This window comes from Leucoraja erinacea, unplaced genomic scaffold (assembly GCF_028641065.1).
Source record: "Leucoraja erinacea ecotype New England unplaced genomic scaffold, Leri_hhj_1 Leri_53S, whole genome shotgun sequence".
Lineage (NCBI taxonomy): Eukaryota > Metazoa > Chordata > Chondrichthyes > Rajiformes > Rajidae > Leucoraja > Leucoraja erinaceus.
The window spans coordinates 105,001-317,500 of NW_026576443.1; the positions used below are offsets into that span (position 1 = coordinate 105,001).

General features: G+C 46.9%; 2 protein-coding genes across 4 annotated transcripts in view; both read right to left on the minus strand.

Annotated features, from left to right (window-relative positions):
• LOC129694094 (fibroblast growth factor 18-like) overlaps positions 1-348 on the minus strand; it is an 85,790-nt gene extending 85,442 nt beyond the window's left edge. Inside the window, exon 1 of the mRNA XM_055630821.1 lies at positions 1-348. This exon is cut by the window's left edge and continues 780 nt beyond it. The gene's annotated coding sequence lies outside the window, so the exon portion shown is untranslated.
• Positions 349-61,657: 61,309 nt separating this feature from the next.
• LOC129694088 (nucleophosmin-like) lies at positions 61,658-186,624 on the minus strand. 3 transcript variants are annotated; one of them, XM_055630812.1, is made up of 10 exons: positions 186,522-186,624; positions 177,892-177,974; positions 174,019-174,138; positions 170,950-171,043; positions 157,925-158,031; positions 153,095-153,189; positions 147,669-147,777; positions 74,945-75,055; positions 66,325-66,399; positions 61,658-63,779 (listed from the first exon to the last, which is right to left on the minus strand). In XM_055630812.1, exons 1-10 carry the CDS (start codon positions 186,622-186,624, stop codon positions 63,729-63,731), a joined length of 948 nt encoding a protein of 315 aa, XP_055486787.1. In that variant the 3' UTR covers positions 61,658-63,728. The 3 variants fall into 3 exon arrangements, with proteins under 3 accessions (XP_055486787.1, XP_055486789.1, XP_055486788.1); XM_055630814.1 differs by lacking the exon at positions 186,522-186,624 and adding an exon at positions 182,635-182,752; XM_055630813.1 differs by lacking the exon at positions 186,522-186,624 and adding an exon at positions 178,584-178,785.
• Positions 186,625-212,500: the final 25,876 nt, after the last annotated feature.

A 212,500-nucleotide genomic window follows, 5' to 3' on the forward strand; every position in this document is an offset into this window, starting at 1 on the left:
GATTAGTCCGTTTTTTTTTTCCCCGAGGGGAGGTAACTGCGAATGTGAGTTCATTTGTACCTGCGATAACATCGTAAACTTACGTGGTTTTGTGTGTGTATGTGTGTGTGTGTGTGATTAAGGAAAGGGGCAGAACTACACAGATGAAAGTGGAAATAGGAATTAATTTGCATCAGGTTGCAATAGGAAGGAACTGCAGATGCTAGTTTGTACCCAAGATAGACGCAGAGGGCTGGAGTAATTCAAAGGTAGACAAAAAACTGCTGGAGAAAACTCAGCGGGTGCAGCAGCATCTATGGAGCCAAGGGAAATAGGCGACGTTTCGGGTCGAGACCCTTCTTCAGACTCAATTCAACAGGTCGGGCAGGATGACACGAAGCTGGGGGGGCAGTGTTAGCTGTGAGGAGGATGCTAGGAGGCTGCAAGGTGACTTGGATAGGCTGGGTGAGTGGGCAAATGCATGGCAGATGCAGTATAATGTGGATAAATGTGAGGTAATCCACTTTGGTGGCAAAAACTGGAAAGTAGACTATTATCTGAATGGTGGCCGATTAGGAAAAGGGGAGATGCAACGAGACCTGGGTGTCATGGTACACCAGTCATTAAAAGTAGGCATGCAGGTGCAGCAGGCAGTGAAGAAAGCGAATGGTATGTTAGCTTTCATAGCAAAAGGATTAGAGTATAGGAGCAGGGAGGTTCTACTGCAGTTGTACAGGGTCTTGGTGGGACCACACCTGGAGTGTTGCTTACAGTTTTGGTCTCCTAATCTGAGGAAAGACATTCTTGCCATAGAGGGAGTACAGAGAAGGTTCACCAGACTGATTCCTGGGATGTCAAGACTTTCATATGAAGAAAGACTGGATAGACTCGGCTTGTACTCGCTAGAATTCAGAAGATTGAGGGGGGATCTTATAGAAACGTACAAAATTCTTCAGGGGTTGGACAGGCTAGATGCAGGAAGATTGTTCCCGATGTTGGGGAAGTCCAGAACAAGGGGTCACAGTTTAAGGATAAGGGAGAAATCTTTTTGGACCGAGATGAGAAAAATATTTTTCACACAGAGAGTGGTGAATCTCTGGAGTTCTCTGCCACAGAATGTAGTTGAGGCCAGTTCATTGGCTATATTTTAGAGGGAGTTAGATGTGGCCCTTGTGGCTAAGGGGATCAGGGGGTATGGAGAGAAGGCAGGTATGGGATACTGAGTTGGATGATCAGCCATGATCATATTGAATGGCGGTGCAGGCTCGAAGGGCCGAATGGCCTACTCCTGCACCTATTTTCTATGTCTATGTTTCTATGTTTCTATCACAGAAGAACATGGATATGTGATCTTTTGGGTCGGGACTTCTTCAGACTGAAGAAGGGTCTCGACTCGAAATGTCACCATTTCCTTTTCCCCAGAGATCCTTTTGAGTTATGGAATCACAGAGTGATACGGTGTGGAAACAGGCCCTTTGGCCCAACTTGCCCACACCGGACAACATGTCCCAGCTACATAAGTCCCACCTGCCCGTGTTTGGTCCATATCCCTCCAAACCTGTTCTATCCATGTACCTATCTAACTGTTTCTTAAACGTTGGGATAGTCACTGCCTCAACTACCTCCTCTGGCAGCTTGTTGCATATACCCACCACCCTCTGTGTAAAAAAGTTGCCCCCCAGGTTCTTATTAAATCTTTCCCCACTCGTTGTAAAGAGGTCTGAAGGAGGACCAAATGTCACCCACCATGATCTCCGAAGATACACAAAAATGCAGGAGAAACTCAGCGGGTGCAGCAGCATCTATGGAGCGAAGGAAATGGGCAACATTTCGGGCCAAGACCATGTTCTCCGGAGAAGCTGCCTGATCCGCTGAGTTCCTCCAGCACTGTGTGTCTTTTTACATAGAAACATAGAAAATAGGTGCAGGAGGAGGCCATTCGGCCCTTCGAGCCAGCATCGCCATTCATTGTGATCATGGCTGATCGTCCCCAATCAATAACCCGTGCCTGCCTTCTTCCCATATCCCTTGACTCCACTAGCCCCTAGAGCTCTATCTAACTCTCTCTTAAATCCATCCAGTGACTTGGCCTCCACTGCCCTCTGTGGCAGGGAATTCCACAAATTCACAACTCTCTGGGTGAAAAATATTCTTCTCACCTCAGTCTTAAATGACCTCCCATTTATTCTAAGATTTTACACACTATTTTAACCATATAATATAACCATATAACAATTACAGCACGGAAACAGGCCATCTCGACCCTTCTACTCCGTGCCAAACACATAATCTCCCCTAGTCCCATACACCTGCGTTCAGACCATAACCTTCCATTCCCTTCCTGTCCATATAACTATGCAATTTATTTTTAAATGATAAAAACGAACCTGCCTCCACCACCTTCACTGGAAGCTCATTCCACACAGCCACCACTCTCTGAGTAAAGAAGTTCCCCCTCATGTTACCCCTAAACTTCAGTCCCTTAATTCTCATGTCATGTCCCCTTGTTTGAATCTTCCCTACTCTTAGTGGGAATACACACTAATTCTGCGTCTATCCAATATCTCATCGACTCTCCACACACTAGTGGGCAATTTGCAAAGGCAATTAACCTACAAACCTTCCACGTCTTTGGCCACGTGTGGGAGGAAGCCGGAGCACCCGGAGGAAACCCACGCAGGCAACACCCGAGGTCAGGATCGAACCCGGGTCTCTGGCGCTGTGAGGCAGCAACTCTACCGCTGCGCCTCTGTTCTTTCTACAGATATTACATGCCGTTTGCCTGAGCTTCTGGGGACAGCTTCATGGAACCATACAGCGCGGAAACAGGCCTTTTACAATATCGTCTAAAGCACAAATTGATGGAGGAACTCAGCGGAACAGGCAGCCCATGTGGAGGGAATGGACAGACAATGTTTTGGGTTGGGACCCTTTCAAGGGAGAGCGGCTGGGGGAGTTTCGCCTGCTGTGTCTCATTTTAAATGTTGCTCTTATGCGATTGTCAAATATTGGTTAACACCCTGTTTGTAAAATCAATGACTTAGAAATCGAGTTCAAGGATGCATAGAAACATAGAAACATAGACAATAGGTGCAGGAGTAGGCCATTCGGCTCTTTGAGCCTGCACCGCCATTCAATATGATCATGGCTGATCATCCAACCCAGTATCCTGTACCTGCCTTCCCTCCGTACCCCCTGATCCCTTTAGCCGCAAGGGCCACATCTAACTCCCTCTTAAATATAGCCAATGAACTGGCCTCAACTACCTTCTGTGGCAGAGAATTCCACAGATTCACCACTCTCTGTGTGAAAAATGTTTTTCTCATCTCGGTCCTAAAAGACTTCCCCCTTATCCTTGAACTGTGACCCCTTGTTCTGGACTTCCCCAACATCAGGAAAAATCTTCCTGCATCTAGCCTGTCGAACCCCTTAAGAATTTTGTAAGTTTCTATAAGATCCCCCCTCAATCTTCTAAATTCTAGCGAGTACAAGCCGAGTCTATCCAGTCTTTCTTCATATGAAAGACCTGACAGCCCAGGAATCAGTCTGGTGAACCTTCTCTGTACTCCCTCTATGGAAAGAATTTCTTTCCTCAGATTAGGAGACCAAAATTCCCCTTGTGGCTAAGGGGATCAGGGGGTATGGAGAGAAGGCAGGTACGGGATACTGAGTTGGATGATCAGCCATGATCATATTGAATGGCGGTGCAGGCTCGAAGGGTGGAATGGCCTACTCCTGCACCTAATTTCTATGTTTCTATGTTTCTAAAACTGTACACAATACTCCAGGTGTGGTCTTACCAAGACCCTGTACAACTGCAGTAGAACCTCCCTGCTCCTATACTCAAATCCTTTTGCTATGAATGCTAACATACCATTCGCTTTCTTCACTGCCTGCTGCACCTGATGCTATAAGTACGTAATGTGGATTCTAATCCTATCGTCTAATGCATATATATGACCACATTTCCCTGATTATCATTGATTTCAGCATTCCTTCCATTAATTTGTCCTAAGCACCGTCTGCATCTCTCATTCCCTTCTCATCTAACTCTCAGTCTGAAGAAAGGGTGTCGACCCGAAATGTCACCCAAATTCCTTCGCTTCAGAGATGCTGCCTGTCCCGCTGAGTTACTCCAGCATTTTGTGTCTATCTTCGGTGTAAACCAGCACACACACACACACACACTCACACATATTGGATTTATAAGATGTAAGATGAACTTATATTCAATATACATTTATGTGTAATATTACAATAATAATTTATATTCATAATATAAATATTACACATAATGTATAGGTATGTGAAGAGTAAAAAAAATAGTTAAGATAAATGTGGGTCTCTTGAATTTATTATGGGGAACAAGGAAATGGCAGAAGAGTTGAACGGGTACTTTGGATCCGTCTTCACTAAGGAGGACACAAACAATCTTCCTGATGTACTAGTGGCAGGAGGATCTGGGGTGACGGAGGAACTGAAGGAAATCCACATTAGGCAGGGATTAGTGTTGGGTAGACTGATGGGACTGAAGGCTGCTAAATCCCCAGGGCCTGATGGTCTGCATCCCAGGGTACTTAAGGCGATGGCTCTAGAAATCGTGGATGCATTGGTGATAATTTTCCAATGTTCTATAGATTCAGGATCAGTTCCTGTGGATTGGAGGGTAGCTAATGTTATCCCACTTTTTAAGAAAGGCGGGAGAGAGAAAACAGGGAATTATAGACCAGTTAGCCTGACATTGGCGGTGGGGAAGATGCTGGTGTCAATTTTAAAAGATGAAATAGCAGCACATTTGGATAGCAGTAACAGGATCGGTCCGAGTCAGCATGGATTTACGAAGGGGAAATCATGCTTGACTAATCTTCTGGAATTTTTTGAGGATGTAACTAGGAAAATGGACAAGGGAGAACCAGTGGATGTAGTGTACCTGGACTTTCAGAAAGCATTTGATAAGGTCCCACATAGGTGGGCAAAATCAGAGCACATGTTATTGGGGGTAGAGTGCTGACATGGATAGAGAAGTGGTTGGCAGACAGGAAACAAAGAGTAGGGATTAACGGGTCCCTTTCAGAATGGCAGGCAGTGACTAGTGGGGTACCGCAAGATTCGGTGCTGGGACTGCAGCTATTTACAATATATATTAATGATTTATATCAATCAATCAATCAATCAATCAGTTTTATTCGTCACAATGAAGAGATTTAAAGTAACATTAGTAAATTTGCAGATGACACAAAGCTGAGTGGCAGTGTGAACTGTGAGGAGGATGCTATGAGAATGCAGGGTGACTTGGACAGGTTGAGGGAGTGGGCAGATGCATGGCAGATGAAGTTTAATGTGGATAAATGTGAGGTTATCCACTTTGGTGGCAAAAACATGATATGAATTGTGTCAAGTTGGGAAAAGGGGGAGTACAACGGGATCTGGGGGTCCTTGTTCATCAGTCACTGAAAGTAAGCATGCAGGTGCAGCAGGCAGTGAAGAAAGCTAATGGCATGTTGGCCTTCGTAACAAGAGGAGTTGAATATAGGAGCAAAGAGGTCCTTCTGTAGTTGTACAGGGCCCTAGTGAGACCACACCTGGAGTATTGTGTGCAGTTTTAGTCTCCAAATTTAAGGAAGGACATTCTTGCTATTGAGGGAGTGCAGCGTAGGTTCACCAGGTTAATTCCCGGGATGGTGGGACTGTCATATTCTGAGAGAACGGAGCGGCTGGGCTTGTACACTCTGGAGTTTAGAAGGATCAGAGGGGATCTTATTGAAACATATAAGATTATTAAGGGCTTGGTCACACTAGAGGCAGGAAACATGTTCCCGATGTTGGGGGAGTCCAGAACCAGGGCCCAGTTTAAGAATAAGGGGTAAGCCATTTAGAATGGAGATGAGGAAAAATGTTTTCACCCAGTAAGTTGTGAGTCTGTGGAATATTCTACCTCAGAGGGCGGTGGAGGCCGATTCTCTGGATACTTTCAAGAGAGAGCTAGATAGGGCTCTTAAAGATAGCGGAGTCAGGGGATATGGGGAGAAGGCAGGAACGGGGTACTGATTGGTGATGATCAGAATGGCGGTGCTGGCTCAAAGGGCCGAATGGCCTACTCCTGCAAGTATTGTCTGTTTCTATAATATGATATTTGTGTAAGATTCTTACAAACACACACACATGTATGCATGTTTATTTATATGTATTGGTTTAAAATTATCACGTGTACTGAGATACAATGAACATGTTTTGTTTGCCTGCTTTCCGGTCAAATCAAATCAATATTTATCAACATCTAAAATACATTTGGACAGGTACATGGATAGGAAAGGTTTAGAAGGATATTGGCCAAACACAGGCAGGTGGAACTTGTGTAGCTGGATAGTTGGGTCCAAGGGCCTGTTTCCATGCCGTATGACTCTACCAATTTCTACCAACATCCAGGACAAGCTAGATGCAGGAAAAATGTTCCCAATGTTGGGCGAGTCCTAATTTGAGGAAGGACATCCTTGTGATTGAGGCAGTGCAATGTAGGTTCACGAGACTGATAGATAGAATTTAGATAGATGGAATTTATTGCCACACAACCAGGGTCGGTGGAAATTTGGGTTGTCAGCAGCAGTACAATAATAAAGAACACACAACCACAATAAAACTGTAACACAAACATCCACCACAGCATTCATTCATCACTGTGGTGGAAGGCACAAAATTTGGCCAGTCCTCCTCTATATCCCCCCCCCCCGTGGACAGGACCAGAGTCCAGAGTCAGTCCAGGATCGGCTCTTCCTCACTGGAGACGGCGGCTTTAAGTTGGTGTAGGCCGCAGGCTGGTGGTCGAGATTTCTGGCCGCAGCCAGAAGCACCGTAGACTGCAGGGCCAGCGGTCGAAGCTCCCCTCCAGGGGTGATGTTAAGTTCACGCCAGGCCCGCGGTAGAAGTTGTCCGCGGGCCGGCGGTGATGGCTTCTTCTTCCCCCCCACGAGGGATCCCGGGCTGTAGACGGCGCGCCAGCTGGAACTCTGCAGACCGCGGCTTCAGGCTGCCGGCTGCCCCGGGCCAGCGAAACGGAGCGCTCCCCTCCAGCGAGCCCCAGCGAGGGCTCAACGAGAGTCCACGCTGCGCCCGCCGCTGAAGTCCCGGGCGCGTCTCCGTGGAAAGGCAGCTCCGATCCTTGATGTTAGGCCACGGGGGAGGCGACCTGGAAAAAGTCGCCTCTCCATGGAGGAGGCGACCGAAGCGGTTTCCCCCTTACCCCCCCACACAAGACACACCAAGAAACATCAAACACATACTTTAAAACATACTAAAAAATAAAAAAAAGTTGAAAAAACTAACGTGCTGCTGACATGGTTCCCTGGGATGGCGGGACTGTCATATGAGGATAGATTGAAAAGACTAGGCTTGTATTCACTGGAGTTTAGAAGGATGAGGGGGAATCTTATAGAAACATATAAAAATTATAAAAGGACTGGACAAGCTAGATGCAGGAAAAATGTTCCCAATGTTGGGCGAGTCCAGAACCAGGGGCCACAGTCTTAGAATAAAGGGGAGGCCATTTAAGACTGAGGTGAGAAAAAAAAATTTCACCCAGAGAGTTGGGAATTTGTGGAATTCCCTGCCACAGAGGGCAGTGGAGGCCAAGTCACTGGATGGATTTAAGAGAGAGTTAGATAGAGCTCTAGGGGCTGGTGGAGTCAAGGGATATGGAGAGAAGGCAGGCACAGGTTATTGATTGGGGCCGATCAGCCATGATCACACTGAATGGCGGTGCTGGCTCGAAGGGCCGAATGGCCTCCTACTGCACCTATTTTCTATGTTTCTATGTATACTCTGGAATTTAGAAGGATGAGAGGGTATCTTATTGAAACATATAAGATTATTAAGGGTTTGGACACGCTGGAGGTAGGAAACATGTTCCCGATGTTGGGGGGAGTCCAGAACCAGGGGCCACAGTTTAAGAATAAGGAGTATGCCATTTAGAACGGAGACAAGGAAACACTTTTTCTCACAGAGAGTGGTGAGTCTGTGTAATTCTCTGCCTCAGAGGGCGGTGGAGGCAGGTTCTCTGGATACTTTCAAGAGAGAGCTAGATAGGGCTCTTAAAGATAATGGAGTCAGGGGATATGGGGAGAAGGCAGGAACGGGGTACTGATTGGGGATGATCAGCCATGATCACATTGAATGGCGGTGCTGGCTTGCTGGGGGCGAATGGCCTACTCCTGCACCTATTGTCTATTGTCTACTGACAGGCTTGGAGGGATATGGACCAAATGCAGGCAAGTGGGACTAGGGTAGCTGGGACATGTTAGCTGGTGTGGGTTCGTTGAGCTGGAGGGCCTGTTTCCGTACTGTATCACTCTATGACTGTGATACATTAATCCACTCAAGTAATTCACAGATACAACTAGTAGTGCAAGGAGAGAAACACCAGAGAGCAGAAAACATGGAGAAAATATGAATGAAAGATAGACAAGATAGCTGAGGAAACTAGTTTGACCTGGCAACATGTTCGGCACAGATTTTATGGGCCGAAGGGCCTGTTCCAGTAAAAAAGAGATACAAGCAGCTGCAGATGCTGGTTTACAAACAAGTAAGACACAAAATGCTGGAGTAACTGCTGCAGGTCAGGCAGCATCTGTGGAGTAACAAGGAAATCTGAGTTTCAACAACTAAGTTACAGAGATAGGTTGAACAAGTTAGGTCTTTATTCTCTGGAGCGCAGAAGGTTAAGGGGGGACTTGATAGAGGTCTTTAAAATGATGAGAGGGATAGACAGAGTTGATGTGGACAAGCTTTTCCCTTTGAGAATAGGGAAGATTCAAACAAGAGGACATGACTTCAGAATTAAGGGACAGAAGTTTAGGGGTAACATGAGGGGAAACTTCTTTACTCAGAGAGTGATAGCGGTGTGGAATGAGCTTCCAGTGGAAGTGGTGGAGGCAGGTTCGTTGGTATAATTTAAAAATAAATTGGATAGGCATATGGATGAGAAGGGAATGGAGGGTTATGGTATGAGTGCAGGCAGGTGGGACTAAGGGGAAAAAAGTTGTGTCAGCACGGACCTGTAGGGCCGAGATGGCCTGTTTCCGTGCTGTAATTGTTATACGGTTATATGGTTATATGGTTAACTGCAGATGTCAGTTTACACAAAAAAATACACAAAGTGCTGGAGTAACTCTGCTGGTCAGGCAGCGTCTGTGTAGAAACAAGGAACTGCAGATAGACACAAAATGCTGGAGTAACTCAGTGGGACAGGTGACAGGTAACTCTGCGGGTCAGGCAGCATCTCTGGAGACCATGGACATGTGCCGTTTCGGATCCGGCCCTTCTTCAGACTGTTCCAGTACATCTCTATGCTCTATGTTCTACAATATGCACGGCAACATACACAATGCAATTTGAGAATAGGAAACAAAATGCTGGAGGAGCTCGGCTGGTCAGCCAGTATCTGTGAAAAAAAAGGATGGATGATGTTTAGGGTTGGAATCAAGTAAAGGGTTTGGGGGGGGGGGTTGGGGGGTTGAAGAGCTAAACATATATCCACCTACTGATCTATAACTAATACACTAGTGCATATGGGGTGATTAAGAAGGAACTGCAGATGCTGGAAAATTGAAGGCAGACAAAAATGCTGGAGTGGGGGTGATCGCTGGCTGTTGCAGACTCGTTGGGCCGAAGCGTATGTTTCCACGCTGTATCTATAAACTAAACTAAACTAAACTAAACTAAACTAAACTAAACTAAACTAAACTAAACTAAACTAAAACTGACAGGAAACATTGCATCTGAAATTCTAATGTCTGGAAGGACACATGCATTTTACAAATTCAGCTAGATCGGAATAACAAATGTTTTTCCTACACACACACTGGGGACAATTTACACATACGCCAAGCCCATTACCCTACAATACAATACAATACAATACAATTTTACAATTCGTTGAAGTCCAAATGAAATGTTGTTTCTGCAGTCATACATACACAAAGAAAAAGACCCAAGACACAACACAATTTACACAGAGATCCATCACAGCGCATCTCCCCCTCGCTGTGATGGAAGGCAAAAACGTATCTCTCCCCTGCTCTCCCCATTCCCCTCCCGATGTCAGTCAAAGCCCCCGGCGGGCGATGGCAATTGTCCCGCGGCCATTAACGCCGCGCCGGGTGATGCAAGGTCACGCTCCGGGTCATGTTGTTGGAGCCCCCGGCGGGCGCTAGCAAAGTCCCACAGCCATTCCAAGCCGCGCGGGGCGGTGATGTCAGGCCTCGCTCCAGGTACTCTTCAACCCCGCAACTCGGGCGGGAGAAGCCGCCGTTGCGGAAGTCCCGAAAAGCGGTCTCCCAGCAGGGACCCGCGGGCTCCCGGTGCCGCTGTCCACCAGACCTGCGGTTGGAGCCTCCGAATCCCCGGGGGGTCGGGTCACAGCAGCGCGCCTATGCAGAGGCCGCTGCGATGTGAGTCGCGCCACTCGCTGCCCACCGCCCACGTTGGAAAGAACGTCAGATGCTGGTTTAAATCACAGGCAGACTCAAAATGCTGGAGTAACTCAGCGGGTTCAGGCAGCATCTCTGGAGAGAAGGAATGGGTGACATTTCAGGTCAAGACCCTTCTCCAGACAAATAACCTACAAACCTGTACGTCGTTGAGGTGTGGGAGGAAACTGAAGACGATGAGAAAACCCACGCAGGTCACGGGGAGAAAGTACAAACTCCGTACAGACAGAGCCCGAGTCTCTGGCGCTGCAAGCACTGTAAGGCAGCAACTCTACCTATGGGTTGAAATCATCCTGACTTTAAATCAGGGTGTTTTAAAGTCTCTCCCTATGTGTCTCTATGTATGGTTTTGAAGACCGCTGTAGGCCTTTGTGTACCTGTGACTGAGCTATTGTTTGTTTGAGTCAGTCTGAAGAAGGGTCCCGACTCGAAGCGTTACCTATCCATGTTCTCCAGAGATGCTGTAGACAATAGACAATAGACAATAGACAATAGACAATAGGTGCAGGAGTAGGCCATTCGGCCCTTCGAGCCAGCACCGCCATTCAATGTGATCATGGCTGATCATCCACAATCAGTACCCCGTTCCTGCCTTCAAAGCATCCAGAGAATTGGCCTCCACTGCCCTCTGAGGCAGAGAATTCCACAGATTCACAACTCTCTGGGTGAAAAAGTTTTTCCTCATCTCCGTTCCAAATGTCCTACCCCTTATTCTTAAACTGTCCCTGACCTGTTGAGTTATCCCTGCACTTTGTGTCTGTCCTTGGTCTGAAGAAGGGTCCCAACCCCAAACGTTACCTGCCCATGTTCTCCAGAGGTGCTGCCTGACCTGCCGAGTTACAATACACAATAGACAATAGACAATAGTGCAGGCCCTTCGAGCCAGCACCGCCATTCAATATGATCATGGCTGATCATCCCCAATCAGTACCCCATTCCTGCCTTCTCCCCATATCCCCTGACTCCGCTATTTTTAAGAGCCATATCTAGCTCTCTCTTGAAAGCATCCAGACAACCTGCCTCCGCCTAAGGGAGAGAATTCCACAGACTCACCACTCTCTGTGAGAAAAAGCGTTTCCCCCGTCTCCGTTCTAAATGGCTTACTCCTTATTCATCCAGTGACGTGGCCTCCACTGCCCTCTGTGGCAGGGAATTCCATAAATTCACAACTCTCTGGGTGAAAAACGGTTTTTCTCACCTCAGTCTTAAATGGCCTCCCCTTTATTCTTAGACTGTGGCCCCTGGTTCTGGACTCGCCCAACACTACAAACAGTGAAATAAATCAGGAGGACAGTGAATGTAGTCGGAGGACTAGGGTGGGGGAGGGGAAGGGAGAGAGACGGAAAGCAAGGGTTACTTAGAGTTAGGGAAGTCAATGTTCATACCGCTGGGGTGTTTGCTGCCCAAGTGAAATATGTGGTGGTGTTCTCCAATCTGCGCTGGGCCTCTTCAGTGCAAACCAACATCTGCAGTTCCTTCCTACACAGTGCAATGACCTGCCTGTGTACACGTATGTGTGTAGTCATGTGTGGGCACCACTGTGTCTTGATACACGCCTCTGTTACCATACAGATCATAAGATCATAAGTTCTAGGAGCAGAATTAGGCCATTCGGCCCATCAAGCCATTCAATCATGGCTGATCTATTTTTTTTTTAAGTAAGTAAGTACGTTTATTGGCCAAGTATTCACATACAAGGAATTTGCCTTGGTGCTCTGTCCACAAGTAACAACATGACACACAGTGACAGTTACGAATGACTCAGAAAACACTAAACATTAATAATAATAAAACATTAATGATAAAACACCTTTGATCAAGCATGTGAACCAACACAATACCAGATCAAAGGGAGGCTACAGATTTTTGGCTGTTGAGTAGAGCAACTACTCGTGGATAAAAACTGTTTTTATGTCTGGCTGTGGCAGCTTTGACAGTCCGGAGTCGCCTTCCAGAGGGAAGTGATTCAAAGCGTTTGTGGCCAGGGTGAGAGGGGTCAGAGATGATCCCTCTCAACCCCATTCTCCTGCCTTCTCCCCATAACCCCTGACACCCGTGCTAATCAAGATGACTTGATTAATGCATTTCGTTGTCTCTGTACTGTACACTGACAATGACAATAAATTGAATCATTTCATTTTTTTTTTTTTTTGTGTCAGTTATTATACATGTTGTTGTATGTGAAACACTTGTTTCAGTGTGTGTGTGTGTGTATGTTCATGTATGTATCTGCCTGTCGATTCGTGTTGCATGTGACAGTATCTCTTGTCATAGAGGCTTAGAGTAATTAGAGCTGTTAAAACAGGTCCTTTGGCCCAACCTGCTCCAACTACACTAGTCCCACCTGCCAGGGTTTGGCCCATATCCCTCTAAACCTGTCCTATCCATTTATCTGTCAAAGTGTTTCGAGAAACATAGAAACATAGAAAATAGGTGCAGGAGGAGGCCATTCGGCCCTTCGAGCCAGCACCGCCATTCATTGTGATCATGGCTGGTCGTCCCCTATCAATAACCCGTGCCTGCCTTCTCCCCATATCCCTTGACTCCACTAGCCCCTAGAGCTCTATCTAACTCTCTCTTAAATCCATCCAGAGACTTGGCCTCCACTGCCCTCTGTGGCAGGGAATTCCATTAATTCACAACTCTCTCACCTCAGTCTTAAACGTTGCGATAGTCCCAGCCTCAACTACTTCCTCTGGCAGCTCGTTCCATACACCCACCACCCTCTGTGTGAAAAAGTTACCCCTCAGATCCCTATTAAATCTTTCCCCCCCCCCTCAGCTTAAACCTGTGTCTGCAGTCAGCACATATATTTTTTATTCTTCACATACCCCGCAGTCTGAAGAAGGGTCCGACCCAAATTGTCACCCATCACTTTTCCTCCAGTGATACTGTCTGACCCACTGAATTACTCCACTTACTGCACTTTCACAAACTTTGGTATAAACTCGCATCGACAGCGCTTTGTTTCTACATATTCCTGTATGTTTATTCTCTACGCTTCTCTATTTATTAATCTGGTGTGTGTGGTGTGTGTGTGTGTGTGTGTGTGTGTGTGTGTGTGTGTGTGTGTGTGTGTGTGTGTGTGTGTGTGTGTGTGTGTGTGTGTGTGTGTGTGTGTGTGTGTGTGTGTAACTGTGAATGTGTGTGTGTGTTTCTGTGCATGTATCTGTGTGAGTGTGTGTGTGCGTGTGTGTGTGTGTGTATGTGTGTGTGTGTGTATGTGTGTGTGTGTGTGTGTGTGTGTGTGTGTGTGTTTCTGTGCATGTATCTGTGTGAGTGTGTGTGTGTGTGTGTGTGTGTGTGTGTGTGTGTGTGTGTGTGTGTGTGTGTGTGTGTGTGTGTGTGTGTAACTGTGAGTGTGTAGTGTGTGTGTGTGTGTGTGTGTGCATGTATCTATGTGAGTGTGTGTGTGTATACGTATGTGTGTGTGTGTATATGTGAGTATGTAGTGTGTATATATTGTACCTGTGTGTGTATGTGTGTGATATGTATGTATGTGTGTGTGTATATATATATATGTGTGTGTGTGTGTGTGTGTGTGTGTGTGTGTGTGTGTATATGTATATATATATGTGTGTGTGTGTGTGTGTGTGTGTATATGTGTGTGTGTGTGTGTGTGTGTGTGTGTGTGTATCTGTGTGTGTGTGTGTGTGTGTTTGTGTGTGTCTATATGTGTTTGATTGTTTGTGTGTGTATATATAGATTTTTGTGTGTGTGTGTGTGTGTGTGTGTAGTGTGTATGTACAGTGTAACAATGTGTGTGTAGTGTGTGTGTGTCTGTATCTCAGTGTGTGTGTGTTTCTGTGCATGTACCTGTGTGAGTATGTGTGTGTATGTGTGTGTGTATATATTTCAGTATGTGTGTGTGTGTCTGTGCCTAGGTGTGTGACTGTCCCCGTGCATGTATCTGTCTCCGTGTCTCATTAAGGGGTAGAGTACTACACTGTGGCAAAACAGATTGCAAGTTAAGTGGCAATAATTGTAACAAACGTCAACAGAGATTTAATTTTCACCCACTTTAGATATCTTAAAAAACTATTTACATCAAGATCAAAAGCGTGAATGTGGATTGAACGCAACATTTCAAACATTTGCAAACAATGCAAAACGTGAATTTCTGTTGGCAAACTAAGCCAACCTTTGATTGATATTATAGTTCTCTGTTGACTGCTATAAATTGACTGATTACCTGAACTCACAAACAGTAAACGTGGGGAGACTGGTGCACAGACAGCCACCCCACGGTCCTTGACAGATCAGGGTCAGGATCCAGTGGCGTGGAGTCCAAGACGACCGGAGACCCTTTTCTGCTGCAGCCTTCATCCGCCTTCCCAGCCGTTGTGACGTTAGCTCCACTAAGGTCAGCCATCGTCCTCCGCCTGTTCCACCGTTGAGGTCTTGGTTGGATTGCTCTTTGTCAGGGACCTCCCCCTCGACCTTACCGCCATGGGTGGCCCTACCAGGAGCGTAGATAGCTCCAGACGGCATCGCTCTCAGGATCTCAGGTCCACACAAGCTTCTCCACCTCGACAAGGTGACAATCCACAGAGCCACAGGGTCATGGAGTCATAGATTTAGATTTTGGGGAAGTCAAAACAGGACAGGGCCTCTTCGCAGTGAATGGTTGGGCCCCGGGGAGTGTTGTGGAGCAGGAGAGGGATCTGGGAATGCAGGCACATAGTTCCTTGAACGTGGCATTCGCACGATGATAGGTTGGAGAAGAAAACCTTTGGGCTTTGTTCTGCTCCTGTCACTTATAAATGAATGAATGAATGAATAAGTTTATTGGCCATGTATTCACATACAAGGAATTTGCCTTGGTGCTCCGCCCGCAACTGACAACATGACATACAGTGACAGTTACGAATGACACATAAAACATTAAACATTAATAGTAAACATTAATGGAGTTTAGAAGGATGAGGGGGCTCTTATAGAAAACATATAAAATTATGTTATAAATTGGATAGGCATATGGATGAGAATGGAATGGAGGGTTATGGTATGAGTGCAGGCAGGTGGGACTAAGGGAAAAAAAAGTTGTTCGGCACGGACTTGTAGGGCAGAGATGGCCTGTTTCCGTGCTGTAATTATTATATGGTTATATGGTTATTATAAAAGGACTGGACAAGCTAGATGCAGGAAAAATGTTCCCAATGTTGGGCGAGTCCAGAACCAGGGGCCACAGTCTTAGAATAAAGGGGAGGCCATTTAAGATGAGATAAGATTAAGGTGAGAAAAATCTTTTTCACCCAGTGGAGGCCAAGTCACTGGATGGATTTAAGAGAGAGTTAGATAGAGCTCTAGGGGCTAGTGGAGTCAAGGGATATGGGGAGAAGGCAGGCACAGGTTATTGATAGGGGACGATCAGCCATCATCACAATGAATGGCGGTGCTGGCTCGAAGGGCCGAAAGGCCTCCTCCTGCACCTATTTTCTATGTTTGTATTTTTCTATTAAAACACCATTGATCAAACATGTGAACCAACAAAATACCAGATCAAAGGGAGGCTACAGATTTTTGTCTGTTGAGTAGAGCAACTACTCGTGGATAAAAACTGTTTTTATGTCTGGCTGTGGCAGCTTTGCCAGTCCGGAGTTGCCTTCCAGAGGGAAGTGATTCAAAGAGTTTGTGGCCAGGGTGAGAGGGGTCAGAGATGATCTTGCCCGCTCGCTTCCTGGCCCTTGCAGTGTACAGTTCATCAATGGAGGGAAGGTTGCAGCCAATAATCTTCTCTGCTGATCGGACGATTCGCTGCAGCCTCCAGGTGTCGTGCTTGGTGGCTGAGCCAAACCAGACCATGATGGAGAAGGTGAGAACAGATGTGGTGCAGATGGAGATATTGACAGTCAGGGGTGGCGTTTTTGCACGAGGCAAGGTGGGAGGGGGTGTAGTCCAGATAACTGCTCCACCGATGCTGCCTGACCCGCTGAGATCAGACGTTCACACGACATAGCAGTAGATTTAGGCCAGTCGGCCCATCAAGTCTACTTCGCCATTCATTCATGGCTGATTTAGCTTTCCTTCTTAACCCCATTCTCCTGCCTTCTCCTCGTAACCTCTGACACCTTTACCTGTCAATCTCCACTTTAAAAATCCCCCCCAACTTGGCCTCCACACCCATCAATGGCAATGATTTGCTGGGAGGGCGGGACCATCATATGCTGAGAGAATGGAGCAGCTGGGCTTGTACACTCTGGAGTTTAGAAGGATGAGAGGGAATCTCATTGAAACCTATAAGATTGTTCAGGGCTTGGACAAGCTAGAGGCAGGAAACATGTTCTCGATGTTGGGGGAGTCCAGAACCAGGGGCCACACAGTTTAAGAATAAGGAGTAAGCCATTTAGAACGGAGACGAGGAAACACTTTTTCTCCCAGAGAGTGGTGAGTCTGCGGAATTCTCTGCCTCAGAGGGCGGTGGAGGCCGGTTCTCTGGATACTTTCAAGAGAGAGCTAGATAGGGCTCTTACAAATAGCGGAGTCAGGGGATATGGGGAGAAGGCAGGAACGGGGTACTGATTGTGGATGATCAGCCATGATCACATTGAATAGCTCGAAGGGCCGAATGGCCTACTCCTGCACCTATTGTCTATTGTCTATTTCCGTAGAATCACCACCCACTGTCTAAAGAAATTCAGATTAGTTTATTGTCACGTGGACCGAGGTGTATTGAAAAGCTTTTCCTCCTCATCTCCTTTCGAAAGGTACGTCCTTTTATTCTAAGGCTGTGCTAGACTCTCCCACTAGTAGAAACATCCTCTCCACACCCGCTCTGTACAGGCCTTTCACTATTTGGTGAGTTTCAACGAAGTCCCCTCCTCATCCTTCTAAACTCCAGCGGGTACGGGGCAGCCAGGTGGCGCAGCGGTGGAGTTGCTGCCTTACAAGCGCTTGCAGCAGCAGAGACCCGGTTTTGATCCTGACGACGGGTGCAGTCTAGCTTCAGGTTCCTGGGAGTCAACATCTCCGATGACCTCTCTTGGACCCACAATACCTCTACTCTGATCAAGAAGGCTCATCAGCGTCTCTTCTTCCTGAGGAGACTGAAGAAGGTCCATCTGTCTCCTCAGATCCTGGTGAACTTCTACCGCTGCACCATCGAGAGCATCCTTACCAACTGTATCACAGTATGGTATAGCAACTGCTCTGTCTCCGACCGGAAGGCATTGCAGAGGGTGGTGAAAATTGCCCAACGCATCACCGGTTCCTCGCTCCCCTCCATTGAGTCTGTCCAAAGCAAGCGCTGTCTGCGGAGGGCGCTCAGCATCGCCAAGGACTGCTCTCACCCCAACCATGGACTGTTTACCCTCCTACCATCCGGGAGGTGCTACAGGTCTCTCCGTTGCCGAACCAGCAGGTCGAGGAACAGCTTCTTTCCGGCGGCTGTCACTCTACTAAACAACGTACCTCGGTGACTGCCAATTACCCCCCCGGACACTTATTATTTTTTTTTATTCAAATCGTTTGCTATGTCGCTCTTCAAGGGAGATGCTAAATGCATTTCGTTGTCTCTGTACTGTACACTGACAATGACAATTAAAATTGAATCTGAATCTGAATCTGAATCTGAATCTGAATCTGAATCTGAATCTGAATCTGAATCTGAGTCTGTACAGATTTGGAACGCTCTCGCTGTGACCCCGTGGGTTTTCTCCGAGATCTTCAACACTCCAAAGACCTACAGGTGGTTTGTTGGTTTAATTGGCTTGGTGTAAATTGGAGACGGACACAAAAATGCTGGAGTAACTCAGCGAGACAGGCAGCGTCTCTGGAGAGAAGGAACGGGTGATGTTTTGGGTCGAGACCCTTCTTCAGACTGGTTAGGATTAGGGAGCGGGGTCCCTTGCCAGGGATCCCTGGAGAGGAGCTTCGACCGCCGGCCCCTGCGGTCTGCGGTGCTTCTGGCTGCGGCACGGCGGGAACTTTAAATCTTCGACCGCCGGCCTGCGGCCTACACCAACCTGAAGCCGCGGTCTCCGGTGGGGAAGCAACGGTTCAGGATTTACCTGGATTTTATTTGGACTTTACCTTGTCTGTACATCTGGACGCCCACAGCGACGGCTGCTGAGGGTTGAGGTCCCCGACCACGGGGGGGAAGTGGAGGAGGACTGGCCAAATTTTGTGCCTTCCGCCACAGTGGTGGATGCTGTGGTGGATGTTTGGGTTAAATTTTGATTGTGTGTCGTGTGTTCTTTTATCATTGCACCGCTGCTGGCAAATGCATTTCACTTGCACTTTATATGCAATGTGACGAATAAAACTGATATTGATGTTGATTGGATAAGGGAAACGAGAGGTGTGCTGGCCTTTGGTGTGCTGGCCTTTATAAATCAGAGCATTGAGTATAGAAGTTGGGATGTAATGTTAAAATTGTACAAGGCATTGGTGAGGCCAATTCTGGAGTATGGGGTACAATTTTGGTCGCCTAATTATAGGAAGGATGTCAACAAAATAGAGAGAGTACAGAGGAGATTTACTAGAATGTTGCCTGGGTTTCAGCTACTAAGTTACAGAGAAAGGTTGAACAAGTTAGGTCTTTATTCTTTGGAGCGCAGAAGGTTAAGGAGGGACTTGATAGAGGTCTTTAAAATGATGAGAGGGATAGACAGAGTTAACGTGGATAAGCTTTTCCCACTGAGAGTAGGGAAGATTCAAACAAGGGGACATGACTTGAAAATTAAGGGACAGAAGTTTAGGGGTAACATGAGGGGGAACTTCTTTACTCAGAGAGTGGTGGCGGTGTGGAATGAGCTTATAACCATATAACCATATAACAATTACAGCACGGAAACAGGCCATCTCGCCCCTACAAGTCCGTGCCGAACAAATTTTTTTTTTCCCTTAGTCCCACCTGCCTGCACTCATACCATAACCCTCCATTCCCTTCTCATCCATATGCCTATCCAATTTATTTTTAAATGATACCAATGAACCTGCCCCCGCAACTTCCACTGGAAGCTCATTCCACACTGCTACCACTCTCTGAGTAAAGAAGTTCCCCCTCATATTACCCCTAAACTTCTGTGAAGCTTCCAGTGAAGGTGGTGGAGGCAGGTTCGTTTTTATCATTTAAAAATAAATTGGATAGTTATATGGACGGGAAAGGAATGGAGGGTTATGGTCTGAGCGCGGGTAGATGGGACTAGGGGAGAATATGTGTTCGGCACGGACTAGAAGGGTCGAGATGGCCTGTTTCCGTGCTGTAATTCTTATATGGTTATATGAGAGCTATAGGCGGTGATGTGAAGAGATAACGAACAATGGGGGCAGAAAGGGGTGGAGATGGGAAGATGTGGCCAGTGGTGGGATCACGTTGGAGGTGGCGGAGATTTCGGAGGATTATGTGTTGTATGCGACGGCTGCCATGGACAACAGACAACGTGTGAGCGGGGGAGCTGTACGATGAGGGGGGGGGTGAGGTGGGAGTGGGTAAGTGGAACCAGAACACATTGAGGTGGGGGGCGGAGAGGAACGAAGGTGAGGCCTCTGTTGAGGACAGACCATTCCGTATCCGAAACGGGCGAGGTCAGGGTCCCTGGTGTGTGTAGGAGGGATCTCTGTGTGGTGTGGATACGGTGGGCCCAAGGGCCTGTTTCCACCCTGTATCTCGAAACTAAACTAAATTAAACTATAGTCCCAGTGACGTCAAACCTTCAGCACTCTGTATTCCTCCAGCACTTTGTGTTTTACTATAAGAAAGCAGCATTACATTGGGCATTCCATTGTCAGAGAAACATAGAAAATAGGTGCAGGAGTTGGCCCTTCAACCCTTCGAGCCAGTACCGACATTCAATAGACAATATCAGCCATGATCATATTGAATGGCGGTGCAGGCTCAAAGGGCCGAATGGCCTACTCCTGCACATAATTTCTATGTTTCTATGTTTCTAATAGACAATAGACAAAAGGTGCAGGAGTAGGCCATTCGGCCCTTCGAGCCAGCACCACCGCCATTCAGTGTGATCATGGCTGATCATCCCCAATCAGTACCCCGTTCCTGCCTTCTCCCCATATCCCCTGACTCCGCTATCTTTAAGAGCCCTATCTAGCTCTCTCTTGAAAGCATCCAGGGAACCTGCCTCCACCGCCCTCTGAGGCAGAGAATTCCACAGACTCACCACTCTCTGTGTGAAAAAGTTTTTCCTCATCTCCGTTCTAAACGTCTTACCCCTTATTCTTAAACAGTGGCCCCTGGTTCTGGACTCCCCCAACGTCGGGGGATGTGATCATCCAAAATCAGTACCCCGTTCCTGCTTTACCCCCATATCCCTTGTCTGTGACACGCACTACATTGTCTGACGAAGGGTCCCGACCCGAAACGTCACTTACCCATTTTCTCAAGAGTTAAGTCAATATGTTCTGAAACATCACAATGAAATTCTGACCTGCAGCAGATATGTAAACACAGTACTCTGTAAACGCCATCATAAATGACAAAAGTTCAGTGTATAACAAACAAATATGGGCATCACGGTGGCGCAGCGGTAGAGTTGCTGCCTCACAACGCCAGACACCCGGGATCGATCCTGACTGCGGGTGGCATCTGTACGGAGTTTGTACGTTCTCCCCGTGACCTGCCTGGGCTAGACGCAGGAAGATTGTTCCCGATGTTGGGGAAGTCCAGGACAAGGGGTCACAGTTTAAGGATCAGGGGGAAATCCTTTAGGACAGAGATGAGAAAAACAGGGAGGTTGGAGAGCAGGGAGGTTCTACTGCAGTTGTACAGGGTCTTGGTGAGACCACACCTGGAGTATTGCGTACAGTTTTGGTCTCCAAATCTGATGAAAGACATTCTTGCCATAGAGGGAGTACAGAAAAGGTTCACCAGACTGATTCCTGGGATGGCAGGACTTTCATATGAAGAAAGAGTGGATAGACTCGGCTTGTACACGCTAGAATTTTGAAGATTGAGGGGGGATCTTATAGAAACTTACAAAGTTTTTAAAGGGTTGGACAGGCTAGATGCAGGAAGATTCTTTCCGATGTTGGGGAAGTCCACAACAAGGGGTCACAGTTTAAGGATAAGGGAGAAATCTTTTAGGACCGAGATGAGAAAATCATTTTTTACACAGAGAGTGGTGAATCTGTGGAATTCTCTGCCACAGAAGGTAGTTGAGGCCACAGTTCATTGGCTATATTTAAGAGGGAGTTAGATGTGACCCTTGTGGCTAAAGGGATCAGGGGGTATGGAGAGAAGGCAGGGATGGGATACTGAGTTGGATGATCAGCCATGATCATATTGAATGGCGGTGCAGGCTCGAAGGGCTGAATGGCCTACTCCTGCACCTATTGTCTATGTTTCTATGTTTCCTCCGGGTGCTCCGGTTTCGTCCCCAACTCCGGGGGTACACAGGTTTGTCGGTTAATTGGCTTTGGTAAAAATTGCAAATTGGCCCCGTATAACAACAATTACAGCACGGAAACAGGCCATCTCGGCCCTACAAGTCCGTGCCGAACAACTTCTTTTCCCTTAGTCCCACCTGTCCCCAACGTGTGTGTGTGTGTGGAATAGAGTCAGCCGCGCGCGGGGGAGGATCGCCGGTCGGCACGGGCTCGCTGGGCAGAAGGGCCTGTTTCTGCACCGGCCGTGCCTCCAAACTACAAACGACACAACAACAAAAAAAGACCGAAGGTTACACAAAAAAAAGCTGGAGAAACTCAGCGGGTGCAGCAGCATCCATGGAGCGAAGGAAATAGGCAACGTTTCGGGCCGAAACCCTTCAGGGTTTCGGCCCGAAACGTTGCCTATTTCCTTCGCTCCATAGATGCTGCTGCACCCGCTGAGTTTTTCCAGCTTTTTTTTGTGTAACCTTCGATTCTCCAGCATCTGCAGTTCCCTCTGAAACAAAAAAAGACCACTCTGGTCGGTGTGAGCCACAGCTGTAGGTGACCAGAACGACAGAAGAACGGATCGCCCTTTCAAGTCCTTGGCAATCTGCCCGCTGCCAACTTTCATTGTGGTGTCTGGTTTACAAACTAACATCTGTAAATTTGACACACACAAAAAAAACCGCAAGAGAACCAGACAGAGAGCTTAAGAACTTTGTGATTTCTCCTTTGGAATATCAGCTCGCCCAAGGCAAGTGCTGAGGAGATTACAGGGCTTCATCCTCTGGTTATTTGTGTATTGTCAGAACAAAGCCATGTGTTTTTTTTAATATATATTTTAAAGGAGGTGTTAGACAGGTATAATGGATTGGTCCTGGTTTAAAAAATTGGGAGCTGCAGGTTGGGGCTAGCAAAAGACTCCCTGCATTGTGACACTAGTTATCCCATAAGAAAAGGGCTTATCTTTTAACAGCCCAATCTTATAACCATTAGTGCATGGTTGACACTCAACAGCGGGTGATAATCAGCCGTGGGGGGGGGGGGAGAGCAGACTGAACGGGTTCAGAAAACGGTGGTTTTGCAGATAGTGAAGATGGTTGTCAAAATTTGTAGCAAGAAGCAGAGATCCTATAGCGAGCAAGATGGTCCACTCGACGACAAAGACGTGGTACGGTCACGGGCAGATGAGTGGGGAATTTAAGGCCCCATTTCCGTAACCGGCTTCCGTCTCCGCACCAAAGATCCCGTAGGATACTAGGAAACATCCTCGTAAAAATAAACGCTATTTGGTAAACATCTTCTCAATTTCAGAATTTTAATTTATTAACACAAACTGTTTCCCCCGCAACGTTGATTACACTGCGGGTGGGGTCGGGTCGGGTCGGGTCGGGTCGGGTCGGGTCCGGTTACCAAAATGGATGACAAAAAGGCCCACGTTCCGCTACATTGCGTACTACATGTCAGCCCATTGCATTTAGCAGGAGTGGTCTATCTTGCTCCATCATAGGATCTTTGGCAAGAAGAAGGGTCTCGACCCGAAACGTCACCCATTCCTCCCTTCTCTCCAGAGATGCTGCCTGTCCCACTGAGTTACTCCAGCTTTTTGTCTCTATCCTCAGTTATAAGTTTATAAGTTTAACTGGCACATGTGACAAATAAATGTATCTTGTATCTTGTATTGTGTCTGTCTTCAGTTATTCAGTTTAGATTATTGTCACGTGTACTGAGGCACAGTGAAAAGCTTTTGTTTTTAGTTTAGTTTAGTTTAGAGGTACAGCCCAGAGACAGGCCCTTCGGCCCACCGAGTCCGTACCGACCAGCGGTGGTGGCTCGAACGTCCGAATGGCGTACTCCTGCACCTATTGTCCATTGTTTATTGTCACTTCATCCCTGCACATTAACACTATCCTACACACACTAGGGGTAATTTACATTTATACTAAGCCAATTAACCTACAAACCTGTACGTCTTTGGCGTGTGGAAGGAAACAGTAGCAAACTGTGGTCCCTGGTTCTGGACTCCCCCAACATCGGGAACATGTTTCCTGCCTCTAGCGTGTCCAAACCCTTAATAATCTTACATGATTCAAATGTGATACCCTCTCATCCTTCTAAACTTCAGAGTATGCATGCCCAGCCACTCCATTCTCTCAACATATGACAGTCCCGCCATCCCGGGAATTAACCTTGTAAACCTACGCTGCACTCCCTCAATAGCAAGAATGTCCTTCCTCAAATTAGGGGACCAAAACTGCACACAATACTCCAGGTGTGGTCTCACTAGGGCTCTGTACAACTGCAGAAGGACCTCTTTGCTCAGAATGCATGCTTACTTTCATTGACTGATGGACAAGGACCCCCAGATCCCGTTGTACTTCCCCTTTTCCCAACTTGACACCATTTAGACAATAATCTGCCTTCCTGTTTTTGCTACCAAAGTGGATAACCTCACATTTATCCACATTAAACTTCATCTGCCATGCATCTGCCCACTCCCCCAACCTGTCCAAGTCACCCTGCATTCTCATAGCATCCTCCTCACAGTTCACACTGCCACCCAGCTTTGTGTCATCTGCAAATTTGCCAATGTTACTTTGAATCCCTTCATCCAAATCGTTGATGTATATTGCAAATAGCTGCGGTCCCAGCACTGAGCCTTGCGGTACCCCACTAGTCACTGCCTGCCATTCTGAAAGGGACCCGTTAATCCCTACTCTTTGTTTCTTGTCTGCCAACCACTTCTCTATCCATGTCAGCACTCTTCCCCCAACAGCCTCCTCTTGAACATCAAAAAAACGAAGGAGCTGATCATGAACTTTAGGAGGGCACATCATCCGAGGGCGTACACTCCATTGAGGATAAATGGGGATCCTGTGAATAGGGTGAACTGTTTTAAATATCTGGAAGTCCACATCTCCGAGGATATGGCATGGACATCACACGCTGCAGCACTCGTGAGTAAGGCAAGGCAGCGCCTTTACCACCTCAGGCAATTGAGGAAATTCAGAGTGTCTCCGAGGATCCTCCAGTGCTTCTACTCAGCAGCGGTGGAAAGCATCTTGTCCGGGAACATTACCATCTGGTTTGGGAATTGCTCTGCCAAGGACAAGAAGGCTCTGCAGAGAGTAGTGCGTTCGGCCGAACACACTATGGGAACTTCACTCGCCCCCCCTGCAGGAACTATACATCAGGAGGTGCAACTCCAGAGCCAACAAAATCATGGGAGACCCCTTCCTTCCACCCCTGCAACGGACTGTTCCAGCTGCTACGGTCAGGCAAACGCCTCCGTTGCCATGCTGTGAGAACGGAGAGGTTGAGAAGGAGTTTCTTCCCAGTGGCCATTCGGACTGTAAACGCCTATCTCACCAGGGAATAACTTTACTGAACGTTTTTCCTTCCGCCCACAATATTTAATATGTAAAAGAATATGTGATTGTGTTTGTAGTTTGTTTGGTTGTTTGTTTGTTTGTCTTTTTGCACAAAGTCCGCGAGCATTGCCACTTTTCATTTCACTGCACATCTCGTATGTGTATGTGACGAATAAACTTGACTTGACCATGTGCTCTAATTTTTCCCACTAATCTCCTATGTGGGACCTCATCAAATGCTTTCTGAAAGTCCAGGTACACTACATCCACTGGCTCCCCCTCGTCCATTTTCCTAGTTACATCTTCAAAAAATTCCAGAAGATTAGTCAAGCATGATTTCCCCTTCGTAAATCCATGCTGACTCGGACCGATCCTGTTACTGCTATCCAAATGTGCTGCTATTTCATCTTTTATAATCGACTCCAGCATCTTCCCCACCACCGATGTCAGGCTAACTGGTCTTTAATTCCCCATTTTCTCTCTCCCGCCTTTCTTAAAAAGTGGGATAACATGAGCTACCCTCCAATCCGCAGGAACTGATCCTGAGTCTATGGAACATTGGAAAATGATCACCAATGCGTCCACGATTTCTAGAGCCACGTCCTTAAGTACCCTGGGATGCAGAGCATAAGGCCCTGGGGATTTATCAGCCTTCAGTCCCATCAGTCTATCCAACACCATTTCCTGCCTAATGTGGATTTCCTTCAGTTCCTCCGTCACCCCAGATCCTCTGGCCACGACTATATCAGGAAGATTGTTTGTGTCCTCCTTAGTGAAGACAGATCCAAAATACCTGTCCTCACCTTTCACCCCACCAGCCAGCAAATACAACACATAATCCTCCGCCATTTCCGCCACCTCCAACGTGACCCCACCACTCGCCACATCTTCCCATCTCCCCCCATGTCTGCCTTCCGCAAAGACCGCTCCCTCCGCAACTCCCTTGTCAATTCTTCCCTTCCCTCCCGCACCACCCCCTCCCCGGGTACTTTCCGTTGCAACCGCAAGAAATGCAACACCTGTCCCTTCACCTCCCCCCTCGACTCCATTCAAGGACCCAAGCAGTCGTTCCAGGTGCGACAAAGGTTCACCTGCATCTCCTCCAACCTCATCTACTGCATCCTCTGCTCTAGGTGTCAGCTGATTTACATCGGGGAGACTAAGCGTAGGTTGGGCGATCGTTTCGCCGAACACCTCCGCTCAGTCCGCAATAACCACCTGACCTCCCGGTGGCTCAGCACTTCAACTCCCCCTCCCATTCCCAATCCGACCTCTCTGTCCTGGGTCTCCTCCATTGCCAGAGTGAGCAACAGCGGAAATTGGAGGAACAGCACCTCATATTCAGCCTGGGGACCTTGCGTCCGGATGGCATTAACATTGAATTCTCCCAATTTTACTAGCCCTTGCTGTCTCCTCCCCTTCCTTAACCCTCTAGCTGTCTCCTCCCACCCTCCTATCCACCCGCCCTCGGGCTCCTCCTCCTCCCCTTTTCCTTCCTTCTCCCCCCCCCCCCCCCCATCAGTCTGAAGAAGAGTTTCGGCCCGAAACGTCGCCTATTTCCTTCGCTCCATAGATGCTGCTGCACCCGCTGAGTTTCTCCAGCAATTTTGTGTACCTGTTCAACTCATCTGCAATTTCCTTGTTCCCCATAATAAATTCACCTTTTTCGGTCTTCAAGGGTCCAACTTTGGTCTTAACTAATTTTTCCCTCTTCACAGACCTAAAGAAGCTTTTACTATCTTGCTATCCGGGATGATCGAAACTCCGGCGTCGGGATGGATTGGAACATTGGATGGCGCTCCAGATTCGACCGCTGCTTCACGGTTTTAAAGTCCACAGGCCCCGCAGTCGGAGCTCCAACACTGGCGATCCTCGGCAAAAGATCCCAGGCTCCGCGATGGTAAGCCCGCTCCCCGCCCGCGGCTTGAATCTCCGGGCCGGTCTCCAGGAAAGGCCGCACCACTCCACCTTGTAGGCCGCAGGGGGGAGACGGAGATGCGACGCGGAGAAAAATCTGGAAAAAGTTTCTCCCTGAGTTGCTGCCTTAAACGGCCAAAGACCCGGGTTCGATCCTGACTACGGGCGTTTGTCCGTACGGAGTTTGTACGTTCTCCCCGTGACCTGCGTTGGATTTCTCCGGGATCTCCGCTTTCCTCCCACATTCCGTAGACGTACAGGTTCATCGGCTTGGTATCATTGTAAATTGTCCCCAGTGTGTGTAGGATAGTGTAAAAGGGCCTGTCCTACTTTCACAACCTAATTCACGACCTTGACTCATACTCACAGCAGGGTCGTCACAAGGTCGTAGGTAGGTCATAAGTAGGTGGTAGCAGGCCGTGATGCCAGTCGTAGGTACTCGTGGCATCAAGTAGGTTGGGGCGTTTTTTCTAGCCTGATGATAAATGTCCACGAGCATAAAAGGTTGTGAATTAGGTGGTGAAAGTGGGACAGGGGCTTTAGTGTGCGGATATCGCTGGTCGGCACAGACTCACCGAAGGGCATGTTTCCGCACTGTATCTCCAAAACGAAATTAGACTCTACATGATTACAAACGAGCCAGCAACAGTCTACAGTTATGGGATAAAGGGAATGACGTTTAGGGCACGATACAGTCCAATAAAAAGACGAAGATAAGTGCAAGTCTTTGGAATGTCGGATGAAACCGGAGCACCCGGAGAAATCCCACACAGTCACGGGGAGAACGTACAAACTTTGCACAGGCAGCACACGTAGTCAGGATCGAACCCGGGTCTCTGCCGCTGTGGGGCAGCAACTCTACCGCTGCGCCACCGTGCAGACCTGGATCCGTTCAGTCTCCGAAGTGTATTCTTGGCACTCGCCACCCCATGTGTAAAAAAAACGTGCCCTGCACATCTCCTTGAAACTTTTCCCCTCTCACCTTAAAGTTACGCCCTCTAGTATTCAAACAAGGGGACATGACTTGAGAATTAAGGGACAGAGGTTTAGGGGTAACATGAGGAGGAACTTCTTTACTCAGAGAGTGGTGGCTGTGTGGAATGAGCTTCCAGTGAAGGTGGTGGAGGCAGGTTTGTTTTTATCATTTAAAAATAAATTGGATAGTTATATGGACGGGAAAGGAATGGAGGGTTATGGTCTGAGCGCAGGTAGATGGGACTAGGGGAGAATACGTGTTCGGCACGGACTAGAAGGGTCGAGATGGCCTGTTTCCGTGCTGTAATTTTTATATGGTTATATGGTTATTTGAGATTAGAGGACACAGGTTGGTGAGGAATATGGGACAAACTCAACCAAACAACTTGGGTTGGGTTCAAGAAACAAGGAACTGCAGATGCTGCTTTACATAAAAAGGACACCAAGTGCTGGAGTAACTCAGTGAGTAGGAATCCAGAAATTGGAGGTGCAAAGGGATTTGGGAGTGCTGGACTCCCAAAAAGTTAATCTGCAAGGCGAATCGGTTTGTAAGGAAGACAAACGCAATGCGAGCATTTATTTTGAGATGACTAGAATATAAATGCAGGGATGTAACGCTGAGGCTCTATAAGGCGCTGGTCAGGCCACATGTGGAATATTGTGAGCAATTTTGGGCCCAGTATCTGAGGAAGGATGTGCCGGCTCTGGAGAGGGTCCAGAGGAGGTTTACAAGAATGATCCCAGGAATGAGTGGGTTAACCTATGATGAGCGTTTGACGGCACTGGGCCTGTACTCGCTGGAGTTTAGAAGGATGAGGGGGAACCTCATTGAAACTTACCGAATGGTAAAAGGCCTGGATAGAGTGGATGTGGAGAGGATGTTTCCACTGATGGGAGAGTCTAGGACCAGAGGACACAGCCTCAGAATTAAAGGACGTATCTTTGGAAAGATGAGGAGGAATTTATTGAGCCAGTGGGTGGTGAATCTGTGGAATTCATTGGCACAGATGGCTGTGGAGGGCAAGTCAATTAATATTTTTAAGGCAGAGATTCACAGATTCTTGATAAGTACGGGTGTCAGGGGTTATTCCTGGGATGTCAGGACTTTCATATGAAGAAAGACTGGATAGAAATTGAAATCTGAATCTGAATCTGGATAGACTTGGTTTGTACTCACTAGAATTTAGAAGATTGAGGAAGGATCATAGAAATTTACAAAATTCTTAATGGGTTGGACAGGCTAGATGCAGGAAGATTGTTCTCGATGTTGGGGAAGTCCAGAACAAGGGGTCACAGTTTAAGGATAAGGGGGAAATCTTTTAGGACCGAGATGAGGAAAACTTTTTTCACACAGAGAGTGGTGAATCTGTGGAATTCTCTGCTGCAGAAGGTAGTTGAGGCCACAGTTCATTGGCTATATTTAAGAGGGAGTTAGATGTGGCCCTTGTGGAGAGAAGGCAGGAACAGGATACTGAGTTGGATGATCAGCCATGATCATATTGAATGGCGGTGCAGGCTCGAAGGGCCGAATGGCCTACTCCTGAACCTATTTTCTATGTTTCTATGTTTCTATGTTATGGGGCGAAGGCAGGAGAATGGGGTTGAGAGGAGGAGATAGATCAGCCATGACTGAATGTCGGGGAAGACCTGATGGGCCGAATGGCCTAATTCTGCTCCTATCACTTATGACCATGCACCGGGCAGCATCTTTGGATAGATGATGTTTCGTGGAGATGAGACACAAAATGCTGGAGTAACTCAGCGGGACAGGCAGCAACTCCGGGAGAGAAGGAACGGGCGACGTTTCGGGTTGACCCAGTCGCAGCAGTGTGTCTCTGGTTCGGAGAGTCTGGGTTTTCTGACATAAGTATAGGCTATCTGTGCAGAGATGGTGCTGCACAGCTGTTGTCACGGGGCTGCGGGAGGGCCATTAGCGCCGGACGCTGGAGGCACGGGCACGGCACCCGGCTCATTCTCACGCACCACAAACAATCAGCAACGTCTCCGTCAACTCTTTCCCCCCTCGCTCCCAATCTCCCCCCCCCCCCCCCCCCCCCCCACCCCCCCAGCCACATATTCACCCACTGGCTTCATAAATGCATGGGAACAAAGAAAATAGATGCAGGAATAGGCTATTCGGCCCTGCAAGCCCTTCGAGCCTGCACCGCCATTCAATATGATCATCCACAATCAGTACAGATAGAAACATAGACAATAGGTGCAGGAGTAGGGCCATTCGGCCCTTCGAGCCTGCACCGCCATTCAATATGATCATGGCTGATCATCCAACTCAGTATCCTGTACCTGCCTTCTCTCCATACCCCCTGATCCCTTTAGCCACATCTAACTGCCTCTTAAATATAGCCAATGAACTGTGGCCACAACTACCTTCTGTGGCAGAGAATTCCACAGATTCACCACTCACTGTGTAAAAAATGATTTTCTCATCTCGGTCCTAAGAGATTTCCCCCTTATCCTTAAACTGTGACCCCTTGTCCTGGACTTCCCCAACATCGGGAACAATCTTCCTGCATCTAGCCTGTCCAACCCCTTAAAAACTTTGTAAGTTTCTATAAGATCCCCCCTCAATCTTCTAAATTCTAGCGTGTACAAGTCGAGTCTATCCAGTCTTTCTTCATATGAAAGTCCTGCCATCCCAGGAATCAGTCTGGTGAGCCTTCTCTGTTCTCCCTCTATGGCAAGAATGTCCTTCCTCAGATTACGAGACCAAAACTGTACGCAATATTCCAGGTGTGGTCTCACCAAGACCCTGTACAACTGCAGTAGAACCTCCCTGCTCTCCAACAGCAGTAGAACCTCCCTGCTCTTATACCCCGTTCCTGCTTTTCCCCATATCCCTTGATTCCGTTAGCCCTAAGAGCTAAATCTAACTCTCTCTTGAAAACATCCAGCGAATCGGCCTCCACTTCCTTCTGTGGCAGGGAATTCCACAGATTCACAACTCCCTGGGTGAAAAAGATTTTCCTCATCTCTGTCCTAAATGGCCTACCCCTTATTCTTAAACTGTGTGACCCCTGGTTCTGGACTACCACAACATCGGGAACATGTTTCCTGAATCCAGCATGTCCAATCGCTAAATAATTTTATTTGTCTCTATAAGATCACCTCTCATCCTTGTAAATTCCAGTGAATATGAGCCCAGTCAACGCATTATTCCATCCTTCAGTGTCCAAAGAACCATAAGACCCTCTGACTATCATTGATCGGACTTTGCCCAGCATTAAACAGTATTCACGTTATTCCATTTATCCTGTATCTGTACATTGTGGGTGGTTTAATTTAGTTCAGTTCAGCATAGTTTAGTGTCACATGTACCGTGGTACAGTGAGAAGCTTTTTGCTGCGTGCTAACCAGTCAGCAGAAAGACAATACATGATTACAATTGAGCCATTCACAGTGTACAGATACATGGTAAAGGGAATCTTGGTTCTTGGTGTCTTGGTCCTCCAAAATATTACAACTGGAATTTAAACTGGAGGTGGTGAAGGGAGGGATTAAGCCAGAAAGGGTTATTGGGAAGAAAGAGCTACTTTAAATGTAGTTGCATCTGGTTGGGTAACTATAGTTGGGTGAAGATTATTCCATGCTTTAATTGTGCGGGGGAAGAACGAATTGCTGTACACGTCTGTCTTTGTAGCTGGGATCACAAATTGGATCGAATGCCCTCGTCTGCTCCTAATTGGTTTGGGTTTGGTGTAGGTCTTGTAGTCTACGTCGAGCTGACCATTTAACATTTTGTAAAAACAGGTCAAATGGTGAGCTTCACGTCTGTCTGTCTTGGAGAGGGTTCCACCCCGACCAGAGAATTCAGAAGTTTGGTGACACTCGCTTCTCTCTCATAGGTGTTAGTAACAAATCGAGCTGCCTGTCTTTGGACACGTTCGATGGAAGAAATGTTTTTATCTGTGTAGGGGTCCCAAGCTGCAACTGCGTAGTCCAAATGAGGTCGAACGGTCTTTCTTTTAACTGCATCGCACACAAAACAAAAAGCTTTTCCCTGTACCTCGGTGCACGTGACAATAAACGACACTTGTAATCTAAACGAAATTAAACCAAACTATGAGGAGATATGTAGGATGGAACTGCAGATGCTGGTTTACACCGAAGATAGACGCAGATAAACTCAGCGGGACAGGCAGCATCTCTGGAGAGAAGGAATGGGTGACGTTTCGGGTCGAGACTGATGTCAGGGGAGAGGGAGATACATAGATAAGGAAGCGTAAGGTGTGAAAACAGGGCCAAGGGAATGGAGAGCAACGAAATGTCGAACAGATCACTGTTAGCTGGGAGAAGGTGTCAACAAAGCAAACAGAGATACAATGTAGTCGGAGACAGTAAGACTGGTCAGAGAACTGGGAAGGGGGAGGGGATGGAGAGAGAGGTAAAGCAAGGGTTACTTGAAATTAGAGAAGTCAATGTTCATACCGCTGGGGTGTAAGTTGCCCAAGTGAAATACGAGGTGCTGTTCCTCCAATTTGCGCTGGGCCTCACTCTGACAATGGAGGAGGCCCAGGACAGAAAGGTCAGTGTGGGGATGGGAGGGGGAGCTGGATTAACACCAGTGATGTCATAAGGTCATAATGACATATGAGAGGAGTAAAATTAGGCCATTCGGCCCATCAAATCTACTCCGCCATTCAGTCATGTCTGATCTATTTTTCCTTCCGAACCCCATTCTCCTGCCTTCTCCCCATAACCTCTGACACCCGTACTAATCAAGAATCTAGCTATCTCTGCCTTAAAATTATCCATTGACTTGGCCTCCACATCCTTCTGTGGCAATGAATTCCACAGAATCAATAGACAATAGACAATAGGTGCAGGAGTAGGCCATTCGGCCCTTCGAGCCAGCACCGCCATTCAATGTGATCGTGGCTGATCATCCCCAATCAGGAAGAACGAATTGCTGTACACATCTGTCTTTGTAGCTGGGATCACAAACTGCATCGAATGCCCTCGTCTGCTCCTAATTGGTTTGGGTTTGGTGTAGGTCTTGTAGTCTATGTCGAGCTGACCATTTAACATTTTGTAAAAACAGGTCAAATGGTGAGCTTCACGTCTGTCTGTCTTGGAGAGGGTTCCACCCCAGAGAATTCAGAAGTTTGGTGACACTCGCTTCTCTCTCATAGGTGTTAGTAACAAATCGAGCTGCCTGTCTTTGGACACGTTCGATGGAAGAAATGTTTTTATCTGTGTAGGGGTCCCAAGCTGCAACTGCGTAGTCCAAATGAGGTCGAACGGTCTTTCTTTTAACTGCATCGCACACAAAACAAAAAGCTTTTCCCTGTACCTCGGTGCACGTGACAATAAACGACACTTGTAATCTAAACGAAATTAAACCAAACTATGAGGAGATATGTAGGATGGAACTGCAGATGCTGGTTTACACCGAAGATAGACGCAGATAAACTCAGCGGGACAGGCAGCATCTCTGGAGAGAAGGAATGGGTGACGTTTCGGGTCGAGACTGATGTCAGGGGAGAGGGAGATACATAGATAAGGAAGCGTAAGGTGTGAAAACAGGGCCAAGGGAATGGAGAGCAACGAAATGTCGAACAGATCACTGTTAGCTGGGAGAAGGTGAGCTTCACGTCTGTCTGTCTTGGAGAGGGTTCCACCCCAGAGAATTCAGAAGTTTGGTGACACTCGCTTCTCTCTCATAGGTGTTAGTAACAAATCGAGCTGCCTGTCTTTGGACATGTTCAATGGAAGAAATGTTTTTATCTGTGTATGGGTCCCATGCTGCAACTGCGTAGTCCAAATGAGGTCTAACGAGGGTGAAGTATAGCTTCTCCTTGACAGAAGTTGAACAATGATGAAAGTTGCGCCTCCGAAACGGAGACAAGGAAACATTTTTTCTCACAGAGAGTGGTGAGTCTGTGGAATTCTCTGCCTCAGAGGGCGGTGGAGGCCAGTTCTCTGGATGCTTTCAAGAGAGAGCTAGATAAGGCGCTTAAAAATAGCGGAGTCAGGGGATATGGGGAGAAGGCAGGAACAGGGTACTGATTGGGGATGATTAGCCATGATCACATTGAATGGCGGTGCTGGCTCGAAGGGCCAAATGGCCTACTCCTGCACCTATTGTCCATTGTCTATTGTCTAATGATCGTTTGTTTGTAAACTGTCAACATAGGCAGCCTTTGATTGTGTTAATACTCTGTATGTCAATTTCAATTTTTTGAATAAAAGTATTTCTATAATAATTTTTAAAAATTGTTTTAAATTAAATGAATGTCGCAGGCCTGACATCTGTTTCTTGTCGATGGGAAAGAATTTGTTCCGTGTTAGGAATGCAGCAAATTGGAAATGTGGTCCTGTACCAGGTGGTTGGAGAGTGCGTTCCCAGCTGAAAAATGATGGCTGGCCTGGAGTTTACAGATGTGAGGAACAATCAGACGTTCACCCATCCCGGACCCCCAAGAATGGGATGTTAGATTGTCCAGATTATCTGCCCACCATCTCATGCTCAGTAGGTCATAGGAGCAGAAATGGGCCATTTGCCCCATCGAGTCTACTCCGCCGTTCAATCATGGCTGATCTGACTTTCCCCCCAAACCCCCATTCCCCTGCTCCCCCCCCCCCCTTAGCCCCCGACACCCGTACTAATCAAGAGCCTTTCAATCTCCACCTTAAATATATCCATTGACTTAGCCTCCAATGAATTCCACAGATTCATCACCCCCTGAAGAAAGAAATTCCTCCTTATCTCCTTTATAGACAATAGACAATAGGTGCAGGAGTAGGCCTTTTGGCCCTTCGAGCCAGCACCCCAATTCAATGTGATCATGGCTGATCATCCCCAATCAGTACCCCGTTCCTGCCTTCTCCACATACCCCCTGACTCTTGCTATTTTTAAGAGCCCTATCTAGCTGCAGGAAGATTGTTCCCGATGTTGGGGAAGTCCAGGACAAGGGGTCACAGCTTAAGGATAAAGGGGAAATCCTTTAAAACCGAGATGAGAAGAACTTTTTTCACACAGAGAGTGGTGAATCTCTGGAATTCTCTGCCACAGAGGGTAGTTGAGGCCAGTTCATTTGCTATATTTAAGAGGGAGTTAGATGTGGCCCTTGTGGCTAAGGGGATCAGGGGGTATGGAGAGAAGGCAGGTACGGGATACTGAGTTGGATGATCAGCCATGATCATATTGAATGGCGGTGCAGGCTCGAAGGGCCGAATGGTCTACTCCTGCACCTAATTTCTATGTCTATGTCTATGTTTAGCTCTCTCTTGAAAGCATCCAGAGAACCGGCCTCCACCGCCCTCTGAGGCAGAGAATTCCACAGACTCTCCACTCTCTGTGAGAAAAAGTGTTTCCTTGTCTCCGTTTCTGAGGCGCAACTTTCATCATTGTTCAACTTCTGTCAAGGAGAAGCTATACTTCACCCTCGTTAGACCTCATTTGGACTACGCAGTTGCAGCATGGGACCCATACACAAATAAAAACTCATCACTCTCTGTGTGAAAAAGTGTTTCCTCGTCTCCGTTCTAAATGGCTTACCCCTTATTCTTAAACTGTGTGGCCCCTGGTTCTGGACCCCCCCAACATCGGGAACATGTTTCCTGCCTCTAGCGTGTCCAAGCCCTTAACAATCTTAAGTGCCCTTAACTGCACTCCCTCAATAGCAATAATGTCCTTCCTCAAATTAGGAGATAGTTGGACAGATACAGTTTTTCACTCAGAAGGCGGTGAGTGCGGGGGCAAGGTGCCGGGAGAGGTGTTTGGGATGAAATCTGTAGCAGCACTTGGATGGAAAACAGATTGCCCCCACGATGGCGCCCAACCCAGGATCCTATTTGTGTGCCGGCCACCGAAGCAGATCTACGATCACATATTACAATCGATCCACACTCTTAAATCCCCACTCCCACGGCAACGTTTCTTACTTGAACTGCGACTCCTTTCAGACCTCTTCACAGGGTGGTGGCTCGGTGTGGCGCAGCGGTAGAGTTGCTGCCGTACAGCGCTTGCAGCGCCGGAGACCCGGGTTCCATCCCGACCACGGGCGCTGTCTGTCCGAAGTTTGCACGTTCTCCCCGTGACTGCGTGGGCTTTCTCCAAGATGCTCGGTTTCCTCCCACAATCCAAGATGTACATGCTAATTTGTAGGTTAGTTGGCTTGGTATAAGTGTACATTGTGTCCCTGGGCGATCACGGTGGAGCAGCGGTAGAGTTGCTGCCTCACAGCGCCAGAGACCTGGGTTCGATCCCGACTCCGGGTGCTGTCTGTATGGAGTTTGTATGCTCTCCCCGTGATCTGCGTGGATTTTATCCGTGATCTCTAAAGGCGTGCAGGTTTGTAGGTAAATTGGCTTGATAAATGTTGGCGATATGCAGAGTACTGCCCTGCCGACTACAAAATTCACACGGTTCAGAAGGTAATAGAGGGAGTGCAGAGACGGTTCACCAGACTGATTCCTGGGATGTCAGGACTGTCTTATGAAGAAAGACTGGATAGATTTGGTTTATACTCTCTAGAATTTAGAAGATTGAGAGGGGATCTTATAGAAACTTACAAAATTCTTAAGGGGTTGGACAGGCTAGATGCAGGAAGATTGTTCCCGATGTTGGGGAAGTCCAGGACAAGGGGTCACAGCTTAAGGATAAAGGGGAAATCCTTTAAAACTGAGATGAGAAGAAATTTTTTCACACAGAGAGTGGTGAATCTCTGGAATTCTCTGCCACAGAGGGTAGTTGAGGCCAGTTCATTGGCTATATTTAAGAGGGAGTTAGATGTGGCCCTTGTGGCTAAGGGGATCAGGGGGTATGGAGAGAAGGCAGGTACGGGATACTGAGTTGGATGATCAGCCATGATCATATTGAATGGCGGTGCAGGCTCGAAGGGCCGAATGGCCTACTCCTGCACCTAATTTCTATGTTTCTATGTTTCTAAATGTTGGCGATATGCAGAGCACTGCCCTGCCGACTACAAAATTCACAAGGTTCAGAAGGTAATGTGTGTAGGAAAGTGTTAATGTGCGGGGATCGCTGGTCGGCGTGGACTCGACGAGCCAAAGGGCCGGTTTGAAACAAGTTTATTCATGGATAACCCCTTGAGATGGACAGTCATCTCGTTTTCGAGGGGGTCCAACATAGAACATACAGCACAAGACATAACATATAGATAAAGGCTCTCATTGACCCATCTACCCACACACCAATCCCATAACCCCTCCATCCCCACTTGTTATAGTTTATAACAATTGTTAATTGACTTTACATATCCAATAATAATAACAGTTATATGTTACAGCGCAAATGATCACACACAGAGCAAGCTAGATAAAGGAGCTCGAAGACTCTAATACTAGAAACAGGTACATGGTTTTATAAGGAAGGGTAAAAGTGTATTTTTAAATAGACGAAATGAGCTAATAGTTCTTATGGTACTAGGCAGAGTGTTCCAGTCAGAAGGAGCTTTGAATTTAAATGCACGTCTCCCAATTTCTTTGTTAGTTCTTGGAATGAAAAAGAAGGGTTGCTGAATATGTCTTAGTGAGTATGAGGGTGTGTATGGTAATAGGTCTTGTTTTAGATAAGAAGGGTCATTGAGGTGGATGCATTTAAAGATGAACTGGAACCAGTGGTAGCATCTTCGAGCGTGGGGGGATAACCAGTTTAGAGTTTCGTACATAGAACAGTGGTGAGTTATATATGGACACCTTAAAATAAATCTGCAAAGACTATTATAAACTACATTGAGAGGTTGAAGATGTGTATCAAATGTATTCTGAAAGGGCCTGTTTCCGCGCTGTATCTCTAAACTAAACTAAACTGTTTAGAGATCTGTCCGTATTTCGATTCCCAGCACCTGAAGGCCAACTGCATTGACTCCTGGCTGGGCGCGGACCGAGCAGCGAGGCCCAGCGCAACCAACGAGAGCTGAGGCCTAGCTACCACCTGGAGCCTCCAACCCACATCACCCTCCTTCCCCCAGAGCCCCCAGACCATCACACAAACCAACCTCCCTTCCATGGACTCCATCTACACCTCACGCTGCCTCGGCAAGGCCAGCAGCATCATCAAGGACCAGTCACACCCCGGCCACTACCTCTTCTCCCCTCTCCCATCAGGCAAGAGGTACAGAAGTGTGAAAACGCACACCTCCAGATTCAGGGACAGTTTCTTCCCAGCTGTTATCAGGCAACTGAACCATCCTACCAACAACCAGAGAGCAGTCATGAACTACTATCTACCTCATTGGTGACCCTCGGACTATCTTTGATCGGACTTTACTGGCTTTACCTTGCACTAAACGTTATTCCCCATTATCATGTATCTGTACATTGTAAATGGCTCGATTGTAATCACGTATTGTCTTTCCGGTGACTGGTTAGCGCGCAACAAAAGCTCTCCAGCGTACCTTGGTACACGTGACAATAAATTAAACTGATTTAGCACGGGGACCTGGGTGGGAAAGATTTTGGGGAATATGGAGTAAACGTGCGCAGATGGGACTAGCGTGCACAAGCATCTTGTTGGCATGGTTGAGTTGAGCTTGGGATAGAGAAACATAGAATCATGGAAAAATAGGTACAGGAGTAGGCCATTCGGCCCTTCGAGCCTGCACCGCCATTCAATATGATCATGGCTGATCATCCAACTCAGTATCCTCTACCTGCCTTCTCTCCATACCCCCTGATCCCTTTGGCCACAAGGGCCACATCAAACACACTCTTAAATATAGCCAATGAACTGGCCTCAACTACTTTCTATGGCAGAAAATTCCACAGATTCACCACTCTCTGTGTAAAAAATGTTCTTTCTCATCTCGGTCCTAAAATATTTCCCTCTTATCCTTAAACTGTGACCCCTTGTTCTGGACTTCCCCAACAGCGGGAACAATCTTCCTGCATCTAGCCTGTCCAACCCCTTAAGAATTTTGTAAGTTTCTATAAGATCCACCCTCATTCTTCTAAATTCTAGCGAGCACAAGCCGAGTCTATCCAGTCTTCCTTCATATGAAAGTCCTGCCATCCCAGGAATCAGTCTGGTGAACCTTCTCTGTACTCCCTCTATGGCAAGAATGTCTTTCCTCAGATTAGGAGACCAAAACTGTACGCGATACTCCAAGTGTGGTCTCACCAAGACCCTGTACAACTGCAGTAGAACCTCCCTGCTCCTATACTCAAATCCTTTGCTATGAAAGCTAACATACCATTCGCTTTCTTCACTGCCTGCTGCACCTGCATGCCTACTTTCAATGACTGGTGTACCATGGCACCCAGGTCTCGTTGCATCTCCCCTTTTCCTAATCGGCCACCATTCAGATAATAGTCTAGATGGAGAATGAGGGAATGCAGGGGTTACTTGAAGTTAGAGATATATATATATGACATTTATTTGTGCTGATTATTACGGGTTTTATAAATGTTCACACATCCGTTGTTCTGCTGCAAGTAAGAATTTCATCGTGGAGGAAGTAACTGCAGAATGCTGCATTAAACCAAAGATAGACACAAAATGCTGGAGTCACTCAGTGGGACAGGCAGCATCTCTGCAGAGAAGGAATGGGTGACGTTGCAGGTCAAGGTTGAGTCTGAACAAGGGTCTCGACCCAAAACATCACCCATTCCTTCTCTCCAGAGGTGCTGCCTGTCCCGCTGAGTTACTCCAACATTTTGTGTCTATCTTTAGTAAGAACTTCATTGTTCTATTTCAGGATGTATGAAAAAAAACACCTTTGACTCTTTTGACTGTTAGCGATCTACCTTGTCAGGCAGGTCCATGGATAGTGTTTAAGAAGGAACTGCAGATGCTGGAAAATCAAAGGTAGACAAAAGTGCTGGAGAAACTCAGCGGGTGCAGCAGCATCTATGGAGCAAAGGAAATAGGCAACGTTTCGGGCCGAAACCCTTCTTCAGACTCCATGTATAGACAATAGATAATAGACAATAGACAATAGGTGCAGGAGTAGGCCATTCGGCCCTTCGAGCCAGCACCGCCATTCAATGTGATCATGGCTGATCACCTCCAATCAGTACCCCGTTCCTGCCTTCTCCCCATATCCCCTGACTCCGCTATCTTTAAGAGCCCTATCTAGCTCTCTCTTGAAAGCATCCAGAGAACCTGCCTCCACCACCGTCTGAGGCAGAGACTGACCACCCTCTGTGAGAAAATGTGTTTCCTCGTCTCTGTTCTAAATGGCTTACTCCTTATTCTTAAACTGTGTGGCCCCTGGTTCTGGACTCCCCCCAACATCGGGAACATGTTTCCAGCCTCTGGCGTGTCCAAGCCCTTAACAATCTTATAGGTTTCAATGAGGTCACCCTCTCATCCTTCTAAACTCCAGAGTGTACAAGTCCAGCTGTACAGATAGGACAGGTTTAGGGAGATATGGCAGGTGGGACTAGAGTAAATGGGACACAGTTGGTCGTTGTGGGCAAGTTGGGCCGAAGGGGCTGTTTCCACGCTATATCACTCTATGAGTCGATGTTGGGGGAGTCCAGAACCTGGGGCCACACAGTTTAAGAATAAGGAGTAAGCCATTTAGAACGGAGGTGAGGAAACACATTTTCTCACAGAGAGTGGTGAGTCTGTGGAATTCCCTGCCTCAGAGGGCAGTGGAGGCCGGTTCTCTGGTTGCTTTCAAGAGAGAGCTAGATAGGTCTCTTAAAGATAGCGGAGTCGGGGGATATAGGGAGAAGGCAGGAACGGGGTACTGATTGGAGATGATCATCCATGATCACGTTGAATGACGTTGAATGGTGGTGCTGGCTCGAAGGGCCGAATGGCTTACTCCTGCACCTATTGTCTATTGTCTATTATCTATTGTCTCTCCATGGAGTCTGAAGAAGGGTTTCGGCCCGAAACGTTGCCTATTTCCTTCGCTCCATAGATGCTGCTGCACCCGCTGAGTTTCTCCAGCACTTTTGTCTACCTTTGATTTTCCAGCATCTGCAGTTCCTTCTTAAACACTATCCATGAACCTGCCTGACAAGATAGATCGCTAACAGTCAAAGGTGTTTTCTTTTCATACATCCTGAAATAGAACAATGAAGTTCTTCCTAAAGAGAGACACAAAATGCTGGAGTCACTCAGCGGGACAGGCAGCACCTCTGGATTGCCCTCATGATTTTATACACCTCTACATCATCACCCCTCAGTCTCTTGCCTCTCCAAGGAATAAAATCCTTCTGCATGAAGAATGTTTTCGACAGCCGGATACTTTAGTTCGGTCATGTTTGTCATGGATAATCGACTCCTTACAGATCCATGCCGACTCTCTCTGATCAGCTGAAAATCTTCAAGGCATTCACTCGTCCCATCCTTAATTATAGACTGGAGAAATCTCATCACAACAGCTGTTAGACAAACCGCTCTGTAATTGCCCTGCTGATCTGTTTCACCTTTTCTTATACATCGGAGAGACATATGCAATTTCCCATTTTCAGGGAATGGGACCCAAATCAAATGAACTTGAAGGGATTATGCACAATGTCTCACCTACTCGCATTTAGATAACTCTTTTAATCTTCAGCTTCCTCAGAACAGATTCTGTGTACGTTCTCCCCGTGACCTGCGTGGGTTTTCTCCGAGATCTCCGGTTTCCTCCCCCGCTCCAAAGACGTGCGGGTTTGTCGGTAAATTGGCTCGGTGTAAGCGTCAATTGTCACGAGTCAAGAGTGTTTTGTTGTCACATGTCCCGGATGGGACGATGAAATTCTTACTTGCTGCAGCACAACAGAGTATGTGAACATGTGTGTGTAGGATCATAGTGTGTGTGTCGGGCCTGTTTCCGATCTATATCTTTAAGCTAAACTAAACTAAACTTTGAGGAGACTTGGCTTGTCGCTGAATGCCAAGTCAAGTCAAGTCACTTTTATTTCTAAAGCACATTTAAAAAACAACTCTCGTTGGCCAAAGTGCTTTACATCGGTGGAGGTACTAAAGAGCTGGGGAAACTGCAGATTAGTTAGCATTTGTGGAGTGAAATGGACAGTCAATAGTCAATAGTCAATAGTCTATTTAATTGTCATTTGGACCCCTGGAGGTCCATATAATGCCGTTTCTGCAGCCATACATTACACACAAATAGACCCCAGACACAACATAATTACATTTTACATAAACATCCATCACATAGCTGTGATGGAAGGCCAAAAAAACTTATCTCTCCACTGCACTCTCCCCCCCCCCGATGTCAGAGTCAAAGTCAAAGCCCCCGGCTGGCGATGGCGATTGTCCCGCGGCCATTAAAGCCACGCCGGGTGGTGCAAGGTCGCACACCGGGTCTTGATGTTGGAGCCCCCGGTGTGCGCTCGCAGAGTCCCGCGGCCATTCCAGCCGCGCGGGGCAGTGGTGTTAGGCCCCGCTCCAGGAGCTCTTCGACCCCGCAACTCGGGCGGTAGAAGTCGCCGTTGCAGGAGCCCCGAAAAGCGGTCTCCCTCCAGGGATCCGCGGGCTCCCGGTGCCGCCGTCCGCAGACCCGCAGTAGCAGCCTCCGCATCAGCAGCAGCAGCGGCAGCAGCAGCGGCAGCAGCGGCAGCGGCAGCGCTCCTCCACCGCTCCACCCGCTCCGGTCTCGGCCAGCTCCGCGACGGCGACGGTGAGTCGGCACCAGAGTCCCCGGCTTCTACCCGTTGGAGGCCGCTCCTCGTTGCGGCCCCAACGACAACTGAGACCAGGCTACTTCTTCTGTCTGTCCATTTCCCTCCTCAGAGGCTGGTGGCCTCCTGAGTTCCTCCAGCACATTTTTTTAATTCCTCCAGATTGGAACACTTGTAGTCTCATGTGTCTCTGTTAGTGAGACCATGCAGCCGAGCAGTTTGGAACACAAAAGGCATAGGATATAGGATTCACTAAGTAACTGTTTTTAAGCATCATTCAACTGATGGTGGATCCAGCAATGATAATATTTTAGCGACAGCTAACCAGCTCTGGGTGGGGGCCATTCATGCATGGAGCTGCCAATTATGGTTGTAAAATATCTCGTCTGCTTATCTGGTGATCAGTGGATCAATCCCATCATGAATGAGTTGACCCCGGCAACACCAGTCCATTCCATGGCTGGTGCAATCAATGCTCCAGGTGCAGCCTTTTATGGATTCAGTTTAGTTTAATGTCACAGTAAAAAGCTATCAAGGGAAAATAATTGTTTGGCACGGACTTGTAGGGCCGAGATGGCCTGTTTCCGTGCTGTAATTGTTATATGGTTATATGGTTATACAACAGTGGTTCATAGATTAAGTACATACACAAATACACACATATAGCCCTCCCTCAGAGGATGCCAAGAAAGGCTTGAGAGTAAAGATGAGTTTTGAGTCTAGCCTTAAAGGAGTTGATGGAGGGGGCAGTTCTGATGGGAAGGGGGGATGCTGTTCCACAGTCTAGGAGCTGCAACCGCAAAGGCACGGTCGCCCCTGAGCTTATGCCTAGACCGCGGGATGTTCAGTAACCCCAAGTCGGCCGGTCAGAGGGACCTGGAGGTGGTGTGGTGGGAAAGCACCTGTCAAACTTCTACAAGTGTTCCGGGTGAGAGCATAGTGACAGAGAGGGTGGAGTTGCTACCTTACAGCACGAGAGACCCAGGTTCAATCCCATTACACACTACCATATAACCATATAACAATTACAGCACGGAAACAGGCCATCTCGGCCCTACAAGTCCATGCCGAACAAATTTTTTTTCCCCCTTAGTCCCACCTGCCTGCACTCATACCATAACCCTCCATTCCCTTCTCATCCATATGCCTATCCAATTTATTTTTAAATCATACCAACGAACCTGCCTCCACCACTTCCACTGGAAGCTCATTCCACACCGCCACCACTCTCTGCGTAAAGAAGTTCCCCCTCATATTACCCCTAAACTTCTGTCCCTTAATTCTGAAGTCATGTCCTCTTGTTTGAATCTTCCCTATTCTCAAAGGGAAAAGCTTGTCCACATCAACTCTGTCTATCCCTGTCATCATTTTAAAGACCTCTATCAGGTCCCCCCTTAACCTTCTGCGATCCAGAGAATAAAGCCCTAACTTATTCAACCTTTCTCTGTAACTTAGTTGTTGAAACCCAGGCAACATTCTAGTAAATCTCCTCTGTACTCTCTCTATTTTGTTGACATCCTTCCTATAATTGGGCGACCAAAATTGTACACCATACTCCAGACTTGGTCTCACCAATGCCTTGTACAATTTTAACATTAGATCCCAGCTTCTATACTCAATGCTCTGATTTATAAAGGCTAGCATACCAAAAGCTTTCTTTACCACCCTATCTATATGAGATTCCACCTTCAAGGAACTATGCACAGTTATACCCAGATCCCTCTGTTCAACTGTATTCTTCAATTCCCTACCATTTACCATGTACGTCCTATTTTGATTTGTCCTGCCAAGGTGTAGCACCTCACATTTATCAGCATCTACCAGGGCTGGGAGAGCACAGAGGGGGGAGGGTCGGGAGTTAGGAGGGGGAGGTCTCCCTGTCGGTCTGCTCTTGGGTCTGGCCAAGATGGTCATTCGCGGGTCCGGGCAGCGGGCAGTCGATGGCCACACAGCGGTCGGCTGCCCGCCCCTTTTCCAGGGTTTACGTCCAAGCTCGCGTGTCCCTGGAGAGGGAACATACGGTGTCCACGGGGATTGTGGAGGCCTTCAGTCAACGCTGGTCCCCGCAGGTGGTTGAATATATTATTGATGAAAATGTTAATATTTTAAGTTGATAACTTTGATTGTAAAACGCCACTAGGGGCATTCTTTGATCGTGTTACTAATTTGTATTTTTGTTTGTTGTGAATAAAATCATTTTGAATGAAAAAAAAAGGGCCATTCAATGTGATCATGGCTGATCATCCCCAATCAGTATCCCGTTCCTGCCTTCTCCCCATATCCCGACTCCGCTATCTTTAAGAGCCCTATCTAGCTCTCTCTTGAAATCATCCAGAGAACCCGCCTCCACCGCCCTCAGAGGCCTCTAAACTCCCATTGAAACATATTTGAGGAAGGACATTCTTGCTATTGAGGGAGTGCAGCGTAGGTTTACAAGGTTAATTCCCGGGATGGCGGGACTGTCATATGCTGAGAGAATGGAGCAGCTGGGCTTGTACTCTCTGGAGTTTAGAAGGATGAGAGGAAATCTCATTGAAACATGTAAGATTGTTAAGGGCTTGGACACGCTAGAGGCGGGAAACATGTTCCCGATGTTGGGGGGAGTCCAGAACCAGGGGCCACACAGTTTAAGAATAAGGAGTAAGCCATTTAGAACGGAGACGAGGAAACACTTTTTCTCACAGAGAGTGGTGAGTCTGTGGAATTCTCTGCCTCAGACGGTGGTGGAGGCAGGTTCTCTGGATGCTTTCAAGAGAGAGCTAGATAGGGCTCTTAAAGATAGCGGAGTCAGGGGATATGGGGAGAAGGCAGGAACGGGGTACTAATTGGGGATGATCAGCCATGATCACAATGAATGGCGGTGCAGGCTCGAAGGGCAGAATGGCCTACTCCTGCACCTGTTGTCTATTGTATTGTCTTTCTGCTGACTGGTAAGAACGCAACAAAAGCTTTTTCACTGTACCTCGGTACACATGAGAATAATCTAAACTGAAACTAAAACTGATACAGAAATTGGGGGACATTTTCCAGTCCATGACAGGTACTGACCTCCCCACCGTCGAAGGGACACTCAAAAAGGCAGTTAATATCATCAAGAGCGACTCTATCGCTCTGTGTCTTATTAAGATGTATCAGCAGAGCCATCTCCATCATCAAAGACCCCTACCAGCCACCGCATCACATATTCTCCATCCTGCCACCTGGGAAGAGGTACAGGAGCATTAGCTGCAAAACCAGCAGGATGCTCCTCAGCTTCTTCCCGCAGGCTATAAGACTGATAAACGGACTTTGCCCCCTGCCAAAGTATCGCGCACCAACCCCCAACCTGGACACACTGCAGCAGAGCCACTGTTGTGCTGCTGCCGATTGGAACGCCTGTTGAATGTTTAGTAGAGTGTTAAATTTGTTCATGATACATGTATTTTTATTTCTATTTATTTTTAATGCACACTGAATGGACACTGGGCGAGCAACGTTTTTTTGTTTCCTCTGGGTATGTGAATACTCAGGAAATGACAATAAATATATACAATACAAGAATAAGGAGTAAGCCATTTAGAACTGAGACGAGGAAACACTTTTTCTCACAGAGAGTGGTGAGTCTGTGGAATTCTCTGCCTCAGAGGGCGGTGGAGGCAGGTTCTCTGGATACATTCAAGAGAGAGCTAGATAGGGCTCTTAAGGGCCTGTCCCACGTTCACGAGTTATTCACGAATTCTCCAGAGTTATCCTCTTGATTCAAACTCGCAGAATGCTCGTAACGAGTCCGTAGGAGGCCGTAGGAGTTCGTAGCGGCCCGTTATGCCAGCCGCAGGTACTCGTGGCATCAGGTGGGACGGGACGTACATGGTAAATGGTAGGGAATTGAAGAATACAGTTGAACAGAGGGATCTGGGAATAACCGTGCATAGTTCCTTGAAGGTGGAATCTCATATAGATAGGGTGGTAAAGAAAGCTTTTGGTATGCTAGCCTTTATAAATCAGAGCATTGAGTATAGAAGCTGGGATGTAATGTTAAAATTGTACAAGGCATTGGGGAGACCAAATCTGGAGTATGGTGTACAATTTTGGTCGCCCAATTATAGGAAGGATGTCAACAAAATAGAGAGAGTACAGAGGAGATTTACTAGAATGTTGCCTGGGTTTCAACAACTAAGTTACAGAGAAAGGTTGAATAAGTTAGGTCTTTATTCTCTGGAGCGCAGAAGGTTAAGGGGGGACTTGATAGAGGTCTTTAAAATGATGAGAGGGATAGACAGAGTTGATGTGGACAAGCTTTTCCCTTTGAGAATAGGGAAGATTCAAACAAGTGGACATGACTTCAGAATTAAGGGACAGAAGTTTAGGGGTAACATGAGGGGAAACTTCTTTACTCAGAGAGTGGTAGCGGTGTGGAATGAGCTTCCAGTGGAAGTGGTGGATGCAGGTTCATAGAAACATAGAAATTAGGTGCAGGAGTAGGCCACTCGGCCCTTCGAGCCTGCACCGCCATTCAATATGATCATGGCTGATCATCCAACTCAGTATCTCGTACCTGCCTTCTCTCCATACCCCCTGATCCCCTTAGCCACAAGGGCCACATCTAACTCCCTCACGTTGGTTCGTTGGTATAATTTAAAAATAAATTGGATAGGCATATGGATGAGAAGGGAATGGAGGGTTATGGTATGAGTGCAGGCAGGTGGGACTAAGGGAAAAAAAGTTGTGTCGGCACGGACTTGTAGGGCCGAGATGGCCTGTTTCCGTGCTGTAATTGTTATATGGTTATATGGGACGTTTTTTCCAGCCCGATAATAAAATGTCCACAAGTAAAGAAATGGTCGGGATGAAAGAAATTGCAACTTTTTACTCGTAAGGAGGGCATCGAAATAGGCGTGGGAGTTGGTAAACGTACTCGCAGGAGTTCGTGAACATAGTCGTAGAAGATCGTAGAAGTTCGTAGTTTACCACAATCTTGGGTTTTTTCAGGTCCTTTAAACTCGGCAGAGGTTTAGACTTAAGTCGTGAAAGCGGGACAGGCCCTTTAAAAATAGCGGAGTCAGGGGATATCCGAGAGAAGGCAGGAACGGGGTACTGATTGGGGATGATCAGTCATGATCACATTGAATGGCGGTGCTGGCTCGAAGGGCCGAATGGCCTACTCCTGCACCTATTGTCTATTGTCTATACCGTACCCACACCACTCCTGCTATGCTCTCATCGCATCATTACTATCCGGTAGAAGGTACAGGAGCCTGAGAACCTCCTGTACCTTCTACCTCCTGGTTCAAGGACATCTTCTTCCCAGCCTCAGGAACACTGCACAACCCTATCCACAACCCAACCTCAGCACCAATCTACAATGAACTTTGTATCAGTCTGAAGAAGGGTTTTGGTCCGAAACGTCGCCTATTTCCTTCGCTCCATAGATGCTGCTGCACCCGCTGAGTTTCTCCAGCAATCTTGTGTACCTACAATGAACGTTGTTTTGGTTACACTACATGGAGTCCCAGTAGGCTACGACTCTATTCCCTGGAGCGCAGGAGGATGAGGGGTGATCTTATAGAGGTGTATAAAATCACGAGAGGAATAGATCGGGTCTCTTGCCCAGAGTAGGGGAATCGAGAACCAGAGGACATAGGTTTAAAGTGAAGGGGAAAAGATTTAATAGGAATCTGAAGGGTAACTTTTTCACAAAAGTCATGGGACAAGCAGCCAGAGGAGGTAGTTGAGGCAGGGACTATCCCAATGTTTAAGAAACAGGTACATGTATAGGACAGGATTGGGGGGATATGGACCAAATGCAGGCCGGTGGGACCAGCGTAGCTGGCTGGTGTGGGCATGTTGGGCCGAAGGGCTTGTTTCCACACTGTATCACTGTGAGTCCATGTATTCAGCTTTTATGATCAGGCAACCTCGTGTTACAGATTATCGATTTTTTGTAGGAAGGAACTGCAGATGCTGGTTTAAACCGCAGATGGACACAGAGAGCTGGAGTAACTCAGCGGGACAGGCAGCGTCTCTGGAGAGAAGGAATAGGTGACGTTTCGGATCGAGACCCTTCTTCATTGAAAGTCGGGGGAAAGGAATCGAGAGATATAGACGGTGATGTAGAGAATTATAGAAGAAATGAATGAAAGAGGTGCAAAAAGATAATGATGAGAAAGGAAACAGGCCATTGTTAGCTGTGTCTTAGATTCAGATTCAGATTCAGATTCAATTTTAATTGTCATTGTCAGTGTACAGTACAGAGACAACAAAATGCATTTAGCATCTCCCTGGAAGAGCGACATAGCAAATGATTTGAATAAATAATAATAAGTGTCCGGGGGGGGGGGGGGTGGTGATTGGCAGTCACCGAGGTACGTTGTGGAGTAGAGTGACAGCCGCCGGGAAGAAGCTGTTCCTCGACCTGCTGGTTCGGCAACGGAGAGACCTGTAGCGCCTCCCGGATGGTAGGAGGGTAAACAGTCCATGGTTGGGGTGAGAGCAGTCCTTGGCGATGCTGAGCGCCCTCCGCAGACAGCGCTTGCTTTGGACAGACTCAATGGAGGGGAGCGAGGAACCGGTGATGCGTTGGGCAATTTTCACCACCCTCTGCAATGCCTTCCGGTCGGAGACAGAGCAGTTGCCATACCATACTGTGATGCAGTTGGTAAGGATGCTCTCGATGGTGCAGCGGTAGAAGTTCACCAGGATCTGAGGAGACAGATGGACCTTCTTCAGTCTCCTCGGGAAGAAGAGACGCTGGTGAGCCTTCTTGATCAGAGTTGAGGTATTGTGGGTCCAAGAGAGGTCATCGGAGATGTTGACTCCCAGGAACCTGAAGCTAGAAACACGTTCCACCTCCGTCCCGTTAATGTGGATGGGGGTGTGCGTGCCGCCTCTGGACTTCCTGAAGTCTACAATGAGCTCCTTGGTCTTCTTGGAGTTAAGGGCCAGGTTGTTGTCAGCGCACCATGCTGCTAAGTGCTGGACCTCCTCCCTGTAGGCCAACTCATCGTTGTTGAGAAGGAGTACAGACAATGAGACACAACGAGACGACTTTGAAGCTGGTATGACTTGGGTGGGGGATGGGATGGAGTGAGAATGAATGTAATATTTATTTGTATGTTGTTGTGTTAGTGGATCTATAATTTCATCATTCCATTGCAATACAGGCGCCAATTCAACACAGAAGAAGGGTTTCGGCCCGAAACGTCGCCTATTTCCTTCGCTCCATAGATGCTGCTGCACCCGCTGAGTTTCTCCAGCACTTTTGTCTACCTTCGACAATTCAGCACTCTTGGCTCATGGGATCTCAGCATAGTGATAGAGTATAGGAACAGCAGTGATACAGCATGGCCTGATGGGCTGGCCATGTCATCCGAATGCTATTGAGGGAGTGCAGCGTAGGTTTACAAGGTTAATTCCCGGGATGGCGGGACTGTCATATGCTGAGAGAATGGAGTGGCTGGGCTTGTACACTCTGGAGTTTAGAAGGATGAGAGGGCATCTCATTGAAACAAATAAGATTGTGAAGGGTTTGGACACGCTAGAGGCAGGAAACATGTTCCCGATGTTGGGGGAGTCCAGAACCAGGGGCCACACAGTTTAAGAATAAGGAGTCAGCCATTTAGACAATAGACAATTGACAATAGGTGCAGGAGTAGGCCATTTGGCCCTTCGAGCCAGCACCGCCATTCAATGTGATCATGGCTGATCATCCCCAATCAGTACCCCGTTCCTGCCTTCTCCCCATATCCCCTGACTCCGCTATTTTTAAGAGCCCTATCTAGCTCTCTCTTGAATTCGAACCTTCAATCCAGAGAACCGGCCTCCACCGCCCTCTGAGGCAGAGAATTCCACAGACTCACCACTCTCTGTGAGAAAAAGTGTTTCCTCGTCTCCGTTCTAAATGGCCTACTCCTTATTCTTAGGAGGCAGAGATCAGCCATGATTAAATTCTACTTCTATAACTTGTGAACTTGTGATTTGGTGGTTTGGTTCTGGCAGTCGTTGTTCATAGCCATGGAATGAAGTCCATGTTGGCAATGGGACGTTGACTGGGCTACTGCTGCCCCCTGGTGTTTAATGATATGCAGTGGTAGAATCAGACATGCCGTGCTCCCTTCACTGCCCCAACGCGGTTACCGTTGGACCTTCCAACCTTCTCCTGCGTTGTATGGACTTCAGCACCAGCACATCCAGTGAGCTCTGCCCTAGGCCACAGGCAGCGGGGAATCTCCTGTGCTGCTCAGTGGGACAGCTGGTAGAGCTACTGCATCATGTCGCTAGAGACCAGAGGTTCAATCCTGACCTCCGCTGCTGTCCCACGTGTGGAGTTTGCACGTTCTCCCTGTGAGCGACTGCGTGGGTTTCTTCCGGGTACTCTGGCTTTCCTCCCGTTCCATGCTGATTTGTAGGTATGTACCTAGGTACACGTATCAATCAGGTATCATCGAATTAACTGCTCTACATCGGTGAGACCAAGCGCAGGCTTGGCGATCGCTTCGCCCAATACCTCCGCTCGGTTCGCAATAACCAACCTGATCTCCCGGTGGCTCAGCACTTCAACTCCCCCTCCTATCCAACCTTTCTGTCCTGGGCCTCCTCCATGGCCAGAGTGAGTCCCATAGCAAATTGGAGGAGCAGCACCTCATATTTCATTTGGGTAGTTTCCACCCCAGCGGTATGACCATTGACTTCTCCAATTTCAGGTAGTCCCTGCTTTCTCCCTCCTTCCCCTCCCCTTTCCAGCTCTTCCACAGCCCACTGTCTCCGCCTCTTCCTTTCTTCGTCCCGTCCCCCCCGTCCCCCCCCCCCCCCCCCCCAGTCTGTAGACCAGAAATGTCACCTATTCCTTCGCTCCATAGATGCTGCCTGCCTCACCCGCTGAGTTTCTCCAGCATTTTTGTCTACCATTGAATTAATTCCTGAAAGAAGGCTTGGGAAGATCGGCATGTCCCCATCAACTCTCACCCACTGCTTCAGATGCGCCGTAGGAAGCATTTTATCGGGATGGTTTGGGAACAGCTCCACCCGAGACCGCCAGAAATTGCAGAGAATTGCGGACGCAGCCCGGACCATCACCCAACCGAGCCTCCCTCCCATTGCTCCATCTACACCTCACACTGCCTCCCTGCAAGGCCAGCAGCATCAGCAAGGAATTGATTGGGTAGGCGCACAGTGTCTCTTGCCTGGAGTGGAGGAATAAAGAATGAATGAATGAATGAATCTCTTTATTGTCATTGCACATGGTTCTTAAGGGGTTGGACACGCTAGATGCAGGAAGATTGTTCCTGATGTTGGGGAAGTCCAGGACAAGGGGGTCACAGCTTAAGGATAAGGGGGAAATCCTTTAAAACCGAGATGAGAAGAACTTTTTTCACACAGAGAGTGGTGAATCTCTGGAACTCTCTGCCACAGAGGGTAGTTGAGGCCAGTTCATTGGCTATATTTAAGAGGGAGTTAGATGTGGCCCTTGTGGCTAAGGGGATCAGGGGGTATGGAGAGAAGGCAGGTACGGGATACTGAGTTGGATGATCAGCCATGATCATATTGAATGGCGGTGCAGGCTCGAAGGGCCGAATGGCCTACTCCTGCACCTAATTTCTATGTTTCTATGTACAACAAAATTTAAAAGTCAATCCCACGGTGCGATTCACAAGAGCAATTTTAAATATATAAGATAAGGTAAGAATACGTACATATAAAAAAAAAATTAAAAATTACAGATAAATAACAATAGCAGCTGAGGTAGAACCATTCAGTTGAATGTGAGTGTTATTTCTTATTTTGCATTGTTAAGTTCACGTATGGCTATGGGGTAGAAGCTGTCTCCGAGTCTGTTTGTGCGAGTTTTGAAAGACCTGCACCGTCTGCCAGAGGGCAGCAGGTGGAACAGGTTGTGTCCAGGGTGGGAAGTGTCCTTTAGGATGTTGGCTGCCCTGCCAAGGCAGCGAGAGCTGAAGATGTCCTTCAGGGAGGGCAGTGGGCAGCCAGTGATTTTTTTTGTGCGGTGTTGATGACCCTTTGAAGGGCTCTCCTGTCCGCTGCAGAGCAGCTGGCATACCATGTGGTTATACAGTACGCCAGCACACTCTCGATGGAGCAGTGGTAGAAGGACACCAGCAGCTTCTCCTCCAGGTTGTTTTTCCTGAGGATCCTCAGAAAGTAGAGTCGCTGCTGGGCCTTCTTGACTGCTGTGGTGGTGTTTGTAGTCCAGGAGAGATCCTCCGTAATTTGTGTGCCCAGGAATCTGAAGTCTGAGACCCTTTCCACACAGTCCCCATTAAAGAACATGAAGACAGAGGTTTAAGGTGAGGGGGGAATAGATTTAATAGGAACATGACGGGTAACTTTTTCACACAGAGGGCGGCGAGTGTATGGAATGAGCTGCCGGAGTTGAGGCAGGTAATATTGCAACGTATAAGAAAGATTTAGACAGGTGCATGGGTAGGACAGGTTTAGAGGGATATGGGCCAAATACAGATAGGTGAGACCCATGTAGTCAAGTCAAGTCAAGAGTTTATTGTCATGTGTCCCAGATAGGACAATGAAATTCTTGCTTGCTGCAGCACAACAGAATATGTAAACATAACACAGAACAGGAGATAAAGGTTCAGTGTGTCTATAGACCGGAAATGTCACCTGTTCCTTCGCTCCATAGATGCTGCCTGCCTCACCCCGCTGAGTCTCTCCAGCATTGTGTGAGGCAGGAGGCAGAGAAGGGTATCACTCTGACCCAAAATCTAGGGGAGAGAGAAGAAAAAGACAATAAACAGAGAATAAGAGTGGGTGGGTTTCTTAAATGTGTATATTTTAATGCTAGGAGCATTGTAAGAAAGGTGGATGAACTTAGAGCCTGGATTGACACCTGGAAGTATGATGTTGTGGCGATCAGTGAAACATGGTTGCAGGAGGGCTGTGATTGGAAATTAAATATTCCAGGATTTCGTTGCTTCAGGTGTGATAGAATTGGAGGGGCAAGAGGTGGAGGTGTTGCATTGCTTATCAGGGAAGATATTACAGCAGTGCTTTGGCAGGATAGATTAGAGGGCTCATCTATGGAGGCTATTTGGGTGGAACTGAGAAATGGGAAAGGGGTAGCAACACATAGGGGTGTATTATAGATCGCCATATGGGGAGCGAGAATTGGAAGAGCAAATATGTAAGGAGATGCAGATATTAGTAGTAAGCACAAGGTAGTGATTGTGGGAGATTTCAATTTTCCACACATAGACTGGGAAACACATTCTGTAAATGGGCTGGATGGGTTGGAGTTTGTAAAATGTGTGCAGGATAGTTTTTTGCAACAATACATAGAGGTACCTACTAGAGAAGGGGCGGTGCTGGACCTCCTGTTAGGAAATGAGACGGGTCAGGTGGCAGAGGTATGCGTTGGGGAACAGTTCGGGTCCAGTGATCACAATACCATTAGTTTCAATATAATTATGGAGAGGGTCAGAACTGGACCTAGGGTTGAGATTTTTGATTGGAGAAAGGTTAACTTTGATGAGATACGAAAGGATTTAAAAGGAGTAAATTGGGACATTTTGTTTTATGGGAAGGATGTAGAAGAAAAATGGAGAACATTTAAAGGGGAAATTTTAAGAGTACAGAATCTTTATATCTGTTCGGTTGAAAGGAAATAGTAAAAATTGGACAGATCCATGGTTTTCAAGGGAAATTGGACACTTGGTTCGGAAAAAGAGAGAGATCTACAATAATTATAGGCAGCATGGAGTAAATGAGGTGCTTGAGGAGTATAAAGAATGTAAAAAGAATCTTAAGAACTAAATTAGAAAAGCTAAAAGAAGATATGAGGTTGCTTTGGCAAGTAAGGTAAAAGTAAATCCAAAGGGTTTCTACAGATATATTAATTGCAAAAGGATAACGAGGGATACAATTGGTCCATTAGAGAGTCAGAGTGGACAGCTATCTGCAGAGCCAAAAGAGATGGGGGAGATATTGAACAATTTCTTTTCTTCGGTATTCACCAAGGAGAAGGATATTGAATTATGTGAGGTAAGGGAAACAAGTAGAGTAGCTATGGATACTATGAGATTCAAAGAAAAAGAAGTACTGACACTTGTGAAAAATATAAAAGTGGATAAGTCTCCAGGTCCGGACAGGATATTCCCTAGGACATTGTGGGAAGTTAGTGTAGAAATAGCAGGGGCTATGACAGAAATATTTCAAATGTCATTAGAAACGGGAATAGTGCCTGAGGATTGGCGTACTGCACATGTTATTCCATTGTTTAAAAAGGGTTCTAAGAGTAAACCTAGCAATTATATACCTGTTAGTTTGACGTCAGTGGTGGGCAATTTAATGGAAAAGATACTTAGAGATAATATATATAAGCATCTGGATAAACAACTCTCAGCTCTTTTAAATCTAGACTGAAGACTTTTCTGTTTGCCGCTGCCTTTCAGTAAACAATACAATTTATTAATTACCTATACTGCACTGTAACTTCTATTCCTGGTTTTATTCTATTTTAAATATTTTATTTGATTGCTTTTAATTTTGTAATTATTTTATCTGAATAATCTAATAATCGTTTTACATCTAAATGTCATTTTATATGTGTTTCTTTCCAATGCTTTTAATGTTTTATGTAAAGCACTTTGAATTACCTTGTTGTTGAAAGGTGCCATACAAATAAACTTGCCTTGCCTTGCCCACAACAAAAGCTTTTCACTGTACCTCGGTACGCATGACAATAAACTAAGACTATGGCTCTATAACTGGAAAGTTTTGACTTTAACTATCATATCCATGCTCTTTTTAAGTGTATCGCCCGGCTAATTGTTCTTCAAAAAAATCACTGCTCAAGGTGAGGGATATTACTGCTGGAAGTTCTCGTTAACCATATAACCATATAACAATTACAGCACGGAAACAGGCCATCTCGACCCTTCTAGTCCGTGCCGAACACATAATCTCCCCTAGTCCCATATACCTGCGCTCAGACCATAACCCTCCATTCCCTTCCCATCCATATAACTATCCAATTTATTTTTAAATGATAAAAAACGAACCTGCCTCCACCACCTTCACTGGAAGCTCATTCCACACCGCTACCATTCTCTGAGTAAAGAAGTTCCCCCTCATGTTACCCCTAAACTTCAGTCCCTTAATTCTCATGTCATGTCCCCTTGTTTGAATCTTCCCTACTCTCAGTGGGAAAAGCTTTTCCACGTCAACTCTGTAGTTAATGTTAATGTTTTAAACCAGCCTCTGTCAACCGTATGGCTTTCTCACTGCGTGAATGAGCACTGTAAAAGTAAATGTTATATATGCATCAATATATTAGGGTTTTTATCTGCGTTTTAATACTTAATTTTACTTTTCAATTCTAAGAGTATGTCTGATGAAATTATGTTCCCGATAGAGCAATGAGCATACCGGTGGCGCAGCGGTAGAGTTGCTGCCCCACAGCACCCAGACACCCCGGTTCGATCCCGTCTACGGGTGCTGTCTGTACGGAGTTTGTACGTTTCTACCCGTGACCTGCGCAGGTTTTCTCCGGGATCTCCGGTTTCCTCCCACACTCCAGGTGGGTTAATTGGCTTGGTATAATTGTAAATTGTTGCGAGTGTGTGTAGGATAGTGTTCGTGTGCGGGAGGGCTGCGGTGAGCTGGTCGGGACGGACCCGCTGGGCCGAAGGGCCTGTTTCCGCGCTGTATCTCTAAACTAAACTAAACATTTGCTAGTAAATGGAACAATGCAGCACAGGGACAGTCCCATGATGTCCGCACCGACCATGATACCAAATTAAACATTAGCCTGCACCCCTCTTCCCAACTTGTTCATCTGTTTAAATGCCTCTTAAAACTTGCTACTGTATCTGCTTCCAATACCTCCCTGGCAAAACAGTGTTCCAGGCACATGCCACCTTGTACCTTCCGAAGAGAGTCTGCCAGGGACTATACTGAAAGTTGGACAATTTTATACTGGGCAATTTTTACATTTACCAAGCCAAATTAACCTACAAACCTGTACGTCTTTGGAATGTGGGAAGAAACCGAAGATCTCGGAGAAAACCCACGCAGGTCACGGGGAGAACGTTCAAACCCCGTACAGACAAGCGCCCGTAGTCGGGATCGAACCCGGGTCTCCGGCGCGGCATTTTGCTGTAAGGCGGCGACTCTACCGCTGCCACACTTGGTTAAAATACCTTCTTCACAAATCTTCAAAGCGTCACCCTCCAAAACCTCTGATTCCTCAGAAGACTAGGGAGGCACAGCGGTAGAGTTGCTGCCTTGCCGCGCCAGAGACCCGGGTGCCGTCTGTGCAGATTTTGTACCTTCTCCCTGTGACTGCATTGGTTTTCTCCGGGAACTTCCTACATTCCAAGGACATGCAGCTTTGTGGGTTAATTGGCATCTGTAAATCGCAGAATGAAAGGATGGATCGTTTGAAAGATGAGGAATTTCTCTAGTCAGAGGGAGGTGTATCTGTGGAGGCCGACAATGGATAATTTTAAGACAGAGATTGACAGATTCTTGATTACTGCGGGCGTCAGGGGTTATGGCGAGAAGGCAGGAGAATCGGGTTATGTGGGATGGAATGGCGGAGTAGATTTGATGGGCCGAATGGACTAATCCTGCTCCTATGACTTATGAACATAATTGTCCCTAGAGTGTAGGATAGAACTAGCGTGCACTCGGTGGGCCGAAGGGCCTGTTTCCACATTGTATCTCTAAACTAAGGAGACCCATGACACCTACCTCAGAAGAGATTCTGGAAAGCATTGGGATTCAAGACCAGCTTCTTCCCCTCTGCTATCAGACTCTTGAACAGCCCTCTCGTATATGATTAGGGCATCTTTTAAATCCCTCAGGCTCGAGAGGGATTTTTTCACACAGAGAGTGGTGAATGAATCTCTGGAACTCTCTGCCGCAGAGGGTAGTCGAGGCCAATTCATTGGCTATATTTAAGAGGGAGTTAGATGTGGCCCTTGTGGCTAAGGGGATCAGAGGGTATGGAGAGAAGGCAGGTGCGGGATACTGAGTTGGATGGTCAGCCATGATCATATTGAATGGCGGTGCAGGCTCGAAGGGCCGAATGGCCTACTCCTGCACCTAATTTCTATGTTTCTATGAGAGAAAATAAACACGGCCTGTCTTATCTCTCTTAATGAATGGATCGACTGGGCTTATATTCACTGGAATTTAGAAGGGTGAGAAGGGTTCTTATAGAAACATACACAATTCTTAAGGGATTGGACAGGCTAGGATGCAGGAAAAATGTTCCCGATGTTGGGGGGAGTCCAGAACCCGGGGGTCTGAATTTTAGAATAAGGGGTAGACTGTTTAGGACTGACAATAGACAATTGGTGCAGGAGTAGGCCATTCAGCCCTTCGAGCCAGCACCGCCATTCATGTGATCATGGCTGATCATGACTGAGATGAGGAAACACCTTTTCACCCAGAGAGTTGCAAATCTGTGGAATTCTCTGCCACAGAGCGCAGCGGAGGCCAGTCCACTGGATGTTTTCAATTAGATACAGCTCTTTGGGCTAACGGAATCAAGGGATGTGGGGAGAAGGCAGGAATGGGGTACTGATTCTGGATGACCAGCCATGATCATATTGAATGGCGGTGCAGTCTCGAAGGGCCGAATGGCCTACTCCTGCACCTATTTTCTATGTTTCTAAATGCCGCAATCTAGGCACCATCCTGGTGAATCTCCTCCGTACCATCTCCAGTGAGACTGGTCCTTGATCTAGGATACTTGAACAGCTGAGATCACGCAACGGTGCGACATTTGAAAAGTATAGCAGATGTTGAGAAGCAGAGTTTTAATCGCAATGTGAAACTGAAACAGTCTATATAGTCAACCCATTCTTTATTCAGAAAACCAAATGCAGGAATGAGACAACACATTCTTTCAATTTACCTTACACTCAATGGAACAGTGCAAAAAGGGTAAAACATTTTCACAGCTAAGACCCGACGATATCTGAAAACCACATTCTGTTCGGTCCCAACAGTAATCACTGGGTACACAAAAATGCTGGAGAAACTCAGCGGGTGTAGCAGCAGCTATGGAGTGAAGGAAATAGGCAACGTTTCTGGCCGAAACCCTTCACGTTGCCTATTTCCTTCGCTCCGTACATGCTGCTGCACCCGCTGAGTTCCTCCATCATTTTTGTGTACCTTCGATTTTCCAGCACCTGCAGTTCCTTCTCAAACAGTAATCACTGTTCATTCCATTCACTCCATCCAGTAATCTCTCCGTTCATGGAAGAATTCATTGCGGAATTCTTTGCCGCAGGCGGCTGTGGAGGCCAAAGTGGATGTATGTATTTAAGGCAGAGATAGATAGATTATTGATTGGTTCGGGTGTCAGGGGTTATGGGGAGCAGGCAGGAGAATGGGGTGAATGGAGACAGAGATAGATCAGCCATGATTGAATGGCGGAGTAGACTTGATGGGCCGAATGGTCTAATTCTACTCTTGTCAGTCATGACCTTATGACATCAGCGAGACTTGGTTCAATATAAACGTTGCATGAAAAAATACTGCTTGATACTCATTTTATTATGTTCTTCTGGTGGTGTATTTATCAGACTGAAAATCACCTCTGCATTTGCCAGGCACAAAATCACCGCTACTAACAGGTGGGTGTTCAAGGATTAATGGACACAGTGCAAACAATAGAGGTTATTAACACTATTGTGTTTGTACTCTGCAAGTGAAGGAATGCTGCCCTTTAATGTAAGAGGGATTAGCGTACTAAACTCTTGTTACAAGAGTAGAGGACTTTAGCCGGGCCACACCGGACGGGAACGATTGCATTGAAGCTCTTGGAAGGCTTACTGGTTCGAGTCCTCAAGAGATAACACTGTCTTTTATTAGTACGGGCGTCAGCGGTTATGGGGAGAAGGCAGGAGAATGGGGTTAGGAGGGAGAGATAGATCAGCCATGATTGAATGGTGGAGCAGACCTGATGGACCAAATGGCCTAATACTGCTTCTATCACTATAGGCCTTCGAGCCAGCACCGCCATTCGATGTGATCATGGTTGATCATCCACAATCCGTTCCCCGTTCCTGCCTTCTCCCCATATTGCTACGGTCAGGCAAACGCCTCCGTTGCCATGCGGTGAGAACAGAGAGGTTGAGAAGGAGTTTCTTCCCAGAGGCAATTCGGACTGTAAACGCTTATCTCACCAGGGACTAACTCTACAGACGTTTTTCCTTCCACTATTTATTATGTAAAAGAATATGTGTGTTATGATTGTGTTTATAATTTGTTTGGTTGTTTTGTTGTTTGTCTTTTGCACAAAAGTCTGCGAGCATTGCCACTTTCATTTCACTGCACATCTCGTATGTGTATGTGACAAATAAACTTGACTTGACTTGACTTGATATCCTTTAACTCCACTATCCCTAAGAGCTCTATCTAACTCTCTCGTGAAAGCATCCAGAGAACCGGCCTCCACTGCCCTCTGAGGCACAAAAGGGGTTAAGGTTCGTAGGGTCTTGGCAAGGCTAAATGCTACGAGGATGCTCTGTCTTGCGGGCGAATGTAGGAGTTCCTTTTCACAATAAAGTGAGGAGAAGAATTTTCTACTTTCAGAGGGTAGTGGAATTTTATACTTCTCTGCCCCAGAGCTGTAGAGGCTAAGGCACTGAATCTATCCAAGGCTGTGATTTTAGATACGGCAGATGCTGGAATCCTGAGCCAAAAGACATTTAGATAGGTACATGGACAGGAAAGGTTGAGAGGGATATGGGCCAAACGCAGGCAGCTGGGACTAGTGTAGATGGGGCATCTTGGTCAGCGTGGGCAAGTTCCTTCATAGTGTCTGTCTCCATGCTGAATGAATTTCAAAAACAAAGTGCTGCAGGGTCAGGCAGCATCTGTGGAGGCAAATGGATGGGTGAGGCTTTGGATTGGGATCTCTCTTCAGTCTTCAGCCAAAAGGTTGTCTGTCTATTCCCTCCACGGATGCTGCCTGACCTACTGAACTTCTTCCGGCACTTCTTTAGACTTTAGAGATACAGCGTAAACATGGGCCCTTCGGCCCACCAAGTCCGCACCAGCCAGCGATCACTCCGCACGCTAACACTATCCTACACACTAGGGTCAATTCACAATTCTACCTGAAGCCAATTAACTTATAAACTTGTACGTCTTTGGAAGTGGGAGAAAACCCTCGCAGGTCACGGGGAGAACGTGCAAACTCCGTACAGACAGCTGGATCAAACCTCCGGGTCTTTATTTTTATTTTATTTTTATTTTATTTTTCAAGTTCTTACTTTGCCGGAGATGTGATCGATTTTTGGATCACATTCTCCGGGCTCTGCGGCCTACCATCACTGGAGCTGGAAGCCTCCTCGGACGGTCGTGAGCCCCACCGCGGGGCGCGGACTTAACATCGGAGCTGATCCCTTGCCCGGGATCGCTCCCACCGCGGCCACTGCGGAATCAACACCAAGGGGTCGCAGTCTCGGGTGAGGCCGAGTCGGGAGCTCCAACGTTGCGGAAGGTTCACCAGCCCCGACGCGAGGTTCGATCGCCAGACGCGGGGGAACTGACCCCCCCGCCGATGCGGGAGCTTGATCGCCTCAACGTGGAGGGCCTGAACGCCACCGGCTACGGGAGTCAAGGTCGTCCCATCAACGAAAGCTCGAGGCCCAAGCCCGAGGAAGAACTAAGGGAAGGACTTGAACTTTATTTCGCCTTCCATCACAGTGAGGAATGTGCAGGAATCACTGTGATGGATGTTCATGTTAAAATGTGTTTTTGAGTGATCTGTTGCTTTTAATTGTATGACTGACCTGGCCAGTGAAATTCCTCATATGTTGCAAAACATACTTGGCAAATAAAATCTGATTCTGATTATTTCCAGAGGTGCTGCCTGACTGGCTGAGTTACTCCAGCATTTTGGGTCTATCTTCGAATGGCCTGTTTCCTTCCTCTACAGCTTCATGACTCTATAACTGCTCCTGCCCCTTCAGTGGCTGAGTGAGGCACGGTGTCGTCTGACGACCATCAAAGTGGGAACTCACCCCAAGGGCATGTCGTTCTGAACAGTTTAAGAACATGTAGTCATATTTTACATGCATCTGTCTGCGCGGAGTTTATTGGGCGCTGAGCCACATAAAATGAGCTTAAGAAATATAAAATCAATAAATATAACAGTGCTGAAAATGCACAGCGGGTCTGTCAGCATCTAAATAAGAGAGATTTTAATATTTTAGTGCAGATCAATTCTCATATCAATTAGTAGGTTAGGTTAGTAAATGTAGAAACAAAGAACTGCGCATGCTGGAATCTTGCGTGGAACACAAAGTTACTCAGCGGGTCAGGCAGCATCTCTGGAGGACATGGATAGGCGATGTTTGGTGTCGAGACCCTTGGTCTCCAAAATTGTGTGCAGTTTTGGTCTCCAAATTTCAGGAAGGACATTCTTGCTATTGAGGGCGTGCAGCGTAGGTTTAAGGCTAATTCTCGGGATGGCGGGACTGTCATATGCTGAGAGAATGGAGCAGCTGGGCTTGTACACTCTGGAGTTTAGAAGGATGAGAGGGAATCTTATTGAAACATGCAAGATTATTAATGGTTTGGACACGTTAGAGGCAGGAAACATGTTCCCGATGTTGGGGGAGTCAAGGACCAAGGGCCACAGATTAAGAATAAGGGGTAAGCCATTTAGAACGGAGATGGGGAAACACTTTTTTCACGGAGAGTTGTGAATCTGTGGAATTCTCTGTCTCGGAGGGCAGTGGAGGCAGGTTCTCTAGATACTTTCAAGAGAGAGCTAGATTGGGCTCTTAAAGATAGCTAAAGGAGTCAGGGGATATGGGGAGAAGGCAGGAACGGGGTACTGATTGGGTGATGATCAGCCATGATCACATTGAATGGCGATGCTGGCTCGAAGGGCTGGATGGCCTACTCCTGCACTAATTGTCTACTAGCTATTCTTCACAGAGTCAGGGGAAAGGGAAACTAGAGGTATGAAAAAGTACAGAGCAATTCAGAGCTGGCACCGAAGAGCCAGAAGAGGTGGAGCCCTCAGATTATGAGCCCCACCTTTCCTGGGTCAACGCGGGGCTCCATCCATCCTTGGGTATCGGTGCCGGCTCTGATTTCATACCTCTAGTTTCCAGCTCCCCTGACTCTCACTGAAGAAGGGTCTCGACATGAAACTTCACCTCTTCACCTATAGTGAGTCTGTGGAATTCTCTGCCTCAGAAGGCAGTGGAGGCCAATTCTCTGGATGCTTTCAAGAGAGAGTTTGATAGGGCTCTTAAAGATAGCGGAGTCAGGTGATACAGGGAGAAGGCGGGAACGGATGATCAGCCATGATCACATTGAAAATGCGGTGCTGGCTCGAAGGGCCGAATGGCCTACTCTTGCACCTATTTGTCTATTGTCCTTTTCTCCACAGTTGCTGCTTGACCCGCTGAGTTACTCCAGCATGTTGTGTCTATCTCCTGACCCTAAATGTCGTGTATCCATGTCCTCTAGAGATGCTGCCTGGCCCACTGCTTTCTCCAGCAGTTTTTGCTCTAGAGTGCCAGTATTATAAGAACCCAACATTTTGCAATGATGCTCATACATACACCTGCTGTGATTCTTGCATTTCCAGTTTCCTTCTTAAGTTGCCTTTGGAGTAATGGGGCTGTCCCACTGTGCGAGTTCATTCAAGAGCTCTCCCGAGTTTTAAAAAAAATCAAACTCGTGGTAAGCACTTAGAACGAACGTAGCGGGTATGTCGGAGCTTGGGGACGTCTCTTAGCGGCTCGTAACGCTAACGGCAGGTACTCGGGAAACGCGGTAAGCTCGGGAAGACTTTTCAACATGTTGACAAATGTCCACGAGAGCCCCGAGTACCTACGAGCTGCCGTTACCGTAAATCTACAAGCTCGAATCAGGGCAAACTCGGGAGAACTCTTTGAATGAACTCGTACAGTGGGACAGGGCTTTCACTCGGGAAACGTAAAGGGACACAGCGAAGGATGACTTATCTGTGACACCAAAACACTTCCAAACAAAATGTGGTCAGCGGATATCCTGCAGACAGAATCAACGTCTTTTTTGGTTGGATGAGGGACCTCCATCGATGGCTGTGAAGCGGTGGACGGTCTTCGAGGGAAACAAGCGCGTAAACTCGGGCATCCTTCACTTGGCACGCTTCAAGGTCTGGCCCCAGGTCCACAGCTCCTCAACGACCTGCCGGCAGAGATGGCCATGTTCGTAAGTCAAAGGAGCAGAATTAGGCCATTCGGCCCATCGTCCACTCCACCATAGAGAGGAATACTGCAGGTCTGAAGAAGGTTCTCGAACCCGAAACGTTACCTATTTCCTTCGCTCCATAGATCCTGCCTCACCCGCTGAGTTTCTCCAGCATTTTTGTCCACACACACACACATACACACACACACATACACATACACACACCCACACATAGATCTATATATATATATATTACAAAAACTCTCATCTTCTCTGTGTGTGCACGTGCATGTGATTCGTGGCCTGAATTACGCCAAAATGGCACAGGATAGCGCTACAATTGTTGGACCACCTTACTCACCACTGTCTTGTGGTGTGTTGTATCAGATTGATGGTATATTTTACAAGTTATTCACATTTAAAACTTTAAAAGTTTGACTTTTGACTTATCTTCTCAGTGTCAAAAATCAAAATCCAATTGCTGGCCCTGCCCGCAACAATGTTGCAATCACAGAACACCGAGTCCTGGCAGCACGTTTTTAAAGTTTAAAACGAGGAGGGTGAGGGAGTGCTGAGGGAGGCAGGGGGAAGTGCAATTCTTGTTTAAAGTCCTGGCAGCAAGTGCGATTGCACTTTAAAAAAAAGTTTAAAAAGAGGGCGTCTGAAGACGAAGGGGAGGGAGTACCGGGGGATAAGGGGAAATGAGCCACCACTGCGCAGTTGGGGCTATGGGTGAGTGGTGGAATATTGCGTTGGGGGAATGGGTTGCGTTGGGGGAACGGGTGAGTGGCGGAATATTGCATTGAGGAAACGGGTTGTGTTGGGGGACCAGACTTACCGTGTGACAGGGACCCAACGGGTCCCACTTGGTATATAAAATGCACACACACACATATATAAATCCATACACATACAAACACACACTCACATACATACAAATATAAAACAACAAAATGCACTCTGTCCAGCTGAAAATCATCCTTCCCATAGTAAATTCAGTTTGATTTGACGTGAGTTGCCTTTGCCTAGTGTGTTTGAGCCACCTTAGGAAACAAACAATGAAAGCTAAACAATTGTGTACGGAAGATAAGACCTGGGAATTCTCTTCACATTTGAATTTAAGGGCCAAAGTTGGCCCATGCTCATGGGACCCGGCGGACAGCGGCCTGCAGGGGGAGTCGCCGAGATGGCCCCTGGTCGTCCCCTGTAGACGAGAGACCATGAGGATGGAGTCAATGACGACGGACACGAGGGACGAGGCCGGTGGGAGAGGAGAGGGAACCGGGGTCTGGCCCTTCCCGCCCTCGAGGTCGGCTCCCACCCCTCGGGGAGCAAAGCTGGACGGGCGAGGAGAGGACAGGGACGTGAGTTCACTGGTCGATCCACACGTCCAAGGAAGGCGACGGCTGGAGGCCCCGCAGCAGCCTGGGGCTCGCCTGAATCGGGCAATGCTCGTAACAACTGGAGCATGGTCTGGACTTGGATAATGGCGCCAGAACATGGCGCCTCTTGCAAGGAGGATGAGTGGACTATTTCTTTATAGTTTGCTTATCGAGGATGTGCTTAGGTATGGCAACACTATAGAGCTGCTCCACGATTTACGATGCTTCGACTTGCGATATTTCGACTTTACGATCGGCAAACGCTCGACCACGGCAGCAAGCCGCACGTCGCGTCCGGTCACGTGATCGCAACGTATTAAATGCGTTTTCGACTTGCGATGTTTTCGGTTTACGATGGGCTTATCGGTACTTAACCCCATCGTAGGTCGAGGAGCAGCTGCACTGGATGTTTGTTAGAAGAGAATTGTAAGAAGAGATGTTTGTAAGAAGAGAGTTTGTAAGTGGCTGCAAATGTGAATAAAAGCAACATTGAAGTGGTCAATTTCTCCCTTCCCACCCAAACCACCCTCTCCCCTGGCACTTTCCCCTGGAACTGCACTTGTTGCTTTACCTCCCCCCTTGACTCCATCCAAGGACCCAAGCAGTCGTTCCAGGTGAGGCAGAGGTTCACCTGCACCTCCTCCAACCTCATCTATTGCATCCGCTGCTCTAGATGTCAACTGCTCTACATCGGTGAGACCAAGCGCAGGCTTGGCGATCGCTTCGCCCAACACCTCCGCTCGGTTCTCAATAACCAACCTGATCTCCCGGTGGCTCAGCACTTCAACTCCCCCTCCCATTCCATATCCGACCTTTCTGTCCTCCATGGCCAGGCCAGAGTGAGTCCCACTATAAATTGGAGGAGCAGCACCTCATATTTCACTTGGGTAGTTTACACCCCAGCGGTATGAACATTGACCTCCAATTTCAGGTAGTCCCTGCTTTCTCCCTCTTTCCCCTCCCCTTCCCAGCTCTCCCGCAGCCCACTGTCTCCGCCTCTTCCTTTCTTCTTCCCGCCCCCCTCCACCTCACCCCCACATCAGTCTGAAGAAGGGTCTCGACCCGAAACGTGGCCTATTTCCTTCGCTCCATAGATGCTGCCTCACCTGCTGAGCTTCTCCAGCATTTTTGTCTACCATTGAAGTATTGAAGTTACTTACTTTTTGATCTTCGAATCGAAACGAGCTTTTGACAAAGTTTTGAAACTTCTGCATGGTCTTCGGTAGGTGCTGCCCCTGGAAAGCAACATCAAACCAGGTCCGTGACACACAGAACACACCAAAGATCATAAGGCATCGGAGCAGAACTAGGCCATTCAGCCCATCCAGTCTATTCTGCCGTTTAATCGTGAACCATCCTAACAACTAGAGCAGTCCTGAGCTACTATCCACCTCATTGGAGATTCTCGGACTATCTTTGATTGAACTCTACTGGACTTCATCGTGCACTAAATGCCAAATTATAAAAGGACTTGACAAGCTAGATGCAGGAAAAATGTTCCCAATGTTGGGCGAGTCCAGAACCAGGGGCCACAGTCTTAGAATAAAGGGGAGGCCATTTATGACTGAGGCGAGAAAAAGCTTTTTCACCCAGAGAGTTGTGAATTTGTGGAATTCCCTGCCACAGAGGGCAGTGGAGGCCAAGTCACTGGATGGATTTAAGAGAGAGTTAGATAGAGCTCTGGGGGCTAGTGGAGTCAGGGGATACGGGGAGAAGGCAGGCACGGTTTATTGATTGGTGACGATCAGCCATGATCACAATGAATGGCGGTACTGGCTCGAAGGGCCGAATGGCCTCCTCCTGCACCTATTGTCTATGTTTCTATGACGGTGTGCAGTTTCAAGCTTCTGTACACTCGGCAAGATGGCAGTAGGGAGAAGAACATGTGCCTCCAGTAAAGTCTGAAGAAGGGTCCCGACCCGAAACGTTGTCTATCTTTTATCCCCACAGATGCTGACAATGATCAATAGGTAGACAAAAGTGCTGGAGAAACTCAGCGGGTGCGGCAGCATCTATGGAGCGAAGGAAATAGGCAACGTTTCGGGCCAAAACCTTCAGACAATAGGGACAGTCTTGGCAGTCGTACCCAATTTTTATGTTTCTATGAGACAAGAGAGTTTTATTGTCATGTGTCCCAGATAGGACAATGAAATTCTTGCTTGCTGCAGCACAACAGAATCTGTAAACATAATACAGAACAGGAGATAAACGTTCAGTGTGTCTACATACCATATATATACACGATAAATAAACAGATAAAGTGCAAAAAGCTGTTATTGTTCAGAGTTTGTTTGATGTCGTGTTTAGTAGCCTGATGGCTGGGGGGATGAATCTGTTCCTGAACCTGGATGTTCCAAATTCCAAGCTCCTGTAACTTCTTCAGACTGAAGAAGGGTCTCGACCTGAAACGTCACCAATTCTTTCTCTCCAGAGATGCTGTCTGTCAGGATACTCCAGCATTTTGTGTCTACCTTTGATGTACACCAGCACCTGCAGTTCTTCCCTAAACTAAACTGATGTTCCAGCTCTTGACATGTAGACTTCTAGGCCAAGCCAATACAGATGCTTTGTCCACATCTGTACATGTGACAATTAAACCAAACCAAACAAAGGTTGAACAAGTTAGGGCTTTATTCTTTGCAGCGCAGAAGGTTAAGGGGGGACTTGATAGAGGTTTTTAAAATGATGAGAGGGATAGACAGAGTTGACGTGGAAAAGCTTTTCCCACTGAGAGTAGGGAAGATTCAAACAAGGGGACATGACATGAGAATTAAGGGACTGAAGTTTAGGGGTAACATGAGGGGGAACCTCTTTACTCAGAGAGTGGTAGCTGTGTGGAATGAGCTTCCAGTGAAGGTGGTGGAGGTAGGTTCGTTTTTATAATTTAAAAATAAATTGGATAGTTATATGGACGGGAAGGGAATGGAAGGTTATGGTCTGAGCGCAGGTATATGGGACTAGGGGAGAATATGTGTTCGGCACGGACTAGAAGGGTCGAGATGGCCTGTTTCCGTGCTGTAATTGTTATATGGTTATATGGTAAACTTAAAGATGTTAAACGTCGAGGAGTCAGGGGTTATGGGAAGTGCAGCGTAGGTTGAGGGAGTGCAGCGTAGGTTGAGGGAGTGAGGCAAGCAGCGTAGGTTGAGGCAGTGCAGCGTAGGTTGAGGGAAGTGCAGCGTAGGTTTACAAGTTTAATTCCGGGATGGCGGGACTGTCATATGCTGAGAGAATGGAGCGACTGGGCTTGTACACTCTGGAGTTTAGTAGGATGAGAGGGTATCTTATTGAAACATATAAAATTATTAAGGGTTTGTTCAAGTGTTCAAGTAAATTTATTGTCATGTGTCCCTGTATAGGACAATGAAATATATAGACACGCTAGTGGCAGGAAACATGAACCGGGGCCACACAGTTTAAGAATAAGGAGTAAGGCATTTAGACGGAGATGATGAAACACTTTTTCCCACAGACAGTGGTGAGTCTGTGGAATTCTCTGCCTCAGGGGGTGGTGGAGGCCAGTTCTCTGGATGCTTTCAAGAGAGAGTTAGATAGGGCTCTTAAAGATAGCGGAGTAAGGGGATATGGGGAGAAGGCAGGAACGGGGTACTGATTGTGGATGATCAGCCATGATCACATTGAATGGCGGTGCTGGCTCGATGGGCCGAGTGGCCTCCTCCTGCACCTATTGTCTATTGTCAAACTCAACTGGAGTCAAGGCAATTCACGGCTGATCTATGTTTCCCTCACAACCCCATTTTCCTGCCTTCTCCTCGTAACCTTTGAAGCACTTACTAAGGTTGAGGTTGAGAAGGAGTTTCTTCCCAGAGGCAATTCGGACTGTAAACGCCTTTCTCACCAGGGACTAACTCTACGGAACGTTTTTCCTTCTATTATTTATTATGTAAAAGAATATGTGTGTTATGATTGTGTTTATAATTTGTTTGGTTGTTTTGTTGTTTGTCTTTTGCACAAAAGTCCGCGAGCATTGCCACTTTCATTTCACTGCACATCTCGTATGTGTATGTGACAAATAAACTTGACTTGACTTGACTTGACTAAGAAAGGAGCTGTCAATCTCCGCTTTATAAAATACCCAATGTCTTGGCCACTGCATTCTGTGGCGATGAATCCGATGGATGCAAATGCGGATGAGCCAGGTAACACCTGAAACGTTGCCATGGGAGAGATGGAGGAATGGGCGAAGACTGCGGGAAGTTTTTCCAGCAGAAGGCCATGGACAGGTCACACAGTAGGTGGTGGAGCAGAGGAGTAGCAAACAGGAGCACCGAGAAAGAGGGAGGCTGATTTGGAAAAAGGTTGACCGGGAAAGTAGTGGAGCATTTGGGATGGGTGCAGGCAACTGGGAAAAGTGGGATGGGGAGGAGGGAGACAGGCCTGGAAAAGGGAGGGATGACGTGAGCGTGGATTGGTATTAGACAATAGACAATAGGTGCAGGAGGAGGCCATTTGGCCCTTCGAGACAGCACCGCCATGCAATGTGATCATGGCTGAGATCATGGTGGGAGAAAACAGGGAAGGAAGGGATGTATCGGTAAAAGTTGGGGAGGGAAATCGGGAAAGGAGGGGGTGGGGAAATTTGTAATGGGGGGGGGGAAGGGGGGAGGATAGTGGGACAGGAGAACGGGAAGGGAGAGGGGAATCGGAAAAGGGGGATAGGGTGATTGGGCAAGGTATGGGGAGGGAGATAGACAGAGATTGGGAGGGAGATTAGGAAAGAAGGAGGATGGAGAGCGGGTAATGGGGAGCGAGAATTGGAAGAGCAAATATGTAAGGAGATCGCAGATATTAGTAGTAAGCACAAGGTAGTGATTGTGTGAGATTTCAATTTTCCACACATAGACTGGGAATGATGGAGGAATTCTGTAAATGGGCTGGATGGTTTGGAGTTTGTAAAATGTGTGCAGGATAGTTTTTTGCAGCAATACATAGAGGTACCTACTAGAGAAGGGGCAGTGCTGGACCTCCTGTTAGGAAATGAGACAGGTCAGGTGGCAGAGGTATGCGTTGGGGAACAGTTCGGGACCATTGATCACAATACCATTAGTTTCAATATAATTATGGAGAGGGTCAGAACTGGACCTAGGGTTGAGATTTTTGATTGGAGAAAGGCTAACTTTGAGGAGATGCGAAATGATTTAAAAGGAGTGAATTGGGACATTTTGTTTTATGGGAAGGATGTAGAAGAGAAATGGAGGACATTTAAAGGGGAAATTTTAAGAGAATCTTTATGTCCCTGTTCGGTTGAAAGGAAATAGTAAAAATTGGACAGAGCCCTGGTTTTCAAGGGAAATTGGACACTTGGTTCGGAAAAAGAGAGAGATCTACAATAATTATAGGCAGCATGGAGTAAATGAGGTGCTGGAGGAGTATAAAGAATGTAAAAAGAATCTTAAGAAAGAAATTAGAAAAGCTAAAAAAATACATGAGGTTGCTTTGGCAAGTAAGGTGAAAGTAAATCCAAAGAGTTTCTACAGCTATATTAATAGCAAAAGGATAATGAGAGATAAAATTGGTCCATTAGAGAGTCAGAGTGGCCAGCTATCTGCAGAGCCAAAAGAGATGGGGGAGATATTGAACAATTTATTTTCTTCGGTATTCACCAAGGAGAAGGATATTGAATTATGTGAAGTAAGGGAAACGAGTAGAGTAGCTATGGATACTATGAGATTCAAAGAAGAGGAAGTACTGACACTTTTGAAAAATATAAAAGTGGATAAGTCTCCAGGTCCTGACAGGATATTCCCTAGGACATTGAGGGAAGTTAGCGTAGAAATAGCAGGGGCTATGACAGAAATATTTCAATTGTCATTAGAAACGGGAATAGTGCCGGAGGAGTGGCGTACTGCGCATGTTGTTCCATTGTTTCAAAAGGGTTCTAAGAGTAAACCTAGCAAAAAAACCTGTTAGTTTGACGTCAGTGGTGGGCAAATTAATGGAAAGGATACTTAGAGATAATATATATAAGCATCTGGATAAACAGGGTCTGATTAGGAACAGTCAACATGGATTTGTGCCTGGAAGGTCATGTTTGACTAATCTTCTTGAATTTTTTGTAGAGGTTACTTGGGAAATTGATGAGGGTAAAGCAGTGGATGTTGTCTATTATGGACTTCAGTAAGGCCTTTGACAAGGTTCCTCATGGAAGGTTGGTTAAGAAGGTTCAATTGTTGGGTATTAATGGTGGAGTAGCAAGATGGATTCAACAGTGGCTGAATGGGAGATGCCAGAGAGTAATGGTGGATGGATGTTTGTCAGGTTGGAGGCCAGTGACTAGTGGGGTGCCACAGGGATCTGTGTTAGGTCTACTGTTGTTTGTCATGTACATCAATGATCTGGATGATGGTGTGGTAAATTGGATTAGTAAGTATGCAGATGATACTAAGATAGGTGGGGTTGTGGATAATGGTTGATTTTCAAAGTCTACAGAGAGATTTATGCCAGTTGGAAGAGTGGGCTGAAATATGGCAGATGGAGTTTAATGCTGATAAATGTGAGGTGTTACATCTTGGCAGGACAAATCAAAATAGGACGTACATGGTAAATGGTAGTGAGTTAAGGAATGCAGTGGGATCTAGGAATAACTGTGCACAGTTCCTTGAAGGTGGAATCTCATGTAGATAGGGTGGTAAATAAAGCTTTTGGTGTGCTAGCCTTTATAAATCAGAGCATTGAGTATAGAAGCTGGGATGTAATATTAAAATTGTACAAGGCATTGGTGAGGCCAATTCTGGAGTATGGTGTACAATTTTGGTCGCCTAATTATAGGAAGGATGTCAACAAAATAGAGAGAGTACAGAGGAGATTTACTAGAATGTTACCTGGGTTTCAGCAACTAAGTTACAGAGAAAGGTTGAACAAGTTAGGGCTTTATTCTTTGGAACGTTAACCTTGCAGAAGGTTAAGGGGGGACTTGATAGAGGTCTTTAAAATGATGAGAGGGATAGACACAGTTGACGTGGACAAGCTTTTCCCACTGAGAGTAGGGAAGATTCAAACAAGAGGACATGACTTGAGAATTAAGTGACAGAAGTTTAGGGGTAACATGAGGGGGAACCTCTTTACTCAGAGAGTGGTAGCTGTGTGGAATGAGCTTCCAGTGGAAGTGGTGGAGGCAGGTTCGATTTTATCATTTAAAAATAAATTGGATAGGTATATGGACGGGAAAGGAATGGAGGGTTATGGTCTGAGTGCAGGTAGATGGGACTAGGGGAGAATAAGTGTTCGGCACAGACTAGAAGGGCCGAGATGGCCTGTTTCCGTGCTGTAATTGTTATATGGTTATATGGTAAGGAGAGGGCAGGAAATTGGGAGAGGGGGATGGAAAGCGGGAAAGGAGAGGGACTAAGATTGGGTAAGGAGATGGGATAAGAACGGGAGGAAAAGTGGGAAGAGTGGGATAAGAACGGGAGGAAAAGTGGGAAGGGGAGGTTGATTGGGAAAGGGACGGAGAACTGTGGAGATTGGGAAAGGAAAAGGATGCAGATTGGGAAAGGAGGGGCAATGGGGAACCGGGAAAGGAGGGGGAAAACCAGGAAAGGGGATTGGGGAGGGAGACCGGAGGAGCAGAGGATGTGGGTGAAAAATGTGAAAGTCTGTATGGTTGGCAGCAGATGCGGCAATACCAGAAATAGTTAACGCACAGAGTCTCTTGCCCAGAGTGTGGGATTCGAGAACCCTGCAGTTGTACAGGGCCCTAGTGAGACCACACCTGGAGTATTGTGTGCAGTTTTAGTCCCCTAAGTTGAGGAAGGACATTCTTGCTATTGAGGGAGTGCAGCGTAGGTTTACAAGGTTAATTCCAGGGATGGCGGGACTGTCATATGCTGAGAGAATGGAGCGGCTGGGCTTGTACACTGGAGTTTAGAACGATGAGAGGATACCTTATTGAAACATATAAGATTGTTAAGGGTTTGCACACGCTAGAGGCAGGAAACATGTTCCCGATGTTGGGGGAGTCCAGAACCAAGGGCCACAGTTTAAGAATAAGGGGTAAGCCATTTAGAACGGAGACGAGGAAGCACCTTTTCTCACAGGGAGTTGTGAGTCTGTCGAATTCTCTGCCTCAGAAGGCGATGGAGGCAGGTTCTCTGGATGCTTTCAAGAGAGAGCTAGATAGGGCTCTTAAAAATAGTGGAGTCAGGGGATATGGGGAGAAGGCAGGAACGGGGTACTGATTGGGGATGATCAGCCATGATCACATTGAATGGTAGTGCTGATTCGAAGGGCCGAATGGCCTACTCCTGCACCTATTGTCTATTGACATCGGTTTAAGGTGAGAGGGGTGGGTGTATAGAATGAGCTGCCAGAGGAGGTAGTTGGGGCAGGACGTTTAAGAAATGTAGACAGATCTCTGTATATGGATAGGACAGGTTTAGTGAGATATGGATCAAATGCAGGCAGGTGGGACTAGTGTAGATGGGACATGTTGGTCTGTGTGTGGGTAAATTGGGCTGAAGGGCCGTGCAGAATGACTCCGTGACTTGATATGAGGACGGACAAACCTGTCCTGGAGGCATCTGCACTCAAAGTGGAGCCTGCAAGCATCATAAAGAATCGGTCAGCTGGGCTTGTATACTCTGGATTTTAGAAGGATGAGAGGGATTCTTATAGAAACATATACAATTCTTAAGGTAGACAAAAGTGCTGGAAAAACTCAGCGGGTGCAGCAGCATCTGTGGAGCGAAAGAAATAGGCAACGTTTCGGGCCGAAACCCTTCTTCTCATACAATTCTTAAGGGATTGGACAGGCTAGATTCAGGAAAACCAGAACCAGGGGTCACAGTTTAGGAATAAGGGGTAGGCCATTTGGGACTGAGATGAGGAAAAACTTTTTCACCCAGAGAGTCGTGAATCTGTGGAATTCTCTGTCACAGAAGGCAGTGGAGGCCAATTCACTGGATGTTTACAAGACAGAGTTAGATATAGCACTTAGGGTTAATGGAATCAATGGATTTGGTGGGAAAAGCAGGAACGGGGTACTGATTCTGGATGATCAGCCAGGGATAATATTTTTAACACTAACATTAACACTATTCTACACCCAATAGGGATAATATTTTTTTAAACATTTATACCTGGATGGATTTAAGAGAGGGTTAGATAGAGCTCTAGGGGCTAGTGGAGTCAAGGGATATGACAATAAGTTACAGAGATAGGTTGAATAAGTTAGGTCTTTATTCTCTGGAGTGCAGAAGGTTAAGGGGGGACCTGATAGAGGTCTTTAAAATGATGAGAGGGATAGACAGAGTTGATGTGGACAAGCTTTTCCCTTTGAGAATAGGGAAGATTCAAACAAGAGGACATGACTTGAGAATTAAGGGACAGAAGTTTAGGGGTAATATGAGGGGGAACTTCTTTACGCAGAGAGTGGTAGCGGTGTGGAATGAGCTCCCAGTGGAAGTGGTGGAGGCAGGTTCATTGGTATCATTTAAAAATAAATTGGATAGGCATATGGATGAGAAGGGAATGGAGGGTTATGGTATGAGTGCAGGCAGGTGGGACTAAGGGAAAAAAAAATTTGTTCGGCATGGACTTGTAGGGCCGAGATGGCCTGTTTCCGTGCTGTAATTGTTATATGGTTATATGGTTATATGATCATATTGAATGGCGGTGCTGGCTTGAAGGATCGATGGCCTACTCCTGCACCTACTTCCTATGTTTCTATGTTTAAACTGGAGCGGGTACAAATCCTGCTCACCAAAATATAAAGAAATGGCATTCCATTAAAGGCCACTCTTGAATAATATGGGGAGTTACCTTTTGAACAATGGTCTTCATTTTGGTTTTAATATCATCGACTGTGATTTCAGTCTTGGACGTTTTCACGGGCTTTAATTTCTCTTCTCGCTTTGTGTTTTTTCCCGGAGTCTGCAACACAGAAAAATGTAACCAATATCATCCTTGCCCACAGACTGTTTAGGCCACATGTCAGTATAAACCCTGTCCTCTCCTGCTCCATCATCATTGCAGAACAGAACATTTTTTACACCTCCATAAAATATACCACCACATTTGGTTCGGTTTAGAGACACAGCGTGGGAACGGGCCATTTAGACCCACTGAGTCCGCGCCGACCAGCAATCACCCTGTAGAGAATATGATCAACTGTGATCAAGAAGGCTCATCAGCGTCTCTTCTTCCTGAGGAGACTGAAGAAGGTCCATCTGTCTCCTCAGATCCTGGTGAACTTCTACCGCTGCACCATCGAGAGCATCCTTACCAACTGCATCACAGTATGGTATGGCAACTGCTCTGTCTCCGACCGGAAGGCATTGCAGAGGGTGGTGAAAATTGCCCAACGCATCACCGGTTCCTCGCTCCCCTCCATTGAGTCTGTCCAAAGCAAGCGTTGTCTGCGGAGGGCACTCAGCATCGCCAAGGACTGCTCTCACCCCAACCATGGACTGTTTACCCTCCTACCATCCGGGAGGCGCTACAGGTCTCTCCGTTGCTGAACCAGCAGGTCGAGGAACAGCTTCTTCCCGGCGGCTGTCACTCTACTCAACAACGTACCTCGGTGACTGCCAATCACCACCCCCCCCGGACACTTATTATTATTTATTCAAATCATTTGCTATGTCGCTCTTCCAGGGAGATGCTAAATGCATTTTGTTGTCTCTGTACTGTACACTGACAATGACAATTAAAATTGAATCTGAATCTGATGCTGAGAATGTAGTGTGTACAAAGTGGTTCATTGGAGAGAATAATGGACCAGACCAATCTCTTATGGAGAGAATTATGGCCAAGACCAATCCACAAACCAACCTCCCTTCCACTGACTCCCATCAACATTTCACACTGCCACGGTGGCGCAGCGGTAAAGTTGCTGCCTTATGCCCCTGTCCCACTTAGGAAACCTGAACGGAAACCTCTGGAGACTTTGCGCCCCACCCAAGGTTTCCGTGCGGTTCCCGGAGGTTGCAGGTGGTTGCCGGAGGTTGCAGGTAGTGGAAGCCGGTAGGGAGACTGAGAAAAACCTCCGGGAACCGCAAGGAAACCTTGGGTGGGGTACAAAGTCTCCAGAGGTTTCCGTTCAGGTTTCCGTTCAGGTTTCCTAAGTGGGACAGGGGCATAACAGAGAATGCAGCGCCGGAGACCCGGGTTCGATCCCGACTACGGGTGCTGCCTGTACAGAGTTTGTACGTTCTCCCCGTGACCTGCGTGGGTTTTCTCCGTGATCTTCGGTTTCCTACCACATTCCAATGACGTACAGGCTTGTAGGTTAATTGTTTAAGAAGGAACTGCAGATGCTGGAGAATCGAAGGTTACACAAAAAAGCTGGAGAAACTCAGCGGGTGCAGCAGCATCTATGGAGCGAAGGAAATAGGCGACGTTTCGGGCCGAAACCCTTCTTCAGAAGGACCCTTCGTCTGAAGAAGGGTTTCGACCCGAAACGTTGCCTATTCTCTTGTAGGTTAATTGGCTTGGTAAACATAGAAAATAGGTGCAGGAGGAGGCCATTTGACCCTTCGAGCCAGCACCGCCATTCATTGTGATCATGGCTGATCGTCTCCTATCAATAACCCGTGCCTGCCTCCTCCCCATATCCCTTGATTCCACTAGCCCCTAGAGCTCTATCTAACTCTCTCTTAAATCCATCCAGGTATAAATGTTTGAAAAGATATTATCCCTATTGGGTGTAGAATAGTGTTAATGTGCGGGGATTGCTGGTCGGCGCGGACCCGGTGGGCCAAAGGGCCTATTTCCGTGCTGTATCTCTAAACTAAAGGCTGCCAACATAATCAAGGACACCGGTCACTCCCTCTTCTCCCCTCTCCCATCAGGCAAGAAGTACAGAAGTGTGAAAACGCACACCTCCAGATTCAGGGGCAGTTTCTTCCCAGCTGTTAACAGGCAACTGAACCATCCTCCTCAGTTCATAAGTGATACAAGCAGTATGAGGCCGTTCGGCCCATCGTGCCTACTCCGCCATTCAATCATGGCTGATCTATCTCTCCCTCCCAACCCCAACTCAGAGACCTACCCACCAGCAGAAACTTTCTTGAGCAAAACATAAAATGCTGGAGCAACTCCAGTAACAGTGGCGCAGCGGTAGAGTTGCTGTATAACAGGGCCAGAGGCCTGGGTTCGATCCTGACTGCGGGTGCTGTCTGTACGGAGTTTGTGCGTTCTCCCCTTGATCGAGTTTGTTTTCCTCCGGGTGCTCCCGTTTTCTCCCATACTCCAAAGACGTACAGGTTGGTAGATATTGTAAATTTCCCCTAGTGTGCAGGATAGTTGCAAGTATACGGGGATTAAGAAGGAACTGCAGATGCTGGAAAATCGAAGGTAGACAAAAGTGCTATAGATACTCAGCGGGTGCAGCAGCATCTATGGAGCGAAGGAAATAGGCGTTGCCTATTTCCTTCGCTCCATAGATGCTGCTGCACCCGCTGAGTTTCTCCCACACTTTTGACTACTATACGGGGATTGTTGGTCGGCGCGGACTAGGTGGGCCGAAGGGCCTGATTCCGCACTGTATCTCTAAACTATACTGAACCCAGCAGGTCAGGGAGCAGCTATCGAGGCAATCGACAGACGACATTTCGTGTCGGGACCCTTCTTCAGACCGATGGAAGTGGTCCTGACCTGAAACATTGGGCCAGTCAATACCGGCCACAGATGCTGCCTGACCCGCTGAGTTACTCCTGAAGAAGGGTCTCGACCCCAAACGTCACCTCTTCCATCGCTCCATAGATGCTGCCTCACCCGCTGAGTTCCTCCGGCATTTACGTACGTCTGCCTTCTGCAGTTCTTTCTTAAACGCTGAGTTACTCCGGCGCTTGCGAATGGCATGTTGGCTTTCATAGCAAGAGGATTTGAGTATAGGAGCAGGGAGGTTCTACTGCAGTTGTATAGGGTCTTGGTGAGACCACACCTGGAGTATTGCGTGCAGTTTTGGTCTCCAAATCTGAGGAAGGACATTATTGCCATAGAGGGAGTGCAGAGAAGGTTCACCAGACTGATTCCTGGGATGTCAGGACTGTCTTATGAAGAAAGACTGGATAGACTTGGTTTATACTCTCTAGAGTTTAGGAGATTGAGAGGGGATCTTATAGAAACTTACAAAATTCTTAAGGGGTTGGACAGGCAGGAAGATTGTTTCCGATGTTGGGGAAGTCCAGGACAAGGGGTCACAGCTTAAGGATAAGGGGGAAATCCTTTAAAACCGAGATGAGGAGAACTTTTTTCACACAGAGAGTGGTGAATCTCTGGAACTCTCTGCCACAGAGGGTAGTTGAGGCCAGTTCATTGGCTATATTTAAGAGGGAGTTAGATGTGGCCCTTGTGGCCAAGGGGATCAGAGGGTATGGAGAAAAGGCAGGTACGGGATACTGAGTTGGATGATCAGCCATGATCATATTAAATGGCGGTGCAGGCTCGAAGGGCCGAATGGCCTACTCCTGCACCTAATTTCTATGTTTCTATGTTTCTATGTTTGTGCTTTGCCCAGGATTCCTAAAAGCCTGCAGTTCCTCATGTCCCCCTGAACCTGGGCCGCTGGAGTTGTGAGGCAGCAGCTCCTCGAACCCAACTAACCCCGAATGCAACTTTGTGAGTTTTGTTCAATGCTCCTTTCACCTTTGATACCTCCTGAAATACTGCCCTTTGTTCTTCATGCCGGCTATTCCATTATAATTTAGTTTTTTTTTAATTTAAATTAATGAGAAACGGCCGGGCAGTTCACTGCGGCTTACGTTGTGCCTGACCCAACAAGAACTCTCTTCACTCGAAACCGAAAAGGACAAAAGACATTCCATTCCCTAATATGGTCATCACTCACCTGAACGGGTGAATTAATGACACTTTCTCTTTTTTTTCTCTCTCTCTCCAAAAAGTAGGAAAGTAATGGAGAGCCTTGAGAATTAACAACTCCGGGAAGACAAAAAAAAAAAATCCAGTTGAAAATGAATGCCTCGCATCAGTCTTACTTCAGTCAGATCAAAGACAATGTTATTATAGGATACAGAAACCACATTCAAATCCCTCGGAAAGGTAGGTGGCTTAGAGCCAGAACGGGTAGATTTGGAGCCTTCAAAGAATCGTGACGTGGGGACAACACAAATTGTTTTTTTGTGCTTTTCCACCAGGTTTTAAGCCCCTTTGCAATGCCTCCCTGCCTTTGTTTTTCCGGCATTCCGGCACGCAGAAGATGTGTGGAGGGCCGAGGGGAAATTCACTTTGCAGATCCGCTGCTCAGTTCAGTTCACTGTCACCTGCACCGACCGAGGCACGGTGAGAAGCTTTTGTTGCTTGCTCGCCAGCCAGCGGGAAAATTACAATCGATCCTTTTACAGTGTACACACCATAAGGGAATAAAGATTAATGCAAGGTGAAGCCAGCAAAGTCCGATCAAACGCAGTCCAAGGGCCTCTAAAGGGGTGGATGGTAGTTCAGGAAAAGCTCTCTGGTTGTGGTAGGATGGTTCAGGTGCCCGAAAACAGCTGGGAAGAAACTGTCCCCCTATATGGGACGACAGCTAGCACAATGGGCTAAGAGTTCGGCTGGCGACCGGAAGGTAGCCGGTTCAAATCCCGCTTGGAGTGCATACTGTCGTTGTGTCCTTGGGGCAAGACACTTATAACCATATAACCATATAACCCATATAACTTCACCCACCTTTGCCTGTGTGTAATGTAATGTAATTATGTGAAGCACTTTGGGGTCAATGCAAGTTGACTGAAAATGTGCTATATAAATAAGATTATTAATTAATTAATATATCTAAAGGGGAGGGAATATTCAGGTGAGACGGGGCCAGTGAACAGTCACGGACTTCTTCTGGGCAACCCCTTGGTGTCTTCATGCTATCCCACACACACGCGGGATAGTTTACAATTTTACCGAAGCCAATTAATCGACAAACCTGCACGTCTTTGGAATGAAGAGATGCCCTCATTGAGATATATGACATTCTAAGGTATCTTGACAAAGTGAAGTGTAGGAAGGAACTGCAGATGCTGGTTTAAACCACAGTTAGACACAAGAAGCTGGAGTAACTCAGCGGGACAGGCAGCATCTTTGGCGAGAAGGAATGGGCGACGTTTTGGGTCGAGACGTCAGTCTGCAGAAGGGTCTGGACCCGAAACATCACCCATTCCTTCTCTCCAGAGATGCTGCCTCTCCCGCTGAGTTACTCCAGCTTTTTATGTCTATCTAACTTATTTTAACCTTACTCACCTAACTCTGGGTGAAAGAGATTCCTTCCGAATCACTTACCCCTTACACCAAATCTATGTTCTCCAGTTTTATCCATGTCTGAAAAAGAAAATAGATCCCAACAATCTGCCTTATCTACAGTGTATATATATATTTATCACTGTTCACAAGTTCGATTGTCAGGTCGGGGGGAGTTCCCTCCCGCCCCCACGGGTACCATGTAATCCCGTGCTACCCGCTCCATGGTCAGATAGTCGGAGACTAAACCGTCTTCCCCACCTGGTTTGCCAGGTGAGGAGGGGGCTGTGGACCCCCAGCGGGACCAAAAACAAGACCTGTCAAAGGCTTCCAGCGAGCCAACGGTCATCCACACTTCAGTAGAAGTTGCGATCACTGTGGTACACGGCATTGTAAGGAACGATGATAAAACACACACACACACACACACACCAACATCCTAGACTTCCAGCGGTGGAAGTCCCGCAGGAACTGGAGGACAGAGGTGTGCTGTGCGTCCGTCACCGTTCCCGTCGGAAACCAGCGCCACTGCCTCGCTAATGTTTTCAACGATGATGAATGAACAAGTTCTAATTCATAGGAGGAGAATTAGGTCATTCGGCCTATCGAGTCTACGCCGCCATTCAATCAGTGCTGATCTATCTCTCCCTCTTAACCCCATTCTCCTGCCTTCTCCAGATAACCCCTGACACCCGTACTAATCAAGTACCGGTCACCTTAACAAATATCCACTGACTTGGCCTCCACAGCCGTCTGTGACAATAGAAACATAGAAAATAGGTGCAGGAGTAGGCCATTCGGCCCTTCGAGCCAGCACCGCCATTCAATATGATCATGGCTGATCATCCAACTCAGTATCCTGTATCTGCCTTCTCTCCACACCCCCTGATACCTTTAGCCACAAGGGCTCCCTCTTAATATATAGCCAATGAACTGGCCTCAACTACCTTCTGTGGCAGAGAATTCCACAGATTCACCACTCCCTGTGTGAAAAATGTTTTTCTCATCTCGGTCCTGGAGTTAGTTCCACAGATTCACCACCCTCTTGACTAAAGACATTTCCCCTCAACTCTTTCCTGAAGGTATTTCCTTTGGAAAGTATTTGATGCAGGTACAAAAACAACATTTAAAAGACATATGGACTACTACATGGATAGGAAAGGTTTAGAGGGATATGGGGCAAATGTGGGTAAATGTGACCAGCTTAGATGGGCTATCTAGGTTGGCACGGACTGAGTGAGCTGGGATAAAAGTGGCCTCTCTCCATGTTGTATGACTCGATGGATCTTGATCTCTTCCTCTCCAGTGAAAACAGATGCAGCCTCTCCAGTCCCTCTTCACCACTGAAACACCCCAGCCCAGACAATGTCTTGCTGAATTTCCCTTGCACCCTCTCAAATGCTATCACGTCCTTTCTATAGTGGGATGACTAAAACCATATATGCAGGGGCGGCAGGCTGACTACGGGGTGCTGTATGTATGACTTTGTAGTGCGGGAGTAGAGGTACAGCTGCTGCCTCACAGCGCCGGTGACCCGGGTTCGATCCTGACTACAGGTGCTGACTGTACCTCCTCCCTGTGACCTGCGTGGGTTCTCTCCTGGTGCTTCGGTTTCCCCCCACGCTCCAAAGTCGTACAGGTCAGTCGGTTAATTGGCTTTTATATATATGTAAATATGTCCCTATGTGTGTAGGACAATAGGCAATAGGTGCAGGAGGAGGCCATTCGGCCCTTCGAGCCAGCGCCGCCATTCAATGTGATCATGGCTGATCATCCCCAATCAGTACCCCGTTTCTGCCTTCTCCCCATATCCCCATGACTCCACTATCTTTCAGAGCCCTATCTAGCTCTCTCTTGAAAGCATCCAGATAACCTGCCTCCACCGCCCACTGAGGCAGAGAATTCCACAGACTAGTCCACAAAGAGAGGTCCACAGACCACAGATAGTGTTAGTGTGCGGGGATCACCGGTCGGTGCAGACTTGGTGGGCCGAGGGACCTGATTCCACGCTGTGCCTCTAAACTGAACTAAAAATGGCCAGGAACAGCCTTAAAAGGGACTTTCTTTAGCACCTTCCATTGAGAATGTTCCAGTGAGCTGTTGGAGGTTGTTCCAGCGTTAAAACATGGTAACGGAGCAGTGAACATACTCTCACAAACGGATAACGATCAGACTGAATGATAATGATCGGATAATATGATTTTATGGGAAGTGCTTGAAGCTCTTAAAAGCTGCTGTGTTATTAATTGATTTAGCAATGATTCTTGAAGAATGATGGTCCTTGTACATCAGTCACTGAAAGTAAAGGGCCTGTCCCACTGTACGAGGTAATTCAACAGTTCTCCCAAGTTTTGCCCTGGTTCAAACTCGGAGAATGTCCGTAGCAGGTACGTAGGAGCTCGTGGATGTCACGCAGCGGCTCGTACGAGTAACGGTAGGAATTCGGGAAATCCAGTAAAAAACCGTGACGTTTTTTCAACACTGTGAAAAATGGCCACGTGTAAAGAAATACTCGTGATGAAAAATAATTGTTACTTTTTACTCGTACGAGCCGCTACGTGACATCCACGAGCTACTGCGGACCCGCTACAGACAGTCTCCGAGTTCGAATCAGAGGGAAACTCGGGAGAACTCTTGAATTACCTCGTCAGTCGTACAGACCCTTAAGCATGCAGGTACAGCAAGCAGTGAAGAAAGCTATTGGCATACTATCCTCCTTTATATACTTGGCTATCTTACCTTCGAGTCTGAGGAAGGGTCTCGACCCGAAACGCCACCTATTCCTTCGCTCCATAGATGCCACCTCACCCGCTGAGTTTCTCCAGCATTTTTGTCTACCTCCGATTTTTCCAGCATTTGCAGTTCTTTCTCAACCATTTTGTCTACTCCACTGCGATATCTCCTCAAGGTATGCCTGCTTTGAAGCAGTTCTCCTCCTCTCTCCGAAGACATTTTAACAACCTCCGCTCTCACTGACCCCCCTCTGTGGTTTTCCCTTCCCTCCAACTCTACGACCAAATCTAAATCCAGTAAAAGAAGCTGCAGTATAGAAGCTGGGATGTAATGTTAAAATGTACAAGGCATTGGTGAGACCAAATCTGGAGTATAGTGTACAATTTTGGTCGCCCAATTATAGGAAGGATGTCAACAAAATAGAGAGAGTACAGAGGAGATTTACTAGAATGTTGCCTGGGTTTCAACAACTAAGTTACAGAGAAAGGTTGAACAAGTTAGGTCTTTATTCTCTGGAGCGCAGAAGGTTAAGAAGGAACTTGATAGAGGTCTTTAAAATGATGAGAGGGATAGACAGAGTTGATGTGGACATGCTTTTCCCTTTGAGAATAGGGAAGATTCAAACAAGAGGACATGACTTCAGAATTAAGGGACAGAAGTTTAGGGGTAATATGAGGGGGAACTCTTTACTCAGAGAGTGGTAGCGGTGTGGAATGAGCTTCCAGTGGAAGTGGTGGAGGCAGGTTCGTTGGTATCATTTAAAAATAAATTGGATAGGCATATGGATGAGAAGGGAATGTAGGGTTATGGTATGAGTGCAGGCAGGTGGGACTAAGGGAAAAAAAGTTGTTCGGCACGGACTTGTAGGGCCGATATGGCCTGTTTCCGTGCTGTAATTGTTATATGGTTATAAGAAGGGTCTCGACCCGAAACGTCACCTATTCCTTTGCTCCATAGATGCTGCCACTCCCGCTGAGTTTCTCCAGCATTTATGTCTACCTAGCAATGATTCTTTGTCATTGCCAAATCAGTCTACCCCGCGTCCACCAGCGATCCCTGAACACTAGCACTATCCGACACACACGTGGGACAATTTACAATTTTATCGAAGCCAATTAACCGACAAACCTGCACGCCTTTGGGGTGTGGGAGGAAACGCGGAGAACACCCACGCAGGTCACGGGGAGAGCGAACAAACTCCGTGCAGACAGCACCCGCAGTCAGGATCGATTCCGGGTCTCCGGCGCTGTGAGGCAGCAACTCTACCACTGCGCCACCGTGCCTCCACCGTTCCTGTCCTTGCAGTCCCTGTTAACATTTCCGATTTCTATTTGGTACAAAACAAAGTAGGCCTGCAGAAGATTTTATACTGCAATGATCCAATTCAATGATTCAATAATAAGTTATTGTCGCATGTAACTCGGCACAGTGTGAAATGCTCTGTTTTGCATACAACCCGGTATAATCACACAGCGGACCTCACCAAGGTAGTCACCATGTTTCTGGCACTAACAAAGTTGCAAAAGATGTAACAAAGATGCAATATCTTCAAACAGACGCTCCACGATTTACGATGCTTCGAGTTACGATATTGCCATTGCGCAAACGCTGGTCAACGGCAGCGAGCTGCAGCTCACCTCCGGCCACGTGATCAAATTATATTAAATGCGCTTTGGACTTGTGATATTTTCTTTTTTACGATGGGCTTATCGGAACGTAACCCCATCGTAAGTCGAGGAGCAGCTGTACGTCAATAGGTTTATTATTTCCCGGGATGGCGGGACTGTCATATGCTGAGAGAATGGAGCAGCTGGGCTTGTACACTCTTGAGTTTAGAAGGATGAGAGGGCTGGCTCGAAGGGCCGAATGGCCTACTCCTGCACCTATTATCTATTATTATATGTTCATTGGAGATCTTTAATCAATAGACAAAAGACAGGAGTAGGCCATTCGACCCTTCGAGCCAGCACTGCCAATCAATGTGATCATGGCTGATCATCCACAATCAGTACCCCGTTCCTGCCTTCTCCCCATATCCCCTGACTCCGCTATCTTTAAGAGCCCTATCTAGCTCTCTATTGAAAGCATCTAGAGAGCCGGCCTGCACCGTCCTCTGAGGCAGAGAATTCCACACTGACAACTGTCTGGGCAAAAACGTTTTTCCTCATCTTTACTGGACTTAATCTTGCACTAACATTGTTCCCGATGTTAGGGAAGTCCAGGACAAGGGGTCACAGCTTAAGGATAAGGGGGAAATTTTTTAAAACCGAGATGAGAAGAACTTTTTTCACACAGAGAGTGGTGAATCTCTGGAACTCTCTGCCACAGAGGGTAGTTGAGGCCAGTTCATTGGCTATATTTAAGAGGGAGTTAGATGTGGCCCTTGTGGCTAAGGGGATTAGGGGGTATGGGGAGAAGGCAGGTACGGGATATTGAGTTGGATGATCAGCCATGATCATATTGAATGGCGGTGCAGGCTCGAAGGGCCGAATGGCCTACTCCTGCACCTAATTTCTATGTTTCTATGTTAAACGTTATTTCCTTCATCATGTGTCTGTACACGGTGGATGGCTTGATTGTAATCATGTGTAGACTTTCCGCTACTGGTTAGCACGCGGCATTAAAGCTTTTCACAACACCTCAGTACACGAGACAATAAACTGAACTAACTAACTAGCCAACTGCAGAAAGGAAATTACTGCGCAGAAAACCCTGCAAACATTTCTGATTTCATCGTGGTACAACGCATGTGATGAAGTTGGCCTGCATAGGATTTTATGCTGCTATATGTTTATTGTATTGTGTGTGTTGTCGTGAGCCAGTCTCGGAAATGGTACACAGAACATCGAACATTACAGCACAAGAACATGTCCTTCGCTCCACGATGTCTGTGCTGAATAGCAAGGACATTCTTGCTATTGAGGGAGTGCAGCGCAGGTTTACAAGGTTAATTCCCGGGATGGCGGGACTGTCATATGCTGAGAGAATGGAGCGGCTGGACTTGTATACATTGGAGTTTAGAAGGATGAGAGGATATCTTACTGAAACATATAAGATTATTTAAGGGTTTGGAAACGCTAGAGGCAGGAAACACGTTCCCGATGTTGGGGGAGTCCAGAACCAGGGGCCACAGTTTAAGAATAAAGGGTGAGCCATTTAGAACGAAGATGAGGAAACACTTTTTCACACAGAGAGTTGTGAGTCTGTGGAATTTTCTGCCTAAGAGGGCGGTGGAGGCGGGTTCTCTGGATGCTTTCAAGAGAGGGCTAGATAGGGCTCTTAAAGATAGCGGAGTCAGGGGATATGGGGAGAAGGCAGGAACGGGGTACTGATTGGGGATGATCAGCCATGAACACAGTGAATGGCGGTGCTGGCTCGAAGGCCTGAATGGCCTACTCCTGCACCTAATTTCTATGTTTCTATGAATGGCCTACTCCTGCACCTATTGTCCATTGAACACACCGAGACCACCTCCTATCTACCTGCGCCCTCCTTCCCCTGCTTCTGTTGGTGCCCATCCAAAAGGCACTTCAATGGCACTATCATATCGTATTTGCCTCCACCACCAACCCTGGCAGTGCGTTCCAGGCACCCACCGCCCGCTGTGTAAAAAAAAAAAAGGTTGCCCTGCACATCTCCTTTAACACACACTATTCCACTGGCTCTGAAAGACAACCTTACACCCCCCTGTAGCAAGACTAACCAGGCAGTCACGCTCTGATTACTACATAGTTATTAGGGCAAGAGACATCTGAACACTGTGGTTAAAGAACTAAAAGAAGCATTATTCCGCAATTTGTCTCGCACAATCATTCCAAACTTAATTACATGATGCTAAAGGCTGGAATTCATTTCATGTGGTAAAAGGCTAAATACTGTGATGTAAACCCATGTAAGTTGTAATTCAATACAGTTGATTCTTGGTCAGCCAATAACCCGTTTGCCATGAGGATTTCTCCTCATCAAGAAACAAAACAGGTGACTTAACAGGGGATTTGAAACTACACCAGCAGATCGCATGTGGTTGTAAAATACTTGACAACTTCTTTGCTAATCTGTTTTAGCTGCAGTGGTAAAAGGGAAACGTAAATAAACAACTGGGAAAATGCCAAGATCAGCAGCGAGGGATATTGCATTCAGGTGGAATGTGAAAGGTGTGAGCGGGCAGCTTTGTGTTTGTTTCGTTTGAGAGATACAGCATGGATAGAGGCCCTTCGGCCCGCCAGGCCCATGCAGACCATCGATCACCCGGGCTCAGTAGTTCTATGTTATCCCACTCTCACATCCACTTCATAGTTTAGCTTCTTATTGTCATGTGTACCGAGGTACAGGGAAAAGCTTTTGTTGTGTTCTCACCACTCAAAGGAAATGACTGTACTCGCTAGAATTTAGAAGATTGAAGGGGGATCTTATCGAAACTTACAAAAGGGGTTGGACAGGCTAGATGCAGGAAGATTGTTCCCGATGTTGGGGAAGTCCAGAACAAGGGGGTCACAGTTTAAGGATAAGAGGGAAGTCTATTAGGACTGAGATGAGAAAAACATTTTTCACACAGAGAGTGATGAATCTCTGGAACTCTCTGCCACATAAGGTAGTTGAGGCCAGTTCATTGGCTATATTTAAGAGGGAGTTAGATGTGGCCCTTGTGGCTAAAGGGATCAGGGGGTATGGAGAGAAGGCAGGGATGGGATACAGAGTTGGATGATCAGCCATGATCATATTGAATGGCGGTGCAGGCTTGAAGGGCCGAATGGCCTACTCCTGCACCTATTTTCTGTGTTTCTATGTTTCTACAAGGAATTAGATAGTGCGGCACGGTGGCGCAGCGGGTTGAGCTGCTGCCTCACAGCGCCAGAGACCCGGGTTCGATCCTGATGACCGGTGCAGTAGGTACGGAGTTTGCACGTTATCCCCATGACCGCCTGGATTTTTTCCTGCATAAAGGGCCTGTCCCACTTTGGCGTCATTTGCGTGACATCATTTAGGCGTCACGACGCACGGGTTGTGATGCGCGCATGGTGTGCATTACGCGTGCATGATGCGTGGTGACGTAGGTAGTAGCCCCAGGATTTCGGGATGTACAAAATCTTCGTGCGCTATCTGCGTGACGCGCAAATGACGCCCAGGTGGGACAGGCCCTTCAGTTTCCCCCCCACACTCCCAAGACGTCCAGGTTTGTAAGTTAATTGGCTCTGGTGTAATTGTAAATTGTCCCTAGTGTATAGTGAACAGGGTGATCGAGGCTTGTCGAGGCGGACTTGGTGGGCCGAAGGGCCTGTTTCCATGCTGTATGTCTAAAGTCTAAAGTAAATCAAGCTGTCCACACAGTACAGATAAAGAATAACATTCAGTGCAAGATAAATTCTGATGGAGTCTGATTAAAGGTAGTTAAAAGTCTCCCATGAGATGGTAATAATAATAATAATAATTTTATTTATAGAGCACTTTAAAAACAAACAAGGCTGCAACAAAGTGCTGTACATCACTAATCATTGACAAAAAAGTTAATACACACCAAAAATAACAATCAAAAGAAATAGTAGGAAAAGACATGTAAAATAAAGAAACATCAAAAACACCACAAACAGAAGCAAAGCCTCAGGCATGGTCAAAAGCCAGGGAGTACAAATACGTTTTAACACTGGATTTGAAGATGGACAGTGAGGGGGCCTGTCTGATGTGCAACGGCAGGGTGTTCCAGAGTGCCGGAGCAGCAACAGAGAAGGCTCTATCCCCTCTGAGCCTCCGATTAGACCTCGGTACCTCCAGGAGCAGCTCACAAGTAGGTCAGGACCACACTCTAGCTGGTGAGAGGAGCGTTCAGTTGCCTGGTGACAACTGGCCCTGAATCTGGAGGTGTGTGTTTTCACACTTCAGTACCTCATGCCTGATGGGAGAGGGGAGAAGAGGAATTTTCTACACACTAGGAGCAATTTAAAGAGGCTATTAACCTATAAACCCACATGTGTTTGGGATGTGGGGGGAAACTGGAGCACCCGGAGGGAGCCCACACGGCCACAGAGAAAACATGGGGAACACAGGGAGACGAGGGATTAAAGGGCCTGTCCCATTTTGCGATTTTTTTCGGCGACTGCGAAAGTCAGTGCCTGACTCCCTAAAAACCTCCAAGTTGTACGACACTCCGCATCAGCGTCACGCCATTTTATTATCTAAATGGTGGCCGACTAGGAAAAGGGGAGATGCAGCGAGACCTGGGTGTCAAGGTACACCAGTCATTGAAAGTAGGCATGCAGGTGCAGCAGGCAGTGAAGAAAGCAAATGGTATGTTAGCTTTCATATAAAAAGGATTTGAGTATAGGAGCAGTGAGGTTCTACTGCAGTTGTACAGGGTCTTGGTGAGACCACACCTGGAGTATTGCGTACAGTTTTGGTCTCCAAATCTGAGGAAGCACATTATTGCCATAGAGGGAGTGCAGAGAAGGTTCACCAGACTGATTCCTGGGATGTCAGGACTTTCAAATGAAGAAAGACTGGATAGACTCGGCTTATACTCTCTAGAATTTAGGAGATTGAGAGGGGATCTTATAGAAACTTACAAAATTCTTAAGGGGTTGGACAGGCTAGATGCAGGAAGACTGTTTGCGATGTTGGGGAAGTCCAGGACAAGGGATCACAGCTTAAGGATAAGGGGGAAATCCTTTAAAACCGAGATGAGAAGAACTTTTTTCACACAGAGAGTGGTGAATCTCTGGAACTCTCTGCCGCAGAGGGTAGTCGAGGCCAGTTCATTGGCTATATTTAAGAGGGAGTTAGATGTGGCCCTTGTGGCTAAGGGGATCAGAGGGTATGGAGAGAACGCAGGTACGGGATACTGAGTTGGATGATCAGCCATGATCATATTGAATGGCGGTGCAGGCTCGAAGGGCCGAATGGCCTACTCCTGCACCTAATTTCTATGTTTCTATGTTTCTATGTCAAGCTACAAAACTCCGCATCACCACAACACAAGAAGGTTTCAAGAGAGAGCTAGATAGGGCTCTTAAAGATAGCGGAGTCAGGGGATATGGGGAGAAGGCAGGAACGGGGTACTGATTGGGGATGATCAGCCATGATCACATTGAATGGCTCGAAGGGCTGAATGGCCTACTCCTGCACCGATTGTCTATTGTCTATATGATCACGGATCATAAAATCAGTACCCCGTTCCATTCTTTTCCCCATATCCCTTGATTCCCTTAGCCCTAAGAGCTAAATCTAACTCTCTTTTGACAACATCCAGTGAATTGGCCTCCACTGCCTTCTGTGGCAGAGAATTCCACAGATTCACAACTCTCTGGATGATGAAGTTTTTCCCCATTTCAGTCCTAAATGGCCTACCCCTTATTCTTAAACTCTGACCCCCGGTTCTGAACTCCCCCAACATCGGGAATATTTTTCTTGCACCTAGCCTGTCCAATCCTTAAAGAATTTTATATGTTTCTACAAGATTCCCTTTCATCCCTCTAATATCTAGTAAATACAAGCCCAGTCGACCCATTCATTCATCATATCCCTGGAATTAACCTGGTGAACCTACGCTGCACTCCCTCAATAGCAATAACGTCCTTCCTCAAATTAAGAAACCAAAACTGCACACAATACTCCAGGTGCGGTCTCACCAGGGCCCTGAACAACCGCAGTAAGACCTCCTTGCTCCTAAACTCAAATCCTCTTGCAATGAAGGCCAACATGCCATTAGCTTTCTTCACCGCCTGCTGTACCTGCATGCTTACTATCAGTGACTGATGTACAAGCACACCGAGGTCTCGTTGCACCTCCCCTTTTCCTAATCTGACACCATTCAGATAATAATCTGCCTTCTTGTTTTTGCCACCAAATCATAATCATACTTTATTAGCCAAGTATGTTTTGCAACATTCAAGGAATTTGTTTTTCCCTACAGTTGTACCAATAAAAAGCAACAAAACACACAAAATACATTTTAACATAAACATCCACCACAGTGACTCCTCCACACTCCTCACTGTGATGGAAGGCGAAAAAAAAGTTCAATGTCTTCCCTTCTTTGTTTTTTCGCGTTGGGGGCCTCGAGCCTTCCGTTGACGGGATGATCTTGGCTTCCGTAGCCGGCAGACGGGCCCTCCAAGTCGGGGCGATCAAGCTCCCGCATCAGGGGGATCTCACCTCCCCTGCATCGGGGGATCGGACCCCGGGTCGGGGCTAGACAAGGGATCGCAGGCTCCGATGGTAAGTCCATGGCCCAGCGGTGGGGCTCAACGTCAGTCTTGAGCAAGGCCACCAGCTCCATGATGATCGGCCGCAGAGAGCGACCGGAGATACGATCCGGAAAACAATCGCATCTCCGGCAAGGTAAGAGATTGAAACAAAGTTTCCCCCGACCCCCGACCCACCCCACGTAAAACAAACCAGAGAACATTAACACATGCTTTTAAAACAAACTAACAATAACAAAAAGGCGACAAGACAGACAGACTGTTGGCGAGGCTGCCATCGCTGACGGCGCCACCCGGTGGTCACCCTCACATTTATCTACATTGCACTGCATCTGCCCACTCACCCAACCTATCCAAATCACCCTGCATCCTCATAACATCCTCATCGCAGCTCACATTGCCACCCAGCTTTGTGTCATCCGCAAACGTGGAGATGTCACATTTAATTCCCTCGTCAAAATCGTTAATATATATTGTAAATAACGGCGGTCCCAGCACTGGGCCTTGCGGCACCCCACTAGTCACTGCCTGCCATTCTGAAAAGGACCCGTTAATTCATACTCTTTGCTTCCTGTCTGCCAACCAGTTCTCTATCCATGTCAATACCCTACCCCCAATACCCTGTGCTCTAATTTTGCCCACTAATCTCTTGTGTGTGACCTTGCCAAAGGCTTTTTGAAAATCCAGATACACCACATCCACTGGCTCTCCCTTTTCCATTTATCCATTAGGGATGGGTGATCAATGATGAATGACCAGTGATACCCAGATCCGAACATTGAATTAAAATAAAACTGAACCATCGGCACTGGGAATTCCACACCACCGGACGCCAACAATTTTCATCCAGCGCAAGGAACACTGTGTGCTGAATATCTCAGTTTAGTTAAGTTTATTGTCACGTGTACCGAGGTACAGTGAAAAACTTTTGTTGCGTGCTATCCAGTCAGTGGGAAACACAATACATGATTACAGTCGAGCCATTCACAGTGTGCAGACACATGATAAGGGAATAACGTTTAGTGCAAGGTAAAGTCAGCAAAGTCCGATCAAGGGTAGACCTCCAGTTTAAATTCCATTTGGAATATTTTGGAGGACCAAGAAACCAAGATCCAAGAACCAAGAGGGTCTCCAATGAGGTAGATAGTAGTTCAGGGCGGCTCGCTGGTTGTGGTAGGATGGTTCAGTTGCCTGATAACAGCTGGGAAGAAACTGTCCCTGAATGGGAGCTGGTTAACTGTAGGTATTGTCACAGCGTTTCGAAAATATCTGCAACTCCAGTCACTGCGAGCGGTTACCCGATCAAGAGAGTTGTGAGTGTGGAATTCTCTGCCTCAGAGGGCGGTGGAGGCCGGTGCTATTGGATACAATAGACAATAGACAATAGGTGAAGGAGTAGGCCATTCGGCCCTTCGATCCAGCACCGCCATTCAATGTGATCATGGCTGATCATCCTCAATCAGTGCCCCGTTCCTGCCTTCTCCCCATATCCCCTGACTCTGCTATCTTTAAGAGCCCTATCTAGCTCTCTCTTGAAAGTATCCAGAGAACCTGCCTCCACCGCCCTCTGAGGCAGAGAATTCCACAGACTCACAAAATCTCTGTGAGAAAAAGTGTTTCCTCGTCTCCGTTCTAAATGGCTTACCCCTTATTCTTAAACTGTGGCCCCTGGTTCTGGACTCCCCCAACATCGGGAACATGTTTCCTGCCTCCAGCGTGACCAAACCCTTAACAATCTTACATGTTTCAATAAGATGCCCTCTCATCCTTCTAAACTCCAGAGTGTACAAGCCCAGCTGCTCCATTCTCTCAGCATATAACAGTCCCGCCATCCCGGGATTTAACCTTGTAAACCTACGCTGCACTCCCTCAATAGCAAGAATGTCCTTCCTCAAATTAGGGGACCAAAACTGCACACGATTCTCCAGGTGTGGTCTCACTAGGGCTCTGTACAACTGCAAGAGAGAGCTAGATAGGGCTCTTAATGATAGCGGAGTCAGGGGATATGGGGAGAAGGCAGGAACGGGGTACTGATCTATGTTTCTATGTTTCAGAATAGCAATACGGCTTATGGGGGGGGTTGCTGACGGAGGAAGAACCTACAAAGAGCAGCCTTTCGTGGACAGATCTGCAGACAGAGACAGCGTTTGTGATTTGCAGTCGGAAGCAGATGTTTGCTGATTATGGGTGTACACTTTAAGATAATGACAGGACAGCGTGTGTACAGTGGGGGCATTTTGCTGCTCCAAGAGACAGCAGGTTCCCGTTCCCACAGCTTTGAAAATTAACCTCCTCTCCTTTTATTTCAAAGCTGCCGATTGCTGGGCAAGATGAGGAAACAAATACCATCCAGGTAAATGAAAGGTGTTGACGCATCCCAAGCGATTTCTCACCGTTCATTTCATCCGCACTGCTGAAACCAGACAGCAATCAGAAAGCCCCTGCCTACTTAAATCAACGGTGAGAAATCCTTGGGATGCATCAAGCAGGTAGAAGGTATGAAGAAAAGACGAGGTACGAAGGTGAGCTAGCCAAGAATATAAAGGAGGATAGTAAAAGCTTCTTTAGGTATGTGAAGAGGCAAAAAATTGATGTTTGGGAAAAGATATAATAGGAATTTGAGGCAAGGAGCAGGAGTAGGCCATTCGGCCCTTCGAGCCTGCACCGCCATTCAATATGATCATGGCTGATCATCCAACTCAGTATTCTTCATACACATGTCAGGGGGGGAGGGGAATCATATATATTTTTTCCCCGCCACCCCCCCCTCCCCCCACGAGTCTGAAGAAGGGTCTCGACCCGAAAAGTCGCCTATTCCTTCTCTCCATAGACGCTGCCTCACCTCCAGCATTTTTGTCTACCTTCGATTCTTCAAGCATCTGCCGTTCTTTCATAAACAGGAATATGAGAGGTAACTCAAGGACCAGAGGGCATCGGTCCAAGGTGAAGGGAGAAAGATTTAATAGGAATCCGAGGGGTGACTTTTCCCCACAACGGGTGGTGGGTGTATGGAACGAGCTGCAAGAGGTGGTAGTTGAGGCTGGGACTAAATGCATTTCGTTGTCTCTGTACTGTACACTGATAATGACAATTAAAATTGAATCTGATCTGAATCTGAATCTGAATTTGACTATCCCAACGTTTAAGGAACAATAGACAATAGACAATATGTGCAGGAGTAGGCCATTCGGCCCTTCGAGCCAGCACCGCCATTCAACGTGATCATGGCTGATCATCCCCAATCAGTACCCCGTTCCTGCCTTCTCCCCATAACCCCTGACTCCGCTATCTTTAAGAGCCCTATCTAGCTCCCTCTTGACAGCATCCAGAGAACCTGCCTCCACTGCCCTCTGAGGCAGAGAATTCCCCAGACTCACCACTCTCTGTAAGAAAAAGTGTTTCCTCGTCTCCGTTCTAAATGGCTTACTCCTTATTCTTAACAGTTAGACATGTACATGGATAGGACAGGTTTGGAGGGATATGGGCCAAATGCACGCAGGTGGAATTATGTAGCTAAGATGTTGGACGATGTAGGCTAGATGGGCTGAAGGGCCTGCTTCCACATTGTATCACTCCATGACTGGGCAAACCGACTTCAATGTAAACGTTTAAGAAGGAACTGCAGATGCTGTAAAATCGAAGGTAGATAAAAATGCTGGAGAAACTCAGCGGGTGAGGCAGCAGCTACGCGAAGGTAGACAAAAATGCTGGAGAAACTCAGAAATCTGAAGAAGGGTCTCGACCCGAAACGTCTCCTATTTCCTTCGCTCCATAGATGCTGCCTCACCCGCTGAGTTTCTCCAGCATTTTTGTCTACCTTCAATGTAAACATTGCCCTTTAAAGAGAGGGAGCTCTTTTTTTTAAATGTCAAGTTTAGATAGAGGTCTTAAATATAGCGGAGTCAGGAGATATGGGGAAAAGGCAGGAACGGGGTACTGATTGGGGATGATCAGCCATGATCACATTGAATGGCGGTGCTGGCTCATAGGACCAAATGGCCTACTCCTGCACCTATTGTCTATTGTCTATTATTAAATTGGCCTTTCACACATACCAAACTCCCTTCCATTGACTCCATCTACACTTCACGCTCAGAATTAAAGGGCGCTCTTTTAGAAAGGAGGTGAGGAGGAACATTTTTAGTTAGAGGGTAGCTAATCTGTGGAACTCATTGCCACAGAAGACTGCGGAGGTTTTAAGTGTCATTCCTAACTGTCACTGTATATCGCTGTCACTTGTGGGTGGAGCACCAAGGCAAATTCCTTGTATGTGAATACTTGGCCAATAAGCTTATTTATTCATTCTCTTCCAGCTTTCTCCCTCCCACTACAATTAATCTGAAGAAGGGTCGCAACCCAAAACGTCACCAATCCGTGTTCTCCAGAGATGGAATGGAATGTTTTTAATTGTCATTCAAACAACTTGGTTTGAATGAAATTGCATTTTCTACAGTTTTTACATTACAAAAAAAACCCAAGACCAACACTTAACTCAATTTACATAAACATCCATCACAGTGAATCTCCAACAACTCCTCAATGTGATGGAAGGCAAAGTCTTATTTCTTCCCTTTGTTCTTCTCCCGCGGTCTCTGCCATGATTGAATGGCGCAGTAGATGCTGAATTTGCAGTACCACAGCATCACAAAATGCCCATCCTAATATGATGGGAACCCCTCACTCCCTAGGCTTGGACTCATAGAGTAATACAACGTGGAAACAGGCCCTTCTGCCCCAACTTGCCCATACAAACCAACATGTCCCATCTACACCAGTCTCACATTGGCCCATATCCCTCTAAACCTGTCCTGTCCATGTACCTGTCTAATTGTTTCTTAAACATTGCAATAGTCCCTGCCTCAGCTACTTTCTCTGGCAGCTCGTTCCATACACCCGCCACCCTTGGAACGCAAATGTTACCCCTCTGATTCCTATGAAATCTTTCCCTCTTCACCTTAAACCTACGTCCTCTGGTTCTCGATTCCCCTATTCTTGGCAAGAGACTCTGTGCATCTTCCACATCTATTCCTCTCATGGTTTTATACACCTCTATAAGATCACCCCTCATCATCCTACCCTCCAAAGAATAGAGTCCTAACCTGCTTACCTTGCCCCTATAGCTCAGGCCCTCGAGTCCTGGCAACATCCTCATAAATCTTCTCCGCACCCTTTCCAGCTTGACAACATCTTTCCAATAACATGGTGCCCGGAACTGAACACAATACTCTAAATGCGGCCTCACCTACATCTTATGCAACTGCAACATGACCTCCCAACCTGTATAGTCAATGCGCTGACTGATGAAGGCCAATGTGCCAAAAGCCCTTTTGTCCACCCTATCTACCTGTGACTAATGGGTGAGTCCAGGACTAGAGGTCATCGTCTCAGAATTAAAAGGCGTTCCTTTGGGAAGAAGATGAGGAGGAATTTCTTTGGTCAGAGGGTGGTGAATTTGTGAAATTCTTTGCCACAGAAGGCGGTGGAGGCCGTTGATGGATGTTTTTAAAGCAGAGAAAGATAGATTCTGGATAAACTGTACACTGCAAGGGCCAGGAAGCGAGCGGGTATGATCATCTCTGACCCGTCTCACCCTGGCCACAATCTTGATAGATTCTTGAAAGATACATTACTACGGGTGTCCAGGGTTATAGGGAGAAGGCAGGAGAATGGGGTTAGGAGGGAGAGATAGATCAGCCATGATTGAATGGTGCAGTAGACTTGATGGGTCGAATGGCCTCAGCAACTAAGTTACAGAGAAAGGTTGAACAAGTTAGGGCTTTATTCTTTGGAGCGCAGAAGGTTAAGGGGGGACTTGATAGAGGTTTTTAAAATGATGAGAGGGATAGACAGAGTTGACGTGGAAAAGCTTTTCCCACTGAGAGTAGGGAAGATTCAAACAAGAGGACATGACTTGAGAATTAAGGGACTGAAGTTTAGGGGTAACATGAGGGGGAACTTCTTTACTCAGAGTGGTAGCTGTGTGGAATGAGCTTCCAGTGAAGGTGGTGGAGGCAGGTTCGTTTTTATCATTTAAAAATAAATTGGATAGTTATATGGATGGGAAGGGAATGGAGGGTTATGGTCTGAGCGCAGGTATATGGGACTAGGGGAGATTATGTGTTCGGCATGGACTAGAAGGGTCGAGATGGCCTGTTTCCGTGCTGTAATTGTTATATGGTTATACTGCACCGATCACATGACTTATGGTGCCACCTTCAAGCAACTGTGCACCTGTACTCCTAGATCCCTCTGCTCTACAACACTCCCCAGAGCCCTACCATTCACGGTGTAGGATCCTGCTCATGTTCGACTTCCCAACATACTATGCACTACCTCCGACAAATATATCTTTGTACATGTCGACCCACAATTGAAGTGGTCGAGGCACAAAACATTCCCAGCCGATCCAACATTCTTTACTTAAATCCGACTGTCCACTCTCAGTTTAGGCGGATCAGGCCACTAATCAGCGGATTCAGAAGAGGTACCGCAAAGCACCTTTCTGGGATTAGGGGCGAGCAGACAAAATAACTGTGAAGAATGCGAGATGAAAAGGGAAGGAAACTGCAGTTTGGTTTTGCATTTCAGTTCCAGCCACAGCTGGAAAGGGAGGAGGTATTCTGGCCGGCGCTGACCCCTGCAGGTCTTGGGGCTGGAGTTAAGCCAGCCTCCTGGTGCCTTGATTAAAGGGACACTCTCACAAAAATAGCGGAGTCAGGGGATATGGGGAGAAGGCAGGAGCTGGGGTACTGATTGGGGATGATCAGCCATGATCACATTGAATGGCGGTGCTGGCTCGAAGGGCCGAATGCACCTATTGTCTATTGTCTGTTCCACCCCCCCCCCCAAGCAGCCACTGGATCTAGGGTGGCACGGTAGAGTTGCTGCCTCACAGCGCCAGAGACCCGGGTTGGATTCTGACTACGGGTGCTGTCTGTACGGAGTTTGTACGTTCACCTCATGACCTGCGTGGGTTTGCTCCGGTTTTCCTCCAGCATTCCAAAGACGTGCAGGTTTGCAGGCTAATTGGCTTTGGTGAAATTGTAAATTATCCCCAGTGTTGGTAGGATAGTGTTCGTGTGCGGGGATCGCTGGGCGGGGAGGTCTCGGCGGGCCGAAGGGCCTGTTTCCGCGCTATCTCTCTAAACAAAATCTGTGGGGGAATGAAATGCCGGTATTTTGGGTTATAGACCATAGGCAATAGACAATAGGTGCAGGAGTAGGCCATTCAACCCTTTGAGCCAGCACCGCCATTCAATGTGACCACGGCTGATCATTCCCAATCAGTACCCCGTTCCTGCCTTCTCCCCATATCCCCTGACTCCACTATTTGTAAGAGCCCTATCTAGCTCTCTCTTGAAAGTATCCAGAGAACCAGCCTCTACCACCTTCTGAGGCAGAGAATTCCACAAGACTCACAACTCTCTGTGAGAAAAACCATCTAAATTGCTTACTCCTTATTCTTAAACTGTGGCCCCTGGTTCTGGACTCCCCCAACATCAGGAACATGTTTCCTGCCTCTAGCGTGCCCAATTATATGTTTCAATAAGATTATTATTGCTTCATGGTTCGTGGGCTGATCCAGTGGAAGGCTACAGATGGAGGCACTGCAGGAGCCTGGGGCTTACCTCTATCGGGAGGCGCTCCAGTAGTCTTTGGTCTTTGGAAATGGCTGCAAAACATGGCTGAGCCGCCATGTGTAAATATGCAAACAGAATTTCACTGAGCAGCTAGCTGCCCATGTGTCAAATAAAGTGCCATTGAATCAAGCGCCATTAAATAAGTCAGGTTTATTATAGTCACATGTACCCAAGGGGCAGTAAAAAGTTTTCTTTTGCATGCTATCCAAACACATCAGATGCACCATATATAGATAGAATCATAGAAACATAGAAAATAGGTGCATGAGTAGGCCATTCGGCCCTTCGAGCCTGCACCGCCATTCAATATGATCATGGCTGATCATCCAACTCAGTATCCTGTACCTGCCTTCTCTCCATACCCCCTGATCCCTTTAGCCACAAGGGCCACATCTAACTCACTCTTAAATATAGCCAATGAACTGGCCTCAACTACCCTCTGTGGCAGAGAATTTCACAGATTCACCACTCACTGCGTAAAAAAATATTTTCTCATCTCAGTCCTAAAAGACTTCCCCCTTATCCTTAAACTGTGACCCCTTGTTCTGGACTTCCCCAACATCGGGAACAATCTTCCTACATCTAGCCTGTCCAACCCCTTAAGTATTTTGTAAGTTTCTATAAGTAGCTGCCCTACAGCGAATGCAGCACAGGTGATGCAGGTTCGATCCCGACTATGGGCGCTGTCTGCACGGAGTTTGTACCTTCTCCCCGTGACCTGTGTGGGTTTTCTCCGAGATCTTTGGTTTCCTCCCACTTCCCCAACATCAGGAACAATCTTCCTGCATCTAGCCTGTCCAACCCCTTAAGAAGTTTGTAAGTTTCTATAAGATCCCCCCTCAATCTTCTAAATTCTAGCGAGTACAAGCCGAGTCTATCCAGTCTTTCTACATATGAAAGTCCTGCCATCCCAGGAAACAGTCTGGTGAACCTTTTCTGTGCTCCCTCTATGGGATACAATCAGTTTGAACTCAAATACGATAGGTTCAGCGAAGGGGGAGATACAGGGTGCAGCATATAGTTGTCAGCATTGTAGCGCACCAGTTTCAGAGACAAAATCCAATGACCGCAATCGGGTAGAGGTGAATCGAACACGACCCCAGCCTGGAGGGACGCCTGTTCAGAAGCCTGATAACATCGGGGAAAAAAGTCGCTGAGTCTGACGGTGTGCAGTTTCAAGCTTCTGTACCGTCTGCCAGATGGCAGTAGGGAGAAGAACATGTGCCTCCAGTAATGTCTGAAGAAGGGTCCCGACCCGAAACGTTGTCTATCTTTTACCCCCACAGATGCTGACTTAATGATCAATAGGGACAGTCTTGGCAGTCGAACCCAATGCCCTCTTCAGTGTTCTTTTGTCGTGTGGAATGTGGAATTCTCTGCCTCAGAGGGCGGTGGAGGCCGGTTCTCTGGATGCTTTCAAGGGAGAGCTAGATAGGGCTCTTAAAAATAGCGGAGTCAGGGGATATGGGGAGAAGGGGTACTGATTGGGGATGATCAGCCATGATCACATTGAATGGCGGTGCTGGCTCGAAGGGCCGAATGGCCTACTCCTGCATCTATTGTCTATTAACAGTGCCGCATGGGCACGTACTCTGGCTATCTGGTATTGTACTTCCGGTGGCGCTGGTGCCAGCAGCCTCCACCTACAGCCCGGTATCTTTTTGTTTTTTTGTTTATTTAGTTATGTTAAAGTGTGTTTTTTTTGTGTTTTTTGTGTTTTTATGTGGGGGAAGAGGGCACGGTGCTGGGGATACCGTACTTCAGCCGCTTCCTGGTGAGGACGCGACTATTATTCGAGTCGCGTCCTCGCCCCCCCCACCCCTCCCCCCACAGCGGCCTACCTACCTGGATTGGCGCGGCCTTTCCTGCCGGGATCGACCGGAGCTCCAGCAGCGGCGGGACAGCGCTGGAACATCGCGGGGCTGGCGATGCCTTACCGGGGGTCGCCATCTGGAGCCCGGAGTGCCGGACCTGCTGCACCGACATCATGGAGCTGCGGTTTGCAGAGCTCCCAACGCGGGCGGCGCTGACTACAACGCGGGGTCCTGCGACTCTGCCCAGCTCGGCCAGCGGACTCAGGAGCTGCAGACTCCGGCAGCGGGAGGCGGCTGATCAGAAGGTCCGGGCCGCTGAGGAGGAGGATGCTCACCGTCGGGGTTCGGCGTCGGCGTTCTACCAGCCCGGCGTGAGGGCCTGAACATCGGGCCACCCGGGGCGGCGACTGCGGGTGCTCGGAAGGCCCCGACCACGGATGAACACGGAGGGGAGGCTGGCTGGACTATGGTGCCTTCCTCACCTGGGTGCCATTTATGTTATGTTGTGGACTTTATGTGTTTGTGCTTTTTTTAAATTTTTAATTCAATTTCAATTTTATTTTTAATATGTTTTATTATTTATTTATTATTTATTTTTATTATTTTTCTTGTGATTTGTTTTTAACGATACTGCCTGTAAGGGAAATTCATTTCGTTGTCTCAAATTGAGACAATGACAATAAATTTGAATACAATACAATACAATATCATCATCCTTATTCCAAGCATACTGAAGGCACAGAAATTTCATTTATACTGTGGCTTTGATAGAGTGTCATAAAGTCATACAGCATGGAAACCGGCCCTTCGACCCAACTTGCCCACGCCGACCAACATGTCCCATCTACACCCGTCCCACCTGTCTGCGTTTAGCCCATATCCCTCTAAACCTACCCTATTCATGTACCTGTCTAAATTTATTGAATGTTGCCGATAGTACCTGCCGCAACTACCTCCTCCAGGCAGCTTGGTCCATACACCCGCCATGCTTTGTGTGAAAAAGTTAGTGTTCAAAAATAATAGGAGCAGAAATAGGTCATTCAGCCCATCGACTCCAACAAATCTATCTTTCCCTCTTAACCCCATTCTCCTGCCTTCTCCGCATAACCCCTGACAGACGTACAAATCAAGAATCTATCCATCTCTGCCTTAAATATATCTATTGACGGCCCCCAGAGCCTTCTGTGGCAATGAAGAAGCCAGTCTGAAGAAGGGTTTCGGCCCGAAATGTTGCCTATTTCTTTCCCTCCACAGATGCTGTTGCACCCGCTGAGTTTCTCCAGCATTTTTGTCTACCTTCGATTTTCCAGCGTCTGCAGTTCCTTCTTAAACACTCTGTAGCAATGATTCCCACTGACTAAAGAAATGAACTTGTCCACAGTCACCCCTCAGTCTCCTATTAAATCTTTGCTCCCTTATCTCAAACCTCAGTTTTCTGCTTCTCGATTCCTTACTCTGGGCAAGAGGCTGTGGGCATCTACCCGATCTATTCCTCTCATGATTTTGTGCACATCCATAAGATCACCCTTCATGCTCCTTGAACCAGACTGATTCCTGGGATGTCAGGACTGTCTTATGAAGAAAGACTGGATAGACTTGGTTTATACTCTCTAGAATTTAGAAGATTGAGAGGGGATCTTATAGAAACTTACAAAATTCTTAAGGGGTTGGACAGGCTAGATGCAGGAAGATTGTTCCCGATGTTAGGGAAGTCCAGGACAAGGGGTCACAGCTTAAGGATAAGGGGGAAATCCTTTAAAACCGAGATGAGAAGAACTTTTTTCACACAGAGAGTGGTGAATCTCTGGAACTCTCTGCCACAAAGGGTAGTTGAGGCCAGTTCATTGGCTATATTTAAGAGGGAGTTAGATGTGGCCCTTGTGGCTAAAGGGATCAGAGGGTATGGAGAGAAGGCAAGTACGGGATACTGAGTTGGATGATCAGCCATGATCATATTGAATGGCGGTGCAGGCTCGAAGGGCCGAATGGCCTACTCCTGCACCTAATTTCTATGTTTCTATGTATATAACCAACTCAGCACAAGGAATCTGGCTGGTCTGGGTAATTATGCTAGATGGTCTCATCTCGACATCATACGTGAGATAAAATGATACGGATCTCCAAGGAGATGCCTGTGAACTTTTAGCCAGCACTGCTTCCCAGCACAAAATCTTATCATGTCTTTCTGACATCTATGACCAAGTCCATTTCTAAACACAGCTGGCTAATTCCTTTCATTCATTCCTTTTCGTTGTTTAGGTGCCTCAGGCAGAAATCTTCTGAAGCTACAGGTATAAATTTGTGTCTTCAGCTTTTTCCCAGCAGGTGACCAGCACACTGTCCCACTTTCACGACCTAATTCACGACCTCTGCTGAGTTTGCCCTTGTCTCATACTCGCAGCATGGTCGTCACAAGGTCGTAGGAGGTCGTAGGAGGTCGTGATGCTCGTCGTAGGTACTCGTGGCATCAAGTAGGTTGGGGCGTTTTTTCTAGCCTGATGAAAAATGTCCACGGGTAAAAAAGGTCGTTGATTAGGTCGTGAAAGAGGGGCAGGCCCTTTACGTGTGAATAAATGGAGATCTTGAAGATAGACACAAAAAGCTGGAGTAACTCAGCGGGTCAGGCAGCATCTCTGGAGAGAAGGAATGGGTAATGTTTTTAGGTTGAGACCCTTCTTGGGGAGTGGAGTCAGGGGAGGGGGCGGGACAGAGATAGAATGTAGTCAGAGACGGTGAAGGGCCTGTCCCACCAGCATGCGATTGCATGCGTCTAGCGCGATCAAACGGAAGCGGAGTTCGCGCTAAGTGCGCGGTAAGTACGCGCTAAGTTCGCGCGTGATGTAATTTACATCAAACTCACCAATCAGCTGGGCAGGAGGCGGGCCGACTGAATTTGGACGTCGAGCGGTGACGTCATCACGCAACGCCACGCTGGGCGGTGACGTCATCGCGTAACACCATGCGCTAGGCATACACCGTCAGGACGCTGCGTACGACGTCAAGACGCTATGTACGCCCTCAATGCACCTGTGGGCCGACAGGCTGGCGCGCGAATTTTCAAACATTGAAAGACTTTCAGAGCCCCATGCGATGTCGAGACCAGCCCCGCACAACACCGTACACCTCCGCCGATCGAAGTGGGACCGGCCCCGCGAGGCCGTACGCCTCAAGCGACCACGTTTGGTCGCGCTAGACGCATGCAGTCACATGCTGGTGGGACAGGCCCTTAAGACTAGTGGGAGAACTGGGAAGGAGAAGGGGATGGAGAGAGAAAACAAGGGGTGTCCAATGTTGGAGAAGTCAAGGTTCGTACCGTGTATAGTTCTGGTCACCGCACAAGAAGGATCTGTTTGTATTATGATCGCGTGCAGAAGGGATTCACCAGGATGTTGATACAAGGAACTGTAGATACTGGAATCTAGAGTAAAACACAAAGTGCTGGAGGAACTCAGCGGGTCAGGCAGCAACCACGGGAGGAAATGAACCGGCGACCCTTGGGACCCTTCTTCGCCTGTCCATTCCCGCCCCAGATGCTGCCCGACCGGCTGAGTTCCTCCAGCACTTTGTGTTTTATTTTACCAGGATCTTCATAAGTTCATGTGATAGGAGCAGAATCAGGCCATTTGGCCCATCATGTCTACTCTACCATTCAATCATGGCTGATCTTTCTCTCCCTCCTAACCCCATTCTCCTGCCTTCTCCCCATAACCCCTTACATCCGTACTAATCAAGAATCTGTCAATCTCTGCCTTAAAAATATCCACTGACTTGGCCTCCATAGGCTTCTGTGGCAATGAATTCCACAGATTCACTACCCACTCACTTAAGAAATTCCACCTCATCTTGCCTAGAATGGAGGATTTTTTATGTTGAGATTCAATGGGCTTGGTTTACTCCCATTGGAACATCAGAGGCTCAGGTGTGGCCTTGCAGAGGCAATATGAGGAACATAGATAGCGGAGATTGCTAAAAACGTTTTCTGAGGGTGGGTGAGTCTAATACTAGAGGCAGCATCTATGGAGCGAAGGAACAGGTGACGTTTCGCTCCATAGATGCTGCCTCATCCGCTGAGTTTCTCCAGCATTTTTGTCTCCCTTCGATTTTTCCAGCATTTGCAGTTCTTTCTTAAACACTACCACTGCACCACAGAGACCATATTAACGTATGGCATATCTGTGTGGTATCTCAGCTGCACGGGGGCGGAGAGGAGAGCTCTTCAGCGCGGTGTCCACAGAGCGCAGATTATTGGGACAGAGCTACCAGCCTTGGAGGGCATCTACCACACACGGTGCCTCAGGAAGGCCGTCAGCATCCACAAAGACTCCTCACACCCTTGTAATGGACTGTTCGAACTCCTACCTTCCGGCAGACGTTACAAGGCCTTCTACGCCCGCACCTCCAGACTCAGGAACAGCTTCATTCCCAGAACTATAGCGGCTCTGAACCGGCCCTGCTGAGTGCCCCCCATCCCCCCTGGACTGTCTCCCGCGGATGGTCACGTCGCACATCGACCCGGCACAGACACATTTGCACTTAGTCTAAAGTTTTGACATTTTTACTGTTCTTTTTAAAAATCATGTTTCTCGGGGTATCTAAATGTTATTAGTTGTTTAAGTTATGACATCGGATAGAAGCTGCATACCAAATCTCGTTGCACATATGTGCAATGACAATAAAATATATTATTATTATATTATTATTATTATTATTATTATTATTATTATTATTATAGGTTTCAGGTGAGAGAAGAGAAATTTGATGGAGATTGAGATTTCCAACACAGGATAGTGGTAATATCACGACGAGCTACAGGAAGATGTGGTGGAGGTAGATAGAATATTATAACATTCAAAAGACATCTGTACAGGTACATGTGTAGAAAAGTGTACCCTTGAGACAGGGCAAATGGGATGAAGATGGGGCATCGTGGCCGGCCGTATTGGATGTGTTGGGTCGTAGGACTTGTTCTATGCAGTAATATCCCCTGACTCTAAATGGTATTTGGACAGGTGCTTGGACAAGAGACAGATGAGGGCCTAACGTGTGCAAATGTGCTGGCTCCATGGTCAGCATGGACGACCAAGGCCAAAGGGCCTGTTTCTGTGCTGTACAACTCTACAACTCGAAACCAGATACAGAAGGAAATCAGGTAGTGAGCTTCAATCCCTTTCACTCTTTCACAGTCTGATGCATGATACACTCCTCGCTTTGACTTTTCATGGGGCTGCCTTTTTTTACATGCACCTTGTTCTTTCAAGACACATCATCACCAATTTACACCCATCCTACAATTTATTCTCCCCACATTCCCCTCAATCCCCGCAGATTCTACACTTCACCCACACGCTCGTAAGATCATTAGATAGGAGCAGTGACAGGAGCAGAATTAGGCCATTCGGCCCATCAAGTCCACTCCGCCATTCAATCATGGCTGATCTATCTCTCCCTCCTAACCCCATTGTCCTGCCTTCACATAACCCGACACCCGTACTAATCAAGAATTTATCAATCTCCACTTTAAAAATATCCATTGACAGCCTCGGCAGAATTCTACAGCAATGAATTGCACAGATTCACCACCCTCTGACTAAAGAAATTCATCCTCATCTTTCTAAAGATATTTAGAAAGATGAGGAGACATTTCTGAGGACTTTACCGTGAGGATATTATTCTGAGGCTGCAAGAGGGCCAGGGCTAGGAACTGAATATTCAGGGTTATACAGGTGCACAACCTTTTATCCGAAAGCCTTGGGACCAGACACTTGTCGGGTTTCGGACATTTTCGGATTTCAGAATGGAAGATTTTTAGCGTAGATTAGGTAGGTAGCGCGGGCGGCTTGAAAAGTCTGGAGCAGCTGCCTCCTCCCCGGAGACCAGGAGAATCATTGCATAAATGTTAGTCAGTTAGTTTGGAGGGATTTTATGTGGTGGTGGTGTAGGGGTGAAGGGGGAAACTTTAATTCTTAGTCCCCTACCTACCTGGTCGGCGACTCCCAACCTCGCGGAGCTGGGGGCTCCGTCCGGCCGCGGGCGGCACCGGTTGTAGCTCCGACCCCGGCAACTCTACCCCTGACTGCGAGGCGCTCCAAATCCAGCGCGGCCCGCGGCCGGACGTCGCAGCGCTGGGATACCAGCGGGGAGCGGGCAATGCCTTACCGGGTCGCCGTGCGGCAAGCTCCGGAACGCTGTGGCCGCCTTCTTCCAACATTCGCGGAGCGTCGCTGGATTTGGAGCCGCGGAGCTGGGGGCTCCGTCCGGCCACGGGCGGCGCCAGTTGGAGCTCCGACCCCGGCAACTCTACCCCTGACTGCGCGGCTCCAAATCCAGCGACGCTCCGCGAATGTTGGGTCGGCGGCCACAGCGCTCCGGAGCTTGCCGCACGGCGACCCGGTAAGGCATTGACCGCACCCAGTGCTGCGACGCCGCCGACTCCCGACATTCACGGAGCTGGGGCGTCCGGCCGCGGGCGGCGGTGGATTTGGAGCGCCTAGCAGCCAGGGGTAGAGTTGCCGGGGTCGGAGCTACAACCGGCGCCGCCCGCTGCCCCACCGGCCACAGCGCTGCGGAGCTTACTGCACGGCGACCCGGTAAGGCATTGACCGCTCCCCGCCTCTCCGACCAGGTAGGGGACTAAGAATTAAAGTTTACCCCTTCACCCCCCCTTCACATAAAAGCCCTCCAAACTAACTGACTAACATTTAAGCAATGATTTACAGATGTTTAAGCGTCTCCCGGTCTCCAGGGAGGAGGCAGCCGCTACAGTAGTACAGACCTGGGTTGACCGTGGATCGTTTTGGGTCGGGTTTGGCGCCAAACGCGAGCTTTGGTGCGCAGACGACATCTGGAAAAAATGGCCGGTTTTCGGAGCTTTTCGGTTTCTGGAACACCGGATAAAAGGTTGTGCACCTGTACATCCTATCGAAAAGACAGATAGGTGAGCAGAGGGGGTGAGGCGGCTCTGTTGGTAAAGAATGAAATTCAGTCCCTATGGTGACATAGTCAGAAGATGTAGGGTCATTGTGGATTGAACTGAGAAACTGCAATGTTAAAAATACCCTAATGGGAGTTATCTGCATGCCCCCCAAACTGCAGCCTGGATATAGGGTGCAAGTTGCATCAGGAGTTGAAATTGGCAGGTACGCAAAAATGCTGGAGAAACTCAGCGGGTGCAGTAGCATCTATGGAAATAGGCAACGTTTCGGGCCGAAACCTAAAATTGGCATGTCGCAAAGGTAATGCTACGGTTGTTATGGTAGATTTCAACATGCAGGTAAACTCTGAAAATCAGGTGGGTACTGGACCCCAAGGAAGGGAGTTTGTGGAGTGCCTCCGAAATAGATTCTTAGAGCACTGGAGCCTACCAGGGAGAAGGCAATTCTGGATTTAGTGTTGTGTAATGAACCGGATTTGATAAGGAAACTCAAGGTAAAGGAACCATTACGAGGCAGTGACCATAATATGATACGTTTTAATCTACAATTTGAGAGTGGGAAGGTAAAATCAGAAATGTACATGCTACAGTTGAACAATGGGGACTATGGAGGCATGAGGGTGGAGCTGGCCAAAGTTGACCGGAAAGGGTCCCTAGCAGGGATGATGGGGGAACAGCAATGGCAGGTATTTCTGGGAATAATACAGAAGATGCAGGATTAATTCAATCCAAAGAGGAAGAAAGATTCTAAGGGGAGGAAGAGGTGACCGTGGCTGACAAGGGAAGTCAAGAACAGTATAAGAATAGAAGGAAAGACGTATAACATAGCAAAGATGTCATCGGTGCCCCACTCCCTGCCTTGGATGCCCTCCACCGAAAACGGTGTCTGACAAGGGCTGGGAAGATCATCAAAGACCCCTCACACCCCAACCACGGACTGTTTGCCCTCCTCCCATCAGGGAGGCGGTACAGGAGCCTCAGGTCACGTACTAGTAGGATGAGGAACAGCTTCTACAACAACACAGTCACATCGCTGAACTCGGAGTCCCGCCGATAGATTTCTCCGGTCCCTCCGTCCCCATTGTTTAATTATTCTGTATTTTTTGATTATTCTGTATCTTCTCTCTTTCCACTTTTTATATTTCTTTATGCACAACTACTCCGGACTGACGCAAAACTGCATTTCGTTGTACTCATACTTGTATTTGTGCGATGACATTAAAGTTGAATTGAATTGAATGAGCGGGAAGCCAGAGGATTGGGACACCTTTAAAGAACAACAGAAGGTAACTAAAAAGGCAATACGGGGAGAAGGTAAGCTAGCCAAGAATATAAAGGAGGATAGTAAAAGCTTTTTTAGGTATGTGAAGAGGAAAAAATTAGTTAAGTCAAATGTGGGTCCCTTGAAGACAGAAACAGGTGCATTTATTATGGGGAGCAAGGAAATGGCAGACGAGTTGAACAGGTACTTTGGATCTGTCTTCACTAAAGAGGACACAAACAATCTCTCGGATGTACTAGTGGCCAGAGGACCTAGGGTGACGGAGGAACTGAAGGTAATTCACATTAGGCAGGAAATGGTGTTGGGTAGACTGATGGACTGAAGGCTGATAAATCCCCAGGGCCTGGTGGTCTGCATCCCAGGATACATAAGGCGATGGCTCCAGAAATCCTGGACGCATTGTGATCATTTTCCAATGTATTATAGATTCAGGATCAGTTCCTGTGGATTGGATGGTAGCTAATGTTATCCCACTTTTCAAGAGAGGAAGGAGAGAGAAAGCAGGGAATTATAGGACCAGTTAGCTCTGTGCTGGGACCGCAGCTATTTACAATATACATTAATGATTTAGATGAAGGGGTTAAAAGTAAGCAGAACAAATTTGCAGATGACACAAAGCTGGGTGGAAGTGTAAAAACGCACACCCCCAGATTCAGGGACAGTTTCTTCCCAGCTGTTATCGGGCTGTGATCCTACCACAACTAGATTGCAGTCCTGAACAACCATCTATCTCATTGGACGAAGGAATTAAATGTAACAACTCCAAGTTTGTGGATGACACAAAGCTGAGTGGCAGTGTGAACTGTGAGGAGGATGCTATGAGACTGCAAGGTGACTTGGATAGGTTGGGTGAGTGGGCAGATGCATGGCAGATGCAGTATAATGTGGATAAAAGTGAGGTTATCCACTTTGGTGGCAAAAACAAGAAGGCAGATTATTATTTGAATGGCGTCAGATTAGGATTAGGTGCAACGAGACCTTGTACATCAGTCACTGAAAGTAAGCTTGCAGGTAGTGAAGGAAGCAAATGGCATACTGGTCTTCATAGCAAGAGGATTTGAGTATAGGAGCAAGGAGGTCCCTGAACAGCCAGTACGGGCCCAGTGCCAACAAACGCTCATCTTATGTTAACCCACTCATTCCTGGGACCGTTCTCGCAAACCTCCTCTGGATCCTCTCCAGAGCCATCACATTCCTCCCTTGATTTTGGACCAGAACTGCTCACAATACTCTGAATGCGGTCTGACCAGCTCCTTATAAAGCCTCAGCATGACATCACTGTTAGAGCATTCACTCTGCTGCAGGTTAAACTTGAGATGTGCTTTCCCGACCCTTATTAACCTTTCGGTAAGCATTGCTGGGTCTCCGTGACTTGTGCATAGTTTGATATGCGGCTCGGGTTGTGGTGACCTGCAATCACTCACCGCCGCTCACTGATACCCAGCTCTTGTTCACAAAGATGGGGCTGATCAGCCCAGTTGGGATCAGTCAAGGTGATTCCAAAGATTCAATTATACTTTATTGTCACATGTACCAAGGTACGATAAAATGCTTTGTTTCACATTCAACTTGGCAAAATCATAGCGTTTCAATAGACAATAGGTGCAGGAGTAGTCCATTTGGCCCTTCGAGCCAGCACCGCCATTCAATGTGATCATGGCTGATCATCCCCAATCAGTACCCCGTTCCTGCCTTCTCCCCATATCCCGACTCCGCTATTTTTAAGAGCCCTATCTAGCTCCATCTTGAAAGCATCCAGAGAACCTGCCTCCACCGCCCTCTGAGGCAGAGAATTCCACAGACTCACAACACTCTGTGAGAAAAAATGTTTCTTCGTCTCCATTTAAATGGCTTACTGCTTATTCTTAAACTGTGGCCCCTGGTTCTGGACCCCACCAACATCGGGAACATGTTTCCTGCCTCTAGTGTGTCCAAGCCATTAACAATCTTATATGTGTCAATGAGCTCCAGAGTGTACAAGCCCAGCTGCTCCATTCTCTCAGCATATGACAGTCCCGCCATCCTGGGAATTAACCTTGTAAACCTACGCTGCACTCCCTCAATAGCAAGAATGTCTTTCCTCAAATTAGGAGACCAAAACTGTACATTAGGAGACCAAAACTGTGAGATAGATACTCCAGGTGTGGTCTCACTAGGGCTGTATACAACTGCTTAAGGACCTCTTTGCTCCTATATTCGATTCTTCTTGTTATAAAGGCAGTGGGCCTGTATACATTACTGTTTAGGATACAGGGGGGACCTCATTGAAACTTGCCGATTAGTGAAAGTCCTGGACAGAGTGGACGTGGACGTGGACGTCTAGGACCAGAGGGCACAGCCTCAGAATAAACTGCACCCAGAGAAAGCAAACTTTAAGAAACAATTAAACAGGTACGAATATAGGGCAGGTTTGGAGGGATATGGGCCAAAAGCAGACAGATGGGGCATGTTAGTTGGTGTGGGCAAGTTGGGCTGAAGGGCCTGTTTCCACATTGCACAACTCTATGGCTCTATAACTCTATGTACAGGTTATGGTGACCTGAACAGCATTCAGCTCCTTGATACATGTCTTTCTTACGCAGCTGAGGGAAATACTGTAATTTTATTTTCGCCCCATTTCTAAATAATTTAAAATATGTGGAAATGAACAGGAGCAACGATGCTATATGTGCCCTCCCTCCCGAACAAAACCAAGTCTGTAGGCCTATCTACTTCAAAAGGGGGCTGTAATGGTAAGATGTCAGAATAAACAAGCCTGCAATTTATCTTCTTGTTTTTTGGTTTAATACTGTCCTTCCAAGTTATGGTAATTGGCCTTTTCCTCTGAGGCTTTCATGTGGCTTAAAGGGATTTCTGAAGAGTCGACACGTGATTCAGCCTTCAGACAGATTCCCACCGCTTCTCACACACACAATGAAAAACACTTGTCCAACTGGGATTAAACACCGGATGACAGTGGCAAACCGGCAAAGCATTTCGCCGTGACTTAATGGCACCTTGCAATAGCCACAGCAGCGACTGGTGCATCGTGGCTTGGTTCGGCAACTTGAGCGCCCTGGAGAGGACAAGACTACAAAAAGTAGTAAACACTGCCCAGTCCATCATCGGCTCTGACCTTCCCTACCATCGAGGGGATCTATCGCAGTCGCTGCCTCAAAAAGGCTGGCAGTATCATCAAGGACCCACACCATCCTGGCCACACACTCATCTCCCCACTACCTTCAGGTAGAAGGTACAGGGGCCTGAAGACTGCAACGACCAGGTTCAGGAATAGCTACTTCCCCAAAGCCATCAGGATATTAAACTTGGCTCGGACAAAACTCTGAACATTAATAGCCCATTATCTGTTATTTGCAGTTTATCAGTTTATTTATTCATGTATTTATTAATGGTATATGGACACACTGATCTGTTTTGTAGTCAGTGCCTACTATGTTCTGTTGTGCTGAAGCAAAGCAAAAATTTCATTGTCCTATCAGGGACACATGACAATAAACTCACTTGAACTTGCTGAATGAAAACGAAGGCCAAAGACCGGTTGAATTTTATGAGTCGGAAGGAATTGCAGATGCTGGTTTAAACCGGAGATCGACACAAAAAGATGGAGTGATTCAGTGGGTCAGGCAGCATCTCTGGAGAGAAGGAATCAGGTTGCTAAACACTTTAACTCCCTCTCCCATTCCCACACTGACCTTTCTGTCCTGGGCCTCCTCCACTGTCAGAGTGAGGCCCAGCGCAAATTGGAGGAACAGCACCTCATATTTCGCTTGGGCAGCTTACACCCCAGCGGTATGAACATTGACTTCTCTAACTTCAAATAGCCCTTGCTTTCCCTCTCTGTCCATCTCCCACCCTATTTACCCGACTAGTTTCACTGGCCTTCTGATTAATTTATTGATTGTATGCCTCCTTGTCACGTTCCCCTCAGCTAAACATTCCACATTTCCGTATCATCGTCTGCTTTGATCTGTTGTTTTCACGCCTTACTCTTCCACATCTCTATGCCTCCCTCTCCCCAACTCTCAGTATGAGGAAGGTCTCAACCTAAGTTGACATTCCCTGCATATCCATGCGCCTCTACAAAAGTCTCTGAAATACCACTATTAGAGTCATGGAGTGATACAGTGTGGAAACAGGCCCTTCGGCCCAACTCGCCCACACCGGCCAACAATGTCCCAGCTACACTAGTCCCACTTGCATGCACTTGGTCCATATCCCTCCAAATTTGTCCTATCCATGTACCTGTTTCTTAAACGATGGGATAGCCCCAGCCTCACCACTCTCTGTGAGAAAAAGTGTTTCCTCGTCTCCGTTCTAAATGGCTTACTCCTTATTCTTAAACTGTGGCCCCTGGTTCTGGACTCTCCCAACATCGGGAACATGTTTCCTGCCTCTAGCGTGTCCAAGCCCTTAACAATCTTATATGTTTCAATGAGATTCCCTCTCACCCTTCTAAACTCCAGAGTGTACAAGCCATTCTCTCAGCATATGACAGTCCCGCCATCCTGAGAATTAACCTTGTAAACCTACGCTGTACTCCCTCAATAGCAATAATGCCCTTCCTCAAATTAGGGGACCAAAACTGCACACAATACTCCAGGTGTGGTCTCACTAGGGCTCTGTACAACTGCAGAAGGACCTCTTTGCTCCTATATTTGATTCCTCTTGTTATAAAGGCCAACGTGCCATTCGCTTTCTTCACTGCCTGCTGTACCTGCATGCTTACTTTCATAAACTGATGTACAAGGACCCCCAGATCCCGTTGTACTTCCCCTTTTTCCAGTCAGTCCTCCTTTGTTCATCTGTGGTTGGGGCCATGAACCCTTCGTAGTCACAGATGTACAGGCCCTCTCGTCGGGATGATCCAAACTCCGACGTCGGGAAGGCTGACCACACTCCGCGGCCTGGAGTGCCCGAATCGGCCACCCTCCCACCGGAGACCGCGACTTCAGGATGTTATAGGCCGCAAGGGATCCCAGACCCAGCCACGCCCGCGGCTAGGAGTTCCGCAGACCACATCCGCACGACACTAAAGTCACCAGGCCAGCGATCGGAGCACTCCTTTCTGGCTATCCGAGCCCGGCCCCGGGAAAGGCCACTCCAATCCAAGCTGCCAATGTTGGGACTTCACAGGATACAAGAGCAACGACGGCACAGTGCCGCAGCGGTAGAATTGCTGCCTTACAGTGCCCGGGTTCGATCCTGACTATGGATGCTGCCTGCACGCATTTTGTACGTTTTCCCGTGACCGCGTGTTTTCTCCAGGTGCTCCGCCTTCCTCCCACACTCCAAAGACGTACATGTTTGTAGGTTAATTGGCTTCAGTAAAATTGTAAATTGTCCCTAGTGTGTAGGAGTGATCACTGGTCAGAACGGACTTGGTGGGCCTAAGGGCCTGTTTCCACACTGTATCTCTAAACTTAAGGGCCTGTCCCACTTGGGCGTCATTTGCGCGTAATTTAGGCGACATGATTTACGCGTCACGACACACGACGCATGCATCGTGACGTGCACGTGACGCGCGCATGGGGCGTGGTGACGTAGGCAGTGACGTGCGGACGTGCGTGGCGCCCCTGGATTTTGGAATATTCAAAATCTTTGCGTGCCCAAGTGGGACAGGCCCTTAAAACTAAACTATAAAAGAGCATCATGACTTCCTGATTCCTACACTCAATGCCCCGACAAATGAATGCAAGCATACCATGTGCCTATCTATTGTGTCACTTTCAGGGAGTTATGGACTTGGACCATATAACCATATAACAATTACAGCATGGAAACAGGCCATCTCGGCCCTACAAGTCCGTGCCGAACAATGATTTTCCCAAGACATGCCTTCTGCATGTCGATGCTGTTAAGGGTCTTGCCATTAATTGTATGGTTTCCTCATACATTCGACCTCCCAAGGAACATTTCACACTTGCTTGGATTAAACTTCATTGAGAAGGTAGAGTTGAGTTTGAACTGAGAAGTTAAACGTCAATGAGAACAGTACAGAGCAAGAACAGGCCCTTCGGCCCACAATGTCAATGCCGAACATGTTGCCAAGGCCATCACATATCTACCTGCGCAAAACCCATAACCATTTAGAGGCAACACGTTGGCGCAGCAGTAGAGTTGTTGCCTTACATCACCAGAGATCCGGGTCCGATCCTGACTCGGGGCCCTTGTCTGCACGGAGTTTGTATGTTCTTCCCGTGACCACATGGGTTTTCCATGGGTGTTCCAGTTTCCTCCCACACTCCAAAGACGTGAGGGTTTGTAGGTTAATTGGCCGGTAAAAATAGTACCTCGCATGTAGGATAGTGATAGTGTACGGGATGATCGCTGGTCGGCGCGGACTCGGTGGGCTGCAGTGACTGTCCGCGCTGTATCTCTAAGCTGAAATAAATATCCCTTCATTTCTAAAAGTCTTTTACAAGTCATTAACATATCTGCTTCAATCGTGAATAAATTATAATCATGTCACAAATTATAACCATGAATAAATTACAATATTACTGATATCTATTAATTGTACAAAATCATGAGTGGAATAAGTCGGGTAGACGTACAGAGTCTCTTGAACAGAGTCGGGGAATCAAGAACCAGAGGGCATAGGTTTAAGGTGAGGAGGGAAAGATTCGATAGGAAACTGAGGGGCAACTTTTTCACACAGAGGATGATGGGTGTATGGAACGAGCTGCTGGAGGAGGTAGTTGAGGAAGGGACTATCGCAATGTTTAAGAAACAGGTACATGGATAGGACAGGTTTAGAGGGATATGGGCCAAACGCAGGCAGGTGGGACTCATGTAGATGGGACATGTTGGTCGGCGTGGGCAAATTGGGCCAAAGGGCCTGTTTCCACGCTGTAAGACTGACTATGTATTATTTATTATATACTTTTAATATATTAGATAATAGACATTGGTGTAGGAGTGGGCCATTCGGCCTTTCGAGCCAGCACCGCCATTCAATGTGATCATAGCTGATCATCCACAATGAAACATAAAAAATAGAAAAAAAAAAGAAAATAGGTGCAGGAGTAGGCCATTCGGCCCTTCGAGCCTGCACCGCCATTCAATATGATCACGGCTGATCATCCAACTCAGTATCCCGTACCTGCCGTCTCTCCATATCCCCTGATCCCCTTAGCCACAAGGGCCACATCTAACTCCCTCTTAAATATAGCCAATGAACTGGCCTCAACTACCTTCTGTGGCAGAGAATTCCAGAGATTCACCACTCTCTGTGTGAAAAATGTTTTCCTCATCTCAGTCCTAAAATATTTCCCCCTTATCCTTAAACTGTGACCCCTTGTCCTGGACTTCCCCAACATCGGGAACAATCGTCCTGCATCTAGCCTGTCCAACCCCTTAAGAATTTTGTAAGTTTCAATAAGATCCCCCCTCAATCTTCTAAATTCTAGCGTGTACAAACCGAGTCAGACACAATCAGTTCCCCCCGTTCCTGCCTTCCCCCCATATCCCTTAACTCCGTTATCCCTAAGAGCCCTATCTAATTCTCTCTTGAAAGCATCCAGAGAATCAGCCTCCACTGCCCTCCGAGGCAGAGAATTCCACGTTATTATTGCATTAACGGGCCGATGAAGCTGCAGCAAATAAGAAATGTATTTTTCCATTGCCGGTACATAAGAGAATTAACCACTCTTGATGTTGTACAGTCTAGAGAATCACACACAGGCCAGGCTAGGTCAGGATAGTTAATTGTCCTTTCTGAAGGTCGCTTCGTGAACCAGGCTGACTTTTGCAGCACAGTCATTGTTTTCAAGTTCAAGTTCAAGTTAACATTTATTGCCACTGTCGACATACAGCAATACAAATAAAAAGAACACAACACACGATAGAATTCAGCATGAACATCCCCACACAGCGGAATCAACGTTTCCCACTGTGAGGGAAGGCAGATTTATTTGATGACTTGAATTTTAATTCCTCAGTTGGTAAGCTGTGGGCCGAGCATCAAAACATAGAAACATAGAAACATAGAAATTAGGTGCAGGAGTAGGCCATTCGGCCCTTCGAGCCTGCACCGCCATTCAATGTGATCATGGCTGATCATCCAACTCAGTATCCCGTACCTGCATTCTCTCCATACCCCCTGATCCCCTTAGCCACAAGGGCCACATCTAACTCCCTCTTAAATATAGCCAATGAACTGGCCTCAACTACCCTCTGTGGCAGAGAGTTCCAGAGATTCACCACTCTCTGCGTGAAAAAAGTTCTTCTCATCTCGGTTTTAAAGGATTTCCCCTTTATCCTTAAGCTGTGACCCCTTGTCCTCGACTTCCCTAACATCGGGAACAATCTTCTTGCATCTAGCCTGTCCAACCCCTTAAGAATTTTGTAAGTTTCTATAAGATCCCCTCTCAATCTTCTAAATTCTAGAGAGTATAAACCAAGTCTATCCAGTCTTTCTTCATAAGACAGTCCTGACATCCCAGGAATCAGTCTGGTGAACCGTCTCTGCACTCCCTCTATGGCAATAATGTCCTTCCTCAGATTTGGAGACCAAAACTGTACACAATACTCCAGGTGTGGTCTCACCAAGACCCTGTACAACTGCAGTAGAACCTCTCTGCTCCTATACTCAAATCCTTTTGCAATGAAAGCTAACATACCATTCGCTTTCTTTACTGCCTGCTGCACCTGCATGCCTACCTTCAATGACTGGTGTACCATGACACCCAGGTCTCGCTGCATCTCCCCCTTTCCCAATCGGCCACCATTTAGATAATAATAAAAATGTGTCTAGACATCGGTTTTCGTGACCCACGTCAAGGAACTACATGAAATTTTCCACAGATTTAGATGAAATATAATTGAGAAGGATGTCATAACTCGTCATTGCCAAAAGTTGCACATTCATTAATTAAACTAATTAGAAAATGAGATTGGGAAAGTAAGCACCGTCTAGTGGCCAATGGTACACAAAAATGCTGGAGAAACTCAGCGGGTGCAGCAGCATCTATAGAGCGAAGGAAATAGGTGATGTTTCGGGCCGAAACCCCTCTTCAGACTGCACCCGCTGAGTTTCTCCAGCATTTTTGTGTACCTTCGATCTTCCAGCATCTGCAGTTCCTTCTTAAACATCTAGTGGCCAATGCCCATATCACACCATGGACAGCCTATTTCCGTGTTGCAGTCCATTTAAACTATATATTATTATACCTATATACCTAAATATATATATATATATATGTATATATATATGACATAAATATGACTGTAATCATATATAATTAAGTATAATTATATTATATAAAAATAATATGATGAATATAATTGTGATTGTTTTTTTAATGACACTATGGGGTGTGAATCTATGGACCAATGGTTCAGGACTCTGGGTATTGACTCAGTAACCTGACTTCCATGTTACCCTGCCCACTGTTGTTATGCAGGAAATACTTCAGCCAGGATTCAAAATCAATGGCAGGATAATCCATTTGCGTTAGTCTTACGTAGAACAGAACAGCTAGGGAGCGAGTCGTACGACCCACCACATCTACATCTGCGCCTCCATTTAACAAATCCCATCTGCCTGCACATGGTCTATACCAAGGTTCCCGACCAGTAACGTCACCTATTCCTTTTCTGAGATTGATTTTCCCCCGATGTTGAGGGAGCCCAGAGCTAGGGGCCACAGTTTAAGAATAAGTGGTAGGCCATTTAGAACGGAGATGAGGAAACACTTTTTCATCGGGAGAGTTGTGAATCTGTGGAATTTTCTGCCTCAAAAGACAGTGGAGGTCAATTCTCTGGATGCTTTCAAGAGAGAGTGAGATAGAGCTATTAACAATAGCGGAGTCACGGGACAGCACCCGTAGTCATTATCGAACCCGGGTCTCTGGCGCTGTGAGGCAGCAACTCTACCGCTGCGCCACCGAGCAGTCCTCTATAATACGTTCAGTCTTTTACTGAGTAGCCTCCGAAATAATGATATGCTGGGATTTCCATTGCTTTCAAGAGAGAGCTAGATAGGGCTCTTAAAAATAGCGGAGTCAGGGGATATTGGGAGAAGGCAGGAACGGGGTACTGATTGGGGATGATCAGCCATGATCACATTGAATGGCGGTGCTGGCTCGGAGGGCCGAATGGCCTACTCCGGCACCTATTGCCTATTGTCAGATCTTCGAGGTACAGTGAAAAGCTTTTATTGTGTGCCAACCAGCGAGCGGAAAGACAATGCATGATTACAATCGAGCCGCCCACAGTGTACAGATACATGATAAAGGGAATAACGTGAATAACGTTTAGTGCAAGATAAAGCCAGCAAAGTCCGATCAAAGTTAGTCCGAGGGTCTCCAATGAGATTGATAGTAGATCAGGGCTGCTCTCTACTTGTGGTAGGATGGTTCAGTTGCCTGATTGCAGCTGGGAAGAAACTGTCCCTGAATCTGGAGGTATGCCTTTTGCCCGATGGGAGAGGGGAGAATAAGGAGGGCCAGTGGTCACTGGAAGTGTCTTGAGAGCAGTCAGGGTTAACGTTGAAGAAATACTGAAGGTACTGTCGTGTTTGAAGGCAGACAAATCTCCGGGGCCTGATCAGATATATCCGAGGACATTGCGGGAAACTAGAGAGGAAATTGCGGGAGCCCTGGTTGAAATTTACGAGTCGTCCTTAAATACAGGAGAGGTGGCGGAAGATTGGAGGGTGGCAAATGTTGTACCTCTTTTCAAGAAGGGCTGCAGGGATAATTCTGGGAACTATAGGCCGGTGAGCTTAACATCTGTAGTTGGCAAGTTACTGGAGAGTATTGTGAGGGATAGGATATGCAGGCATTTGGATGGGCAAGGGCTGATTAGCGACATTCAGCATGGTTTTGTACGTGGGAGGCCGTGTCTCACAAATCTGATTGAGTTTTTTGAAGACGTGACCAAAAAGGTTGAAGAGGGCAGAGCTGTAGATGTTGTGTACATGGACTTCAGTAAGGCGTTCAACAAGGTTCCGCATGGTAGGCTGCTCTGGAAGGTTAGATCGCATGGGATCCAAGGAGAGATAGCTGAATGGATAGCAAATTGGCTCCATGGAAGGAAGCAGAGGGTGATGGTGGAAGGTTGCTTCTCAGACTGGAGGCCTGTGACTAGTGGTGTGCCTCAGGGTTCGGTGCTGGGCCCGTTACTGTTTGTCATCTACATCAATGACTTGGATGAGAACATACAGGGCAAGATTAGCAAGTTTGGTGATGATACAACAGTGAGTGGTTTTGCAGATAGTGAAGATGGTTGTGAACGATTGCAGCAGGATCTGGATCGATTGGCCAGGTGGGCGGAGGAATGGTGGATGGAATTTAATACAGAGAAGTGTGAGGTGTTGCATTTTGGGACGTCGAACAAGGGCAGGACCTACACAGTGAATGGTAGGCCTCTGGGTGTAGAGCAGAGGGATCTAGGAGTACAGGTGCATGGTTCCTTGAAGGTTGAGTCGCAGGTAGATAAGGTGGTCAAAAAGGCTTTTGGCACTTTGGCCTTCATCAGTCAGAGTATTGAGTCTAGAAGTTGGGAGGTCATGTTGCAGTTGTATAAGACGTTGGTGAGACCGCATTTAGAATATTGTGTTCCGTTCTGGGCACCATGTTATAGGAAACATATTGTCAAACTTGAAAGAGTTCAGAAAAGATTTACGAGGATGTTGCCAGGGCTAGAGGGTGTGAGCTAAACTGAGAGGTTGAGTAGGCTGGATCTCTATTCCCTGGAGCGCAGGAGGATGAGGGGTGATCTTATAGAGGTGTATAAAATCATGAGAGGAATAGGTCGGGTAGATGCACAGAGTCTCTTGCCCAGAGTAGGGGAATCGAGGACCAGAGGACATAGGTTCAAGGTGAAGGGGGATAGATTTAATAGGAATCTGAGGGGTAACTTTTTCACACAAAGGGTGGTGGGTGTATGGAACAAGCTGCCAGAGGAGGTAGTTGAGGCTGGGACTATCCCATCATTTAAGAAACAGTTGGGCAGGTACATGGATAGGACAGGTTTGGAGGGATATGGACCTCGTGTAGGCAAGGGGGACTAGTGTAGCTGGAACATTGTTGGCCGATGTGGGCGAGTTGGGCCGAAGGGCCTGTTTCCACACTCTATCACTCTATGACTAGGACTTCGGACCAACTTTTCCACGCCTATCAAGATGCCCCATCTACGCTAGTCCCACCTGTTTGCGTTTGGCCATGTCCTTCTAAACCTTTTGACCATATCCGTGTACCTGCGCAAATGTCTATTAAATGTTGTGATAGTACCTTCTTCAACTATCTCTTCTGGCAGCTCGTTCCACATACCCACCACCCACTGTGCGGAAAAATGTTGTCTGTCGGCTTCCTATTAAATCATTCCCCCCACCCCCCTCGCCTTAAACCTATGTTCTCTGGTTCATGATTCCCCTACTCTGGGCAAGAGACTCAAGAGAGTTGTGAATTTGTGGAATTCCCTACCGCAGAGGGCAGTGGAGGCCAAGTCACTGGATGGATTTAAGAGTGAATTAGATAGAGCTCTAGGGGCTAGTGGAATCAAGGGATATGGGGAGAAGGCAGGTACGGGTTATTGATTGGGGACGATCAGCCATGATCATGATGAATGGCGGCGCTGGCTGAAAATGCCGAATGGCCTCCTCCTGCACCTAGTTTCTATGTTTCTATGAGTCAAGAGAGTTTTATTGTCATGTGTCCCAGATAGGACAATGAAATTCCAGCTTGCTGCAGCGCAACAGAATCTGTGCGTCTACCTGATCTATTCCTCGCATGATTTTTTTTGCACCTTTACAAGATGACCCCTCCTCCTCCTCATCTTTCTCCCCTCGCCTTTGACCTATGTCCTCTGATAATCTAGGTCTGAGCTTCTAAAAGCTGACCGAAACAAAAAAATAGAAGTTGGATAATCCAGGGAATATGGGTAGAGAAACTGGTCATGATACGGAGAGGGGGAGGAATGCAGAAAAATATGTGTCAAAGAGAAAGGATGAAACGAAACGAATGCCACTGCATTTACCTAGCGCTGTGCTTTGGCCATTGGGTGTGTCTGCTTCCCAGGTGTACTATTCAGTTTCTCGTCAAGCTTAGGCTTGGCTTTGACCTTTGTTGGTATCTCTTCTTAGAAAGATTTGATTTGAAAAGAAAGAAGATTAAAATAAAAAAAAGATCAAAAACACTCGCTTCGGTATGTGCGGAGAGGGGGGAGGGCCGGTGGGGAGAAAGGTGGATTACCGCAAACACTTGTGTGGGGATTAACTTTATAACTAGATATTTTTTTGAATACTTTCGTGAAGCGTAAAAATGTGTCCATAAATCCTCCTTTCTCATTTACCTGCTCCGTAATCTGGAATGAATAGAATGGGAAGAATGGGTTTGTCAAAGTAGCCACAGGAGGTGGTTCAGATATCCAATACCGTACTGTACATTTCATGAGTCCCAAAGGCATTTAAAAAAAACATTCAGCACACCTTAGAGGTAAGCTTTGACGTCCAAAAGTGTCAGGGACAGTGGTCTGCCTGCCACAGTTGTATTTAAACAGTGTGAGTTTAAGTTATTATTATGTAAAATAATATGTGTGTTATGATTGTGTTTATAATTTGTTTGGTTGTTTTGTTGTTCCGCGAGCATTGCCACTTTCATTTCACTGCACATCTCGTATGTGTATGTGACAAATAAACTTGACTTGACTTGACTTGACTTGAGTTAATTTAGAGATGGAAACATAGAAACATAGAAAATAGCTGCAGGAGTAGGCCATTCGGCCCTTCGAGCCTGCACCACCATTCAATATGATCATGGCTGATCATCCAACTCAGTATCCCGTACCTGCCTTCTCTCCATACCCTCTGATCCCTTTAGCCACAAGGGCCACATCTAACTCCCTCTTAAATATAGCCAATGAACTGGCCTCAACTACCTTCTGTGGCAGACAATTCCACAGATTCATCACTCTTTGTGTGAAAAATGTTTTCCTCATCTTGGTCCTAAAAGATTTCCCCCTTATCCTTAAACTGTGACCCCTTGTTCTGGACTTCCCCAACATCGGGAATAATCTTCCTGCATCTAGCCTGTCCAACCCCTTAAGAAATTTGTACGTTTCTATAAGATCCCCCCTCAATCTTCTAAATTCTAGCGAGTACAAGCCGAGTCTATCCAGTCTTTCTTCATATGAAAGTTCTGACATCCCAGGAATCAGTCTGGTGAACCTTCTCTGTACTCCCTCTATGGCAAGAATGTCTTTCCTCAGATTAGGAGATCAAAACTGTACGTAATACTCCAGGTGTGGTCTCACCAAGACCCTGTACAACTGCAGTAGAACCTCCCTGCTCCTATACTCAAATACAGAATGGAAACAGTCTGACGAAGGGTCTCGACCCAAAACGTCACCCACTCCTTCCCTCCAGAGATGCTGCTGCCTGCCTGTCCCGCTGAGTTACTCCAGCTTTTTGTGTCTATCTTCGATGGAAACAGGCCCTTCGGCTTACCGAGTTCACGCCGAACATCGACCTCCCGTTCACACTAGTTATAGACAATAGACAATAGACAAAAGGTGTAGGAGTAGGCCATTTGCCCCTTCGAGCCAGCACCGCCATTCAATGTGATCATGCGATCAGTACCCCATTCCTGCCTTCTCCCCATATCCCCTGACTCCGCTATTTTTAAGAGTCCTATCTAGCTCTCTCTTGAAAGTATCCAGAGAACCTGCCTCCACCATCCTCTGAGGCAGAGAATTCCACAGACACCACTCTCTGTGAGAAAAAGTGTTTCCTCATCTCCGTTCTAAATGTCTTACTCCTTATTCTTAAACTGTGGCCCCTGGTTTTGGACAACATTGGGAACATGTTTCCTGCCACTAGCATGTCCAAACCCTTAATAATAACCATATATGACCATATAACAATTACAGCACGGAAACAGGCCATCTCGGCCATACAAGTCGGTGCCAAACAATTATTTTCCCCTAGTCCCATCTACCTGCACTCAGACCATAACCCTCCATTCCTTTCCCATCCATATACCTATCCAATTTATTTTTAAATGATAAAATTGAACCTGCCTCCACCACTTCTACTGGAAGCTCATTCCACACAGCTACCACTCTCTGAGTAAAGAAGTTCCCCTCATGTTACCCCTAAACTTCTGTCCCTTAATTCTGAAGTCATGTCCTCTTGTTTGAATCTTCCCTACTCTCAATGGGAAAAGCTTGTTCACGTCAACTCTGTCTATCCCTCTCATCATTTTAAAGACCTCTATCAAGTTGCCCCTTAACCTTACATGTTTCAATGAGATTCCCTCTCATCCTTCTAAACTCCAGAGTGTACAAGCCCAGCTGCTCCATTCTCTCAGCATATGACAGTCCCGCCATCCCGGGAATTAACCTTGTAAACCTACGCTGCACTCCCTCAATTGCAAGAATGTCCTTCCTCAAATTAGGGGACCAAAACTGCAGAGTTCTATGCAATCCCATATTCTCATCCACTCCAGACACACTAGGGGCAATTTTCAGAGGACAATTAACCTACAAAGCCGCACGTCTTTGGATGTGGGAGGAAATTGGAGCTTCGTGGTCACAGATGGAGGAAGCTGCGCGGTCACAGATGCAATGATTCCACACAGGCAGCTCCCCGAGGTCAGGATCAAATCTGCCAAGGCTGGTGAGCTTGAGTTACATGGTGAGAATGGATAGGCTGGAACAGTTTTCCTGGGATGCATCAGGGCTCCATCCAAGACAGCAAGAAATTGCAGAGAATTGTGGACGCAGCCCAGAACATCTCACAAACCAACCTCCTTTACAATTACTGCATTTAGACCTCACACTTCCTCAGCAAGGCCAGCAGCATAATCAAGGACCAACTCACCTTGGCTACTCCCTCTTTGCCCATCTAGCAAAAGGTATAGAAATGTAAAAACGCACACCTCCAAATTCAGGGACAGTTTCTTCCCAGCTGTAATCGGGCAACTGAACCATCCTATCACAACCCGAGAGCAGTCCTGAACAACCATCTATCTCGTTGGACGAAGGAATTAAATGTAACATCTCCAAATTTGCGGATGACACAAAGTTGAGTGGCAGCGTGAGCTGCGAGGACAATAGACAATAGACAATAGTTGCAGGAGTAGGCCATTCGGCCCTTTGAGCCAGCACCGCCAATCAATGTGATCATGGCTGATCATCCCCAATCAGTACCCTGTTCCTGCCTTCTCCCCGTATCCCCTGACTTTGCTATTTTTAAGAGCCCTATCTAGCTCTCTCTTGAAAGCATCCAGAGAACCGGCCTCCACCGCCCTCTGAGGCAGAGAATTCCACAGACTCACCACTCTCTGTGAAAAAAAGTGTTTACTCATCTCCGTTCTAAATGGCTTACTCCTTATTCTTAAACTGTGGCCCCTGGTTCTGGACTACCCCCAACATCGGCCTCTAGCAGGAAAAATGTTCCCCATGTTGAGGGAGTCCAGAACCAGGGGTCACGGTTTAAGAATAAGGGGTAGGCCTTTTAGTACTGAGATGAAGAAAAACGTTTTCACCCAGAGAGTTGTGAATCTGTGGAATTCTCTACCACAGAGGGCAGTGGAGGCCAATTTACTGGATGTTTTCAAGAGAGAGTTAGATGTAGTTCTTAGGGCTAACGGAATCAAGGGATATGGGGAGAAGGCAGGAACGGAGTATGAGCCATGATCTTATTGAATGGCAGTGCTGGCTCGAAAGGGCAAATGGCCGACTCCTGCACCTATTGTCTATGTTTCATTTGAGACCATCAGATTATCTTTGATCAGACTTTACTAGCTTTATCTTGCACTATGCGTTATTCACGTTGTCCCTTTATCATGTATCTGCACACAGTGGATGGCTCGATTGTAATCACGTATTGACTTTCCGCTGACTGGTTAATAGTTATTCTAAAATAAACTAAAATCCTAGTCCTAGCCTTCTCACCTTCTCCCATTAGCTGGGCAGCACAGTGGCGCAGCAGTAGAGTTGATGTCTTACAGCGCTGGAGACCTGGGTTTGTTCCTGTCTGTGGATGCTATCTGCACAGAGTTTATATGTTCACCCTGTGACTGCGCGGCTTTTCTACGGGTGCTCTGATTTCCACCAAACGTTCTTGATTTCCTCCACACTTCAAAGACGTGCAGGGTTCTGTAAATTGTACCTAGAGTGTAGGATAGTGCTAGTGTTGAGGGTGATCACTCTTCTCCATGGATTGTCACCTTGTCGTGGTGGAGAAGCTTGTGTGGACCTGAGATTCTGAGAGCGATGCCGTCTGGAGCTATCTATGCTCCAGGTAGGGCCACCCATGGCGGTAAGGTCGAGGGGGAGGTTCCTGACAAAGAGCAATCCAACCAAGACCTCAACGGTGGAACAGGCGGAGGATGATGGCTGACCTTAGTGGAGCTAATGTCACGACGGCTGGGAAGGCGGATGAAGGTTGCAGCAGAAAAGGGTCTCCGGTCGTCTTGGACTCCACGCCACTGGATCCTGACCCAGATCTGTCAAGGACCGTGGGGTGGCTGTCTGTGCACCAGTCTCCCCACGTTAAACAAAGTCACACATAGGCGTCCACCATGCGAGGACGGACAGTCACACACGTTTCAAGTGACCGCAGGTGATGATGACGGTGATCGCTGGTTGGTGCAGCTTTGGTGGACCAAAGAGCCTGTTTTCATGCGGTATCTCAAAAGTAAAGTCAAAAGTCTGAAATGCTCAGGGCCTCAAATTCCGGCAACATTCTTGTAAATGTTCTCAACACCCTTTCCAGCTTAACAACAGTTTTCCTAAACAGGGAGACCAAAACTGAACACAACGCTCCAAATGTGGCCTCATCAATGTCTTGTACAACTGTAACATAATATCCCAACTTCAATACTCAGTGTTCTGCTGGTGAAGGCCAATGTGCTGACCTTTCTTAACCACCCTATTAACCTGTGATGCCACTTTTAATGAGCGATGTAACTGCACTCCCTAGATCCCTCTGCTCTACAAAACTCCCTAGATCCCTGGCATTCACTGTGAAGGTCCTGGTGTATTCAAGAGAGAGTTAAGGGCCTGTCCCACTGTACGGGTTTAACCAAGAGCTCTCCCGGTTTTAAAAAAAATCAAAACTCGTGGTAAGTACGTAGCGGGTACGTCGGAGCTCGGGACATCTCTTACCGGCTCGTAACGCTAAGGGCAGGTACTCGGGGAAACGCGGTAAGCTCGTGAATTTTTTTCAACATGTTGAAAAATGTCCACGAGAGCCCCAATTACCTAGGAGCGGCCATTACCGTAATTCTCCGCGTTGGAATCTTGGGAGAACTCTTGAATTACCTAGTACAGTGGGACAGGCCCTTTCGATGTAGCTCTTAGGGCCTAATGGAATCAAGGGATATGTGAAGAAAGCAGGAACGGAGTACTGATTTTGGATGATCAGCCATAAAGCTGAATGACCTACTCCAGCACCTATTTTCTATGTTTCTATGCTTCCTGCCTAGGTTTGACTTGCGACACCTCACACTTATCTGTATTAATTAACCATCGACTATTTCTCAGCCCACCTGCCCAACTAATCAAGGTCCCGTTCCAATGTTTGACTACTATCCACGATGTCTCCCACGTTTCGTATCAAGACGTGGATTGTTTTTTTCTGGAACGCTGGAGTTTGCGGGGGAGATTTGCTGGTAGTTATAAAATCATGAGAGGCATATGAATAGGGTGGGCAGCCAGAACCTTTTTACCTGGATGGGACAATCAAATACTAGAGGTCATAACTTTAAGGTGAGTGGGGAAACATTTAAAGGGGACATGCGCAGCAACTTTATTACACCGAGGGCAGTGAGTGCATGGAATGCTCTGTCATGGTTGGTGGTTGAGGCAGATATGACAGTGGCGTTTAAGAGGAGTTTTACATGGACGTATGGTTATGCAGGGTAATGGAAGGATATGGATCATACACAGGTAGGTAAAGATGGTTCTGTTATCATGTGCGACACGGACATTGTGGGCCGAAGCACCTAGAGTCATAGAGTGATACAGTGTGGAAATAGGCCCTTCGGCCCATTTGCCCACATTGGGCAACATGTCCCAGCTACACCAGTCCCAACTGCCAGCATTTGGTCAATATCCCACCAAACCTGTCCTAGCCATGTACCTTTCTAACTGTTTCTTAAACGATGAGATAGTCCCAGCCTCAACTACCTCCTCTGGCAGCTTGTTCCATATGCCCACCACCCTTTGTTCTTAGAAACATAGAAAATAGGTGCAGGAGTAGGCCATTCGGCCCTTCGAGCCTGCACCGCCACTCAATAAGATCATGGCTGATCATCCAACTCACTATCCTGTACCTGCCTTCTCTCCATACTCCCTGATCCTTTTAGCCACAAGGGCCACATCTAACTCCCTCTTAAATGTAGCCAATGAACTGGCCTCAACTACCTTCTGTGGCAGAGAGTTCCAGAGATTCACCACTCTCTGTATGAAAAATGTTTTTCTCATCTCGGTCCTAAAGGATTTCCCCTTTATCCTTAAACTGAGACCCCTTGTCCTGGACTTCCCCAACATTGGGAACAATCTTCCTGCATCTAGCGTGTCCAACCCTTTAAGAATTTTGTACGTTTCTATAAGATCCCCCCTCAATCTTCTAAATTCTAGCGAGTACAAGCCGAGTCTATCCAGTCTTTCTTCATATGAAAGTCCTGACATCCCAGGAATCAGTCTGGTGAACCTACTCTGTACTCCCTCTATGGCAAGAATGTCTTTCCTCAGATTTGGAGACCAAAACTGTACAAAATACTCCATGTGTGGTCTCACCAAGACCCTGTACAACTGCACAGTAGAACCTCCCTGCTCCTATACTCAAATCCTTTTGCTATGAATGCTAACATACCATTCGCTTTCTTCACTGCCTGCTGCACCTGCATGCCCACTTTTAATGACTGATGTACCATGACACCCAGGTCTCGTTGCATCTCTCCTTTTCCTAATCGGCCACCATTTAGATAATAGTCTACTTTCCTGTTTTTGACACCAAAGTGGATAACCTCACATTTATCCACATTATACTGCATCTGCCATGCATTTGCCCACTCACTCAGTCTATCCACGTCACCTTGCAGCCTCCTAGCATCCTCCTCACAGCTAACACTGCCCCCCAGCTTTGTGTCATCCGCAAACTTGTAGACGTTGCAATCAATTCCTTCGTCTAAATCATTAATATATATTGTAAAAAGCTGGGTTCCAGCACTGAGCCTTGCGGTACCCCACTAGTCAATCCCTGCCATTCTGAAAAGGACCCGTTTACTCCTACTCTTTGCTTCCTGTTTGCTAGCCAGTTCTCTGTTCACATCAATACTGAACCCCCAATACCGTGTGCTTTAAGTTTGTATACTAATCTCTTATGTGGGACCTTGTCGAAAGCCTTCTGAAAGTCCAGATATAACACATCCACTGGTTCTCCCTTATCCACTTTACTTGTTACATCCTCAAAAAATTCTATAAGATTCGTCAGACATGATTTACTTTTCGTAAATCCATGCTGACTTTGTCCAATGATTTCACCACTTTCCAAATGTGCTGCCATCCCATATTTAATAATCTGACTCCGGCAGATTATTTATGTCTTCCTTAGTGAAGACGGAACCAAAGTAGTTATTCAATAGGTCTGCCATGTCCTTGTTCCCCATGATCAATTCACCTGTTTCTGACTGCAACTTTTGTTTTAACTTATCTCTTTCTCTTCATATATCTATAAAAACTTTTGCAGTCAGTTTTTTATGTTCCCCGCCAGTTTTCTTTCATAATCTATTTTCCCTTTCCTAATTAAGCCCTTTGTCCTCCTCTGCTGGACTCTGAATTTCTCCCAGTCCTCGGGTAGGCTGCTTTTTCTGGCTAATTTGTACGCTTCATCTTTTGTTTTGATAATATCCTTGATTTCCCTTGTTATCCACGGATGCACAATCTTCCCCGATTTATTATTTTGCCAAACTGGGATGAACAATTGTTGTAATTCATCCATGCTCCCACTTGTTCTGTACTGTTCTATGTTTTATATATGGAAGGGAGGGCCAAATGCAGGAAAATGGTTCTAGCCCACAATGCCAACTTGGAAGTTGAGGAGAGGGACGTTGGGTCACGGGCTGATCCGTATGAAGGTGTTGGAGGCAGGCTCGGCAGAAGCCTGGGGCTTACTTGGATTGGGAGCTACTCCAGTAGGTCGAACGTGTGGGTGGACCGGATGTTGGAAATGGCGCCAGAACATGGGGCTGCCTGCATAGTGATAGGTGATAGGATAATAAGTGATTGGAGTCGAATTAGAACATAGAAAAATAAATAGTATTTTAGACAATAGACAATAGGTAAAGAAGTAGGCCATTCAGCCCTTCGAGCCAGCACCTCCATTCAATGTGATCATAGAAACATAGAAATTAGGTGCAGGAGTAGGCCATTCGGCCCTTCGAGCCTGCACCGCCATTCAATATGATCGTGGCTGATCATCCAACTCAGTATCCCGTACCTGCCTTCTCTCCATACCCTCTGATCCCCTCAGCCACAAGGGCCACATCTAACTCCCTCAAGGATGATCATGGCTGATCATCCAAAATCAGTACCCCATTCCTGCTTTCTCCCCCTATCCCTCGATTCCTTTAGCCCTAAGAGCTCTATCTAACTCTCTCTTGAAAACATCCAAATAATTGGCCTCCACTGCCTTCTGTGGCAGAGAATTCCACAGTTTCACAACTTTCCTCATCACAGTCCAAACCCCTTATTCTTAAACTAATTCGTAAACTAATTAGGCCGTTTGGCCTATCAAGTCTACTCCGCTCTTCAATCATGGCTTATCTATCGAAGAGAGACAAAAAAAGCTGGAGTAACGCAGCGGGACAGGCAGCATCTCTGGGGAGAAGGAATGGGCGACGTTTCGGGTCGAGACCCTTCTTCAGACTTCCCTCGCAACCCCATTCTCCTGGCTTCTCTCCATAATCTCTGACAACCATACTAATCGAGAATCTATTTATCTCTGCCTTAAAAATACCCATTGACTTGGCCTCCACAGTCTTCTGTGGCAAAGACAACTTCACTGTGTATAAGAAGGAACTGCAGATGCTGGAAAATCGAAGGTAGACAAAAGTGCTGGAGAAACTCAGCGGGTGCAGCAGCATCTATGGAGCGAAGGAAATAGGCAACGTTTCGGCTGTGTAGTTGCATGTGACAAATAAGGCACCATTGAAGCCACTGTTCGGCATGGGCCAGTTTGGCCAAAGCGCTTGTTTCCATACTGTTTTAGTTCCATGACTTTATGGGCAAGAGAGTCCTCTCCCGTCACCTGTGGAGCATCTATCCCCGGCAAGTGACATCTGTACGAAGAGATTATCAAATATATTGGGGGGGGACCTGCAGTCCTCACATTCCGTGCCATTTATCAAAGTAGTTAGTGACTGTAACCCAACGATTCGACTGGGGCGTATTAGGTCACGGACGGGGGTAATATAAATACAAGTTCTTGTTTTCCTTCTTCACACATTCAAGTGGAAATTTAAAACATTACCAATCGGCTTCAATAAAAATTGTCTGAAGAAAATGATACACGGCGCAGAAATGGCTATTAGATTTGTTTTGTAAAAAAAAAGCTAATAGCCATGTCCAGCAGTCTAAAATTGTACGTTTCAATCGTTTAACTTGAGACAAGCTCCCAACCTGTTGAAATATATGGTTTTGAATTTAATCATATGGGTCCAGCTTTGTAATCTCTCCTTCGCTTTCAGTCAGTAATTCCCCAGTCGCTCTTCATGCCAAGAAAAAAAAAGGCGCAAGTGAACAAAGGGTGTTTTCTTTTCTCTCCCACCCCCCCAGCTGATGATATGGCCACATTCACTTCCAACTGGTGCTTTTGTTGGTCTCTCGGTGCACCTGGGCTTTTTATTTTCAACTCAAGAGATTAACGCACGAATGTCGCAGAGAGAAAGGAGGCGGGGGGGGGGGTGAAAAAAAAAAGGTGGCTCTCAACACAAGGTGCAACACAACTAGCCTTAGATCAAAGCACTGCCCGCGACCCCTCTGTATGTTTCTGCGTGGGATTCCGCAGATGAGAAGAAGGGGAGGGGGGGAAACAGAAGCGGCAAGCATAAGCGTTACACTCGCTCATTATGTGATCAGCTCGGGAACTTTCCGGAATCGTGTTTCACCCTGGGAACTGGGGGTCGCCGTCAAGCCTGGGAAGGGGGCGGCTTGACCCGTCGGGATGAGCGGCAAAACTGTCCTCACCTCTCATGCCGAGTCAATAGCCGTCTGCACTGCCCGTTCGGAAGAAAGGTCCCGATTACAAAAATCAGCTCTCCGTGTTCTCCGAATGCCATGTTGGCCTTTATAACAAGAGGAATCGAATATAGGAGCAAAGAGGTCATAGAAACATAGAAAATAGGTGCAGGAGTAGGCCATTCGGCCCTTCGAGCCTGCACCGCCATTCAATATGATCATGGCTGACCATCCAACTCAGTATCGTGTACCTGCTTTCTCTCCATATATACCCCCTGATCCCTTTAGCCACAAGGGCCACATCTAACTCCCTCTTAAATATAGCCAATGAACTGGCCTCAACTACCTTCTGTGGCAGAGAATTCCAGAGATTTTGTGTAAAAAATGTTTTTCTCATATCAGTCCTAAAAGATTTCCCCCTTATCCTTGTGACCCCTTGTTCTGGACTTCCCCAACATCAGGAACAATCTTCTTGCATCTAGCCTATCCAACCCCTTAAGAATTTTGTAAGTTTCTATAAGATCCCCCGCAATCTTCTAAATTCTAGTGAGTACAAGCCGAGTCTATCCAGTCTTTCTTCATATTAAAGTCCTGACATCCCAGGAATCAGTCTGGTGAACCTACTCTGTACTGCCTGTATGGCAAGAATGTCCGTTCTCAGATTAGGAGAGGAAAACTGTACGCAATACTCTCACCAAGACCCTGTACAACTGCAGTAGAACCTCCCTGCTCCTATACTCAAATCCTTTTGCTATGAATGCTAACATTCGCTTTCTTCACTGCCTGCTGCACCTGCATGCCTACTTTCAATGACTGGTGTACCATGACACCCAGGTCTCATTGCATCTCCCCATTTCCTAATCGGCCAACATTCAGATAGTCTACTTTCCTGCTTTTGCCACCAAAATGGATAACATCACATTTATCCACATTATACTGCATCTGCCATGCATTTGCCCACTCACCCAGCCTATCCAAGTCATCTTGCAGCCTCCTAGCATCCTCGTCACAGCTAACACTGCCCCCCAGCTTTGTGTCATCCGCAAACTTGGAGATGTTGCATTCAATTCCCTTGTCCAAATCATTAATATATATTGTAAATAGCTGGGGTCCCAGCACTGAGCCTTGCGGTACCCCACTAGTCACTGCCTGCCATTGTGAAAAGGACACGTTTACTCCTACTCTTTGCTTCCTGTTTGCCAGCCAGTTCTCTATCCACATCAATACTGAACCCCCAATACCGTGTGCTTTAAGTTTGTATACTAATCTCTTGTGTGGGACCTTGTCGAAAGCCTTCTGGAAGTCCAGATATAACACATCCACTGGTTCTCCCCTATCCACGCTACTAGTTACATCCTCGAAAAATTCTATAAGATTCGTCAGACATGATTCACCTTTCATAAATCCATGCTGACTTTGTCCAATGATTTCACCACTTTCCAAATGTGCTGCTATCCCATCTTTAATAACTGACTCTAGCAGTTTCCCCACTACCAATGTTAGACTAACTGGTCTGTAATTCCCCGTTTACTCTCCCTTTTTATAAAGTTTAGGTTACATTAGCTACCCTTATATCCTCAGGAACTACTCCAAAATCTAAAGAGTTTTGAAAAATTATCACTAATGCATCCACTATTTCTGGGGCTTCTGCCGTTGTACAGAGCCTTAGTGAGACCACACCTGGAGTATTGTGTACAGTTTTGGTCCCCTAATTTGAGGAAGGACATTCTTACTATTGAGGGAGTGCAGCTTAGGTTTACAAGATTAATTCCTGGGATGGCGGGACTGTCATATGCTGAGAGAATGGATCAACTGGGCTTGTACACTCTGGAGTTTAGAAGGATGAGACGGTATCTCATTGAAACATATAAGATTGTTAAGGGCTTGGACACGCTAGAGGCAGGAAACATGTTCCCGATGTTGGGGGAGTCCAGAACCAGGGGCCACAGTTTACGAATAAGGAGTAAGCCATTTAGAGTAAGCCTATTGTCTATTGACCCGCTGAATTACCCCAGGACTGGGGTGGGAGATTGCAACCTTCACGTGGTCCGCCCTGTTTCGACGAATGCAATCAACCCGACATGCACAATCCAATAAGATCAAATGGAACAAGTTATAGACAATAGACAATAGGTGCAGTAGGCCATTCGGCCCTAGATCTAACTCGCTCTTGAAAACATCCAGTGAATTGGCCTCCACTGCCTTCTGTGGCAGAGAATTCCACAGATTCACAACTCTGTGGGTGAAAATGCTTTTCCTCATCTCAGTCCCAAATGGCCTCCCCCTTATTCTTATGTTTTCATGTTTTCCCAAAGATGTGCAGGTGAGGGTCGTTGGGGACATGCTGAACTCCCTCAGCCTTCTTAAGGGCCTGTCCCACTTGGCCGTCATTTGTGCATAATTTACGCTACATCATTTACGAGTCATGACGCACGACGCATGATGCGCGCATGGTGCATGCTGCGTCGTAGCATTTTGTGATGTCCCAAATCTTTGCGTGTCATCTGCGTGACGCGCAAATGATGGCCAAGTGGGACCGGCCCTTTAGGAAGTAGAAGTGTTGGTGTGTTTTCTTGAGCATTTAAAAGACTTTTGGACAGTCACATTGATTATGCACAGGTAGTAAAGGGCCTGTCCCACTCGGACGATTTTTTTAGGCGACAACAAGCGACTAGGCTGTTGCCACATGGTCGCCGGGATGTCGCCTGTATGGCCGTGAGTCGTCTCCTCAGCCAAGTTAAACTGCTCTCATAATCCAGGGGTCGGCAACATATGGCCCCCGGGCCGAATGCGGCCCGTAACCCAAAATCATCCGGCCCGCAGGCGTATTTATGTTTTCCGTAATCATCTGGCCCGCAGACTTCCGTCATCTCCGGTACCTCCCGGGCCCGAGGACTCGCGGCACCCAGGCACGGAGACGCAAGGCGGCCTGTGCTAGCGGCTGCAATGGCGGGGCCGCCGAGCACTGGCTGTACGGCATCCTGCGCAAAGCCGCCGGCATGGCCGCGCACCTTCTGTGTCTCCGCTTCACTGTCGGGATCGGGGTTGTCAATAGGCCGGGGGACGAGTGAGTGTGAGTATTTGAGCCACTGTCTTCAGGACAGAGCCAAGGCAACGGTCCGTAGGTTCGCCATGTTGGCGAGCGCCCGTAACTAGAGGCCAGTGCTCCATGTGGCGACCTCGAAGGGGCGGGATCCATGTGTACACGTGATAGATGTGGCCTGCCATCCGCTCACAGACATGCGTCCTGGTCCCATTGCAGAACAAGGTTGCCCACCCCTGTCCATTAAACTGCCCCCCTCTCACCTTATAGCTATGCCCCCCTAGTGTTGGACATTTCCACCCTGGGAAAAAGATTCACACTGTCTACACCAGCATTTCTCAACTGGGGTTCCCCGGAACGCTTGGGTTCCACGAGAGTTCGCTATGGGTTCCGAGAGAACGAGTGATACATAGGCTAATCATTTGTAAATGCATTTTGTGTCATTTTTGTGTTTAATTTCATATTCTTGGAAAATTCTTGGGTATTATAATAAAGTCTTCAACCTGTTGTATCATTTAAAAGTATAATAACCATAGGGAATATATTTAACGACGTCAATATGGAGCCAGTGTGACACTAGGTGCAGACCACTCGGCCCTTCAAGCCAGCACCGCCATTCACTGTGATCATCCCCAATCAGTGTTTAAGAAGGAACTGCAGATGCTGGAAAATCGAAGGTACACAAAAAAGCCAAACTTGACCCGAAACGACCCACGGTCAACCCAGGTCTGTACTACTGTAGCGGCTGCCTCCTCCCCGGAGACCGGGAGACGCTTAAACATCTGTAAATCATTGCTTAAATGGTAGTCAGTTAGTTTGGAGGGCTTTTATGTGAAGGGGGGATGAAGGGGTAAACTTTAATTCTTAGTCCCCTACCTGGTCGGAGAGGCGGGGAGCGGTCAATGCCTTACCGGGTCGCCGTGCAGTAAGCTCCGCAGCGCTGTGGCCGGTGGGGCCGCGGGCGGCGCCGGTTGTAGCTCCGACCCCGGCAACTCTACCCCTGGCTGCGAGGCGCTCCAAATCCAGCGCGGCCCGCGGCCAGACGCCCCAGCTCCGCGAATGTTGGGAGTCGGCGGCGTCGCAGCGCTGGGACACCAGCGGGGAGCGGGCAATGCCTTACCGGGTCGCCGTGCGGCAAGCTCCGGAGCGCTGTGGCTGCCGACCCAACATTCGCGGAGCGTCGCTGGATTTGGAGCCGCGCAGCCAGGGGTAGAGTTGCCGGGGTCGGAGCTGCAACCGGCGCCGCCCGCGGCCGGACGGAGCCCCCAGCTCCGCGAGGTTGGGAGTCGCCGACCAGGTAGGGGACTAAGAATTAAAGTTTCCCCCTTCACCCCTACTCCACCACCACCACATAAAATCCCTCCAAACTAACTGACTAACATTTATGCAATGATTCTCCCGGTCTCCGGGGAGGAGGCAGCTGCTCCAGACTTTTCAAGCCGCCCGCGCTACCTACCTAATCTACGCTAAAAATCTTCCATTCGGAAATCCGAAAATGTCCGAAATCCGACAAGTGTCTGGTCCCAAGGCTTTCGGATAAAAGGTTGTGCACCTGTAATTGTTTAATAGGGGTTCCCTGAGACATGAAAACTATTGCTAGGGTTCCACAAGGGTAAAAAGGTTGAGAAACACTGGTCAACCCTATCTATGACTCCCATAATTTTATATACTTTTATCACGTCTCCCCTCAACCTCCGATGCCCCGAGAAAACAATCCAAGTCTATTTCACAATCCACTTGTCCTTGTATCTGAAACCCTCCAATGCAGACAGCATCCTGATAAATGAAACCCTTTAACCCAGGCAGCTTTCTGGTGATGTTTTATGTTCACTGAAAATAACCCCTCTGTACTGATTTTGTTTTTTTAAATTTGAGTAGATTTGATTGATTAAAGTTAAATCTTCCTTTATATGTTATACGAAACATGCTGTCAAGCTTGTAAGGGCGCAGAGAATATTTACGAGGATGTTGCTGGACTCAAGGACCTGAGTTATAGGGAGAGGTTGGGCAGGCTGGAACTTTATTGGAGCACAGGAGGATGAGGGGTGATCTTATAGAGGTGTGCAAAAATCATGAGAGGAATAGATCGGGTAAATGGACGGAGTCTCTTGCCTAGTGTAGGGGAATCAAGAACCAGAGGAGGTAGACAAAAGATGCTGGAGGAACTCAGCGGGTTAGGCGGCATCTATGGAGAGAAGGAATTGGCAACGTTTTGGGTCGAGACCTAGTCAGACTTAGTCTGAAGAAGGGTCTCAACCCGAAACGTTGCCAATTCCTTCTCTCCATAGATGCTGCCTCACCCACTGAGTTTCTCCAGTATTTTTTGTCTACCTTCGATTTTACCAACATCTGCAGTTCTTTCTTAATTAAGAACCAGAGGACATAGTTTAAAGTTGGTGAGAGGGGGGAGATTTAATAGAGGAGTGGCTTTTTCACTCAAAGGGTGGCGCCTCACCACGGACTAACTTTACTGTGCCATTCTACTGTTTCTTTCATAATTACTGCATTTTTTCCCCTTTCCCTTCCTCCCACAATATGCAACATGTAATATGTACAAGAACATGTGATTCTGTTCCATTCTGTTTGTAGTTTGTTTGTTTTTTGCACAATGTCCGCGAGCATTGCCACACTTTTCATTTCACTGCACATCTCGTATGTGTATGTGACGAATAAACTTGAACTTGAACTTGTGTATGGAACGAGCTGCCAGAGGAGGTACTTGAGGCAGGAACTATCACAATGTTTAAGAAACAATTAGACAGGTACACGGATAGGATAGGTTTAGAGGGGTATAGGCCAAACACTGGGAGGTGGGACTAGCGCAGATGGGACATGTTGGTCAGTGAGCGCAAGTTAGGCTGACGGGCCAGTTTTGACACTGTGTGACTATGACTCTCTAAGCTTCTGTAATGAACTGCTGTGTTAGTATGAATTGCACAAACATCTGATGTGAGATATCAGCACACAAACCAGCTGGCAGATCCCAAGATAGACACAAAAAGCTGGAATAACTTAGTGGGCCTGGCAGCATGTCTGGAGAAAAGAAATAGATGGCGTTTCTGTTCATTACCCTTCTTCAGACCCAAAATGTCACCTTTTCTCCAGAGATGCTGTTTGACCCGCTGAATTACTCCAGCTTTTTATGTCTATCTTCGGTTTAATCTGTAGTTCCTTCCTACACATTTTGCGACAGAGCCCAGGTTGACTCGGAGAGCCATGGATGATGATGCATTTCAAGAGATAAATTGGTAGGGGGGTGGAGGGGAGGGAGGGTCGGAGTAGGGAACGTTGCAGGAGATGCATAATGAGGAAGGACATTCTTGCTATTGAGGGAGTGCAGTGTAGGTTTACAAGATTAATTCCCGGGATGGCGGGACTGCCATATACTGAGAGAATGGAGCAGCTGGGTTTGTACACTCTGGCGTTTAGAAGGATGAGAGGATATCTCATTGAGATATATAAGATTGTTAAGGGGTTGGACACGCTAGAGCCAGGAAACATTTTTCCGATGTTGGGAGAGTCCAGAACCAGGGGCCACAGTTTAAGAATAAGGAGTAAGCCATTTAGAACGGAGACGATGAAACACTTTTTCTCACAGAGAGTGGTGAGTCTGTGGAATTCTCTGCCTCAGCGGGTGGTGGAGGCAGGTTCTCTGGATGCTTTCAAGCGAGAGGTAGAAAGGGCTCTGAAAGATAGCGGAGTCAGGGGATATGGGGAGAAGGCAGGAACGGGGTACTGATTGGGGATGATCAGCCATGATCACAGTGAATGGCGGTGCTGGCTCGAAGGGCAGAATGGCCTACTCCTGCACCTATTGTCTATTGTCTATTGACCTATCCAATCAAGGACCAAGAGACAAAGGTTTAAGGTAAGAGGGGAAAGATTTAATAGGAACCTGACATTTTGACCTAGAGGGTAGAGGGGATGTGGAACTGATCTTTTGGCCACTGATTACCAAAGACCAGAATACAAACTGTGGTAACAGAGGCAACTGCACACCCTAGTGGCTGTATGGTGCAGGACACCTCACTGAATTTTATTTGTCACATGCACATGCAAGATGTACGGTGAAATGAAAGTGGCAATGCCTGCGGGATTGTGCAAAACAACAGAACAACACAACAGAACCAGTATTTACATTTTTTTTTAAAGCCACAACAGTAATTACGCCCCAGTGAGATCAGAGTTTACAGTCCTGATGGCCTGTGAGAAGAAACTCCGTCTCATTCTCTCTGGTTTTTCTACGTGGCAGCGGAGGCGTTTGCCTGAACGTAGCAGCTGGAACAGTCCGTTGCTGGGGTGGTTTGGGTCCTTCACTTAACCCAGGTAGTCCAGATCGCTTACTTCCTTAATTTAGTTTAGAGATACTGCGTGGAAACAGGCCCTTCGCCAGCAGGTCCACGCCGACCAGCGATCAGCTGTATACCATTTCTACCCGACACACTAGGGACAATTTACAGAAGCCAATTAACCCACAAACCTACACATCTTTGGGGTGTGGGAGGAAACCAGAGCAGGCGGAGAAAACCCACGTGGTTTTCACAGGGAGAACATACAAACGCCGTACAGAGAGCACCCGTGGTCAGGATCAAACCCGGGTCTCTGGCGCTGTAAGGCAGCAACTTGTCAGATTTTATTAAAGGGCATTTTTATACATTTTGGTTTCACCATGTAAAAATTACAGCTGTGTTTATACATAGTCCCCCCCCCCCCCATTTCAGGGCACCATAATGTTTGGGTCACATGGTTTCACAGGTGTTTGTAATTGTTCATGTGTGTTTAAATGCCTCCTTAATGCAGGTATAAGAGAGCTCTCAGAGCCTAGTCTTTCCTCCAGTCTTTCCATCACCGTTGGAAACTTTTATTGCTGTTTATCAACATGAGGGCCAAGGTTGTGTCAATGAAAGTCAAAGAAGCCATTATGAGACTGAGAAACATGAATAAAACTGTTAAAGAGACATTAGCCAAACCTTCGGCTTACCAAAATCAACCTTTTGGAACATTATTAAGAAGAAAGAGAGCACTGGTGAGCTTACTAATCGCAAAGGGGCTGGCAGCCAGGCCAAGGAAGATCTAAAGTTGTTGATAGAAGAATTCTCTCTATAATAAAGAAAAATCCCCAAACACCTGTCCGACAGATCAGAAATACTCTTCAGGGGTCAGGCGTCTAGATGAGTAGACAAGGCAAGAGTCCAGGTAAGTCCGGGATCGGTGCCTCCCCACCGGAGACTGTTGGTGTAGGCCGCAGGCCGGCGGTCGAAGATTTAAAGTCTCCGCCGTGCCGCAGCCAGAAGCACCGCTTCTTTCTCTCATGAATCTGGCTCTCCTATCTTTTCAGCTGGCGTGCGATTTTTCGTGTCAATTTATTTCATTATTGTAAACTTACTACAACACGGAAAAAGATCACTTGATTTATTAGGTACACAGTTTCTCAGCAGGGCAATCCAGTTAGTTCCAGTCATCATCTTACGGGTGTCAGAGGTTACGGGGAGAAGGCAGGAGAATGGGGTTTGGAGGGAGAGATAGATCAGCCATGATCGAACGGCGGAGTAGACTTGATGGGCCAAATGGCCTAATTCTGCTCCTATCACTTATGATCATATTTAGATAGATAGATAGATAGATCCTTTATTGTCATTCAGACCTTACGGTCTGAACGAAATTATGTTGCCTGCAGTCATACACAGAATCAATAATAACAAAACATACAATAAACACAAATTAAACATCCACCACAGTGAGTTCACCAAGCACATCCTCACTGTGATGGAGGCAAAGTCTTAGTTTCCATCTCTTCCCTCCTTGTTCTCCCTCTGCGCTGAGGCGATCGATCCAGGCCGGAGATGCCGCTCTCCAGTCCAGCGGACCTCCGTGGTGATGTCGCCGCTGCCGAAAGCCGGAACGCCATCTCCGCTCCGAGACGGCCCGCCACAGCATAAGCTCCGGGCCGCCGCCCCAGCTCCAGGTCACGCAGTCTCCGCACCGGGCCGCTGCCCCAGCTCCAGGCCGATGCCCCAGCTCCAGGCCGATGCCCCAGCTCCAGGTCGCCGCCCCAGCTCCAGGTCCTGTAGTCTCCGCTCCGGGCCGCCGCCCCAACTCCGGGTCTCGCAGTCTCCGCTCCGGGCTGCTGCCCCAGCTCTGGGCAGCCACCCCAGCTCCAGGCCGCCGCCCCAGCTTCGGGTCCCGCAGTCTCAGCTCCGAGTCCCGCTGCATCAGCCCCAGGCCGCCGCCGAAAGCCAGAACGCCGCACCAGCAAGTCGGGCCACCGCTGCTCAGCCCCGAAGACGGCCAGCCTCTCGTTGGTAAGTCCTGGCTGGCTCTGCCTCCGGAGCCTCGGGGTCAGTCGCAGGCTGGAGGCCGCCAGCTCCGCCATTAGGCCTCAGCGCAGACGGAGGCAGAGAAGGGGGATACGACATGAAAAAGTCGCATTCCCCCGAAGGAAGAGACAGAGAACATGTTCCACCCCCTCTAACACAACCCAACAAACTAAAAACTTAACCAAAACAAGACAAAAAAAACAACAGAAAAAAGTAAAGACAGACGGACTGCAGGCGAGCCGCAGCTGTTAACAGCGCCGCCACTTCCGGATATTTCCTCGTAGATCTGCAACATGTGGGGTCTCACATGCCAAACACCTCATAACATTGGACAGATGCATGCAGAGGAAAGGTTGAGAGGGATTTGGTCCAAACACTGGAAAATGGGACGAGCTTAGATGAGGCATCTTGGTTGGCATTGACGATTTGTGCTGAAGGGCTGTTTTTCTGCTGGATGACTCGATGCCCCTATGAAGTTAGATTCATAGTGTTTTACAGCATGGAAACATAGTCCGACATGGCCCAACTTGCTGCTGACAACCAACATGCTCCATCTACGTAGTCCCACCTGCCTGCATTTAGCCCATCTATACTACTACTAAAACTCTCATCTTGACCACTTCCGGCCTGTGTTGTTTTTAAATTTGCACAAAAACGGTAACCTATATCGCTAGGATTTTTCCGCCACCTTACTCACCGTTCTCCTCTGCTCCAAGCGCACCAAGTTTTGTTCAGATCGGTGGAACATTACAAAAGCTATGAAGGTTTAAATAATCGTGAGATCAGCAGATTGGTCTTCTCGCCTGTCAGTCACCATGAAGGTAAGGCCCCTTCTGGCACCCACTGGAGAATAAATTCCCGGAGGTGGGGCTGAGTCCGTGGGCATGTTCAGAAGCCGCCCAGATTAAAGCTGAAGCAGCAGAGTGTGGGCTGTGTTCCGCGGGCGGGTGCGGCGGTGGGTTGTGTTCACGGACGGGGGCGGGCTGCGTTTTCTCCATTCCTTTTCTCCAGAGATGCTGCCTGACCCACTGAGTTACTCCAGCATTTAGTGTCTATCTTTGGTGTTCCTTCCCATACAATGAAACTGTCCAAATGTATTTTAAATGCTGTTATAGTCCCTGCCTCAACTACATCCTCTGGTAGCTCGTTCCATATGACCACCACCCATATGACCACTTTACCATGAGTGATAAAGTTGCCTCTCAGGTTCGTATCAAATCTTGCCTGGCTCATGGTAAATATATGTCCTCTGGTTTTTAATTCCCCTACGCTTGGTAAAAGGTACCATTCACCCTCTTCCCCTCATGATTTTATACACCTCTGTGAGATGAGGACGTGTTACACAAACGTTTTTGACACCAGACCCTGATTCAGCTGCTGTTCAAAGTCTCCCATTTTAATGTGACGCACAGCAGCTATAATTTCCACTGAGCTCGATGAAGGACATGCCTTTATACGATGCGTTCGCTTGACGTCAAACCGTTCTAGAAATAGCAATGTTGGGATCAGCAAGCTCTTCTGCTTTGGTTGCATTTGTGAAGATGGGAATGTTACTGGGACACCAAATCTTGAGCACGAAACAATAGACAATAGACAATAGGTGCAGGAGCAGGCCATTTGGCCTTTCGAGCCAGCACCGCCATTCACTGTGATCATGGCTGATCATCCCCAATCAGTAGCCCGTTCCTGCCTTTTCCCCATATCCCCATAGTCCGCTATTTTTAAGAGCCCTATCTAGCTCTCTCTTGAAAGCATCCAGAGAACCTGCCTCCACCGCTCTCTGGAGAAAGGCAGAGAATTCCACACTCGCCACTCTCTGTGAGAAAAGGTGTTTCCTCGTCTACGTTCTAAATGGCTTACTCCTTACTTTTAAACTGTGGCCCCTGGTTCTGGACTCCCCTAACATCGGGAACATGTTTCCTGCCTCTAGCGTGTCCAAGCCCTTAACAATCTTATGTTTCAATGAGATTGCCTCTCATCCTTCTAAACTCCAGAGTGTACAAGCCCAGCTGCTCCATTCTCTCAGCATATGACAGTCCCGCCATCCCGGGAATTAACCTTGTAAACCTACGCTGCACTCCCTCAATAGCAAGAATGCCCTTCCTCAAATTAGGGGACCCAAACTGCACACAATACTCCAGGTGTGGTCTCACTAGGGTTCTGTACAACTGCAGAAGGACCTCTTTGCTCCTATATCCCTCTTGTTATAAAGGCAAGATATTAAGTTATAAAGATGGATCCAGACGAGGTGGATCATTGGCAGATGAGTCAGGTACGGGATGGAAGAGTGGATACAGCAAACAAGGTGGTACATGGAGAACACAAAGGGGTGCAAATGCAAGGGTGACCATTTCCCTGCACAGAAGCTGCTTGACTTGCCGAGTTCCTCCAGCAGTTTAAAAGTAGAAACAAAGAACTGCACAAGCTGTTTACACAAAAGGGCACAAAGTGCGAGACTAATGCACGTCCTATTTAGGAAACCTGAATGGAAACCTCTGGAGACTTTGTGCCCCACCCAAGGTTCCCGTGTGGTTCCCGGAGGTTTTTGTCAGTCTCCCTACCTGCTTCCACTACCTGTAACCTCCAGCAACCACCTGCAACCTCCGGGAACCACACGGAAACCTTGGGTGGGGCGCAAAGTCTCCAGAGGTTTCCGTTCAGGTTTCCTAAGTGGGACAGGGGCATTACTCAGTGGTCCAGGCAGTATCCCTGGAGAACATGGATAAGGTGACATTTAAGGCCGGGACCCTTGTTCAGACTGATAGTCTCTTAAGGGCCTGTCCCACTTGGCGATTTTTTCGCCGACTGTCGGCATCATTGACTGACATATCGGATCACCGAAAATGTCGCGGCGTGATGCGGCGGTGACGACGCGTGATGACGTATTGGCGCGCGCTGTCTCCAAGTGTCGCAACATTTTTTTTGTTGCCGCCGGATTTTGAAATGTTCAAAATCTTTCAGCGACCTCGATACGTCAGTCAGTCGGCGAAAAATATCGCCAAGTGGGACAGGCCCTTGAATCTCTGGAACTCTCTGCCACAGAGGGAAGTTGAGGCCAGTTCATTGGCTATATTTAAGAGGGAGTTAGATGTGGCCCTTGTGGCCAAGGGGATCAGAGGGTATGGAGAGAAGGCAGGTACAGGATACTGAGTTGGATGATCAGCCACGATCATATTGAATGGCGGTGCAGGCTCGAAGGGCCGAATGGCCTACTCCTGCACCTAATTTCTATGTTTCTATGGTTCTATGTTTCTACGAATCACTCTTAAGAAGACCTGACCCGAAACATCGCCTCTCCATGTTCTCCAAAGGTTCTGCCTGACCCGCTGAGTTAGACTACAATCAGTGAGGATAGGTGACAAATCGTCCCTCTATGACAATCCTCAACATTGGTGCCTCGTGAGGATACGTTTTTTTTGCCCCCCTTCTCTACTCCTTATACACTCATGACTGTGCAATCAAAGCAAGCAAACACAATTTACAAATTCGCAGACAACATCTCCGTGGTTGGCCGGATATCAAATAATGACAAGACGGAGGAGAGAAAGGAGATTGAGAACCTTGTCACCTGGTGTCAAGACACCAACCTCTCCCTCAATGTCTGCAAGACAAAGGAGATAGTGATCAAGCTTCAGGATGAGAAGCAGTGCAAACATGCTGGAGAAACTCAGCGGGTGAGGCAGCATCTATGGAGCGAAGGACCCGAAACGTCGCCTATTTCCTTCGCTCCATAGATGCTGCCTCACCTGCTGGGTTTCTCCATCATTTTCGTCCACCTTCGATTTTTCCAGCATCTGCAGTTCCTTCTTAACCAAATATCTATGAGGTGTCTATCTGCACAACTCGTGTCCTTCCCTGTTAATCACCTCATCCCAACTCCCTGCTGCAACAGAGAGGACGTAGAAACATAGAAAAGAAAGTGCAGGGGTAGGCCATTCAGCCCTTCGAGCCAGCTGATCATCCAAAATCAGTACCCCATTCCTGCCTTTTCTCCATATCCCTTGATTCCATTAGCCCTAAGACCTAAATCTCTTGAAAACATCCAGTGAATTGGCCTCCACGGCCTTCTGTGGCAGAGAATTCCACAGATTCACAACTCTCCGGGTGAAGAGGTTTTTCCTCATCTCAGTTCTAAATGGCTTACTCCTTATTCTTAAACCGTGACCCCTGGTTCTGGACTCCCCCAACATGGGGAACATTTTTCCTGCATCTAGCCTGTCCAATCCTTTAAGAATGTTATATGTTACTATAAGAACTCCTCTCATCCTTCTAATTTCCAGTGAATACAAGCCCAGTCAACCCATTCTTTCATCATATGTCAGTCCCGCAATCCCAGGAATTAACCTGGTGAACCTACGCTGCACTCCCTCAATAGCAATAATGTCCTTCCTCAAATTAGGAGACCAAAATTGCACACAGTGCTCCATGTTCCGGTCTCACCAGGGCCCTGTACAACTGCAGTAGGACCTCCTTGCTCTGAAACTCAAATCCTCTCGCAATGAAGGCCAACATGCCATTAGCTATCTTCACTGCCTGCATGCTTACGTTCAGTGACTGATGTACAAGCACACCCAGGTCTCTTTGCACCTCCCCTTTTCCTAATCTGACACCATTCAGACAATAACCTGCCTTCCTGTTCTTACCACCAAAGTGGATAGCTTCACATTTATCCACATTAATTTGCATCTGTCATGTATCTGCCCACTAACCTAACCTATCCAAGTCACCCTGCAGCCTCATAGCATCCTCATCTCAGCTCACGCTGCCACTCAGCTTTATGTCATCCACATACGTGGAGATGTCACATTTAATTCCCTCGTCTAAATCGTTAATATATATATTGTAAATAACTGGGGTCCCAGCACCGAGCCTTGCGGCACCCCACTAGTCACTGCCTGCCATTCTGAACAGGACCTGTTAATTCCTACTCTTGGCTTCCTGCTTGCCAACCAGTTCTCTATCCATGTAAATACCCTACCCCCAATACCATGTGCTCTAATTTTGCACACTAATCTCTTGAGTGGAACCTTGTCAAAGGCTTTTTGAAAGTCCAGATACAGCACATCCAAAGGCTCTCCCTTATCCAAGGTACACAAAATTGCTGGAGAAACTCAGCGGGTGCAGCAGCATCTATGGAGCGAAGGAAATAGGCGACGTTTCGGGCCGAAACCCTTCTTCAGACTCTTGAGTCTGAAGAAGGGTTTTGGCCCGAAACGTTGCCTATTTCCTTCGCTCCATAGATGCTGCTGCACCCGCTGAGTTTCTCCAGCAATTTTGTGTAACTTCGATTTTCCAGCATCTGCAGTTCCTTCTTGAACGCTCTCCCTTATCCATTCTACTTGCTACATCCTCAAATAATTCAAGTAGATTAGTCAAGGATGATTTCTCCTTCATAAATCCATGTTGAACTTTCCAAATGCGCTGCTATAACATCTTTAATAATCGACTCCAGCATCTTCCCCATTACCGATGCAAGGTCTATAATTCCCTGTTTTCTCTCTCCCTCCTTTCTTACAAAGTGGAGCTACATTGGCTACCCTCCAGTCCACTGGTACTGCAACATTGGAAAATGCACAAAGCATTGGAAAATGATCACCAATGCATCCACGATTTCTAGGGCAACCTCCTTGAGCACTCTGGGATGCAGACCATCAGGCCCTGGGGATTTATCTGCCTTCAGTCTCAACACCATCTACTGACTAATGTGGATTTCTTTCAGTTCTGGGAGATTGTTTGTGTCTTCCTTAGTGAAGACAGAACCAAAGACTCGTTTAACTGTTCTGCCATTCTGAACACTTTCAAGAGAGAGTTCAATAGAGCTCTTAAAGATAGCGTAGTCAAGGGATATGGGGAGAAGGCAGGAACGGGGTACTGATTGTGGATGATCAGCCATGATCACATTGAATGGCGGTGCTGGCACGAAGGGCCGAATGGCCTACTCCTGCACCTATTGTCTATTGTCTAATGTCTATTTCCGTTTTCCCTTTATAAATTAACATGTCTGACTGTAAGGAACCTACATTTGACTTCCATCAGAGCTTAGTGCTCCCATCATCTCCTCTGATCACTGACTTGATCGTAGAGACACAAGATATTGTCCACACATATTGCAGGGATTTGGCAAGCTATATATACAAAGAGTTATCTTAACTCACATTGACTGTTTTCTTTGGAAGAGTCTTTGCCATCTCCTCTTCATCATCATCCTCATCCTCTGCCACATCCTCGTCATCAGCATCTTCCTCCTCCTCCTCCTCCTCTTCGCTGAAATGCAACACGGCAAATTCAGTGGGAGAAGATACATCACTGTATAAGATTGCTAGTAATTTGCATTTCCGTAATAGCTTCGGGCAGCGCAGTGGCACAGCAGTAGAGTCGCTGCTTTACGGAGCCAGGGACCCGGGTTCCATCCTGACTCCAGCTGTAGTCTGTACGGGATTTGAACGTTCTCCCCTTGTGACCATGTGGGCTTTCGCCAGGTACTCCAGATTCCCCCCCCCACACTCCAAAGGTGTACAGGTTTGTACGTTAATTGTCTTAGATGGATTGGAAATTGTCCCAAGGTCATTGGATGGTGCTCGTGTACAGGGCAGGGGTGGGGAACATTTTCATGTCGGAAGGCCGCATTAAGTTAGCTGTAATCTATAAGGCCGCATCCAAGAAACTGCAATTAGATATGCTTCAAAATGTACATTAATTTGTTAAAATAGCCCTCATGACTTACTAATCTTTTCATTGTGGCCATCAGTCAGGGAGGATTATTTTGTTGAATCTTCTTTTACTCTTTGGTATTTTAAATACGTTCATTTTAAGATTAAAATGAAAATAATAAAATTGTTCCCGATGTTGGGGGAAGTCCAGGACAAGGGGTCACAGCTTAAGGATAAGGGGGAAATCCTTTAAAACCGAGATGAGAAGAACTTTTTTCACACAGAGAGTGGTGAATCTCTGGAACTCTGCCACAGAGGGTAGTTGAGGCCAGTTCATTGGCTATATTTAAGAGGGAGTTAGATGTGGCCCTTCTGGCTAAGGGGATCAGGGGGTATGGAGAGAAGGCAGGTACGGGATACTGAGTTGGATGATCAGCCATGATCATATTGAATGGCGGTGCAGGCTCGAAGGGCCGAATGGCCTACTCCTGCACCTAATTTCTATGTTTCTATGTTTCTAAAAGACAAACAAAACATTAATAAAAATAAAAAGATTTGTTCTACAAAATTTGGATTCATTCAAAAGGCCGCCCTTAATGGCCTAGAAGGCCACATGTGGTCTTAAGGCCATAGGTTCCCCACCCCTGGTCGGCGCGGACTTGGTGGGCCGAAGGGTCTGTTTCCGCGCCGTGAGGGACAAGAAGCGAGCGGGTACACTGTACACTGCAAGGGCCAGGAAACGAGCGGCTAAGATCACCTCTGACCCCTCTCACCCTGGCCACAAACTCTTTGATTCACTTCCCTCTGGAAGGCAACTCCGGACTGTCAAAGCTGCCACAGCCAGATATAAAAACAGCTTTTTTTCCACGAGTAGTTGCTCTACTCAATAACCAAAAATCTGTATCCTCTTCTTGCTCTGGTATTTTATTTAATTCAAATGTTTAAATTAGCATGTTTTATTATTAATATTTTATTTGCCATTCTTGTATGTTGCCATTGTTACTGTATGTCATGTTTAAGAAAGAACTGCAGATGCTGGAAAAATCGAAGGTAAACAAAAATGCTGGAGAAACTCAGCGGGTGAGGCCGCATCTATGGAGAGGAGGAATAGGTGACATTTCGGGTCGAGACCCTCCTTCAGTCTGAAGAAGGGTCTCGACCCGAAACATCTATGGAGCGAAGGAATTGGTGACGTTTCGGGTCGAGACCCTTCTTCAGACTGAAGGAGGGTATCGACCCGAAACGTCACCTATTCCTTCGCTCCATAGATGCCTCACCTGCTGAGTTTCTCTAGCATTTTTGTCTACTGTACTTCAGGTTGTCACGAGCGGAGCACCAAGGCAAATTCCTTGTATGTGAACATACTTGGCCAATAAACTTATGAATCAATTAATTAATTAATTAATTAGTTAATCCCTAAAGTCTAAATAGAGTGATGATTTTTTTCCCTCGTTGTGTTTTGCATTAATGCCTTGTTTTTTTTGTTGCAGTTCTCTTTCTCCTACAATTTTTACGAGTCATTTATGTATAATTTATTTCAGTACTTTGTCTTAGTTTATGTGCCTGTGATGCTGCTGTACAGACAGCACCCACAGTCAGGAACGAACCAGGATCTCTGGCGCTGTGAGGCAGCAGCTCTACCGCTGCGCCACTCTGTCACCCTGTAAATTGTGCAATTTATATATATACACACACAACTGTGCAAGTTTATAATGAACACCTTTACAAACTTCACTGAGGGGCAAAGTTTATATGCAGGGCAACATCAGGCAGAAAGTCAGAATCTTTATCCCAGGGTGGAAATATCCAATACTAGAGGGCATAGGTATAAGATGATCGGGGAGGGGGAGTTTAAATCCGATGTGTGGGGCACGTTTTATTAGACAGAGGGTGGTGAGTTCCTAGAACACGTTGCAGGGAGTGGTTGTGGAGGCGGATATGATAGTGACACTTAAGAGGCTTTTGGATAGGCACATGGATATGCAGAGAATGGAGGGATATGGGTTATGATAGGTCGATCAGATCTGATCTTGGCATCATGTTTTGCACAAGCATTGTGAGCAGAAGAGACAATAGACAATAGGTGCAGGAGTAGGCCATTTGGCCCTTCGAGCCAGCACTGCCATTCAATGTGATCATGGCTGATCATCCTCAATCAGTACCCCGTTCCTGCCTTCTCCCCATATCCCCTGACTCTGCTATTTTTAAGAGCCCTATCTAGCTCTCTCTAGAAAGCATCCAGAGAACCGGCCTCCACCGCCCTCTGTGGCGGAGAATTCCACAGAGAGCCCGTTCCTGTGCTGCATTTTTTGATGTTTACAACGCAAATCCCTCAGCAAACCTCCCCTCTACTCAGGCTATTGCATTTGTCCGTCCGTGGCAACATAAGCTCTGCAAGACTCTGCACTCCAGGACAGTCCTACGAGGTCTGGTCATATAGCAGCTATGGCAACAGAAGCCATCGGACTTGATTCCACAACCATCATTTGCCCATTGCCACTGTAGATGCTGTCTGACCCGCTAAGTTCCTCCAGCACGTTGGGTTTAGCTATTGATCCAGAAACATGAATTTCAATCTAATACAGCAGCTCGGGAATTTTAATTGAACAAACTAAATAAATCCGGAGTGTTAATCTAGTAATTGTGACCATGAAACTAGAAATTGTTGGAAGAACAAATTATTTAGTTGTCAATGGGGCTAGTTTAGGTAATGGAATGTTGGCCTTCATAACAAGAGGATTTCAGTATAGGAGTAAAGAGGTTCTTCTGCAGTTGTATAGGGCTCTGGTGAGAGCACATCTGGAGTATTGTGTACAGTTTTGGTCTCCTAATTTGAGGAAGGACATCCTTGCGATTGAGGCAGTGCAGCGTAGGTTCACGAGATTGATCCCTGGAATGGCGGGACTGTCATTTGAGGAAAGATTGAAAAGACTAGGCTTATATTCACTGGAGTTTAGATGGATGAGGGGGGATCTTATAGAAACATATAGAATTACAAAAGGATTGGACAAGCTAGATGCAGGAAAAATGTTCCCAATGTTGGGTGAGTCCAGAACCAGGAGTCACAGTCTTAGAATAAAGGGGTCATTTAAGACTGAGGTGAGAAAAAACTTTTTCACCCAGTGAGTTGTGAATTTATGGAATTCCCTGCCACAGAGAGCAGTGGAGGCCAAGTCACTGGATGGATTTAAGAGAGAGTTAGATAGAGCTCTAGGGGCTAGCAGAGTCAAGGGATATGGGGAGAAGGCAGGCACGGGTTTTTGATAGGGGACGATCAGCCATGATCACAATGAATGGCGGTGGTGGCTTGAAGGGCCGAATGGCCTCCTCCTACACCTATTTTCTATGTTTCTATGTAAGACATCTTGACCAGCATGGACTGGTTGGGCCGAAGGGCATGTTTCTGTGCTGCTTTGATTCCATAACTCTATATCATTTTCACAAATGTCTTTCACGGTACTTATCCAGTCTGACCTACAGATGGTCAGACCCAACGGTTTGAAAATGGGTCTCAACCTGTAACCATGTTCATCACCAATCCACATTCTCCTGAGACCTAAAGAATGGTCCATTGGGCTTATATTCACTGGAATTCAGGAGGATGAGCGGGAATCTTACAGAAACAAGTAAGATTCTTAAGGGATTCGACACTCTAGATGCAGGAAATTTGTTCCCGATGTTGGGGCAGTCCCGAATCAGGGGTCACAGTGTAAACATAAGGGGTAAGCCACTGAGATGAGGAATTTCTCACCCAGAGAGTTGTGAATCTGTAGAATTCTCTGCCATCAGAAGGCAGTGGAGGCTAATTTGCTGGATGTTTTCAAGAGAGAGTTAGGTATAGCTCTTAGGGCTAACAAAAGCAAGGGATATGGGGAGAAGGCAGGAACGGGGTACTGATTTTGGATGATCAGCCATGATCATATTGAATGGTGGTGCTGGCTCGAAAGGCCGAATGGCCTACCCCTGCACCTTTTGTCTATCTTTCCATGAAAATACATGATATTCATAAGAATAAATCTTGGAGTCATTAAGAATCATACAGTGTGGAAATCGGCCCTTAACCCAACCTGCCCTCGCCAACCAACATGCCCCATCTACACTAGTCCCACGTAACTGCGTTTAGCCCATATGTACCTGTTCAAATGTTTCTTAAATGTTGTGATAATTTCTGCGTCAACTCTCTCTCGCAGCTCGTTATATACACCGACCACCCGCAATGTGAAGACGTAGCCCCTCAGGTTCCTATTAAATCTTTCGCCCCTCACCTTAAACATGCCCTCTGATTCCCGATTCCCCAACACTGGATAAAAGACTGTGAATTTATCCTATCTATTCATGATCTTGTACACTTTCATAGGATCGCCCCTCATCCTCCTGCGCTCCAAGGAATAAAGTCAAAGCCTGCTCAACCTCGCCCTTGTCCTGGCAACACCCTAGTAATTCTCTGCACCCTTTCCAGCCATTTAGCATTGTGGCTAAAGGGATCAGGGGGTATGGAGAGAAGGCAAGTACAGGATACTGAGTTAGATGATCAGCCATGATCATATTGAATGGCGGTGCAGGCTCGAAGGGCCGAATGGCCTACTCCTGCACCTATTTTCTATGTTTAACAATATCTCTCCTATATCATGGTGACCAAAAACTGAACACAATACTCTAAATGGGGCCTCACCAATGGCTTGTCTAACTGTAACATAACCTCCTAACTTCTATACTCTACAGAAGATAGCCAGGAGAGAAGGAATGGGAACATTTCGGGTCGAGACACTTCTTCAGAATGAATACTCAATACTGATGGAGGACATTGCACCAAAATCTTGACACATAAATGTTTCTCGTACACTTGGCAAGTGTTTGAACCTGTGCTGGAGAAAAGAGGCATCCACAGTTCAAGTTGTCTGGTTTAGAACGGAAAGGGAAGAATAACTCACTCCTCATCTTCATCATCATCCTCTTCATCATCAGCGTCATCTCCTTCATCGCTTTTACCTTTCGCTTTCGGTGACTTTTCTAACTTTGCAATTTTCTACAAGCATAAAAGAAGATTTCAATGCAAATGATTTTGATGAGAATGTACATGGCAAGATTAGCAAGTTTCCAGATGACACAAAAGTGTAGATAGTGAAGATGTTTTTTTTTCCAACTGTATCACTGCATGGCAAATTAATTTCACTGTACCTTGGTTGGTCCATGTGATGAATAAATTTGACTTTGACTTGGTTGTGAAAAATTGCTGCAGGATCTTGATCAGCTGGACAAGTGGGTTGATGGAATTTAACCATATAACCATATAACCATATAACAATTACAGCACGGAAACAGGCCATCTCAGCCCTACAAGTCCATGCCGAACAAATTTTTTTCCCCTTAGTCCCACCTGCCTGCACTCGTACCATAACCCTCCATTCCCTTCTCATCCATATGCCTATCCAATTTATTTTTAAATGATACCAATGAACCTGCCTCCACCACTTCCACTGGAAGCTCATTCCACACCACTACCACTCTCTGCGTAAAGAAGTTCCCCCTCATATTACCCCTAAACTTCTGTCCCTTAATTCTGAAGTCATGTCCTCTTGTTTGAATCTTCCCTATTCTCAAAGGGAAAAGCTTGTCCACATCAACTCTGTCTATCCCTCTCATCATTTTAAAGACCTCTATCAGGTCCCCCCTTAACCTTCTGCGCTCCAGAGAATAAAGACCTAATTTATTCAACCTATCTCTGTAACTTAGTTGTTGAAACCCAGGCAACATTCTAGTAAATCTCCTCTGTACTCACTCTATTTTGTTGACATCCTTCCTATAATTTGGCGACCAAAATTGTACACCATACTCCAGGTTTGGTCTCACCAATGCCTTGTACAATTTTAACATTACATCCCAGCTTCTATACTCAATGCTCTGATTTATAAAGGCTAGCATACCAAAAGCTTTCTTTACCACCATATCTATATGAGATTCCACCTTCAAGGAACTATGCACGGTTATACCCAGTATACCCAGATCCCTCTGTTCAACTGTATTCTTCAATTCCCTACCATTTACCATGTACGTCCAATTTAATATATTTGAATGTGAGCTGTTGCATTTTGGAAAGTTTTGGAGTGTTGTTGAGCAGATGGATGTGGGAGGGACAGGGTGGTCAAAAAGGCTTTTGACGAATTGGCCTTCATCAATCAGAGTATTGAGCATAGATGTTGGCAAATTGTGTTGCAGTTGCATAAGGTGTTGGTGAGGCTGCATTTAGAGTATTGTGTTCAGTTTTGGGCACCATTTTATAGAAAATATGTTGTCAAGCGGGAAAGAATGCAGAGAAGATTAACAAGGATGTTGCCAGGACTCGAGGGCTTGGACACGCTAGAGGCAGGAAACATGTTCCCGATGTTGGGGGTATCCAGAACCAGGGGCCACAGTTTAAGAATAAGGAGTAAGCCATTTAGAACGGAGACGAGGAAACACTTTTTCTCACATAGAGTGGTGAGTCCGTGGAATTCTCTGCCTCAGAGGGCGGTGGAGGCAGGTTCTCTGGATGCTTTCAAGAGAGAGCTAGATAGGGCTCTTAAAAATAGCAGTCAGGGGATATGGGGAGAAGGCAGGGGGGGGGGGGGGGGGGGGGGGGGGGTACTGATCGATCATGCCATGATCCCATTGAATGGCGGTGTTGGCTCGAAGGGCCAAATGACCTACTCCTGCACCTATTGTCTATTGTTTACGAAACATTTCAGTTCAGTTTTTCGACTGGATGCCAAATAATGATGAGACGGAGTACAGGAAAGAAGATTGGGAACATTGTGCCCTGGTGTCGATATAACACCTTTCTCTCAATGTCAGCAAGACAAAGGAGATGGTGACCAACATCAGGAAGTGAAGCGGTTCACACACCCCAGTCTGCATTGACGGCGCCGAAGTAGAGATGGTTGAAAGCTTCACATTCCCAGGAGTCAATCTCACCAACAACTTCTCCTCGACCACCCATACTGAAGCAACGACCAGGAAAGCACACCAACGCCTCTACTTCCTTAGAAGGCTTAAGAAGTTTGGCATGTCCCCTACAACTCTCACCAACTTCTACAGGTGCACCATAGAAATTATTTTATCAGGATGCATCACAGTTTGGTTTGGGAAAAACTCTATCAAGACAGCAAATTGTGGACGTAGCCCAGATAATCACACTGTCTCCATCTTTACCTCTTGTGACATTGGCTCCATCTATACCTCTTGCTGCCTCAGCAAGGCCACCAGCATAATCAAGGACGAGTCGCACTATGGCCACTCCCTCTTCTCCCCTCCCATCAGGCAAAATGTACAGAAGTGCAAAAACGCACACAACCAGATACAGGAAGTTTCTTCCCAGCTGTTATCAGGCAACTGAATCATCCTACCACAACCAGAGAGCAGTCCTGAACTACTATCTACCTGATTGGTGGCGCTTGGACTACCCTTGATCGAACTTTGCTGGCTTTACCTCGCACTAAACGTTATCATGTATCTGTACACTGTAAATGGGTCGATTGTTATAGACAATAGACAATAGGTGCAGGAGTAGGCCATTCAGCCCTTCAAGCCAGCACCGCCATACAATGTGATCATGGCTGATCATCCACAATCAATACCCCATTCCTGCCTTCTCCCCATATCCCGTGACTCCACTATCTTTAAGAGTCCTATCTAGCTCTCTCTTGAAAGTATCCAGAGAACCGGACTCCACAGCCCTATGAGGCAGTGAATTCCACAGACTCACAACTCTCTGTGTGAAAAAGTGTTTCCTCATCTCCGTTGTAAATGGCTTATTCTTAAACAATGGCCCTTGTTTCTGGACTTCCCCCAACATCGGGAAAATGTTTCCTGCCTCTTGCGTGTCCAAACCCTGAATAATCTTATATGTTTCAATAAGATCCCCTCTCATCCTTCTAAATTCCAGAATGTACAAGCCCAGACGCTCCATTCTCTCAGCATATGACAGTCCCGCCATCCCGGGGATTAACCTTGTGAATCTACGCTGCGGTTCCGGTTCCATATAACCAAGTCACTATTAATCCTAAAATAGACACAAAATGCTGGAGCACCTCAGCCAGACAGGCAACATCTCTGGATAGAAGGAATGGGTGATGTTTTACGTCGGGACCCTTGAGTGAGTCAGGGGAGACGGGGACACAGAGATAAGGAAGGGTAAGGTGTGAAAATGAGTGGGTATATGGAACAAACTGCCAAAGGAGGTTGTTAAGGAAGGTGTGATAACAACATTTCAAAAACATTGCAGTAGGTACATGGATAAGAAATGTTTAGTGGTATATGGACCAAATGTGTGCGAATGGGATAATTTTAGCTGGGGCATCTTGGTCGGCTTGGACGAGTTGGGTCAGAGCTGTTTCTGTGCTGTAAGAAGACAGCATAAGGATTCAGCAGGATCCTTGTAAATCTCAATAATTTGGTACTCAGCATTTGAGAAGCCTAAAGCAACCCCGTAAAACTGCAACGCTCGGCGAAAACAAAAATCCAGTTAATACCAAGTTGCTCTTGCACGTCTCTCCATGAACCAGCTGTACTTCAAGATTGGCCAAGATTACGTGCATGCATCTCCCTTTAGCACGGCCCAACATTGTTGTTAGCCCGACAGGCATTCGGAAAAGTCGGGAGTAAAATAGTGATTTATTTTTAATAAGAGGACATGTTCTCAGGAACCGCGGGGGAATCCATTCCCAGGGAGTGAACCATATTATCATCAACAACAGGCAAAAACATTTCAGGTCTTTAGGGGGCAAGATTGGGCACGCACGCTTTCGAGATGAGTAGCTGCAAGCACAGCATAATAAGTAAAGTGGATTTAATAGGGGTTTAAAATCACGAAGGGTTTCGGAAAGGTGTTTGCAACAGCAGGAGGATTGATACCAAGGACAACATTTTGAAGTGAGCTTCATAACTCATGGAATCCTAGAGCCATACAGCATGGACACAGGGCCTCCAGTCCAATATGTCCATGCCCCATCTACGCTAATCCCACCTGCCTGCGTTTGGCCCTTATCCGTCTAAACCTGTCCTGTCCATGTACCTGTCTAAATGTTTCTTAAATGCTGCGTTAGTACCTGCCTCAACAAACTCCTCCAGAACCGCGTTACATATACCCACCACCCTCTGAGTGAAAAAGTTGCCTCTCAGATTCCTATCAAATCTTTCCCCTGTCACCTTAAACCTAAGTCCTCTGTTTCTCGATTCCCCTACTCTGGGCATGTACCCACTCTATTAGTTGATTAGTTTAGATTAGTTTAGAGATACAGCGCGGAAATAAGCCCTTTGGCCCACCAAGTCCGCGCCGACCAGTGTTCCCCTCACACCAATACTATCCTACACACACCAGGAACCTTTTACAACTTTACCAAAGCCAATTAGCCTACGAACCTGTACGTCTTTGGAGTGTGGGAGCAGGCAATAGGCAATAGACAAGAGGTGCTGGAGTACGCCATTCGGCCCTTCAAGCCAGCACCGCCATTTACTGTGATCATGTCTGATCATCCACAATCAGTACCTCGTTCCTGCTTTCTCCCCATATCCCTTGACTCTGCTATCTTTAAGAGCTCCATCTAACTCTCTCTTGAATGTATCCAGAGAACTGGCCTCCACCGCCCTCTGAGGCAGAGAATTCCACCGATTCACAACTTTCTGTGTGAAAAAGTTTTTCCTCATCTCCGTTCTAAATGGCTTGCCCCTTATTCTTAAACTGTGGCCCCTGATTCGGGAACATGTTTCCCGAACAATGTTCATACCTTTGCAGGTTGTTCTGCGGTGGAAGATGACTCACGCTTCATAGGTTCTCTCCTGGCAGTGCCTTTCACCTGATCATCTTCGGATTCAGAATCTGAGTCGGGCACGCCTGCAAATTTCAAAAAATACTTACATAAATATTTACCCAAAATACATTTATGCCATCCTTAAGTATATGGGCACATCTCTCCAGAGATGCTGCCTGTCCCACTGAGTTACTCCAGCTTTTTGTGTCCATCTTGGGTACATGGTTACGTTGGTTTATTGTTGCAATGTGTACCGAGGTACAGTGAAAAGCTTTGTTGGACAGGCAATCCAAACAAATCAGGTAATACCATGTCAATCGCAAGTACAATACGATACGATACGATGGCACTTTATTGCCAGTCCGAGGTCTGATATTTGTTTTTGCATACTGCCATACAGTAAAATAAAGAACACAACACACAAATAGAGTCCAACATAAAACATCTCCACACAGCAGAATCGAAAAGTTTCCCACTGTGAGGGAAGGCACCAAAGTCAGTCATCTTCCTCTAATGTTCCTGATGGTCACACGTGGTCGTGGCCTCCGGAGCCCTCCGCAGTCGCCGCTATGGGCGGCCCAACCGCTCAGGCCCGCTCGCCGGAATGATGGAACTCCGACGTAGGGACTGGAGGACAACCTCCGCGGCTTGGACCTCTGAATGGGCCATTTCCTACCAGAGTCCGCGGCTCCCGACATCCCCAGGTCGAGCCGGGCGGAGATTCAACACTGGCGGCCCTCGGCAAAGGACCCCAGTACTCCGCGATGTTTGAATCAGCGCCGCCCGCGCTGGGAGCTCCGCGAACCACAGCTTTGCGATGTTGGAGCTCCGGAGCTTCAAACGGCGATCCAGGTAGGTATCGCCCGCTCCGCGGTGAATCCAGCGCCGTGCCGCCGCCGCTGCCGAAGCCCTGGTCTCTGGTAGGAAAGGCCGCTCCGATCCAGTGGTAGGCCGCAAGGAGGGGGGGGCGAGGACGCATGTTTTACTGGCCTGGCATGGCCGAATACATCAACGACAATATGGCAGCTTGTGCTGTGTACAATAGCATGGCACCTCTTCAACAAAAGCAACCACTTCTGCCACATCCTGTACCTGCGCTCCCATGGTCTACAGTGGCAGCTGATTTATTTGAGTGGCACGGCAAGCAGTACCTGGTGCTCGTGGATTCGTATTCAGGATGGTTCGACATTGATTTTCTCAGCAGCCCCACTTCCAGCGGCGTGATTTTGAAATTATCTCGTCATTTTTCCATCCATGGATCTCCAGGCAAGCTGTTGACTGACAATGGCAGCCAGTTCACCAGCCAACAATTCAGAGAGTTTGCCAGATGCTGGAATTTTCACCACATCACCAGCAGCCCTGAGTATCCACAGTCTAATGGGCTGGTTGAACGGGCTGTCCGGAGTGCGAAACAACTCACAGGGCCAAGTATGACGTATTCCTAGATTTGCTCAACTTACGCAACATTTCCTGTGACCCTGCCTTGGATTCCCCTGCTCAACGATTATTGTCAAGGCAGACCCGTACCTCGCTGCCCATCGCAGAATAAATATTAATCCCACATTCCCTTCCACCTGAGGATATTCAAACCAGGTTACGACAGAAGCGTGACATTCAAAATAAAATGGTTCGACAAGACGAGCAGGCCTATGCCACCATTGACCAAAGGGCAGGCGGTCACCAAGTCTGTCCCCGTGGAAGAGGAATGGAGATGGCCTCTATCGTACACGTGCCGGTCGTGTTAGCAGGCCGGTCGTGAAGTATCCAGACTATATTTGACTTTACATACGTTTGTCATCGGTTGTGATTTTCACTTTGCTTAGTTATTTATCCTTCTTTTTTAAGGATACGGGGGAAATCTTTTAGGGCCGAGATGAGAAAAATATTTTTCACACAGAGAGTGGTGAATCTCTGGAATTCTCTGCCACAGAAGGTAGTTGGGGCCAGTTCATTGGCTATATTTAAGAGGGAGTTAGATGTGGTCCTTGTGGCTAAAGGGGGTATGGAGAGAAGGCAGGTACAGGATACTGAGTTGGATGATCAGCCATGATTATATTGAATGGCGGTGCAGGCTCGAAGGGCCGAATGGCCTACTCCTGCACCTATTTTCTATGTTTCTATGGGTATAGTGCTATTGATTCTTTAAGAGGGGGGATGTAGATCAGTGGCTCATGTTATGAGTCACGCTTTTGTAGTTACGCCCACTAGCTTATTAGCGTCTCGAACTACTGCACTACTGCAAGATCAAGATCAAGATTCAAGATTCAAGATTCAATTTTAATTGTCATTGTCAGTGTACAGTACAGAGACAACGAAATGCATTTAGCATCTCCCTTGAAGAGCGACATAGCAAACGATTTGAATAAAAAATAAATAATAAGTGTCCGGGGGGGGGTGGGGGGGGGGGGGGGGATTGGCAGTCACCGAGGTACGTTGTTTAGTAGAGTGACAGCCGCCGGAAAGAAGCTGTTCCTCGACGTGCTGGTTCGGCAACGGAGAGACCTGTAGCGCCTCCCGGATGGTAGGAGGGTAAACAGTCCATGGTTGGGGTGAGAGCAGTCCTTGGCGATGCTGAGCGCCCTCCGCAGACAGCGCTTGCTTTGGACAGACTCAATGGAGGGGAGCGTGGAACCGGTGATGCGTTGGGCAATTTTCACCACCCTCTGCAGTGCCTTCCGGTCGGAGACAGAGCAGTTGCCATACCATACTGTGATGCAGTTGGTAAGGATGCTCTCGATGGTGCAGCGGTAGAAGTTCACCAGGATCTGAGGAGACAGATGGACCTTCTTCAGTCTCCTCAGGAAGAAGAGACGCTGATGAGCCTTCTTGATCAGAGTAGAGGTATTGTGGGTCCAAGAGAGGTCATCGGAGATGTTGACTCCCAGGAACCTGAAGCTAGAAACACGTTCCACCTCCGTCCCGTTAATGTGGATGGGGGTGTGCGTGCCACCTCTGGACTTCCTGAAGTCTACAATGAGCTCCTTGGTCTTCTTGGAGTTAAGGGCCAGGTTGTTGTCAGCGCACCATGCTGCTAAGTGCTGGACCTCCTCCCTGTAGGCCAGCTCATCGTTGTTGCTGATGAGGCCAATCACCGTTGTATCATCTGCATACTTGATGATGGTGTTAGTACCATGTACAGGTGTGCAGTCATAGGTGAAGAGGGAGTAGAGGAGGGGGCTCAGCACACAGCCCTGAGGAACGCCGGTGTTCAGGGTGAGGGTTGAAGAGGTGTGCTTGTCTAACCTCACAGACTGGGGTCTGTTGGTTAGAAAGTCCAGTATCCAGTTGCAGAGGGAGGGGTCGATGCCCAGGTTACCGAGTTTGGTGATCAGTTTTGATGGAATAATGGTGTTGAATGCTGAGCTGTAATCGATGAACAGCATTCTTACATAAGTGTCTCTGTTGTGCCTCAACTGCACTCCTCCGTATGTTGTTAACTCTCAAGTAAGAGCTTGTAGTTGTTTATTCTAAATAAACAGTGTATAACCTGCCAAGGTGTTTATTATTACAAGGCCTCAAAATCAACAAGAGAGGACATGAGTTTAAGCTGAGGGGGAAAGATTTACCAGGAACCTGAGGAGCATGCTTTTTACACAAACTGTGATAGGTATTTGACAAAAAGCTGTCGGAAGAGGTAGTTGAGGCAGGTACGATCACACCATTTACATTTGTTTTGATAAGTAGATCAGGATTAATGTCGTTGGGGCATGTTGGTTGGCATGGACGTAGGGCCGAAGGGCCTGTCTCCACACTGTACGACTTCCATGACTCTATATGTCGTTCTTGTACAACTGTAATATGACATCCCAAATCTATACTCAATATCACTCTGTAAAGAGGCTGTGGTATAAGATCATGAGGGGAATAGAAAGGACAAATAAGTCCCTTACCCAGAATAGCTATAGGGAAAGATGGGCAAAACAGGACTTTATTTCTTGGAGCGCAGGAGGCTAAGTGATGATCTTATCGAGCTGTATAAAATCCTGAAGGGAATTGAGAGGGCGAATGCACAGATCCTTTACCCAGGATAACTGTGGTAAAGATGGGATAGCAGCACATTTGGAAAGTGGTGAAATCATTGGACAAAGTCAGCATGGATTTACGAAAGGTAAATCATGTCTGACGAATCTTATGGAATTTTTCGAGGATGTAACTAGTAGCGTGGATAGGGGAGAACCAGTGGATGTGGTGTATCTGGACTTCCAGAAGGCTTTCGACAAGGTCCCACATAAGAGATTAGCATACAAACTTAAAGCACACTGCATTGGGGGTTCAGTATTGATGTGGATAGAGAACTGGCTGGCAAACAGGAAGCAAAGAGTAGGAGTAAACGGGTCCTTTTCACAATGGCAGGCAGTGACTAGTGGGGTACAGCAAGGCTCAGTGCTGGGACCCCAGCTATTTACAATATATATTAATGATCTGGATGAGGGAATTGAAGGCAATATCTCCAAGTTTGCGGATGACACTAAGCTGGGGGGCAGTGTTAGCTGTGAGGAGGATGCTAGGAGACTGCAAGGTGACTTGGATAGGCTGGGTGAGTGGGCAAATGTTTGGCAGATGCAGTATAATGTGGATAAATGTGAGGTTATCCATTTTGGTGGCAAAAACGGGAAAGCAGACTATTATCTAAATGGTGGCCGATTGGGAAAGGGGGAGATGCAGCGAGACCTGGGTGTCATGGTACACCAGTCATTGAAGGTAGGCATGCAGGTGCAGCAGGCAGTAAAGAAAGCGAATGGTATGTTAGCTTTATTTGCAAAAGGATTTGAGTATAGGAGCAGGGAGGTTCTACTGCAGTTGTACAGGTTCTTGGTGAGACCACACCTGGAGTATTGCGTACAGTTTTGGTCTCCAAATCTGAGGAAGGACATTATTGCCATAGAGGGAGTGCAGAGACGGTTCACCAGACTGATTCCTGGGATGTCAGGACTGTCTTATGGAGAAAGACTGGATAGACTTGGTTTATACTCTCTAGAATTTAGGAGATTGAGAGGGGATCTTATAGAAACTTACAAAATTCTTAAGGGGTTGGACAGGCTAGATGCAGGAAGATTGCTCCCGATGTTGGGGAAGTCCAGGACAAGGGGTCACAGCTTAAGGATAAGGGGGAAATCCTTTAAAACCAAGATGAGAAGAACTTTTTTTCACACAGAGAGTGGTGAATCTCTGGAACTCTCTGCCACAGACGGTAGTTGAGGCCAGTTCATTGGCTATATTTAAGAGGGAGTTAGATGTGGCCCTTGTGGCTAAGGGGATCAGGGGGTATGGAGAGAAGGCAGGTACGGGATACTGAGTTGGATGATCAGCCATGATGCCTACTCCTGCACCTAATTTCTATGTTTCTATGTTTCTATGATAAGGCAATCAACAACCAGATGACATAGGTTTAATCTGAAGAGAAATATTTAATATTGTTTACTTTGGAGTTTAGAAGGATGAGAGGATTTCTTATTGAAACATATAATATTATTAAGGGTTTGGACACTTTAGAGGCAGGAAACATGTTCCCAATGTTGGGGGAGTCCAGAACCAGGAGCCATAGTTTAAGAATAAGGGGTAAGCCATTAGAACGGAGGTGAGGAAACACTTTTTCTCACAGAGAGTGGTGAGTCTGTGGAATTCTCTGCCTCAGAGGACGGTGGAGGTCTGGATACTTTTAAGAGCTAGATAGGGCTCTTAAAGATAGTGGAGTCAGGGGATATGGGGAGAAGGCAGGAACGGGGTACTGATTGGGGATGATCAGCCATGATCACATTGAATGGCGGTGCTGGCTCGAATGGCCGAATGACCGACTCCTGCACCTATTGTCTATTAGGTGCAGGAGTAATAGGAACCCGAGGGGTCACCTTTTCACTCCGAAGGTGGTGATTATGCGGAACGAGCTGCCAAAGGTGACAGAAACTATAATAACAATTATAAGGCATTTAGACAGGAAAGGCTTAGAGGGATATGGGTAAAATACAGGCATTTATTTGCCTCTGTACTCCACAATTTGGGAATTGTAATAGAAAAAGAAGCACATGTAGTTAAAGTGCACATTGTCAGATTTTAATAAAGGTCATTTTTATACATTTTGGTTTCACCATGTAGAAATTACAGCAGTGTTGATGCATTGTCCCCCCATTTCAGGGCACCATAATGTTTGGGACACAGCAATGTCATGTAAATGAAAGTAGTCATGTTTAGTATTTTATTTTGTGGCATATCCTTTGCATGCAATGACTGCTTGAAGTCTGCGATTCATGGACATCACCAGTTGCTGTGTGTCTTTTCTGGTGATGCTCTGCCGGGTCTGTATAGTTGCCATATTTAGCTAATGCTTGCTTTGGGGGCTAGTCCCTTTCAGTTTTCTCTTCAGCATATAAAAGGCATGTCAATGGCTTCAGATCGGGTGATTGACTTGGCCACTCAAGAATTGACCATTTTTTAGCTTTGAAAAACTCCTTTGTTGCTTTAGCAGTATGTTTTGGATCATTGCCTTGCTGTAGAATGAACCACCGGCCAATGAGTTTAGAGGCATTTGGAAGTGCAGGGATTAGAGGTGTGTGGATCATGTACAGGGAGATGAGATTGGTTTAACTTGGCATCATTTTCGGCACAAACAATGTGGGCCGAAATATCTGTTCCAGCGCTGTACGGTTCTGCGTTCTAAGATCTGGATCGAAACTCAATTTATTTTAGCTGTAGTTCTTACAATTCAGTTTAGTTTGTCACGTGTACTGAGGGACAGTGAAAAGCTTTTGTTGCGTGCTATCCCGTTAGCAGGAAGACAATGCATGATTACAATCGAGCCGTCTACAGTGTACAGATACATGATAAAGGAATAACGGTTAGTGCCAGGTAAAGCCAGTAAAGTCCGGTCAAGGATAGACCCAGGGTCACCAACGAGGTAGATAGTATTTTAGACAATAGACAATAGGTGCAGGAGTAGGCCATCCGTCCCTTCGAGCCAGCACCGCCATTCAATGTGATCATGGCTGATCATCCCCAATCAGTACCCAGTTCCTGCCTTCTCCCCATATCCCCTGACTCCGCTATTTTTAAGAGCCCTATCTAGCTCTCTCTTGAAAGCACCCAGAGAATCTTGTAAACCTACGCTGCACTCCCTCAATAGCAAGAATGTCCTTCCTCAAATTAGGGGACCAAAATTGCACACAATACTCCAGGTGTGGTCTCACTACGGCTCTGTACAACTGCAGAAGGATGTCTTTGTTGCTATATTCGATTCCTCTTGTTATAAAGGTCAACATGCCATTTGCTTGCTTCACTGCCTGCTGTGCCTGCATGCTTACTTTCATAGACTGATGTACAAGGACCACCAGATCCCGTTGTATTTCTCTTTTCCCAACTTGACGCCATTTAGATAGTAATCTGCCTTCCTGTTTTTGCTACCAAGTAGATTTTCTGTTTCTGTTTCAGTGGCCAGACTACAGCTCCTCCTGTCTTTGACCTGAAATGTTAGCAATTTCTCTTTCTTTCCACAGACGTAGGTAGAATTTAAGACATTTTCCGTTTCAGATTTCAGACTTCCACAAGTTTGCATTTTTTTTGTTATGTTTGATTTTCATTAAAGTTTCCCTCTCTGCAGGCTCTTTACACCCACAGAGAGAATGAATGTTCGATACACTGCTGTGGGCATTTGTGCACCTAACCTCAGATTTTTGCGTACAAAATTAAACCATCTCCAAAACCTGGAAAGCTCTTTGCAATAGTTACATCCGCTTCAAACAGAACCCGCTCCATTCATGTTTGCAATGATATGTGTAATGTTTCTGCGATGGAACACATTGACGCGATGTACCAGCACCTCTTAAAAGTTTTAAACTACATTTTCCAATATTATGTAATTTTAATTTACATTTTAATTATTAGTTTATGTTCATGTTACAGAAGCAAAATTAGGCCATTTGGCCCATCGTCTATTTCACCATTCAATCATAGTTGATCTATCTCTCCCTCTGAACCCCATTCTCCTTATCACCCCTGACACCCGTACTAATCAAGAATCTATCTATCTCTGCCTTAAAAATATCCACCGACTTGGTATCCACAGCCTTCTGTGGCAATGAATTCCGCAGATTCACCACCCTCTGACTAAAGAAATTTCTCCTCAGAGAAATACAGAAGAGGAGAGTATATTGATGGAAATTGATAAATGTAGCTTAAAAGTGTATCGGCACCATTTTAGACAATAGGTGCAGGTGTAGGCCATTCGGCCCTTCAAGTCAGCATTTTGTCTACAAAACAAACTGTTGCATGCAACTCGGAACAGGTAGAGCTGGCAGTCTCACAGCGCCAGAGACACAGGTTAATTCCTGACCTTAGGTGGTCTGTAAGGAGTTTGCATGTTCTCCCAGTGACTGCGTGGGTTTCCTCACATCCCAAAGATGTACGGAATTATTGGTTAACTGACCTCTGTAAATTGCCTAGCGTGTAGCGTGTAGCCTATCTGGTAGGCGGCGCGACTCTCGTCAGCAGCGGCTTCTGCAGCCCGTCCGCGTTTTTATTATTTTTTGTCTATGTTTCTGTATAGCTTTTGTTATTTTTTGTTGGGGTGTGTGTGTGTGGGGGGGTGGGGTGGGTTGGGAGGGAGGGGGTAACTTTTAAATCTCTCCCTGCACGGGAGACCCGACCTTTTCTTGTCGGGTCTCCGTTATCGTTGGGGCTGCAACGAGGAGCGGCCTCCAACAGGAGAAGACCGGGGACTCTGGTGCCGACGACTCACCGTCACCGTCGCGGAGCTGGCCGAGTCCGGAGCGGGTGGAGCGGTGGAGGAGCTGCTGCTGCTGCTGCTGTGGCCCGACCTCCGGAGATTCGGAGGCTGCAACTGCGGGTCTGGCGGACGGCGGCACCGGGAGCCCGCGGGTCCCTGGAGGGAGACCGCTTTTCAGGGCTCTCGCAACGGCGACTTCTCCCGCCCGAGTTGCGGGGTCGAAGAGCTCCTGGAGCGGGGCCTTACAGCACCGCCCCGCGCGGCTTGGAATGGCCGCGGGGCTCTGCGAGCGCACGCCGGGGGCTCTAACACCAAGACCCGGTGTGCGACCTCGCACCACCCGGCGTGGCTTTAATGGCCGCGGGACAATCGCCATCGCCAGCCAGGGGCTTTGACTTTGACTCTGACATCGGGGGGGGGGGGGGAGAGTGCAGTGGAGAGATAAGTTTTTTTGGCCTTCCATCACAGCGATGTGATGGATGTTTATGTAAATTATGTTGTGTCTTGGTTCTATTTGTTTGTAATGTATGGCTGAACGTGGGAACAGCACGTAACTAGTGTTATCGGTGACTCAATAGTCGGTGTGGGCTCGGTGGGACGAATGGCCTGCCTCTCCAACTAAACAAACTCGTTTAGGTTTTTTTAGGATGACAGGAGTAGGTCAGAAACGGCATTTCGTTTGGACCTCAAGGGGTCCAAATGACAATTAAATTGAATCTTGAATCTCGAATCTTGTGTAGGGTGTGGATGAGAAAGTAGGAAAGCACGTAACTAGTATTATCGGGTGATCAATAGTCGGTGTGGGCTCGGTGGGACGAATGGCCTGATTCTATAGTGCCTCTCCAAACTAAACAAACTCTGTTTAGTAGTTTGTTATTATAGACAATAGGTGCAGGAGTAGGTCATTCGGCTCTTCGAGCCTGCACTGCCATTCAATGTGATCATTGCCAGAGCAGCCAGTATTCTAGTACCTGAAAATCAATATTTTGCTGAGGAAATCAGTATTTTTACACGGTGCCATTTTGCTGGAAAAAAAAAATGTGTGGTCATACCCATGTACGAGTACAATAATGCATAACTTTGCTACCAATTGACAGGTCTTCTACGCACCATACTTGACAGTGCCTTCTTTGCCATCTCTTTGTATACTGCTGTTTGAATGGCTGCTTCCTGCTTTTAGCACCAGATGATGTAGAAGCTATTTTGGAAGCCTCCCTCTCCCCCTCCCTCTTCTTTCCCCTTCTTTTTTTCCGCCCTCCCTCTCTCCCCCTTGAGCCCACCCACCTTTCTGTAAAATCAAGGCTAATCCCAATGTAATTACAATCCCACTGGTAACCTTTCACCACTAGGCTTATCCAGAATTCTACCACTGCCTGCAAAATAATCAATGGCTCAACTTCCGAGAAAGAGAATGCCAAAGACTCATTGTTATACGATCATTTTCCTGAACAGTCTATGACCCATAACGCTGTGGCTCCAGCGCTAAATTTAGATCCCGCAGCACTCCAGCCGATAGCTCTTTGTTTAAATTCCGTTAAACTGACAGTGCTCTGTTTAACCTGGAGCGGGACAGGCAGCGACTCTGGAGAAAAGGAATGGGTGACGTTTCTGGTCGAGACCCTTCTTCAGACTGAACTGAACTCCGTAGTTAAAATCCGTATTTAACAACACAAAATCATACGTCCGTATTCTAACCGCACTCCGTACAAAATACGGAAAATCCGTACTACTTCGCAGCTCTGCATGGCTGATCATCCACAATCAATACCCCGTTCCTGCCTTCTACCCATATCCCCTGACTCCGCTATCTTTAAGAGCTCGAGCTAACTCTCTCTTGAAAGCATCCAGAGAATTGGCCTCCACTTATCCGAGGCAGAGAAAGGCGAATTCCACAGATTCACAACTCTATGTGTGAAAAAGTGTTTCCTCATCTCCATTCTAAATGGCTTACCCCTTATTCTTTAACTGTGGCCCCTGGTTCTGGACTCATTGTCACATGTGCACACGAGGTGGAGTGAAAAGCATCTGTTGAGTGCTATCCAAAGAAAATGTTGTATGATTACAATCAAGCCATCCACAAGGTACAGATGACAGATACAGCATTAACTGCAAGATAAAGTCTCCAATTCAAAGGTCTCCAATTAGGTAGATGGGAGATCACTTCAACTGCTGAGAGGATGCTTCAGTTGCTGGATGACAGCTGGGAAGCAACAGTCTCTGAATCTGGAGGTGTGAGTTTTCAAACTTGTTTGCCTCTTGCCTGATAGCAAGAGGGGTGAAAAGAGAGTGGCGAGACTGGTCCTCGATTATGCTGCTGATCTTGCCCAGGCAGCGTGAAGGTGTTGCTAAGTGGATTTTTAGAGATAAAAATTAATCTTTGCCTTTGGTTTAGGCTCACATGAAGAACCTTACCCACCAGAAGAGATGGGCATGGAATAATACAGCCAAGTGACAGGCCCTTTGGCCTATAATGTCTGTGCTAGACATCATGCCAAGATGAACTAATCTCAGTTTTGATTAAAAGCATGTAAATTAAATCCATACACACTAAATCCATTGTAGACTTAAGAGTGTTGCATAATAACGAGTCCATCAGAATATGTAGTGCAATTGTATTTATTTAGGACCTCATTAATACCATTTCAAAGACAGAGCATCCATCAAAGGAATTGAATTTGCTGTCCCTATAACGTAGGAAGTGACATGAGAGTAAAGACATCCCTCCCTCAATGGTTAATGGTTCCAAATGCTAGGATACTCACCCCTCCATGTATACGGGCAGCGCACAGCTTTGAGAGAATTTAACTGCTCACTGCTTTCCATGGATTGGCTTTAAGGGCAGCCTGGCCAACTGATATAAAGCTGAGCAATAAATAACCTGCATCCAAAGGAAAGAGTGCAAACTATTCCTGGAAATGGATCCAAATATGAAGGAAGCAAAATAAATAGCTTAATGTTAAAGCCTCCTTGTCGTGTACTTCTTGTGAGCCCCATTATTGTGCATTGCAACACCTCAGTACTTTGGTGCAAGGTCCATCGTTCTCAAGCTCGTATCCAGATCCTATCGATGCTTCAAGATCCGATCCTTCGTTGAAGTTTTACCATTCGCCCATCGGTCTTTCAGATCCTAAACCAGGTGTTGATTTGCATCTTTCACCATCGGGCATGGCCATTCCAAATGTATCCAGCTCAGGCAAAGGGGCTAGAAGCAGGGATTGCAATGGGGCCAGCGGTTCTTTAAGTAGTGGTTGCATCAAATCCAAGCCAATCTGCAAACAGAAAGTAACGGCCGTAAAAATGACGAACTTGAATCAGGAAAAAAACAAACCATTAATAATCTGTCAACAAAGGTAGTGGGGCAAAAATGCCGACAAAACTAAATGTGACCTCAATATATTATTAATAAAGTAATGCAATAGTTGCATGAATATATACGACCACACTTACCAAGATTATTCCCGATATGATCAGAATCCCAGGGACCATTTCCCTCCATGGTTTGCGTACTACCATGTCCTCTTTGGTCACAGAGACCTTGCGTTGAAGGGTCCTGGTCCGACATTGTTTCTTCATGCCTAGAGGTCGAACGAGAAGACTTTCATCCCAAAATGAGTCCGAGCTGGAATCTTAAACATGTTCCAGGGTGAAAGGCCAATGTGAAAATCTACTGCTGACATTAGTCCACCCAAGCATCAGTCCGAAGAAGGGTCCCCGACCCAAAGAGTTCTCCAGGGATGCTGACTGACCCACTGAGTTACTCCACCATTTTCTGTCTTTCCACCCAAGCAGGTAACGGAATAACATTTGAGACGGCTAGCATAGAGGAAAAGAAAGAAGCAAACATTTTCTGCATTTCCAACATCAATTCAGAACAAGGATTTGAATTTAAGAATAAGTTTAAGAATAAAGGGTAAGCCATGAGAACGGAGAATTTTTCCACACAGTTGTGAGTCTGTGGAGTTCTCTGCCTCAGAGGGCGGTGGAAGCTAATTCTCTGGATGCTTTCAAGAGAGAGCTAGATAGGGCTCTTAAAGATAGCGGAGTCAGGGGATATGGGGAGAAGGCAGGAATGGAGTACTGATTGTGGATGATCAGCCTTGATCACATTGAATTGTGGTGCTGGCACCAAATGGCCTACTCCTGCACCTATTGTCTATTGTTTATTATCTAATCCCACCCAAGATCATAGCTGACATGGGCATACAACGCATAAGGAATTTTACACGGATACATTATTCAAATGGTTATTTTTTAGGAGAAGGAGATAGGTTAAATACACACTCACCAATGATATGTTCCCCACTGATATAAATAGGACCAGAACCGGTCTTCAGGCAGAAACGGACTGGAGGAGACACTTCAAATCCACCCAGACCCATCTAGAAAAGACCAGCATTCAATATTTTAAATATAATACTCATTACCAAAAAACAAAGTATTGGAGGAATCCAACAAATTCATTCACTTATACTTTATTGTCACATGTATCTAGGTACAGTGGAATGGTGTGTTTTGCATACAACCCGGTAAATTCATGTAGCAGATCTAAACCTCAGCAGGTCAGGCATCATCAGTGCGGCACGGTGACGCAGCGGTAGAGTTGCTCCCTTCCAGCGCCAAAGACCCGGGTTCGATCCTGACTACAGGTGCTTGTCTGAACGGAGTTTGTACGTTCACCCATGACCTGTGTGGGTTTTCTCTGGGATCTACGGTTTCCTCCCACACTTTGTAGGTCAAATGGCTTGGTAAAATTGTGATTTAATTGTCCCTAGTGTACGAAGGATAGTGTTAGTGTGCGGGGATCGCTGGTTGGCGCAGACTCGGTGGGTCAAAGGGCCTGTTTCCATGCTGTACCTCTAAATTAAACTGCGAGAAAATGGATAGGCGATGTTTCAGATCGGGACCCGAAATGTCGCCCGTCTATTATAGTCAACCAGAGCGGAAACAGGCTCTTCAGACTAACTTGGCCGTGTTGCCTGAGCAGCTGAGTCACTCCAGCACTTCGAGTCTCAGAGGGCACAGGCTTAAGGTGAGAGGAGAGAGATTTGTAAGGCGATACAAGGATGGTGGTTGCCTGGAACGAGTTGCCAGAGGAGTTGGCGGAGGTGGGTACAATAACCAATTAATAGCAATAATAAAGAACTGTAGATGATGGCTCACACCAAAGATAAGACACTCTGGAGTAGCTCAGCGTGTCAACATCTCTGTCCGTCTGAAGAAAGGTCCCAATCAGAAACATCACCTAGTGTTTAAACTACCTGTTTTCTCCAATGATGCTGCCAGACCCGCTGAGACATTGGCTTTCATGGAAAGGTGCAGAAAAGATTTACGAGGATGTTGCCATGAGTCAAGGTCCTCAGCTATAGGGAGAGGTTTAGCAGCCTAGGAATTTATTCTTTTTATACTTAGGAATTTATACTTTAAAAAAAATGATACAATGGATAATTGGCCTCTGTAAATTCCCACGTCTGCAAGGTGCGGTTGAGAAAGTGGAATATACAACTAGTGTGAATGGGTGTGCGAAGATCTCCATGGAACATGTTGACCGTTATGGGCCTGTCCCACTTAGGCAACTGCAGGAGTATGTAGTCGCCACATGTTCGCGGGTGGTTACCGGGGAGTCGCCTTCATGGTCCGGGAACTAGTCGCGGCCTCATTATGGTCGCCGCAAATTTTTCAACATGTTTAAAAATTAGCGGCGACTGGAATGAAGCCGCCATGGAGAGCAGCGAGAATTCTCCCGTCGTTGGTGGGTTACCAGGAGGTCGAAGGTTCTCGTAGGCTGTAGCCGGTGCTGACCGGTGAATTTCATTGTTTCATTGGGGGGGGGGAAAAAACCCATAAGCAATAGTTTTCAGAACCAAGGATAACCGACCGGTAATGTTAAAGGCCCACCGAACTTCACATCCGTGTATCTCTGGCTTCTTTAAAGTTGTCCACCTTCTTTCCCCTCATCTTTTAAAGGACTCGCCGTACACTGTGCTTTAGCCATTTTAATAACAGCAGCAACCTTCCTATTCATCGCGGTGTGTGTGTGTGTGTCTGCATCACCTTGGCTTTGCACCGTGTGAATTTCAGACCACCACCCCCCCCTCCCTCGCCTGCCTAACGGGGTATGGGTGCGTGCGTGTGAAGCCAACCGTGCGGGTCTCTAACACTAAATTGTCAGATTTAGATGGAAACGAGGAGCAAATCTATTGATATTTAATTGCATGTACATAGCCTTATCACACCCAACAACAGATCATGTGTGGCGAGGTTGCATCTCTGGAGAAAAAGGATGGGTGACAGTCCTATGGCCTACTCGTAACGTCACCCATCTTTTTTCTCCAGAGATGCTGACTGACCCACTGAATTACTCCAGAACTTTGGCTATCTGCAGTATAAACCAGCACCTGCAGCTCCTTTCTACACAACAGATCATATGTGTTTTGGACACAAAATGCTGTAGTAACTCAGCGGGACAGGCAGCGACTCTGGAGAGAAGGAATGGGTGATGTTTCGGGTCGAGACCCTTCTTCATACTGGGTCTCGACCTGAATCGGTCCCCATTCCTACTCTCCAGAGATGCTGTATGTCCCGCTGAGTTACTCCAATATTTTGTGTCTACCCTTGATTTAAACCAGCATCTGCAGTTCTTTCGTACACATATGTGTTTTGGAGATGCAAGTAACGCCCTGAGCAAAACAAAGTGCTCCGTGGAGCAACTCAATGGATGAGGCAGCATCTGTGGAGGGAATGGAAAAATAATGTTTCGGGTTGGGATCCTTCTTCAGGCTCTGTCTTAAAAAGAGGTTTACTAATCCAAAGTGCAGGTGCAACTCAGCAGGCCAGGCAGCATCGCTGGAGAACATGGTTAGGTGACGTTTTGGGCAAGGGCCCTTCTTCAGACTGATTGTGAGTGCGGTGAAATGACTGGGAGAGAGGGAGGCAGGAGAATGCGCGGCAAGTTACAGGTGGATACGGGCAGATGGTTGGAAACGAAGCCCAGAGCATAAAGCTGAAGGCGGGGTGGGAGATTGCAACCTTCACGTGGTCCGCCCTGTTTCGACGAATGCAATCAACCTGGCGTTCACAATCAAACAAGATCAAATAGAACAAGTTGTCCTACAACTTTAGGCTGTGCACGCTACACGCAAGAAGAAAAACTGAAGGTGAGAGCCAAAAGGATTGAATAGTTGGGAATTGTTGAAGCCGGGGAAGGAAATAGGCGAGAATCCAGTTGGGGGTAGCATGGTAAGAAAGTGGGTTGGAGGGGGTCACCGAAAATTGGAGTATTCAATGTTCAAAAATGTCTTAAATATATCAAAACAAAAGCCTTGTAGCCTTGTATACAGATAAAAAGGCCACTTACTGAAGTCAGAACGGACGGTTTCAGAGATGTTAAGGGCATTTTAATCATTTTCCCATTGGCACTCATGGCTTCCAGCTCAATGACATGCAGTTCATCCTTCGTGTCTGGCCCCACGCATACCTGCCAACATGGGAATGGGGAGCAAAGTTTCAAAAAGCAATTCAACAGTACACGTCAAATCCAGCTCCTTCCTGGAGCTTCACCAAAGCCGGAGGAATGAGAAATTCTCCAGCCTCAAGATCAAATACAACATCTACACATTTATAGAACACCGAACATAGACACAAAATGCTGGAGTAATTCAGCGAGTCGGGCAGCATCTCTGGAGGATATGAATAGGTAACGTTTCGGTTCGGGACCTTACTTCAGACATAGCCCTCAACTCTGCACTCTAAAGATCATAACATGAGAGGACATGACTTCAGAATTAAGGGACAGAAGTTTAGGGGTAACATGAGGGGGAATTTCTTTACTCAGAGAGTGGTAGCGGTGTGGAATGAGCTTCCAGTGGAAGTGGTGGAGGCAGGTTCGTTGGTATCATTTAAAAATAAATTGGATAGGCATATGGATGAGAAGGGAATGGAGGGTTATGGTATGAGTGCAGGCAGGTGGGACTAAGGGAAAAAAGTTGTTCGGCACGGACTTGTAGGGCCGAGATGGCCTGTTTCCGTGCTGTAATTGTTATATGGTTATAAGGTCACAAGTCTGAAGAAGGGTCTTGACCCGAACCGTCACCAATTCCATTGCTCCATAGATGCTGCCTCACTCGCTGAGTTTCGCCAGCATTTTTGCCTACCTTTGATATTTCCAGCATCTGCAGTTCTTTCTTAAATATGTCATAAGTGATAGGAGAGTAGAATTTGGCCATTCGGCTCATCAAGTCTACTCCACCATTCACTCATGGCTGATCTACCTTTCCCTCTCAACTCTAATCTCCTGCCTTCTCCCCATCACCCTTAATAATCAAGAATCTATCAATATCCACCTTAAAAATATCAATTGCCGGCCTCCACAGCTGTCTGTGGCAATGAATTCCACAGATTCACCACACTCTCACTAGAGAAATTCCTCCTCAACTCCTTTCTAAAGGTACGTCCTTTTATTCTGGGGCTGTGGCCTCAGAATAAAATTTCAGTCTCCAGTACATCCGCAGAAAGGAAAATGGATAAAAGTTGTTGAATTGGGCAAAGTTTTTGGGCGGCACAGCGACGAAGCGGTAAAGTTGTTGCCTTACAGCGGCAGAGACCCGGGCTCCATCCCGACGACAGACGCCTCGCGTCAGTACGGAGTTTTTACGTTCTCTCTATGACCCCGCGGGTTTTTTACCAGGTGCTCCAGTTTCCTCCCACACTCCAAAAGCATACAGGTTTGGAGGTTAATTGGATTAGGTTAAATAGTAAATTGTCTGTAGTCTGTATAATCGTGCTAGTGTATGGGGTGTTCACTGGTCGGCGCGGACAGGGTGGACCGAAGGGCCTGTTTCCACGCTGTATCTCTAAAGTCTAAAAAAAAAAGTGGACAGGGGCAAAGCTTCCCACCTCCCCCACAAGGAGCGGCGAGTGCCTGGAACACTCTGCCAGGCATGTTGGAGGAGGCAAACCTATAGTGGCTTTTCACCACTATCGTGATGATAGGTAGGTACATGGATGTGCAGGGAGTGGAGAGATGTGGATCAAGTGCAGGCAGAGGAGATTGGTTCAACTTGGTTTGGAACAGACACAGTGGGCCGAAGGGCCCGTTCCGTGCTGTACTGTTCTGGTTCTTAACCTGGTCAGTTGTTGGAAATGTGAATCTGCGGCTGTCAAGATATAGTTTGGGCTGGGGGGGGGTGCTTTGGTCCACGAATGAGCTGCTCAAAACGTTCCTGTTGCTCATCCTTGCCCAGCTCACTGCTCCTTTGGGCCTCCAAGTCAGTGCTTGTCCATCTGCTTGCTTCACTAGCAATATTGCACAAGAGCAACTTAATTAGAGGACTCGACACTATTTTTATTCTTTTCAGCGCTTTTTAATCTTTTCCCCCATTTTAGCTAGAGCCAGGTGTCATTCCTCTGGCTAGACGTTAAATACTACTGCTTCTCTAACTTGTATCTCTCATTCCAAGACCTTAAATTTGTGGGCCACACTTTTTGATTTTAGGCAATTTGAAAGCTCCTGTGATGCAACACTGAAGATAAGTGGATGAAAGTAGATTACATAAGGTGATCATTTCCACTTCAAAGGTGATAAAGTGCTCTAATTTGCCCTGTGGATTGTTGGGTAGCAATTTATTGGTTCTTTGTAAAATGCGAGCATGCTTTCTTTGCAATTCCAAACCGATTTTTCTGACTAGTTGCATTTGATTTGTGCCTTTTATAGCATTGTCATCCAAAGGCATTTTGTCTGAAGGAGGACTAGTACCGAGTCACAGAATGAGCTAAAAGCTTAACCACTGCAAAACCCTGTGAAGGACGATTAGTTATGGGAGGCAAAGGTTGACAAAAATGCTGGAGAATCTCAGCGGGGTCGAGACCCTTCTTCAGACTGAAGAAGGGTCTCGACCCGAAACGTCACCTATTTCTTCGCTCCATAGATGCTGCCTCACCTGCTGAGTTTCTCCAGCATTTTTGTCTACCTTTGATTTTTCCAGCATCTGCAGTTCTTTCTTAAACAAGTTATGGAAGGCAAGTGAGCTGCCTGGGTAATTGGAATTTAGAAAAGGCAGGAGTTCAATAAAATGTTCTTGCAAGCTGGCAGGGGTGAAGGCAGTGACAATGTTTAGTTTAATTTAGAGATACAACGCGGGAACAGGCTCTTCGGCCCACTGCGGCCGTGGCGAACAGTGATCCCCGTACACTAGCATTATCCTATACATTAGGATCATATAAAATATTACCTAAACATACGAAACTATACATCTTTGGAGTGTTGGAGGAAACTGGAGCAGCTGGAGGAAGCCCATGCAGTCACGGGAAGAACGGACAAACTCCTTGCAGACAGTACCTGTAATCAAGGATTGAGCGCAGCAGGTCCCTGGCGCAAAGGTAACAAATCTAACCCTGTACCACATTTAGGAAAATTAATTAGTCATACACTGATACAGTGTGGGAACAGGCCCTTCAACCCGACTTGCCCACACTGGTCAACATGTCCCAGCTACAATAGACAATATTACTACACTAGTACCACCTGCCCCCTTTTGGTCAACATCCCTTCAAACCTATCCGTGTACCCAAGATAGACACAAAATGCTGGTGTAACTCAGCGGGACAGACATCATCTCCTGTCTGCATTTCGTTGTCTCTGTACTGTACACTGACAATGACAATTAAATTGAATCTGAATCTGAATCTGAGATGCTGCCAGTCCTGCAGAATTACTCCAGCATTTTTTGTCTATCTTCGATTTCAACCAGCATCTGCAGTTCCTTCCTACACATTCCATCCATATACCTGTCTGTTTCTTAAATGTTGGAATAGTCCTTGCCTCAACTCCCTCCTCTGGCAGCTTGTTCCATGCACCCACCACCGTTTGTGCGAAAAAGTTACCCCTCAGATTTCTATTAAATCTTTTCCCCTTCACCTTAAACCCATGTCCTCTGGTCTTCGATTCCCCTACTCTGGGCAAGAGACTAAGTGCATCTAACCGATCTATTCCTCTGATGATTTTATACAACTCAATAAGATCACCCCTCATCTTCCTGCGCTGCAAGGAATAGAGTGCCAGTCTGCTCAACCGCTCCCTGTAGCTCAGACCCTCCAGTCCTGGCAACATCCTCGAAAATCTTCTCTGTGCCCTTTCCAGCTTGACGACATCTTGACACCTGCACTCAGCACAAGGTCAGGAGAGAGGAGACAAGTAGACTTTCCAATTGCACACACAGCTCACGATACTCACCGTTCTCAGAACCAGTTGGTGTGCCGTCGAATCATCCTGCACCTTGAACTTGTACTCTTTCTTTGATCCTTCCAGCATGCACCCTGGACAATGAGAATTTAAACTGTAAATATAATCAACTGCTCCCACCAACACATTTGGAAATTAGTGCACACATTAACGCTCGAGACAATAGACAATAGGTTCAGGAGTAGGCCATTTGGCCCTTCGAGCCAGCACCGCCATTCAATGTGATCATGGCTGATCATCCCCATATCCCCTGACTCCGCTATTTTTAAGAGCCCTATCTAGCTCTCTCTAGAAAGCATCCAGAGAACCTGCCTCCACCGCCCCCTGAGGCAGAGAATTCCACAGACTCACCACTCTCTGTGAGAAAAAGTGTTTCCTCGTCTCCGTTCTAAATGGCTTACTCCTTATTCTTAAACTGTGGTCCCTGGTTCTGGACTCCCCCAACATCGGGAACATGTTTCCTGCCTCTAGCGTGTCCAAGCCCTTAACAATCTGATATGTTTCAATGTTGATGTTGATTTAGGAAGGCTATGGCTAGTTTTTGAGTGGGGGTGGGCAAAAACATAATTGATGCAGACTCATTCCAAGTGTTAGCACGCCTTAGTGTATTAGAAATCACCATAGGAAGGTTGCAAGGAGTAGAACAGCTTTGAAAGTCAATCAAAAGCCTGTCTGAAACTTACTGACTGGTCTTCCAGTGCAAGGAGCTATCCACTAGGGTCCCAACCAAAATGTCTGAAGAAGGGTCTCGACCCGAAACGTCACCCACTCCTTCTCTCCAGAGATGCTGCCTGTCCCGCCGAGTTACTCCAGCGTTTTGTGTCCATCTTCAGTTTAAACCAGCACCTGCAGTTCCTTCCTACACATGTTCTCCAGGGATGCTGCCTGATCCGGCAAGATATTCCAGCACTTTGGCGGCACAGTGGGTGCAGCGTTGGAGAGGCCGCCTCACAGCGGCAGATACCCGGGTTCGATCCTGACTGCAGCTGCTGTCTGTCTGGAGTTTGCACGTTCTCCCGATGACGGCGTGAGTTTTCTCTGGGGGCTCCGGTTACTTCCCATATTCCAAAGTCGTGCAGGTTTGCAGGTTAATTTGAAAAATTGAGACTCATGCTGTTCGAAGGTGAGTCTCACAAATGAGTGCAATGTTCCTGCATTGCACCATGATCTATGAATAAACTGCATTATGTAATTTCAAAGTCTGTGAAAATTATCGTTTAGTTTGGAGATAAAGCAAAGAAACAGGCTCTTCGGCCCACCAAGTCCATGGCGACCATCAATTGCCCATTACCACTAGCTCCATGTTATCTGACATTGCCTGCACACTGCAGTCAGGATCAAGTCCGGGACTCTGGCACTGTGAGGCAGCGGCTCTATCAGTTTAAGGAACAAATTGCTAAGAACAGGAAACCCATTTAGTGACACCGGCCGATCATTAAGTGTTAACCAGAACAATAAAAGACTCTAAACACGTTTTCCAACAATCTAGCAAGTTTTTTTTCCCCACCCACTTGGAATTGAGCCTCAGATTTAAGCAATTTGAAAGGCAGAAACTGTAGAAATGAATGGATTTGTCAGCTCTAGAAACATGATCTTAGAGATTTATAAGAGCATGAGGGGAATAAATAGGGTAAAAGCAGACTCCTCTACCCATAGTAGGGAAATCAAGAACCAAAGTACAGACAATAGGTGCAGGAGTAAGCCATTCGGCCCTTCGAGCCAGCACTGCTATTCATTGTGATAATATCTGATCATTCACAATCAGTACCCCGTACCTGCCTTCTACCCATATCTCTATCTTTAAGTACTCTTGAAAACATCCAGTGAATTGGCATCCACTGCCTTCTGAGGCAGAGAATTCCACAGATTGACAACTCTCTGGGTGAAAAAGTTTTTCGTCATCTCTGTTCTAAATGGTCTACCCCTTATTCTTAGACTGTTTTCCAGTCGGGATTTCGGCCACATCACAGCACCGAGACTGCACTCACTAAGGTCCTAAATGACAGACATCTAAACAGTGATGCATCAAAAGCTTCAGTTTTGGTACTTCTAGATCTCAGTGCTGCTTTTGATACGGTGGACCACAACATACTGCTTGACAGACTGGAGAAGTGGGTGGGACTCTCTGGTTCTGTGCTGGACTGGTTCAAATCTTACTTGAAAGATCGGGATTATTTTGTTTCCCTTGGTAATTTTGAATCAGAACGTACAAAACTCACATGCGGGGTTCCTCAGGGCTCCATTCTTAGACCCATTTTGTTCAACATTTATATGCTCCCCCTAGCTCAGATCATAGAGCATTTTAACATATCCTACCACACCTATGCCGATGACACACAACTATATATCGCAGTGTCACCACATGACCATAGTCCCCTACACTCACTGAGCCAGTGTGTCAAACATATCAATTAGTGGATGAACCAGAACTTCCTCCAGCTCAATGCAAATAAGACAGAAATTATTGTCTTTGGTCCCAAAAAAACAAGGCTAGAGGCGAGTGCTCAATTCTGTTACTGACCTACAAGGCACTGAAGAGGATGATCTAGGTCCAAAATACATCTCTGACCTACTTGTTGTATATGAGGCGCCTAGACTCCTCAGGTCTTCAGGGACAGGTTTACTCTGTGTTCCCAGGGTCAGAACTAAAAAGGCTGAAGCAGCATTCGGTTTTTATGCTCCACACCTGTGGAACAAGCTCCCTGAACACCCGAGGTGTGCACAGACTGTAAGCGCATTTAAATCAGGCCTAAAAACACTGTTGTTTACTATAGCTTGTCCATAACCCGACATGCAGGTAATCTTAACCGTCTAATTTTAACCCCTTTTATGTGCTTCTTAAAATCGTTTTATTGTTTCACTGACGTTGTTTTATTATTCATACATTTGTCATATTGCTTATTTTGCAATTTTTAATTATTGACTATTTTATTTTTTCTTTCCTGTAAAGCACCTTGAATTGCTGTTTGCACGAATGGTGCTATATAAATAAACTTGCCTTGCCTTGCGGCCCCTGGTTCTGGACTCCCCCAACATCGGGAACATGTTTCCTTCCTCCAGCTTGTACAATCCCTTAATAATCATATGTTTCAATAAGATCCCCTCTCACAATCTAAATTCCAGTGTATACAAACCCAGTCGCTCTATTCTTTCAACATATGACAGTCCCGCCATCCCGGGAGTTAACCTGGTGAACCTACACTGCACTCCATCAATAGCAAGAATGTCCTTCAGATTTGGAGACCAAAACTGCACACAATACCCCAGGTGTGGTCTCACTAGGGCCCTGTACAACTGCAGAAGGTGAGAGAGGGAAAACATTAACAGGAACCCGAGGGGGAACTTTGTCACACAGAGGGTGGTCTTCTTTTTCTTGCGAATGAAACATAAACCAAAGGAATAGTTAGATCTCAAGCCGGGTGTTCAGCAGCCAAGTTGTTGTCTCTGCGTCAATGTCTGCCAGGCCCCTGATCTCCATTTGGTGGGTGGTAGAGCTGGCACCCAGAGATGACATGGTTGGTTGTCTGTTGTTCTGCTCCGCATTCACAGGCTGGGCTCTGGCGGAGCCCGCATCTCCACATGCTGGCATTGAAACGCCCAACTCCGGTACGAAGTCTGTTGAGCATCACCCATGCTCCTCTGGGGAGGTCAGATCCTGGACAGCTTTTATCTGGTGAAGAGATGTAGCTGTGTAATGGAGATGAGGTTGTCTTTCACTCCTGTGACCACTTGGTGGTTATCCAGTGTGCTTTTGTCTCAGTTGTTGTTAGGATGTTGTTAGGAGAGGGTGGTGGAATACGTGGAATGAGCTGCTATAGGTGGTCGAGGCATGTACTATCGCAACATTTCAAAGCCATTTGGATAGGGATATAGATAAGAAAGGTTTAGAGGGAAATGCCCTAACACTGGCAGTGGGACTAGCGTAGATGGAGCATCTTGGTTGGCATGGGCAAGATGGGACGAAGGGCCTGATTCCGTGCAATGACCCTCAGTATTATTCACTGCCGGCAGATAGTTAAGATACAAGATTTTTCCCCTCTTGTTTTCTCGGTAGTACAACCAAATCTACAAGTTAGAGCTTGAGAATGAATTCCACTGTCAGCATTATTAACATTTTGGCACAATTCTAAAAAGATTACTTAAGGGGTTAAATGAAGCTAGAGAAATCAATTTTGGCCCAAATAGGAGCACACCACCTCCCTCTAGTGAGGCAGTCACTAAATCAAACAGCTCAGAAATGGATTACTTGTATCTTGCCCGATAGACATCGAACATCGTCCAACATCTAATCTCACCCACAAAAGCAGCAAAGTCAGAACACTGACCAAAACACAAAGAGTAGGAAGAACTCAACAGGTCTGGCAGCAACCTTTTTCAATTTTAGCGCGCACTATAAAATTGTCTCTTCAGCCCACTGAGTCCACACCGACCAACGATCCCCATACACTAGCACTATCATACACACACCAGGGACAATTTTACAAACTCCAAACAGACGTGGTCAGGTTCATAGAAACATAGAAATTAGGTGCAGGAGTAGGCCATTCGGCCCTTCGAGCCTGCACCGCCATTCAATATGATCATGGCTGATCATCCAACTCAGTATCCCGTACCTGCCTTCTCTCCATACCCTCTGATCCCCTTAGCCACAAGGGCCACATCTAACTCCCTCTTAAATATAGCCAATGAACTGGCCTCGACTACCCTCTGCAGCAGAGAGTTCCAGAGACTCACCACTCTCTGTGTGAAATGTTCCTGGTGCTGTAAGGCAGGAACTCTACCACTGCGCCGCCCAAGAATGAATAGACAACATTTTGGGTGGGGACCCTTCTTCAGACCAGAGTCTACCTGCAACCAGACTGCAGAAAGTCCAAACCTCATGTCCATTCCCTCAGATGCCGTGTGTAGGAAGGAACTGCAGATACCGAAGATAGACACAAAGTGCTGGGAGCAACTCAGCGGGTCAGGCAGCATCCCTGGAGAAAAGGAATAGGGAAATTAGAAGCCGACCCGCCACCTATTCCTTTTCTTCAGTGATGCTGTCTGACCCACTGTGTTACTCCAGCTTTTTGTGTCCACCCTCACAAATGCTGCCTCATTGGCTGAGTTCTTCTGGCACTTTACGTTTTGCTAAAGATTCCTGCACCCGTGGTTTCCTGTAGGCCATAATATAAAATTATAAAAGGACTGGACAAGCTAGATGCAGGAAAAATGTTCCCAATGTTGGGCGAGTCCAGAACCAGGGGCCACAGTCTTAGAATAAAGGGGAGGTCATTTTTCACCCAGAGAGTTGTGAATTTATGGAATTCCCTGCCACAGAGGGCAGTGGAGGCCAAGTCAAGTCAAGTCAAGTCACATTTATTTATATAGCACATTTAAAAAAACAACTCGTTGGCGAAAGTGGTTTACATTTGTTATAAGAATAATATAAACAAACAAACTATATACATATAGCCCTCGCTCAGTGGACGTCAGGAAATGCTTGGGAGTATAGATACGTTTTTAGTCTTGACTTAAAGGAGTCGATGGAGGGAGCAGTTCTGATGGGAAGGGGGATGCTGTTCCACAGCCTAGGAGCTGCAACCGCAAAGGCGTGATATTTGACTCGGCACTGAAATTTGACAAGCAAGTCAATGCCGTGGTAAAAGCTAGCTTCTTTCAGCTTCGGGGATGGTAGGATGGAGAGGATAGTGGCAGGGTTGGGAAAATCAGGGTAGGTAGATGAGGCACAAAATGCTGGAGTAACTCAGCGCGTCAGGTAGCATCCAAGAAGACCAAGGAGCTCATTGTAGACTTCAGGAAGTCCAGAGGTGGCACGCACACCCCCATCCACATTAACGGGACGGAGGTGGAACGCGTTTCTAGCTTCAGGTTCCTGGGAGTCAACATCTCCGATGACCTCTCTTGGACCCACAATACCTCTACTCTGATCAAGAAGGCTCATCAGCGTCTCTTCTTCCTGAGGAGACTGAAGAAGGTCCATCTGTCTCCTCAGATCCTGGTGAACTTCTACCGCTGCACCATCGAGAGCATCCTTACCAACTGCATCACAGTATGGTATGGCAACTGCTCTGTCTCCGACCGGAAGGCACTGCAGAGGGTGGTGAAAATTGCCCAACGCATCACCGGTTCCACGCTCCCCTCCATTGAGTCTGTCCAAAGCAAGCGCTGTCTGCGGAGGGCGCTCAGCATCGCCAGGACTGCTCTCACCCCAACCATGGACTGTTTACCCTCCTACCATCCGGGAGGCGCTACAGGTCTCTCCGTTGCCGAACCAGCAGGTCGAGGAACAGCTTCTTTCCGGCGGCTGTCACTCTACTAAACAACGTACCTCGGTGACTGCCAATCACCCCCCCCCCGGACACTTATTATTTATTTTTTATTCAAATCGTTTGCTATGTCGCTCTTCAAGGGAGATGCTAAATGCATTTCGTTGTCTCTGTACTGTACACTGACAATGATAATTAAAATTGAATCTGAATCTCTAGAAAAAATAGTTAGGGAGCACCAGGGCAATTGGGAGGCAACAATGGTGGTTGTCATAAGGTCATACGTGATAGGATTAGACTATTTGGTCCAGCAAGTCTAATCCACCATTACTACTCCTGACCTATCTTTCCCTCGTAACCCCATTCTCCAGCCTTCTCCCCATAACCCTTAACCAAGAATCTATCAAACTTCGTTTAAGAAGGAACTGCAGATGCTGGAAAATCGAAGGTACACAAAAAATCTGGAGAAACTCAGCGGGTGCAGCAGCATCTACGGAGCATCTGAAGATGGGGTTCGGCCCGAAACGTTGCCTATTTCCTTCGCTCCATAGATGCTGCTGCACCCGCTGAGTTTCTCCAGCTTTTTTGTGTACCATCTATCAAACGTCCCCTGATATATTATATCCATTGACTTGGCCTCCACAGCCTTCCCAACAGGCTGCCCAATAAGTCAACAGAGCAATTGAGTTGGCACCACTGCAATCGGGGGACAGGCAGCATTTCTGGAGAAAGGGGTGACGTTTCGCATTGAGAAGGGGCTGAACCCAAAATGGCCCACTCCTTCTTTCCAGAGTTGTTGCCCGTCCCGCCTGGTTACTCCAGCATTTTGTGTCCATCTTCGGTTTAAACCGGCATCTGCAGTTCCTTCCATGTTCTCTAGGGATGCTGCCTGATCCGGTAAGATATTCCAGCACTTTGGCGGCGCGGCCGTGGAGTCGCTGCCTCACAGCGTCAGATACCCAGGTTCGATCCTGACTGCGGCTGCTGTCTGTCTGGAGGTTGCACGTGTTTTATTGTCATGTCCCAGACAGGACAATGAAATTCTTGCTTGCTGCAGCACAACAGAATATTGTTCTCCCAGTCCTTCTCTCCAGAGGTGCTGCCTGTCCCAATGACAATAGGTACAGGAGTAGGCCATTCAATGTGATCATGGCTGATCATCCCCAATCAGTACCCCGTTCCTGCCTTCTCCCCATATCCCCCGACTCCGCTATTTTTAAGAGCCCTATCTAGCTCTCTCTTGAAAGCATCCAGAGAACCGGCCTCCACTGCCCGCTGAGGTAGATAATTCCACAGACTCACCACTCTCTGTGTTTCCTCGTCTCCGTTCTAAATGGCTTACTCCTTATTCTTAAACTGTGGCCCCTGGTTCTGGACTCCCCCCAACATCAGGAATGTTTCCTGCCTAGAGTGTGTCCTAAACAATCTTATATGTTTCAATTAGATTCCCTCTCATCCTTCTAAACTCCAGCTACTTACTTACACCAGCTTTGTGTCTACCTTCAATTTAAACCAACATCTGCAGTTCTTTCCTGCACATTGCCATGGTAATTGGAGAGGGGAGGGATGTGAAATAGGGTAGCGCCAGGGTAATTTGGGGGGGGGAGAGGGGAAGGGGGGAGAAATAGGGTAGCGCCAGGGTAATTGTGGGGGGGGGGGAATAGGGTAGCGCCAGGGTAATTGTGGGGGGGGGGGGGGGGAGGGAGGTTTACGGGTAGCGCCAGGGTAATTGGGGGGGGGGGAATAGGGTAGCGCCAGGGTAATTGGAGGGGGGGGGGGGGAATAGGGTAGCGCCAGGGTAATTGGAGGGGGGGGGGGGGATAGGGTAGCGCCAGGGTAATTGGAGGGGGGGGGGGGGGGAAATGGGGTAGCGCCAGGGTAATTGGGGGGGGAATAGGGTAGCGCCAGGGTAATTGGGGGGGGGGGGGGAATAGGGTAGCGCCAGGGTAATTGGGGGGGGGGGGGGGGGGGGGTAGGGTAGCGCTCAGGGTAATTGGGGGGGGGGGGGGGCGGCCAGGGTAGCGCCAGGGTAATGGGGGGGGGGGAATATGGTAGCGCCAGGGTAATTATTTGGGTTGTGAGGTGGAGGGGGGGGAGGAGGTTAGGAGCGGGAGGGAAGGAGAGGGGGAGGGGGAGAGAGGGGCGGAGGGGGAGTGGGAGGGGGGGGGGGAGGGAGGTTTACGGTCGACGACGACAGCTGGGGGGGGGGGGGGGGTGAGGTGAGGAAGGAGCAGGAGTTACTGGGGGGAGAGAGAGATGGTGGTAAAAGCTGAGGAGCCGCTCCGAGACGGCCCACTTGAGGCCTTGGTCCTGTCTGGGCCGGGCGGCTGGCCGGGGCGGGGCGCCGCTTACCGAAGAGCCTGACGTTGGGGTTGTTGGGCAGTTCAGTGGGGCCCGGGGTGGCCGTGGCCGTGGCCGTGAGCGACCGCTCTCTCCGCTCCAGAGTATCCATCATCGACGCGGCCGACGACCAAATCCGTCACCCGCTCGCTCCCGTCCGCGCTCCAGCGCCCCCGCGCGGCCAGTCACCGTCTAGCAACCTCCCGCCCCCGCCCTGATTGACTCTCCACTGGACCAATCATGTCGCAGTCCCGTGTGAGGGACTCCCCAGTCGACCAATGGTAGTTCGTATCCCCTCACGTCCCCCGCCCTCACGTCAACACGTCGCCGTCCCCCCCCCCTCACGTCCTCCCCCACACGTCTCCCGCCCTTACGTCATCACGTCCCCCACCCCCTCTCACATGACCTTGGGTTTAAGAAGGAACTGCAGGTTACTGGACATCCCAAAAGTTGATCTGGAGATATGGGAGGCAAAAATTCAGACCTAAAGACAGAATATCATAGCCATATAGATAATAGATACAGGGAACACCTCTTAATTTTCACAGACGCATCAAAGGATCCAGTAGCTGAAACAACAGGGGCGGGCGGCTGTGGTAGTCCAGGGGATGAATGTTGAGCTTTACAAAAGAACAAACAACTATTTGACAGTATATACAGTGGAACTGTACGCTGTTTTGGTGGGAGTTCGGTGGGTGCAACCATGTAAAGTAGTAATATGTAGCGACTCATTATCTGCAATCCAGAGTATTGGGTCTGGTGCATCCCATAGGCGGCCTGACTTAGTTTATGAAATCCTGCTACTATTAAGCCAAGTGACAAGGAGGGGCAGTGACGTGACTTTGTTGTGGGTCCCAGCGCACATTGGTGTTCTAGGGAATGAAAAGGTGGATAAATTGGCAAAGGAGGCTGTTAAAAAAAGAAACAGGTAAACTTACAACTGTCCAAATCTGAAGGAAAACACATTGTGTGGAAAAAAATAAATCAGGAGTGGCAACAATACTGGGAACAGGAGACAAAGGGGAGACACCTCAATTCGCTACAAAACCGAGTGGGCATTACAGCAAGAAGAGGGGGGAACAGGAGGGAACGGGTAGTATTAACAAGATTGAGGATAGGACACACTCACCTGAACAGCACATTAAAAATATTGGGAAAACACCCTACTGGGCTGTGTGAGGAATGCAATCAGCCAGAAACAGTTCAGCATGCCCTAGTTGCATGTAGGAGATATGAGACAGAAAGAGGATTTATGATCATTGAAATGAGGAAAATTGGATTGACAGAAATATCAGTAAAGAACTTTCTAGAGTGTGGAGGGAAAGGAAAAGGAATAAAGTTGTTGTTTGATTTCTTGAGGGCCTCTGGGCTTATAAAAAGGATCTAATGTAAAGACATGAGTACTGTGGAATGAAGCCAGAAGGTGGCAGCAATGCAACATTGCGGATGCCGACTGCCGTAAAACTCCAAAGAAGAAGAAGGAGATGCAGATAAACTACAGAGGGCTATAATAAAGGTACAAGAGTGGTCATATAAATGGGGATTCAAATTTTCTGTGGAAAAAACAAAGATAATGTTTTTTACTAGGAAGAAAATTGGTAGTGAGGTAAAACTAAAATTATATAACTAGGAATTGGAGAGAGTAAAATACCATATATTTTTAGGTTTATGGTTTGATGAGAAGATTACATGGATGGTTCATATTCAGAAAGTAGTGGACAAATGTAAGAAGATACTTAATGTAATGAGATGTTTAGTTGGATGTGATTGGGGGGCAGATAGAACAGCTTTGAAGGCTATATACACTGGGTTAATTAGATCTGTGTTAGATTATGGTTGTGTGGTGTATGGGTCGCATCAAGTATTTCTCTTAAGAAAATAGACAACATTCAATATCAGGCATTGAGAATATGTACAGGTGCAATAAAAACAACTCCAACAGCAGCATTACAGGTTAAAATGGGGGAGATGCCTCTAGAGATGAGAAGGATACAGCTTTCATTGAATTACTGGATTAACCTACAGGGCCACAGTCAAGAACATCCAGCACAAGTTACTGTCAAACCATGCTGGGAAAAGGAGAGAAGGGAAATAAAAAGTTTTGGATGGACAGTGACCCAGAGAGCATTACAAATCAGCATAGCACAATTAAAATGTGGTTCCAACGGTTCCATTACCTTCAATTCCACCTTGGATACTTCCAGATGCAACAGTAGACTTTACAATATTAGAACAGAAAAACAAGGATAAACAACGTATGTATAATTCATTCATCATACAGGAATACATTGACAGATACTACAGCTTTGTCCAAATTTATACAGATGCATCAAGAGATTCAGTAGATAAATTAGGAGTAGCATTTATTGCACCAGAATTTCACATCAAAGTAGGGAAGAGGATGAATAATGAGGTCTCAGTATACACAGGTGAAATGATTGCAATATTGTTAGCGGTACAGTGGGTCGAGGATACCAGGTCTTTAAGGACAGTTATTTGTTCAGATTCAAGTTTAGCAATAAAGAGTTTACAGCACAGCCATTCAGACAGTAGACCAGACATTTTGATAGAAATACAACAAACACTATTCAGAATTCAAATGATGGGGCTTACAGTCATATTTTTATCTGTACCAGCACACATTGGCATTAGAGGAAACGAAATGGCAGATAAGGTAGCAAAAGAGGTAACAAAAAGAAGTATTCAAGAAGGAACTGCAGATGCTGGAAGATCGAAGGTACACAAAATTGCTGGAGAAACTCAGTGGGTGCAGCAGCATCTATGGAGCGAAGGAAATAGGCGACGTTTCGGGCCAAAACCCTTCTTCAGACTGATGGGGGGTGGGTGGGGAGAAGAAAGGAAAAAGGGAGGAGGAGGAGGAGCCCGAGGGCGGGGGGATGGGAGGAGACAGTTTGAGGGTTAAGGAAGGGGAGGAGACAGCAAGGGCTAGCAAAAATTGGGAGAATTCAACGTTAATGCCATCAGGACGCAAGCTACCCAGGCGGAATATGAGGTGCTGTTCCTCCAATTTCCGGTGTTGCTCACTCTGGCAATGGAGGAGACCCAGGACAGAGAGGTCGGATTGGGAATGGGAGGGGGAGTTGATTTAAGTATTAACATAGGTAAAACTGAAATCAAAGACATTATTAAGCAAAGACTGAAGGAAAGATGGCAAAAGCAATGGGAGGAAGAGCAGAAAGGACGGTGGTTCTACAGAGTCCCGAGGAAAGTGGGAGAAATGAGATGTGCAGGAAAAAACAGAAAAGAGGAGACAGTAATTTCAAGAATCAGATTTGGTCACACTGGTCTAAATAGTACACTTTTTATAATAGGGAAGCATAATACAGGCAGATGTGAATGCTGTGGCAAGAAGAGACAATAGAGCATGTAATTATACATTGTGAGAGGTATGAGGAAGAAAGAAGACAAATGAGTGAACGATTAAGAAAAGAAAAAGTACAATTTGATTTAATAGATATTTTACAAAAGAATTCATATAAGTGCAATCAAATCCTAATGCTTTTTCTCAGGGTAACCAATTTGTTTGGAAAGATATAGGTTATTAGTATATAAGTTATAATGTTATTTGATCCACATTCCATACCAGTTGGTGGCGGTAATGCACTAAAAAGTTGTTTGCCAACCGCCAAAAAAAACTACGTAGAAGAAGGAAGGAACTGCAGATGCTGGAAAATCGAAGGTAGACAAAAATGCTGGAGAAACTCAGCGGGTGCAGCAGCATCTATGGAGCGAAGGAAGTAGGCAACGTTTCGGGCCGAGACCCTTCTTCAGACTGAAGGGGGGCGGGGAGAAGGAAGGAAAAAGGAGGAGGAGAAGCCCGAAGGCTGAGGAAAGGGAGGAGACAGCAAGGGCTAACAAAATTGAGAATTCAATGTTCATGCCCGCAGGATGCAGACTCCCCAAGCGGGAGATAAGGTGCTGTTCCTCCAATTTCCGGTGTTGCTCGCTCTGGCCATGCAGGAGGCCCAGGACACAGAGGTCGGATTCACAGAGAGGGGGCAGTTAGAGAGGAGGTTGTAAAACTGTCTCCGGAGAGAGGAGCCCTTGGCCGTTGCTCCAAAGGAGAGTCAACCTTTGGAGGGTCTATAGCACGGCGCTGATTAGCGAATGGTGGGCCGAGGGCCCACTTTTTTTTAATTGTAGAAATACTTGTATTCAAAACAATAAAAATAAACATACAGCCTATTAACACGATCAAAGGCTGCCTATATGGACAGTTTACGAACAAACGGCCACCAGATCGCCAACTTTATCAACAATACGCTCGACCTCCCACCACGGCCAGCGTTAACGGAAGGCCCCCAGAGTCTCCAGGGACACGCGGGCACGGAAGTAGGCCCGGGAAAGGGGCAGGCAGCCGACTGGTATGACCATTGACTGCCCGCTGCCTGGATCCATGAATGGCCATCTTGTCTTGGCCAGGCCTAGGTACAAACTGACAGGGAGACCCCCCCCCTGCTCCCGGCCCTCCCACCTCTGCAGCCAATACTCTCCCCCCCCCCCCCCCCCAGTCCAGTTTGATTGACTGCACATCAGACCAATGGGTGTGTGCGTCTCACGTTCCTACGTTCCGACCTTGCTACGTTGCTATGTCCTCTGGTCCTGGATTCCACTAATTTGGGCAATCGACTCTGTGCATCGACCCGATCTATTCCTCTCATGATCTTCTACACCTCTATAAGATCACCCCTCATCCTCCTGCGCTCCAGGGAATATCAGTGTGTGCACTCTGTGCATCATTTCTAATTTCTTCCCCTGTGTCGCTGTTTTTGTTTAGTTTTCTCTGTGTTATGAGTTTCACGAATTGCACCTTTTCTTGGTGGTGCATGTTATGTTGCTTTTTCCTGTGTCAGCTGAGGCTGCAAAGGGTTCTCAGTCATATCCGCGTCTGGTGGTTTCTCTGGAGTTATGTGTGGGCTGTAGTTCTCCAGTCTTTGGGGTGTGGGAGGAAAGCGGAGCACCAGGCGAAAAATCCACGTGGTCACGGGGAGAATGTCCCTGATTCTTCCTCTGTGAAGGAAAGTCAACCTTCTTTTCCCTTGGTTTGAATCGACCCACCTTGTGTACCGTTGGCTCATAAACATAGACATAGACAGAAAATAGGTGCAGGAGGAGGCCAATCGGCCCTTCGAGCCAGCACCGCCATTCATTGTGATCATGGCTGATCGTCCCCAATCAATAACCCGTGCCTGCCTTCTCCCCATATCCCTTGACTCCACTAGCCCCTGGAGCTCTATCTAACTCTCTTAAATCCATCCAGTGACTTGGCCTCCACTGCTCTCTGTGGCAGGGATTTCCACAAATTCACAACTCTCTGGGTGAAAACGTTTTTTCTCACCTGTCTTAAATGGCCTCCCTTTTATTCTAAGACTGTGGCCCTGGTTCTGGACTCGCCCCAACATTGGGAACATTTTTCCTGTATCTAGCTTGTTCAGTCCTTTTATAATTTTATATGTTTTTATAACATGCCCTCTCATCCTTCTAAACTCCAGTGAATACAAGCCTAATCTTCGCTGATGACCTCTTCGCCGATGACCTGCATTCTTGTCGCTGGTATCTCTGAGATCTACATATGTCCACAATCTCCTGCAGTGTCAGTTTCCTCTTCTGAAAGAAGGGTTTCGGCCCGAAACGTTGCCTATTTCCTTCACTCCATAAATGCTGCTGCACCCGCTGAGTTTCTCCAGCATTTTTGAGTACCTTCCTCTTCTGAAAGAGTGTCTTCCTAGTTGACTGGTCTGCAATACGACTGACGATTTAGCATTCATAGCAAAAGGATTTGAGTATAGGAGCAGGGAGGTTCTACTGCAATTGTACAGGGTCTTGGTGAGACCACACCTGGGGTATTGCGTGCAGTTTTGGTCTCCTAATCTGAGGAAGGACATTCTTGCCATAGAGGGAGTACAGAGACGGTTCAAGTTCAAGTTCAAGTGAGTTTATTGTCATGTGTCCCTGATAGGACAATGAAATTCTTGCTTTGCTTCAACACAACAGAACATAGTAGGCATTGACTACAACACATGAATAAATAAACTGATAAAGTGCAAATAACAGATAATGGGCTATTAATGTTCAGAGTTTTGTCCGAGCCAGGTTTATAGCCTGATGGCTGTGGGGAAGTAGCTATTCCTGAACCTGGTCATTGCAGTCTTCAGGCTCCTGTACCTTCCACCTGATGTAGCAGGGAGATGAGTGTGTGGCCAGGATGGTGTGGGTCTTTGATGACAGCCTTTTACTGACAGCCTTTTTGACGCAGCGACTGCGATAAATCCCCTCGATGGAAGGAAGGTCAGAGCCGATGATGGACTGTGCAGTGTTTACTACTTTTTGTAGTCTGATTTTGTAGTCTAATCAGCACCAGCCTGATTCCTGGGATGTCAGGGCTTTCATATGAAGAAAGACTGGATAGACTCAGCTTGTACTAGCTAAGATTGAGGGGGATCTTATAGAAACTTACAAAATTCTTAAGGGGTTGGATAGGCTAGATGCAGGAAGATTGTTCCCGGTTGGGGAAGTCCAGAACAAGGGGTCACAGTTTAAGGATAAGGGGGAAATCTTTTAGGACCGAGATGAGAAAAACATTTTTAGTGGTGAATCTCTGGAATTCTCTGCCATAGAAGGTAGTTGAGGCCAGTTCATTGGCTATATTTAAGAGTGAGTTCATCTGTGGCCCTTGTGGCTAAAGGGATCAGGGGGTATGGAGAGAAAGCAGGTACAGGATACTGAGTTGGATGATCAGCCATGATCATATTGAGTGGCGGTGCAGGCTCGAAGGGCCGAATGGCCTACTCCTGCACCTATTTTCTATGTTTCTATGTTTCTACGATGCGATCTCGAATGTGGCTTTCTTTCAGGCAATCGCAGAAGTTGCATGTCCTAGCAAGCTCCTTCAGCTCTGCAACACACAATTCAACGCTTCCCCTGGTTTCTGGTCTCGTTTATTGAAAATGAATCTTTCATACATTTCATTCGTCTCTCCTATTATGACGGTAGACATCTTGTCGATGATGGCGTTCACATCCCTCATCTGCTACCGTTTCAAACATCAGGGTATTGAAGATTCGCAGTCCTTCCGGTCCAAGAGTATGCAGGAATATTACTTTTTGATACTGTTTCCCCTTCTTATCCAGTTCTGTTATTACTGCATAATTTTCGTACATTTGTTTAAACATTTTCCACTCTTCCACCCAGTTCTCTATGAGCTTTAGATTAGGTGGTAGAGCCACATGGAAATTTGGACTGGCCTGCGCCATTTTGAAATATCAGCATATCCCCCTCGCTCTTAATAGCTTTTGTATCGTTTCGCTATAAGCACAAAGTGCAACTGCATAATTTGCGTAATATTCTCTAATATCTTCTACTACTATCGAAAATATTTTCAAAACAAAACTCAATTATTTTTTTTCATATAACGTGTGCTATCTTTAAGCAGTCTGCCACAACACTGATTTACGCACTGCATCTTATCTTTGTGTGCTCCCTGAGCATTGAAATTCCTGAAAGCTTTTCAAAGAATTTTTCTAATCATCACAGCGTCCATTTGATCCACAAGTCCTCACTTTCACCACGTTTTGATATGTGTCTGCTTACGATATAGTTAAAACTAACATATATTACACGGAGAAAAATGGCTCCACACATACTCGTGTAGGGATCAAAAGCAAGAATTATTTATTTCCAACTTAACCATATAACCATATAACAATTACAGCACGGAAACAGGCCATCTCGGCCCTACAAGTCCGTGCTGAACAACTTATTTCCCTTAGTCCCACCTGCCTGCACTCATACCATAACCCTCCATTCCCTTCTCATCCATATGCCTATCCAATTTATTTTTAAATGATACCAACGAACCTGCCGCCACCACTTCCACTGGAAGCTCATTCCACCCCACTAACACTCTCTGAGTAAAGAAGTTCCCCCTCATGTTACCCCTAAACTTCTGTCCCTTAATTCTGAAGTCATGTCCTCTTGTTTGAATCTTCCCTATTCTCAAAGGGAAAAGCTTGTCCACATCAACTCTGTCTATCCCTCTCATCATTTTAAAGACCTCTATCAAGTTCCCCCTTAACCTTCTGCGCTCCAGAGAATAAAGACCTAACTTATTCAACCTATCGCTGTAACTTAGTTGTTGAAGCCCAGGCAACATTCTAGTAAATCTCCTCTGTACTCTCTCTATTTTGTTGACATCCTTCCTATAATTGGGCGACCAAAATTGTACACCATACTCCAGATTTGGTCTCACCAATGCCTTGTACAATTTTAACATTACATCCCAGCTTCTATACTCAATGCTCTGATTTATAAAGGCTAGCATACCAAAAGCTTTCTTTACCACCCTATCTATATGAGATTCCACCTTCAAGGAGCTATGCACGGTTATTCCCAGATCCCTCTGTTTAACTGTATTCTTCAATTCCTTAAAGGTCACTGACTAATTTACATAATTATATGCGCAAGTCTGAGCATGAATACAGCATATGCATAAATTATATGGATATTGTCACAGAGTCCCAACCTACGCAACCGCTCCCTTTAGTTCCACCCTCTAGTCCTGGCAACATCTTCTCTGCACCCTTTCCAGCTTGACAACATCAGACTCTGAATATGAAACGCCACCCAACGAGTCTAACGCGTTTCTTTTATTCCTCCATTGGGTGGCAGTGTCCCCTAAGTTACAGACACACTTCTGAAATATATTTTCTTCATCCGAGTTAAATTTGTCGTTTTAATTTTTTTGTAGCAACACTTTGGAATATAGTACAGGATTTTGCTTTGCCTTTCGGTTGGTGTGGACAGTTCCCTTTGAAGAGGATATCGACCATTTCAGCAAACAATTAGACAGGTACATGGATAAGCTAGACAAAAATGCTGGAGAAACTCAACAGGTGAGGCAGCATCTATGGAGCGAAGGAAATAGGCAACGTTTCGGGTCAAGACCCTTCTTCAGACTCTGAAGTCTGTCCAACTTTGCCCTGTAGCTGAAACCCTCTAATCCAGGCAGCAGTCTGGTAAACCTCCTCTGCACCCTCGCCAAAGCTTCCACTACTTTCCTGTTTGCCTTGAAGTGCCGGAGAATGAGGGAGGAACCTGGTAGAAGAATATCAACTTTTTCCCGTTTTAAAAATGTACCACATCAATTATACCACCGGGTGGCGCTGCGATGTCAGCTTCACCAACAGTCTGTCTGTCCTTTCATCTTTTTTTTGTTATGTTTAGTGTGTTTTGTATTGTATTGTATATCTTTATTGTCATTTCCTGAGTATTCGCATACCCAGAGGAAACAGAAAAACGTTGCTCAACCAGTGTCCATTCAGTTTGCATGAAAAAATAAATAGAAATGAAAATAAAAAAATACATGTCATGAACAAATTTAACACTCTACTAAACATTCAACAGCCGTTCCGACCGGCAGCGGCACAACAGTGGCTCTGCTGCAGTGTGGGGGTTTGTGCGCGATACTTGGCAGGGGGCAAAGTCCATTTAACAGTCTTATAGCCTGTGGGAAGAAGCTGAGGAGCATCCTGCTGGTTTTGCAGCTAATGCTCCTGTACCTCTTCCCAGATGGGAGGATGGAGAAAATGTCATGCGATGGGTGGTAAGGGTCTTTGATGATGGAGATGGCTCTGTTGATACATCTCTTCCTGTATATGTCCAGCAGGAAGGGGAGTGGAGCACCAATAATCCTGCTTGCGGTCTTCACTATCCTGTCCAGTTGGTGCCGTTCGTACGCCTTGCAGCTCCCGAACCAGGAAGTGATGCCGTGTGTCAGTGTGCTCTCGACAGTCCCCCTATAAAAAGTCCGTAGGTGTGTGGTGGGGAGGCCTGCTTTACATAGTCTTCGGAGAGGGTGAAGTCGCTGCTGGGCTCTCTTGACCAGAGCTGTGGTGTTGGCCGTGGACGTCAGGTCATCAGACAGATGTAGTCCTAAGAACTTCATGCTGCTGACCTTTTCCACATCAGCTCCGTCGATGTGCAGAGGTGTATGGTGTTGTTTCCCCGCCCTCCTGAAGTCAACCACCATCTCCTTAGTTTTAAATGTTTGTGTTAATGTTCTCTGGTTTGTTTTATTTGGGGGGTCGGGGGAAACTTTCTTTCAGTCTCTTATCTTGCTGGAGATGCGATTGTTTTCCGGATCGTATCTCCAGTCGCTCTGCGGCCTAACATCGTGGAGCTGGTGGCCTCGCTCGGGACTGGCGGGGCGTAGACTTACCAGCGGAGCCGATGCCCTTGCCTGGGATCGACGTTCCAACCGCGGCCTGCGGATTTCACCATCGCGGAGCTCGCAGTCTCGGGTAGAGACCGGGCAGAGAGCTCCAGAGTCGCAGAAAGTTTTGACAAGCCCCGACCTGCGGTCCGATCGCCCGGCGCGGGGAACTGACATCTCCCTGATGCAGGAGCTTGATCGCCCCGACGCGGAGGGCCCAACCGCTGGCCACAGGAGCCAAGATTGTCCCGTCAACAAAAAGCTCGAGGACCCTTGACCGTGAGAGGAAGAGATGGAACTTTTTTCGGCTTCCATCACAGGGAGGAATGCGGAGGAGTCACTGTGATGGATGTTTATGTTAAAATGTGTTTTGTATGTCTTGTTGCTTTTTATTGGTAGGACTGTATGGCAAAACAAATCCCTCGTATGTTATAAAACATACTTGGCTAATAAAGTTTCCTTGGCCCCCTTTGGTCATGGCTGACCATGGGTGTCTCCAGGGTGCTATTCCCTATATGGAGGACGCCTGTGCGTGACTTTGTTTAACGTGGGGAGACTGGTGCACAGACAGCCACCCCTTGACAGATCTGGGTCAGGATCCAGTGGCGTGGAGTCCAAGACGACCGGAGACCCTTTTCTGCCGCAGCCTTCATCCGCCTTCCCAGCCGTTGTGACGTTAGCTCCACTAAGGTCAGCCATCGTCCTCCGCCTGTTCCACCGTTGAGGTCTTGGTTGGATTGCTCTTTGTCAGAGACCTCCCCCTCGACCTTACCGCCATGGGTGGCCCTACCAGGAGCGTAGATAGCTCCAGACGGCATCGCTCTCAGGATCTCAGGTCCACACAAGCTTCTCCACCACGACAAGGTGACAATCCACGGAGAAGAGTGATTATTATTATGATTATGAAATCAATCAAAGTCTGTCCGACCTCTCTATGCCTCCTCACGACCTCTGGCATTTCAGAGTAAAAAATGCAAGTCTGTCCAACCTGTTTCTGTGGCTAAAACCCACTAATCCTGGAATCATTCTGGTTAACCTCTTCAGCACCCTTTCCCTTACGCCTTATCATGATCTATACATTGTAAATGCATTGGTTTACAATCACGTATTGCCTTTCCACTGACTGGTTAGCTCGCAACAAAAAGCTTTTCACTGTACCTCGGTACACGTGACAATAAACTAAACTGACTGAACTGAATTCCCGCACATCCTTCCTGTAACGGGATCAGAACAACACACAACACACAAAAGGCGGCCTGACCAAAGTCTGATAAAGCAGCATTGTGACTTCTTGACTCTTGTACTCAATGCCCCTAACCTTGTTTTGTTCTAGAAGATTCCATGTGGGAGTAAATAGAAAGAGGATTAAGATCAGCTGGAGCTGAGGGGAAGCGACTTGTAAATTCATGTCATAGAAACAGAATTAGGCCATTCGGCCCATCCAGTCTATCCTACCATTCAATCATGGCTCATCTATCTTTCCCTCTCAACCCCATTCTCCTGCCTTCTCCCCATAACATTTGACAACCTTAATAGTCAAGAATCTGCTTAAATTGTAATTGTAATTAATTTATTAAAAACATACAAGGAATTTGATTTGCTATAAAGTCATACCAAAAAAATCACCAAGACCCACAACTACATAAAAATTAACATAAACATCCACCACGGTGCATTGTGATGGAAGGCAATAACATATCTTCTTCCCTCCTTTTCTGCCGCGGTCGGGGCAGTCGAACCCTCCGTAGTTGGGCGATCGATGCCCCCGCGTCAGGGCGATCGGAGCTCCCGCGATCAGGACGGTCGAAGCCCCCACGTCAGGGCGATCGAAGCTCCCGCGATCGCGGTTGGAGCTCCCGAAGTAGGTCCCTAACCAAGGCACCACGAGTTACACAATGTTAAGTCCACAGTGCGGACGGGGATACGATACGGAAAAGGTCGCATCTCCGTCGAAGTAAGATTTACCCCCCACCCCCCATATAATACAAAACTAAAGATACACTAAAACATACATTTAACAACAGACTAAAAACAACAAAAAATGAGAAGGACAAGACAGACCGTTGGCGAGGCTGCCATCGTTCGTGACTCCCAGTGGACATTAGAAATACATTATGACTTGGCCTCCACAGCCGTCTGTGGCAATGACTTAAGCTATTAGCTCGATGTACTAGGAGTGAGAGGGAATTGGTTTTGAATGCTGTGTATTAGAAATTAAGAGGAACAAGCTTGCTGTATTTAAATATAGGAAAATAAATGAAGAAATAAACAAATAAATACAAATGTGGACATTAAGACCATTAGAATTTGACTTAGCAGAAGGAAATTGGAAGAAGTTTATTCCGATGGAACTCTCTGCTTGGATGAAGCAAATGTTTATCTGGAGTCTTTCAAATAAAGTTTGTATTTAGTCAGCTGCATCCAAAACTTTAGACTCATACAGTGTGGAAACAGGCCCTTTGGCCCAACTTGCCACACTTGCCAACATGTCCCAGCTACACTAGTCCCACCTGCTTGCATTTGGTCCATATTCCTCTAAACCTGTCTTATCCATGTACCTGTCTAACTGTTTCTTAAACGTTGGGATAGTCCCAGCCTCAACTGCCTCCTCTGGCAGCTCGTTCCATACACTGTGTGCAAAAGTTACTCCTCAGGTTCCTATTCAATCTTTCTCCCCTCACCTTCAACCTGTGTCCTCTGGTTCTCGATTCCCCTACTCTGGGCAAGAGGCACTGTGCTTACTCAATCTATTCTTCGTATAATTTTTGAACACCTCTGTAACATCGCCACTTATCCTCCTGCGCTCCAAGGAATAGGGTCCAATCCTGCTTAGCCTCTCCCTACCGCTCAGGCCCTCGAGTTCTGGCAACATCCTTGTAAATGGCCTTCATAACAAGAGGAGTTGAGTATAGGAGCAAAGAGGCCCTTCTGCAGTTGTACAGGGCCCTAGTGAGACCACACCTGCCATATTGTGTGCAGTTTTGGTCCCCTAATTTGAGGAAGGACATTCTTGCTATTGAGGGAGTGCAGCGTAGGTTTACAAGGTTAATTCCCGGGATGGCGGGACTGTCATATGCTGAGAGAATGGAGCAGCTGGGCTTGTACGCTCTGGAGTTTAGAAGGATGAGAGAGGGTTTCTTATTGAAACACATAAAATTATAAAGGGTTTGGACACGCTTGAGGCAGGAAACATGTGCCCGATGGTACACAAAAAAGCTGGAGAAACTCAGCGGGTGCAGCAGCATCTAAGGAGCGAAGGAAATAGGCAACGTTTCGGGCCGAAACCCTTCTTCAGACTTAAACAATATGTTCCCGATGTTGAGGGAATCCAGAACTAGGGACCACGGTTTAAGAATAAGGAGTAAGCCATTTAGAACGGAGACAAGGAAATACTTTTTCTCACAGTGAATGGTGAGTCTGTGGAATTCTCTGCCTCAGAGGGCGGTGGAGGCAGGTTCTCTGGATACTTTCAAGAGAGAGCTAGATAGGGCTCTTAAAGACCCTTCTTCAGACTGGTCCTACACATATTTTTTTCTCCGCTTTTATATTTAAATTCAGCTTCTCATATTTTATTTTAAACATCTGTAAAGATAGCAGAGTCAGGGGATATTGGGAGAAGGCAGGAACAGGGAACTGATTGGGGATGATCAGCCATGATCACATTGAATGGCGGTGCTGGCTCGAAGGGCCGAATGGCCTACTCCTGCACCTACTGTCTATTGTCCAAACCTTCTCTGCACACTGTCCAGCAAGACAACGTCTCTCCTATAACACGGTGCCCAGAACTGAACACGATACTCTACATGTGGCCTCACCAGCATCGTATATAACTGCAACAGGACTTCAGCCACTTGCGAAATGACCAGCATGTCGTACATCAAAACAACAGCAGAGGAATTCAGAGAAAAGAGATCGGTTACGGCAATAGAGGGCTGTTGAGAAGATCAAAGTGAGACGTACATCAGGGGGAAATGCAGGCTGGAGGCTTCTCGCTGGGAAGAGACAGGTTGGTGAGAGGATGCCAGTGAACCGTGAACTTATCTGCAACAGGAGAAGTAAAGCAGGGAGCCACACTTTGAGGACGTGTTAGCAGAATATTTTAAACATGAAATCACATCAGAGATGCCTGCAGGAAACCGGGGAGCGAGGAGAGCGTAAACAAGAAGTTTGAGTTTAGTTTATTGTCACGTGCACTGAGGTACAGTGAAAAGCTTTTATGTTGCGTGCTATCCAGTCAGCGGAAAGACTGTACATGATTACAATCAAGCCATCCACAGCAGGCAGACACAGGATGAAGGGAATAACGTTTAGTGCAAGAGAAAGTCCAGTAAAGTCCCATCAAACATAGTCTGAGGGTCTCCAATTTTGTTTTAAATTTCAAAATAGACTTTATTCAGGTAATAAATATATACAATACATGAACCGTGCAAAAAAATTCATCCGTCAATTTCGGAGGCTGTACAAATTGTTCAATACAGTCTATATACATTGCTCAAATTTCACAAAATTGTCCCCCATCCGTGCCTCTCATGTGGCCCACCAGCGTGGAATCCCAAGTTGATGACCCCCCAGCAGCACTCGATGTCAGTCTCTGAATGTGCCCCTAGGAACAGTCCATAAATCACAGAGTCAACAAAATAGAGAGTACAGAGGAGATTTACTAGAATGTTGCCTGGGTTTCAACAACTAAGTTACAGAGATAGGTTGAATAAGTTAGGTCTTTATTCTCTGGAGCGCAGAAGGTTAAGGGGGGACCTGATAGAGGTCTTTAAAATGATGAGAGGGATAGACAGAGTTGATGTGGACAAGCTTTTCCCTTTGAGAATAGGGAAGATTCAAACAAGAGGACATGACTTCAGAATTAAGGGACAGAAGTTTAGGGGTAACATGAGGGGGAACTTCTTTACTCAGAGAGTGGTGGCGGTGTGGAATGAGCTCCCAGTGGAAGTGGTGGAGGCAGGTTCATTGGTATCATTTAAAAATAAATTGGATAGGCATATGGATGAGAAGGGAATGGAGGGTTATGGTATGAGTGCAGGCAGGTGGGACTAAGGGGAAAAAAAAATTTGTTCGGCATGGACTTGTAGGGCCGAGATGGCCTGTTTCCGTGCTGTAATTGTTATATGGTTATATGGTTAGTCCTGGGCACCCGAAAAAGGGACCACATCACCCCGATTCTGGCCTCTCTCCACTGGCTCCCTGTGCGGTTCCGAATAAATTTCAAGCTCCTTCTTTATGTTTACAAAGACTACATTAAAAGTCTGCTTACCCACCACACTATATTTAAGAGGGAGTTAGATGTGGCCCTTGTGGCTAAAGGGATCAGGGGGTATGGAGAGAAGGCAGGTACAGGATGCTGAGTTGGATGATCAGCCATGATCATATTGAATGGCGGTGCAGGCTCGAAGGGCCGAATGGCCTACTCCTGCACCTATTTTCTACGTTTCTATGTCTATGTTTCAAACATAAGTCAACTTAAGTTAAATGTCATTGTTTGACTTGGGGCTACTGAACATCCCGCGGTCTAGGCATAAGCTCAGGGGCGACCGTGCCTTTGCGGTTGCAGCTCCTAGACTGTGGAACAGCATCCCCCTTCCCATCAGAACTGCCCCCTCCATCGACTCCTTTAAGTCGAGACTTCAAACTCATCTTTACTCTCAAGCCTTTCTTGACATAGAAACATAGAAATTAGGTGCAGGAGTAGGCCATTCGGCCCTTCGAGCCTGCACCGCCATTCAATATGATCATGGCTGATCATCCAACTCAGTATCCCGTACCTGCCTTCTCTCCCTACCCTCTGATCCCCTTAGCCACAAGGGCCACATCTAACTCCCTCTTAAATATAGCCAATGAACTGGCCTAGACAACCTTCTGTGGCAGAGAATTCCAGAGATTCACCACTCTCTGTGTGAAAAAAGTTCTTCTCATCTCAGTTTTAAAGGATTTCCCCCTTATCCTTAAGCTGTGACCCCTTGTCCTGGACTTCCCCAACATCACGTCTATGAGCGAGGGCTATATGTATGTATTTATGTATGTACTTAATCTATGAACCACTGTTGTATAACGTTAGTACCTTCATTAATGTAAAGCACTTTGGCCAACGATAGTTGTTTTTTAAATGTGCTATAGAAATAAAAGTGACTTGACTTGACTCTGTGATGGAACTGTTCCGAATAAACCGTGACAGGGACCCTTGCAGACCTCTCCAGGTCTCGAATGAGGTAGATAGTAGCTCAGAAATGCTCTCTAGTTGCCTGATGGGTTGGGAGATTGCAACCTTCACGTGGTCTGCCCTGTTTCGACAAATGCAATCAACCTGGTGCGCACAATCAAACAAGATCAAATAGAACAAGTTGTCCTACAACCTTATGCCGTGCACGCCACCGGCAAGATGAAATTGCCTGCTAACAGCTGGGAAGAAACTGTCCCTGAATCTGGAGGTGTGTGTTTTTCACACTTCTGTACCTCTTGTCCGATGGGAGAGGGGAGAAGAGGGAGTGGCCGGGGTGCGACTGGTCCTTGATGATGCTGCTGGCCTTGCCGAGGCAGCGTGAGGTGTAGATGGAGTCAATGGATGGGAGGTTGGTTTGTGTGATGGTCTGGGCTGTGTCCGCAACGGTCTGCAATTTCTTGCGGTCTTGGATGGAGCTGTTCCCAAGCCGTGTATCTGGAACCGTGGAAGCATGGAATTGCGGACACACACAAACCTAGTCCATCAAATCACACACCACAAGATTAACTAACAGTTTCTAGCCCAAGGTCATCGCCACTCTGAACTCTGTACTGAATACACAACCCCCTGTAGCCAATATTTTATACTGCTATAACACTATACTGTAGGTCCCGAAATGAAAGCGAGGAGCCAGGTGTTTTGGGAGGTACCTTTAATAATGTCCTTCCCGGTAGCAGGAAAGTCCACGAGAAGGAGATGGCACCCAAACCCTTGCCTTTTATGCCTCTAGTTAAGGGCCACCTCTGGACCCAGCCATTCCCGTGCCGTGGGGTTTGATAGTTGGGATGTCCCGACCCTTGGGAGCCGCCCCCCTAGAACCGGAGGCACGAAACGCACCGGCGGGCACACAACCCGGCCAGACCGCGTACGGAGGTCAGCCGACCGAGGGGCTGGCAGAGGCATAGATGGAGGGGCAGGTGGAGGGACCGGTGATGTGACAGGCATAGGGAGCCGTGAAGGGGGGTGCCCTCGAGGCCAAGGTTGGGTCAATATCCAGATGTGCTGGCTTCAACCGGTCAATGGACACTGCCTCCGGCCGGCCCCCCAGGTCCCAACACAAAGGTGGTCTGCCCGTGAAATATTGGACTTCTGATTTGACAACATTTTTTCTTGCCGTTATTATTTGTCATTTTTTAAAATCTGATACATTGGAGCTCCGCTCGGGCAGTGCGCCAGAAATTTTGTTGTATGTATTTACAGTGACAATAAAGTATTGTTATTACACTGGAAGGCAGACAAAAATGCTGGAGTAACTCAGCCGGTGAGGCAGCATCTATGGAGCAAAGGAATAGGTGACGTTTCGGGTCGAGACCCTCCTTCAGATTGAAGATGGTTCTCGACCCAAAACGTCACCTATTCCTTTGCTCATTAGATAATAATAATAATAATAAATTTTATTTATGGGCGCCTTTCAAAAGCCTCAAGGACACCTTACAGAATTTAACAAGAGTAAAAAACATATAATCGGAGTAAAATAAATAATAAGGACATCACCAAAACACAAATTAAAGACAGAATCTGATCCAAAGACAAAAAAAATCAAAAACACATTGTGAAGAGAGAGCAGCGGCAGCTAAACCGCGCCAGCGTCCACTCTCCCTTCCGACAGCCATCTTGGACACAGACTAAAATAATCACTTACACGCATCCCTGCCACAGTGGTTACCACTGTGGGGGAAGGCACAATGTCCAGTCCCCAACCCCAGTTCTCCCAAAGTCAGGCCTATTGAGGCCTCCGCTATTGCCTCGACGGAGGCCCGATGTTCCTGACCGTTCTCACCAGGTGGTGTTGCCCCGGCGTCGGGAGAGTCCTCTCAGCGGCTGGGCCACCTGGAACAGCCGCTTCCTAGCTGGAGACCGTGGCTTCTGAAGCCGACAAGGCCGCGCCGGTTTGGAGCTCCCAGGCTCCCGATGTTGAAGTCGGCGCCGCCCGCTCCGCTCCGCAATAGCGCTCCAGCGCTGTGCCGCCACCGAAGCCAGGAAACGGCGTTCCACGCCCGCTGGTAGGCCACGAGGACGGGTCGACGGTGCTCACCCGCTATTTCTCCAGCATTTTTGTCTGCCTTCCAGTGAAATAATAATACTTTATTGTCATTGTAAATACATGACTCGGTGTGTACTCGCTAGAATTTAGAAGGTTGTGGGGGGATCTTATAGAAACGTACAAAATTCTTAAGGGGTTGGACAGGCTAGATGCAGGAAGATTGTTCCCGATGTTGGGGAAGTCCAGAACAAGGGGTCACAGTTTAAGGATAAAGGGGAAATATTTTAGGACCGAGATGAGGATATCTTTTTTCACACAGAGAGTGGTGAATCTGTGGAATTCTCTGCCACAGAAGGTCGTTGAGGCCACAGTTCATTGGCTATATTTAAGAGGGAGTTAGATATGGCCCTTGTGGCTAATGGGATCAGGGGGTATGGAGAGAAGGCAGGAACAGGATACTGAGTTGGATGATCAGCCATGATCATATTGAATGGCGGTGCAGGCTCGAAGGGCCGAATGGCCTACTCCTGCACCTATTTTCTATGTTTCTATGTTTCTATGACAAAAAAAAATTGTTTTCCAGCATCTGCAGTTCTATCTTAAACATTTATTATTACACTGGTGTCTGGTGGCTTTGCTAATGTGTTGACAAAGCACAAATTAAACACGTGAATCTTTTAAGATTCAGTTTAGTTTAGAGATACAGCGTGGAAACAGGCCCTTCAACCCACCTAATCCGCATTGACCAACGCTCACCCACCCATACACGAGTTCCATCTTACCCCAGTTTGGCATCCTACTATGGAGGGGCAATTTCCAGAAGTCAATGAACACACACGTCTTTGGAGTGTGTGGGGAATCAGAGGACTCGGAGCAAACCCACGCGGTCACAGGAGGAATGCACAAATTCTGCGCAGCACCCGTGGTCAGGATCGAACCCGGGTCTTCTGCGCAGTGAGGCCGCAACTCTACCGCTGAACCGTTGTGCTGACCCCTTGATGAGTTCAGTCTTTCGATCACATTACTCTGTTTACGACGCTCTGCTCATTGGGAGGTCTGGTCTAAGGGGTCAGTGTACCTGCCAAAGGGAAATGGTCCTAAGCTACCATCTACCTCACTGGAGACCCTCGCACTATCTTTAACGTACTTTACTGGACTTTGTCTTGCACTAAACATTATTCCCTTTATCCTGTATCTATAGTATCTTCCCCTTTAATGGATAGCATGCAACAAAAAAGCTTTTCACTGTACAGTAGACAATAGACAATAGGCGCAAGAGTAGGCCATTCGGCCCATCGGCCATTCAATGTGATCATGGCTGATCATCCCCAATCAGTACCCCGTTCCTGCCTTCTCCGGCCTCCACCGCCCTCTGAGGCAGAGAATTCCACCTGGTGCCTGGCGACTACCTTAGGAGGGCACATCACCCGACGACGTACACAGCATTGAAGATAAATGGGGATACTGTGGACAGGGTGAGCTGCTTTAAATACCTGGGAGTATTTAAATCTCATGGGCTGGGGCCACCACCACAGGTGACACGTGGTGTTGTGCAGAGTAGCCGATGCTACGTTTCACATTATAGCTTATTGATCTGTCTGAAGAATGGTCTCGACCCGAAACGTCACCCATTCCCTCTCTCCAGGGATGCTGCCTGTCCCGCTGAGTTGCTCCAGCTTTTTATGTCTATTCTTCGATTAATGATCTGGATGATGGAAACATAGAAACATAGAAACATAGAAATTAGGTGCAGGAGTAGGCCATTCGGCCCTTCGAGCCTGCACCGCCATTCAATATGATCATGGCTGATCATCCAACTCAGTATCCCGTACCTGCCTTCTCTCCATACCCCCTGATCCCCTTAGCCACAAGGGCCACATATAACTCCCTCTTAAATATAGCCAATGAACTGGCCTCAACTACCCTCTGTGGCAGAGAGTTCCAGAGATTCACCACTCTGTGTGAAAAAAGTTCTTCTCATCTCGGTTTTAAAGGATTTCCCCCTTATCCTTAAGCTGTGACCCCTTGTCCTGGAGTTCCCCAACATCGGGAACAATCTTCCTGCATCTAGCCTGTCCAACCCCTTAAGAATTTTGTAAGTTTCTATAAGATCCCCTCTCAATCTCCTAAATTCTAGATAGTATAAACCAAGTTTATCCAGTCTTTTTTCATAAGACAGTCCTGACATCCCAGGAATCAGTCTGGCGAACCTTCTCTGCACTACCTGTATGGCAATAATGTCCTTCCTCAGATTTGGAGACCAAAACTGTACGCGATGCTCCAGGTGTGGTCTCACCAAGACCCTGTACAACTGCAGTAGAACCTCCCTGCTCCTATACTCAAATCCTTTTGCTATGAATTGAAGGCTTTGTGGCCAAGCTTGCGGATGAAACGAAGACAGGTGGAGGGACCTTCTGTGTACATCTATTTCCGACTCGGCCCTTCAGACCCACGATGTCATAAGGTCATAAGTGATAGGAGCTGAATTAGGCCATTCAGCCCATCAAGTGTATTCCGCCATTCATTCATGGCTGATCTATCTCTCCCTCTCAACTCCATTCTTGCCTTCTCCCCATAACCTCTGACACCCGTACTAATACAAACTCTATCTATCTCTGACTTAAAAATATCCACTGACTTGCCTTCCGCTGCATTCCGCGGCAAAGAATTCCACACTGTGTCTGTGCCAAGCTTGATGCCAAGGTAAACAAATTTCATGATCCATATCCTTCCACTCCTGCACATCCTTGTGTTTATTTAAGAGTCTTTTAAACACCACTATCGTATCTGCCTCCACCATCACCTCATGCAGCAAATTCCGGACACGCAACTTCCTATGGATAAAACATCTGACCTTCACATCTCCGTTAAACTACTCCTCTCTCACCTTAAAGCCACGCCATCTGGTCTTTGACATTTCCACCCATCGAAGAAGGTTCTGGCTGTCTACCTTATCTATGCCTCTCATCATTTTATATGCTTGTATTAAATCTCCCCTGCATGCTTGACTTGCTAGAGAAAATAACACAAGTGTTATAAGTCTTAAGGGGTTGGACAGACTAGATGCAGGAAGATTGTTCCCGATGTTGGGGAAGTCCAGGACAAGGGGTCACAGCTTAAGGATAAGGGGGAAATCCTTTAAAACCGAGATGAGAAGAACATTTTTCACACAGAGAGTGGTGAATCTGTGGAATTCTCTGCCACAGAAGGTAGTTAGGGCCAGTTCATTGGCTATATTTAAGAGGGAGTTAGATGTGGCCCTTGTGGCTAAAGGGATCAGGAGGTATGGAGAGAAGGCAGGTATGGGATATTGATTTGGATGATCAGCCATGATCATATTGAATGGCGGTGCAGTCTCGAAGGGCCGAATGGCCTACTCCTGCACCTATTTTCTATGTTTCTATGTATCTATGGATGAACCATTCACCAGTTTGGTAGTTTGGTTTGAAAATGCTCTAAACAAAATGGAGAAAAAACCAAACGTGGCCTCAGTTTTACAAAGCTGCAACATATCTTCCAGACCCAATATGGAAATCATTGTTTGAATTGCTGGAGGGTTAATTGAAATTAAAAATATGAGACTGATAGGTTTCTAGGTAAGGCTGCAGGGAAGGGTAGGTATCTAAGCATTTCAATGTCAAGCTATAATTGTCTAGAGGAACTGGTTCTTCGACTAAACTTCCTCCTTCTTTGGGCCATACAAACCACCTCATTTCCCACCAAATATTTTAAGATCCCCAGGAAGATGTCATGGAGTCATAGAGTGATACAGCGTGGAAACAGGCTGTAAGCACAACTTGCTTACATACAGCGTGGAAACAGGAAACAAGCACTACTTGCCCACACCGATCCTGACCTCCCTACCATTGAGGCGATCTTTCGCAGTCGCTGCCTCAAAAAGGCTGACAGCATCATCAAGGATCCACACCATCCTGGCCACACACGTATCTCCCCGCTGCCTTCAGGTAGAAGGTACAGGAGCCTGAAGACTGCAACATCCAGGTTCAGGAATAGCTACTTCCCCACAGCCATCAGGCTCTTAAACTCAACTTAAACAAAACTCTGAACATTAATAGCCCATTGTACTTTATCTGCTTATTTAGTGTGTATATATATATATATATATATATATATTCAATGGTATATAGACACACTGATCTGTTCTGTATTCATGCCTACTATATTCTGTTGTGCTGAAGCAAAGCAAGAATTTCATTGTCCTATCTGGGACACATGACAATAAATTCTCTTGAATCTTGAATCTTGACAGGCAGGTAGGACTAGAAACATAGAAACATAGAAAATAGGTGCAGGAGTAGGCCATTTGGCCCTTCGAGCCTGCACCACCATTCAATATGATCATGGCTGATCTTCCAACTCACTATCCTGTACCTGCCTTCTCTCCATACCCCCTGATCCCTTTAGCCACAAGGGCCACGTCTAACTCCCTCTTAAATATAGCCAATGAACTGGCCTCAACTACCCTCTGTGGCAGAGAGTTCCACAGATTCACTACTCTCTGTGTGAAAAATGTTTTTCTCATCTCAGTCCTAAAAGACTTCTCCCTTATCCTTAAACTGTGACCCCTTGTTCTGGACTTCCCCAACATCGGGAAAAATCTTCCTGCATCTAGCCTGTCCAACCCCTTAATGTTGGACTAGTGTAGATGGGACATGTAGTTGGATGATCAGCCATGATCATATTGAATGGCGGTGCAGGCTCGAAGGGCCGAATGGCCTACTCCTGCACCTAATTTCTATGTTTCTATGTAGATGTAGATGTAGTGTAGATGACACGTGCCTCAGAGGGCGGTGGAGTCGGGTTCTCTGGATGCTTTTAAGAGAGAGCTAGATAGAGCTCTTAAAGATAGCGGAGTCATGGGATATGGGGAGAAGGCAGGAACTGGGTACTGATTGGGGATGATCAGCCATGGTCACATTGAATGGTGGTGCTGGCTCGAAGGGCCGAATGTCCTACTCCTGCACCTATTGTCTATTGTCTTTTCTCTATTGTCTATTGATGTTCCATCTACATTAGTCCCACCTGTCTGCGCTTGGCCCATATCTCTCTAAACCTGTCCTATCCACGTACCTGTCTAACCATTTGTTAAACGTTATGAATCATAGTTCCTGCCTCAACTCGTTCCATACATTCACTACCCTTTGTGCAAAAAGGTTACCCGTCAGTTTCCAATGAAATCTCCACCCCCCCCAACACCTTAAACCTATGACCCCTGTTACTTTAGTCTTGTTTAGAGACACAATGCGGAAACAGGCCCTTCGGCCCACCGGGACCAGGCCGACCAGCGATCCCCGCTCATTAACACCACCCTACACCCACTAGGGACCATTTTCACATTTACACCAAGCCAATTAACCTACAAACCTGTACGTCGCTTGGAGTGTGGGAGGAAACCGAAGATCTTGGAGAAAACCCACGCAGGTCACGGGGAGAACGTGCAAACTCCGTACAGACAGACAGCACTCGTAGCCGGGATTGAACCCGGGTCTCTGGCACAGTGAGGGAGTCCAGAACCAGGGGCCACAGTTTAAGAATAAGGGGTAAGGCATTTAAAATGGAGACGAGGAAACACTTTTACACACAGAGAGTGGTGAGTCTGTGGAATTCTCTGCCTCAGAGGGCGGTGGAGGCAGGTTCTCTGGATACTTTCAAGAGAGAGCTAGATAGGGCTCTTAAAGATAGCGGAGTCAGGGGAAATAATAATAATAATAATAATAATAATAATAATAATAATAATAATAATATTAATTATTATTATTATTATTATTATTATTATTATTATTATTATTATTATTATATATTTTATTGTCATTGCACATAAGTGCAACGAGATTTGGTATGCAGCTTCCAACCGATGTCATAACTTAAATAACAAATAAAATTTAGATTTAGATACCCCGAGAACATGGTTTGTAAAAAGAACAGTAAAACAGTAAAACAGTCAAAAGAGACAACAAAATATGGGGAGAAGGCAGGAACGGTTTACTCATTGTGGATGATCAGCCATGATCATCATTGAATGGCGGTGCTGGCTTGAAGGGCCGGATGGCCTACTAATGCACCTATTGTCCATTGTCTATTGTGAGGCTGCAAATCTAGCCAAGTCACTTTTATTTCTATAGCACATTTAAACAACAACTCTCGTTGGCCGAAGTGCTTTACATTGGTGGAGGTAGTAACGTAACTCTACTGCTGCATCACCTTGCCGCCCCCACCGTATGTATTGGATGGTGTCGAAAATGTACACCATCCAATTCTAACCTTGTTGTTCCCCCAGGCAGTGTGTCCTGAAGAATGTAAATGTTTTCGAGTGCCTGTAAACTCACCCTGCTGCCCCTGATTAAAGCTATATCTATAAACCACCAGGGTTAATTATCCCCATGCATCTCTCCTTGTCAGCTTGCTCAGCGCACATCCTTTTGATCTCCCACTTAAAGAGATTTTGTTCTGGATGGACTTCAGTGCGGTGCAGTGGTGCTGCTGGAAGTCAAGTCTCGGTTTAGTTTAGAGATACAGCACAGAAACAGGCCCTTCGGCCCACCGGACCAGCGATACCCCTGCCCACTAACACGATCCTACACACACAAGGGACAATTATTTTTTACACCAGGTCCGCGCCAACCAGCGCACATTAACAATATCCTATACCCACTTGGGACTATTTTTACATTTTTACCAAGCCAATCAAGCCACATACCTGCACCAGAGATTCACACAGAGAGTGGTGAATCTGTGGAACTCTCTGCCACAGAAGGTAGTTGAGGCCACAGTTCATTGGCTATATTTAAGAGGGAGTTAGATGTGGCCCTTGTGGCTAAAGGGATCAGGGGGTATGGAGAGAAGGCAGGTACGGGATAATGAGTTGGATGATCAGCCATGATCATATTGAATGGCGGTGCAGGCTCGAAGGGCCGAATGGCCTACTCCTGCACCTAATTTTCTATGTTTCTATGTCTTTGGAGTGTGAGAGGAAACTGAAGATCTGGGAGAAAATCCGCGCAGGTCACGGGGAGAACGTACAAGCTCCATACAGGAAACCCGGGTTCCATCCTGACGACCGATGCTGTCTGTACAGAGTTTACACGTTCTCCCCGTGACCCGCGTGGGTTTTCTACGGGTCCTCCGGTTTCCTCCCACACTCCAAAGACGTACAGGTTGGCGGTTCAATAGACAATAGACAACAGGTGCAGGAGTAGGCCATTTGGCCCTTCGAGCCAGCACCGCCATTCAATGTGATCATGGCTGATCATCCCCAATCAGTACCCCGTTCCTGCCTTCTCCCCATATCCCCTGACTGTGCTATTTTTAAGAGCCCTATCTAGCTCTCTCTTGAAAGTATCCAGAGAACCTGCCTCCATCGCCCTCTGAGGCAGAGAATTCCACAGACTCACAACTATCTGTGAGAAAAAGGTCACGTGTACCGAGCTACGGTGAAAAGCCTTTGTTGCATGCTAACCAGTCAACGGAAAGTCGAATACATGATTACACTCGAGCAGTGGTGTAGCGTGGGGGGGGCCAGTGGG

Coding starts and splice junctions, on each gene's coding strand:
- LOC129694088 (XM_055630812.1), bottom strand. CDS start 186,624: ATGATGGATACTCTGGAGCGGAGAGAGCGGTCGCTCACGGCCACGGCC. Junction 177,975..186,521: donor CCCCAACGTCAGGCTCTTCG/GTAAGCGGCGCC, acceptor CTCATTGTCCAG/GGTGCATGCTGGAAGGATCA. Junction 153,190..157,924: donor CCGCAGAACAACCTGCAAAG/GTATGAACATTG, acceptor TTATGCTTGTAG/AAAATTGCAAAGTTAGAAAA.